The sequence below is a fragment of the Ascaphus truei genome, chromosome 1 (assembly GCF_040206685.1).
Source record: "Ascaphus truei isolate aAscTru1 chromosome 1, aAscTru1.hap1, whole genome shotgun sequence".
In the NCBI taxonomy this organism is placed as follows: Eukaryota; Metazoa; Chordata; class Amphibia; order Anura; family Ascaphidae; genus Ascaphus; species Ascaphus truei.
The window spans coordinates 3,519,822-3,808,179 of NC_134483.1; the positions used below are offsets into that span (position 1 = coordinate 3,519,822).

General features: G+C 47.7%; 3 protein-coding genes and 1 pseudogene across 7 annotated transcripts; 2 read left to right on the forward strand and 2 right to left on the reverse strand.

The window, feature by feature from the left end:
* Positions 1-795: 795 nt before the first annotated feature.
* On the reverse strand, positions 796-79,378 carry LOC142467997 (uncharacterized). 5 transcript variants are annotated; one of them, XM_075574415.1, is made up of 6 exons: positions 78,842-79,378; positions 78,102-78,563; positions 28,114-28,571; positions 26,388-26,501; positions 22,876-22,989; positions 796-14,777 (listed from the first exon to the last, which is right to left on the reverse strand). In XM_075574415.1, the coding sequence occupies exons 3-6, from the start codon at positions 28,490-28,492 to the stop codon at positions 12,844-12,846; spliced, it is 2,541 nt and encodes an 846-aa protein (XP_075430530.1). In that variant the 5' UTR covers positions 28,493-28,571; positions 78,102-78,563; positions 78,842-79,378; the 3' UTR covers positions 796-12,843. The 5 variants fall into 5 exon arrangements, with proteins under 5 accessions (XP_075430530.1, XP_075430360.1, XP_075430445.1 ...); XM_075574245.1 differs by having other exon boundaries at positions 78,102-78,736; XM_075574330.1 differs by having other exon boundaries at positions 78,102-78,208; positions 78,564-79,378.
* Positions 79,379-81,349: 1,971 nt separating this feature from the next.
* On the forward strand, positions 81,350-180,183 carry LOC142467639 (uncharacterized). The gene is made up of 5 exons (XM_075573602.1): positions 81,350-81,485; positions 131,299-132,536; positions 134,085-134,198; positions 137,385-137,498; positions 176,096-180,183. The coding sequence occupies exons 2-5, from the start codon at positions 131,378-131,380 to the stop codon at positions 178,261-178,263; spliced, it is 3,555 nt and encodes a 1,184-aa protein (XP_075429717.1). The 5' UTR covers positions 81,350-81,485; positions 131,299-131,377; the 3' UTR covers positions 178,264-180,183.
* Positions 180,184-180,281: 98 nt separating this feature from the next.
* On the forward strand, positions 180,282-181,161 carry LOC142472373 (uncharacterized; annotated as a pseudogene).
* Positions 181,162-258,940: 77,779 nt separating this feature from the next.
* On the reverse strand, positions 258,941-280,461 carry LOC142467750 (uncharacterized). The gene is made up of 5 exons (XM_075573655.1): positions 279,863-280,461; positions 275,124-275,205; positions 269,576-270,095; positions 268,113-268,226; positions 258,941-264,006 (listed from the first exon to the last, which is right to left on the reverse strand). The coding sequence occupies exons 3-5, from the start codon at positions 270,012-270,014 to the stop codon at positions 261,926-261,928; spliced, it is 2,634 nt and encodes an 877-aa protein (XP_075429770.1). The 5' UTR covers positions 270,015-270,095; positions 275,124-275,205; positions 279,863-280,461; the 3' UTR covers positions 258,941-261,925.
* Positions 280,462-288,358: the final 7,897 nt, after the last annotated feature.

The window sequence follows — 288,358 nt, forward strand, 5'->3', positions numbered from 1 at the left end:
GCAGGTCTCTGCATTTTTCTCTGCAGCCACAAGGACAGTAGATCTGGATACATTTATACCATTATTTACCTCATTATTTTATTGCCAAAACAAGCAATTTTGGCATCGTATATTAGTTCTATTTGATACTCAGGGTCCCCTCTCCACACATGTCTCAATGGCCCCTCATACCCCCTGGGACCTCCCTTCTCCAACTCCGGGGCTCACTGTAACTGTCCCGTGCTCTATATTGCATCAATAATGTACAGAGTGCTTTACCAAACCGACATCAGAATAGAGGGAATTCTGATAAAATAACTGCATCAAACACACAATAGGAATATTGAATCCCTGACATGCAGAGTTTACAATGTGAAGGGCATGTTTGGAGACAGGAGTGGAAGGAGTAAGTGCTGTGGGTGTCAGTGCCCCTGCAGACCCCGTCCCCACGGTGTTGAATCGCCAGTTCCTTCTGCGTGCGAGAAGGTTGTGTGATCGGGAAGATCCCAGAATCCTCTTATGTATTATTTAATCAGTCCACTCCTCCATCATAATAATCTTGGGTTTGATTTGAATCCAATATAAAGCGAGCAGGAAGGTGGGGGGGAGTAACAATGTGCAGGAAATCTATTTAAAATGAATAAATATTTCCTAAACTATGATAATTCGCAGGCCAGAAGGACGAGTTGTGAGGGGGAATGGAGAGAGACACACACACACCCACACAGGTAGAGAGGGAATTGGAAGGGGCGCAGAGAGGAGGGGATGGGAGAGCAGAATAAAGAGATGAGAGAAACCACGGTTTTCCAGGTCTGGTTTTATTAAAATAGTGAAAGATAAAAATGTTTATATCCACTCACAAACATATCTTGTATTAAAATCATTAAATACAAAGCTTTTCAGCACATCGTTGTATTCCTCCTTTTATTCCTGGTGTTATATTTGGAGTCCGTAATTTTAATCTTAGTGACTCTCTGCGACCTCTGAGATTTGAATTTGCACCCACCCACTGGGACATGGAATCAGGCGTTATCTGCCTCTCCTGGCTCTTAGTGTCTGGTTGCTTTGGGACCGGTCGGCTCGAGAATCTCCCCTTTCTGTGGGAATAATAGATCTATTGTGCAGTACATTTGGTTGTACTTTCAGAGTGAGCACTTTTGAAATTGGTGCTCAACTAAACACCTGCGGTGGCCTGTACTGGTCAACCCAACGCGTTTCACTCTTGCTTCCTCGGGGATGATTTCTCATCTTTACTCATTGTTTCATTCTCATTCTTTCACCTTTAAATACCAATTTTGGATGTAGTACAGGTGAGTGAAGTCGTATTATGAGCGAACCTGTATTTGTTACACATACAAAGTCGAATTCACAGTTCAATACAGTGAATAGAGTTGTTAGTACTTTGCAGTACAGGCATACCCCGCTTTAAGGACACTCACTTTAAGTACACTCGCGAGTAAGTACATGTCGCCCAATAGGCAAACGGCAGTTCACGCATGCGCCTGTCAGCACATCCTGAACAGCAATACCGGCTCCCTACCTGTACCGAAGCTGTACGCAAGCGGGGAGACTATAGAGCCTGTTACAAATGCGTTATTTACATCAGTTATGCATGTATAGGATGATTGCAGTACAGTACATGCATCGATAAGTGGGGAAAAGTAGTGCTTCACTTTAAGTAAATTTTCGCTTTACATACATGCTCCGGTCCCATTGCGTACGTTAATGCGGGGTATGCCTGTATACCACTTATATATTTAATTCTTTAAAATGTCTTTATGTAAACTTTGTTTTTTAAGTTGGAGAATATCTATTACAAACAATAATATGGAACAAAGTAATGTAATTGAACAGGGAAATCCCCAAAAAACATTTTCATGTCTTCATATTTAATGTTTCCATGCTTTAAATGTGTGTTCTAGGAGGGGCAAGAAGGCATGCTTACAAGTAGTATTATCATTGCGCATATTGTTTTGAAGTAGCACATTATTATGAAACATATCTAAAGCTCAATAACCTCCTTTTTGATTCCCTGCGCAGTTTATTTTAGTCACATTTTGCATACCAAATTTTCGTGTTCATATTGTGCATTAGCTCAGTGTTTGGAGAGAAATTCTATTTATGGTCACATACTAACGATATTGCTGGAACAAAGATTTATTTCTTTTAATAGCATAGAACAGTATCTCACTTAATTAAAAATGCATTGTGACCTCAATTAGAGATGTAAGTGGCTGGGATCAACATATATCTACTTTATCTCTAAGAAACAGGTCCATTGTAATTTTACCTTGCAAAATGGGCGTACCACTAACGAATTCGATCTCAAGAAAAAAAACAAAAATAAACACATGAGCATATGATGTTCTAACACACGAACACAGATTACAGAAAGGAAAAATCAACGTGTGATTGTTTAGATTCAAGGTTCGTGCGAATCATGAATAACAAGAACATTTTTGAAGTAAGGACCGCACTTGGATGGTTTGCGGTTGGAAAGCAGGAATGGTAAGGAATCAATTCAATTGCTTCTTAATTGTATATCGGAAAATTCACTTAAGGAAATTGCAATTGTTATCATCTAAATAGATAAGGCCGACTACTATTCTGATCACAGGGTTTAGTAAATGGACTTTTACAAAACAACTTTTCTCTCTTACATAGACATGATAGTTTTTAATTTAAAATAGATTTAACAGTCATTCATTGATGCTAAAAGCATTTGTAACCACAGTATCACTACTTAATCTTTGAGGAATTAATTCAGTTTGATTTATACAGAATTAGTATCGTATAAATTAATTAAAAGGGAGGTGGTGCGGATGAATTTAATTACCACTTAATTGTGTTCGGCAGTTCATTTGAGGGAATTTCAATTGTTGCAATTCTGTATGGGAGATTGAAGCTGTTACAGTGATCAGAAGGCATTACTGGAAATACTTTGATGAAACGGATATTTTGCCCTCAATTATCAAATGTAGCTTTTCATTTGAAATAAGAAAATGGCCGTATGTCTCTTTTTGTGTTGAAATGAAATAAATTAATTCTTCCAAGATTAAGTAATGTTATCAATTCTGATCTTACAGAATTAATAGTTTAGGAAAATGTAGATCCACATAAAATCCATAGAAATACATAAACACACTGTTTAAAAAACTTTAATATACTCTCTAACCAAAAGTAAGCCAACTTAGTAAAATGCAGTTGATACTAAGGCCAGGGCGGGTTAGTATTGGGGGATAAAAACCACAGAAATTGATGGATCTCCCTCTATATTGTGTACGCAGGAGAGATTCATTTCTAAAAAGGGAAAGCCAGTATTTAAAAGGTGCCACGCCTCTATCTATCAGAATATGTGTAAAATCGGAACTACGAAAGAAAGCACCAATGTATGAGAAACATGTAAAGGGGTATCGATCAGAACTTCATCTTACAACATATGTATTAAGAAAGAAACACAGAGCGCACCAGAGGTAAGATTGATTGTATAATAAGCTCGAATAAAAACTAAGCAACTTACAATGAAGTCAGTGGATCGCAGTTCACGGTGCCTTCAATCAGAAGAGACGCTACGGTAGTGTGATGTTCGCCAACTTCAACGTCCGCGCGCTGGGACTGGTTTGATGTTTGTTGGTGAGTATGCACTCCCAGGTTGCGTTTCAGCGCAGAGGCTCAGCGTGTAGGAGACTGGCATGTCTCCAGAAAGGCTCCGTTAGGCACTACGGCAGATACTGATCAAAGATCAGCTGTGCTATGACCGCTACGTGTTTCAAACATTTCCGTTCTTCATCAGCCCTGAGGAAGAATGGAGATGTTCTTCTGATTGAAGGCACAGTGAACTGAGATCAACTGACTTCCTTCTACTTAATTGTAAGTTGCTACTTACTTTTTATTCTTGCTTATCTTGGTCCTCTGAGACTTCTTCGGTGGAATTTTGAGGAGCTGGGAGAGCTCCCACACACAGCAGCTGCAAGGACCATAAGCTACTTTATCCTGTGAACTAACACTACTGAAAGCCCCAGCGGGGATTCATCTTCCTAACGTATGTATTAAATTAGAACAGATAAGGTCCCCTTAAAAACAACATACTAAATAGAAATACAGATTTAGATATCAAGATGCTGGTAAATAAAATATTCTACATAAGACTATAATATGCCTGCTTACTTTTTCGGAGATAGGGTCATAAGTGACTGTGACATGGTAAACAAAAGCCACCAGTTATATGCCTGGAAAACCTATGTCTAGTCTGCAGTGCAGCACTGACTAGGTTAACTTCAGCTGGGAACCTCAGGACAATTAGTTGGATCCCAGCTGCCTAATCAAGGTGTTTTAAAACCCAGGCTGTACACATATGGAGGCTGTCGGTTGAGGAGAGAGGAGTAAGCGGCTGAGAGATTTCCTGATACGAGGTCTGATTAGAAAAGTAGATGAATTGTGAACTGTCTGTCCCCTGCATAGAAAGGGCAACTGCCATATACACTGTCTGCTAAAGAGAAACTGTTTTTGTCTGTCTGCTGAAGAAAAGCCATTTTCCTTTTGTTGCTGATGAAAAGCTATTTTTGTTTTGTGTGCTGTATATTTTGCAAGGCTAAATAAATAAGCCTTGTCAAGAAACCCGCGTGTGTAGTTGCATGTACCCTGCAACATATGGTGTCAAGAAGTGAGATTTGATTTTTTTCAAAAGGCTCCTGCAGTTAAAGGGCCACACACACGCACACACACAAGAATGGAAGAAATGTTGAAAGCGTTTCTGTGCGAGCAGGCCCAGCTGCAAGCGGAGAGAGATGAAAGACTACAAACAGCACAGGATGAGCGGATTGCCAAGCTGTTGACCCAATTCCAGGGGTCTGCCAGTCCAGAACTTGCAAGCAAACCCCCGGTACTCCTGAGGAAAATGGCTCCGGACGAGGATCCAGAGGCTTTTTTACTGACTTTTGAAAGAGTTGCCGAAGCTCAGGGATGGGCTACAGATCGCTGGGCAACTGCTTTGGCCCCGCTACTCATAGGAGAAGCCCAGGCCTCATATCAGGGTCTCCCAGCAGATCAGGCCATGGATTACCGACAAGTAAAAGCCACCATAATGGATCACTTAGGTCTGACCCCAGAGACCTACCGGCAGCAGGTCCGGAACATGAAGTACACCGCTAAGATGAGACCCCGGGTCCTCGCTCAGCAATTATTGGACTTATGAACGTGCTGGATACAACCCGAGGAGTGCACTAAGGAGGCAATTCTTGAGCAGGTGGTTTTGGAACAATTTCTACAAATAATACCCCCTTCCTCATGCTCGTGGGTAAAACGCCACACTGCTGAAACCCTAGCTTTGGCGGTCCGACTCGTGGAGAACTTCCTTGGGGCTGAGCAGCAGGCGAGTGTCCTGGACCCGACTCCACCGGTACTTGCGGACGCCCAAAGAGGGAGGTCGGATCAATGGGGAACCTACGGCCTGTCACGGAATCGCCAAGTCCAACGGAAGGAGCAGTCGTTCCAGCAAGGACGGAGTCCAAATGCTGGTCCCCGTAGAGACCCTCATCTCATTCCGGATGTTGGCTCGTCGCAAAGTGAGAGAAACTTCAGAGGACGTCGCCCACAGGACCCACCAGATGCCTGGTCTCCAGTAACCGGTCCAGCGGAGCGCTAATCACAGCCACCTCCTGAAAGGGAACCCTCTCCATGTTCCGCCTGCAGAGAACAAGGCCACAGGTATGTGGACTGTCCACTGATGGATTGTTCATTCAGCAGAACCGTCGCCTCGGCTTTAACTAAGGAAAATTACAAGCCCTGGCTACTTCCAGCCCTGATTGGGGGAAAAACCGTCCAGGCCCTTGTAGATTCGGGCTCTGGGAAAACTCTGGTCCTCCAGGAACTGTTACTGCCCAACGTGTGTTCTTTTGACTCCCCATGGAGCATAGAATGTATACACGGCGATGTAAAACGCTATCCGACGGCCAAAATCCGGCTACAGGTAAAAGGTCAGGATGCTTACCTCGAAGTAGGAGTCGCTCCTTGGCTCCCTGCCCCCGTTGTGCTCGGTCGGGACTGGCCTTTCTTTTCGGACCTAATGGCCCCAGTCTTTCACGAGGAGCCTCCTTCTAGGGCTCAAGAGAACCCTGGCAAACTGTTCCCCTTCTCGGCAGATTTTTTCCCCAGTAGACACCGGGTTCAAAAGACTCGGAAGCAAAGAAGCTTGGACAAACAGGACTGGTTGCAGAAATCTGGGTCTCAAGGTGACCATTCTAGTAGTCAGAGGTCACAAGTGATGGCTGGGGATGGCCAAAGGGAGGTGGATATGGGCCCTGGAGATTTACCAGACCTGTACCTCCCTGACTTTCGCCAGAAACAAAGGGAAGACCCAGTCCTTGCTAGACAGTATGACAAGGTGGTGAAAATTGATGAACAGATTTTAGATGCACAAGTGGTGATAGTATTCCCCCATTTTGAGCTATCAAAGGATATCCTATATAGGGTGAATAGGCAGACACAAACAGGGGAGGTCACCAGACAGATATTAGTTCCCAAGGCGTTTGTTAAATCAATCTAGCCCATACTGTTCCTTGGGGTGGTCACCTGGGCAGAGATAAAACATTGGACCGTATTTCATCCCGATTCTATTGGCCAGGGATGCATAGTGATATTGCTAAGCTATGTGCAGCATGTCCGGAGTGCCAGTTAACTAGTCCAAAAGGACAAAAACCAGCCCCTTTGGTTCCTCTACCCTTGGTGTCAGTTCCCTTTGAGAGGATTGGGGTAGACTTGGTAGGACCTCTAGAACTTTCTGCGAAAGGACACAGGTTTATCCTTGTCATAGTTGATTATGCGACAAGATATCCTGAGGCGTTCCCCCTGAGAAAAGCAACGGCGAAGCAAGTAGCCAACAAGTTGTTGGAACTGTACTCACAGGTTGGACTTCCCCAGGTTAGGTTGACAGACCAAGGTACAAATTTCATGGCTAAACTGATGCAGGATGTCTTAAAGTTACTAGAGGTCAAGTCTGTTCGGACATCGGTCTACCATCCACAGACTGAAGAATTGGTGGAAAGATTTAACCGAACTCTAAAAGGGATGCTGAGGAAATTTGTAGATTCAGAGAAGAGAGCCTGGGATGAACTTCTCCCTTTTCTGCTGTTTGCAGTGCGGGAAGTCCCCCAGGCCTCCACGGGATTCTCTCCATTTGAATTGCTCTATGGCCGCCAACCCCGGGGTATCCTAGACCTCCCAAAGGAGTCCTGGGAGGAACAGCAGTCCCCTTCTAAGAATACCCTGCAATATGTACTAGACCTTAGGAAGCGCCTAGATGTGGTCGGCCATTTTGCCAGGGAGAATCTTAGATCAGCCCAGGGCAGTCAGGAGAGACATAACAATCAGAATGCTCGCATTAGAGTGTTTTACCCAGGAGACCAGGTGATGTTATTGTTACCCAGTTGCGAGAGTAAACTCCTGGCCAAATGGCAGGGCCCATTCGAAGTACTCCGCAGTACGGGTGATGTGGATTACGATGTCGCTCAACCAGGGTCCAGGAAGGGTTAATAAATTTACCATGTGAACTTGCTGAAACCCTGGAAGATGCAGCGGTCTCTATTCATCCACCCGGTGCAGGAGGAAACGGACTTGGGTCCTCAGCCTCCACGGGAGAACATCGTGAGTGACGATAAAATCCCAATGGGTAAACAGTTGTCCTCTGAACAAAAAGGGGACTTGTTAGCAATAATTACTCAATTCCAGGATGTTTTTTCTGACTTACCAGGACAAACTAACTTAATTTCCCATGCAATCGAGACAGCACCTGGGGTAAAAGTACGTTCCCGTCCTTATAGGTTGCCTGAAAGTCATAGGGCTCTGGTAGAGAAGGAGGTACAAGAAATGTTACACTTAGGAGTGATTGAGGAATCATGCAGTGAGTGGTGTAGTCCACTAATTGTGGTCCCTAAACTCGATGGGAAGGTAAGATTTTGTGTGGACCTCCGAAAGATCAATGCGGTATCCAAGTTTGACACATATCCGATGCCAAGGGTGGACGAATTAATTGACGCTCTTGGTAACGCGGAATATATATCCACGTTGGACTTGACAAAAGGATACTGGCAAATACCCTTAGAGGAAAAGTCCAAATGCAAAACAGCCTTTGCCACTCCCATGGGTTTATACCAGTTTGTGACAATGCCATTTGGACTGCATGGAGCCCCAGCCACATTTCAGAGACTCATGGATAAGGTACTGAGGTCCCATAGGACTTATGCCGCAGCCTACCAAGATGACATTGTCATTTATAGTAAACACTGGCGGGCCCATCTAAACAGGCTGAAAGCGGTCCTCAAATCTCTGAGAGGCAGGGCTCACAGCCAACCCTAAGAAATGTGCCTTGGGTAAAGCAGAAAACAAATACTTAGGGTATGCAGTGGGATGTGGAAAAGTAAGGCCACTAGCCGACAAGGTAGCTGCCCTGAAAGAAGTTCCGACCCCCCAAACAAAAACGCAGGTACGCTCTCTGCTGGGTTTAGCAGGGTACTACCGGCGGTTCATCCCCAGCTATTCGGAAGTGGCAGCCCCTTTAACGGACCTCACAAAAAAGTGTGCCCCTTACACAAGTGGTGGGGTCAAGGGATTGTCAGAGAGACTTTGAGGACATAAAAAGGTGTCTATCAGAGGGTCCCATCCTTAGAAGCCCAGACTTCAACAGCCCTTTTATAGTGCAAACAGATGCATCAGAGATAGGGCTAGGGGCAGTGTTGTCACAACAGTTTGAGGGAGTTGAGCACCCTATCCTTTTCCTGAGTAGGAAATTGTTCCCAAGGGAAAAAAACTACTCAGTGATTGAGAAAGAGTGCTTCGCAGTAAATTGGGCAATCGAGGCTTTGAGGCATTACCTGGCAGGAGTCCATTTTACTTTGGTAACGGATCATGCTGCACTGAAGTGGTTAAATAGCATGAAGGATTCCAATGCTAGATTGACTAGGTGGTATATGGCCCTCTAACCCCTCTCATTTGAGATTCAGCATAGGCCGGGAAAAGAGAACGCAAATGCTGACTTCTTTTCTAGAGAAGGGGTTGATGGTCGGGCTTCAGCCGTGCGTAGCCCCAGCCACACACTAACAGGGGAGGAATGTGACAGGGTAAACAAAAGCCACCAGTTATATGCCTGGAAAACCTATGTCTAGTCTGCAGTGCAGCACTGACTAGGTTAACTTCAGCTGGGAACCTCAGGACAATTAGTTGGATCCCAGCTGCCTAATCAAGGTGTGTTAAAACCCAGGCTGTACACATATGGAGGCTGTCGGTTGAGGAGAGAGGAGTAAGCTGCTGAGAGATTTCCTGATACGAGGTCTGATTAGAAAAGTAGATGAATTGTGAACTGTCTGTCCCCTGCATAGAAAGGGCAACTGCCATATACACTGTCTGCTAAAGAGAAACTGTTTTTGTCTTTCTGCTGAAGAAAAGCCATTTTCCTTTTGTTGCTGATGAAAAGCTATTTTTGTTTTGTGTGCTGTATATTTTGCAAGGCTAAATAAATAAGCCTTGTCAAGAAACCCGCGTGTGTAGTTGCATGTACCCTGCAACAGTGACAAAGACTAAAGAGACATAAGGATGTCTCGGTGTCGTAACTTGGGGAGGGAGATAGGAGTTTATATATGGATGAATATAGACTATATTCCACAACATGTCTTATTATGAAGTGGGTTTTAGATATTCACAGAGTAAGAAAATGTATTGGAGTATGATGTTATCTATAGTCAATGAATGCGAAATGTATGTACCATTATGATACATGCAGTTTAGAATTATTTTTCCAAAAATAAGAGGATTTGTTTCCCAGTCACAGAGTTGCCGAACCATATTGGATGCAGTGTTAGATGCAATATACCAAACATCTCCTAACGTGTATTAATAGTAATCCACACTCAACGAGTTTAGCATAAAGGGCAGTATTGGGATATCAATAGATCTATCAATATGAGGGCCTGCTCTGCCTTCATAGGAAGGAGACAAAATCAATATCTAAATTTAATCACAGAGGAGCCAACGTCTTCAGGGTGTAAACCCAGAAAGATTCTCTCTGGGAAATCATTTTAGTGAAGTCTCCCCCTCTCCAGTTATTAGAGACCAATTCTAAACCCCAACATTTAAAACCACAAGGATTACAATGGTGCTCCAGTTTAAAATGGTTGGAGACACTGTGGTTCTCTAAAGACTTTTCAATGTTTCGGATGTGCTCCCCTAGTCTTACCTTTAGCTTTCTAGTGGTCCTCCCTCCGTACAGTATTGTAGTTTGCAACTATGTACACTCCCCCTTGCTCTGACATGATGTTACTCTTAATGGTGTATTTTTGTTTAGTGATGTTTGAGGTGAACTCTCTAGTCTTTAACTCCTGTTGGGTATTGGATAAGCAAGCCCTGCACTCTGAACATCTAAAGAAGCCTTTGGATTCTTTCCTAAGCCAACATTAATCGTTATTGGCCTTTGAAAACTAGGTACCAATTTTTTCCTCAAGGAAAGGAATTTTACTGACGCCACAACGGTGGCACCAAAATAGAGACGTCCGCTATCTGAGGCAATCAAGTTGTATGGCGAAAAAGTGTTTCTATCTGGCTGATACGTGACAGAAAAAAGTGTAGCAGTGATACTCTGCTATTGTCCTTTTAATAGGAGCAGGGTTTCTATAGCGTCACTGTCACGGTAGCTAGTACAGGACCTTTGCAATAGTGGCCAAATATCAGCCTTCCATGACCCCCAGAACCGGAGATACAAAAACCAAGTTAAAATCCCCTATTAACTGTAATGCAGGATTCTCCGCTATGCTAAAAGAAATCACTGCATTTCACTCTTCCATTGAAATCAATGGGCTCCGCCGCTATAGGCTTTCAATGGAGCAACTCCGCCATTGAAGTCAATGGGAAAACCTCATTTTTCACATTTACCTATACTCCGTCTAGTTGATCGGAGAGGGCTGTAAATTGTCATGCAGTCATGCCGGAGTAGTGACTACATACCCAAATCCCAGACCTCCGGTCCTCACAGAACCGGAGATATGGATTTTCACTTTAAACACATTTGGACTTAGCCGTTTCAAAGCCACGCGGCTTTCTTCCATTGGAATCAATAGGGCCGGCGCGGCCATAGGATTCAATGGGACCTCCACTACCATTGAAGTCAATAGGAAACACACACTTTTTCACAGTTAACCCTACTCCGTTCGGTTGAGGGGAGAGGGCTGGAAATTGCCATGCAGTCATGCTGGAGCAGTGACTACATCCTGGCCAAATCCCAGCCCTCTGGTCCCCACGGAACCGGAGTTATGGATTTTCAGTTTGCACTGTTATCCACTTAGTGCTTGAAAGCAACGCGGCTTTCTCTGCCATTACGGTCAATGGTAGGACCCTCGTGGCCGGCGCGACCCTTTCTCGTCGCCATTAATTGTCGAACCTGGTTGGGGTCGAGTGAGGGAGTTCCTAGGGGCAAATTGTTATTGAATACAATTTTATTGTTTTTTTGAGAAATTGTCAGTGGTACATAGGAGATGTATATATTCTCTTTATAGCAATATTTATATTCCTGGATTATTCAATCTACCTTACACTACGTTATACCCATGTACTTTGAGTGCAGATTTTAGGGATCTTTATGTGGGGACTCTACATCACTCACACATCTATCTGTGAATCCAGTTATTATTATCCCCATGCACCATTGTAGTCTTTGACGGCATTAGGGATTGAGCGGTTTGTCAAAAATCGTGTTGGGTATTGGATAAGCAAGCCCTGCACTCTGAACAGCTAAAGAAGACTTTGGATTCTTTCCTAAGCCAACATTAATCGTTATTGGCCTTTGAAAACTAGCTACCAATTTTTTCCTCAAGGAAAGATACCTCCCATACCCCTATGAAATGAAATCTTAACATACACTATATGACTAGGTGAAACATTTGGGGAGGAGTAATAAGTTGATAGGCTGATGAAGTTCCTTTACGAATTGTAGACTTATTACCCCATTTACACTTTTATAATTTAACAATGAATGATAATTGTTGCTTCTACATCTTGCGAAACTTTAAATTTCTTTTAAAAAAAAGATGGAAGGAAACTTTATGTGTGAGAAAGCTGGGTCTTTAGACTTTTAATGTACCTTAATTCAGATTGTTCATCTTTGATAATCGGACTAATCTTGTGGAAGGTCCTGCTGCCGATTCTTTAGATTCAAGGAATGATTGGCCTCCGCCATAGAGAGTTCAGGATTTACAGAACCATCATTTTAACAAGGTACCATATGAAGACTTTCAAACGTATTTTCTGAAAATCATCTCTCCATTTCACTAGTGTGTCTTTTTCTCATGATCACTGTGCTGTAGTCATTGAAAATGGCAATCTTATCTTTCCTGTAGTGTAGAGGTTCTGCCTTACTTGCTGACTGCAATATAAATTCCGTATATTTGTATCTCAGGAGTTGAAATAATATAGGCTTTTGTCTATCAGCTTTGTGACTTTGCTTTAAGATTCAGAGTGCCGTGCATTCTTTACAATTCCATCTCTGGATTGAGTCATAGAGGAGAGGAAGGGGTTGAGAGGCTCGGATGTGGTGAGATAACCAGCAGAAGGATTCCTATTAGCTACAGCATGTGAAAGTCATGGAGCTTACAAAACCACAACCCTCCTTTCTCTGATAAACCCACCTGAATCCTCTCTGCAAGACCCACTCCCTCCTCACGCTCTGCCAGTTACACCCCTACTCCTCTCTCTCCCAGAACTCCCCCACATAACTTTCTGAAGCCAGAAGATCAAAATATCACGGTAAAAAATAATGGTAATTATTAAATTACCGGCCATTTTTATTTCCACAGTATTGCTGTGCTATTGGTATATTGCCCAACCCTACTCTGAAGAAACGTAATTCTCACCTGTATGAATCCTGTAGTGGGTGAGAAGGCTGCTCTTTTTTGAAAAGCTTTTTCCACACTCTGTACATATGAAAGGTTTCTCCCCTGTGTGAATCCTCTGGTGATTGAGGAGGTCACATTTGTATGTAAAGCTTTTACCGCATTCTGTACATATGAAAGGTTTCTCCCCTTTGTGAAACCTCTTGTGTTTACAGAGCTGGCTCTTAGTTCTGAATTTTTTCCCACACTCTGTACATGTGAAAGGTTTCTCCCCTGTATGAATCCTCTGGTGATTGAAGAGGTTGCTCTTGTATAAAAAGTTTTTACCACACTCTGTGCATGTGAAAGGTTTCACCCCTGTGTGAATCTTCTCATGTTTGCATAGCTGGCTCCGAGTAATGAATTGTTTCCCACACACTGTACATGTGAAAGACTTCACACCTGTGTGAATCTTCTCATGATCGCGTAGGTGACTCCGGGTAAGGAATTGTTTCCCACACTCTGCACATGTGAAAGGTCTCACTCCTGTGTGAATCTTCTCGTGGTTGCAGAGGTAGCTCTGAGTACTGAATTCTTTCCCACACTCTGTACATGTGAAAGGTTTCTCCCCTGTATGAATTATCTTGTGTTTGAGGAGGTTGCTCTTCCAAGAAAAGCTTTTACCACACTCTGTACATGTGAAAGGTTTCTCCTCTGTATGATGAATCCTCTCATGTTCGAGGTGGTTCACAGTACTGAATTGTTTCCCAAATTCTGTACATGTTAAAGGTTTCTCTCCTGTATGTATCCTCTGGTGTTGGCTGAGGTTGCCCTTGTATGAAAAACTTTTACCACACCCTTTACATATGAAAGGTTTCTCCCCTGTATGAATCCTCTGGTGGTTGATGAGGTTGCCTTTCAGTGAAAAGCGTTTTGCACACACTGTACAGGTGAAATGTTTCTCCCCTGTATGAATCCTCTCATGATTGTGGAGTTGGCTCTGAGTGCTGAATTGTTTTCCACACTCTGTACATGTGAAAAGTTTCTTCCCTGCATGAATCCTCAGGTGTGTGAGAAAGTTGCTCTTCCATGAAAAGCTTTTCCCACAATCGGTACATGTGAAAGGTTTCTCCCTTGTGTGAATTCTCTCGTGTTCACCGAGTTGGCTCTGAGTATTGAATTGTTTTCCACACTCTGTACATGTGAAAGGTTTCTCCCCTGTGTGAATCCTCTGGTGACTGAGGAGGTTATACTTCTGTGAAAAGCTTTTCCCACACTCTACACACGTGAAAGGTTTCTCCCCTGTGTGAATCCTCTTGTGCTGGCATAGGTGGCTCTGAGTACTGAATTGTTTCCCACACTCTGTACATGTGAAAGGTTTCTCCCCTGTGTGAATCCTCTGGTGACCAAGGAGGCTACATTTGTGTGAAAAGCTTCTCCCACACTGTGTACATGTGAAAGGTTTCTCACCTGTGTGAATCCTCTTATGTTCGCAGAGATGGCTGTGACAACTGAATTGTTTCCCACACTCTGTACATGTGAAAGGTTTCTCCCCTGTATGAATCCTCTGATGTGAAAGGAGTTTTCGCTTCAATGAAAAACTTTTCCCACAGTCTGTGCAGGTAAAGGGTTGCTCACTAGTGTGGACACAGATGTGTGTGAGCAGATCCCTATCCAGTGAGAAACTTTTCCCACACTTACAACAGACAAAAAGCTGAGCACCGAAGCTTATTCTTGAATCTTTCTCATATCTTTTATTTGATCCACTCTTCGAGTCAGTCTGCGCTGTGTGCTGTACCAGGCCTGTAAATTCACCATCATGTGGCTCTGGTTCCTGGCACGTGTCTAACATGTGGCAGGAATCATTAATTTTTGGCACTTCTGGGCTGCGAGGAGTCAACCTGCATCTGGACATAGAGCTCCAGTTCTGCTCCTCATTCAGGCAGTTCTCTAAGAGAAGTAAACAAAAAGACAAAACTTAAATGTTTTCAACCTGTAAATCACATTACTGAAAGCAAATTAATACTAAAATATACTTTGCAGAATTTACTTTATCACTAAACAAAAATGTTCCCTTTACTCTATTGTAGAAATCCAAGGGGGGGAGGAAGGGAGCAGGATCGTCAGGAACACCCAGAAAAAAACAAAAAGTAAGATCAAAACCAGCGTATGTATGGTTAAAGGTGGAGATGTAATCTCTTATTCTTTGATTCCTTGGCTGCAGCAATTATTGCTGAAGTGCACAAGATGGTGTGTCTGCCGGGGCTTTATCCCTCACAGTTCATCAGCCGCATTCATACAGAGAGAAGATGAGATCATAGTGTTTTACCAGGTAATAACACAGACTTTATCGTTGTATCAAAAAGATATGTACTCACAATAAAACATGTGAACGCAGTCACATAACGGTTTCTTTAGGGCAACAGCAAAACGGCTCGGCAGGTTGAAAAAGTCCTCCACTTCACGATAGATTCCCCTTCTCGAGGGTGCCCCCTCGTCCGGTGCCGGTGGATGGCGTCTGACGTCACTTCCTGGCCTGGAGGTGACGAGTACCGGTGGAGAAGGGAAAATCGGAGGAATTGGAGGAGTCGCCGGACCGCAGCAGTGCCTCTAGGATAGGAGCAGGTTCCCCGGCAGTCAGAGTGTCTGACTGCACTGTAGTGGTGATCCGCTTCCAACCTGCTCCTATCCTAGAGGCACTGCTGCGGTCCGGCGACTCCTCCAATTGCTCCCTTGCTGTGCAATTCCTCCTCCTCATCCTTCACCAATCCACATCTCCACCCATCTTCAAGTCACGCCTGAAATATCATCTGTTCAATTAAACATTTTCTTAGTCTGCGCCTGTGGCTAATCCTTGTATTTCTGATGCACTTTCTTGCTCCTTAAAAATTTTTGATATTGCACTTGCACGTATTGTATTCTGTACATCTACCATTATGCAATTTATATTGTAAACTCTGTATGGCAGGGACTCGCTAGTCCCCATAGTTTAAACTTCCTGTTTAATGCAGTTGTGAAACTTTGTATACTAGCTCCTAGTTCTGTTTGAGTAATTCTGAAAAGCATTGGTGGGGATATAAAGATGTAATTGTCGGTTCTGGCCCAGTGTCTGAGGAAAATCCACAAGCATCTTGTAAACACTCTACAGCATCTATTGTCTATGCTGCAATGGCTCGTTGGAGTAACACAGCTGGGTTCCCTGCATTATATACATAGTATACGGCTCGGCACCCCAAACCCACCTTAGTAAACTTGACACCCTCTACAATTCAATATGCCGCTTTGTTCTACAATGCAACTACAACACACATCACTGCAAAATGCTCAAAGAACTAGATTGGTCATCACTTGAGTCTAAACGCAAAGTTAATCTTTCCTGTCTTGCCTTCAAATACTTTCTGGGCAAACTACCCGACTATCTGAACAAGCTCCTCACCCCTACCACATGCAGCACTTATCTGAGATCTGACTCCAAAAGACTGCAGCCCATGTCCAAGCGGCCCATTATAAGTGGCAGGACTACTGAACAACTGAAGTTTAAAAGGACGGACACCTTACCCTAACAAAATCATCTTCTCTCCTCAGGTAATATCCCATATCTAAATCCTGTCTGCTTCAACTCTTTGCTGTGTGTATGTTAGTATATACAACTGAAACAATCTTAGGTAATATCCCATATCTGAATCCTGTCTGCTTCAACTCGTAATTGACTTAAGTGTTGCCACCCAGGCAGGGAACACCCTGTGTAGAAAACCATCTGTTTGAATGTGCCTCAGATGTGCTAATTAAGCAGACAGAACCAAACTGTCAGGTGACTTTTTTAGGCCCATATAAACCCAGATAGAACAGCCTTATGCTGCCTGCAGACCATGTCCAAGTGGCCCATTATAAATGGCAAGACTACTGAACAACTGAAGTTTAAAAGGAAGTGGCCCATTATAAGTGGCAGGATAACTGAACAACTGAAGTTTAAAAGGAAGTGGCCCATTATAAGTGGCAGGATTACTGTCAACTGAAGTTTAAAAGGAAGTGGCCCATTATAAGTGGCAGGACTACTGTACAACTGAAGTTTAAAAGGAAGTGGCCCATTATAAGTGGCAGGACTACTGAACAACTGAAGTTTAAAAGGAAGTGGCCCATTATAAGTGGCAGGACTACTGGACAACGGAAGTTTAAAAGGAAGTTCAAAATAAGTGAGGAAGTGGAAACCCCCATCTGGCCCTGATTTCTGCATTTGAACTACATTGGAAAGGAGGATATCATCAATAATAGACTGCATCATTACTGCTGTGATGCTGCCTTTACCATTTATATCTGCTGTGACTTCACTTCTTCTCAAATTATGCACTTCTTCTTACCAGCCTCAGTATGTCTCTAACTCTATTCATATATCTCCATCTCTCCTTCCATCACCACTTCTCTGTTCACATGAACTCCTTTCTTACCTGCGCCTTCTGACACCACACAGCTATATCCCCTGCACTAAAACACCCCTACAAATCATCCTCACATATTCTCTTTCTATCCATGCTTCTTCTCCTTGCTTCTGGGGATATCTCTCCCAATCCTGGTCCCTGCCTTATTCCTACATGCGTTCGTCTTCGCCTGCCAATTGCAACCTCTACTCCTTCTGGTGTCAACCCCTCCAACTTTATACCCATCCCCTGCCACCCTCCCTCCTCTCTCCCTTTCTCTTGTTCCCTTTGGAATGCTCGCTACCTTTCTAACAAGTTCCTCTCTGTACATGACTTTTTTCTCTCTCACTCTCTGCTCCTATTTGCTATAACTGAGACCTGGCTCACTCAGTCTGACTCTGCTCTGGAAGCTGCCCTCTCCTATGGTGGCATTTCCTTCTCCCACACTCCGCGCCCTGATGGCAGGGGTGGAGGCGTGGGGCTCCTGCTCTCCTCTCTCTGCCGTTACCGAACCCTTCCTATTCCTCCATCTCTTGCGGCTCACACTGTCCAGATCTTCTCTCCTCTCCCTGTCTATGTGGCGGTCATCTATCGCCCATCTACCTCTACTCATCCCCCTTCTGCCTTTCTCTCTCACTTTGAATCCTGGCTCTCTTTCTTTCTCTCCTCAGACTCCCCTGTTCTTCTCCTTGGGGACTTCAATTGCCACATTGATGACCCCTCTCTCCCTTGGGCTTCCCGCGTTCTTTCTCTAACATCTTCTTTTGGCCTTCAACAGTGGACTGCAGCCAGCACCCACAAGGATGGCCACTACTTAGACCTGGTTTTCACTAAAAACTTCTCTCTCTCCGATTTCTCCATTTCCCCTTTTCCTCTCTCTGACCATCACCTCATCTCATTCTCTCTATCTCGCTTCTCCCCTTCTCCACCTCCATCTACCCCCCGGTTCTTCAGAAACCTGCGCTCTATTCACTTACCTGACTTTGAGTCCACTTTACGCTCCTCCCTTTCCTCTCTCAGCTCTGCTACAGACCCTGACAACCTGTTCAGGAACTACAATTCTGCCTTGTCCTCCTCTCTTGATCTACATGCCCCGCTTTCTCTCTGCCGCACTCGCCCTTCTAACCCTAGACCCTGGTTAAATTCCCTAGTCCTTCCGCTGAACGCCTCTGGAGGAAATCTCATACTCTCGCAGACTTTCTTCACTACAAATTTATGCTATCCTGTTTCAACTCTGCTCTCTTGCAAGCTAAACAAGCCTACTTTTCTTCACTAATCAACATGCACAAGTCTAACCCACGCCGACTGTTCTCTGTCTTTGAAGCACTACTCAAACTACCCTCAGCTGCCTCTCCTTCCTCCATCTCCGCTCAGGACTTTGCTGACTATTTTAAGGGAAAGGTGCAATCCATACGTCAGAACATCCCTTCTGTTTCTTCCTCCCATCCTACACCTGTTCCCAACTCTCCTCCTGCCTTCCTTGACTCTTTTTCCGCTGTCTCAGAGGAGGATGTGTCGCTGTTGCTCACCTCTTCTCCCTCTACCAATTGCCCTCTTGACCCCATTCCCTCCCATCTCCTAAAACCTCTTGCTCCTACTATAATCCCTACGCTCACACACATTTTTAACTCCTCCCTCTGCTCTGGAACCTTTCCATCCTCTTTCAAACATGCAACAGTCATACCATTACTCAAAAACAGCAAGCTTGACCCTACCTGTCTTTCTAATTATCGACCTGTCTCCCTCCTGCCTTTTGCCTCTAAACTCCTTGAAAGTCTTGTATTCTCTCGCTTGCTCCATTTTCTCAACACCTATTCTCTCCTAGACCCTCTACAATCTGGCTTCCGCACTGCTCACTCCACGGAAACAGCCCTCACTAAAATAACTGACGACCTCCATGCTGCCAAAGACAGAGGTCATTACACTCTGCTCATATTACTCGACCTCTCTGCAGCATTTGACACCGTGGACCACCCTCTTCTCCTTCACATTCTCCATACTCTTGGTATTCGGAACAAAGCTCTATCCTGGATCTCATCCTACCTCTCCCATCGTACTTTCAGTGTCTCTTCTGCCAACACCTCCTCGTCCTCTATTGATCTCTCTGTGGGGGTACCCCAGGGCTCTGTCCTGGGACCTCTTCTCTTTTCTCTGTACACACTCTCTCTAGGTGACCTAATAACATCTTTTGGGTTTAAATATCACCTCTATGCTGACGACACACAAATATACTTTTCAACACCCGACCTTACACCTGCTGTACAAACCAAAGTTTCTGAATGTCTCTCTGCTATATCATCCTAGATGGCCCTCCGCCGCCTTAAACTGAACATGGCTAAAACAGAGCTCCTCAAACTTCCTCCCAAACCTGGCCCTACTACCTCCTTCCACATTACTGTTGGAACTACAATCATTCATTCAGTACTGTAGCCCAAGCACGCTGCCTAGGGGTCACACTCGACTCCTCTCTCACATTCGCCACTCACATTCAAAACATTTCTAAAACCTGTCGCTTTTTCCTCCGCAATATAACAAAGATACGCCCTTTCCTCTGTTGCTCGACTGCTAAAACTCTGACTCAGGCCCTAATTCTCTCCCATCTTGATTACTGTAACCTCCTGCTGTCCGGCCTTCCTGCCTCTCACCTGTCTCCCCTACAATCTATCCTAAACGCTGCTGCCAGAATCACTCTACTCTTTCCTAGATCTGTCTCAGCATATCACCTCATAAAATCCCTCTCCTGGCTTCCGATCAAATCCCGCATCTCACACTCCATTCTTCTCCTCACTTTTAAAGCTTTAAACTCTTCTGCCACTCCTTACATCTCTGCCCTAATTTCTCGTTATGCACCATCCAGACTCTTGCATGTCTTCTTTCTATCCCCTTTGAATCTAAAGCCCTCTCCCGCCTTAAACCCCTTTCACTGACTGCCCTACACTTCTGGAATGCCCTTCCTCTCAGGACCCAACAAGCGCCCTCTCTATCCACCTTTAAGACCCACCTTAAGACCCACTTGCTTAAAGAAGCATATGAATAGCACTGTGGATATTCTGAACATATGATACATAAAGCTTGGACCCCTGCAGACGCACTTACCAGAACTCCCTCCTACTGTCTCTGTACGTTCTCCCTACCTACCAATTAGACTGTAAGCTCCTCGGGGCAGGGACTCCTCTCCCTTAATGTCTAAAGCACTTATTCCCATGATCTGTTATTTATATTATCTGTTATTTATTTGATTACCACATGTATTACTACTGTGAAGTGCTATGTACATTAATGGCGCTATATAAAGACATACAATACAATACAACGTTATCCAGGCAGGGGTCAAGGCAGGCGGCACAGGAGCGGTGGTCGAGGAAACAAGCCGAGGTCATCAACAAAAAATCTTGGGTGAAGGTACTTCAGGGATTGGAACAGGAACTGGAAATCCAGTGCTTCAGGACAGAACGGCGCCCCCTAGCCGGGTACAGCCAAGAGTGGCGGAGACCACTGGGAAACAGGAACTTGTTGTTGTTTTATGGTCATGAGTTTGTGACACCAACCACTTTAGTCCTTTTTAACCCAGCCAGCTGTCCCTTTAAGAATTAATTATCCTATCAGGGCCCTAGGACTAGTCTTCCATATGCTTAAATAGCACATCCAACTACTATAGCTCCATTACCCCTGAGGAAGAGACGTCAGTAGTCACGAAACGCGCGTAGGGTGGAGTTTAGATTGCACGCATTGCTGCGTGCACGAACCGGCTGGGGAGGGTACAGTGGATGGTGACATCATATAAGGTGGACCTGGCGCTCTGAGTTGCGGCCGCAAGGAAGAGATACACGCGGGATCCAGCCTCCATACACACCACGCAACAACTCCTCAAGCCTGCGGACGGCACGTTGTAATCCGTGTAGTAAGGTCATCTAGCATGTGAGTGCACTGGCTGTTTAGATCTTTTATTGTTTTATTAAATTGTACTGTACTACACCATTGGCATTTTTATTATTCTATATGTAATCTGGCACTGCGGTTGATCCGTGTGGAGAGGGCGTATAACACCAGAAGACCCATATTCCAACCCTTTGAGTGTTCCAGACCTCCAGCTAAAGATACCTTTCAAGGCCTGTCTTTATCTACTTAAATGTAAGTAGTTAGCAGCCGTGTGGATGAGATCTCCACTATCAGAGGGTACTGCGCAATGGGTTTTCTGTCTTCTCTGATTCCAGATATGCATTTACCATTATAAGAAAATAAAGAGGATCACCTGTGAAGATCTACGAACTGTTCCTTTCAAACATAGAACTGGGAACATTATATCAGGTTTATGCACTTGCTAGTGCGCCAAGGACTTTGTTCTCTGTATTATCAATGAACATACACAGCTTTATTTACAAAATACTACGAAAATACACTTACTGGGACGGGGCAAAACGAAATCTTCTGTTCCCAAAACGAACTTTTTAGAAACAAAGTCTCTAGGCACAATTTCCCAGGAGCGGCGGTTGTGCACAAAACAGAGCCGCAAAACAGTTTGGCTAGTGGCGCCGCTCGCTAGCACTTTTTCTCCGCCGGGACTGCTTGCTTCGTTCTACTGCCGTAGAATTGGTTTGGTAGTCATTAGTTCTTATGAATGAAGCTGGATACAAATCTTGGTTACCATGTTACAATTTTGTACCGCAAGATGAATCTAATCTCCTGATCAGCTGCAGGGATTTTTAAACAGTAAAAACCCCTATCTATAAGCTCTGCAGCCAATCGCTGCGTGGGAACTAAACATCCCACCTATCCCCAGGTCTGCCAGTACTGCCCAGCACTTTGCAGAGGGCTTCTTAGTATGCCAAGGGCATGCGCGAACTTCGCACCTTTGCCGTTTAGCATACCAAACCAAGCCCCCTTTCCTGGCGACACCTTGTCTACATCACCCGGACATCTGCTAGAATGGCAATACTTATTTTTTACCCTTCCCCGCTTGCTTAACACCTTCAGATGTCGGGACCTTTTTAACTCCGGATTTTTCCAGACATCCTGGGACCATGCCAGCGTGATGTCTTACAAGTTCTGGGCTAAATTATGCATGACTCACTCAAAGGAATTCCCTGCTATGCATCCTTAAAGTATGATACTTTTAATTAAGTGTTTCCGCTGTCCTGTCTGCCTGAATGAAAACCCCCTCACGCCTATAATGTTGGCACAATTAAAAGAGGGGGACTTTCATTCATCAAAATTTTATATAACTTTATAAAAATTGCAGCATAACCTTTTTAATGATTTTACCCCAGCAGCACTCACAGCAAAACTCAGGGCTCTAGGACCTTAGTAGCAAAGTTAGCTAAACGCTATGCGCTGTGCTGCAAGCTGCTGCTTTTTAAAACCATTTTTCCTTTGCGCGGTTTACAGGGAAAAATGGACACAATAACACATACAGTTAACTCATGACATGGTTGCCGCCACCTTATACCTGGTTGGACACACACAGACATTTTTAATACATTTGCAGTGTTACTGCCATTACTGGGGAGCAGAGCTGGCGCTCTATAATTCCCCAATATGGCTCAGGGCCACCCAGCCGGGCATAATACCTTTATTTGTTGGCCTGGGTACCCCCTCACCATCACATCTACACAAAAGGATGTTATGGTACTTACCATCGACAGCAAATGTAACTATTTCTTTCATTATTGGGGTCAGATGCTCCTCAGTGTTCGGCTCTTCTTTCTCTGACTTAATCTCTAACCCCTCCGGTACAATCACTGGAAAATCTGCCAACGAGAAAAGGGAAATCCCTCATGTAAAGCTGGGAGTGAGTGAGGGCTCTTCTTGTGATATCAATATACAGAAATACTATACTATATACTGATTCCTACGGGGAAAAAAGATATTAGCTCTGTTGTTTATTGTTTTGATTATGGTGGGGGTGCATCCCCCTCCCCCTATCCTTCTTTTTTCTGTACCCACACCCTTTCCCTGTGTTATCCAAAAAAGAAATAAAAATAGTTTGAAACAAAAAAAAAACTATAAACATCAAATAAAGCAGAGAATTTCCCGTAGGACAAACTAATTATGAAGAACTAATAAAGATTGTAGTTGGAAGCGCAGAAATAACTGGAGGAATTGCCAACAAACACAGGGTAAGAAAAGATCAGATGGGACAAAGCAATTACTACGGAGACAAGAGGAAATGAAGCAACAACAAGAAAATGTAACTGTGATATGGAGAAGACGACTACTGAAGATAACAAAAAAAGTCTAAAGAAGAAAAAGCAGCAACTTATGATTATCAAGAAGCAAATCAGTGCATTCAAACAAGACGACAGATCAATAATAAAATAATGCGTAATTTTCATAAAGAGAGTTGAGGACACAACACAGGACATAATCCCGCAGAGGAAGAGCGAGAAGAAGCAACCACAGATGTATCATGGGTCCTTCGAATGGAATGTCAGTGGTGGTGATAAATGCAGTAAAACCCATGAATGAGAAGGCTACCGGGGAAGATGGAATTACAACTGAAAACTTGAAAAAGAAGCTGGGGAAGAAGAAGTAGAGAAAATCCTTTCAAAACCCATCACATGCGGCTTGAAGTACAGGAAAATTCCAGAACATTGGAACAATACCACAGTTATCGTCATCACAAGAAAGGAGACAAGGAAACCGCAAGATCTACAGACCAATCAGTCTACTTCTAATCACCTACAAGATTTTTACGAAGATACTCGCTAATCCCGTACAACACACACTGGACTTCGCACAGCCTAGGTAACAAGCGGGATGTCATAGTGGATACAACACAAACGGCCACATCCAAGGCGTACACGTAAAAAATACAATCTAACAGTCACTTTAGGATTAGTAGACTATTAAAAGCATGTGATTCTGTCTACACCACAGCGGTTAAAAATACATTAAGACAAAGTGTTGACGTAGCATACACTGATATTATAAATAACATTTACAAACATTTATACCACATCAACTAATCGATTACTGTATGTGAAGATACAAGCAAGATAAGGATCAGCAATGGAGTGCGACAGGGAGACACCGTGTCGCCCAAAATTAACACAAAGAATTGCTCAGGACATTATAAAGGGGGGAAAGGAATCAGGGGTGAATACGGGAGCCCCCTATGATTTTCACATTACATTGTTATTTTTGGCAACTGCAACACTTCCTCTTCTGGCAGAGGAAAAAGAGTCAAGGAAGTATTTTTTGAGCGTTGGAAGGGAGAGGTTAGAATACGAGGATACGGGGGGAGGGGCCTTCACAAATGGAATCCACCTTATCTTGAAATGCTAGTCTGAGTAGAGACTAAAATTCAGTGAAGAGACAGCATGGGTGTAAGAAATCGGGGGCCTCGACCCTTGCGGCGTGACCCCTCCTTACCCTCTACCAGTACTGCAGTGGCTGCTGCCCCTGCCCCCCGACACTACCCATGCCGTCGCCCAGCGCATACCTTGAACTCCGCCGCGGCCACCATCTTGGATTCTGGCGCTGGTGTTACAGAGCACGCGCTTTCTTCTAGGATTTATAGCGCGCGCATTATGCCTCCGCTCGGCGTGGGAATCTTCCCCACGTCTCCAGCACCCTCAGCTGTGCTCTAGTACTTCCTGGTCTCTAAGCCACTCACGAGCAGCTCCTCGACACGCCCCCGCCATGCCCCTCGACCGGATTGGTCACTGCCGCTTTAAATATCCTGCTTTGCCTTCACTTCCTTGCTCTGCATAGCTCCCTGCTACCTGTGTTGCCTGGAACCTGTGTTGTGCTCTCTTTGTGTTTATTTCCTACAGCTATCGATCTGACTCGTCTGAATACCCCCTCTGGCTCCTAGACTCGACTTTCCTACAGACTATTCTAACCTCTAAGACCCTCGGACTCGGGTACGGATTCTGACTACGGAAAATTCTATATCCTCGGACTCAGCAATTACTTGACCATTCTTTATCTACATCCAGGCCTGGCCACGCTACTACGCCACATCCCGGACACGCCCCCTCTGCTGTCGGTGCGTATACTCTACATCCCACCTCAGTACAGGGGACTGGTCTGCGGGCTGCACAGCGTGACAATGGGTTAGACCCAACAGATGGGGTCTGAGTAGAGAGTCACATACAGAGAGGAGGCAGCGTGGGTTAGACTTGGGAGCGTTCATTAGTGAAGAAAAGTATCTTTGTTTAGCCTGGAAGTGGGCAGACTTGGAACCAGAGAGATTACATTTGTAGTAGAGGATGTGAGAGAATGAGATTTCCTCTAGGGGGTGTTCAAAAGAACGAGTGCAGGAGCGAAGCCTGCGTGTATGGTAGTGTAGCCACGGTCTGGGGTTAGAAGGGTGAGAGTGGCGGGGAATAAATGGGGTATGAGAGGAAGATAAAGCAGAATTGCAGTTGATTACCAGGTTGTCGGGGTCAGTAGACAAGCAGAGAGAAGAGAATGAGGAGCGTAAAGTGGAGTTAAGTCGTTAGCTTAATGAAACGCAGGTCTCTGCAGGGCTGAGGGGTAAATGGAGGTGAAGAAAAGGAGAATCGCGACAGAGTAAATGAGATGAGATGAGATGATGCGCAGAGAAAGGAAAGGGGAAAAAAAGAGAAATTAGAGAGAAGCTTCTGTATTATCTTCTCATTTTGGGACTGAGAGCTCAGGGAGAATACACTGGTCAAAGGTGCCCTTGAAAAATTGTATTGTTTTTTCCATATGCGATCCAGCCCAACCATTGATGGTCAGAGACCCATAACTCTGCATTACCAACCTTTATACTGGTGTGGGAGAGACATATTGCTTCTCTAACTCTGCTGTATGTGGCATGTTCCAGAATTCTCAGTAGACCTAGTGACTTCCTATGAGAGGCAATTAACCCTGAATATTCCCTAGAGGTGACCATACTACTTGTAACTAGATAACCAAGAAAATATTATTATTTAAGTATTTAACTTTGTACTTATTACCATATATGTTTTGTCAATTGGATGTAGCATTGGGCTCCCCTGTCTTTTGTTGTATACATTTGCCACACTCTGTAGCACTCTTTTTGACATAAATATATATTCATGATGTGGTGGGTGTTGGAGTTTGAGCTTCCTGGGAATGTGTGTGTGTGTGTTAATAAATTTCTACTTGTAACTAGATAACCTTGGTCTACACAAAATGATATTATGGTACTCACCATCGACACCAAATGTATCCATTTCTCTCTTTATTGGGGTCAGATGATCCTCAGTGTTCGGTTCTTCTTTCTCTGACTTAATCTCCAACCTTTCCAATACAACCACTGGAAAACCTGCCAACGATAAAAGGAAGTCTATCATGTAAAGCTGGGAATGGGGGCTCTTCTTGTGATTTCACCGCCTCTGATACTGGTATACACCTGAACCTGTTATAACGCGGTGTTCGGCATTCACCCGATACGACCGCGTTATAACCGGGATCGCGAAGGAAAAAAATGGCCGTCGTCATTAGCAGACCCGCACTTAACCTGAGCAGGGTGCTGGGGATCCGACACCACAGTTCTGCGATCGCGCGGGGAGGGGGGGGGGGGTGTCCCTGTAGCAATAAAGCACTGAATTCAGGGAACACGGCGGCACCCCCACGCAGGGGGGCAGGGGACCAAATGAAACCACAGGTCGGTAGGTGGATGTATATGTGTGTGTATATATCAGTGTGTGTGTGTATCAGCGTGTGTGTGTGTGTATCAGCGTGTGTGTGTGTGTGTGTATCAGCGTGTGTGTATATAGTAGTGTGTGTGTGTGTATACAAGTGTGTGTGACAATGACATTGGTAAACCTTTCCCCTGCTACGTGGGGTTGCAACTTTTTAAAGGCCAATAGTGGCAGACGAAGGCTGTCACCAACTCTACTCAGTAACTAATCATTTTCTTGGGTCTAATTTCTAAGATGAAAACGCTTTATTAAGTCATCAAGTGAGCTTTGCAAACGTGAACTCGTACAGAAAACGAAGTCTAAAAAAACCCTCCTACAATTACAATGTCTGGTCCAGTGGAGCAACATCTATCACAGGTGGGAAAACAATGAAGGTGGTCAGACATGTAACGTGTCCTCCATCATGTTAATGATTATTTCATATATTAGAATACCGTTTGCAGCTAATTCCAGAAAAGAAAAACAACAATTATCATAGAATATGCCATAAATAGAGGGGGAAGATCTCAATCTCTCTGCTGGAACATAAGAAAAAAGGAAAGCATTGAAATAAACCAATCAGGTGCCAATGTCCTGCACCAGTGAGATGTTTTAGAAGTAGTCTAACTTAAACACAGACTACTACAATTCCAAAATTACAGTGATGTGTGGTTATATAAAAGGGCTGCTGGTCTCCAGAATGCTTCCCTGCTGCTTTGCAAATATTTGTAATAAGCAGTGTTTGAAGTGTGATGATGGTACTAGCGGGAAAGAGTAGCACTAATTAATTTAGAACATCTGAGCATGCACTTTTTTTTAACCCACTTTGACACAACTGGTTATAGCGCAGTATAAATGAAATGTAGGTGAAAACGCTTATTATCACATAGGTTATTTTTTCACAAAAACGGATGTGAATTTGTCATATTTGCATGAGTGCTTGTTGAATAGCATATTTATTTTGGGGTGTGTGTGTGTGTGAGTGTGTATGTGTCTGTGTCTGTGTGTGTGTGTCCATCCGGACATGGCAAATCCTTGAAGTTTGCCAAAAAATGTTTTAAAACGGGAGCCACGTTATCACTGCGTTATAAGCGGATCCGCGTTGTAGCAGATCGCGGGGTTGAGCTTATAATAACTGTCAAAAACAAATGTTTTACTAACCCTTCTGGCAGAAACTGACAGAGTTGTAGACAAAATAATCATATATTCTCTTCATGCAGAATTCAGAGTCACCACAATATCGACTATACTCACTTAACAGGCGTGGATCCGTGCTGGCAGTGGGCAGTGCTCCTCTGTCCATGCTGGTAGCGGGCAATGCTCCTCTGCCCGTGCTGGTAGCGGGCAATGCTCCTCTGCACATGCTGGTTGCGGGCAATGCTCCTCTGCCTGTGCTGGCAGTAGGCAGTGCTCCTCTGCCCATGCTGCCAGTGGGCAGTGCTCCTCTGCCCGTGCTGGTAGTGGGCAGTAGTCCTCTGCCCGTGCTGGCAGAGGGCAGTGCTCCTCTGCCCGTGCTGACAGTGAGCAGCGCGCCTCTGTCCATGCTGGTAGCGGGCAGTGCCCCTCTGTCAATGCTGGCTGTGGGCAGTGCTCCTCTGTCCATGCTGGTACTGGGCAGCGCGCCTCTGTCCATGCTGGTACTGGGCAGTGCTTCTCTGGAGATGCTGAGATAGGAGGTTCCTTGATTTATTATTGTTGGGTGACAGCTGTGCCTGTATAAAAGAGAATAAGAAATTGTATTTGTATGATCTGTTTTCTTGGATAAATATACAGCATTTAGTACAAGCTTTCAGTTTATTAACAAAAACAGCCCCAAAGGCGTCAGAGAAGACAGGGGCGCCAAAACAAACATATGGCTCTTCCTCAAACAGGAACTTCATTTAAAACACTGCAAAATACATTAATGGTTCAGAATTAAGTTATAACATAACCATCTCGTATACAAACCGCAGAATAAAGAGTCGGAGATCAGCAGCCATAAGGATAGTGATGTCCTCTTCTTAGTGTAACAATAACAACAACACATTATTTTTATATAGCGCTTTTCACCCAGGGATTGAAAGCACTTCACAGTTACAAAAGAGGAAAAAGTAGAAAACATTAACGTTATACAAGAGACAAAACACAAGGCCAAAATGTCAAACTAAAAGACCATTTTACTTATTAGATATTTATACATATAAATTTAGGCACTGTACCGTGTATGAGTCTCACTGGATGTGCTAAAAACTGAGCTTTGTCTGTGTTTTATGTTCTGTCTCTGGTTTTAAAATATATATTGCCATGCTCAGTAGCACTCCTCTGTGACACTCATATGCTTATATATATGTTGTGGTTATTTTGGGGGTTCAATAGGAGCTTGTTAGGTGTCCAGTATGTTTTACAATTCTTGTCCAGCTAATCATGGCTGATTGGAGGGTGGCAACCTCCTTCCTAATTTAAGCTCACCCCCTCCCACATTTAAATGGTTATGGGCTCACTCCATAGCATCTTCCACTCAGGGGAACTTGCCTGCTTGCAGTTTGGCTGTGACATCTCTAATACAGAGTGCTTTTCCTGATAATGTACAGGTTAATAAAAGCTTCAGTCAGACTCAGAACTTTGCAACTAATATTGACAGATCTTATACTATATTAGTGAAAGCACTGTATGTTTGCCTGCCTGCATGCATGCCTGCCTGCTGGATGTCCGGTGTCCCTAGCGGCAATCTCATTGGTCCCTTGGCCCGCCCGCCCCCGCACACCTCTCATTGGCCTCACACACTCACACCACCCCCTTGGCCCGCCCCCCACACCTCTCATTGGCCTGAGGCGGAGTGACGGGCCAAAGGTCCAAAAAAATAAATAACACACACACACACACACACACACACACACCTCTCTCCCCTCTCCAAATCACCTTTTCCCCCTCCCCAGCGGCATCACCTCTTCCCCCTCCCCAGCGGCATCACCTCTTCCCCCTCCCCAGCGGCATCACCTCTTCCCCCTCCCCAGCGGCATCACCTCTTCCCCCTCCCCAGCGGCATCACCTCTTCCCCCTCCCCAGCGGCATCACCTCTTCCCCCTCCCCAGCGGCATCACCTCTTCCCCCTCCCCAGCGGCATCACCTCTCCCCCCTCACCGCTCCAAATCACCTCTCCCCGCTCCAAATCACCTCTCCCCGCTCCAAATCACCTCTCCCCCCTCCCCGCTCCAAATCACCTCGCTTCCCGCAGCTGCCACGCGGCGCGTAAGATGGCGGACCCCCTTCCTCCCTCGCGGCGCCGAGTCAGACGGTGGCGGCGCCCGGAAGTACAGGTAGGTGTCGCTCCCCACCTCCGGCGCCAAACGGAACTGAGAAAGGGCGCATCAACTGAGGTGTGTGTGTGTGTGTGTGTGTGTGTCACTGTCCACTGCCCCCCCCTCCTATCCACTGCCCCCCCCTCCTGTCCACTGCCCCCCCCTCCTGTCCACTGCGTCCCCCCTCCTGTCCACTGCGTCCCCCCTCCTGTCCACTGCGTCCCCCCTCCTGTCCCCCCTCCTGTCCACTGCCCCCCCCCTCCTGTCCACTGCCCCCCCCTCCTGTCCACTGCCCCCCCCTCCTGTCCACTGCCCCCCCCCTCCTGTCCACTGCCCCCCCCCTCCTGTCCACTGCCCCCCCCTCCTGTCCACTGCCCCCCCCTCCTGTCCACTGCCCCCCCCTCCTGTCCACTGCCCCCCCCTCCTGTCCACTGCCCCCTCCCTCCTGTCCACTGCCCCCCCCCTCCTGTCCACTGCCCCCCCCCTCCTGTCCACTGCCCCCCCCCCCTCCTGTCCACTGCCCCCCCCCTCCTGTCCACTGCCCCCCCCCCCTCCTGTCCACTGCCCCCCCCCTCCTGTCCACTGCCCCCCCCCTCCTGTCCACTGCCCCCCCCCCTCCTGTCCACTGCCCCCCCCCTCCTGTCCACTGCCCCCCCCTCCTGTCCACTGCCCCCCCCCTCCTGTCCACTGCCCCCCCCCCTCCTGTCCACTGCCCCCCCCCCTCCTGTCCACTGCCCCCCCCCCTCCTGTCCACTGCCCCCCCCCCTCCTGTCCACTGCGCCCCCCCCCTCCTGTCCACTGCCCCCCCCCCCCTCCTGTCCACTGCCCCCCCCCCCTCCTGTCCACTGCCCCCCCCCCTCCTGTCCACTGCCCCCCCCCCTCCTGTCCACTGCCCCCCCCTCCTGTCCACTGCCCCCCCCTCCTGTCCACTGCCCCCTCCCTCCTGTCCACTGCCCCCCCCTCCTGTCCACTGCCCCCCCCCTCCTGTCCACTGCCCCCCCCCTCCTGTCCACTGCCCCCCCTCCTGTCCACTGCCCCCCCCCTCCTGTCCACTGCCCCCCCCTCCTGTCCACTGCCCCCCCCCTCCTGTCCACTGCCCCCCCCTCCTGTCCACTGCCCCCCCTCCTGTCCACTGCCCCCCCCTCCTGTCCACTGCCCCCTCCCTCCTGTCCACTGCCCCCCCCCTCCTGTCCACTGCCCCCCCCCCCCTCCTGTCCACTGCCCCCCCCCCCTCCCCTCCTGTCCACTGCCCCCCCCCCCTCCTGTCCACTGCCCCCCCCCCTCCTGTCCACTGCCCCCCCTCCTGTCCACTGCCCCCCCCTCCTGTCCACTGCCCCCCCCTCCTGTCCACTGCCCCCCCCCCCTCCTGTCCACTGCCCCCTCCCTCCTGTCCACTGCCCCCCCCCTCCTGTCCACTGCCCCCCCCCTCCTGTCCACTGCCCCCCCCCCTCCTGTCCACTGCCCCCCCCCTCCTGTCCACTGCCCCCCCTCCTGTCCACTGCCCCCCCTCCTGTCCACTGCCCCCCCCTCCTGTCCACTGCCCCCCCCTCCTGTCCACTGCCCCCCCCTCCTGTCCACTGCCCCCCCCCTCCTGTCCACTGCCCCCCCCCTCCTGTCCACTGCCCCCCCCTCCTGTCCACTGCCCCCCCCCCTCCTGTCCACTGCCCCCCCCCCTCCTGTCCACTGCCCCCCCCCCTCCTGTCCACTGCCCCCCCCCCTCCTGTCCACTGCCCCCCCCCCTCCTGTCCACTGCCCCCCCCCCTCCTGTCCACTGCCCCCCCCCCTCCTGTCCACTGCCCCCCCCTCCTGTCCACTGCCCCCCCCCCTCCTGTCCACTGCCCCCCCCTCCTGTCCACTGCCCCCCCCCCTCCTGTCCACTGCCCCCCCCTCCTGTCCACTGCCCCCCCCCTCCTGTCCACTGCCCCCCCCTCCTGTCCACTGCCCCCCCCTCCTGTCCACTGCCCCCCCCTCCTGTCCACTGCCCCCCCCTCCTGTCCACTGCCCCCCCCCCTCCTGTCCACTGCCCCCCCCCCTCCTGTCCACTGCCCCCCCCCCTTCTGTCCACTGCAGGAAATGCAGGGGGAGGAATCCATGCCTTTGAGGCGCCCCCCCCCCTCCCTTTGACGCCCCCCCCCTCCCTTTGACGCCCCCCCCCTCCCTTTGACGCCCCCCCCCCTCCCTTTGACGCCCCCCCCCCTCCCTTTGACGCCCCCCCCCCTCCCTTTGACGCCCCCCCCCCTCCCTTTGACGCCCCCCCCCCTCCCTTTGACGCCCCCCCCCCTCCCTTTGACGCCCCCCCCCCTCCCTTTGACGCCCCCCCCCTCCCTTTGACGCCCCCCCCCTCCCTTTGACGCCCCCCCCTCCCTTTGACGCCCCCCCCCTCCCTTTGACGCCCCCCCCCCTCCCTTTGACGCCCCCCCCCCCTCCCTTTGACGCCCCCCCCCCTCCCTTTGACGCCCCCCCCCCTCCCTTTGACGCCCCCCCCCTCCCTTTGACGCCCCCCCCCTCCCTTTGACGCCCCCCCCCTCCCTTTGACGCCCCCCCTGCCTTTGACGCCCCCCCCTGCCTTTGACGCCCCGCGCGCACACACTGATTGACTGCCGCACGCACGCACACACTGACTGACGCGCACACAAAGCCTGACTGACGCACGCACACACTGACTGAGGCACACACTGACTGTGTGTGCGTCAGTCAGTCTGTGTGTGTTTGTGTTTCTGCCTCAGACTCACTGACGCGCGAGCAAACACACAGTGACTGACGCACACACGCTACATGAAGCTGTAAAGGAGGGAGGGAGGGGGGGGACTGGATTGATGTGAATGGGGGACAAACAGAGAGAGGGGGGAGGAGAGAGAGGAACGGGAACATTACATCCCGGGCAACGCCGGGTCTCTCAGCTAGTTTACTATAAATCATTCTTCCTGTTATTACACAGGTTATTAAGAATTTATATTAGCGTTAGGGACCCCTGATATGTGGTCTGCCTTGGCGTTGGCTCAGGGGCTTACAACAATTTTGGCCAAAAATGTCAAACTAAAAGACCATTTTACATATTAGATATTTATACATATATATTTAGGCACTGTACCGTGTATGAGTCTCACTGGATGTGCTAAAAACTGAGCTTTGTCTGTGTTTTATGTTCTGTCTCTGGTTTTAAAATATATATTGCCATGCTCAGTAGCACTCCTCTGTGACACTCATATGCTTATATATATGTTGTGGTTATTTTGGGGGTTCAATAGGAGCTTGTTAGGTGTCCAGTATGTAATAGATTTTATTATAATTAAGTAAAAAATTAGAGGGGATAAGGGAGAGGGCGGCTCTGGCTGTACAAGGACATGATTAACATCACACACGGGAGCAGCCAGAGGAAATCAGACCCTCCCAAGTCTCAGATCATGTGGTGTACAAACTAAATTATTTGATTTAATAAAATTACAGGAGCATAATTACCCCGATGTAACCCCATTAACACGTCTCTGGCATTAGTTCTCTTTGGTCCTAAAACTTATTATTATTATTATTATTATTATGGTTTATTTACAGAGCACAAACATATACCACAGCGCAGTACAATGGGCTCAGAGTTATGTATATTACAGAAACAGTTACATATGAGTGATGATAAACATGCAAACACAAATACAGAAGATAATGAGGGCCCTGTTCCTGGGAGCTTACACTCTAGAGGGAATGAGGGACAATGTTGAAACAAGAAGGTAAGGTGGATGCTCCATGTAGGGTAGGGGATGGCTCAGGTTGGATTACGGCCAAATCTGACAGCTGAGCCCAGGTTTACATGACACATACAGTACATACAGTACATACCAGGGACTACAAAAGACACGTATACACATACATACCAGGGACTACGTGTCACACAGACACATTCAGATGCAGCCTTATGCTGCATACGCTACGTTCTATTCTCAGAACTTGGGCTTCGCGGCTGACTTAGTCCCTGCTGGGCAGCTTTCCTGGCTCCAAAAATGAAGCTGGCTGCTCTGCTATTCATAACAGAGCAACTTTGAAACGCCCGCCCACACGTCACGACTCAAGCAACAAGATTCTTTGGTTCTCTGACTCGGCCGTCTCCTTACATACCCTCCGCTGTTCTGGTTGAAGTCCCGAATTCCATGCTGAAGATAGAGCGTGGGATTCCATCCCACTAGCCAATAGAAACAGGGGCCCATCTCTTGGCTGACGTCAGAGGAGGAGGCGTGCCAAGCCGGCTCGAAAAGTCGAGTGAGTGGGAAATATGAATTAGCCAATGGGAGAAGCGCCTACGAGATGCATCTTCCCCCAACTAACTCATTGCCACCCGCTGGGCAGGCTCCACCAGGTCTGGCAGTCCAAAAGGTGTCCCCACAGGGTGCCCCTTTGTTCCCGGACCTGGACAATCGCCCTTCCCCTCTCGCCAAACAGTTTTGTCTCCTCTGGACATCCTCTCTCATTTGAACTCTGAAATCTATGCAGACATCCCGGCACCTATGTGGATGCCCGGGCTGACTGTATAGACATTTACACGGTATGCACAAAACATTATAAAACATGTTTTAATACAGAATATATGTCTTGGGGAACTTTATACCTGTGAGGGAAGTGGGTCTGGGATACTTGGGCTCGAAAACCCAGATTCTGGGGTACACTGTATTGCCCTGGTGTAATTCACCTCGCGTACCTGCAAACCATGCCTGCACGCCTGGGAGAATTACGGGACTACCTGTAACTTTGTCCCCGGACTCATGCAAATAAGATACATGCATTTCAGCCCAAATATCCCCCCTAAAACTTACACTCCCGAAGTTTCATGTTTCTGGGAAAAGAGGGACAGGTAAAGCCCAAAACAGGTCACGTTTTTACTATACATTGTATGGTACATTACATTGTCCCTGGCTTATGGTGCTACTTAGCTGCCATGGACCCACGGTTCTCAGGGGTAACCAGTGGAGCTTCACCTTTATTATGAAGACTGGCTACCCCCTACCGTCACAATCACTACCTACATAAGCAAAGAAAAGAGAAAGAAAGCGCAGGACCTCTCATTGCGTAGTATTTTGATCAAATATATATTGGTTAAAAACCTGAGATATGCACGTACAGAAATAAATAATTATGAGCATTTAGGTAAATTAACCCGATATCCACGTGAATGTACCATATCGGGTTAATATACCTAAATGCTCATATTCATTTTATTTCTGTACATAATGCAAATGAGGTCCTGTGCTCTCTCTCTCTCTCTTTTCTTTGCTTATATATACGCCCTGTCACGTCTCATTTGACCCCAAGAAGCCGTCGGATCTCCTGGACCTGTTGGATTAGAAAGAAGAAAAGAAGAAGAAGAAGAAGGAAGAAAGAACCCACCCGGCCTCTTCTGCAATCAACTAAGGATCATGGACGTCTTCCCATCATGGTGCTGAGGATTATTTGCGTCATGGGGCAAGAGTTGGTGACGCAGTTGGATGAGGCGGGTGAATTCTCATCCCGGCAAAGGTAAGAAACAAATTAATTTTATTTTAATTGTGTATATTTTTTTAGGATGCCCATTGACTGGCAATGTGTTTATCTATGCCCCTGTAAGGGTATAGATAAAGCACAGTGACAGTCAATGCATCTTCTGGCAAATACCGGGTGGGTAGCGGGAGGGGGGTTAACCCCTTATCATAGCGGTTAATAACTGCTAAGGTGATTAAGGGGTCACAGGCCTGTAGTTAGTTGTTTTATCTTACTGTTGGTGCCCAGTGAAGACGAGGACGGTCTTCATCCTGGCAGGGTAAACAAAGTGACAAAATCCCTCCACAGGAAAGCACATAGCAAGTGGAAATATTACTGTATGCTCCTTTGCATGTCTTATGGTCACAGCTTTGAGCACAGCCTGGGTTAAAACCCCACACTGATGAAACCCATTAAGGTCGAAAAGGCTGTCTGTGGGTGGGTTTAATGGCTATGCATCTTAACCCTGGCTGTGTTCAAAGCTGTGACCATGCAGCAAGCTTAAGCCTATAGGGAACCATGTTAAAAATGGTTTTAAAAAAGTGGCACTGTGTGCTCATTTGCATGTCATTTCCCAGAATCCCTTGCTGCAGTGAAAGTGCTGTGTGCTGGGTGATAATGGTGAAAGGCGAGGTTGCAGACCTGCCTAAGACATGCAGATGAGCATACAGTAATATTTCCATTTGCTATATGCTTTACTGTGGAGGGATTTTGTCACTTTTCTACCCACCATAACTTAACTAAGTATACACACACACACCTTGAAAAAAATGGTCACTTAGTTTAACCCTTTGGTTAAAATAAGAATTTTAATCAGTTAGTGTTAGGACCTGCGATATTATGGTCATGCCTTGAAGTGGCTCGCAGGCTTATAATGCTTTGGCCAAAGCGTTTCACCAAATTACCCTTTTTTCAAGAGAGAGATATATTTCACTATGTATTTTGTCATATTGGAAGTAGCTCTGGGTTCCCTTTGTGTTTTATAGTGCACAGACACATATAAACATACATACCAGTAACTATGTGATGCACAGGCACGTATAAACATACATACCAGTAACTATGTGATGCACAGACACATATAAACATACATACCAGTAACTATGTGATGCACAGGCACATATAAACATACATACCAGTAACTATGTGATGCACAGACACATATAAACATACATATCAGTAACTATGTGATGCACAGGCACGTATAAACATACATACCTGTAACTACGTGATGCACAAGCACGAAAAAACATACATACCAGTAACTATGTGATGCACAGACACATATAAACATACATACCAGTAACTATGTGATGCACAGACACATATAAATATACATACCAGTAACTATGTGATGCACAGACACATATAAACATACATACCTGTAACTACGTGATGCACAAGCACGTATAAACATACATACCAGTAACTATGTGATGCACAGACACATATAAACATACATACCAGTAACTATGTGATGCACAGACACATATAAACATACATACCAGTAACTATGTGAGGCACGGGCACGTATAAACATACATACCAGTAACTATGTGATGCACAGGCACATATAAACATACATACCAGTAACTATGTGATGCACAGGCACGTAAAAACATACATACCAGGTACTACGTGATGCACAGGCACATATAAACATACATAACAGTAACTATGTGATGCACAGGCACGTATAAACATACATACCAGTAACTATGTGATGCACAGGCACATATAAACATACATATCAGGTACTAAGTGATGCACAGACACATATAAACATACATACATACATACCAGTAACTATGTGATGCACAGGCACGTATAAACATACATACCAGTAATTATGTGATGCACAGGCACATATAAACATACATACCAGGTACTACGTGATGCACAGACACATATAAAAATACATACATACATACCAGTAACTATGTGATGCACAGGCACGTATAAACATACATACCAGGTACTACGTGATGCACAGACACATATAAACATACATACCAGTAACTATGTGATGCACAGGCACATATAAACATACATACCAGTAACTATGTGATGCACAGGCACATATAAACATACATACATACCAGTAACTATGTGATGCACAGGCACGTATAAACATACATACCAGTACCTATGTGATGCACAGGCACATATAAACATACATACCAGTAACTATGTGATGCACAGGCACATATAAACATACATACCAGTAACTATGTGATGCACAGGCACAAATAAACATACATACCAGTAAGTATGTGATGCACAGGCACATATAAACATACATACCAGTAACTATGTGATGCACAGGCACATATAAACATACATACCAGGTACTACGTGATGCACAGACACATATAAACATACATACATACCAGTAACTATGTGATGCACAGGCACGTATAAACATACATACCAGGTACTACGTGATGCACAGACACATATAAACATACATACATACATCCCAGTAACTATGTGATGCACTGGCACATATAAACATACATACCAGTAACTATGTGATGCACAAGCACATATAAACATACATACCAGTAACTATGTGATGCACAGGCACATATAAACATACATACCAGTAACTATGTGATGCACAGGTACATATAAACATACATACCAGGTACTACGTGATGCACAGGCACATATAAACATACATACCAGTAACTATGTGATGCACAGGCACATATAAACATACATACCAGGTACTACGTGATGCACAAGCACGTATAAACATACATACCAGTAACTATGTGATGCACAGACACATATAAACATACATACCAGTAACTATGTGATGCACAGACACATATAAACATACATACCAGTAACTATGTGAGGCACGGGCACGTATAAACATACATACCAGTAACTATGTGATGCACAGGCACATATAAACATACATACCAGTAACTATGTGATGCACAGGCACGTAAAAACATACATACCAGGTACTACGTGATGCACAGACACATATAAACATACATACCAGTAACTATGTGATGCACAGGCACATATAAACATACATAACAGTAACTATGTGATGCACAGGCACGTATAAACATACATACCAGTAACTATGTGATGCACAGGCACATATAAACATACATATCAGGTACTAAGTGATGCACAGACACATATAAACATACATACATACATACCAGTAACTATGTGATGCACAGGCACGTATAAACATACATACCAGTAATTATGTGATGCACAGGCACATATAAACATACATACCAGGTACTACGTGATGCACAGACACATATAAAAATACATACATACATACCAGTAACTATGTGATGCACAGGCACGTATAAACATACATACCAGGTACTACGTGATGCACAGACACATATAAACATACATACCAGTAACTATGTGATGCACAGGCACATATAAACATACATACCAGTAACTATGTGATGCACAGGCACATATAAACATACATACATACCAGTAACTATGTGATGCACAGGCACGTATAAACATACATACCAGTACCTATGTGATGCACAGGCACATATAAACATACATACCAGTAACTATGTGATGCACAGGCACATATAAACATACATACCAGTAACTATGTGATGCACAGGCACAAATAAACATACATACCAGTAAGTATGTGATGCACAGGCACATATAAACATACATACCAGTAACTATGTGATGCACAGGCACATATAAACATACATACCAGGTACTACGTGATGCACAGACACATATAAACATACATACATACCAGTAACTATGTGATGCACAGGCACGTATAAACATACATACCAGGTACTACATGATGCACAGACACATATAAACATACATACATACATACCAGTAACTATGTGATGCACTGGCACATATAAACATACATACCAGTAACTATGTGATGCACAAGCACATATAAACATACATACCAGTAACTATGTGATGCACAGGCACATATAAACATACATACCAGTAACTATGTGATGCACAGGTACATATAAACATACATACCAGGTACTACGTGATGCACAGGCACATATAAACATACATACCAGTAACTATGTGATGCACCGGCACATATAAACATACATACCAGGTACTACGTGATGCACAGGCACATATAAACATACATACCAGTAACTATGTGATGCACAGGCACATATAAACATACATACCCGTAACTATGTGATGCACAGGCACATATAAACATACATACATACATACCAGTAACTATGTGATGCACAGGCACGTATAAACATACATACCAGTAACTATGTGATGCACAGGCACATATAAACATACATACCAGTAACTATGTGATGCACAGGCACATATAAACATACATACCAGTAACTATGTGATGCACAGGCACATATAAACATTCATACCAGTAACTATGTGATGCACAGGCACGTATAAACATACATACCAGTAACTATGTGATGCACAGACACGTATAAACATATGTAACGGTGTTTGTGGCCCGGTCTGACCCACCCAATCTCACATTGGCCCCTGTGGTCTAACCGGTCCCCATTACAGTGTGGTAGTGTCTGGTGGTGCACCTGTTGGCAACAGGACTCCTGAGTCTCCCGCATGATGGTGTGTGGGGAGAACCCGTCCAGACAGGCAGCTGAGGTAGTGTCTTGAGTCTCACCTAGTTCCAGTGCAGCGCCTCCACCTCATCAGGGTCCCTTCAGTCACTTGGGGATGGTCCTGACGAGGAACTCCTCTGTGGTGCTCCCCTCTGTACATTCACTCCACACATGTACACGAGAGGGTGTTCGAATAAGAGCATCTTTATTGATTGAGGTGGGCTAGCTGCCCCTCGCAGTAGAATCTCTAGCCACTCATATTCATTCAGTGCTTCCCTTTGAAAGGTGTAATTCTCCTTTAATAGGGATTCCCTATCCCAGCCGGGATATCTTTACCCAGTGCCAGGTCCCTGGACACAGTCTCCTTACAGCTACTAAAACATAACCAGACGACTAGACTGGCACTTGAACCAGAACTAGCAGCACTCAGACTAGAACTAGCAGAACTTTCCAGCAACTAACTTTTTGACACAGTGCTGTGCCTTATGTAACCTCTGGGGGCTGACACAACTCTGACATCACCAACCAGGGAGTCAGGGTCTGTGACCACTCCCATCCTTACACAGGGCACCTCACCAGGGTGTGAGGGCAAACCTCCATAATTACTGCTGGCATGCCCACAACTTACCAGGCCTTACTGCCAACAGGAGAGATGACTGTAGGCATTTTACATGACCGCTACATTCTCCCCCTGGTGAATCCCATCGTCCTCGCAGGGACCTAAATTTGTACGCCTTCTTCCAGGAAGTACTGTAACACATGACATAATTATGTTAACTTCACATACAAATTTCCCACATCATAACAAAAATGTCTACAGTACATTCCGCCAAGCCCGTCCCGACCAGCAGCCACGAACCCGCGTAATGTATAGTACCGCCTAAAAATAGTGATCTGGGTCAGGTTTCCTAACCTCCCTATTACCCATATCCAGGACCGTGACATGGTAATGCCTAGGCAGTCCCCTCTCGGGCCTATAGGTCACCTTATGTTTGTGTATGTTCCTCCCTATGCTCCACACTCGCATCAGGTGATCTATCCTATCCTCTGCCTTTTTTCCTACAATGGCGCTCCCCCTATTGACCAGGTACATCTCAATGGTCTCCCTGAGCCACCTGTCCCTATTATCCTCTATTTCATCCATGAGGGGTTCAGGGACATAAGGATACTCCAACCCGTGGGATGACTTGTATTTGGCTATTATAGCCCTCTCTGCTCTACTGACCCTGGTCAGATCAGCATTACCTGCCCTCCCAGGTAGCACCCACGATAGGGGTTCATCAGGATCCACAGGATCTGACAGTGTGTCGGGACCCATGGGCTCTATTTCCATACGCTCTATCTGGAACCACCTCTCCTGTAGAGCCCTATCTCTCTGTTCTGGGGTAAACTCTCCTACGGCCCACCAGTAGTCTACCACGTCCTCCCTCCGGATGAGAAACCTAGTACGGTCCATCCATGCAGAATACCCTTCAAAGAGTGGGGCCCACCAACGGTGCTCTCTGAACTTGTGTGACTCCCCTGAATCGCTTTCATCCCCCTGGGAAAATACCCCAGATGTCCGTGCCGATCGCGGTACAGACCACCTTGATGATCCCGGGGCCTTTTCCACTGGGTCGGGAGCCACCGGGGGCAGCCACCGGCCTACCGCGGCCTTCCTCAACTCTCCCCTTCCCCGAGAAATGTCTTCCGTAGCGCAACTGCGCTGTCTTTCCCCAGTCCGTTTCACCTCCTCCCCCAATGGTATGTCCACAGATTCCAAACTAGGCGGGGAACCCGGGGACTGTGTGATTGGGACCACTCTCTGTATAGGTCTCTCCAGGTCAGTGATTCCTCGCAACTGACTGATAGAAGTTGCTGGACCAGCCACTCCCTGCTTCGGCTCCTCCCTCCGCTGACATAGCTGGAACCCGCCCCAGGGGTCACAATAATGGGCGGATCCCACAGGGGAATATCATGCCCCTTAATTAAGACCGCTCCTTTCTCAGTCCTGGTGGGCGCGGTCTGTGTTTTCGCGCCAGTTTCCCCATCAGGGTTGGATTCTTTTCCCGCGGCTAGTTCCCGCCTTCTCCTGGCAGCCGCCTTGCGTGCAAAATATCCCTCTTTTTTGCAAATCACATCCGCGGCCGGAACTACTTCTTGTAGTGGCGCCGTCTGGATATCAGTCCCTGGGCCCAGTGGGTGCATTCCCACAGGCCATAGTTGAAAGTCACTCCCCCTGGTTGAAATCAGGGGAGGGTCCCATAGACTAAGCGGTTGACTCAGCACAGGGGCCGAGTGAGTCACTGTCCAGGTAGGCGCAGCCATAGCTTTAGCGCCATGCCCCCCTTCAGGGCGGGGCTCTGCTGTTCGCGCCATTCCCGCCCAGCTTTTTGCAAGTCCTGCACCAGCCGCATTCTCTGTGACTGGCCCACGCGGTCTCCCTTGCAAGCGGGAGCCGCCATTTTGGATAGCTTTTCCAGATGAGGTAGCATTCATTTGGTTGCACGTCCACTGACATCCATCCTCACTGTGCTTCACCCCAGTTATTACAATGTCCTCACACTCATCAAGGGGGGTACCTCGGTGTCCCAGACAGGACAAAAACGGGGCAGCCACCGCCGTCGCTCCACTCCAGAGCAGATCAGTTAGCGACAACTCAGCGACAGTTTGCTCTTCAGTGGGGCGCACGCCACGGGTGCCTTCCCCATCAGCCTCTGATCGCCATCTTGGACTTTCCGCACCACGCGGATCCTCCATTTCTTGGGTTGCCACGTTCTCGTACCAATTATCGTACATGGGGCTCCGCTCTGCGGGGCAGCCACCACACCAGTACAATAAAGAGTTGCTCAGATGCACCACCACATGTGTACTTGACCTAGGCTAGACTCATGTTGCACTACCTCAGGCTAGGCTCACTCTCTCAGTGTCTGCTGTATCTCCTTCCTCCCAGTCTGTGCTCCCTATGGTAAGTGTCTGGAATGGGCTAGGTACTCTGGCTCTGCCATGCAGTACTTGGGGCATCTACCTGTCTTGGTTAGCCTAGCGCAGACCCTCTCCAGGATTCCTGACCTCGTTAACAGGCTATCCTTTCTGGAATCCTACCAACTAGCACTACCTCAAGGTGACTCGGTCAGCTATAGCCCGGCTCCAAACCCCTCACTCCTTTCAGGCCCCTAGGTCGTCCCTGCGAACTGACAATATCCCGTCAGCCCCTTACCACCCCTAGGTCCGTCCCAACGCAGCACAGAGTGGCAGCAGACACTCTCCCTGTTTCCCAGTGTGCCTAGCTAGAGCCTGTCCTGTTGACAGATCTGATCTCAGCAGCTCGCCTCCAAATGTAACGGTGTTTGTGGCCCGGTCTGACCCACCCAATCTCACATTGGCCCCTGTGGTCTAACCGGTCCCCATTACAGTGTGGTAGTGTCTGGTGGTGCACCTGTTGGCAACACGACTCCTGAGTCTCCCGCATGATGGTGTGTGGGGAGAACCCATCCAGACAGGCAGCTGAGGTATTGTCTTGAGTCTCACCTAGTTCCAGTGCAGCGCCTCCACCTCATCAGGGTCCCTTCGGTCACTTGGGGATGGTCCTGACGAGGAACTCCTCTGTGGTGCTCCCCTCTGTACATTCACTCCACACATGTACACGAGAGGGTGTTCGAATAAGAGCATCTTTATTGATTGAGGTGGGCTAGCTGCCCCTCGCAGTAGAATCTCTAGCCACTCATATTCATTCAGTGCTTCCCTTTGAAAGGTGTAATTCTCCTTTAATAGGGATTCCCTATCCCAGCCGGGATATCTTTACCCAGTGCCAGGTTCCTGGACACAGTCTCCTTAAAGCTACTAAAACATAACCAGACGACTAGACTGGCACTTGAACCAGAACTAGCAGCACTCAGACTAGAACTAGCAGAACTTTCCAGCAACTAACTTTTTGACACAGTGCTGTGCCTTATGTAACCTCTGGGGGCTGACACAACTCTGACATCACCAACCAGGGAGTCAGGGTCTGTGACCACTCCCATCCTTACACAGGGCACCTCACCAGGGTGTGAGGGCAAACCTCCATAATTACTGCTGGCATGCCTACAACTTACCAGGCCTTACTGCCAACAGGAGAGATGACTGTATGCATTTTACATGACCGCTACACATACATACCAGTAACTATGTGATGCACAGGCACGTATAAACATATATACCAGTAACTATGTGATGCACAGGCACGTATAAACCTACATACCAGTAACTATGTGATGCACAGGCATGTACAAACATACATACCAGTAACTATGTGATGCACAGGCACGTATAAACATACATACCAGTAACTATGTGATGCACAGACACGTATAAACATACATACCAGTAACTATGTGATGCACAGGCACATATAAACATACATACCAGTAACTATGTGATGCACAGGCACGAATAAACATACATAACAGTAACTATGTGATGCACAGACACGTATAAACATACATACCAGTAACTATGTGATGCACAGGCACATATAAACATACATACCAGTAACTACATGATGCACAGACACATATAAACATACATACCAGTAACTACGTGATGCACAGACACATATAAACATACATACATACCAGTAACTATGTGATGCACAGGCACATATAAACATACACACCAGTAACTATGTGATGCACAAGCACATATAAACATACATACCAGGTACTACGTGATGCACAGGCACGAATAAACATACATACCAGGTACTACGTGATGCACAGGCACGTATAAACATACATACCAGGTACTACGTGATGCACAGGCACTTATAAACATACATACCAGTAACTATATGATGCACAGACACGTATAAACATACATACCAGTAACTATGTGATGCAGACACGTATAAACATACATACCAGTAACTATGTGATGCACATGCACATATAAACATACATACCAGTAACTATGTGATGCACAGGCACGTATAAACATAGATACCAGTAACTATGTGATGCACAGGCACATATAAACATACATACCAGTAACTACGTGATGCACAGACACATATAAACATACATACCAGTAACTACGTGATGCAGACACATATAAACATACATACCAGTAACTTTGTGATGCACAGGCACATATAAACATACATACCAGTAACTACGTGATGCACAGACACATATAAACATACATACCAGTAACTACGTGATGCACAGACACATATAAACATACATACATACCAGTAACTATGTGATGCACAGGCACATATAAACATACACACCAGTAACTATGTGATGCACAGGCACATATAAACATACATATCAGGTACTACGTGATGCACAGGCACGTATAAACATACATACCAGGTACTACGTGATGCAGACACATATAAACATACATACATATGTAGCCAGGTCTCCCCAGCCTGTCATCACCCCCCTCACCTTGCTGACGATCGCGGGTGCAGCCGAGTCAAATGGTGGCACCGCGCGGCGATCTCAGGTGTGAAGGCGGTCAGGCCCCGGCTCGGGGGTTGCCAGGGACGCGTGCGGCCGGTTGCCAAGGCTGCACGCGTGTTACAGGGCTCCCGGCGCTCTCGTAGCCGGGATGTAAGGGCGCCGCCATTGCGCTTCAGTTCGCGCATGCGCAGTAGGCCCCCGGCGGCCCGACAGAGTCGCGCATGCGCAGGGAGGCCGCGAGAGTTAGGGAGAAGTCGCGCGAGCGTGAGGCTAGTCAGGGGAAGGGTGAGGCAGCCCCAGATAGCTTGCCCAGGCGCAGGGAAGGCGCGCACGCAGCCCCAATGTGCTTCTAGGCTCCATGTGACTACAACTCCCATGGAGCATAGCGAGGGAGGCACCAGGAGCCTCATAGTGGCCAATAGGGCTGAAAGATTGTCCTGGAGGAAGGAGATACATTGTTTGGACAGCAGCTACGCAGTCAGTTGGAGTTTGGGAGCTGTGAGGGAAGCACGGGTGCGGGGAGTGAGTGCAGCTCCTGCATCCAGATAGGTACCCACACCCCAGGTAGGCCCCAACTCCCCACCAGGTTAGTGGGTAATTGATAAGGGACGGCCCCAGTTAGGGACTCTGCCCTTAGTGTGAGTGCTGTCTTGTCAGAGTCACCGCTATCAGTGCTGTGAGGTCTGACAGGCAGGCACTGTGTTTGTGCAGCACGGTTGCTGCACGGACCAAGTAAGTGGCCGTGCGTATTGCAGGTAGTTAGTTAGTTAGAGCCAGGACCGGGAAGAGCTAGGGGGGGGGGGGGGGGGGGGGCGAGATAGGCCAGTTAACCCCTTAGGTCCCAGAGAGGTCCTCACTCCCCAGTTTGTGATGCTACAGGGACAGGCCCTAGGTTAGGGACCGTGTCATGTAGTGCCAAGGTTAGATAGGAATCAGCAGATGCTGCAGTTCCAGTAAAAGAGGTCTGGGGGCAAGTCGCTACCCAGAGATCAGAGACTATCTCCCGGGTGGGATCACCCCTGGCGGACCCCAAGCAAAGATTCAGAGGACCGGATCAGACGGGATCCCAGAACGGCAGAGCCTTTGTGAAGTTCCTTGCAGGCCCGAGTGCAGGAGCACTCGGCAGGTACTCCATAAGTGCACCAACTAAGCTTAACATTCTCTCTCACATAGTGGCAGCACTGACCACGGGACAAAGGGTTGGGGATGTTATATGGTGGTGATGTTATGAGTACCAGAGATGATGTATTGTTAGTGTTGTTCATTCAGTAAACCTGTTATCCATAATACTGGTGTATGTGGTTTCCTAGTGTGTTCCTATGTTAAGGTCATTCTACATTTCCCTAGAATCCTACATAGGTGGAGGCGCTTATACAAGAAACGTTCCAGAGGATTCACCCCAGGCTCTCACTAGCGGAGGCTCAGACCTCCTGTGAGCCTGCAGGTATAAGCACCACACCGGTAACACCGTATGTTCTACGCACCCACACTATATATGCGATTGGGTGGGGAGGAATACCCGTTACACATACATACCAGTAACTATGTGATGCACAGGCACATATAAACATACATACCAGTAACTATGTGATGCACAGGCACATATAAACATACATACCAGTAACTATGTGATGCACAGGCACATATAAACATACATACCAGTAACTATGTGATGCACGGGCACGTATAAACATACATACCAGTAACTATGTGGTGCACAGACACATATAAACATACATACCAGTAACTATATGATGCACAGACACGTATAAACATATATACCAGTAACTATGTGATGCAGACACGTAAAACATACATACCAGTAACTATATGATGCACAGGCACATATAAACATACATACATACATACCAGTAACTATGTGATGCACAGAGACATATAAACATACATACCAGGTACTACGTGATGCACAGACACATATAAACATACATACCAGGTACTACGTGATGCACAGGCACGTATAAACATACATAACAGGTACTACGTGATGCACAGGCACGTATAAACATACATAACAGGTACTACGTGATGCACAGGCACGTATAAACATACATAACATGTACTACGTGATGCACAGGCACGTATAAACATACATACATACATACCAGGTACTACGTGATGCACAGGCACGTATAAACATACAAACACACATACCAGGTACTACGTGATGCACAGGCACGTATAAACATACATACATACATACCAGGTACTACGTGATGCACAGGCACATATAAACATACATACCAGTAACTATGTGATGCACAGGCACATATAAACATACATACCAGTAACTATGTGATGCACAGACACGTATAAACATACATACCAGTAACTATGTGATGCACAGGCACAAATAAACATCCATACCAGTAACTATGTGATGCACAGGCACAAATAAACATCCATACCAGTAACTATGTGATGCACAGGCACATATAAACATACATACCAGTAACTATGTGATGCACAGGCACATATAAACATACATACCAGTAACTATGTGATGCACAAGAACGTATAAACATACATACCAGGTACTACGTGATGCACAGGCACATATAAACATACATACCAGTAACTATGTGATGCACAGGCACATATAAACATACATACCAGTAACTATGTGATGCACAGGCACATATAAACATACATACCAGGTACTACGTGATGCACAGACACATATAAACATACATACCAGTAACTATGTGATGCACAGGCACATATAAACATACATACCAGTAACTATGTGATGCACAGGCACATATAAACATACATACATACCAGTAACTATGTGATGCACAGGCACGTATAAACATACATACCAGTAACTATGTGATGCACAGACACATATAAACATACATACCAGTAACTATGTGATGCACAGGCACATATAAACATACATACCAGTAACTATGTGATGCACAGGCACGTATAAACATACATACCAGTAACTATGTGATGCACAGGCACATATAAACATACATACCAGTAACTATGTGATGCACAGGCACATATAAACATACATACATACCAGTAACTATGTGATGCACAGGCACGTATAAACATACATACCAGTAACTATGTGATGCACAGGCACATATAAACATACATACCAGTAACTATGTGATGCACAGGCACATATAAACATACATACCAGTAACTATGTGATGCACAGGCACGTATAAACATACATACCAGTAACTATGTGATGCACAGGCACATATAAACATACATACCAGTAACTATGTGATGCACAGACACGTATAAACATACATACCAGTAACTATGTGATGCACAGGCACGTATAAACATACATACCAGTAACTATGTGATGCACAGGCACGTATAAACATACATGCCAGTAACTATGTGATGCACAAGCACGTATAAACATACATACCAGTAACTATGTGATGCACAGGCACATATAAACATACATACCAGTGACTATGTGATGCACAGGCACATATAAACATACATACCAGTAACTATGTGATGCACAGGCACGTATAAACATACATACCAGTAACTATGTGATGCACAGGCACGTATAAACATACATACCAGTAACTATGTGATGCACAGGCACGTATAAACATACATACCAGTAACTATGTGATGCACAGGCACATATAAACATACATACCAGTAACTATGTGATGCACAGGCACATATAAACATACATACCAGTAACTATGTGATGCACAGGCACAAATAAACATCCATACCAGTAACTATGTGATGCACAGGCACATATAAACATACATACCAGTAACTATGTGATGCACAAGCACGTATAAACATACATACCAGGTACTACGTGATGCACAGGCACATATAAACATACATACCAGTAACTATATGATGCACAGGCACATATAAACATACATACATACCAGTAACTATGTGATGCACAGGCACATATAAACATACATACCAGGTACTATGTGATGCAAAGACACATATAAACATACCAGTAACTATGTGATGCACAGGCACATATAAACATACATAAAAGTAACTATGTGATGCCCGGGCACGTATAAACATACATACCAGTAACTATGTGGCGCACAGACACATATAAACATACATACCAGGTACTACGTGATGCACAGACACATATAAACATACATACCAGTAACTATGTGATGCACAGACACATATAAACATACATACCAGGTACTACGTGATGCACAGACACATATAAACATACATACCAGTAACTATATGATGCACAGACACGTATAAACATACATACCAGTAACTATGTGATGCACAGACACGTATAAACATACATACCAGTAACTATGTGATGCAGACACGTATAAACATACATACCAGTAACTATGTGATGCACAGGCACATATAAACATACATACCAGTAACTATGTGATGCACAGACACATATAAACATACATACCAGTAACTACGTGATGCACAGACACATATAAACATACATACATACCAGTAACTATGTGATGCACAGGCACATATAAACATAAATACCAGTAACTATGTGATGCACAGGCACATATAAACATACATACCAGGTACTACGTGATGCACAGGCACGTATAAACATACATACCAGGTACTACGTGATGCACAGGCACATATAACCATACATACATACCAGGTACTACGTGATGCACAGGCACGTATAAACATACATACACACATACCAGGTACTACGTGATGCACAGGCACATATAAACATACATACCAGTAACTATGTGATGCACAGGCACGTATAAACATACATACCAGTAACTATGTGATGCACAGGCACATATAAACATACATACCAGTAACTATGTGATACACGGGCACGTATAAACATACATACCAGTAACTATGTGATGCACAGACACATATAAACATACATACCAGTAACTATGTGATGCACAGGCACATATAAACATACATACCAGTAACTATGTGATGCACAGACACATATAAACATACATACCAGTAACTATGTGATGCACCGACACGTATAAACAAACATACCAGTAACTATGTGATGCACAGGCACATATAAACATACATACATACATACCAGTAACTATGTGATGCACAGGAACGTATAAACATACATACCAGTAACTATGTGATGCACAGTCACATATAAACATACATACCAGTAACTATGTGATGCACAGGCACATATAAACATACATACCAGTAACTATGTGATGCACAGGCACGTATAAACATACATACCAGTAACTATGTGATGCACAGACACGTATAAACATACATACCAGTAACTATGTGATGCACAGACACGTATAAACATACATACCGGTAACTATGTGATGCACAGGCACATATAAACATACATACCAGTAACTGTGAGATGCACAGGCACATATAAAAATACATACCAGTAACTATGTGATGCACAGGCACATATAAACATACATACCAGTAACTATGTGATGCACAGGCACATATAAACATACATACCAGTAACTATGTGATGCATAAGCACGTATAAACATACATACCAGGTACTACGTGATGCACAGACACGTATAAACATACATACCAGTAACTATGTGATGCAGACACGTATAAACATACATACCAGTAACTATATGATGCACAGGCACATATAAACATACATCCATACCAGTAACTATGTGATGCACAGGCACATATAAACATACATACCAGGTACTATGTGATGCACAGGCACATATAAACATACATACCAGGTACTACGTGATGCACAGACACATATAAACATACATACATACATACATACCAGTAACTATGTGATGCACGGGCACGTATAAACATACATACCAGTAACTATGTGATGCACAGACACATATAAACATACATACCAGGTACTACGTGATGCACAGACACATATAAACATACATACCAGGTACTACGTGATGCACAGGCACGTATAAACATACATAACAGGTACTACGTGATGCACAGGCACGTATAAACATACATAACAGGTACTACGTGATGCACAGGCACGTATAAACATACATACATACATACCAGGTACTACGTGATGCACAGGCACGTATAAACATACAAACACACATACCAGGTACTACGTGATGCACAGGCACGTATAAACATACATACATACCAGGTACTACGTGATGCACAGGCACATATAAACATACATACCAGTAACTATGTGATGCACAGGCACATATAAACATACATACCAGTAACTATGTGATGCACAGGCACATATAAACATACATACCAGGTACTACGTGATGCACAGGCACGTATAAACATACATACCAGGTACTACGTGATGCACAGGCACGTATAAACATACATACCAGGTACTACGTGATGCACAGGCACGTATAAACATACATACATACCAGGTACTACGTGATGCACAGGCACGTATAAACATACATACATACATACCAGGTACTACGTGATGCACAGGCACATATAAACATACATACCAGTAACTATGTGATGCACAGGCACGTATAAACATACATACCAGTAACTATGTGATGCACGGGCACGTATAAACATACATACCAGTAACTATGTGATGCACAGACACATATAAACATACATACCAGGTACTACGTGATGCACAGACACATATAAACATACATACCAGGTACTACGTGATGCACAGGCACGTATAAACATACATAACAGGTACTACGTGATGCACAGGCACGTATAAACATACATAACAGGTACTACGTGATGCACAGGCACGTATAAACATACATACATACCAGGTACTACGTGATGCACAGGCACGTATAAACATACAAACACAAATACCAGGTACTACGTGATGCACAGGCACGTATAAACATACATACATACCAGGTACTACGTGATGCACAGGCACATATAAACATACATACCAGTAACTATGTGATGCACAGGCACGTATAAACATACATACCAGTAACTATGTGATGCACAGGCACATATAAACATACATACCAGTAACTATGTGATGCACAGGCACGTATAAACATACATACCAGTAACTATGTGATGCACGGGCACGTATAAACATACATACCAGTAACTATGTGATGCACAGACACATATAAACATACATACCAGGTACTACGTGATGCACAGACACATATAAACATACATACCAGGTACTACGTGATGCACAGGCACGTATAAACATACATAACAGGTACTACGTGATGCACAGGCACGTATAAACATACATAACAGGTACTACGTGATGCACAGGCACGTATAAACATACATACCAGGTACTATGTGATGCACAGGCACGTATAAACATACATACATACCAGGTACTATGTGATGCACAGACACATATAAACATACATACCAGTAACTATGTGATGCACAGGTACGTATAAACATACATACCAGGTACTACGTGATGCACAGGCACGTATAAACATACATACATACATACTAGGTACTACGTGATGCACAGGCACGTATAAACATACATACCAGGTACTACGTGATGCACAGACACATAAACATACATACATACCAGGTACTACGTGATGCACAGGCACGTATAAACATACATATCAGGTACTACGTGATGCACAGGCACGTATAAACATACATACCAGGTACTATGTGATGCACAGGCACGTATAAACATACATACATACCAGGTACTACGTGATGCACAGGCACGTATAAACATACATACATACATACCAGGTACTACGTGATGCACAGGCACGTATAAACATACATACATACATACCAGGTACTACGTGATGCACAGGCACGTATAAACATACATACCAGGTACTACGTGATGCACAGGCACGTATAAACATACATACATACATACCAGGTACTACGTGATGCACAGGCACGTATAAACATATATACCAGGTACTATGTGATGCACAGGCACGTATAAACATACATACCAGGTACTACGTGATGCACAGGCACGTATAAACATACATACATACATACCAGGTACTACGTGATGCAAAGTCACGTATAAACATACATACATACCAGGTACTACGTGATGCACAGGCACGTATAAACATACATACCAGGTACTACGTGATGCACAGACACATAAACATACATACATACCAGGTACTACGTGATGTACATGCACGTATAAACATACATACCAGTAACTATGTGATGCACAGGCACGTATAAACATACATACCAGGTATTACGTGATGCACAGACACATATAAACATACATATCAGGTACTACGTGATGCACAGGCACGTATAAACATACATACCAGGTACTACGTGATGCACAGGCACGTATAAACATACATACATACCAGGTACTACGTGATGCACAGGCACGTATACACATACATACATACATACCAGGTACTACGTGATGCACAGGCACGTATAAACATACATACCAGGTACTACGTGATGCACAGGCACGTATAAACATACATACCAGGTACTACGTGATGCACAGTCACGTATAAACATACATACATACATACATACATACCAGGTACTACGTGATGCACAGGCACGTATAAACATACATGCAGCCTTTGCTTTTAAGCAGAAATGCTTTTAAGTAGAAATCTTTAAAGTAGTATGGAAGTTTAAAAAAGGAAGTTCAAAAAGAAATGGAAAAAGTGGACACAATCTACTGCTTCTGATTCCTGCATTTGAACTACGCTGGAAAGGAGGTTATCATCCCACACTGCACATCTCAACACATTACTATTGCTGTGATGCCGCCTTTACTTTTTATATTTGCTGTAACCTCACTTATTATCAAATTATGCACTTCCTTCCACCAGCCTCATCATGTCTCTAACTCTATTCATATTTCACCATCTCTCCTTACTTCACCACTTCTCAGTTCACATGAACTACTCTCTTACCTGCGCCCTCTGTCACCATACAGCTATACCTCCTGCACTAAAACACACACCTACAAATCATCCTCACACATTCTCTTTCTGTCCATGCTTCTCCTCGCTTCTGGGGATATCTCTCCCAATCCTGGTCCCTGCCTTATTTCTAGTTGCTCTCGTCCTCGCCTTCCACATGCAACTTCTACTCCTTCTGGTGTAAACCCCTCCAACCTCATACACATCCCCTGCCACCCTCCCTCCTCTCTCCCTTTCTCCTGTGCCCTTTGGAATGCTCGCTCCCTCTCTAACAAGTTCCTCTCTGTGCATGACTTCTTTCTCTCTCACTCCCTGCTTCGCTTTGCTATAACTGAGACTTGGCTCACTCAGTCTGACTCTGCTCTGGAAGCTGCCCTCTCCTATGGTGGCCTTTCCTTCTCCCACACTCCACGCCATGGTGGCAGGGGTGGAGGCGTGGGGCTCCTGCTCTCCTCTCTCTGCCGTTACAGAACAGTTTCTATTCCCCCCTCTCTTGCTTTTCCCTCCTTCGAGGCTCACACAGTCCAGATCTTCTCTCCTCTCCCGGTCCATGTGGCGGTCATCTATCGCCCACCTACCTCTACTCATCCCCCTTCTGCCTTTCTCTCTCACTTTGAATCCTGGCTCTCTTTCTTTCTCTCCTCAGACTCCCCTGTTCTTCTCCTTGGGGACTTCAATTCCCACATTGATGACCCCTCTCTCTCTTGGGCGTCCCGCTTTCTTTCTCTAACCTCTTCTTTTGGCCTTCAACAGTGGACTGCAGCCAGCACCCACAAGGATGGCCACTACTTAGACCTGGTTTTCACTAAAAACTTCTCTCTCTCCGACTTCTCCATTTCCCCTTTTCCTCTCTCCGACCATCACCTCATCTCATTTTCTCTCTCTCGCTTCTCTCCATCTCCATCTCGCCCTCGTTTTTGCAGAAACCTGCGCTCTATTAACCTACCAGCTCTTGATTCCACTTTACGCTCCCCTCTCTCCTCTCTCAGTTCTGCTTCAGACCCTGACAACCTGGTCAGGAACTACAACTCTGCCTTATCTTCCTCTCTTGATCTTCATGCCCCACTTTCTCTCTGCCGTCCTCGCCCTTCTAACCCCAGACCCTGGCTAAACTCCCACACACGCATGCTGCGTTCCTCCACTCGTTCCTCTGAACGCCTCTGGAGGAAATCTCATGCGCTCGCAGACTTCATTCACTACAAATGTATGCTATCCTGTTTCAACTCTGCCCTCTTTCAGGCTAAACAAACCTACTTTTCATCACTAATCAACACACACAAGTCTAACCCACGCCGTCTCTTTTCTGTCTTTGACTCTCTACTCAGACCACCCTCAGCTGCCTCCTCTTCTTCCTCCATCTCACCTCAGGACTTTGCTGACTTTTTTAAGAAAAAGGTGGAGTCCATACGGCAGAACATCCCATCTGTTGCCTCCTCCCATCCCACAATGCTTCCCAACTCTCCTCCTGTCTTTCTTGACTCTTTTTCTGCTATCTCGGAGGAGGATGTATCACTGCTGATCTCCTCTTCTCCCTCTACCACTTGCCCTCTTGATCCCATTCCCTCCCATCTCCTAAAACCTCTTGCTCCTTCTATAATCCCTATGCTCACACAGATCTTTAACTCTTCCCTCTACTCTGGTACCTTTCCTTCATCCTTCAAGCATGCAACCGTTATACCATTACTCAAAAACAGCAAGCTTGACCCTACATGTCCTTCTAACTATCGACCTGTCTCCCTCCTGCCTTTTGCCTCCAAACTCCTTGAACGTCTTGTATTCTCTCGATTGCTACACTTTCTCAACACCTATTCTGTACTAGACCCTCTACAATCTGGCTTCCGCACTGCTCACTCTACTGAAACAGCCCTCACTAAAATAACTGACGACCTCCACGCTGCCAAAGACAGAGGTCATTACACTCTGCTCATATTACTCGACCTATCTGCAGCATTCGACACCGTGGACCACCCTCTTCTCCTTCACATTCTCCATACTCTTGGTATTCGGAACAAAGCTTTATCCTGGATCTCCTCTTACCTCTCCCATCGTACCTTCAGTGTCTCTTTTGCTAACACCTCCTCCTCCTCCTCTATTGATCTCTCTGTGGGGGTACCCCAGGGCTCTGTCCTGGGACCCCTTCTCTTTTCTCTCTACACACTCTCTCTAGGTGACCTAATCACATCTTTTGGGTTTAAATATCACCTCTATGCTGACGACACACAAATTTACCTTTCAACCCCTGACCTTACACCTGCTATACAGACCAAAGTTTCTGAATGCCTCTCTGGAATATCATCCTGGATGGCCATCCGCCGACTGAAACTTAACATGGCAAAAACAGAGCTCCTTATACTACCTCCCAAACCTGGCCCTACTACATCCTTCCACATTGCTATTGGAAATACGATCATTCACCCAGTAGCCCAAGCACGCTGCCTAGGGGTCACACTTGATTCCTCTCTCTCATTCTCCTCTCATATTCAAAACGTTTCTAAAACTTGTCGCTTTTTCCTCCGCAATATCACAAAGATACGCCCTTTCCTCTGTTACTCAACTGCTAAAACTCTGACTCAGGCCCTCATTCTCTCACGTCTCGATTACTGCAACCTCCTGCTGTCATGCCTTCCTACCTCTCACCTGTCTCCCCTACAATCTATCCTAAACACTGCTGCCAGAATCACTCTACTCTTTCCTAAATCTGTCTCCGCATCTCCCCTCCTGAAATACCTCTCCTGGCTTCCGATTAAATCGCGTATCTCACACTCCATTCTACTGCTCACTTTTAAAGCTTTACATTCTTCTGCCCCTCATTACATCTCAGCCCTAATTTCTCGCTATGCACCATCACGACTCTTGCGTTCTTCTCAAGGATGTCTTCTTTCTACCCCCTTTGTATCTAAAGCTCTCTCCCGCCTTAAACCTTTCTCACTTTCTGCCCCACACCTCTGGAATGCCCTTCCCCTCAATACCCGACTAGCCCCCTCGCTATCCACCTTTAAGACCCACCTTAAGACACATCTGCTTAAAGAAGCATATGAGTAGCACTGGATAATCATGGACACATGACACAAAGCTTGGCCCCCTGCAGACGCACTTACTAGTATTCCCTCCTACTGTCTCTGTACGTTCTCCCTACCTACCAATTAGATTGTAAGCTCCTCGGAGCAGGGACTCCTTCCTTAATGTTACTTTTACAGTATGTCTGAAGCACTTATTCCCATGATCTGTTATTTATATTTGTTATTTAAATGACATGCATTACTACTGTGAAGCGCTATGTACATTTATGGCGCTATACAAATAAAGACATACATACATACATACATACATACATACATACATACATACCAGGTACTACGTGATGCACAGGCACGTATAAACATACATACATACATACCAGGTACTACGTGATGCAGAGGCACGTATAAACATACATACATACCAGGTACTACGTGATGCACAGGCACGTATAAACATACATACATACATACCAGGTACTACGTGATGCACAGGCACGTATAAACATACATACATACATACATACCAGGTACTACGTGATACACAGGCACGTATAAACATACATACATACCAGGTACTATGTGATGCACAGGCACGTATAAACATACATACATACCAGGTACTACGTGATGCACAGGCACGTATAAACATACATACATACATACATACCAGGTACTACGTGATGCACAGGCAAGTATAAACATACATACATACATACCAGGTACTATGTGATGCACAGGCACGTATAAACATACATACATACCAGGTACTATGTGATGCACAGGCACGTATAAACATACATACATACATACATACCAGGTACTACGTGATGCACAGGCACGTATAAACACACATACATACATATCAGGTACTACGTGATGCACAGGCACGTATAAACATACATACATACCAGGTACTACGTGATGCACAGGCACGTATAAACATACATACATACATACCAGGTACTATGTGATGCACAGGCACGTATAAACATACATACATACATACCAGGTACTATGTGATGCACAGGCACGTATAAACATACATACCAGGTACTATGTGATGCACAGGCACGTATAAACATACATACATACATACCAGGTACTATGTGATGCACAGGCACGTATAAACATACATACATACATACCAGGTACTATGTGATGCACAGGCACGTATAAACATACATACATACCAGGTACTATGTGATGCACAGGCACGTATAAACATACATGCATACATACCAGGTACTATGTGATGCACAGGCACGTATAAACATACATACCAGTAACTATGTGATGCACAGGCACGTATAAACATACATACATACATACCAGGTACTACGTGATGCACAGGCACGTATAAACATACATACATACATACCAGGTACTACGTGATGCACAGGCACATATAAACATACATACATACATACATACCAGGTACTATGTGATGCACAGGCACGTATAAACATACATACCAGGTACTATGTGATGCACAGGCACGTATAAACATACATACATACATACCAGGTACTATGTGATGCACAGGCACGTATAAACATACATACATACATACATACATACCAGGTACTATGTGATGCACAGGCACGTATAAACATACATACATACATACCAGGTACTATGTGATGCACAGGCACGTATAAACATACATACATACCAGTAACTATGTGATGCACAGGCACGTATAAACATACATACCAGGTACTACGTGATGCACAGGCACGTATAAACATACATACATACATACATACCAGGTACTACGTGATGCACAGGCACGTATAAACATACATACATACATACCAGGTACTACGTGATGCACAGACACATATAAACATACATACCAGGTACTACGTGATGCACAGGCACGTATAAACATACATACCAGGTACTACGTGATGCACAGGCACATATAAACATACATACCAGGTACTACGTGATGCACAGGCACATATAAACATACATACATACATACCAGGTACTACGTGATGCACAGGCACGTATAAACATACATACATACATACCAGGTACTACGTGATGCACAGGCACGTATAAACATACATACATACATACCAGGTACTATGTGATGCACAGGCACGTATAAACATACATACCAGGTACTATGTGATGCACAGGCACGTATAAACATACATACATACATACCAGGTACTATGTGATGCACAGGCACGTATAAACATACATACATACATACCAGGTACTATGTGATGCACAGGCACGTATAAACATACATACATACCAGTAACTATGTGATGCACAGGCACGTATAAACATACATACCAGGTACTACGTGATGCACAGGCACGTATAAACATACATACATACATACATACCAGGTACTACGTGATGCACAGGCACGTATAAACATACATACATACATACCAGGTACTACGTGATGCACAGACACATATAAACATACATACCAGGTACTACGTGATGCACAGGCACGTATAAACATACATACCAGGTACTACGTGATGCACAGGCACATATAAACATACATACCAGGTACTACGTGATGCACAGGCACATATAAACATACATACCAGGTACTACGTGATGCACAGGCACATATAAACATACATACCAGGTACTACGTGATGCACAGGCACATATAAACATACATACCAGTGACTACGTGATGCACAGGCACGTATAAACATACATACCAGGTACTACGTGATGCACAGGCACATATAAACATACATACCAGTAACTATGTGATGCACAGGCACATATAAACATACATACCAGGTACTACGTGATGCACAGGCACGTATAAACATACATACCAGTGACTACGTGATGCACAGGCACGTATAAACATACATACCAGGTACTACGTGATGCACAGGCACATATAAACATACATACCAGTAACTATGTGATGCACAGGCACGTATAAACATACATACCAGTAACTATGTGATGCACAGGCACATACAGGCCTCAAAAACATGCAGTGTATCAGTTTGAGAGCAAGACATGGTGTACACATTAAAAAGAAAGTCTTCTGTGCAGCGTTGTGTAATTAGGGGACGTTGATAGGTATTGCTTGCAAGTACCTCCATCCCACACAAGTACATTACAAGGACCACAGTGGGACCGATCATTATGTGCAAAATGCTGAAGGGTCTGTATAAGTATATTTTAGTGTCCAGCTATTAGGGCCGTAATGGGTTAATTCCGCAGCACAAGATGATAATGTCTCCGCAGTAAGATCTGGCCAAGCTTAGCTCAGGTGTGTGGCCTCAGCATAAGCCAATATTAACCGTGTTTGTGTTACATTAATTATTAGCAAATAAGGTGCTGCACCGGGTGAGAAGAGGTGCCCGAGGTCAGTGCCAGGGGGCGGCAGAACGTGTATCACCCCCTGGGTGTCACCCTCACCACCAAGTCCTGTGCCCCTGGGAGTCACCCTAACCACCAAGTCCTGTGCCCCTGGGAGTCACCCTAACCACCAAGTCCTGTGCCCCTGGGAGTCACCCTAACAACCACGTCCTGTCCCCCTGGGAGTCACCCTAACCACCGAGTCCTGTGCCCCTGGGAGTCACCCTCACCACCAAGTCCTGTGCCCCTGGGAGTCACCCTAACCACCATATCCTGTGCCCCTGGGAGTCATCCTAACCACCAAGTCCTGTGTCCCTGGGAGTCACCCTAACCACCAAGTCCTGTGCCCCTGGGAATCACAGTCACCACCAAGTCCTGTGCCCCTGGGAGTCACCCTAACCACCAAGTCCTGTGCCCCTGGGAGTCACCCTAACCACCGAGTCCTGTGCCCCTAGGAGTCACCCTAACCACCAAGTCCTGTGCCCCTGGGAATCACCCTAACCACCGAGTCCTGTGCCCCTGGGAGTCACCCTAACCACCAAGTCCTGTGCCCCTGGGAGTCACCCTAACCACCAAGTCCTGTGCCCCTGGGAATCACCCTAACCACCGAGTCCTGTGCCCCTGGGTGTCACCCTAACCACCATCTCCTGTGCCCCTAGGAGTCACCCTAACCACCATATCCTGTGCCCCTGGCAATCACCCTCACCACCAAGTCCTGTGCCCCTGGGACTCACCCTAACCACCACGTCCTGTGCCCCTGGGTGTCATCCTAACCACCAAGTCCTGTGCCCCTGGGAGTCACCCTTACCACCACGTCCTGTGCCCCTAGGAGTCACCCTCACCACCACGTCCTGTGCCCCTGGGTGTCACCCTCACCACCATGTCCTGCGCCCCTGGGAGTCACCCTAACCACTATATCCTGCGCCCCTGGGAGTCACCGTAACCACCAAGTCCTGTGCCCCTGGGTGTCACCCTAACCACCAAGTCCTGTGCCCCTGGGGTCACCCTAACCACCAAGTCCTGTGCCCCTGGAAGTCACCCTAACCACCACGTCCTGTGCCCCTGGGAGTCACCCTAACCACCAAGTCCTGTGCCCCCGGGAGTCACCCTAACCACCATGTCCTGTGCCCCCGGGAGTCACCCTAACCACCAAGTCCTGTGCCCCTGGGAGTCACCCTATCCACCAAGTCCTGTGCCCCTGGGGGTCACCCTAACCACCAAGTCCTGTGCCCCTGGGAGTCACCCTAACCACCAAGTCCTGTGCCCCTGGGAGTCACCCTAACCACCATATCCTGTGCTCCTGGGAATCACCCTCACCACCAAGTCCTGTGCCCCTGGGAGTCACCCTAACCACCATATCCTGTGCTCCTGGGAATCACCCTCACCACCAAGTCCTGTGCCCCTGTGACTCACCCTAACCACCACGTCCTGTGCCCCTGGGTGTCATCCTAACCACCAAGTCCTGTGCCCCTGGGAGTCACCCTTACCACCACGTCCTGTGCCCCTAGGAGTCACCCTCACCACCACGTCCTGTGCCCCTGGGTGTCACCCTCACCACCATGTCCTGCGCCCCTGGGAGTCACCCTAACCACCATATCCTGCGCCCCTGGGAGTCACCGTAACCACCAAGTCCTGTGCCCCTGGGTGTCACCCTAACCACCAAGTCCTGTGCCCCTGGGGTCACCCTAACCACCAAGTCCTGTGCCCCTGGGAGTCACCCTAATCACCAACTCCTGTGCCCCTGGGAGTCACCCTAACCACCAACTCCTGTGCCCATGGGAGTCACCCTAACCACCAAGACCTGTGCCCCCGGGAGTCACCCTAACCACCATGTCCTGTGCCCCCGGGAGTCACCCTAACCACCAAGTCCTGTTCCCCTGGGAGTCACCCTAACCACCAAGTCCTGTGCCCCTGGGAGTCACCCTAACCACCAAGTCCTGTGCCCCTGGGAGTCACCCTAACCACCAAGTCCTGTGCCCCTGGGAGTCACCCTAACCACCATATCCTGTGCTCCTGTGAGTCACCCTAACCACCAAGTCCTGTGCCCCTGGGAGTCACCCTAACCACCATGTCCTGTGCCCCTGGGAGTCACCCTAACCACCATGTCCTGTGCCCCTGGGACTCTCCCTAACCACCAAGTCCTGTGCCCCTGTGAGTCACCCTAACCACCAACTCCTGTGCCCCTGGGAGTCACCCTAACCACCAACTCCTGTGCCCATGGGAGTCACCCTAACCCCCAAGTCCTGCGCCCCTGGGAGTCACCCTAACCACCATGTCCTGTGCCCCCGGGAGTCACCCTAACCACCAAGTCCTGTGCCCCTGGGAGTCACCCTAACCACCATGTCCTGTGCCACTGGGAGTCACCCGAACCACCACGTCCTGTGCCCCTGGGAGTCTCCCTAACCACCAAGTCCTGTGCCCCTGGGAGTCACCCTAACCACCACGTCCTGTGCCCCTGGGAGTCACCCTAACCACCACGTCCTGTGCCCCTGGGAGTCACCCTCACCACCACGTCCTGTGCCCCTGGGTGTCACCCTAACAACCACGTCCTGTGCCCCTGGGAGTCATCCTAACCACCAAGTCCTGTGCCCCTGGGAGTCACCCTAACCACCAAGTCCTGTGCCCCTGGGAGTCACCCTAACCACCAAGTCCTGTGCCCCTGGGAGTCACCCTAACCACCATATCCTGTGCCCCTGGGAGTCACCCTAACCACCATATCCTGTGCCCCTGGGAGTCAACCTAACCCCTATATCCTGTGCCCCTGGGAGTCACCCTAACCACCGAGTCCTGTGCCCCTGGGAGTCACCCTAACCACCATATCCTGTGCCCCTGGGAGTCACCCTAACCACCATGTCCTGTGCCCCTGGGAGTCACCCTAACCACCAAGTCCTGTTCCCTGGGAGTCACCCTAACCACCAACTCCTGTGCCCCTGGGAGTCACCGTAACCACCAACTCCTGTGCCCCTGGAAGTCACCCTAAGCACCAAGTCCTGTGCCCCTGGGAGTCACCCTAACCACCAAGTCCTGTGCCCCTGGAAGTCACCCTAACCACCGAGTCCTGTGCCCCTGGGAGTCACCCTAACCACCAACTCCTGTGCCCCTGGGAGTCACCCTAACCACCAAGTCCTGTGCCCCCGGGAGTCACCCTAACCACCATGTCCTGTGCCCCCGGGAGTCACCCTAACCACCAAGTCCTGTGCCCCTGGGAGTCTCCCTAACCACCAATTCCTGTGCCCCTGGGAGTCACCCTAACCACCAAGTCCTGTGCCCCTGGGAGTCACCCTAACCACCAAGTCCTGTGCCCCTGGGAGTCACCCAACCCACCAAGTCCTGTGCCCCTGTGTGTCACCCTCACCACCACGTCCTGTGCCCCTGGGAGTCACCCTAACCACCATATCCTGTGCCCCTGGGAGTCACCCTAACCACCAAGTCCTGTGCCCCTGGGAGTCACCCTAACCACCAAGTCCTGTGCCCCTGGAAGTCACCCAACCCACCAAGTCCTGTGCCCCTGTGTGTCACCCTCATCACCATATCCTGTGCCCCTGGGAGTCACCCTAACCACCAAGTCCTTTGCCCCTGGGACTCACCCTAACCACCAAGTCCTGTGCCCCTGGGAGTCACCCTAACCACCAACTCCTGTGCCCCTGGGAGTCACCCTAACCACCAACTCCTGTGCCCATGGGAGTCACCCTAACCACCAAGTCCTGTGCCCCTGGGAGTCACCCTAACCACCATGTCCTGTGCCCCCGGGAGTCACCCTAACCACCAAGTCCTGTGCCCCTGGGAGTCACACTAACCACCATGTCCTGTGCCATTGGGAGTCACCCTAACCACCACGTCCTGTGCCCCTGGGAGTCACCCTAACCACCAAGTCCTGTGCCCATGGGAGTCACCCTAACCACCAAGTCCTGTGCCCCTGGGAGTCACCCTAACCACCATGTCCTGTGCCCCCGGGAGTCACCCTAACCACCAAGTCCTGTGCCCCTGGGAGTCACACTAACCACCATGTCCTGTGCCATTGGGAGTCACCCGAACCACCAAGTCCTGTGCCCCTGGGAGTCACCCTAACCACCAAGTCCTGTGCCCCTGGGAGTCACACTAACCACCATGTCCTGTGCCATTGGGAGTCACCCGAACCACCATATCCTGTGCCCCTGGGAGTCACCCTAACCACCAAGTCCTGTGCCCCTGGGAGTCACACTAACCACCATGTCCTGTGCCATTGGGAGTCACCCGAACCACCAAGTCCTGTGCCCCTGGGAGTCACCCTAACCACCATAATCATTGCCCCTGGGAGTCACCCTAACCACCATATCCTGTGCCCCAGAGAGTCAACCTAACCTCCATATCCTGTGCCCCCGGAAGTCACCCTAACCACCAAGTCCTGTGCCCCTGGGACTCACCCTAACCACCAAGTCCTGTGCCCCTGGGACTCACCCTAACCACCAAGTCCTGTGCCCCTGGGAGTCACCCTAACCACCAACTCCTGTGCCCCTGGGAGTCACCCTAACCACCAACTCCTGTGCCCATGGGAGTCACACTAACCACCAAGTCCTGTGCCCCTGGGAGTCACCCTAACCACCACGTCCTGTGCCCCCGGGAGTCACCATAACCACCAAGTCCTGTGCCCCTGGGAGTCACACTAACCACCATGTCCTGTGCCATTGGGAGTCACCCGAACCACCACGTCCTGTGCCCCTGGGAGTCACCCTAACCACCAAGTCCTGTGCCCCTGGGAGTCACCCTAACCACCATGTCCTGTGCCCCTGGGAGTCACCCTAACCACCATGTCCTGTGCCCCTGGGAGTCACCCTAACCACCAAGTCCTGTGCCCCTGGGAGTCACCCTCACCACCACGTCCTGTGCCCCTGGGAGTCACCCTAACCACCAAGTCCTGTGCCCCCGGGAGTCACCGTAACCACCATATCCTGTGCCCCTGGGAATCACCCTAACCACCAACTCCTGTGCCCATGGGAGTCACCCTAACCACCAAGTCCTGTGCCCCTGGGAGTCAGCCTAACCACCATGTCCTGTGCCCCCGGGAGTCACCCTAACCACCAAGTCCTGTGCCCCTGGGAGTCACACTAACCACCATGTCCTGTGCCATTGGGAGTCACCCGAACCACCAAGTCCTGTGCCCCTGGGAGTCACCCTAACCACCACGTCCTGTGCCCCTGGGAGTCACCCTAACCACCAAGTCCTGTGCCCCTGGGAGTCACCCTAACCACCAAGTCCTGTGCCCCTGGGACTCACCCTAACCACCAAGTCCTGTGCCCCTGGGAGTCACCCTAACCACCAACTCCTGTGCCCCTGGGAGTCACCCTAACCACCAACTCCTGTGCCCATGGGAGTCACACTAACCACCAAGTCCTGTGCCCCTGGGAGTCACCCTAACCACCACGTCCTGTGCCCCCGGGAGTCACCATAACCACCAAGTCCTGTGCCCCTGGGAGTCACACTAACCACCATGTCCTGTGCCATTGGGAGTCACCCGAACCACCACGTCCTGTGCCCCTGGGAGTCACCCTAACCACCAAGTCCTGTGCCCCTGGGAGTCACCCAAACCACCATGTCCTGTGCCCCTGGGAGTCACCCTAACCACCATGTCCTGTGCCCCTGGGAGTCACCCTAACCACCAAGTCCTGTGCCCCTGGGAGTCACCCTCACCACCACGTCCTGTGCCCCTGGGAGTCACCCTAACCACCAAGTCCTGTGCCCCCGGGAGTCACCGTAACCACCATATCCTGTGCCCCTGGGAATAACCCTTACCACCAACTCCTGTGCCCATGGGAGTCACCCTAACCACCAAGTCCTGTGCCCCTGGGAGTCAGCCTAACCACCATGTCCTGTGCCCCCGGGAGTCACCCTAACCACCAAGTCCTGTGCCCCTGGGAGTCACACTAACCACCATGTCCTGTGCCATTGGGAGTCACCCGAACCACCAAGTCCTGTGCCCCTGGGAGTCACCCTAACCACCACGTCCTGTGCCCCTGGGAGTCACCCTAACCACCAAGTCCTGTGCCCCTGGGAGTCACCCTAACCACCAAGTCCTGTGCCCCTGGGAGTCACCCTAACCACCACGTCCTGTGCCCCTGGGAGTCACCCTCACCAACACGTCCTGTGCCCCTGGGAGTCACACTAACCACCATGTCCTGTGCCATTGGGAGTCACCCGAACCACCAAGTCCTGTGCCCCTGGGAGTCACCCTAACCACCAAGTCCTGTGCCCCTGGGAGTCACCCTAACCACCATATCCATTGCCCCTGGGAGTCACCCTAACCACCATATCCTGTGCCCCTGGGAGTCAACCTAACCCCCATATCCTGTGCCCCCGAGAGTCACCCTAACCACCAAGTCCTGTGCCCCTGGGACTCACCCTAACCACCAAGTCCTGTGCCCCTGGGAGTCACCCTAACCACCAAGTCCTGTGCCCCTGGGAGTCACCCTAACCACCAACTCCTGTGCCCCTGGGAGTCACCCTAACCAACAAGTCCTGTGCCCATGGGAGTCACCCTAACCACCAAGTCCTGTGCCCCTGGGAGTCACCCTAACCACCATGTCCTGTGCCCCCGGGAGTCACCCTAACCACCAAGTCCTGTGCCCCTGGGAGTCACACTAACCACCATGTCCTGTGCCATTGGGAGTCACCCGAACCACCACGTCCTGTGCCCCTGGGAGTCACCCTAACCACCAAGTCCTGTGCCCCTGGGAGTCACCCTAACCACCATGTCCTGTGCCCCTGGGAGTCACCCTAACCACCACGTCCTGTGCCCCTGGGAGTCACCCTAACCACCAAGTCCTGTGCCCCTGGGAGTCACCCTCACCACCACGTCCTGTGCCCCTGGGAGTCACCCTAACCACCAAGTCCTGTGCCCCCGGGAGTCACCGTAACCACCATATCCTGTGCCCCTGGGAATCACCCTAACCACCAACTCCTGTGCCCATGGGAGTCACCCTAACCACCAAGTCCTGTGCCCCTGGGAGTCACCCTAACCACCATGTCCTGTGCCCCTGGGAGTCACACTAACCACCATGTCCTGTGCCATTGAGAGTCACCCGAACCACCAAGTCCTGTGCCCCTGGGAGTCACCCTCACCACCACGTCCTGTGCCCCTGGGAGTCACCCTAACCACCACGTCATGTGCCCCTAGGAGTCACCCTCACCACCAAGTCCTGTGCCCCTGGGATTCACCCTAACCACCAAGTCCTCTGCCCCCGGGAGTCACCGTAACCACCATGTCCTGTGCCCCTGGGAATCACCCTAACCACCAACTCCTGTGCCCATGGGAGTCACCCTAACCACCAAGTCCTATGCCCCTGGGAGTCACCCTGACAACCAAATCCTGTGCCCCTGGGAGTCACCCTAACCACCAAGTCCTGTGCCCCTGGGAGTCACCCTAACCACCACGTCCTGTGCCCTGGGAGTCAACCTAACCCCCAAGTCCTGTGCCCCTGGGAGTCACACTAACCACCACGTCCTGTGCCATTGGGAGTCACCCGAACCACCAAGTCCTGTGCCCCTGGGAGTCACCCTCACCACCACGTCCTGTGCCCCTGGGTGTCACCCTAACCACCACGTCCTGTGCCCCTGGGAGTCACCCTAACCACCAAGTCCTGTGCCCCTGGGAGTCACCCTAACCACCAAGTCCTGTGCCCCTGGGAGTCACCCTAACCACCAAGTCCTGTGCCCCTGGGAGTCACCCTAACCACCAAGTCCTGTGCCCCTGGGAGTCACCCTAACCACCACGTCCTGTGCCCCTGGGAGTCACCCTAACCACCAAGTCCTGTGCCCCTGGGAGTCACCCTAACCACCAAGTCCTGTGCCCCTGGGAGTCACCCTAACCACCATGTCCTGTGCCCCCGGGAGTCACCCTAACCACCAAGTCCTGTGCCCCTGGGAGTCACCCTAACCACCACGTCCTGTGCCCCTGGGAGTCACCCTAACCACCAAGTCCTGTGCCCCTGGGAGTCACCCTCACCACCACGTCCTGTGCCCCTGGGAGTCACCCTAACCACCAAGTCCTGTGCCCCCGGGAGTCACCGTAACCACCATATCCTGTGCCCCTGGGAATCACCCTAACCACCAACTCCTGTGCCCATGGGAGTCACCCTAACCACCAAGTCCTGTGCCCCTGGGAGTCACCCTAACCACCAAGTCCTGTGCCCCTGGGAGTCACACTAACCACCATGTCCTGTGCCATTGGGAGTCACCCGAACCACCAAGTCCTGTGCCCCTGGGAGTCACCCTAACCACCAAGTCCTGTGTCCCTGGGAGTCACCCTAACCACCAAGTCCTGTGCCCCTGGGAGTCACCCTAACCACCAAGTCCTGTGCCCCTGGGAGTCACCCTCACCACCACGTCCTGTGCCCCTGGGAGTCACCCTAACCACCACGTCCTGTGCCCCTGGGAGTCACCCTCACCAGCAAGTCCTGTGCCCCTGGGACTCACCCAAACCACCAAGTCCTCTGCCCCCGGGAGTCACCGTAACCACCATGTCCTGTGCCCCTGGGAATCACCCTAACCACCAACTCCTGTGCCCATGGGAGTCACCCTAACCACCAAGTCCTGTGCCCCTGGGAGTCACCCTGACCACCAAATCCTGTGCCCCTGGGAGTCACCCTAACCACCAAGTCCTGTGCCCCTGGGAGTCACCCTAACCACCACGTCCTGTGCCCTGGGAGTCACCCTAACCACCAAGTCCTGTGCCCCTGGGAGTCACACTAACCACCACGTCCTGTGCCATTGGGAGTCACCCGAACCACAAAGTCCTGTGCCCCTGGGAGTCACCCTCACCACCACGTCCTGTGCCCCTGGGTGTCACCCTAACCACCAAGTCCTGTGCCCCCGGGAGTCACCGTAACCACCATATCCTGTGCCCCTGGGAATCACCCTAACCACCAACTCCTGTGCCCATGGGAGTCACCCTAACCACCAAGTCCTGTGCCCCTGGGAGTCACCCTAACCACCAAGTCCTGTGCCCCTGGGAGTCACACTAACCACCATGTCCTGTGCCATTGGGAGTCACCCGAACCACCAAGTCCTGTGCCCCTGGGAGTCACCCTAACCACCAAGTCCTGTGTCCCTGGGAGTCACCCTAACCACCAAGTCCTGTGCCCCTGGGAGTCACCCTAACCACCAAGTCCTGTGCCCCTGGGAGTCACCCTCACCACCACGTCCTGTGCCCCTGGGAGTCACCCTCACCACCACGTCCTGTGCCCCTGGGAGTCACCCTCACCACCAAGTCCTGTGCCCCTGGGACTCACCCAAACCACCAAGTCCTCTGCCCCCGGGAGTCACCGTAACCACCATGTCCTGTGCCCCTGGGAATCACCCTAACCACCAACTCCTGTGCCCATGGGAGTCACCCTAACCACCAAGTCCTGTGCCCCTGGGAGTCACCCTGACCACCAAATCCTGTGCCCCTGGGAGTCACCCTAACCACCAAGTCCTGTGCCCCTGGGAGTCACCCTAACCACCACGTCCTGTGCCCTGGGAGTCACCCTAACCACCAAGTCCTGTGCCCCTGGGAGTCACACTAACCACCACGTCCTGTGCCATTGGGAGTCACCCTCACCACCAAGTCCTGTGCCCCTGGGAGTCACCCTCACCACCACGTCCTGTGCCCCTGGGTGTCACCCTCACCACCACGTCCTGTGCCCCTGGGTGTCACCCTAACCACCACGTCCTGTGCCCCTGGGAGTCACCCTAACCACCAAGTCCTGTGCCCCTGGGAGTCACCCTAACCACCATGTCCTGTGCCCCCGGGAGTCACCCTAACCACCAAGTCCTGTGCCCCTGGGAGTCACACTAACCACCATGTCCTGTGCCATTGGGAGTCACCCGAACCACCACGTCCTGTGCCCCTGGGAGTCACCCTAACCACCAAGTCCTGTGCCCCTGGGAGTCACCCTAACCACCAAGTCCTGTGGCCCCTGGGAGTCACCCTAACCACCATGTCCTGTGCCCCTGGGAGTCACCCTAACCACCATGTCCTGTGCCCCTCGGAGTCACCCTAACCACCAAGTCCTGTGCCCCTGGGAGTCACCCTCACCACCACGTCCTGTGCCCCTGGGAGTCACCCTAACCACCACGTCCTGTGCCCCCGGGAGTCACCGTAACCACCATATCCTGTGCCCCTGGGAATCACCCTAACCACCAAGTCCTGTGCCTCTGGGAGTCACACTAACCACCATGTCCTGTGCCATTGGGAGTCACCCGAACCACCAAGTCCTGTGCCCCTGGGAGTCACCCTAACCACCAAGTCCTGTGCCCCTGGGAGTCACCCTAACCACCAAGTCCTGTGCCCCTGGGAGTCACCCTAACCACCACGTCCTGTGCCCCTGGGAGTCACCCTCACCACCACGTCCTGTGCCCCTGGGAGTCACCCTAACCACCATGTCCATTGCCCCTGGGAGTCACCCTAACCACCATATCCTGTGCCCCTGGAAGTCAACCTAACCCCCATATCCTGTGCCCCCGAAAGTCACCCTAACCACCAAGTCCTGTGCCCCTGGGACTCACCCTAACCACCAAGTCCTGTGCCCCTGGGAGTCACCCTAACCACCAACTCCTGTGCCCATGGGAGTCACCCTAACCACCAACTCCTGTGCCCATGGGAGTCACCCTAACCACCAAGTCCTGTGCCCCTGGGAGTCACCCTAACCACCATGTCCTGTGCCCCCGGTAGTCACCCTAACCACCAAGTCCTGTGCCCCTGGGAGTCACACTAACCACCATGTCCTGTGCCATTGGGAGTCACCCGAACCACCACGTCCTGTGCCCCTGGGAGTCACCCTAACCACCAAGTCCTGTGCCCCTGGGAGTCACCCTAACCACCATGTCCTGTGCCCCTGGGAGTCACCCTAACCACCACGTCCTGTGCCCCTCGGAGTCACCCTAACCACCAAGTCCTGTGCCCCTGGGAGTCACCCTCACCACCACGTCCTGTGCCCCTGGGAGTCACCCTAACCACCAAGTCCTCTGCCCCCGGGAGTCACCGTAACCACCATATCCTGTGCCCCTGGGAATCACCCTAACCACCAACTCCTGTGCCCATGGGAGTCACCCTAACCACCAAGTCCTGTGCCCCTGGGAGTCACCCTAACCACCATGTCCTGTGCCCCCGGGAGTCACCCTAACCACCAAGTCCTGTGCCTCTGGGAGTCACACTAACCACCATGTCCTGTGCCATTCGGAGTCACCCGAACCACCAAGTCCTGTGCCCCTGGGAGTCACCCTAACCACCAAGTCCTGTGTCCCTGGGAGTCACCCTAACCACCATATCCTGTGCCCCTGGGAGTCACCCTAACCACCAAGTCCTGTGCCCCTGGGAGTCACCCTAACCACCAAGTCCTGTGCCCCTGGGAGTCACCCTAACCACCACGTCCTGTGCCCCTGGGAGTCACCCTCACCACCACGTCCTGTGCCCCTGGGAGTCACCCTAACCACCATGTCCATTGCCCCTGGGAGTCACCCTAACCACCATATCCTGTGCCCCTGGAAGTCAACCTAACCCCCATATCCTGTGCCCCCGAGAGTCACCCTAACCACCAAGTCCTGTGCCCCTGGGACTCACCCTAACCACCAAGTCCTGTGCCCCTGGGAGTCACCCTAACCACCAACTCCTGTGCCCATGGGAGTCACCCTAACCACCAAGTCCTGTGTCCCTGGGAGTCACCCTAACCACCATATCCTGTGCCCCTGGGAGTCACCCTAACCACCAAGTCCTGTGCCCCTGGGAGTCACCCTAACCACCAAGTCCTGTGCCCCTGGGAGTCACCCTAACCACCATATCCATTGCCCCTGGGAGTCACCCTAACCACCATATCCTGTGCCCCTGGGAGTCAACCTAACCCCCATATCCTGTGCCCCCGGGAGTCACCCAAACCACCAAGTCCTGTGCCCCTGGGACTCACCCTAACCACCAAGTCCTGTGCCCCTGGGAGTCACCCTAACCACCAACTCCTGTGCAGCCTGGGAGTCACCCTAACCACCAACTCCTGTGTCCATGGGAGTCACCCTATCCACCAAGTCCTGTGCCCCTGGGAGTCACCCTAACCACCATGTCCTGTGCCCCCGGGAGTCACCCTAACCACCAAGTCCTGTGCCCCTGGGAGTCACCCTAACCACCATGTCCTGTGCCCCCGGGAGTCACCCTAACCACCAAGTCCTGTGCCCCTGGGAGTCACACTAACCACCATGTCCTGTGCCATTGGGAGTCACCCGAACCACCAAGTCCTGTGCCCCTGGGAGTCACCCTAACCACCAAGTCCTGTGCCCCTGGGAGTCACACGAACCACAATGTCCTGTGCCATTGGGAGTCACCCGAACCACCAAGTCCTGTGCCCCTGGGAGTCACCCTAACCACCAAGTCCTGTGTCCCTGGGAGTCACCCTAACCACCATATCCTGTGCCCCTGGGAGTCACCCTAACCACCAAGTCCTGTGTCCCTGGGAGTCACCCTAACCACCATATCCTGTGCCCCTGGGAGTCACCCTAACCACCAAGTCCTGTGCCCCTGGGAGTCACCCTAACCACCAAGTCCTGTGCCCCTGGGAGTCACCCTAACCACCATATCCATTGCCCCTGGGAGTCACCCTAACCACCATATCCTGTGCCCCTGGGAGTCAACCTAACCCCCATATCCTGTGCCCCCGGGAGTCAACCTAACCCCCATATCCTGTGCCCCCGGGAGTCACCCTAACCACCAAGTCCTGTGCCCCTGGGACTCACCCTAACCACCAAGTCCTGTGCCCCTGGGAGTCACCCTAACCACCAACTCCTGTGCCCCTGGGAGTCACCCTAACCACCAACTCCTGTGCCCATGGGAGTCACCCTAACCACCAAGTCCTGTGCCCCTGGGAGTCACCCTAACCACCATGTCCTGTGCCCCCGGGAGTCACCCTAACCACCAAGTCCTGTGCCCCTGGGAGTCACCCTAACCACCATGTCCTGTGCCCCTGGGAGTCACACTAACCACCATGTCCTGTGCCATTGGGAGTCACCCGAACCACCAAGTCCTGTGCCCCTGGGAGTCACCCTAACCACCAAGTCCTGTGCCCCTGGGAGTCACACTAACCACCATGTCCTGTGCCATTGGGAGTCACCCGAACCACCAAGTCCTGTGCCCCTGGGAGTCACCCTAACCACCAAGTCCTGTGTCCCTGGGAGTCACCCTAACCACCAAGTCCTGTGTCCCTGGGAGTCACCCTAACCACCACATCCTGTGCCCCTGGGAGTCACCCTAACCACCAACTCCTGTGCCCCTGGGAGTCACCCTAACCACCAAGTCCTGTGCCCCTGGGAGTCACCCTAACCACCATATCCATTGCCCCTGGGAGTCACCCTAACCACCATATCCTGTGCCCCTGGGAGTCAACCTAACCCCCATATCCTGTGCCCCCGGGAGTCACCCTAACCACCAAGTCCTGTGCCCCTGGGAGTCACCCTAACCACCAAGTCCTGTGCCCCTGGGAGTCACCCTAACCACCAAGTCCTGTGCCCCTGGGAGTCACCCTAACCACCATATCCATTGCCCCTGGGAGTCACCCTAACCACCATATCCTGTGCCCCTGGGAGTCAACCTAACCCCCATATCCTGTGCCCCCGGGAGTCACCCAAACCACCAAGTCCTGTGCCCCTGGGACTCACCCTAACCACCAAGTCCTGTGCCCCTGGGAGTCACCCTAACCACCAACTCCTGTGCAGCCTGGGAGTCACCCTAACCACCAACTCCTGTGTCCATGGGAGTCACCCTATCCACCAAGTCCTGTGCCCCTGGGAGTCACCCTAACCACCATGTCCTGTGCCCCCGGGAGTCACCCTAACCACCAAGTCCTGTGCCCCTGGGAGTCACCCTAACCACCATGTCCTGTGCCCCCGGGAGTCACCCTAACCACCAAGTCCTGTGCCCCTGGGAGTCACACTAACCACCATGTCCTGTGCCATTGGGAGTCACCCGAACCACCAAGTCCTGTGCCCCTGGGAGTCACCCTAACCACCAAGTCCTGTGCCCCTGGGAGTCACACGAACCACAATGTCCTGTGCCATTGGGAGTCACCCGAACCACCAAGTCCTGTGCCCCTGGGAGTCACCCTAACCACCAAGTCCTGTGTCCCTGGGAGTCACCCTAACCACCATATCCTGTGCCCCTGGGAGTCACCCTAACCACCAAGTCCTGTGTCCCTGGGAGTCACCCTAACCACCATATCCTGTGCCCCTGGGAGTCACCCTAACCACCAAGTCCTGTGCCCCTGGGAGTCACCCTAACCACCAAGTCCTGTGCCCCTGGGAGTCACCCTAACCACCATATCCATTGCCCCTGGGAGTCACCCTAACCACCATATCCTGTGCCCCTGGGAGTCAACCTAACCCCCATATCCTGTGCCCCCGGGAGTCAACCTAACCCCCATATCCTGTGCCCCCGGGAGTCACCCTAACCACCAAGTCCTGTGCCCCTGGGACTCACCCTAACCACCAAGTCCTGTGCCCCTGGGAGTCACCCTAACCACCAACTCCTGTGCCCCTGGGAGTCACCCTAACCACCAACTCCTGTGCCCATGGGAGTCACCCTAACCACCAAGTCCTGTGCCCCTGGGAGTCACCCTAACCACCATGTCCTGTGCCCCCGGGAGTCACCCTAACCACCAAGTCCTGTGCCCCTGGGAGTCACCCTAACCACCATGTCCTGTGCCCCTGGGAGTCACACTAACCACCATGTCCTGTGCCATTGGGAGTCACCCGAACCACCAAGTCCTGTGCCCCTGGGAGTCACCCTAACCACCAAGTCCTGTGCCCCTGGGAGTCACACTAACCACCATGTCCTGTGCCATTGGGAGTCACCCGAACCACCAAGTCCTGTGCCCCTGGGAGTCACCCTAACCACCAAGTCCTGTGTCCCTGGGAGTCACCCTAACCACCAAGTCCTGTGTCCCTGGGAGTCACCCTAACCACCATATCCTGTGCCCCTGGGAGTCACCCTAACCACCAACTCCTGTGCCCCTGGGAGTCACCCTAACCACCAAGTCCTGTGCCCCTGGGAGTCACCCTAACCACCATATCCATTGCCCCTGGGAGTCACCCTAACCACCATATCCTGTGCCCCTGGGAGTCAACCTAACCCCCATATCCTGTGCCCCCGGGAGTCACCCTAACCACCAAGTCCTGTGCCCCTGGGACTCACCCTAACCACCAAGTCCTGTGCCCCTGGGAGTCACCCTAACCACCAACTCCTGTGCCCCTGGGAGTCACCCTAACCACCAAGTCCTGTGCCCATGGGAGTCACCCTAACCACCAAGTCCTGTGCCCCTGGGAGTCACCCTAACCACCATGTCCTGTGCCCCCGGGAGTCACCCTAACCACCAAGTCCTGTGCCCCTGGGAGTCACCCTAACCACCAACTCCTGTGCCCATGGGAGTCACCCTATCCACCAAGTCCTGTGCCCCTGGGAGTCAACCTAACCACCATGTCCTGTGCCCCCGGGAGTCACCCTAACCACCATGTCCTGTGCCCCTGGGAATCACCCTAACCACCAACTCCTGTGCCCATGGGAGTCACCCTAACCACCAAGTCCTGTGCCCCTGGGAGTCAGCCTAACCACCATGTCCTGTGCCGCCGGGAGTCACCCTAACCACCAAGTCCTGTGCCCCTGGGAGTCACCCTAACCACCATGTCCTGTGCCATTGGGAGTCACCCGAACCACCAAGTCCTGTGCCCCTGGGAGTCACCCTAACCACCACGTCCTGTGCCCCTGGGAGTCACCCTAACCACCAAGTCCTGTGCCCCTGGGAGTCACCCTAACCACAAAGTCCTGTGCCCCTGGGAGTCACCCTAACCACCACGTCCTGTGCCCCTGGGAGTCACCCTAACCACCAAGTCCTGTGCCCCTGGGAGTCACACTAACCACCATGTCCTGTGCCATTGGGAGTCACCCGAACCACCACGTCCTGTGCCCCTGGGAGTCACCCTAACCACCAAGTCCTGTGCCCCTGGGAGTCACCCTAACCACCACGTCCTGTGCCCCTCGGAGTCACCCTAACCACCAAGTCCTGTGCCCCTGGGAGTCACCCTCACCACCACGTCCTGTGCCCCTGGGAGTCACCCTAACCACCAAGTCCTCTGCCCCCGGGAGTCACCGTAACCACCATATCCTGTGCCCCTGGGAATCACCCTAACCACCAACTCCTGTGCCCATGGGAGTCACCCTAACCACCAAGTCCTGTGCCCCTGGGAGTCACCCTAACCACCATGTCCTGTGCCCCCGGGAGTCACCCTAACCACCAAGTCCTGTGCCTCTGGGAGTCACACTAACCACCATGTCCTGTGCCATTGGGAGTCACCCGAACCACCAAGTCCTGTGCCCCTGGGAGTCACCCTAACCACCAAGTCCTGTGTCCCTGGGAGTCACCCTAACCACCATATCCTGTGCCCCTGGGAGTCACCCTAACCACCAAGTCCTGTGCCCCTGGGAGTCACCCTAACCACCAAGTCCTGTGCCCCTGGGAGTCACCCTAACCACCACGTCCTGTGCCCCTGGGAGTCACCCTCACCACCACGTCCTGTGCCCCTGGGAGTCACCCTAACCACCATGTCCATTGCCCCTGGGAGTCACCCTAACCACCATATCCTGTGCCCCTGGAAGTCAACCTAACCCCCATATCCTGTGCCCCCGAAAGTCACCCTAACCACCAAGTCCTGTGCCCCTGGGACTCACCCTAACCACCAAGTCCTGTGCCCCTGGGAGTCACCCTAACCACCATATCCTGTACCCCTGGGAGTCACCCTAACCACCATATCCTGTGCCCCTGGGAGTCACCCTAACCACCAAGTCCTGTGCCCCTGGGAGTCACCCTAACCACCATATCCTGTACCCCTGGGAGTCACCCTAACCACCATATCCTGTGCCCCTGGGAGTCACCCTAACCACCAAGTTCTGTGCCCCTGGGACTGCCAGTCTCAGTGAAACCCAGTTGCTGTTAACCAGTTCTTAAATAAAATTGTAGTGCAGTCACTCCGCCTCCCACCGGGGTCTGAATCCTGAACAAGTAGCAGTACTGACACCACAGTGTCCCGTTACCTCACACATCTATGAAAAGAAAACCATAAAAGGGTAAAATGGATATGACTAATACCTCAGTATTACCTGCTCGCTGTCTGTGATTACTCCTGTATTCCTCCCTCACTGCTCCCACTCCCGCTGCCTAGACTGCAGATCTCAAGAGGGTCCGTAGTACATAGGAGAAGCTGGACCTGTGGTTCCCCTCTGTGGCTGCAGGATGGGCAGCAGCTGGACCTGTGGTTCCCTTCTGTGGGTGCAGGATGGGTGCTGGACCTGTGGTTCCCCTCTGTGGGTGCAGGATGGGTGCTGGACCTGTGGTTCCCCTCTGTGGGTGCAGGATGGGTGATGGACCTGTGGTTCCCCTCTGTGGGTGCAGGATGGGTGCAGGACCTGTGGTTCCCCTCTGTGGGTGCAGGATGGGTGCTGGATCTGTGGTTCCCCTCTGTGGGTGCAGGATGCGTGCTGGACCTGTGGTTCCCCTCTGTGGGTGAAGGATGGGTGCTGGACCTGTGGTTCCCCTCTGTGGGTGCAGGATGGGTGCTGGACCTGTGGTTCCCCTCTGTGGGTGCAGGATGGGTGCTGGACCTGTGGTTCCCCTCTGTGGGTGCAGGACCTGTGGTTCCCCTCTGTGGGTGCAGGATGGGTGCTGGACCTGTGGTTCCCCTCTGTGGGTGCTGGACCTGTGGTTCCCCTCTGTGGGTGCAGGATGGGTGCTGGACCTGTGGTTCCCCTCTGTGGGTGCAGGATGGGTGCTGGACCTGTGGTTCCCCTGTGGGTGCAGGGCTGGGTGCTGGACCTGTGGTTCCCCTCTGTGGGTGCAGGACCTGTGGTTCCCCTCTGTGGGTGCAGGGCTGGGTGCTGGGGAGATGATCAGATGCTTGCTGAGCTGTAACCTCCTACTGGATAGGGCAGAGAGGCTTAACTCACACAGATAAGTGACTGTAATTTATAGGGGCCCCTAATTGGGACTGGTCCCCACACTATGCTAAGCGCACTGAGACATGGAAGTATCTGTATTACCAGTAATCTCCTCCTACCGGGTGAGGGCAATGTGCAGCTCACACACCCTCCCTGTCTCACTGCCTGCTACATCCGGGTCACAGCACTAAAACACCCTGCTCTGTTACTGCCCCAGCCCCCTGTGAGAGAGAAAGGGAATGGGGGGGCGGGGGGACATTATGGATATAAGTTTAATCCTTTAGCTGTATTACAACCTCAGGGGTTATGTTATCCCCAGGTTACCTCCTTCATATCATTGGCCAAAAGTGAGCAGTGAGGGAGCAGGCGGTGTATACACCGCTACATGCAGAAGTAACTCTCTCTCCCTAGCACAGTGTCTGGGAAATGTTACTGTGCTGCTTCTATGTGTCACTGCTACTGAAGGCTAGAAAACTACAACTCCCATGATGCCCTGCGTGTGAGCATGCGCAGTAGGACATAGTGCTGTGACCCGGATGTAGCAGGCAGTGATACAGGGAGGGTGTGAGAGCTGCACATTGCCCTCACCCGGTAGGAGGAGATTACTGGTAATACAGATACTTCCATGTCTCAGTGCGCTTAGCATAGTGTGGGGACCAGTCCCAATTAGGGGCCCCTATAAATTACAGTCACTTATCTGTGTGAGTTAAGCCTCTCTGCCCTATCCAGTAGGAGGTTACAGCTCAGCAAGCATCTGATCATCTCCCCAGCACCCACCCTGCACCCACAGAGGGGAACCACAGGTCCAGCACCCATCCTGCACCCACAGAGGGGAACCACAGGTCCAGCACCCATCCTGCACCCACAGAGGGGAACCACAGGTCCAGCACCCATCCCTGCACCCACAGAGGGGAACCACAGGTCCAGCACCCACCCTGCCCCCACAGAGGGGAACCACAGGCCCTGCACCCACAGAGGGGAACCACAGGTCCAGCATCCATCCTGCACCCACAGAGGGGAACCACAGGTCCAGCATCCATCCTGCACCCACAGAGGGGAACCACAGGTCCAGCACCCATCCCTGCACCCACAGAGGGGAACCACAGGCCCAGCACCTATCCTGCACCCACAGAGGGGAACCACAGGTCCAGCACCCATCCTGCACCCACAGAGGGGAACCACAGGTCCAGCACCCATCCTGCACCCACAGAGGGGAACCACAGATCCTGCACCCATCCTGCACCCACAGAGGGGAACCACAGGTCCAGCACCCATCCTGCACCCACAGAGGGGAACCACAGGTCCAGCACCCATCCTGCACCCACAGAGGGGAACCACAGGTCCAGCACCCATCCTGCACCCACAGACGGGAACCACAGGTCCAGCACCCATCCTGCACCCACAGAGGGGGACCACAGATGTAGCACCCACAGAGGGGAACCACAGGTCCAGCACCCATCCTGCACCCACAGAGGGGAACCACAGGTCCAGCTGCTGCCCATCCTGCACCCACAGAGGGGAACCACAGGTCCAGCACCCACAGAGGAGAACCACAGGTCAAGCACCCATCCTGCACTCACAGAGGGGAACCACAGGTCCAGCACCCATCCTGCACCCACAGAGGGGAACCACAGGTCCAGCACCCATCCTGCACCCACAGAGGGGAACCACAGGTCCTGCACCCATCCTGCACCCATCCTGCACCCACAGAGGGGAACCACAGGTCCAGCACCCATCCTGCACCCACAGAGGGGAACCACAGGTCCAGCACCCATCCTGCACCCACAGAGGGGAACCACAGGTCCAGCATCCATCCTGCACCCACAGAGGGGAACCACAGGTCCAGCACCCACAGAGGGGGACCACAGATCTAGCAGCCACAGAGGGGAACCACAGGTCCAGCACCCATCCTGCACCCACAGAGGGGAACCACAGGTCCAGCTGCTGCCCATCCTGCACCCACAGAGGGGAACCACAGGTCCAGCACCCATCCTGCACCCACAGAGGAGAACCACAGGTCAAGCACCCATCCTGCACTCACAGAGGGGAACCACAGGTCCAGCACCCATCCTGCACCCACAGACGAGAACCACAGGTCCAGCACCCATCCTGCACCCACAGAGGGGGACCACAGATCTAGCACCCACAGAGGGGAACCACAGGTCCAGCACCCATCCTGCACCCACAGAGGAGAACCACAGGTCAAGCACCCATCCTGCACTCACAGAGGGGAACCACAGGTCCAGCACCCATCCTGCACCCACAAAGGAGAACCACAGGTCCAGCACCCATCCTGCACCTACAGAGAGAACCCACAGGCCCAGCACCCATCCTGCACACACAGAGGGGAGCCACAGGTCCAGCTGCTGCCCATCCTGCACCCACAGAGGGGAACCACAGGTCCAGCTGCTGCCCATCCTGCACCCACAGAGGGGAACCACAGGTCCAGCTTCTCCTATGTACTACGGACCCTCTTGAGATCTGCAGTCTAGGCAGCGGGAGTGGGAGCAGTGAGGGAGGAATACAGGAGTAATCACAGACAGCGAGCAGGTAATACTGAGGTATTAGTCATATCCATTTTACCCTTTTATGGTTTTCTTTTCATAGATGTGTGAGGTAACGGGACACTGTGGTGTCAGTACTGCTACTTGTTCAGGATTCAGACCCCGGTGGGAGGCGGAGTGACTGCACTACAATTTTATTTAAGAACTGGTTAACAGCAACTGGGTTTCACTGATACTGGCAGTCCCAGGGGCACAGGACGTGGTGGTGAGGGTGAGTCCCAGGGGCACAGGACTTGGTGGTTAGGGTGACTCCCAGGGGCACAGGACTCGGTGGTTAGGGTGACTCCCAGGAACACAGGATTTGGTGGTTAGGGTGACTCCCAGGGGCACAGGAGTTGGTGGTTAGGGTGACTCCCAGGGGCACAGGACTTGGTGGTTAGGGTGACTCCCAGGGGCACAGGACTTGGTGGTTAGGGTGACTCCCAGGGTCACAGGATATGGTGGTTAGGGTGACTCACAGGAACACAGGATATGGTGGTTAGGGTGACTCCCAGGGGCACAGGATATGGTGGTTAGGGTGACTCCCAGGGGCACAGGACTTGGTGGTTAGAGTGACTCCCAGGGGCACAGGACTTGGTGGTTAGGGTGACTCCCAGGGGCACAGGACTTGGTGGTTAGGGTGACTCCCAGGGGCACAGGATATGGTGGTTAGGGTGACTCACAGGAACACAGGATATGGTGGTTAGGGTGACTCCCAGGGGCACAAGAGTCAGTGGTTAGGGTGACTCCCAGGGGCACAGGATATGGTAGTTAGGGTGACTCCCAGGGGCACAGGACTTGGTGGTTAGGGTGACTCCCAGGGGCACAGGACTTGGTGGTTAGGGTGACTCCCAGGGGCACAGGACTCGGTGGTTAGGGTGACTCCCAGGGGCACAGTTCTTGGTGGTTAGGGTGACTCCCAGGGGCACAGGACTTGGGGGTTAGGGTGACTCCCAGGGGCACAGGACTCTGTGGTTAGGGTGACTCCCAGGGGCACAGGACTTCGTACTTAGGGTGACTCCCAGGGGCACAGGATATGGTGGTTAGGGTGACTCCCAGGGGCACTGGACTTGGTGGTTAGGGTGACTCCCAGGGGCACAGGATATAGTGGTTAGGGTGAGTCCCAGGGGCACAGGACATGGTGGTTAGGGTGACACCCAGGGACACAGGACTCGGTGGTTAGGGTGACTCCCAGGGGCACAGGACTCGGTGGTTAGGGTGACTCCCAGGGGCACAGGACTTGGTGGTTAGGGTGACTCCTAGGGGCACAGGACTTGGGGGTTAGGGTGACTCCGAGGGGCACAGGACTCTGTGGTTAGGGTGACACCCAGGGGTACAGGATATGGTGGTTAGGGTGACTCCCAGGGGCACAGGATATGGTGGTTAGGGTGACTCCCAGGGGCACAATTCTTGGTGGTTAGGGTGATTCCCAGTGGCACAGGATTTGGTGGTTAGGGTGACTCCCAGGGGCACAGGAGTTGGTGGTTAGGGTGACTCCCAGGGGCACAGGAGTTGGTGGTTAGGGTGACTCCCAGGGGCACAGGACTCAGTGGTTAGGGTGACTCCCAGGGGCACAGGAGTTGGTGGTTAGGGTGACTCCCAGGGGCACAGGACTTGGTAGTAAGGGTGACTCCCAGAGGCACAGTAGTTGGTGGTTAGGGAGACTCCCAGGGGCACAGGACTTGGTGGTTAGGGTGACTCCCAGGGGCACAGGACTTGGTGGTTAGGGAGACTCCCAGGGGCACAGGACTTGGTGGTTAGGGTGACTCACAGGGGCACAGGACTTGGTGGTTAGGGTGACTCCCAGGGGCACAGGACTTGGTGGTTAGGGTGACTCCCGGGGGCACAGGACTTGGTGGTGAGGGTGATTCCCAGGGGCACAGGACTTGGTGGTTAGGGTGACTCCCAGGGGCACAGGACTTGGTGGTTAGGGTGACTCCCAGGGGCACAGAACTTGGTGGTGACTGTGATTCCCAGGGGCACAGGACTTGGTGGTGACTGTGATTCCCAGGGGCACAGGATATGGTGGTTAGGGTGACTCCCAGGGGCACAGGACTTGGTGGTTAGGGTGACTCCCAGGGGGACAGGACGTGGTGGTTAGGGTGACTCCCAGGGGCACAGGACTTGGTGGTTAGGGTGACTCCCAGGGGCACAGGACTCGGTGGTTAGGGTGACTCCCAGGGGGACAGGACGTGGTGGTTAGGATGACTCCCAGGGGCACAGGATATGGTGGTTAGGGTGACTCCCAGGGGCACAGGACTTGGTGGTGAGGGTGACTCCCAGGGGCACAGGACTCGGTGGTTAGGGTGACTCCCAGGGGGACAGGACGTGGTTGTTAGGGTGACTCCCAGGGGCACAGGACTTGGGGGTTAGGGTGACTCCCAGGGGCACAGGACTTGGTGGTTAGGGTGACTCCCAGGGGCACAGGACTTGGTGGTGAGGGTGACACCCAGGGGGTGATACACGTTCTGCCGCCCCCTGGCACTGACCTCGGGCACCTCTTCTCACCCGGTGCAGCACCTTATTTGCTAATAATTAATGTAACACAAACACGGTTAATATTGGCTTATGCTGAGGCCACACACCTGAGCTAAGCTTGGCCAGATCTTACTGCGGAGACATTATCATCTTGTGCTGCGGAATTAACCCATTACGGCCCTAATAGCTGGACACTAAAATATACTTATACAGACCCTTCAGCATTTTGCACATAATGATCGGTCCCACTGTGGTCCTTGTAATGTACTTGTGTGGGATGGAGGTACTTGCAAGCAATACCTATCAACGTCCCCTAATTACACAACGCTGCACAGAAGACTTTCTTTTTAATGTGTACACCATGTCTTGCTCTCAAACTGATACACTGCATGTTTTTGAGGCCTGTATGTGCCTGTGCATCACATAGTTACTGGTATGTATGTTTATACGTGCCTGTGCATCACATAGTTACTGGTATGTATGTTTATATGTGCCTGTGCATCACGTAGTACCTGGTATGTATGTTTATACGTGCCTGTGCATCACGTAGTACCTGGCATGTATGTTTATATGTGCCTGTGCATCACGTAGTACCTGGTATGTATGTTTATATGTGCCTGTGCATCACGTAGTACCTGGTATGTATGTTTATATGTGCCTGTGCATCACATAGTTACTGGTATGTATGTTTATACGTGCCTGTGCATCACATAGTTACTGGTATGTATGTTTATATGTGTCTGTGCATCACATAGTTACTGGTATGTATGTTTATACATTCCTGTGCATCATGTAGTCACTGGTATGTATGTTTATACATTCCTGTGCATCACATAGTCACTGCTATGTATGTTTATACGTGCCTGTGCATCACGTAGTCACTGGTGTGTATGTTTATACGTGCCTGTGCATCACGTAGTCACTGGTATGTATGTTTATACGTGCCTGTGCATCACGTCGTCACTGGTATGTGTGTTTATACGTGCCTGTGCATCACGTCGTCACTGGTATGTATGTTTATACGTGCCTGTGCATCACGTAGTCACTGGTATGTATGTTTATACGTGCCTGTGCATCACGTAGTCACTGGTATGTATGTTTATACGTGCCTGTGCATCACGTAGTCACTGGTATGTATGTTTATACGTGCCTGTGCATCACGTAGTCACTGGTATGTGTGTTTATACGTGCCTGTGCATCACGTAGTCACTGGTATGTGTGTTTATACGTGCCTGTGCATCACGTAGTCACTGGTTTGTGTGTTTATACGTGCCTGTGCATCACGTAGTCACTGGTATGTGTGTTTATACGTGCCTGTGCATCACGTTGTCACTGGTATGTGTGTTTATACGTGCCTGTGCATCACGTAGTACCTGGTATGTATGTTTATACGTGCCTGTGCATCACGTAGTACCTGGTATGTATGTTTATACGTGCCTGTGCATCACATAGTCACTGGTATGTATGTTTATACGTGCCTGTGCATCACGTAGTCACTGGTATGTATGTTTATACGTGCCTGTGCATCACGTAGTACCTGGTATGTATGTTTATACGTGCCTGTGCATCACGTAGTACCTGGTATGTATGTTTATACGTGCCTGTGCATCACGTAGTACCTGGTATGTATATTTATACGTGCCTGTGCATCACGTAATACCTGGTATGTATGTTTATACGTGCCTGTGCATCACGTAGTACCTGGTATGTATGTTTATACGTGTCTGTGCATCACATAGTCACTGGTATGTATGTTTATACGTGTCTGTGCATCACATAGTACTTGGTATGTAAGTTTATACGTGCCTGTGCATCACGTAGTACCTGGTATGTATGTTTATACGTGCCTGTGCATCACGTAGTCACTGGTATGTATGTTTATACGTGCCTGTGCATCACGTAGTCACTGGTATGTGTGTTTATACGTGCCTGTGCATCACGTAGTCACTGGTATGTGTGTTTATACGTGCCTGTGCATCACGTAGTCACTGGTATGTATGTTTATACGTGCCTGTGCATCACGTAGTACCTGGTATGTATGTTTATACGTGCCTGTGCATCACATAGTCACTGGTATGTATGTTTATACGTGCCTGTGCATCACGTAGTACCTGGTATGTATGTTTATACGTGCCTGTGCATCACGTAGTACCTGGTATGTATGTTTATACGTGCCTGTGCATCACATAGTCACTGGTATGTATGTTTATACGTGCCTGTGCATCACGTAGTACCTGGTATGTATGTTTATACGTGCCTGTGCATCATGTAGTACCTGGTATGTATGTTTATACGTGCCTGTGCATCACGTAGTACCTGGTATGTATGTTTATACGTGCCTGTGCATCACGTAGTACCTGGTATGTATGTTTATACGTGCCTGTGCATCACGTAGTTACTGGTATGTATGTTTATACGTGCCTGTGCATCACGTAGTACCTGGTATGTATGTTTATACGTGCCTGTGCATCACGTAGTCACTGGTATGTATGTTTATATGTGCCTGTGCATCACGTAGTCACTGGTATGTATGTTTATATGTGCCTGTGCATCACGTAGTATCTGGTATGTATGTTTATACGTGCCTGTGCATCACGTAGTCACTGGTTTGTATGTTTATACGTGCCTGTGCATCACGTAGTACCTGGTATGTATGTTTATACGTGCCTGTGCATCACGTAGTCACTGGTATGTATGTTTATACGTGCCTGTGCATCACGTAGTACCTGGTATGTATGTTTATACGTGCCTGTGCATCACATAGTCACTGGTATGTATGTTTATACGTGCCTGTGCATCATGTAGTACCTGGTATGTATGTTTATACGTGCCTGTGCATCATGTAGTACCTGGTATGTATGTTTATACGTGCCTGTGCATCACGTAGTACCTGGTATGTATGTTTATACGTGCCTGTGCATCACGTAGTACCTGGTATGTATGTTTATACGTGCCTGTGCATCACGTAGTTACTGGTATGTATGTTTATACGTGCCTGTGCATCACGTAGTACCTGGTATGTATGTTTATACGTGCCTGTGCATCACGTAGTCACTGGTATGTATGTTTATATGTGCCTGTGCATCACGTAGTATCTGGTATGTATGTTTATACGTGCCTGTGCATCACGTAGTCACTGGTATGTATGTTTATACGTGCCTGTGCATCACATTGTCACTGGTGTGTATGTTTATACGTGCCTGTGCATCACATAGTCACTGGTATGTATGTTTATATGTGTCTGTGCATCACATAGTCACTGGTATGTATGTTTATATGTGTCTGTGCATCACATAGTCACTGGTATGTATGTTTATATGTGCCTGTGCATGACATTGTCACTGGTATGTATGTTTATACGTGTCTGTGCATCACATAGTTACTGGTATGTATGTTTATACGTGCCTGTGCATCACATAGTTACTGGTATGTATGTTTATACGTGCCTGTGCATGACATAGTCACTGGTATGTATGTTTATACGTGTCTGTGCATCACATAGTCACTGGTATGTATGTTTATACGTGCCTGTGCATCACGTAGTACCTGGTATGTATGTTTATACGTGCCTGTGCATCACGTAGTACCTGGTATGTATGTTTATGCGTGTCTGTGCACTACAAGAAACAAAACACAAAGGGAGCCCAGAGCTACTTCCAATATGACAAAAATACACAGTGAGATATATATATATATATATATATATAATTTTTTTTTTTTTTTTACTGTGTATTTTTGTCATATATATATATCTTGAAAAAAGGGTTATTTAGTTTAACCCTTTGGCCAAAGCATTATAAGCCACTTCAAGGCATGACCATAATATTGCAGGTCCTAACACTAAGGCCCGGGCCATAGAGCACTCAGGCGTGCTGAGCCGCGCTGAACAGATGCAGAACGCCCCTGCATCTGCTATCAGCGCGGCTATAGTTTCTCCCTGCTCATGCGCGCTGATGCGCGCTGATGCGCGCTGATGCGCGCTGATGCGCGCTGAGGAGGAGAAACTCTTCCCCGAGCGCCAAACTGAAATTTGGTGCTCGGAGGAGCGGTCACGTGACCGCTCCCATCCAATGGGGCTGCAGCCGGTTCCCTACAGAGCCGCCATTACCAGACAGAAGGTGTTGTGTGTGTTGTGTGTGTGTGTGTGTGTGTGTAGGAGGGGGGGGGAGAGGGTGATGCCCCGATCGCTGTCTCCCTTCTGCTCCGGTCCCTGCCCCCCTTCTGCTCCGGTCCCGGCCCCCCTTCTGCTCCGGTCCCTGTCTCCTGTGGGTGTGTTGTGTGTGTGTCTGTGTGTGCATATGTGTGTATGCGTGTGTGTGTGTGTGTGTGTGCGCATTGTGTGCCGTGTGTGTGTGTGTTTGCATTGTGTGCATTGTGTGTGTGTGTGTGTGCATATGTGTGTGTGTGCATTGTGTGTGTGTGTGTGTGCATATGTGTGTGTGTGCATTGTGTGTGCATTGTGTGTGTGTGTATGCATGTGTGTGTGTGTATATATGTGTGTGTATATATAATGTATATTTGTGTGTGTGTGTGTGTGCATTGTGTGTGTGTGTGTGTGTGTGTGTGTGTGTGTGTGTGTGTGTGTGTGTGTGTGTGTGTGTGTGTGTTTGCGTGCGTGCGTGCGTGAATATATTTATCAAAGTTGCACAATGTTAATAAATAATTTCTTCTCACCACATGTTTTTTTTTTAATTTTTAAAATATTATATAATATACACACACACACACACACACACACACACACACACACGTTCCCCAGTGACACACAAATACACAGAACACTTCAAAGTGACACACACACAAACACACTGACAGCTACCAAGTGACACACACACACACACACACAGTGATACCCGCCTCCCAAGCGCGCTTGCTGTCTCCTCTGTCAGGACAGCAAAAAGCTCCTGGTAGCGTGAGCGTCAGCAAGCGAGAGCACTGCTTAGCGACGCTCAGTGCACTATGTCCGAGGCCTAACTGATTAAAATTCTTATTTACCTGTATAATTACAGGATCTGCATTGGAACTGTCCCAAACAGCTGTATGAAAAGACCTGTATATATGGAAACTGGGGAGGGGCGAGCTTAAAACCGGGGGAGGAGGGGCCACTAACCTCCAAAACAGCTGAGACCAGCTGGACAAAGGTAATTAAACACACAGATACCCAGTAAGCTCATATAACCACCCAAAAATTATCACAAAAAATATATATGTATATTATAAGTGTCAAAAGGAGTGTTACTGAGCGTGGCACTGTATACTACAAAAACAAAACACAAAGGGAGCCCAGAGCTACTTCCAATATGACAAAATACATAGTGAAATATATCCCTCTCTTTAGAAAAGGGTAATTTAGTTTAACGCTTTGGCCAAAGCATTATAAGCCTGCGAGCCACTTCAAGGCATGACCAGATATCGCAGGTCCTAACACTAACTGATTAAAATTCTTATTTTAACCAAAGGGTTAAACTAAGTGACCCTTTTTTTCAAGGTGTGTGTGTGTATACTTAGTTAAGTTATGGTGGGTAAAAAAGTGACAAAACCCTCCACAGTAAAGCATATAGCAGATGGAAATATTACTGTGTGCTCATTTGCATGTCTAAGGCTGCGTCCAGGGTTGCAGCAGCCGTGCGGAGGCGCGCTGAGGGAAAGCGGGTGCTTTCCCTGGCCTAGGTTAGCGCTATCCGGGGGCGTGTCGGGGGGCGGACCAGTGACGTCACGGAGCTGGTTCGTCCTCATTGGGCGAACCGCTCACGTGACCGGCCCTGCGCTCCCGTGAGCGCTTGAAACGAAAACATTTCTAAGACCTACTGTCACGGTAGCTTATGACAAGATATAATGAACACCAAATATCTGGGTGAACTGAACGAGGCTTAGATATAATAAAATATCATTTATTCCTTAAATAAGGTGAACACAGCAATATAGTACAATTAACAGACAAGAAGATAACACTTACTTAGGGTTGGGGGATGGAGAAGTATCCAATAGCAATTCTCCAACATTCCAGTGACATTCAAGATGGTATCAGAAGCACAACTCCAGCAATCCAGTGACATTCAAGATGGTGTCAGAAGCATAACTCCAGCAATCCAGTGACATTCAAGATGGTATCAGAAGCATAACTAAAAACTGTAGCGTTGACACAGTTTATATACCTGTGCAACCCTATTCTTAACATTGAACACAGCCTATTGGTGAACAATTATCTAACGTGAGGACACAGACTAACAGACTAACCCATGCCCTCAGGTAACAGAGTTTGTTGATACCTTTAATACCGGGCCACCCCCTTTCTCCCTCTACACCTACGCTTCCGCACACTTGCGGAAGCGTGCGCGAGCCCCTGCTAAAGCCGCTCTCATTGCGGCTGCAGGGGCTCACTGCCGAGCGCCCGAGGCCTTAGACAGGTCTGCAACCCCGCCTTTCACCATTATCACCCAGCACACAGCACTTTCACTGCAGCAAGGGATTCTGGGAAATGACATGCAAATGAGCACACAGTGCCACTTTTTGCTTCAAAACCATTTTTAACATGGTTCCCTATAGGCTTAAGCTTGCTGCATGGTCACAGCTTTGAGCACAGCCAGGGTTAAGATGCATAGCCAGTAAACCCACCCACAGACAGACGTTTCGACTTTAATGGGTCTCTATCAGTGTGGGGTTTTAACCCAGGCTGTGCTCAAAGCTGTGACCATAAGACATGCAAATGAGCATACAGTAATATTTCCACTTGCTATGTGCTTTGCTGTGGAGGGATTTTGTCACTTTTTTTTACCCTGCCAGGATGAAGACCGTCCTCGTCTTCACTGGGCACCAACAGTAAGATAAAACAACTAACTACAGGCCTGTGACCCCTTAATCACCTTAGCAGTTATTAACCGCTATGATAAGGGGTTAGCCCCCCTCCCGCTACCCACCCGGTATTTGCCAAAAGATGCATTGACTGTCACTGTGCTTTATCTATACCCTTACAGGGGCATAGATGAACACATTGCCAGTCAATGGGCATCCTAAAAAAATATACACAATTAAAATAAAATTAATTTGTTTCTTACCTTTGCCGGGATGAGAATTCACCCGCCTCATCCAACTGCGTCACCAACTCTTGCCCCATGACGCAAATGATCCTCAACACCATGATGGGAAGAAGTCCATGATCCTCAGTTGATTGCAGAAGAGGCCCGGTCTTATGTAGGTAGTGATTGTGACGGTAGGGGGTAGCCAGTCTTCATAATAAAGGTGAAGCTCGACTGGTTACCCCTGAAAACCGTGGGTCAATGGCAGCTAAGTAGCACCATAAGCCAGGGACAATGTAATGTACCATGCAATGTGTAGTAAAAACTTGACCTGTTTTGGGCTTTACCTGTCCCCCTTTTCCCAGAAACATAAAACTTCGGGAGTGTAAGTATTAGGGGGGATATTTGGGCTGAAATGCATGTATCTTATTTGCATGAGTCCGGGGGACAAAGTTACCAGTAGTCCCGTAATTCTCCCAGGCGTGCAGGCATGGTTTGCAGGTACGCGAGGTGAATTACACCAGGGCAACACAGTGTACCCCAGAATCTGGGTTTTCGAGCCCAAGTATCCCAGGCCCACTTCCCTCACAGGTATAAAGTTCCCCAAGACATATATTCTGTATTAAAACATGTTTTATAATGTTTTGTGCATACCGTGTAAATGTCTATACAGTCAGCCCGGGCATCCACATAGGTGCCGGGATGTCTGCATAGACATCAGAGTTCAAATGAGAGAGGATGTCCAGAGGAGACAAAACTGTTTGGCGAGAGGGGAAGGGCGATTGTCCAGGTCCGGGAACAAAGGGGCACCCTGTGGGGACACCTTTTGGACTGCCAGACCTGGTGGAGCCTGCCCAGCGGGTGGCAATGAGTTAGTTGGGGGAAGATGCATCTCGTAGGCGCTTCTCCCATTGGCTAATTCATATTTCCCACTCACTCGACTTTTCGAGCCGGCTTGGCACGCCTCCTCCTCTGACGTCAGCCAAGAGATGGGCCCCTGTTTCTATTGGCTAGTGGGATGGAATCCCACGCTCTATCTTCAGCATGGAATTCGGGACTTCAACCAGAACAGCGGAGGGTATGTAAGGAGACGGCCGAGTCAGAGAACCAAAGAATCTTGTTGCTTGAGTCGTGACGTGTGGGCGGGCGTTTCAAAGTTGCTCTGTTATGAATAGCAGAGCAGCCAGCTTCATTTTTGGAGCCAGGAAAGCTGCCCAGCAGGGACTAAGTCAGTCGCGAAGCCCAAGTTCTGAAGTTCTGAGAATAGAACGTAGCGTATGCAGCATAAAGCTGCATCTGTATGTGTCTGTGTGACACGTAGTCCCTGGTATGTATGTGTATACGTGCCTTTGCATCACGTAGTCCCTGGTACTGTATGTACTGTATGTGTATATGTGTCATGTAGACCTGGGCTCAGCTGTCAGATTTGGCCGTAATCCAACCTGAGCCACCCCCTACCCTACATCGAGCATCCACCTTACACTCTAGAGGGAACGAGGGACAATGTTGAAACAAGAAGGTAAGCTCCCAGGAACAGGGCCCTCATTATCGTCTGTATTTGTGTTTGCATGTTTATCCTCACTCGCATGTAACTGTTTCTGTAATATACATAACTCTGAGCCCATTGTACTGCGCTGTGGTATATGTTTGTGCTCCTGTAAATAAACCATAATAATAATAATAAGTTTTAGGACCAAAGATAACTAATGCCAGGGACATGTTAATGGGGTTACATCGGGGTAATTGATGCTCCAGTAATTTTATTAAATCAAATAATTTAGTGTAAACCACATGATCTGAGACTTGGGAGGGTCTGATTCCCTCTGGCTGCTCCCGTGTGTGATGTTAATCATGTCCTTGTACAGCCAGAGCCGCCCTCTCCCTTATCCCCTCTAATTTTTTACTTAATTATAAGAAAATGTGTTACCCGGAAGTAATACATTGAGAGTTACCTCTCGTTTTCCCGTATGTCCTGCGCACAGAGTTACAACAATACATATAACAATACATTAAATGAACAGGGTTATATAGACAATTCACAGACATTTCATTGAGTTGGAAAATTGGGTACAGTTTTTGGGACAATTGGGTACAATTGGGATAAAGGGCTTCTGAGTTTCAGATTGAAACAGAGCAGCTTTAACATCACCAAACGGCTCCCACCCTTTGCTGCGCCAAAGGCTGTCCGCCTTTGGGGCGACGCGAATGTACACTGAAGAGGTTCAGATTAAATGCAGCTGCGAATACAAAGTTCTTTCTACTCTTGGCTTATTAATATTAGAATGGATGGGGTTGACTTTCTACAAAGTACAAGCAAATGTTAACCCTTTGCACGCTGGTCTTGCAGAGGGGAGCAGCTTTTGGGGAGCCCCATTAGGCATCCGCCTTTATTGGTTCTCCGGTAGGAACATTGGGGGTTAAAGATAAAGAAAGAAAGAAACCACAAACCGCGGTTTCCTATTCTCGCGGTTAGAGGTGTTTAGGGAAGACAGTCAGACTGTTACATTCTTTCCTATTCTCGCGGTTAGGGGTGTTTAGGGAAGACAGTCAGACTGTTACATTCTTTCCTATTCTCGCGGTTAGAGGTGTTTAGGGAAGACGGTCAGACTGTTACATTCTTCCCTATTCTCGCGGTTAGGGGTGTTTAGGGAAGACAGTCAGACTGTTACATTCTTTAGAAAATATTGTTGTTTTCTTTGATAAATGGACATTAACAAAAAAGTTTTTTCTTAAGTTGCTTCAATTGGCCATCAGGCTGAAAACCAAGACACAGTTAAAAACTGTTTTTAAAATGTCGGGGTATTGTCTGTTTTATTAAAACACTGTGTTTATATAGAGGTCCAGGTGCGGATAACAGACTGGTGATAGAGGCCATTAGGGGCAATCATACAATCTTATGGCAGGTTCATACAAAACACACAGAGATATACGTGCTGTGTGTTATTATGGGTGTGATGGGTTCTGTATAAATATGCAGAGAAACAGGTTCCCCGGGCACTTCTTGTATAAGTTATATCAAGTTGTGATTGTCGGTGCTCACTTCTCCAAAGGGGCTTCCCTGTATGTCCCGTATAATCCTACAATGTGAAGGTTGAAGAGGAGAGTACAACAGACGTCTATTCCAGGCAATGTGTCACGGGAGACTCCTGTGGCGGGTAGGATCTCGGTGGCCGGAACAGCACGAGCGTTGTAGGGGTCACAAGCAGGGGTCCGAGGCAGGCGGCAGGTAACGAAGTCAGGAAACAAGCAGAGGTCCGAGGCAGGCGGCAGGTAGCGAAGTCAGGAAACAAGCAGAGGTCCGAGGCAGGCGGCAGGCAGCGAAGTCAGGTAACAAGCAGAGGTCGGCAACGAGGAGACTGGAACAGGACAGGGGAGCAAGGACAGGTCTGGGGGCAGGGACTGAGAACAGGAACAAACAGGGACAAGCCAGATTACCAGCAAGGGCTTTTACTGTGAACAGACTTCTATAATACAGGTACAGAAACAGATCAGGATCAGAGGCATGTGCATTAGGAGTCTGACTTCAAGCAAAGGCAAAAGCAACAGACAGGAAGCAAGCTATAAAGGACAGAGACAGGAGCAACAAGAAGACAGACAGACAGAGGAACCCAGAGCCAACAGAAGGCAGCAGCACACCCAGTGGACAAGGAAGCTATGGCTAGGTAGGAGGTCTAGGCGACCCTGACATTACTCCCCCCTCTCGAGAGCGTTCTCCGGACGATCCTCCAGGCTCTTCCCGGAGGCCTTGATGAAAAGTGGACTCAAGGTGACCCACCTCTGGTTGTTTGTCAGCGGTCAGAGGGTACTCCACAGGTACATTGGTGGCTGCAAGGAACCTCCGAATGGGTGCGTTCAACCCAAATGCAGGGGCAGAGACATCAGAAATGTGGGCATCAAAGACGGGTGCAGCCTTTCTACATGAGTCAGTGGGGACACAGAGTTCACTCTTCGTGGTCTCTTTTTGTGACCAATATATCTCTTTTAGTTTTGGAATCTGGAACTTCCCAATGGATAAGTTCAACTCCATTGCAGAGGCATGGACATCAGGAATGTGGGCATCAAGGACGGGTGCAGACTTTTCACATGGGTAAGTGGGAACATAGAATTCACGCTCCATGGTCTCCTTTTGTGACTGCCGTTTCGTGGTATCACCTAAAATCTCATTAAGACCAGCTATTTGATTTTTCAGCTCTTGAAGCTGTCCTTCTGCACTTCTTTTCACACTCAATGCAGTTGTCAGTTCGGCTTCTTTGGAGTTGAGTCGCGATTCCATATCTCCCAGCTGACTCAGAGTTAAGCTTAAATCTTCTTCATTTCTGATCTGCAGCTGCCGGTACTCCTCCCGGGCATTGTCCAGCTCCAGCTGCAGCCGGACCTTATCACGGGCTGTGTGGTCCAATAATTTGCAGGCATCGGCCATTTTGACCTCATAGCGCTGTGTCAGGCCAGCCACTTGACAGACGGACACCTTCTCTTTCTCCTCCTTTTTGGCAAGCTGTGTCTTGAGCTCAGCGATCTGCGCCTGCAGCGCTGTGAGTTGCTGAGATGTGTGTTCAGCTGCTAGCTTTAGCTCTTCCTCCAGTGAGGCTCTGGTTATGCTCAGTGTGGCCTTCAGCTCCTCATGCTGTTCTTTGGGGACACACTGGGTACTCAAATAATCTTGCAGCATCTTTATTTTGTAGGCAGTCTGGAAACTTTCTTCCTGCAGAACTCGCTGCTTTTCTTCAGCATTTACCCATTTCTCCTTGGTGTCCTGCAGATGTGTACGCAGTTCTCGCAGCTGACTCTGCAGCATATTTTCTGCTTGTGTGCGCCGCTCCAGGGAGACACGTTCTTCTTGCAGCACTCTCTCTGCATTCTGCAGTGCTGTCTGCACATCTAACTTTTCCTGGGCCAACTGTTTCTTCTCCTCTCCTAATTTATGGAGTTTCTTATCTCCTTCACTGACTTGGACATAGAGATTCTTGCACTCTTGGGTTACAGTTTCAAAACTGATATTTAACCCTTCGAAGATTTCTCTCAATGAACATAGTTCTGTGTTGAAGTGGCAACTCTTCTCCTTAGAGGCTTCCAGCTCTGTAGCAAGCCTGTGAACCTCTTTCTGAGATGCTTCCAGTGCCGCGTCAACTTGAGCCATGAAAGTCTGGTACTGGGCAGAATCAGCGTAGGCCTTCTCCAGCTTACTTGACAAGATCAACCTGTCATTCTCCAACTGATATTTTTCTTTTTCCCAGTCACCCTCTGCTTTTTCCAGCGCTAATTGCATCCTTGACTTTTCTTCTATCAATAGTCTGTTCTCCTCTTCTGATTCATGGAGTCTTTTATCTCCTTCACTGACTTGGACAGAGAAATTCTTACTCATTAGGTTTATAGTTTCAAACCTACTATTTAACTCTTCGGAGGCGTCTCTCATCGAACGTATCTCTGTTTTCAAGTAGCATCTCTCCTCCCGATCGACTTCCATCTCTTTTTTGAAGTAACAAATGTCCTCCTGGGAGACTTTAAGCTCTGTATTTAGCCTGTCAATTTCCTTCATAGAACTTTCCAGGAATTCGTTACTTTTAGAAGCGATGCACCGATTTTCAGCAGCATCAGCATATGCCTTCTCCAGCTCACCTGACATGACATCCAGGTCACTCTCCAACTGGTGCTTTGCTTTTTCCTGGAGAACACACTTAGCAATTGCTGAGGATAGACAGCTCTGTAGTGCAGAATTAGTTTCTTGCTCCTTATCTAAATGTCCATAAAGACAATCAATCGCTTTCTGCTGTGCAGCTTGAAGCGCCTGAATAGGGGCATCTTTCTTCTCTTCCACTATTCTTGGGATACGTCTGTGAGTTGCCTTAAGCTGCAGCATAACTCTTTCATGAAATGCAGACTCTGAGGTTAAATTTTCATTCTTAATTCCTTCTGCAACTTCCACAGTAATGCCTCCCTTCTTTTTCTTCTTCTTCCTTGCTTTGAGAAGTTCTGAAGAATCAGTGGTACTGTGTTCACATTTACTGCTCAAGACTGTTTGAGTAGGAGCCATAATTTCAGACATGGGGAAACCACACTTCCCAAGAAACCAGTAAAGAGGAAATGTGTCTTTAAAACAGAAGCATTAGAATGAACAACAGGAATATTAGACACAGAGAGACACAAGATAGGAGAGCTGACCTTTTGAGACTTTAGCATCAGTCACAGAGATTTATAAATGCAAGGAAAAAACATAGACAGAGAAACCTGTAGTTATATCTGAATCTTTAGAAATCAGGCGTAGGGATATCATACAGACAGAGAGAACCTGCAGTTACATCTGAATCTTTAGGCATCAGGCGTAGGGATATCAATCATATAGACAAGGAAAACCTGCAGTTGAATCTGAAACTTTAGATATCAGGCATAGAAATATCATAGACAGCAGGAAACTAATACAGAGAAAACTTGTAGTTAGATCTGAAACTTTTGACATCGGACATAGGAATATCAGACAGAGAACCCTGCAGTCAAATCTGAAACCTTTGATATCAGGCGTAGGGATATCATATGTTGCAAAGAAACAAACTTTAGGGGAACTTGCAGGTAAACCTGAACCTTGGAACCAATCATATGAAAAACTACAGATTGCTGTGATTTTTCCTGCATGCAGTAACAAAATAATGGAAGCACTCTTGTCTTTTGAAATGGGAACCCCGTGAACAGCAGTGGTCCAACCAGGGATGCAGAGACAAGCCTTGTCCAGGAAATGAAAAGTCAGAGTCTAAAAAGGTGACAACAGGTACTGCAAGGGTTAACCCAGACACTGCACAAAAAGAAAAATCTCAAAGAAAACTGCAATAGTCTCTGCAGAAACAGTTCTAGTCTCAGCAAAAATGTTTTTTCGTTATGAACGCAATACTTCTTGCAGAACACTTAGCAGCAAAAAAAACCTTTCAAGATCCCAACTTGGATTTCCAAAAAAGAAACGAAAGTACTTATCTTCAACCATGCGGATGTGGTCTGCTGCAGCAGGCAGGAAAGGGTGCAGGCAGAAGAAGAATCTGTTCCAGCAAGATCCAGAAGTGGCCTTTGCTTTCTGTCACGGGAGACTCCTGTGGCGGGTAGGATCTCGGTGGCCGGAACAGCACGAGCGTAGTAGGGGTCACAAGCAGGGGTCCGAGGCAGGCGGCAGGTAACGAAGTCAGGTACAAGCAGAGGTCCGAGGCAGGCGGCAGGTAGCGAAGTCAGGAAACAAGCAGAGGTCCGAGGCAGGCGGCAGGCAGCGAAGTCAGGTAACAAGCAGAGGTCGGCAACGAGGAGACTGGAACAGGACAGGGGAGCAAGGACAGGTCTGGGGGCAGGGACTGAGAACAGGAACAAACAGGGACAAGCCAGATTACCAGCAAGGGCTTTTACTGTGAACAGACTTCTATAATACAGGCACAGAAACAGATCAGGAATCAGAGGCATGTGCATTAGGAGTCTGACTTCAAGCAAAGGCAAAAGCAACAGACAGGAAGCAAGCTATAAAGGACAGAGACAGGAGCAACAAGGAGACAGACAGACAGAGGAACCCAGAGCCAACAGAAGGCAGCAGCACACCCAGTGGACAAGGAAGCTATGGCTAGGCAGGAGGTCTAGGTGACCCTGACACAATGTTATTAAGCTAAAGGAAACCCGCGTGTTGGCCGGACACAGCTGCTAAACGCTGTCCATGTGAGAAATATTGGTGGTGTTCTTTACTGTGACTTGACCCTGAAACATCAGGTATCAGCCGTGATCATATCTTCATTCTTCCACCTAAAGAACATAGGGCCTCATGCAGTAAGCGTTGATAAGGATTTTTTCGGCATTTTATAGCCAAAATTGGGTTTGAGATTCAGTAAGCGCCGATAAGTGCTTGATTTCGCCAGTTTTCGTAGCCGATAATTTTGTTATGGCCAGTCGGCTGCCGATAAGCCTGTTTTCGCCACTGATCGCCACTTTTTTAAATCGGCTGGATTCAAGTACCAAAATCAGCTTATCGGGGCTGATCGGCACTACGAAATTGAGATGTTATGGCCAATTTCTCCCGCCAACTAAAGTTGGCAGTTTGGAGGGGAGAACGATCGCTAAGGCTGCAGGAACGGCACTTAGAAAAAAAAAATCTTCTGTACATCAATGGAAGTCAATGGAGCGGGGACGTATAACAATATAGTACTGTTTACGTTTCATTGCTCACAATACAAACGTGATTTGCATTACAGTGTGGGGGGCATTCCCTGCATTGTGTCACAGCTGACGTGTATTATTTGCATAACATTGTACTTTTACATGTTTTCAGCATTTGCGTGTCACATTACTCATCATGTGATGATGTGTCAAGGGAAAATACTATACTCAACTCTTAAAGGAGAACCTCACATCATATCACACATTTTACTGAACTGAGCGACAATTATTTATATGATGTTACACATGTCACACATACACCGTATATTCATGTTCCTTTACATTACACAATGCTTGTAATGTGTGACGCATCTTTAAACGTTCATGTACATCTTTATTCTCATGTTTACATCTAGGTTTGGTCCTCCCTATTTTCATGACGTCACTTATTGGACGCGCAATCACATTGCATGTTTACATTATAACCGTTGCATTACAAGCACTTCAACCTAACTTATACACACATGTACAGTAATTAATCATTGTGACACCTTGTAAACTCATTCTATAGCAACTATCCTCATTACAGAAGTGCATGCATATGCACACGACTATTCATTGTTGGCAACATGTGACAATAACATGGCTAATTACACGTTACAGCAAACTTTTCACACGTCAATCTCAGCCTTTTTGTCTAATTACATGACTGACTCTTGCGTTCAGAAGTTTTACATGCATTGCACATGCAACTATTTATTTTCAAGCAATGTTTGTACAAAGTTTCACGTGACATCATTGGCAAATACCATCATTCCCTGCAGAATACACACAACAAATACTTCTAAGAACAACTGCACACAGCTTGGCACAGAAGTACTTTATTATGTTAATGTAACACCTTGCATTTTACTATGTCACCTGACATCATCACATACCTATTTAAAGGACGCCCATTACCTGCTCATTCACAGCTACTCATTTCAAAATGTTGCGATTGTTTAGGAGACGGAGGAACATTCTTTTCTATGACATGCTTGCTGATCAAGAGAATGATATAGGGCAAGGGAGGGACAGACCGAGGGACAGTGACAGGGACAGGCACGCGGATACGACAGGGACAGGGAGAGGGACAGGTAGAGGGACAGGAGATCAGAGGAGAAGACAGGGAGAGAACCCTGTTAGATGGGATGAGTGAGGAGGAGATAGTAAGTCGGTATCGTTTGAGTTCAGCAGCAATCTTATCTCTTTATGAGGAGATAAGGGGAGATTTAGATTTTTTCACAGCCAGAGGTCGTGCAGTCCCTGGGCTTGTTAAAATGCTGTGCTCATTACATTATCTTGCTTCCGCGTCATACCAGACAACTGTGGGCATAGTGGGCGGGGTCTCGCAATCTACATTCTCGCGGGCCTTTACCCAGTTTCTCTATGCACTCAATAGACGCGCTAGGAATTATATTCATTTTCCTACAGAGGCAACAGAGTGGCTGGAAGTCAGGACTGGCTTTTATAATATAGCAGGGATACCATCTGTGCTGGGTGCAATCGATTGCACACATGTTGCTTTGATTGCACCTAGTCAGAGTGAGCATGTGTACCGCAATCGTAAGCACTACCATTCACTCAATGTACAGGTGGTATGTGATGCCACGATGAGGATAATGCATGTGGTACCCAAATTCCCTGGTTCCAGTCACGATTCCTCTATCCTGAGGAACTCTTCAGTCTTCCATGCGTTCGAAGAGGGACATTTTGAATATGGTTGGCTGCTGGGTGAGTACAGATTTAGATGTTCTAACACAAAACACATTTTTCTTTAGGAATGTTGGCATTGTAGAATTTCATCACTAATGTCAGCTTATGTGTGCTCCATTCATTATAGGTGATTCAGGATACGGAATTAGGCCGTGGCTCTTGACTCCGGTGCTAAACCCTCAAACTGAAGCAGAGGAGAGGTACAATGCAGCCCATATCTCTACAAGATCTGTTATAGAGAGGACATTTGGCCTACTCAAGGCCAGATTTAGGTGTCTGGACAGAACTGGTGGGGCTCTTCTATACAAGCCTCAAAAAGTCTCTGATATTATCCTTGCCTGTTGCATTTTGCACAATGTTGCACTCAGGCACAATGTACAATCAGACCTAGCTGAGCCTTTGGTAGACGAGCATCCCACCCATGTAGCTGCTGAAAATGAACAAACAGCCAGTGGTGGCCAGACACGCCTGAATCTCATCAATTCATTTTTTTCTTGTAAGTAAAAACAGATATGTTCCTAGTACTACTTTTATAGTTTAATTATGTTATATTAACAATGTTTTTTTATATAACCTTCTGTTAGGACACAGATGAATAGGGGTTGCACACCTGTCTTTTCTCTGCTGTGTGCTCAAAGGGATGTGGCACCGGTATGTTATTGTTGCACAGGTTATATAATCCCTCTTCCATTGTACATTAGTTGTGTGTATGTGAATACAACTGGGGTAACAAAGCAGTAATATTTTAGCATTGTGTTGTTCGTTATGCAAACACAATACAAATAGTATGCCCATAGTCATTCATTCTTCTAGTATGCTTACATACAATGTTATTGGTGCAGTGTAACATGTACATCCATATGATGTGTACACCAGGCTGCTTAACATTTTGAATGTCATGAAATATACATGGTGTTGCACATTGAACAGCAAATACACACTTTGCTGTGTTGCTTATGGTACTGAAGATGGCATGTCAATGTTTGCAATTTATATATTGTTCCATTGCATTATAGGTATATCTCCAGTATGACTGATCATGGTATGTATATTTGCTGACATCTGGCATAAGATGTGCCTACCTCAATATTCGTATAATTATTTGAAGTGAAAACCCAACATATTGGTTTAAACAAAAATGTTACATACATGTACTTTCTGTATCATGTACATGCATTTAGCTACTATTGAGGATTCATGTGCATTGTATTAGAAAATGATTACTCCCATTTCATGACATTTTATGTATGTTCCCTTATAAATTCCATTAATGTAATATAGAGGTGTTTGGAGAAAAGGGGATAACTGTACTTATTTGTTTACTTACGCGAGCTCATTCATGACGGATGCAATTGACTGATCATAACACTCCATGCATGAATGCCTGTAATCACAACAATGCGTAGTACATCTTATATTTACCAATGTAGGTGATTATTAATGCTAGAAATTAATAGTCAAAATGTATTAAAATTTGACACATGTTTATGTATAAGTCACACGTGTGTGGATGTGACCTACATGTAACAAGTGGCAAAGTGTTAACAAAACCACAAATGTGTCCCAAATGTTACTGTAATGTAGCATTTCTAATTTCCCACAATTACAATGTTGGTAATATATTTGGAATGTAATTCACGTCACTTCATCATTATCATGATGATAATTATCAACTATTCTCTTAATATAAACGTCAATCACGTGCACATTAGCATAGGCACACTTTTTAAGACAAGTGTTTGTGTCTGTATCAATTTGTGTAGGATCCATGTATAACATCGACAAATGAGAACAGCAGGTTTATTATGGTAGCTTATATCATCATATTAACTGTACTATTTATTTAGATAACGTTTAATAAACACAGTAAACTATAGTTAGTTAGGTAAATGAAATATACACAGAAACGTACTTCATTACATGATGTTGATGTAATATTCAGAACATCATGCATTGTAGGGGACCACAACATCTAGCCAATAACATTATTTGCTACAGTCCCAAAACATTTTATCAACATACCCATGTAACAAGAGATTTTTAACAAGAAATGGCTAGTTGGTTGTAAGAGTGCTTTACATTGGGAGAAGGAGTGGCTCAGTGAGTAAAGACACACACTGGCACTGAGAATTTGAAGCAGGGGAGTCTGGTTCAATTCCCGGTGTCGGCTCCTTGTGACCTTGGTCAAGTCACTTTATCTCCCTGTGCCTCAGGCGGCAAAAAATAAATTGTAAGCTCCATGGGCCAGGGACCTCAGCCTGAAAAATGTGTCTGTAAAGCGCTGCGTACAACTAGCAGCGCTATACATCAACATGCTCATATTATTATTATTGTTACATAGTTTCGACAGACATACGTTCCATTACACAATAGAATACATAAATGTGTTAGCAGAGTGGGAATGGTTGTTATATATAAAACACACCATGCCATAAAATGTTAGTAGTAATTAAAGAACACTGAAGAAAAATTCATGAGGCACTCTTTTGCAACATCATAATGTTAATTAAGTGCTTATGCAATATAGGCATAAGGGTATCACATTTTTAATTGTTTGTTAATAAGCGCTGCAAGCAATATAAAATTAGTTCCAAATGTAGTATAGTAGTCGGTGGCTCCTCCTCACAATCATCTCATATAAAGGTAGACTCTTCTGAAATCATACATTGATCCGATTGTATCTTCCCCGACATCCCTGAAATACAGCAAACACATGATGGTCAAAGATGGCACCTTACTATATATGTATCCGTGACAACGCGTTACACAGCTCTATATGATTGTGTACATACACACGTCACTCACTTATATGTTAGAAGTACAAGTGTACATCATTATGTAATCTTTCATTAAATTAGTAGCAGGCATAACTATGTATATGAAGTGAACGTTGCCTGTATACTGAAAAATGTGCGCGCACATCTTAGTGTGCGCACGCAGTTCACGCTTGGGTCGACTAACTGTTAGCGCATGCGCAAAACAATGCGTACGTTGTGCGTTCAATACATGTTGAAAATACCATTAACCATAAAATATTTATTTCAAATACAATGAAGGCGAAACTACATTCGTTCTAAACGAGTACATCTGTATTCTTTTTAAACAGACGTGTTTGGACAGAAAGCACGCCCGATAACACAATGCGCAAATGCAATACGTGTGACGTCATGTTAAGCCAGCGTGAAACGCACGCTAACACTCCTCCCACTCAATTAACATTCGGCTAACGCCCAGTTGTACACCCCCAGTGTATGACACAGTGCAGTTACCGTAACTATAACAAAACAACACAGCCAATAGGCTTTGACGCGCGCACGTCGCTTGGAGGCGGGACTTACATCCGTAATCCTTTTTAAGGACGCCTTGGCCCATGACAAGGGTCCCACGTCATACGTGGTGGACCCGGTTTTTTATTTTGTAGATGTTGCATGATAACAAAACAGGTATGTTTTAGAGTTATGGTAAAATGTCGCTAATATGTTTAAAGGGATAGGAAAGTACGTATATTTATTCCGTCAGCAATGTGTACTACTCTTTCAGGTTCTACTATATTGTAATAGGAAACAATTTGTTTGTGATCGCTACATGTTATGCAGTCTGCAATGTTACGCTGTATCCACGCATTGAAAGTGAAAATGGTGGTTACAAAAAAAAAAAAAAAAATTAAACGCAGAGTCAACGCATAACGATTGTTATATTTACCATTCTTCTAGAATTAACTCTTCGTCTGCCTGCAACTGGTCGCTCCAGAAAAGCAAGGCATTTGCATCCACGCTTGACCCAAACGCTGAATCCAGTATGACACACATCTCCTCCATGAAGCGCTCATAGGAATCGCCACTGCTTTCTTCAAACAATTGGTCCGGAGGTAGGTTCATTTCTTCGGGTACCCATTCCAATGCATTTTCAGCTGAAAGGCTTGGTACATAATCATAGTAGTTATGTTCTTGTACAATGTGGGTTTCAGTAATGGAGGGTGCATATATTGCAGCAGGTATCGATTCACACGGAACAGTAGTAGCGGATCCATTGCTATTGGCATTAGGAATAAATATGCCTTTAAGCACAATATGTGTGCTCTCTTCCACGGTGAAATGTTTTTCCTTGGCAATCTTCCAGAAACCATACGTGTCTTCTAGCTTATCCTCAACACGTTCAAAACAGTCATTAGTTGATAAAGTGAATCTTACAGAGGATTTAAAATTGCGCGCATGCCCAGGTTCTTGGTAATAAGGATACTTGGCTCTAATCAAATCATAGATTTGACGTGTGTTGGCTTGGTGTCCTGAAGTGGACAAAATCGCTTCTGCTATCATGAATTTATACCCTCTGTGCGGATTCATATTCTTTAAGAATTCATCAGCCATTGCAGATTAACAGAAAAGATGTCTGCAGGTCTCTGTTCTTTGCTCATAAGAATGAAACTGGTCAATGGCTAACAATTTGCTGTGTTTCCTTTTCAAGGTCATAAAAAGTATCAACTTTTACTCCTTGTTTGAAGCACCAATTGGATATGTAGAAATAATTGGTTTAACGTTTGTGGTTTGTGATAGCCGTTTGTCTGACAAACATGTATCATTTCTTATCTCCTTTCTCACAACATTGGTAGACTTTTAATTAAGCTACATTGTGGGGTGCGGAAAAATAAAATAGAGCACTGTCTGGAAAATGTGCTTACACAGCCATATAATGAAATACACACACACCTGCAAAAGTAAATGTTTTTTTCCTCATAAATTTCTGTGTGTATTTGAAAGTCTGCTTAACTCCCTGTCTGCATCAGTTTAAGTACGTGTGTATATATATAAATATATCTCTCTCATAAAAATATATATATATATATAAAGTGTATATTGTACTATATGTATATAGTATATATATATAGCTATATATATATATATATATATATAGCTATATATATATATATATATATATATATATATATATATATATATATATATATATATATATATATATATATATATATAATGCAGGAGTACACACAACATATTGATGGCAGTAAGTAGGCCTTGTATGAAACCTATTTAAATGGTGATAAACATGAGTGAATTAAGTAATAAACATTTGTTTGAGCCCAATAGTGTTAGAGCCTCACAGTTAGTATAGTTCTCAAACATTAGGCCTGTATTATTAAAATAGTGTGTTTTCACAAGGAAGCATGAAGTGTATGTTTTTTGTTAAAAAATCTATACCAGTTTAGATAGTACTATATATACATACATACACACACTATGTGTGTGTGTGTGTGTGTGTGTGTGTGTGTGTGTGTGTGTGTGTGTGTGTGTACATCTATCCATACATACTACATATTTATTAGTATACATTCAGAGATGTTTTTGAAACAAGAACACATAAATGATTAAAGGACAACATTACAATTGCCAAGCAAGGCGAAGGTAAGTCATATTTTACACATAATCCTGCTGTACACGGACAATAAAGATGTTTGCAGTTAAATAGATGTGTGTTTTTAATTGCATGTGAATAATATGCACATGCAATGATTACATCAAGTAACACACCCAAATACAATGTTTTGCAGGTAAGTCAATGGCAGCTTCTCTAAACATAGCAACTGGCTCCTGCTGGACCATTACTGAACAGACGATTAATACATTAATATTTATAACACTATTCATTAATTAGGACTGTTAACATTTCCAAAACTTCACGTGTACAAGAACATACTTGAAAGTTTGGAAACAACACAGTCTTCAGCATACATACAATATTAATTAGATAATCTGAAGTCAACAAAACAAGGCCAAAGACATATTTAGTGAATTATAACATTTATTTTTTTGGTTCCTTTTGAGAGCGAGTAACAGGCCTGCTTGTTGTCTCTTGGATTTTCCATTTTCTTTTTGCAACAACTTTAGCCACAACAGAGCCACTTTGAGTGGCCTCTGGCACTTCACGGGCAGGGCTTCTGGCCAGTGACTCACCTACAGGGCTTTTGGGCAGTGACTCACCTACAGGGCTTTTGGGCAGTGACTGTTCACCGACAGGGCTTTTGGGCAGTGACTGTTCACCGACAGGGCTTTTGGGCAGTGACTGTTCACCGACAGGGCTTTTGGGCAGTGACTCACCTACAGAGCTTTTGGCCAGTGACTCACCTACAGGGCTTTTGGGCAGTGACTGTTCACGGACAGGGCTTGTGCCCACTGACACATGTGAGCAAGTTGGTAGACACTGCACAAGTGATGGTTGGTCTGTTTCATGTGTGTCTTTTTTTGTTTGTGTCCAAAAGCTGGTCAGTAGTAACTGCTTGTGGTGTTTTTTTGTTGTCGCCTCCTTTGTAGGTGTCAGCTGCTGATTTTGTACAGATGGCAGCGGTAGGATGTCGTCAGGAACGTGCACAGCAATGTCTGCTACTTGACCGGTAACATTCGGACCTGGGGAATGAAGATCAGATGCATGTGGTGAAAACTGACCAGCATGTAAAGATCCTGCCTGTGAGGTGTTGAAGTTGAATTGTGGTACATTAGTCATTCTCAAGTAATTTGCTTGGGTTTGCTGAACAACTAATGCTTCGAATGAGGTGTTGATTTTTTGCAACTGTTTAGGCACTTCAATGAAGACTCTGTGGAGATGTGCCAATTGTGATATTGTTTCTTCCTGCAGTGCAATCATCCTTTCCAGCACTGTCATCAGGTCAGAATGGCGACGATTTTCTGCTTCCACAATTTTTCCCTCAGAAGCTACAATTGCATCGTATGTGGTAGTTGATGGACGATTTGGCGGTAAAACAGTTTCAATTGGAACCTCTTCATGCTCACTTGATTGTATTTCTGTGTCTATGGCGGCATCATCATCATCATCCTCATCATCATGTTCTAAAAATAAATGTACACATTATGAAATGGCATGTTAATCTCTGCTGTGTTACTATGTAATTCTACTGTGTCATAAGTAACACCTAACATGTTTCCATACGTTTTATAACCTCACATTAAAAACTACCTTGACTTACGAATAATGTTTGGACTCAGTATGAAATATGAATGAATGAAAACTTGATCTAAACTCAGAACTCCTACATGATAGTTAACATCACTAACACAATACATGTTGCCTTACACTTAATTTTCACTGACACTAAGTAATCTACTATATATTTCTGAAAGCACTGTATGTCTGCGTCCCTAGCGGCAATCTCATTGGTCCCTTGGCCTGCCCGCCCCCGCACCTCTCATTGGCCTGAGGCAGAGTGACGGGCAAAAACACACACACACACACACACACACACCCTCACACACACACCCCCCTCACACACACACACACACACACCCCTCACACACACACACACACCCCTCACACACACACACACACACACCCACACACACACACACACACACACACACACACACCCTCACTCTCCCCCGTCAGTTGGACCGCAGCTCACCTTCCACACCCCCCCCCCCTCTCCCGGTGCCCCTCACTCTCTCCCCCCACCTCACCCAAATCCCCACGCTCCGCAACATCCCCAGCCGCACCATCACCCTCACCGTGCGCCGCGGCCCTCCTGCTCAGCAGCAAACTCCAGGCTCCTCCCCCCTCGCGGCGCGGCCCGGGCCTTTTGCTCTCCCCCTCACATGCGCCGCTACCGGAGAGGGGAAGCGCGGCGCGGGACTCCCCCTCACGTGCGCCGTTACCGGAGAGGGGAAGCGCGGCGCGGGACTCCCCCTCACGTGCGCCGCTACCGGACGGAGGGGAAGCGCGGCGCGGGACTCCCCCTCACGTGCGCCGTTACCGGAGAGGGGAAGCGCGGCGCGGGACTCCCCCTCACGTGCGCCGCTACCGGAGAGGGGAAGCACGGCGCGGGACTCCCCCTCACGTGCGCCGCTACCGGAGAGGGGAAGCGCGGCGCGGGACTCCCCCTCACGTGCGCCGCTACCGGACGGAAGGGAAGCGCGGCGCGGGACTCCCCATCATGTGCGCCGGCTCCCGGACGGAAGGGAAGCGCGGCGCGGGACTCCCCATCACGTGCGCCGGCTCCCGGACGGAGGGGAAGTGCAGCGCGGGTCTCCTGCCACTCTTGCCCCCCCCCCCCCCAGCTTCCCGAACTCACCTCCTGCCCCAGCCAGATGCCACGGGGTCAAGGTAAGTCACCCACCGTCTCCCACCCACGCACTGTCACCCAGTCACCCACCCAGTCACCCAAACACCCACCCAGTCACTTTGACCCAGTCACCCCCCCAGTCACCCACCCACTCACTCAGTCACCCACCCACTCAGTAACCCACCCACCCACTCACTTAGTCACCCAAAAACACACTCAGTCAACCACCCACCCAGTCAAGTCACCCACCCAGTCAAGTCACCCACCCACCCAGTCAAGTCACCCACCCACCCAGTCAAGTCACCCACCCAGTCAAGTCACCCACCCACCCAGTCAAGTCACGCACACACCCACCCAGTCACTTTCACCCACACACCCACCCAGTCACTTTCACCCAGTCACCCACCCACCCACTCAACTCAGTCACCCACCCAGTCAGTCACCCAGTCACCCACCCATTCAGTCAGTCACCCAGTCACCCACCCACCCAGTCAGTCACCCACTCACCCACCCAGTCAGTCACCCACCCAGTCAGTCACCCACTCACCCACCCAGTCAGTCACCCACCCAGTCACCCACTCACCCACCCAGTCAGTCACCCACTCACCCACCCAGTCAGTCACCCACTCACCCACCCAGTCAGTCACCCAGTCAGTCACCCACTCACCCACCCAGTCAGTCACCCACTCACCCACCCAGTCAGTCACCCACTCACCCACCCAGTCAGTCACCCACTCACCCACCCAGTCAGTCACCCACTCACCCACCCAGTCAGTCACCCACTCACCCACCCAGTCAGTCACCCACTCACCCACCCAGTCAGTCACCCACTCACCCACCCAGTCAGTCACCCACTCACCCACCCAGTCAGTCTCCCACTCACCCACCCAGTCAGTCTCCCACTCACCCACCCACCCAGTCAGTCTCCCACCCAGTCAGTCTCCCACCCAGTCAGTCTCCCACCCAGTCAGTCTCCCACCCAGTCAGTCTCCCACCCAGTCAGTCTCCCACCCAGTCAGTCTCCCACTCACCCACCCATTCAGTTTCCCACTCACCCACCCATTCAGTCTCCCACTCACCCACCCATTCAGTCTCCCACTCACCCACCCATTCAGTCTCCCACTCACCCACCCATTCAGTCTCCCACTCACCCACCCATTCAGTCTCCCACTCACCCACCCAGTCTCACACTCACCCACCCAGTCTCACACTCACCCACCCAGTCTCACACTCACCCACCCAGTCTCACCCAAAACCACCCACCCAGTCACTGACCCCACCCACCCACTCACCGACCCCACCCACCCACTCACCGACCCACTCACTGACCCCACCCACCCACTCACCAACCCCACCTACCCACTCACTGACCCACCCAGTCACCGACCCCAGTCACTGACCCACCCAGTCACCGACCCTGAAAAAGTCACCCAGTCACAGAAAGTCACCCACCCACCAACCCAGAGTCACCCACCCACCCACCGACCCAAAGTCACCCACCCACCGACCCAAAGTCATCCACCCCCCGACCCAACTCACCCACCCACCGACCCAACTCACCCACCCAACTACCGACCCAAAGTCACCCACCGACCCAAAGTCACCCACCCACCGACCCAAAGTCAAACCGACCCAAAGTCACCCACCCACCCACCGACCCAAAGTCACCCACCCACCAACCCAAAGTCACCCACCCACCCACCGACCCAAAGTCACCCACCCACCGACCCAAAGTCACCCACCCACCGACCCAAAGTCAAACCGACCCAAAGTCACCCACCCAGTCACCGACCCAAAGTCACCCACTCAGTCACCAACCCACCCACCCACTCAGTCAAGTGTCACCCACCCACCCACACAGTCACCCACACACTCAGTCAACTCAGTCACCCACCTAGCTGTCAAGGGGGGGGGGAAGCCTAACTCTGTCGTACCCAGTCACCGACCCTGAAAAAGTCACCCAGTCACCGAAAGTCACCCACCCACCAACCCAGAGTCACCCACCCACCCACCGACCCAAAGTCACCCACCCACCGACCCAAAGTCATCCACCCCCCGACCCAACTCACCCACCCACCGACCCAACTCACCCACCCAACTACCGACCCAAAGTCACCCACCGACCCAAAGTCACCCACCCACCGACCCAAAGTCAAACCGACCCAAAGTCACCCACCCACCCACCGACCCAAAGTCACCCACCCACCAACCCAAAGTCACCCACCCACCCACCGACCCAAAGTCACCCACCCACCGACCCAAAGTCACCCACCCACCGACCCAAAGTCAAACCGACCCAAAGTCACCCACCCAGTCACCGACCCAAAGTCACCCACTCAGTCACCAACCCACCCACCCACTCAGTCAAGTGTCACCCACCCACCCACACAGTCACCCACACACTCAGTCAACTCAGTCACCCACCTAGCTGTCAAGGGGGGGGGAAGCCTAACTCTGTCGTACGCCCCCCCCCCCCCAAAATTACATCCCGGGCAACGCCGGGTCTCTCAGCTAGTCCTATTTAAAGAAGATGTGCAAAACAAATAATGAACATGACAACATAACATATAGAAGTGCACATATTATATGGCCACCAACTGATACACTCACCTTCTAGGTGTGTTGAGCTGCATGACCCAGGTGAAGACACTTGTTCCATCTCAGGTGACACATGTCCTCCAGGGGCAACTATATATAACAATAACATGAGTTTTACATTTACATGTGTAAATATTGAACAAACACTTATTGTATGTTCTGTATTTATGAGTACCTAACAGCATCAGTTCCTTAACAGAAAATGTGTGTGTGAAAGTGAACATAAATAGTTGTAATAACAATGTACATGCCTGTGTACTTAGAACTTTTGAGTTCCCTAACATACAACATACTATGTTTCTGCAGTAATGCGTGAGGATAAATAGATTAAATTTGTACATAAAAATCATGTGTTGTGTAGTCATATCAGTATCATAATGTACATAACTATCATGAGATGAACATTCACAATGGTTATCATGAAGGTGGTCATATTGCAAAAAGTTTAGTTTTTGGTACAGGATATGTGTGGTACATTAATAGAAGATGTGGCACACCTGAATGTGGCTGTCACTCAACAAGACAACACATGCAGTGTGTGATAATGTGTCGTTGATAGTAGTTCAACTATAGATATGAGTGAACTAATGTGTGACGTACGGTTTGATAACTAATGACTTGTTGGGGCATTTAGTAGCTCGAGTTACGCTTTCAAATGAGTGTGATTAACTTCAGTTGTGCTAGTCAGGTTGTAAGAACAGTATTCCCTTCCCCAAAAAGCCTAATCAGCCAGACCTTTCAATTACTTCAAACAGGTGAAAATGGTGTGAACTAAGTTGACCCTAAGATGAGCCTGTAATTTGTGTGTGTGCAGAACCACACCCCCTCTGTTGACGTGTATGCTGTGATGAGATATTCATTGCAGCTGCTTTAACACAATGTTAGAGGAGCTAAATAGTCGTCTGCAGTGTTTAAGTTATGAACACAATGACATAACATATGCTACGTGTGCCTCATTATGCTGTCTGTATATGACATAAAGCAAAAATGGACCTTTTCATAAACAACTATAGATGTGTTAGTGCAAGTGATGTTTGTAGGCCGTTGCATGCAATATATTTGATGCATGTTTAAAATAGGCAGTAATGTCGTGTTTGTAGGAGTAAAATAAATAAAATACACAATAATATTATACATATTTATGTTGTGTACCTGTAGCTAGTAATAATTTCTCATTAGCATGTGTTACACATGTGTACTACCCTGTTGTTCCCCATCTTCGCCCACCATCAATTGCTTCCACTGCAGCAATGCATTTTGGGAATTCACATGTAAATGACCACGCAATGGCACGTGCTATAGTAGTTACTGCTTTTAGTAGGACTACAACATATATGTCTATTTTGATATATATATATATATATATACAGAATCAGACATATACATATATAGATGCAGGTATGCTTATATTGTGAATACAGTATAAAAAGCAGCGAAAATATGCAAAATAACTGTAAGGAACGACACGCCTAGTACAGTAATATTTCTCACCTGGTGGAAATTGTGAGGGATAAATTCCAATATCACGGTCACCGGCCAAGCCCTCAACGACGACGGGAAGTAATTTTGCCCGAAGCAGCTCCTCCAATGGAGTTAATATCAGACGTTGTGGTGTCGGCCCACCTCCAGTGCCAGTAGCATGCACGCGTTGGTCTTGTATTTTCCTTTTTAATTTTGACCTAATATCGTCAAATCTCTTGTGACAATTCCGCTTGTCCCTGACATGATTCCCACACGCATTGACACCAATGACTATTGTGTCCCACATTTCTTTTCTGCTTGATGAACTTGTCCGCCCTTGAAAAACATAGAAAATATATGAGGTAAATTAATAATAATACAAGCACCAGTTTCCTACACTGCTAGCTGTTCCAAGAGATAGCAAACATGCTGTTTTAGGTGTAATATGTGAAGCACATGAGCATTCACTACTAAACCTATACATGTAAGCAAGCTTGCATTCATATTGTATGCAGTTATGGCAAATTGAACGCCTGTGTTTAGTTGTCCTTGTAACACATGATAAAAAGCTGTGTTTCCACACTGTGGCGGTAGGGAGGGTTTGGCCCGGGGTTAACGGGGTTACCCCCCAAGGGCCCCCCTCTAACGTCGCCAGGGAGACAAGGGGTTAACTGGGCTGAGGCCCAGAAATGTGATTTTACCCTTGTTATAACCTGTAAATGTATTCTTCCCTGTTCCATTGTAATGTCTGGGTTAATCAGTACCTGCATAACACACACACTGGGTCATCGGGTTAATTGTGTAAGCCCAGTGGGCTAGTTAATGCGTTATCTGTGTATTCCCTTTGCCTCATGGGCCTGCAACTGCCTGTGTCAGCGTGTAAGTGGATTGCCTTGTATGGGTGGCCTCTTATGAGGAATAGCTGCAGGGCAGGGATGTCTGGAACACGAGGGGAATATTTTAACCTGTCTTGCCTGCCAGCAAGGTATTCTGAGCCTTGGGGTACAGCCTCCGGGTCACCCCCCAAGTACACACATATTAAAAATATAACTTTGTCATAAGAGGGACATATATTTTGGATAAAGTGACTTTTTGCAGTTTTTTAAATACACAGGCAGAATGCTAATGGTGTGCTAATGTACAGGCAGAATGCCTGTCTTTGTAATGCGTAAGGAACCAAATGGTGCCTCATATGAGTATTCACGTGAGTCTATTCACTGGAAGTGTATATCAACAGAGAGGTGTGATACATCGCCCTGATCAATAGGTAACTGACCTAATTGGTTATGCGAAAAGCAAAAGCCCACTTCAAAAGGTTTTATTGATGGGGCCAGGGGGGTGGGCTACCCCCAACAGGATATCAAAAGTGAGTAACTTTATTAAATATAAGAATACTATGAGATGTCCTTGGCTGAACCGGCTAAGAATTACATAAGTGTATTGGTGGGGAGTCAGCCGATCTTGGGGAGTCTAAACCCTGTACAGGTACCTGCTGCTAAATGCCAGATATTAATATCTCTATTAATGTTCATATTACAATGTAATTTTTGGTCTTCCTGCGAGCGTCAGGTGTCACCGGCCGCATTACTATATCTCACCTGACTGTGTGTATTACGGAACGGAAGTTATGCAATGATTTGCAGTAAATATGAAATTTTGGTTGAAGTTCTGAGAAACTGCAGCCCCCCTGCTATGATAATGAGCAGGGAAGAGGATGTCTTTGTAAACGTGGTAACTCACATTTACACACCAAGGTTTCCTGCAGGAGTGAACATGACAAATGTCCACCCTGCTTCAAAGGGTTTATTGATGGGGGGGCTACCCCAAGCTGGAAGTCCCAAAATGAGCTTCAAAAGCTTCCAAGGGACATTTGCTAGCCGTCTCGGCACCTAAGGTTACAGATAGAGGGACAAACGGTATATAAACCTAGCTGCTAATTTGTTATGTATGTACAGCTAAGCCGTGCCTATCAAGTTGTTCATGCTGTTCATTGTTCTTCATGCAAATGATCTTCATGCATGCATGTGTCCTACCTGTTTTGCTGTGATGTCAACGGGGAAATGGGAGAAGTGGCAGTCTGTAATCCGGCTGGCTTTCTTGCCATAATCTTTAAGTAAGTGTCTATATTTTGCGTGTTATTTGTACATATTTGCTGTGTTCACCTTTATCAAGGAATAAAATCACTTTATTATATCTTAAGTCTCGTCCCAGTTCAAACCCAGGTATATATATATATTTATATATATAGTTTCTGGTGTACAATTACAGCCTGTCGCAAGCTCTCGTGACACACACTAATGAACATAGAAAGATATTCTGTACCCATATTTGCATATGAACAAAACTCAGATGACCTAGGATCACATGTATTTGAAGAATAAATAGAAAGGTACACTTACCTACTAAATGTCCATAGATACTGTCATAGTGCTCCAGAATCCCAGTGACAAGAGCTCTATTTTCCTGGTCATTGAAGCGAGGATTACGTGGCTTCTCCACACGTTTCTTCCGAGCAGGTTTAGGCTCAGAGCTTGCCTGCTGCTGACTGGACTCTCCTTCTTCCAATGGAAGAGCCTCCAAAAGCTGGCCACCAGCAAGCACGCCACCACCAGACACCCCATCAGCAACTGCGCCACCAGCAGCACTCCCAGCACTCCCACTCCTAGCACCAGCACTCCCAGCAACAGCACTCGCACTCCTAGCACCAGCACTCCCACTCCCAGCAACAGCACTCCCACTCCCAGCAACAGCACTCGCACTCCTAGCAACAGCACTCACACTCCCAGCAACACCACTCGCAGCAACAGCACTCCCAGCAACAGCACTCGCACTCCCAGCAACATCACTCCCCTGAACAGAACGTTCACTCTGACGCGTACTCGCACGAGTAGCACTCCCACTCCCACCAGCATCACTCTTCCCACGCTTTGCGGGCATACTTACAGCACTCACAAAAAACAGACAACTAATGTACAGCCAATCACACAAAACACTTCCACATATAAAACAAGACAAAGATGTAAACAAAACAACAAAGGACAAAGCTCTCACAATACACAACAAGTCTCTCAGTCAATATGCAAATATTAAATCAACCAGCTCTGTGCGTCTCTCTCTCTCTCACTCCCAACAACACAGAGAATGATTAACAGTACACGTTGCCTTTAAATATGGCGCACTATCCAATACATGCTTGGTTCGCCTGATTCAGCAAGATTTTTGATTGGCCAACCTAACAGCACCCCGCCACGCACGCCGATACACCTGTGTGTGATCGGCAAATCATCGTGAGAGTGGGCGGATTTGTTTTCGGCTTGATTTTGAATGTACTCGGCACTTACTGCATACGGAGAGGAAAAATCGCCAATAACATGACTAATCGGTAAGCTTGCCGATTTCACATATTCGTCGCTTACTGCATGAGGCCCATAGACAGAATTAATCACTTGTTCTCACCTAGAGGAACTTACTAAGTTTGTCCATGCCGTTGTGTCCTCACACCTGGATTACTGCAATGCACTCTACTTGGGTCTTCCGGAAAAAGAACTATGCCACCTGCAGCTAGTACAGAATGCTGTGACCAGGTTAATCAGAACATTTTTTGCCACATGACACCTGTTCTCCGTTCTTTGCACTGACCTGTCTGTAAAATGGCAAATTTATTTCAAGATTGGCTTGTTGACATTCGAAGCTCTACATGACCAGGGTCCCGGCCATCTGAAAGAGCTTCTAGTTCTCTACACTCCCATTCACTCCAATTTTCAGATGAAGGACTCCTAACAGTTCGGAGAAACTCGTTGACTTCCATTTGGGGCCCGAGCTTTTAACCACGCTGGTCCCCCTCTTTGGAACATTTTTTATGATACAGTTTGAGGCCCCCTCTCTGGGAATCTATAAAAACAGCCTCAAGACCTACCTGTTGATCCAGGCATTTGTATTGTATTGTATGTCTTTATTTATATAGCGCCATTAATGTACATAGCGCTTCACAGTAGTAATACACGTGGTAATCAAATAAATAACAGATAATATAAATAACAGATCATGGGAATAAGTGCTTTAGACATTAAGGAACAGGAGTCCCTGCTCCGAGGAGCTTACAGTCTAATTGGTAGGTAGGGAGAACGTACAGAGACAGTAGGAGGGAGTTCTGGTAAGTGCGTCTGCAGGGGGCCAAGCTTTATGTATCATGTGTTCAGAATAGCCACAGTGCTATTCATATGCTTCTTTAAGCAAGTGTGTCTTAAGTTGGGTCTTAAAGGTGGATAGAGAGGGTGCTAGTCGGGTACTGAGGGGAAGGGCATTCCAGAGGTGTGGGGCAGTCAGTGAAAAAGGTTTAAGGCGGGAGAGGGCTTTAGATACAAAGGGGGTAGAAAGAAGACATCCTTGAGAAGAACGCAAGAGTCTGGATGGTGCATAACGAGAAATTAGGGCTGAGATGTAAGGAGGGGCAGAAGAGTGTAAAGCTTTAAAAGTGAGGAGAAGAATGGAGTGTGAGATGCGGGATTTGATCGGAAGCCAGGAGAGGGATTTCAGGAGGGGAGACGCTGAGACAGATCTCGGAAAGAGTAGAGTGATTCTGGCAGCAGCGTTTAGAATAGATTGTAGGGGAGACAGGTGAGAGGCAGGAAGGCCGGACAGCAGGAGGTTACAGTAATCAAGACGGGAGAGAATGAGGGCCTGAGTCAGAGTTTTAGCAGTCGAGCAACAGAGGAAAGGGCGTATCTTAGTTATATTGCGGAGGAAAAAGCGACAGGTTTTAGAAATGTTTTGAATGTGAGGGGCGAATGTGAGAGAGGAATCGAGTGTGACCCCCTAGGCAGCGTGCTTGGGCTACTGGGTGAATGATTGTAGTTCCAACAGTGATGTGGAAGGAGGTAGTAGGGCCAGGTTTGGGAGGAAGTATGAGGAGCTCTGTTTTAGCCATGTTGAGTTTAAGGCGGTGGAGGGCTATCCAGGATGATATAGCAGAGAGACATTCAGAAACTTTGGTTTGTACAGCAGGTGTAAGGTCAGGTGTTGAAAAGTATATTTGTGTGTCGTCAGCATAGAGGTGATAATTAAACCCAAAAGATGTTATTAGGTCACCTAGAGAGAGTGTATACAGAGAAAAGAGAAGAGGTCCTAGGAAAGAGCCCTGGGGTACCCCCACAGAGAGATCAATAGAGGAGGAGGAGGTGTTAGCAGAAGAGACACTGAAAGTACGATGAGAGAGGTAGGATGAGATCCAGGATAGAGCTTTGTTCCGAATGCCAAGAGTATGGAGAATGTGAAGGAGAAGAGGGTGGTCCACGGTGTCAAATGGTGCAGAGGGGTCGAGTAATATGAGCAGAGTGTAATGACCTCTGTCTTTGGCAGCATGGAGGTCGTCAGTTATTTTAGTGAGGGCTGTTTCCGTGGAGTGAGCAGTACGGAAGCCAGATTGTAGAGGGTCTAGGAGAGAAGAGGTGTTGAGAAAATGGAGCAAGCGAGAAAATACAAGACGTTCAAGGAGTTTAGAGGCAAAAGGCAAGAGGGAGACAGGACGATAGTTAGAAAGACAGGTAGGGTCAAGCTTTCTGTTTTTGAGTAATGGTTTGACTGTTGCATGTTTGAAGGAGGTTGGAAAGGTTCCAGAGCAGAGGGAGGAGTTAAAAATGTGTGAGCGTAGGGATTATAGTAGGAGCAAGAGTTTTTAGGAGATGGGAGGGAATGGGGTCAAGAGGGCAAGTGGTAGAGGGAGAAGAGGCGATCAACAGCGACACATCCTCCTCTGAGACAGTTGAAAAAGAGTCAAGGAAGGCAGGAGGAGAGTTAGGAAGAGGTGTAGGATGGGAGGAAGAAACAGAGGGGATGTTCTGACGTATGGATTCCACCTTTTCCTTAAAATAGTCAGCAAAGTCCTGAGCGGAGATGGAGGAAGGAGAGGTAGCTGAGGGTGGTTTGAGTAGAGTATCAAAGACAGAAAACAGTCGGCGTGGGTTAGAGTTGTGCATGTTGATTAGTGCAGAAAAGTAGGCTTGTTTAGCTTGCGAGAGGGCAGAGTTGAAACAGGATAGCATAAATTTGTAGTGAAGGAAGTCTGCGAGAGTGTGAGATTTCCTCCAGAGGCATTCAGAGGAACGAGTGGAGGAATGCAGCATGCGCGTGTGGGAATTTAACCAGGGTCTAGGGTTAGAAGGGCGAGTGCGGCAGAGAGAAAGCGGGGCATGTAGATCAAGAGAGGAGGATAAGGCAGAGTTGTAGTTCCTGACCAGGTTGTCAGGGTCTGTAGCAGAGCTGAGAGAGAAGAGGGAGGAGTGTAAAGTGGACTCCAAGTCAGGTAAGTGAATAGAGCGCAGGTTTCTGCTAAACCGGGGGTAGACGGAGGTGGAGAAGGGGAGAAGCGAGAGAGAGAATGAGATGAGGGGATGGTCAGAGAGGGGAAATGGAGAAATCGGAGAGAGAGAAGTTTTTAGTGAAAACCAGGTCTAAGTAGTGGCCATCCTTGTGGGTGCTGGCTGCAGTCCACTGTTGAAGGCCAAAAGAAGAGGTTAGAGAAAGAAAGCGGGAAGGCCAAAGGAGAGAGGGGTCATCAATGTGGCAATTGAAGTCCCCAAGGAGAAGAACAGGGGAGTCTGAGGAGAGAAAGAAAGAGAGCCAGGATTCAAAGTGAGAGAGAAAGGCAGAAGGGGGATGAGTAGAGGTAGGTGGGCTATAGATGACCGCCACGTGGACAGGGAGAGGAGAGAAGATCTGGACAGTGAACCTCAAAGGAGGTAAAAGCAAGAGATGGAGGAATAGGAAGGGTTCGGTAACGGCACAGATAGGAGAGCAGGAGCCCCACGCCTCCACCCCTGCCATCAGGGCGCGAAATGTAGGAGAAGGAAAGGCCACCGTAGGAGAGGGCAGCTTCCAGAGCAGTGTCAGACTGAGTGAGCCAGGTCTCAGTTATAGCAAAGAGAAGCAGGGAGTGAGAGAGAAAGAAGTCATGCACAGAGAGGAACTTGTTAGAGAGGGAGCAAGCATTCCAAAGGGCACAGGAGAAAGGGAGAGAGGATGGAGGGTGGCAGGGGATGGGTATGATGTTGGAGGGGTTAACACCAGAAGGAGTAGAAGTTGCATGTGGGAGGCGAGGACGAGAGCAAGTAGAAATAAGGCAGGGACCAGGATTGGGAGAGATATCCCCAGAAGCAAGGAGGAGAAGCATGGAAAGAAAGAGAAAGTGTGAGGATGATTTGTAGGGGTGTGTTTTAGTCAGGGTGTATAGCTGTGTGGTGACAGAGGACGCAGGTAAGAAAGGAGTTCATGTGAACTGAGAAGTGGGGCAGAAAGGAGAGATGGAGATATATGAATAGAGTTAGAAACATGAGACTGGTGGAAGGAAGTGCATAATTTGAAAATAAGTGAGGTTACAGCAAATATAAAAAAACTAGCTGAGAGCCCCGGCGTTGCCCGGGATGTTTGTGGTGTGGGTGTGGCATTTGGGTGGGGAGTGGTCCACGCGGCCCATGGCGGTGTGCGGTGGTACTGCTGCTGTGGCTGTACTGATGGTGATTGTATCGGTGTGCTGATTTGGGAGGGTTTGGTGCTGATGTGGGGGTGCGGATGTGGGTGTGCCGATGGGGGAGGTGCAAAGGTGCCGATGTGTGGGTGCTGATGGTGTTGATGGGGGCTGGGAATAGCGGGGAGCCAAGAATGCCAGTGTGCTGGGGGGGCATGGGATACCGGTGTGCTAATGTGGTGGTGCTGGGGATAGTGTGTGTGTGTGTGAATACGTGTGTGTGTGTGTGTATACATACACGTGTGTGTGTGTATACACGTGTGTGTGTGTGTATACACGTGTGTGTGTATACACGTGTGTGTGTGTGTATACACGTGTGTGTGTATACACGTGTGTGTGTGTGTATACATGTGTGTGTGTACACGTTTGTGTGTGTGTATACACGTGTGTGTGTATACACGTGTGTGTGTATACACGTGTGTGTGTATACACGTGTGTGTGTGTATACACATGTGTGTGTGTATACACATGTGTGTGTGTATACACGTGTGTGTGTGTGTATACACGTGTGTGTGTGTGTGTATACACGTGTGTGTGTGTGTATACACGTGTGTGTGTGTATACATGTGTGTGTGTATACACGTGTGTGTATACACATGTGTGCGTGTATACACGTGTGTGTGTGTGTATACACATGTGTGTATACACGTGTGTGTATACATTGTGTGTGTGTCTATACATGTGTGTGTGTATACATGTGTGTGTATACACGTGTGTGTATACATGTGTGTGTACATTTGTGTGTGTGTACATTTGTGTGTGCGTACATGTGTGTGTGTGTGTGTGTGTGTGTACATGTGTGTGTGTGTGTACATGTGTGTGTGTATACATGTTTGTGTGTGTATACACGTGTGTGTGTATACGTGTGTGTGTGTATACGTATGTGTGTGTGTATACATGTGTGTGTATACATGTGTGTGTATGCATGTGCGTGTATGCACATGTGCGTGTATACACGTGTGTGTGTATACACGTGTGTGTGTGTATACACGTGTGTGTGTATACGTGTGTGTGCGTATACGTGTGTGTGTGTGTATACGTGTGTGTGTATACGTGTGTGTGTGTACGTGTGTGTGTATTCATTATGTGTATGTATACGTGTGTGTGTATACACGTGTGTGTGTATGTCTACATGTGTGTGTATGTCTCCATGTGTGTGTGTACGTGTACATGTGTGTGAGTATACGTGTACATGTGTGTGTACCTGTCTACGTGTACATGGGTGTGTGTGTCTACGTGTACATGTGTGTGTGTCTACGTGTACATGTATGTGTGTCTACGTGGGTGTGTGTCTACGTGTGTGTCTACGTGTGTGTGTGTGTCTGCGTTTGTGTGTGTGTATACGTGTGTATACGTGCGTGTGTGTGTATACGTGTGTATGTGTGTGTGTGTGTATACGTGTGTGTATACGTGTTTGTGTGTGTCTACGTGTGTGTGTGTGTCTACGTGTGTGTGTGTGTGTGTGTGTGTCTACGTGTGTGTGTGTGTGTCTACGTGTGTGTGTCTACATGTGTGTGTGTGTGTGTGTGTGTCTACGTGTGTGTGTGTGTGTCTACGTGTGTGTGTGTGTGTGTCTACATGTGTGTGTGTGTGTCTACGTGTGTGTGTCCGTGTGTGTGTGTGTCTACGTGTGTGTGTGTGTGTCCGTGTGTGTGTGTGTGTCTATGTGTGTGTGTCTACGTGTGTGTGTGTGTGTCTACGTGTGTGTGTGTGTGTCTGCGTGTGTGTGTCTGCGTGTGTGTGTCTGCGTGTGTGTGTCTACGTGTGTGTGTGTCTGCGTGTCTGCGTGTGTGCGTGTCTACGTGTGTGCGTGTCTACGTGTGTGCGTGTCTACGCGTGTGTGCGTGTCTGCGTGTGTGCGTGTCTACGTGTCTACGTGTGTCTGCGTGTCTATGTGTGCCTGCGTGTCTACGTGTGTCTGCGTGTCTACGTGTGTCTGCGTGTCTGCGTGTTTACGTGTGTCTGCGTGTCTACATGTGTCTGCGTGTCTACGTGTGTCTGCGTGTCTACGTGTGCCTGTGTGTATACGTGTGTGTATACGTGTGTGTGTCTACGTGTGTGTGTACGTGTGTCTACGTGTGTGTGTGTCTACATGTGTGTGTGTGTGTATACGTGTGTGTGTGTGTGTATATACGTGTGCCTACGTGTGTGTATACGTGTGCCTACGTGTGTGTGTGTGCCTACGTGTGTGTGTATACGTGTGTGTGTATACGTGTGTGTGTGTATACGTGTGTGTATACGTGTGTGTGTGTACGTGTGTGTGTGTATACATGTGTCTGTGTGTATAGGTGTGTGTGTCTACGTGTGTGTGTGTGTGTCTACGTGTGTGTGTGTCTGTGTACATGTGTGTGTGTGTCTGTCTACCTGTGTGTCTGTCTACATGTGTGTGTGTCTACATGTGTGTGTCGACGTGTGTGTGTGTGTCTGTCGACGTGTGTGTGTGCCTACATGTGTGTGTGTGTGTGTGTGCCTACATGTGTGTGTGTGTGTGTGTGTGTCTACATCTGTGTGTGTGTCTACGTGTGTGTGTGTGTGTGTGTGTGTGTGTGTGTGTGTGTGTGTGTGTGTGTGTGTGTGTGTGTGTGTGTGTGTGTGTGTGTGTGTGTGTGTGTACATGTGTGTGTACATGTGTGTGTGTGTGTGTGTGTGGTCTCTGTGTGTCTCTGTGTATGTATATATATATATATATATATATATATATATATATATTTATGTATAGAGATATATGGTGTGTGTGTGTGTGTGTGTATGGAGGGATCAGGCTGGAGCTGAAGGAATGTGTGGGATATATTTATGTATAGAGATATATATATAGTGTGTGTGTCTCTGTGTATGTGTATGTATGTATATATATTATATATATATATATTTATGTATATATATATATTTATGTATAGAGATATATATAGTGTGTGTGTGTGTGTCTCTGTGTATGTGTGTATATATATATATATATATATATATATATATATATATATATATATATATATATATATATATTTATGTATAGAGATATATATATAGTGTGTGTGTGTGTGTATGGAGGGATCAGGCTGGAGCTGAAGGAATGTGTGTGTGGGGGGGGGGGGGGGGGAGCTGCTTACCTTGCAGTCGGCAGCATGTTCCTCGTGCAGGCGGGGAGATGGACCCTGCAGTCATCTGGTACGGAGGGGCGGGGATCAGATGGGAGCAGGACAGAGGGCATGTGGAGGGGGGGGGGAAGCTGCAGGGAAGCAGCACGTAGCATGTAGAGGGGGGGAGAGCAGCATGGGGCATGTGGAGGGGGAGTAAGCAGGGGAGTGGGGCATGTGTGGGGTCCCTCCTGCAGGGCGGGAGCCCCCCCCCCCCCCCGCTGCCCTCCGCCTCGAGGTGAGGCGGCGGTGCTGAGGAGCGTTGCAGGTGGCGCCGGGTAGGTTGGGCTTTGCTGTGAGAGGGGGTGGGAGAGGTGAGCCGGTGCCGAGGAGCGTGCGGCGAGGCCCGTGGGTATGCTGCCTCACCCATCCGGCCGCTGCCTCACCCGTCCGGCCGCTCCCACATGGATGTGAGGCGGGAGGCAGTGTGTTGTGGCCGCTCCCCCGCTGTGTCCCGGGCGCGCGCTCCGTTCCCCCGCTGACTGTAGCGGCGCCGGGGTGTGAGCTTGGGGGGGGGGGGTGAGCTTGGGGGTGGGGAGTGTGTGTGTGTGGCCAATAAGAGGTGTGCAGGGGCGGGCGGGCCAAGGGAGCAATCTCATTGGCCTGGCCCAAGGTCCAATCTGATTGCCGCTAGGGACACAGGGAGGGGCACAGGGAGACACATACAGACACGGACACATAGAACACTTTCAGAAATATATAGTAGATAAAGGCGGCATCACAGCAATAGGTAAGTGTTGAGATGTGCAGTCTGGGATAGATGATATCCTCTTTTCCAACGTAGATCAAAAGCAGGAATCAGAAGCAGTAGGTGTTGTCCACTTTTCCACTTCTTTTTGAACTTCCTTTTTTTTTTTTCCAACTTTTTATTTTCACCCTTTTCCAAGCATACAGCAGTGTGAAGACATTTTTTGGCCCATATTAGCTGAAGTTGCCACATGACTTACTTATTTTTATACACATGAAACAGAGACTCAGGGGGGGGAGGGGAGTGACACATTAGGGGAGACACATGTGGGAAGGGGGGATAACACGGAAGAGGGGCAGAGGTAGGGTAGGGGGGATGGGTAGGGGGGGTTGACCCTTATTCCACATCGTCTGGCATCTCTTTGGGCCGTTCGGCTCGTACTGTGCAACCCTGTGTTGGGCGATTCCTTCCACGTCACCTCAATGTTTTGTATCTGGGGCTCGTACCTACTACACGGTCTTCCGGGACGTGTTGAAGGAGAACTCACCTTCCATTATTACAGCCAAATGGTGGCATTGCTCACCCCTATAATGTCAGTCTGTGCCAGCCAGGGGAACCAGACTTTTTGAAAATTTGCGCCAGTGTCGTTGACCAAACTTGTCAATTTCTCCATCTGTCAAACGAACCAAATTCTGTTCCGAATCTTTTCTAACGATGGGGTTGTATTTTGCTTCCACAATGCTGCCGTCTCACACCTCACCGCCATTGCAAAATGAGGAATTTCGAGGCCCAAGATCCTCTCCAGCCAACTCTGAACCTGTTCCCATATTGGGCGCAGTCGAGGGCAAGACCACAGCATGTGCAGCAGGTCTCCGGGCTCTCCACATTGTCCAGGGCACAAGAGGGAGTAACCCGTGACAAATTTAGATAACTTAACTGGAGTGAGATACCACCTCATTAATACCTTATATGAGTTCTCCTTCAATGTCGTACAGATCGAGGTTTTTGCTGTCGCCTCAAGTATGTCTGTCCAGTCTTCGTCCTCTAATGTCTCTCCCAAGTCCCTCTCCCATTGGGTCATGTAGTCGAGTCATGGCTTGGGTCCAACCCCAGGATCGATTACTTCCCTGTACAGTCTAGACGTAAGTCCCGAAGTGTTGTGCCCACGTGCACAGAGCGATTCGAAATTCGTCACTTTAGGACGGTTCTTGTATTTGGTGTAAAATGCCCGGATCTGGAGGTATCTAAAAAATTCTGTGTTGGGGATGCCTTTGTCGGCCTGAATTTGCGTGAATGTTTGAATAGTGCTTATGCCTTCCAGATCCCTCAGCCTCCGGTACCCACTCTGCTTCCAGAGTATAAAGTGTCCCTCTTCCAGCCCCGGAGCAAAATCAGGGTTGACAAATAGTGGTGTCATCAGCGAGTGCCGCTTGGTTAAGGCGTATTTAAATTTAGTGGCTTCCCAAACAGAGAGTGAGTTAGTCATTGAGGACAGCGGTCTCGAGATTTTCTTTAGTCTATGTTTTGGATACCAAATCAGGTTCTGAATGTCCAATGGGGCACACAGCTCACTCTCCAGCTCCACCCATCTACGCCGTTTTGGATCTGTGTGCCATTGGATAATTTGGCTCAATTGTGCCGCTCTATAATACGAGAACAAGCACGGTACTGCCAGTCCGCCTGCTGTTGTGGGTTTTATCAGTGTTGTTGCTGGTATCCTAGCTTTCTTATTGTTCCAGATAAATTTAAAGATCTGGGCCTGTAAGTCTCTTATGTCCGCTCTGTCTATGGGGATTGGGAGTGTCTGAAAAAGGTATAAGAGTCTGGGCAAAAGGTTCATTTTAACGCTATAAATTCTTCCAATCCAGGAGATACCGTATGTCGCCCATTCCTCCAGCTCCCTTCTCAAGGATTGTAAGAGTTTGGGGTAATTTGCTTTATATAATAATTTAACCTCCTTTGTGAGATCAACTCCCAGGTATTTAATCGTCTTGGGTTGCCAATTTAAATTGAAGTTAATCTCTATTAGTTTTTCGGTATTTTTAGGGAGGTTCAAGTTCAGCGCCTCCGATTTTGTTTGATTGATCTTGAAACCTGAAACCGAATTAATTTTACCCAGGAGGTTAAAGAGGTTGGGTAGGGAGACCAGTGGCTTTGACAATGTCAGGATAACATCGTCCGCGTATAGCGCAGTTTTGTACTCCTGAGATTGGATTTGGATTCCTGTGATGTCTTTATTGCTGCGAATATGGTTTGCTAGTGGTTCCATGCATAAAGCGAACAACAGAGGCGAAAGCGGGCAGCCCTGTCTTGTACCACTTTTAATTTGCAGCGAGTCTGATGGGTACCCCTGATGGATCACCCACGCTGTTGGATTAGTGTACAGCGCTTTGATTGCCCATGCTACCTTGTCCCCCATTCCAAATGCTGCAAGTGTGGCATCCAGGTAGGGCCAATCAATTCTGTCAAAGGCTTTTTCTGCGTCTAAGTTTACTATTATTCCCGGGATCCTGTTGGCAATTATATAGTCTATGGTATCAATTACCCTTCTAGTGTTATCGGCCGCTTGCCGCCCTGCGATGAAGCCAACTTGATCTGGGTGAATCAGCCTTGGCAGAATTGAACTCAATCTATTGGCCAACAATTTGGAGTAAATTTTAATATCTGAGTTAATCAAAGATATCGGCCGATAGCTTGGACAGTTGGTGGGGTCTTTGCCCTGCTTATGAATCACTGAGATGGACGCCTGCAACATCATGTCTGAGAAGGAGCCCCCCTTTAGAATATGGTTGAACATTCTCAGTAAGTGCGGGGACAGGATTCCTATATTTTTTTTTATAGTATAAGTTAGAAAATCCACCGGGTCCTGGAGCTTTTGCAGGTTTAAGGTTAGCAACTACTTCTTGTAGTTCTTCCGCTGTAAACTCCGTTCCAAGGAACTCCCGCTCCACCCTTGTTACTTTTGGCAGTTCTGCTTTGGCTAAAAATTCGCCTAAAGCTTTAGTTGTTTTAGCGTTATGTCTGACCTTCTGGACATCATATAACCCCTCGTAGTAAGCTCTAAACTCCTCTACTATGTGTTTGGGATTGGCTGTTAACTCTCCCGTTCTAGTATTAATCGCATGTATTGTGTAGTTGTGTTGTTTATTGCGAATTTTCCTCGCTAGCATGGTATCTGGCTTGTTCGATTTTTCGAAAAATTTCCTCTTTGTCCAACTCAGTGCCTTCTCGGCCTGGGAAGTGAGGAGGAGGTTAAGTTCTATTCTTACGTCCTTCAACTGCTTCAATGTGTCAGCTCTGCCAGATTGGGCATGCTGGGTAGAGAGCTCATGGAGCCTCTCCCTTAGTAGCTTCGTTTTAGCTTCCCTTGCTTTTTTCTTACCTGCAGCTATGTTTATCAGGACCCCTCGCATAGTGGCCTTGTGAGCCTCCCACAGGGTGATGTGGGACTCCACACTGCCGGTGTTAGTTTTAAAGAATTGTGAGATCTCATCTTTAATTTGTTGCGCGGTCTCTGGGATCTTGAGTAGAGACTCATTTAGTTTCCAATTTCCTCCCGGGCTGACCAGTTTGATCTGGGAGCACCTCAGCTCAATTGGTGCGTGATCTGACCATGAAATATCATGGATTCCTGAGTAGGTGATCTGGGGGACCAATCTAGCTGACACCAGAAAATAATCGGTCCTGCTGTATCTGTCGTGTGGGTTTGAGTAGAATGTGTAACTCCGCTCCCCTGGGTGCTGCTCCCTCCAGATGTCCACCAGCTGATTCTCCCTGATCCCCTGTTGGAGTGCTGTGACCCCCTCTGCTCTGTCCCTATGTTTCGTCTGTGTCCTGTCCATGTGTGGGTCTAGTCGTTTATTAAGGTCCCCTGCGAGTACTATGCTGCCCTCTGCGACCCTATTTAGGAGTGCAAAGAAAGAGCGAAAGAACTGTGGGTCGTTCTCGCACGGGGCATACTGTAGACCGAGGCCAAAGTCAGGCTACTGTTTTGTATTGTCCCTATCAGAATGAGATATCTGCCCTCTACATCTCTTTTAATTTGATCTATTTTGAATGGGAAACTATTATGTAGAAGTATAACTACTCCTTTTTTTTCTCTCTTGCTGAGGCTAGATAAAAGTGCTGATACTGGGCGTCTAAATATCTGGGGTTGTGTCTGGCTCTAAAGTGTGTTTCCTGCAGAAACATAACATCTATCTTCTTTTTCTTGTATTCAGAAAAGGCAACTCTCCGCTTCTGCGGGCTGTTAAAGCCTTTCACATTTTGAGATAACCAGGTTACAGACATTGTGGTGTGTGTTTAGATCTGCTTACCCCATTCTGTGCACTGATACGGGTGACCTTGCCGGGCGATGGCGGAATTGCCGTTGGGCCGCGTAGCTCCAGTCGCTCCAATAATCGATCCATGTGGGGGGTCGGGACAGGAGGGGGGGGGAGATACTCACAAAAACATACCAGGGAGACAACACAACATGTAGTGTAGACATCATCATAATCAGCAAAAACAATTGTTCTGAGCTCTTGCCAGACCTTGCTGGTCTGAGCTCATGCGCCCGGGGACTCCGTGCCCTTGCATCCACCACACCGTTCTTCCATGCAAGGCTCCAGTTCTGTAGGAGGTCCACATTCCCCGGGTCTTTCCCCACTGACCTCGATGTTCCCTGATCAGTGTGGTCTAGGCCCATGCCTACTGCCAGGAGAGCGGAGCTACCTCCTAACCCCCCGCGCTATGGAACATTATCGTATTTAAAACTAAATTCTCCTATAGTGTATGCCATTGTGTAGTCCTTACACCCAGCTATCCTGGGGAACCCTACTTTATAACATTATGCCCTATCCCCCAACCTATACCCTTGTATGGGTTAACTAACCTGCTGCGTTAGCCACTTGGGAACTTGTTTGACTGTCTATCCTCTTTTTTTTTTTTTTTCCTTTTTTTAATTTTTTTTTTATATTTTTGTTCCTCCTTTGTGTTTTCTTTCCCTCCCCTCCTCATTTTCGTCAACCTGCCTGTGTTCCCCCTGTTCCCTTACTCTTCTTCCCCCTTCAACTTGCACCTCCTCCTACCCCCTCTCCCCTCGTCCTCCCCCCCTCTCTTCCTTTCCCTCTCTACCCTCTGCTCTTTCCTCTTGCCCTTCCCCTCCCTCCTCCTCCTCATCTTCCCACTTTCCTTTCTCCCCCCGCACCTTTGCCTGTCCTCCGCCTACTAGTTATGGTGCCTGATGCTCTGTGCCATATCGTTGCCTGAGCTTTATACCTCTCACCGCCGAACCACTCTCCTGGGCCCCCCCCCCTCCAATCGTCTCCTTGCTGCCCCCTCCTCCTCGTTCCGATAGGTCGGGTCCCTCGGCCAAGGAATTCGCGTACCTCTGCCTCGGGACGCCGCCATTGCCCCTCTTCACTTCCTGTTGTTCTGCCGGTAACGTCATTTCCGGGCGCCCGGTCCCTGTCTCTGACGTCAGATCCTGTTGTCCTCGGATCGGGTAAGTGGTGCCTCCCTCTCTCTCCTCTCCTCCCTTGACTCCGCCTATACATCCTCCCCTACCGCCCACTTGCCTCTGCAGCCGTCCATTCGCGCCTTTTGCAGGGGCGCCATGTTAGCCCGCGAAGAGCTCCCGCTTCTTCCTCGGCACCACGATGTCTCCTCAGGCACCACGATGTCTCCTCAGGCAGGTTCAGCAGGCGCCATTTTCTTTGACCATTGTCTCTATAGTGGAACAAGGTAATTCTTACATTTCTTTCAGAGGTCCAATAGTGTTAACATCACTGGAGGCAGTGTGGTAAAAACAGCTTCAAACTGTGGTAGCAGGATTTAAACATGAACATGAACTTTGTCCCTGTACCCAGTACCCGTGGCATCCCAGGGGGCAACGTGCCGCCTGACCAGCCAGGGGCGCCGGGGGTACAACTAGGGGGCATTAGCCAAGCAGATTCACCATCCAGGACTCAGGGCTTGTTTTTATTGTTGGCTTTCTTGTTCTCGGCCGCCCTGTTCTCTCTTGTCCAGGTTGTTTCTGCTGTAGGGCGCTGCTCTGCTTGCGGTGGGAGCGTGTCCTTTACTCCCAGGGTTTTTAGGAGCGCTACCCCTTCGTCTAGATGCCGCAGGCTGTGAGCTTTACCATCTTTGATAATGAGGAGTCCAAAGGGGAAGACCCACCTGTAGCGTATGCCCCTATCCCTCAGCACCTTTGTTAGGGGTTGTAGGGAACGTCTTTTATTGAGTGTAGCGGGGGATATGTCTTGATAGACAGACAGTTTCACTCTCTCAAAAAAGAAGAGGACATCACTATCCTTATGGCTGCTGATCTCTGACTCTTTATTCTGTGGCTTGTATACTAGATGGTTATGTTATAACTTAATTCTGAGCCATTAATGTATTTTGCAGTGTTTTAAATGAAGTTCCTGTTTGAGGAAGAGCCATATGTTTGTTTTGGTGTCCCTGTCTTCTCTGAAGCCTTTGGGGCTGTTTTTGTTAATAAACTGAAAGCTTGTACTACAGTAGAGGCAACTCTTATTCGAACAAAAACCAGTGGCAATTCCCCAACAAACCCAGGAAACACCCAGGTACATGCTGGGTACATGCCTTAAACTTTCCTGAAACTAGCCCCAGCATTTCTGCATTGATTAATGGCCTATCAGATTAACAGCGGGGGTCCCTGGCAGTCCCATTCAAACTGAATGGGACTGCCAGGGATCCCTGCTGTGTTAATCCTATGGGTCGTTGGTCAATGCAGAAATGCCTTAAACGTGCCTCAAACTAGCTCAGAACATACCCAGCACATACCCAGCACACACCCAGCACGTACCCAGCACACACCCAGCACATACCCTGCACATACCCAGCACATACCAAGAATGTAACCCGGCTAGTTTACGGCAAATGGTAGAATAAACGTTGCCTCTACTGTAAATGCTGTATATTTATCCAAGAAAACAGATCATACAAATACAATTTCTTATTCTCTTTTATACAGGCACAGCTGTCACCCAACAAATATAAATCAAGGAACCTCCTATCTCAGCACCTTCAGAGGAGCACTGCCAACTACCAGCATGGACAGGAGGGCACTGCCCACTACTAGCATGGACAGAGGAGCACTGCCCACTACCAGCATGGACAGAGGGGCACTGCCAACTACTAGCATGGACAGAGGCGCACTGCCCCCTACCAGCATGGACAGAGGGGCACTGCCCGCTACCAGCATGGACAGAGAGGCACTGCCCGCTACCAGCATGGACAGAGGCGCACTGCCCGCTACCAGCATGAACAGAGGAGCACTGCCAACTACCAGCATGGACAGAGGGGCACTGCCCACTACCAGCATGGACAGAGGAGCACTGCCCATTACCAGCACGGACAGAGGAGCACTGCCCACTAGCAGCATGGACAGAGGAGCACTGCCCACTGCCAGCACGGACAGAGGAGCACTGCCCACTGCCAGCACGGACAGAGGAGCACTGCCCACTGCCAGCACGGACAGAGGAGCACTGCCCACTACCAGCATGGACAGAGGAGCACTGCCCACTACCAGCATGGACAGAGGAGCACTGCCCACTACCAGCATGGACAGAGGGGCACTGCCCACTACCAGCATGGACAGAGGAGCACTGCCCACTACCAGCATGGACAGAGGAGCACTGTCCACTACCAGCATGGACAGATGGGCACTGCCCACTACCAGCATGAACAGAGGAGAAATGCCCACTACCAGCATGGACAGAGGGGCACTGCCCACTACTAACATGGACAGAGGTGCACTGCCCGCTACCAGCATGGACAGAGGCGCACTGCCCACTACCAGCATGGACAGAGGGGCACTGCCAACTACCAGCATGGACAGAGGCGCACTGCTCACTGCCAGCATGGGCAGAGGAGCACTGCCCACTGGCGGCACGGGCAGAGGAGCACTGCCCACTGGCGGCACGGGCAGAGGAGCACTGCCCACTGGCAGCACGGGCAGAGGAGCACTGCCCACTACCAGCATGGACAGAGGGGCACTGCCCACTACCAGCACGGACAGAGGGGCACTGCCCACTACCAGCATGGACAGAGGGGCACTGCCCACTACCAGCACGGACAGAGGCACACTGCCCACTACCAGCACGGACAGAGGCGCACTGCCCACTACCAGCACGGACAGAGGCGCACTGCCCACTACCAGCATGGACAGAGGGGCACTGCCCACTGCCAGCATGGATCCACGCCTGTTAAGTGAGTATAGTAGATATTGTGGTGACTCTGAATTCTGCAAGAAGAGAATATATGATTATTTTGTCTACAACTCTGTCAGTTTCTGCCAGAAGGGTTAGTAAAACATTTGTTTTTGACAGTTATTATAATACAGCTCAACCCCGCGATCTGCTACAACGCGGATCCGCTTATAACGCAGTGATAACGTGGCTACCGTTTAAAACATTTTTTGGCAAACTTCAAGGATTTGCCATGTCCGGATGGACACACACCCCAAAATAAATATGCTATTCAACAAGCACTCATGCAAATTTGACAAATTCACATCCGTTTTTGTGAAAAATAACCTATGTGATAATAAGCGTTTTCACCTACATTTTATTTATACTGCGCTATAACCAGTTGTGTCAAAGTGGGTTAAAAAAAAAAGTGCATGCTCAGATGTTCTAAATTAGTTAGTGCTACTCTTTCCCGCTAGTACCATCATCACACTTCAAACACTGCTTATTACAAATATTTGCAACGCAGCAGAGAAGCATTCTGGAGACCAGCAGCCCTTTTATATAACCACACATCACTGTAATTTTGGAATTGTAGTAGTCTGTGTTTTAGTTAGACTACTTCTAAAACATCTCACTGGTGCAAGACATTGGCACCTGATTGGTTTATTTCAATGCTTTCCTTTTTTCTTATGTTCCAGCAGAGAGATTGAGATCTTCCCCCTCTATTTATGGCATATTCTATGATAATTGTTGTTTTTCTTTTCTGGAATTAGCTGCAAACGGTATTCTAATATATGAAATAATCATTAACATGATGGAGGACACGTTACATGTCTGAGCACCTTCATTGTTTTCCCACCTGTGATAGATGTTGCTCCACTGGACCAGACATTGTTATTGTAGGAGTTTTTTTTTAGACTTCGTTTTCTGTACGAGTTCACGTTTGCAAAGCTCACTTGTATGACTTAATAAAGCGTTTTCATCTTAGAAATTAGACCCAAGAAAATGATTAGTTACTGAGTAGAGTTGGTGACAGCCTTTGTCTGCCACTATTAGCCTTTCAAAAGTTGCAACCCCACGTAGCAGGGGAAAGGTTTATCAATGTCATTGTCACACACACTTGTATACACACACACACACACACACACACTGATATACACACACACACACACTGATATACACACACACTGATATACACACACACACATATACATACAGCTACCTACCTGTGGTTTCATTTGGTCCCCTACCCCCCTGCGTGGGGGTGCCGCCGGGTTCCCTGAATTCAGTGCTTTATTGCTACAGGGACACCCCCTCCCCCCCCACGCGATCGCAGAACTGTGGTGTCGGATCCCCAGCACCCTGCTCAGGGTAAGTGCGGGTCCGCTGATCACGGAGGCCATTTTTTTTTTCTTCGCGATCCCGGTTATAACGCGGTCGTATCGGGTGAATGCCGAACACCGCGTTATAACAGGTTCAGCTGTATACCAGTATCAGAGGTGGTGAAATCACAAGAAGAGCCCCCATTCCCAGCTTTACATGATAGACTTCCTTTTATCGTTGGCAGGTTTTCCAGTGGTTGTATTGGAAAGGTTGGAGATTAAGTCAGAGAAAGAAGAACCGAACACTGAGGATCATCTGACCCCGATAAAGAGAGAAATAGATACATTTGGTGTCGATGGTGAGTACCTTAATATCATTTTGTGTAGACCAAGGTTATCTAGTTACAAGTAGAAATGTATTAACACACACACACACATTCCCAGGAAGCTCAAACTCCAACAACCACCACATCATGAATATATATTTATGTCAAAAAGAGTGCTACAGAGTGTGGCAAATGTATACAACAAAAGACAGGGGAGCCCAATGCTACATCCAACTGACAAAACATATATGGTAATAAGTACAAAGTTAAATACTTCAATAATAATATTTTCTTGGTTATCTAGTTACAAGTAGTATGGTCACCTCTAGGGAATATTCAGGTTTGGTTGCCTCTCATAGGAAGTCACTAGGTCTACTGAGAATTCTGGAACAAGCCACATACAGCAGAGTTAGAGAAGCAATATGTCTCTCTCCCAAACGAGTTTAAAGGTTGGTAATGCAGAGTTATGGGTCTCTGACCATCAATGGTTGGGATGGATCACATTTGGAAAAAAAGCAAAACAATTTTTCAAGGGCACTGTAAGAGGACGTGTGCAGAGGTATGCAATGGAGACTTTTTTTAAGGTGAAATTAAATAAGGCTTTTATTGCGCCTGTTTCTTTAACACAAGAAAATCATTCAAACGTATGCAAAACAAGGGGTCAAACTAAGCTTCTGTTCCACTTGTGAGTATTTCTAGTGAAACCTATGCAGTCCACAACTCCCTTTAGATTAGCATGTCTCCCAGCCCCAAACATATATCTTGATATGAGCAGATATACAAAAAGTCTTAGAAAGGAAAGTCTTATCTGTGTCTTGTAGGGAAAGGCTTATTTGTTCTCCAGTTTTAGAAGTACTTTCCCCTGTGTCTTGCAGGCAGCGTGCAGTTTCTTCTGGCAGGCTCAAGACGTCTGTTCCTATGGTCAGTCCAACAATTTGTTAGACTCAGGAAAAATCTCACTTCCCATCTCAAAGGCAGGCTTTTCTAACAAACCTAATCAGCCAGGTGGTGTTGGTTAATTGACTACCAGCAGTTAACCACCACACTGCTGGATTAGAGGCACATTTCCTGAACAGAGATAAATCCCCTGTTACAGGCACCTTCCACTGTTTGACCAGTGTATTCTCCCTGTGCTCTTAACCCCAAAATGAGAAGATAATGCAGATGCTTCTCTCTCTAATTTCTTTTTTCCCCCTTTCCTCTCTCTGCCCATTATCTCATCTCATTTACTCTGTTGCAATTCTCCTTTTCTTCACCTCCATTTACCCCTCAGCCCTGCAGAGACCTGCGTTTCATTAAGCTAACGACTTAACTACACTTTACGCTCCTTGTTCTCTTCTCTCTGCTCCTCTACAACCCCAATAACCTGGTAATGAACAGCAATTCTGCCCTATCTTCCTCTCGTGCTCCCACATACCCCACTTATTCCCCGCCACTCTCACCCTTCTAACCCCAGACCTTGGCTACACTACCATACACACAGGCTTCGCTCCTGCACTCGCTCTTTTGAACGCCCCCTAGAGGAAATCTCATTCTCTCACATCCTCCACTACACATGTAATCTCTCTGGTTCCAAGTCTGCCCACTTCCAGGCTAAACAAAGCTACTTTTCTTCACTAATGAACACTCCCAAGTCTAACCCATGCTGTCTCCTCTCTGTATATGACTCTCTACTCAGACTAGCATTTCAAGATAAGGTGGATTCCATTTGTGAAGGGCCCCCACTCCCCCCGTATCCTCGTATTCTAACCTCTCCTTTCCAACGCTCCAAAAAGACTTCCTTGACTCTTTTTCCTCCTGCCAGAAGAGGAAATGTTGCAGTTGCCAAAAATAACAATGTAATCTGCAAATCATAGGGGGCCCAAGTATTCACCATTGATTCCTTTTTCCCCCTTTATAATGTCCTGAACAATTCTGTGTGTTAATTTTTGGTGACACGGTGTCTCCCTGTCGCACTCCGTTGCTGATCCTTATCTTGCTTGTATCTTCACATACAGTAATCGATTAGTTGATGTGGTGTAAATGTTTGTAAATATTCTTTATAATATCAGTGTATGCTACTTCAACACTTTGTCTTAATGTATTTTTAACCGCTGTGGTGTTGACAGAATCACATGCTTTTAATAGTCTACTAATCCTAAAGTGAGTGGTAGATTGTATTTTTTACATGTACACCTTGGATGTGGCCGTTTGTGTTGTATCCACGATGAAATCCCGCTAGTTACCCAGGCTGTGCGAAGTCCAGTGTGTGTTGTACGGGATTAGTGAGTATCTTCGTAAAAATCTTGTAGGTGATTAGAAGTAGACTGATTGGTCTGTAGTTCTTGAGGTTTCCTTGTCTCCTTTCTTGTGATGACGATAACTGTGGTATTGTTCCAATGTTCTGGAATTTTCCTGTACTTCAAGCCGCATGCGATGGGTTTTGAAAGGATTTTCTCTACTTCTTCTTCCCCAGCTTCTTTTTCAAGTTTTCCGTTGTAATTCCATCGTCCCCGGGAGCCTTCCCATTCATGGTTTTTATTGCCTTTACCACCACCACTGACGTTCCATTCGAAGGACCCATGATACATCTTTGGTTGCTTCTTCTCGCTCTTCCTCTGCGGGATTATGTCCTGTGTTATGTGTCCTCAACTCTCTTTATGAAAATTACGCATTATTTTATTATTGATCTGTCGTCTTGTTTGAATGCACTGATTTGCTTCTTGACAATCACAAGTCGCTGCTTTTTCTTCTTTAAACTTTTTTGTTATCTTCAGTAGTCGTCTTCTCCATATCACAGTTACATTTTCTTATTGTTGCTTCATTTCTTCTTGTCTCCGTAGTAATTGCTTTGTCCCATCTGATATTTTCTTACCCTCTTTTTGTTGGCAATTCCTCCAGTTATTTCTGCGCTTTCAACCACAATCTTTATTAGTTCTTCATAATTAGTTTGTCCTACGGGAAATTCTCTGCTTTATTTGATGTTTATAGTTTTTTTTTGTTTCAAACTATTTTTATTTCTTTTTTGGATAACATGGGAAAAAGGTGTGGGTACAGAAAAAAGAAGGATCGGGGGAGGGGGATGCACCCCCACCATAATCAAAACAATAAACAGTGATAATATATTTTTTCCCCTTAGGAATCAGTATACAGTATAGTATTTCTGTATATTGATATCACAAGAAGAGCTCTCACTCACTCCCAGCTTTACATGAGGGATTTCCCTTTTCTCGTTGGCAGATTTTCCAGTGATTGTACCGGAGAGGTTAGAGATTAAGTCAGAGGAAGAAGAGCCGAACACTGAGGAGCATCTGACCCCAATAATGAGAGAAATAGGTGCATTTGCTGTCGATAGTGAGTACCATAACATCCTTTTGTGAAGATGGGACGGTGAGGGGGTACCCATGCCAACAAATAAAGGTATTATGCCCGGCTGGGTGGCCCTGAGCCATATTGGGGAATTATAGAGCGCCAGCTCTGCGCCCCAGTAATGGCACTAACACTGCAAATGTATTAAAAATGTCTGTGTGTGTCCAACCAGGTATAAGGTGGCGGCAACAATGTCATGAGTTAACTGTATGTGTTATTGTGTCCATTTTCCCCTGTAAACCGCACAAAGGAAAAATGGTTTTAAAAAGCAGCAGCTTGCTGCACAGCGCATAGCGTTTAGCTAACTTTGCTACTAAGGTCCTAGAGCCCTGAGTTTTGCTGTGAGTGCTGCTGGGGTAAAATCATTAAAAAGGTTATGCTGCAATTTTTATAAAGTTATATAAAATTTTGATGAATGAAAGTCCCCCTCTTTTAATTGTGCCAACATTATAGGCGTGAGGGGGTTTTCATTCAGGCAGACAGGACAGCGGAAACACTTAATTAAAAGTATCATACTTTAAGGATGCATAGCAGGGAATTCCTTTGAGTGAGTCATGCATAATTTAGCCCAGAACTTGTAAGACATCCCGCTGACATGGTCCCAGGATGTCTGGAAAAGTCCGGAGTTAAAAAGGTCCCGACATCTGAAGGTGTTAAGCAAGCGGGGAAGGGTAAAAAATAAGTATTGCCATCCTAGCAGATGTCCGGGTGATGTAGACAAGGTGTCGCCAGGAAAGGGGGCTTGGTTTGGTATGCTAAACGGCAAAGGTGCGAAGTTCGCGCATGCTCTTGGCATACTAAGAAGCCCTCTGCCCGGTGCTGGGCAGTACTGGCAGACTGTCACGCCTGTATGCCCGCAGACCAAGCTAGACCCCAGTACTGAGGTGGGAACGGTATGACACCACACACCCACAGCAGTGGGAGCAAGCCCGGAGTGTGGTATAGCATTGCTGGGCCTGTTGATAGAGTGTAGTTAGTATACTTGCAACGCTTGGGGTGTCCGTTAGAGTAGTCGTGTCCGGTTGCCAATGTCCAGGAGTAGAGTGTAGAATCGTCAGGGTACAAGCCAGGTCCTAGGAAGCCAGAGGTAGACGTAGTGGAGTGCGTAGCAAGGTTCAGAGGGGTACCAGAGAGTAGAGTCGTCAGGATAAGCAGGAGTCAGGAGCCAGGGAAATCCAAGAGCATACAGGAACAGCAAGGACGTAGAGGGAGCACAGCATAGGTCAGGTACACACAGGGAAACAGGAACTATGCAGAGCGGGGAAGAAGTGGACAGACAGGGTTTATAAAGGAAGGTGCACCAATGACAGAGAGGGGAGTAGTAGAGAGAGAAGTGGGAGAAGGTAGTGATAGGTCAGGGAGCGAAGAAGTGAAGACAGAAGGGGCAGTCAGAGGAATGGCCTGTAAAAGCTTGGGAGGTGGAGACAGGGGAAGCCTGATAAGAGGAGTCTGTGTGCGCGCCCTCTGTAAACTGGGGATGCGCGCGCACCGGCTGCCACACAGGAGCGGCTTCCGAGTTAACCCTCTCCAAAATTTTAAAAGGTCCCAAAAATCTAGGGGACAACTTGGGTAAAGGGGTCTTGAGCCTGATGTTTTTGGAAGACAGCCAGAACAGGTCACCAGGATTGAAAGCGGGGCCCCTTTGACGGTGGCGATCGGCCTTGGTCTTTTGTTTGGCCACTGCGGACCGTAGGGAGTTGAGGATCTTTCTCCAGGATTCCTGTAGGTTGGTGACATGAGTCAGCTGCAGGAACACCAGAAGGAGACGGTGAGAGAGGGAGACAACTGGGGTGGAAACCACAATTGATTAAAAAAAGAGACTCCTGAGTGGACTCGTTCCTCAAAGAATTTATAGCAAATTCGGCCCATGGTAGAAGATCCACCCAGTTATCTTGTGAGTCAGAAATGAAGCACCTAAGGTACTGTTCAAGGGTTTGGTTCATCCTCTCCGTTTGACCGTTGGTCTGTGGATGATATCCGGAAGAAAACAATAGAGAGATACCCAATCTTTGGGAAAAGGCCCGCCAAAATTTTGATATGAACTGGGATCCACGATCCGAGACTATAGAGATGGGGACGCCATGCAATCTGATGACCAGGGAGGCGCGAGCTCCCCCCCTCACCTAGCATTATTTCTATGTAACGTACCAAATAAAGAGAGGACACAGTCTGGAGGTAAAATGGCCGCGGCTTTGTTTATTAATAATAAACATAATCATAACTGAGGTAGCGTGCTGCCCGTCCGCGCCAGAAAGTGCTCGGTGCTGGGTAATGCAAGAGGGGGCACCTGGATATACGTCCCGGTGACCTGCCCCCCTCGCTTCAACCTGCTTTACCAGCCCCGAGCCCCCTCTGGCAGGACAAGCACCTACCCCCCCCCCCCCCCCCCAACTGCCGCCGCGACAAAAGCAAATTGGCCCCGCAATAACCACTCCCTCCGGATCTTTCCGTCTTTCCTTGTTTATGCCGATTTATTTTCGCTTCCTGCAACATAAAGAATTGTTAACCTGCCAAGCAAACTTCAGATCCTGCGTTAACTAAGGATGGGTGGGTGGCTGGGAATCCTTAGCCAGCCAGGAGCTGGCCGGACCTCCCTCCTGGCTGCTGGCTATATCCCTGCAGCCCCTCCCCCGGCCGCTCTTGCGGCCAATCCGGTTCGGGGAGGCCGAGCCCCCCGGTCACCTGCTGTGCCGCCCATTCAGGCTAGGCCCGCTTCATGACCAGGGAGCTGCCCGTCCGCGCCAGAAAGTGCTCGGTGCTGGGCAATGCAAGAGGGGGCACCCGGAAGTACGTCCCGGTGACCTGCCCCCTCGCTTCAACCTGCTTTACCAGCCCCGAGCCCCCTCTGGCAGGACAAGCACCTAACCCCCCCCCCCCGCCCCCCAACTGCCGCCACCAATGGGCCTGTTTAACCCTCCCTTAAATCAGGCCCGTAGCGCCATACCCTCGCTCGCTGCCTCCCGACCCCTTCTGCCAAAACTCGGCTGCCGCTTTATTGGGGTGTCTTTCCCACTGAGGCGCCATATTCTTTACCGAAATTGGCGTTCGCGCCCTCCCCCTTTAGCCCTTTACTGTCCTTTTTATAACATTTGGACTTGGGGTGGTGGCCCTCGCACCCGGCGCAGCTATGCTGGAAATGACAATTGGGGAATCTGCATTTTGACTTGTTAAAACCCCAGCATATGCTCGACTGTTTACCTCCTGCGCGTCCCCTTCCTGCCGGCCGCGCGAACCAATCCGAACCCTCCTGTGAATTGTTACTGCCACTGTCCCCTTGCCCACCTGCCCCGCGAGAGGTTGAACCTCCCCCCCCGAAATGTGATCTAAGTATAAGTCGACATCCTTACGGTCCCACGAAACTACCCCTTTATTTTCCTGCATACTTTGCCTGAATTCCACGTCGTATGTCCACCATCCCACCCCCCCCATGTTTTTGAAAAGCCTTCCTGATAATGTCCTGATATTTAAACAGCGCGGTGCATAAATGTGGCTGCTTCTCCCCCACTACGCCTGCCAATATCCCAAACGCTTGCACCCAGTTACCGAAAGTGCGTGGGTACAACCGTCTCTCTACATCGTCCTCCTTAGCTTCCCCTTTCTTTTCAGATCTCGCTACCGCATCGTTGTACCCAGGAAGCAACGTCAGTAACTCAACAAAGTCCCCTGCCCAAATTCTTTCCTTAACCTCGTCTGACAGGTGCGCGCCCAGGGACTGGGTGACCGCTGTATATGAATCACCGTATGCCGCATCCCCTACCCTCTTTGATTTTGCCGTTGCTACTGGCACCCCGGTCCTGCCCCTTCCGCTGGTCCTCCTTCTGCGCTAGCTGCTGCTGTTACTCCCGCTCCCTGCCCTGACCCCCCCTCTGTTACCTGGCTAGCTGCTGATCCCGCGCCCCCGCTAGCGCCTGCCTCCCCTGCTGAAGCCTGTTCCTGTGTAACCGCTGACACGCTTGCTGCTCCGGGTTTCACCCCTGCTGCTGTTCCTCCTTGTGCCTCGCTAGACTTGCAACGCCGCCTGAACGGCCTTTCCCACTATGCTGATCAGTCTCGCCTCGGCATTGTCCGCTGCCCCCGCCACCGAACTCTCCGGTATTGGGGAACCGCGGATGCCTGGCGAGGTAGCCGCTCCTACATGTGTAGCTCTCTTACGTTTACCCTTTGGTGTCCCCGGCGGCGATGTGAACCGCCTGTTGGGACCAACCTCGAGGCCCTTGCCCCTCAGAGTTCTGTTCGCAGGCCCTCCCGGGCGCCCCGTCCGCTTACGAGTCGTGGACGACGTACCAGCGCCGCGAAGCGAGGTCGAACGTGTCCCGACCGGTCCAGCCTTTCCTGTAAGAGAAACAAGATTGAACCACCCCTGCCGGATTCATTCATCCTAACGGAAGCCACCATCCAGGGCTCCAGCCCATCCCCGCACGCGCCCCACGTGCTCCTCTCCTCCACCTTGGGCGCCGTTCACCCCTACCATGGCCCGTCTGTCGCTCAGCTCGCGGCTTGACCCACACCGCTCTCCCCGCGCCCGGCGGTGGGGGTCTTCCCTCCATGTTGGCCTCATCCCCGTGCTCATACCTACGTATATGTATTCATATACATAATTATGCGCATTTTTTATTTTATTTTTTGGAGACCAACCGCCACCTTCCGTTAGCTCGCCCACCAGGCTGCGTCCCCTTCCCCCCGGCCTGTCCCGTGACCAGGCTGTGGCTTTCCCCCCCATCACCATTGACTTACCCTTTTGCTTCCCTGTAAGCAACCTGATGGCTGTCGTGCTCCGCCGCTAGGACCGCCTTCGTCGCTTGATGACGGCCATGCCTCGGCGCACGTGGCCTCCCAACCCGCTTGAGCGCCCTCCTGGCTGCTTGACCCTCCCTGGTTGCTTCCGGGTCCCTGCGTCAATGCCCGCAATTGCTGGTGCAGCCACCCCTCGTCGTGGTCCTGTGCTTCCGCCAAGATCCGCATCATACTGGCCTGTAAAGACATTCCCAACCGCACTGCGTGCCGGCGCTTTGCCTTCCTGCGCAACTGCTGTAATACAAAATTACACGTTACCCCTTGCCTATCCATTTTTTTTTTTGTGTACCCATATGTATATACCTGTATACACGTATATATACTTATATGCACGTATATCCATGTGCCCGTATCCTTCCTTATATATACCTATCTATGCCCATATGCCCGTATATGTACCTATCTCCACTTATATGCTTGTCTATTCTACCATATATGCGTGCCCGCCTACACCCGTAGCCCGGATTCTAATACCTATGAGCGCCCAACGATACCTGACATCCCTACGTGACTTCGGCGTTAAAGAACCATGAAATACCGTATGCACTGTTTAATATTGACAACGTATGCACTGTTTTAATATGACCGAACCACCCCCGAGCCACATATCTGGCCCATGTTTCTAATGACATGCTATCTAGCCCCCGCGTCTGGCGACTACGTATGTCCTAAGCAAAGAACTTGCCCAGTATAAGTAATTCCCCCCCGCTGAGGGACTCGTGCCCCCAGCGGGCCCTCTTACCCCCCAATGTTCCCCCCCACCCTGTTGGCCTTCTTGCCTCCAATGTCCCGCTTAAAGGAGGCGGGGGGGGGGGCTGTACGTGCCCCCCCCCCCCCCACAACCAAAGCCATGCATACTTCTTTCCCCAAACACAAACAATCTTTATTGGCAACCCAGCACTGCGCAAGTCATTGACGGAGAGGGAGAGGGGGGGGGGGGGGCCCGGCCCGAACCGAAATAAAGCATCTGACCCCAAACACAAACAATCTTTATTGCTGGTCATTAAAGGAGAGGGGGGGAGCTGCCACGTGCTCGCCCCCCCCCTCCTCCCCCCAAGGTACGTTTCTTGTGCCCCTTGCTGGGCCCGTTGGACCCCCATGTCCCCCACCCCTGTTGCGGGGGGGAGGGGGGGAACCGCGCGACTAAAGGGTGATTGCTGCCCAGGCCGCCCCGGGACAGCTGCCCGAACTCTCGCGGGAGCCCCACGTGAGCCCCAAGGAAGAGGCTGCCTCCCCTCGCCGCCATTTTACGCAGCGCGGCCCTCGTGGAGCCAGCGCATGCTACTGGGGTGACTGCAGGGACTTAGCAGGCAAGGACAGGCGGAGCTCCCCGGCGGACGCCACGTGGGGACAGGGGTCCCCGCGCCTCTCCTCCTTCACCGGCCCCCCTTGTCCTGCTTGCTCTTGCCGGGACGCTTGGCCTGCTCCCCCCCCCGCGTCACCACTACCACCCGTGTGCTCTTAGCGGGACGCGGTGCCACGTGGGAGCGGAACACGGCGCTTCTTCCCCTTCACCCGCCCGCTCCCCCCCCCCCCCGCGTCACCGCTACCCCTAGCAGGACGCAGCGCCACCTGGGGCCGTGGAGCGCGCCCTGCGGGAGTGAGCCCTGGAGAGAACTCTGTTCCCTCACCCACCCCCCCTCCGGCACTCCGTTCCTGCTGGAGGACGGGGGCAGCCATGCAACGGTAAGCATATTCTCCCGTGCTCCTCCAGCAACAACCCCGCAGGCTCGGCCGGACCTCCCCAGCCCCATGCTACCCCCCGGCCACTCTACAGAACCCACAACGCGCACCGACGATAAGGATGGGGACGGGTTCCCTCTCCTCCCTGCATCCCGCCTCTCCCCTCGCCGCCGATTCAAAATCGCGTCTATGCAGGAGGGGAGAGTGCCCAGGATTGACCCCCAGTTCGGGGTCTTACCTCAATTTAGAGTGCAGTGGAGGAGAGGGACGTCCGAATCCTTAGCCAGCCAGGAGCAAGAGGCCGGACCTCCCTCCTGGCTGCTGGCTATATCCCTGCAGCCCCTCCCCCGGCCGCTCTTGCGGCCAATCCGGTTCGGGGAGGCCGAGCCCCCCGGTCACCTGCTGTGCCGCCCATTCAGGCTAGGCCCGCTTCAAGATCTCTCTGGAAAATACGTCCACCAAGGTGGCAGAATTGGGAAGTCCCTTGAGGGGAATAAAATGTGCCTGCTTTGAAAACCTGTCCACCACGACCAAATTAGTGTTCATCCCCTTGGAAATAGGCAGTTCAACAATAAAATCCATCGAAATGTGTTTCCAGGGTTGTTCAGGGATGGGAAGTGGTAACAGAAGTCCAGAAGGTTTATGATGGAGATTTTTACTCTGGGCACATACAGGACAGGCGGAGGTAAATTCAAGAATGTCCTGATTCATTTTAGGACACCAAAAAGTCTGCTTGATGAGATCTGCCGTCCTTCTGAAGCCTGGATGAACACTTGCTTTAGAGGAATGTCCCCAAAGTAACACCTTATGGCGAAAACGTGGAGCTGCGTAGAGACGTCCTTCTGGTACCCTGAACCTGCTGGGAATATGTGCTTGCGCCTTGTTGATCTCGTCCAACACATCAAAGTTATTAGCAGAAATTATACATTTGGCCGGAAGAATAGCTTCCGGAATTTCTTTAGCCTCCGTCTCCGAGGCGAACTGACGAGAAAGGGCGTCCGCTTTAACATTTTTAGTCCCAGGAATATAAGAGATGGTGTCGTTGAAGCAGGAGAAAACGAGTGACCAGCGAGCTTGGCGGGAGCCCAGGCGACGAGCCCCCTCAATATATAACAGATTTTTGTGGTCAGTGAGAATAGCGATTGGTTCTTTGGAACCCTCCAACAGATGCCTCCATTCCTGGAGAGCCACCTTGATGGCCAAAAGTTCGCGATTACCGACATCATAATTCCTTTCTGCTGTAGAGAATTTCCGTGAAAAAAAACCACAAGGATGAAGTTTCTCCTGGGGGGAAGTTCTCTGGGAAAGGACTGCGCCTGCTCCTACGTCTGAGGCGTCGACCTCCAAGGTAAAGGAAAGGGAGGTATCTGGGTGACGAAGGATTGGGGCAGAAACGAACGCCTTCTTGAGAGTCTCAAAGGCTGAGATGGCCTCAGGTGACCATGATGAGACGTCGGTGCCCTTTTTGGTCAAGGCGGTGATGGGAAGAGCAATAGAAGAATTTTTTTTATAAACTTCCTATAGTAATTGGCAAAGCCAAGAAAACGTTGCACAGCCTTGAGCGAATTAGGGAGTGGCCAATCGAGGACCGCCTTCAGCTTCTCCGGGTCAATGGAAAAACCTTGACTGGAGATGATGTAACCTAGGAAAGCTGTGGACGCTTGGTGAAACAGACACTTCTCAATCTTGGCATACAACCGATTTAGAACGAAGCCTGGAGAGCACAAGTCTGGTATGTTGAATGTGTTCCTCCAGATTTTTAGAAAAAATAAGAATGTCGTCTAGATTGACAATGACAAAAGTTCCTAATACATCACGGAAGATGTCGTTCATAAATTCCTGAAAACCAGCCGGGGCGTTACACAGCCCAAAAGGCATAACAAGATATTCATAATGTCCAGAACGTGTGTTAAACGCTGTTTTACACTCGTCTCCTTCCCTTACGCGAATGAGATTATAAGCACCCCTTAAGTCAAGTTTTGAAAAAATTGAGGCCCCTTGGAGGCGGTCGAACAGTTCAGAGATGAGCGGAAGGGGGTACCGGTTTTTCACCGTGATCTTGTTGAGTCCGCGGAAGTCGATGCATGGCCTCAGTGATCCATCCTTCTTCTTCACAAAAAAGAAGCCAGCTCCGGCAGGAGAGGTAGAGTTGCGGATGAATCCCTTTTCCACGTTTTCTTGAATATAAGTAGTCATGGCCTCGGTCTCCGGGAGGGAGAGTGGATAAGACTTCGACTTCGGCAGGACAGTTCCCGGAATGAGGTCAACAGGGAAATCGTACGGACGGTGAGGGGGAAGGACCTCTGTTTGTACCTTGTTGAAAACGTCCAAGTACTCGTGGTACACAGCAGGCAGGTGCGAGCGGTCGGCAGGTATAGAGTCCAAACCAGCAAGCACAACCACGGGGGTCTCCGTACGAACAACCTCTGTAGACGTGGGCCACAGAATGGGTAAAGTACCAGTCCAGTCAATGCGCGGATTGTGGAGTTGAAGCCAAGGTAATCCTAAAATAATTTGTAGGGAAGGGGATTGGAAAACGTCAAAAACGATTACCTCCTTGTGACCATCAGCCAGGGTCAAGGTAAGAGGAACCGACTCCCAAATGATGAAGGCCGGTTGGAGTGGTCGTCTGTCGATGGCCTCAAGACCCACAGGGCTTTTCCTTCTGACCATGGGAATCAGATTATCCACTGCGAACTGCTGGTCCAGGAAATTACTGCCCGATCCGGAATTGATGAACGCTTCACCCTTTACGAGAAGGTTGGGGCCCTCCAACGTGACTGGTAGCATAAACCTCTTTGAAGGAGCCTCAGGAGGAGAGGGGTTAGAAGAGACAGTACCCAGTAGAAGACCCTCTACCTTTACTGGGTGTGCCCATTTCCCGGCTTCAGGGACAATTCTGGAGACGATGTTCCTAGGAAGCACAGTAGAAACACAACCGGTTCTGGCGTCGCCGCGCTCTCTCGGTTGCCTGGAGTTGTTGACTGCCAAACTGCATAGGTTCCGGGGCCTTCAAGGCCAGGAGAGTAGTCGTGGGCGACCTGTGAGAAGAAACAGAGGGAGATGGACGGGTACAGTGTCTCATGTTGTCGCTCCTGCGTACGCTGATCCATGCGTACGCGCAAGGCGATCAGTTCCTCCAGAGATGTAGGCCGGGCATGAGTAGCCAGATCGTCCTTCAGTGTATCGGAGAGTCCGTGCCAGTACGCAGCGGCGAGGGCCTCATCATTCCATTGAACTTCGGCCGCCAGCATGCGGAACATGATGGCGTATTGGGCAGCAGATCTTTGGCCCTGAGAAATGTGAAAGAGAGAGAAGGCGGCTGTCTCGCGCCGTGCAGGGGTATCAAAGACCAGCTGAAATTCACGTCTGAATAAACGATAATCTTGCGTTATTTCGCATTTACGCTCCCATAGGGCAGAGGCCCAGGCAAGGGCATCCCCGGTCAGCAGAGCATAAATATAGGCAACCTTAGCACGACCAGTAGGAAACAGGGAGGGAGACATTTCAAACTGCACCTCACACTGATTTAAAAAGCCACGGCAGTTGAGGGGGTTACCATCATAACGAATCGGAGAGGGAATCCGTGGAACAGGGCTGGCGTGGCTAGTCGCCATTGTGGACGCAGAAGCCGTTGGCTCTTCCTGACGGGACAAGGTGATCAATTGTTGGGAGACAGTGGACAGCTGCTCGCTAACAAAGCGTATGGCGTCTAGGGTAATACTTGTACCCACCTCAGGGTGGTCTGCGTTTGTTGCGCTCTGCATAATGTCACGCCTGTATGCCCGCAGACCAAGCTAGACCCCAGTACTGAGGTGGGAACGGTATGACACCACACACCCACAACAGTGGGAGCAAGCCCGGAGTGTGGTATAGCGTTGCTGGGTCTGTTGATAGAGTGTAGTTAGTATACTTGCAACGCTTGGGGTGTCCGTTAGAGTAGTCGTGTCCGGTTGCCAATGTCCAGGAATAGAGAGTCTAGAATCGTCAGGGTACAAGCCAGGTCCTAAGAAGCCAGATGTAGACGTAGTGGAGTGCGTAGCAAGGTTCAGAGGGGTACCAGAGAGTAGAGTCGTCAGGATAAGCAGGAGTCAGGAGCCAGGGAAATCCAAGAGCATACAGGAACAGCAAGGACGTAGAGGGAGCACAGCATAGGTCAGGTACACACAGGGAAACAGGAACTATGCAGAGCGGGGAAGAAGTGGACAGACAGGGTTTATAAAGGAAGGTGCACCAATGACAGATAGGGGAGTAGTAGAGAGAGAAGTGGGTCTATTTTGATCTGGTTTAACTTTGCCGGCCAATTCAGTTGAACAGCAATTCTACTTGTTGCCAAGTAGAACAAAGAAAAACCAGTCAAACAAATATTCAAAAGAAGACCAACAAGTGCACTGTTGAAGTGCACTTAAAGCAGAAGGGTTAACTCTAAAGAACCCTTGATGGGGGATACCGAGCAGAGCACCCCGCCTAACGCCCACTGGGAGGCAAACTCTGAAACCGTCCCAGTAGACTCGGCGTACGAGTACTCTGCCCGAATACGGGAGTGCACCAGCGCCCGGAACATGGCCACGATGTTTGTTGGGACCCCCCCTCCAAAACCTGCTTCCTGGTTTTACAAATGGCTACCTTAGCCAATGCCAGGAGCAGGTTGATCAGGAGATCCCTAGGCTTATCGTTCCGGGACACTGGGCACCCAAAAATAAAAAGATGAGGGGAGAAGTGTAGCCAGAACTGCAGGAGAAGGCTCTTCAAGAAGGAAAAGAGGGGCTGCAGTCTGGCGCAACTCAAATAAATGTGATATATACGGACTCCCGCTCGCCACAAAAGGGACAAGCGGCGGGGGAGTCCGTGAAGTGTGCCAAGTACTCTCCTGTGCTCAGTGCACCGTGGAGGACCCTCCAACTCAAATCCCCGGCGGGACGGGGAACCAAACCTGAATAGAGTTCCTTCCACCGGGGTCTCTCGCCCTCGTTCGCAGGAAATACCTGCCTCCAGATAGTATCAGGGCGGGTGACAAGCGTGAGGTAGTGCACTATATGGAGCACTAGAGAATACAGGACTTTCCTCGGCATTCCGCGGAAACATGCCGGGGACATATCCCCCAACCTGCTGAGGTTGGGGGAGAGAGGAGCCCGAGGGGGTTGCCGTGGCTTTGGTTCCACGCAAAGATCCGGAGAGCTGAAGTTGATAGTAATCTGGGTCTTTGCCTACCTTCCTCTCCCAACTCTGTTGCAACATCCCGTTAACTCAAGTAATGTAACTGGTGTAAATAAATGTGTGCGATTCTCCCCATATTTTGCACCAGAATTAATAGGACCATGTCTGTCCACGCCTGTAGCAATCACAGGCTGTTGCCCCAAAATGACAGTCGCTGCATTATGTGTCAAATTAATGATCATGTGTGTCAACGGGTTATATGCCTGTTGTATGCATTGATATGTGCCTGGTTCAGCTGTGGTGTCTATTGTTAGATAGCAGTATCTTGCCCCAGGTCAACACGGGCCAAATTGAATTTCAAATGCAAGAGTTTCACCATTAATCAGATCTCTATGATACTGACTTCTCATTAAAACATTCAGATCTGCAACTCGTGCAAAATCTATAACAGCCATGATATACTATATATATATATATATATATAATGAAAATTGTACCTTCTCTATTATAAAGAGGAAATAGCATACACGTGTACTTTCAAGATTAAATGGGTAACATAAGATTTATGACTTATTTATACAACTCATGAGTAATTAACCACGTTTGGGCGCCATAATCTGGGTCTTTGCCTACCTTCCTCTCCTAAGTAATGCCTTGTGATAAGTTATATCCTGCCCTAAGCAGAGAGCACTAACCACAATGTCGTACTTGTAGAGTCTCGGCCACACTCTCAGATATGAAAGAGTATCGTGAGATTATTATAAAGAAAGGTCACTCAGAGTTTGTATAAGATAAGGTTTGTCATTTATTGTATCACAACAATAATCAGAAATATCAGAAATATCACAACAAGCTACTTGTAAGCTGACGGCTAGCAGTTACAGTATGCTAACAATCCATTCCTAACTATGCAGAGATTATATAGCTAATATGCATTGTCATACTCACAAACCAAAAGATATTATGATAGGTCAGCCAGTCTCAGCTAAGTCTCATCTGTGTGGCTTCCCACCTCAGTTCGGTTCTGTTTCAATATGGAGTCACGCAAACCTATATAGCATCTCATTGTTTGCTGCGTACGTGTTGTGATATCATACTCTGTGGTCACTGACGTATCTTGTTTATCAGTAGGAATTACAGTTACTGACGTATGATATATTTCAGCATTTACCGTTAGACCACGGCCTGTTTACGTGAGTTAGTTCCTCTTTTTATGCATATGTAACCTGTCCCAATATCCTGCCACTTCTCAGCAAAACAACCTATTATTTCTAATACAAGAAAAGCTAGGATTTTGACAATATGCTCTAAGCTGTACTATGCCTTATAATGATACTATACATATATACCTGTGACCTGTATTAATTATGCGTTATATGCCATAAGATACCTGTAATCCATAACAATAGGTTGACAAGGCTCTCCGGTTCGCAATATCCCCTCAATGAAGGTGCGTGAGGCGGGGTGGATGGCATCTTTAATCTCCCGGATCAAACGATGAGGGACGCGGGCAGTACGCAGACCCATACGGGGCGCGAGCACCTCTGCCCTAACCCAGTTTCGCTGCTCAAAGTCCAGGAAATCCCCGACTCTGGTCACCTGCGCCAGGATTAGCCGGCGGCAAATAGAAGGTGAATCCAACATCCGAGCCCCCACTGCCGGATTATACAGCAGGGGCTCGGCGAGGAAATCAACCCCCACCGCCTGTTCCTTCCTGGTCGCGGAGACCAGTTTCCAGGCCTTAAGTAAGTCCCAGTAGTATGCCGGCAGCTCCGAGAGGTCTCTACCTAAACCCTCGGGCCTGATGATAAACAGTTGCCGGTCATACCTCATATTGCGCAGCTGGCAAAAGAAACTGGGTTCTTCCCCTGAGGGAAAGCATTCTCGACAGATACACCCAAGACCCCAGACGAGCAATGACTCGTTCCTCAAGATCACTGAAGTTTTCTGGGGCCGGGTTCTCCGCAGCCGACAGGTAGACTCCCAGATATTTGAGAGTATCGCTCCCCCACGAGACATTACGAAACGTGGGGGGCAAAGAGTCCACCTGTAAGGGACCCACCAAAATGCCGGAGCACTTAGACCAGTTGATCCGAGCAGAAGAGGCCGCGGTGTAGACCTCTTGGCACGCTTGCGCCCGCTCTAGATCATTTAGGTCCTGGGCCACGAGGAGCACGTCATCGGCATAAGCCGACAGGACTACCCGCATGTCGGGCTCCCGCAGCACCAGTGAGATTCCTCCTCAGTAGGCAGAGGAAGGGCTCAATGGCCAGCGCGTACAGTTGCCCAGACAGGGGGCACCCTTGACGTACTCCCCGACCAAACACAAAAGGTGCCGTCAGGGACCAATTGATCTTCACCAGACACTCTGCAGAGGCGTACAGCATGTGGAGAAAGCCCACAAAGTGTGGGCCGAAGCCAAACTCCCGCAAGGTCTGCATGAGGTAACGGTGATCCACCCTGTCAAACGCCTTCTCCTGATCTAGGGACAGGAGGGCGAGTGACAGACCAGTCCTCTGCGCGTGATGTAGCAGGTCCCGGACCAGAAAAATGTTGTCATGAATACTCCGGCCCGGGACAGTATAGGACTGGTCGGGGTGAATCACCTCTGCCAGGACTGACTTGAGCCTCAGCGAGAGCGCTTTGGCTACGATCTTATAGTCCGTGCTTAGCAGTGAGACCGGTCGCCAGTTAGAGATCTGGCGGAGATCCCCCTTCTTCGGCAGCAAAGACAGTATTGCCCGCCGACACGAAAGGGGCATCTCACCGGTCTCCAGGGCTTCGGCCAGGACCTCGGTGAAATCAGGTCCCAGCATCTCCCAGAAAAACCAGAAGAACTCCACAGTCAGCCCGTCTAGCCCCGGCATTTTTCCGCGGGACATGAGACTGAGGGCTTCAGAGAGCTCGGCCAGAGTCAAAGGTAACTCAAGCTGCTCCCTTCCACCCTCGCCAACCGTGGGAAGCCCCTCCCATAAGACCCTGCATGCGTCTGGCTGGATGGACTCCGGAGAGAAAAGGTCTACGTAGAATCTCCGGGTTCTGTCCCGGATTCTCTCCGGGTCAGTCAGAGGGGTACCGTCTTCTGCTAGCAAGCAGGTGATATGTTTACGGTTTCCCCTCTTTTTCTCCAGCGCATAGAAGAGGCGCGACCCGCGACCCATCTCCCGAAGGAAGTGGATGCGGGATCGCACATACGCCCCCCGAGCTCTCCAATCTTCCAAGTCCCGGAGAGCGCACTTCCTCTCCACGTACGCACACTGCAGGTATTGGTCTCCTGCCACAGACAGTCGCTTCTCGAGATCGAGCACCTCTTCCCTAAGGGCATTGATCTCAGCATCGCGCCGCCTGCTGGCACCTTTGGTGTACTCCTGACAAACGAGGCGCAGATGAATCTTGCCCACGTCCCACCACTGCTTTAACGTGGCAAAGTCTGAACTGCAACCTCTCCAGGCCATCCAAAAGTCTCGGACTGACGTTGCAAACCCCTTGTTTTCCAACAACGTATTGTTGAAGTGCCAATAGGCGGCCGAGGGCGCTGCTGGTAGTAGCGCCACCGTCATGGACGCACAATTGTGGTCCGAAAACGGCGCCAGCCTAATGGTACTGGACTGGGCTCGTGACAGGCTGTGGCTGGATATATACAGCCTGTCGATCCGGGACCAGGACATCCGTTCACCCCTAAACACCCTAACATGGGTGAACTCAGTGGATGCCTCGGGATGTTCTCGCCAGACGTCTACCAAGGAGTAGCAGGTGATGACCTCCCGCAAGGCCGACACAGAACACGGGTGTGGCTCCGGGCCATTCCGGTCTTTCAGAGCCTCGAGGGTGCAGTTGAAATCACCTCCGAGCACCACGTGTTCGTCCTTGTCCACTGTCTCCAGGTATTCAGACATTCTGACTAAGAACTGCCTTCTCGGGTCCGGTGGCAGGAGCATACACGTTCAAGAAATTAAACGTGTAGTCCTCGTGCCGGACCCTGAGATGCAACAGGTGACCTGGAACAACAGTTTTGGCAAGCAGTAGCTCTGGTTGAAAGGACTCAGAGAACAGTGTCACCACCCCACTAGATGACGAAGTGAGGTGGCTGAAGAAGACCTTGCCTCGCCACTCCAGATGCCAGCTGGCTTCAGCCTCTGGAGTGGTATGGGTTTCCTGCAGGAAACTCACAGAATACTTTCCCTTCTGTAAAAAGGAGAGTACCTGGAACCTGCGAAACCCGTCCTAACAGCCATTCACGTTAAGTGTACCGATGCTCAAAGCCATTGGTAATCAGGAGTTTTGCTTTCCATTGGCGCTTAGGGAGCTACACCCCGAGAAGCCTTTATGTGGTCTCGCATCAATTTATGAAATTTCAGGACACGAAGATGGATAGGCCCAGAGATTTTGGCCTTGTGGTTAGCCCTGATGTATACTAAGAGAGAGTGGAGAATGACCAAGGCATCCTTCCACCTTCCAAGGGCCAACTGCACCTTCGTGGGTCCGTGTTTGCAGAGGGTATCCTCCAGGAAACCATTTAGCTCCTGGGCAGGGATAATGGGGGTCAAAGAGTCCACCGCCTCCGCGGTGCCAGAGGACTCCTCACTGAGCCCCAACTCCCCGAGCTCCTCTTGACTGAAAAACTGAAGACCCCCGCCCTTCTCTGCGGGGGCCTTTCTCAGCCTTAAAGTGGGTCCCCTCCTCGGTGTTTCCATGAGGGGGTCCACTATATCCTCCACATCCAACCCCGGGGTGGGATGTTCAGGGGTAGCTGGTGGCGGTATGGCGGAGGTAGCGTTCTCCCTATTGTCCTCGGGGGCCAACGAGGCACACAGTGCCCTCCTGGTCTCCTCTACCACCATGCGAACAAACGGGATGCCACGGGTGTTCGCATTAATCACAGGAGGGCACTTTTCAGCAAGTACCTCATAGGGAGGGTCCAGCCCAGCAGTCGCCTCCAACAAAGTGCCCGACCAAAACTCTTCACCAGGAGAGCTCACATCTGGCATCTCCCAGATGCAAAATGAAGTGCTCGCTAAAACACCCTCACCCACACCCGCCTCCCCCGCTCCATCCTCCAAACCCCCAACCACAGGGGTCAGCCCTAGCCCATCCCCTTCTTCCGGTGACACAAACCGGGGCTCAGCCTCAGGTGTGCCACCCGAAGGCGGCACAGCCGGAGGGGGATCCTGGCCGACCTCCGAGTCCCCGAAGACAACTGTGTCCGGCGCGGCAGATTCACCGAAACACAAGTCCCCGGGGGATGTTCTCCAACTGGGAGGGGTGTTGGAAGGCTCCCCAACGTCCATTTCTAGGAGCAAAGCCTCATGTTGTTGAGCACTTTGATCTTCCACCCCAGGGACGCCGGGTACCTCCTCCTGCATTCCCTCCAGATCTTCGAGGGGTGGGGACTGCATATTTATGGGGTCCGGCTTACACTGGCTAATCCTAACCTGTGGGCCGGACAGGGCCACCCTGTGCAGAATTGATGTTGCATTCCGCTTCAGAGACTTCTGAGGGTGAACGTAATACGGTTCACCCTCCTCGCCCTCCTCAATCACCCTCTTGTTCTTAGTTTTTGCTTTCCTCTTCCTGGGGATTGATTCCCCAAAAAAGGGTACAGCCACCTCCTCAGCGGGAGCCTCCCACCGCTTCCCTGCACCCTGTACGGTGCTTACATTGGGGGTAGGGTGCTCCTGGGGGGAGACAGCGACAACACAGGGTGACTTCTTCAGGGTAACTCTTTTCTTCCCCCTCTTTTTCCTTGGGAGAAGTGCAGACGTCACCGCCTGAGATGGGGCAGCGACATATCCTGTGGTCCCAGGGGGGATCAGGGCCCCTGAGGGCTCCGCCGCGGTGGGCGCAGCGGTACAGGGTGTCTCCTCCCGGGGGGGGACAGTGACAACAGAGGGTGGCCGCTCCAGGGCGACCCCCTCACCCTCTCTCCGCTCCCCAGGGAGAGGTGCAGATGTCACTGCTCGAGACGGGGCAGCAACATCTCCTGCGGTCCCAGGGGGGGCCTGGGCCCCTGAGGGCCCCGCCCCGGTGGGTGCAGCTGCACAGGGTGTCTCCTCCCAGGGGGGGACAGCGACAACAGAGGGTGGCCGCTCCAGGGCGACCCCCTCCCTCCGCTCCCCGGGGAGAGGTGCAGATGTCACTGCTCGGGATGGGGCAGCGACATCTCCTGCGGTCCCAGGGGGGACCTGGGCCACCGAGGACCCCTCTGTGGTGGGCGCAGATGTCACTGTTCGAGATGGGACAGCGACATCTCCTGCGGTCCCAGAGGGGACCTGGGCCCTCGAGGGTTTTTCCTTCTCCCTCTGTTCTTTGGGGAGAGGTACAGACGTCACTGTTCGGGATGGGACAGCGACATCTCTTGCGGTCCCTGGAGGGACCTGGGCCCTCGAGGGCCCCGCTGTGGTGGGCACAGCAGCACCGGGTGTCTTGGCAGAGGGAGGGGCGGGTGCAGGAGCTGAAGTGGGATTTCTATTCCCTTTGGGGCAACTCCTACGAATGTGCCCCAGCTCCTTGCACAAATAGCACCTTACCCCCTCCGTGCCATAGTACACGGTGTATGTTATGCCCTCGTAGGGCACCCCAAAAGAACCCTCCACAGATTCTGTGCTCCCTGGCAGCAGCACTTGTACCTGCCGCCTAAATGAGAGCACGTGCCTCAGCGCTCTATCCCTGCAGCCCAGCGGAATTTTTGGTATGGGAGATTTAACATCTCCCAGAGCTTGCAGGCGTGGGCGCATGAGGCTGTCTGGGATGAAGGGGGGCATATTGGACAGGATGATTTTTGTGCCTAACCCCTCCATGGGTTCTATGGGGATGTAGGTCCCCCCTACACTGATGCCTTTCTGCACCAGGGTGTGGGTGGCAGCCAGCGTACGGAGGAAGAAAATGCCCCTCCCGTACATCTTGCTGGCCACCACCACAGCAGAGGGACCCACAATGTCTGCCACAGCCCTCACATAGATCTCCATGTTAAGGCCAGGTGACATTGGGTACCTTACCCCAAGCTTCCTGCTCACACCGGGCGTGGCCCCAGCGTTGTTGTTGCTGGGGTCAACGCCTGCAGCTGCCACCTGCGCCCAAGTTGGAACTGGGACTGCAGGGGTTAAACTGACAACAGGAGCCGGGGGAGGTGTGGCCAGGGCACTGGATGTACCAGGCCTAGGGCTGTGGTTATTGATCCTAGGGGCCCCAGTTTTTGGAGTCCAATGTCCAGGTGTGGCCCCCGTTGCTGCACTAGTCCTATTCCCCCCAGGCATGATGAAATAAGCCTCTAAGTAAGGGGAGGAAATAGTGCTTAGGGAGAGAGATGCAGAGAGGAAACTGTCCCTTTAAGAACCAATTAACTATCTCTGCACAGGGAGGGGAAGAAAAACAGCTTTTTAAAAACCTGCTGTAATCTTCTCTTTTCTCCCCTTATTATTAAACTCTCTCTCTTACAAGAAACCACACCACAATATTGAAGGTCTTAAAGTAAGACACAGAGCTCCCAAAAATGCAAATGATAATAGGAAATCAGGCTTAAATTAAGGTGAAATTAGAAGTATAACACAACAACCAGGGGTAGGGGAGGAGAGAGGGTTTGAGACTGCAGTTTCCAGCCAGCCACAGTGTATCTTTGCTGGGTTGAATCACTGCAGCATCTGGGTGAAAACCAAAAACAGTTTTTAAACCTAAAAAAGCACCCAAAACCCTCTAAAAACTCACAGTATACTCCCCCACAGATCCACAGCAAAATATAACAAATAAAGAAAGAATAAAGCTGATTACTTACCAAATGCCTGGGAGCTCTTCACACACGCTTCTGAGTGAGAAGCTGGAGATAGGTCAGGGAGAGAAGAAGCGGAGACAGAAGGAGCAGTTAGAGGAATGGCCTGTAAGGCTTGGGAGGCGGAGACAGGGGAAGCCTGATAAGAGGAGTCTGTGTGCGCGCCCTCTGTAAACTGGGGATGCGCGCGCACCGGCTGCCACACAGGAGCGGACCGCACGGAGCAGGGGAAGACCGACGGAGGGGAAGGAAGCCAGGAGGAGGGGAATGCGCGCTCGGCCTGTGCCCGTGCGATGGCGAACAAAGGCAGAGCGGAGGGATCGGGTGAGTCAGCGGCGGGATACGTGGGCGCGCCTCCCGTGGTTTGCGGAAGCGCATGAGTGGAGCGCGTCACTAGGCGTGCAGAATGCCGCGCCGCGGGTACCACGCGGGGAGGAGGCAACGGGACGGATGCCACCACAGGGGAAGGTGAAGCGGGCACTGCGGGAGAGGGAGAACGGGAAGGGTTAACGCAGGAACTCAGGGACCGCGTGGGCATGCGAGGCCTGCGGGGCACGCGCTGCCGCAAAGGGAGAGAGGTGGAGGGTAACGGAGAGGCTTGGGAAGGAGTGAGAAGGGCAACAGGTGACGGGAGAAAGGGACCAGGAACAGAGGGTGGCCGCTCCAGGGCGACCCCCTCCCTCCGCTCCCCGGGGAGAGGTGCAGATGTCACTGCTCGGGATGGGGCAGCGACATCTCCTGCGGTCCCAGGGGGGACCTGGGCCACCGAGGACCCCTCTGTGGTGGGCGCAGATGTCACTGTTCGAGATGGGACAGCGACATCTCCTGCGGTCCCAGAGGGGACCTGGGCCCTCGAGGGTTTTTCCTTCTCCCTCTGTTCTTTGGGGAGAGGTACAGACGTCACTGTTCGGGATGGGACAGCGACATCTCTTGCGGTCCCTGGAGGGACCTGGGCCCTCGAGGGCCCCGCTGTGGTGGGCACAGCAGCACCGGGTGTCTTGGCAGAGGGAGGGGCGGGTGCAGGAGCTGAAGTGGGATTTCTATTCCCTTTGGGGCAACTCCTACGAATGTGCCCCAGCTCCTTGCACAAATAGCACCTTACCCCCTCCGTGCCATAGTACACGGTGTATGTTATGCCCTCGTAGGGCACCCCAAAAGAACCCTCCACAGATTCTGTGCTCCCTGGCAGCAGCACTTGTACCTGCCGCCTAAATGAGAGCACGTGCCTCAGCGCTCTATCCCTGCAGCCCAGCGGAATTTTTGGTATGGGAGATTTAACATCTCCCAGAGCTTGCAGGCGTGGGCGCATGAGGCTGTCTGGGATGAAGGGGGGCATATTGGACAGGATGATTTTTGTGCCTAACCCCTCCATGGGTTCTATGGGGATGTAGGTCCCCCCTACACTGATGCCTTTCTGCACCAGGGTGTGGGTGGCAGCAAGCGTACGGAGGAAGAAAATGCCCCTCCCGTACATCTTGCTGGCCACCACCACAGCAGAGGGACCCACAATGTCTGCCACAGCCCTCACATAGATCTCCATGTTAAGGCCAGGTGACATTGGGTACCTTACCCCAAGCTTCCTGCTCACACCGGGCGTGGCCCCAGCGTTGTTGTTGCTGGGGTCAACGCCTGCAGCTGCCACCTGCGCCCAAGTTGGAACTGGGACTGCAGGGGTTAAACTGACAACAGGAGCCGGGGGAGGTGTGGCCAGGGCACTGGATGTACCAGGCCTAGGGCTGTGGTTATTGATCCTAGGGGCCCCAGTTTTTGGAGTCCAATGTCCAGGTGTGGCCCCCGTTGCTGCACTAGTCCTATTCCCCCCAGGCATGATGAAATAAGCCTCTAAGTAAGGGGAGGAAATAGTGCTTAGGGAGAGAGATGCAGAGAGGAAACTGTCCCTTTAAGAACCAATTAACTATCTCTGCACAGGGAGGGGAAGAAAAACAGCTTTTTAAAAACCTGCTGTAATCTTCTCTTTTCTCCCCTTATTATTAAACTCTCTCTCTTACAAGAAACCACACCACAATATTGAAGGTCTTAAAGTAAGACACAGAGCTCCCAAAAATGCAAATGATAATAGGAAATCAGGCTTAAATTAAGGTGAAATTAGAAGTATAACACAACAACCAGGGGTAGGGGAGGAGAGAGGGTTTGAGACTGCAGTTTCCAGCCAGCCACAGTGTATCTTTGCTGGGTTGAATCACTGCAGCATCTGGGTGAAAACCAAAAACAGTTTTTAAACCTAAAAAAGCACCCAAAACCCTCTAAAAACTCACAGTTTACTCACAGTATACTCCCCCACAGATCCACAGCAAAATATAACAAATAAAGAAAGAATAAAGCTGATTACTTACCAAATGCCTGGGAGCTCTTCACACACGCTTCTGAGTGAGAAGCTGGAGATAGGTCAGGGAGAGAAGAAGCGGAGACAGAAGGAGCAGTTAGAGGAATGGCCTGTAAGGCTTGGGAGGCGGAGACAGGGGAAGCCTGATAAGAGGAGTCTGTGCGCGCCCTCTGTAAACTGGGGATGCGCGCGCACCGGCTGCCACACAGGAGCGGACCGCACGGAGCAGGGGAAGACCGACGGAGGGGAAGGAAGCCAGGAGGAGGGGAATGCGCGCTCGGCCTGTGCCCGTGCGATGGCGAACAAAGGCAGAGCGGAGGGATCGGGTGAGTCAGCGGCGGGATACGTGGGCGCGCCTCCCGTGGTTTGCGGAAGCGCATGAGTGGAGCGCGTCACTAGGCGTGCAGAATGCCGCGCCGCGGGTACCACGCGGGGAGGAGGCAACGGGACGGATGCCACCACAGGGGAAGGTGAAGCGGGCACTGCGGGAGAGGGAGAACGGGAAGGGTTAACGCAGGAACTCAGGGACCGCGTGGGCATGCGAGGCCTGCGGGGCACGCGCTGCCGCAAAGGGAGAGAGGTGGAGGGTAACGGAGAGGCTTGGGAAGGAGTGAGAAGGGCAACAGGTGACGGGAGAAAGGGACCAGGAAGGGAAGAAATCTCCTGAGTCGTCACACAGACCTGGGATAGATGGGATGTTTAGTTCCCACGCAGCGATTGGCTACAGAGCTTATAGATAAGGGTTTTAACTGTTTAAAAATCCCTGCAGCTGATTGGGAGATTAGATTCATTGTGCGGTACAAATTGTAACATGGTAACCAAGATTTATATCCAGCTTCATTCATAAGAACTAATGACTACCAAACCAATTCTACGGCAGTAGAACGAAGCAAGCAGTCCCGTCGGAGATAAAGTGCTAGCGAGCGGAGCCACTAGCCAAAGACTGTTTTGTGGATCTATTTTGTGCACAACTCCCGCAGCTGATTTGTGCACAATCCCCTCAGCTGGTTGCAGAGTGTGTCGGCGGAGAATGTCTTGAACTCCAGGAGTTTGACTTTACCATACTGCGCAAGAAGGGTAGTGAGCTTGGTAATGCCGATGGACTCTCCCGACAGGACATCCCCAGCGACACAAAATCTTTCCGGGCATGCAGACAAGCTGGGATGGCTGAGGTATGAGTTTCAAGGGGGGTTTTGCAGAGGAACCGTTGACAGAATGTGCCTAGGAGGTTGGGGTCGGGAGTTGCCGGTTCCCCAATAAATGTACCCGGGAATCATGCCTGATTCTCGGATACATATAGGCAAATTGTTCCAGCAAAACCTCCCCTTGAAAACCCAAGCGCGACTCAACACTAGGGCACCCTGCTTCAGCACAGCCCAGAAAGGGGAATGAGGCACAGGGATAAACATGTATTCTGTAGCTGAGAGAATCGCTTGGCTTAGGGGGGTACCCCAGCTAGTGCCAAGGTGATCCACAACCAGTATAGGGTTTGTGGGTGCCCAACCATATATAAGGTTGTGGGGGGGGGGGCGGGGTGACTCAGAGTCCAAACTGAGTCACAGGAAAAGTGTGGGGAAATGTGGCAGGCAGAAATAGAGACAATATTTCTCCTTTTCTGTTCCCTGTACCCCAAGACTGAGCGTGTTTACTTTAATGTATTGTAATGTGTTTAAACATTCGGAGCCGATGTCCAAACAGGCTGCCCGTGCAAACCCACAGGCGCCGGTATGTCTGCTGAACATCAGAGTTCAAAGCAGCCAGAGGATGCCCAGAGGTGTGAACAGTATTGGGTCAGCGGGGAAAGGTGGAGTACTAGGTCCGGAGATCAATGGCAGTCCTCTGGGATGCCACTTATTCTGCCAGACCTAGTGGAGCCTGCCCGGCGGGTGGCGTTAGGATGGCTGAGGGGGTATGTGGCATGTCCCTTAGCTGTTTCAATTTCCCGCTGACCCGGCTGCTTGGGAAAATTCCCACGCACTGATAGCTGTCCGCTCTGCTTCAGTTTTATGAATTAAGCAGGGAATACTATAAGAAGCCCTGAGCCAATCAGATGGTGTGTTCCCCTTGAGTCTGAGCCGAAAGAGCGCGGGCTTTTCACAGATGCTCTGTTTGTAATAGCAAAGCAACTGTTTCTGATTTCAAGCCTGAAGAGCCTGCCCGCCAAAGACTAAGTCTAACATTTTGGTTGGAGTTTCAAGGGTTTTTTGCGGAGAAAGTGTTGTCAGAATGTGTCTAGGTAGTTGGGGTCCAGAGTTCCTGAATACCCCAAAAATGTACCCGGGAATCAGGCACTATCCTTTGCTTGATTCTCGGATACATATAGTCACATTGTCCCGGCAATATCTCCCCTTGAAAACGCTTGCGCGACTTACCGCTAGGGTTCCCTGTTTCAGCATAGCCCAGAAAGGTAAATGGGGCATATGGATGCAATGTGTCCCCGTAACTTTGAGGGGTTCCTAGGTTAAAGGTGATACCCAGGAAATGCCCAAGGTGACACAGAATCTGTATAGGAGTTCTGGGGTGCTCTAACCATATATAAGGTTGTGAGGGGATGTTAATGTCCAGTCCAAGTCTATTTCATAGTGTGTGGGGAATATGGCTAGTAAGAAATAAAGTGCAGCTTTTTATTTTATTTCCCATACCCAGAGACTTGGGATATTTGAAAGTGTATATTTTATTAACAGAGTGTTTAAATACATATATTTGCTTTGTGCACGGTAAATGAGCTGGGACTTTCAGAACTACCAACTACCAACTTGGTGCCAGTAAGTCTATAAGGGTAAAGTAAGTAAAGGGATGGACACACAACACAATTAAAAAAGTATTAAACTAGATACCACCCAGTCGTGTATGCCGAACTGGTAACGGTAATAATAGAAGGAACCTTATAATGACTGGCACCTACAAAATAGATACATAGCTAGTGTCTCAGTGTGGTATGTGTGTTTAAAACGATGTCGTGTCTGTCAATGATGTACCGGACAGACACACATCTTTATAACCACAACTGATTACATTTTTACTCTAGGAGAGTACATGATTGAGTTAATAATGAGTAGTTAATGCATAGTATCTCAAACTTACATGCTACAGTAAGTGTATCCATAGTATAGTGTACATTGAGATAAGTAGTACTCAAATCTTTAGAGTAAACAAAAAAAATTTGATAAAAAAGTTCCTTCAAAGCGACGCCGGGTACTAAAAATGGACAATAGAGCTACTGTGTAGCTAGGGAAATAAAGCTTCAAAGTGGGAGCCTCGGACACACTGTTAGACTAATTATACACAAGGTCTCCCTCTAGGCACACTGACAGTGTTTAGTTAGCACCATGGAGTGCCTAAGCCTATGTGAGAGCAGAGAGACAAATGTATAATACAAAATAAACTATAAACTGCTACTCAGGATTCTCCGCGAGGACAACATTAGTGGTACAGTAAAGGCTGTCTGATGTCTGAATATATTACTGATATATCAGCAGGTGTTTAAAATTCAGTAGATTGTGGACAGATGCCTAAAAAACAGTTATTTGATAGCAGCGACCTGTATATAAGGTGTGTGTATGTTGATAATAACACCCAGGTTGCTCAGTGAAGTGAACTCAATTGCAAGGATACCACACTGTCAGCCTTATCCATTGACCTGGATACATACACTGCTCCACGTTTGGTATATTTGAGCTCTATACAAGTCGCTAGGTATATACTGTCTGTATGTGCAGTGTGGGTGTAGTGATGATGGTCTCCTATCCACTCGGTCATATAACGGTATAAAGACAAGTAATACCTGAATGGTTGAGACCTAGAGAAATTGCAATCACTACTCCGATCGGATTATATCTGCAGAGTTCCACCCGGCGTGGTGTATTCATGAACACCACAGAACATTAGCTAGCCGGGAGGAGTGACGGTATATCTCATGCAACAGCGAGCCTCAGTATTAATCAGCCCAGTAAAGGCTGCCTTGGAGCTACGCTAGACGCCACCGCACTAACAGATGTGTTGACGTCACAGAGGAGCGCCCACCACCGACGGCCGTTTCGCGTCACGCTGACGCTTTCTCAAGGTGGCCCCACCTCTACGGTAGCCGAAAGTTTAAATAGCCAAGCGTTGCCTTGACAACAGTGACGCTAGGGTAAGTATGTGAAATATCAATAAAACATGTATTTGTGTTGCTAGTTATTCCTGTTATAAAGATTATGGCTGGCTTCATGATAAGTCACAAGTCGATTTGAGACGATTCAACAGTAGGTAAGTAGAGAATTGCCAAAACGGATGAGTGAGTGACTACATTCAGAGAGAACTGAGTGGTAAAATGAAGACGTGTACCATCAGGGGTTAGTATATTTTGTCCAGACACATAAACGTATGCCATCAGAAGAATAGAGCTAATAATGGTTGGGAACAGAGAAATGATACCTAGCTGTTATAGATGTGCCAATTCATACTGCTGGGATATAGAATATGTATAGCGTTGCCAATGATATACAAAGAATATTTCAGCCAAGAGATGGAACCAAAGTGAGTCCCACACTTACACCCTGTAGATATAAAATCTCCATAGTGTAGATACATGTGGTCTTAACAATATGTGAAGAATGGCATATTTGAGGGATACCACGGATATTCTGACAAGAATTGATGATATTGTGGTTGACAATGAAACACTCCTCATTAGTATGGAAGTTGAGGCCTTATACACGAGTATCATACATGAACATGGCATTAATGCTACACTGTACTTTCTGCAAACCAGGGGCCTATTGTACACTAACCACAATAAATTCATTGAACAACTGCTTCTGTTTGTATTGACGAAGAACTATTTTCTGTTTAACAACAAACTCTACCACCAGCAACACAAATACATGTTTTTCAGGTTAACAATATACCTTTTAAAAATATGACCATTTAATAAAATATATTGTATCCTGTCTTCTGTGTGTTAAAAGATGTGAGTTCCTGATCTAGTGTCAGGGATGGAGTGACTATAATTCACCTACCCTCACTAGCCTCATGCTTGGCACACTTTAGAAAGAAATAACTTTTAACTTTTACACACTGGATGAGAAGAACAGAAAGCGCACACTTCCTGGTGCAAATAACGTTTTTTACTTAATAAATGAGACAAACAAATAACAACAATACACTCACAAACATCTGGTAAAATTGAGCAGTATGTGGTAATCCACAGATCCGTGCTGGAGATGTGTAGAGCTGTCTTCACGTGGGGATACTATGCCAGTTGCTACAGCGCATCCGCTGCCTGCTTTCGCTCTTCCAGTATCAGGAGTCTACTTCCGTATCACGTGACACCTCCCGGGTGCTTCACCACGTCACCTCCTCCTCCTTAAGGCGTCGCAGTACCTCGGCAATTCAGGGATGATCTCACCACAGCCCGGACCAACAAGTCAGTCCGCTCCCTGCCTTCTCCCTCACGGCGTTCAGCTCTGCAATACTCTTCAGTCACGAACTCCCTTGCACCATACAAGTCACCCTATGCGTTTCGAGGCGTGGCCTCTTCATCAGGGATGTGACTTGCTATGGTGACGTGCTTCCTTATATACTCAGTATGTACAAGGTTCATCTTAAGGCTTGCTGCCTCCCCCTACTGGTAAACATCCCAAAACACTGCTTGATGTCCATAGTAACTCTAAAAAACATTGCCATAACATATCAATGATATTGGGGTTAATACATATGAATTCCCTGTAGGTCAGAACACTAACAGGCAGAACACTATGCACAGTTACATGGCCCTATCAATAGTAATAAACCATAACCATAAAAATATAAAAAATATTGAAACATATTGGAATTAAGAGATCTCAATACACTATAGCTTAGATTCCGATATATGAAACATTATTCATATTACTCACACAGCAAAAATAATACATAGAATAGAAAAACAACTTATAATATATACTTACAGATTAAATTTACCATTACAAAAACAATATAAAAAAACACCTAAAATGCACAATCTTTAATGTAAATCCTCTCACCCTACTAAAATAGAATGAGTATTAACTCCCCCTAACATAAAAATGAGACTAAGTCTACCTCTTCATTGAGACCTTCCGGTGAAAGTGTACCTAGTTCATGAATCCAGAAGGTTTCCCTTTGACGTAACCTAAGGAATTTATCACCCCCCTTAGGGCCCAACTCAACAATCTCTATCCCTATAACACGTAAACTACTGGATCCATATTATGCCTATTTTTAAAGTGTCTGCAAAATCCATGCGTAAGAACACCTTTTAAAATGTTCCCTCTATGCTCGAAAAAGCGCTGTTTAAGAGGACGTTTGGTTCTCCCAACATACTTGAGTCCACAGCTACAGGACAAAATGTACACTACAAACCTACTGTTACAGTTGATAAAATTCTTAATTGTATATGTTTTGTTACTCCTATCTGATGTAAAGGTCTTTTGTCTATCCACAGTGTATTTGCATGTCAAACACCGGCCCCCACATCTATCAAAACCCTTTGATACATCCATTACTTATACTCTTCTGGTGGTTAGTATCAGATTGATTCCTGAGCAGTGTTGGTGCTAATATATTCTTAAAAGAATCAGCTTTTCTGTAGACTACTCTTGGCTTTTCAGTAATTTCTTTTTTCAAAATAGGGTCACATTGCAGAATCCCCCAATGTTGTGCCACTATTTGATTGATCCGACTTGAGGCCCCATTAAATTTTGTAATGAATAACACCTTTATTCATATTATTGACTATATCCCTATTCTGTTTTTGACTTATTAGAGTTTGAGACCTCTCCTGTTCTAAGGCCCTCTTGTATGCTTTTTCTATAATTGGCTCTTGATGCCCTTTCTGTAACAGTTTATTTTTCAGGGAGGTAGCTTGACTCTCAAAATCTTTGATTCTTGAACAATTCCTCCTCAATCTTTGGAATTGTCCAAAAGGTATATTCCTAATCCAGTGTCGGTGATGATTACTAGTGGCTTTTAAGTATGTGTTGCAGTCTACTTCTTTGTAAAAATGTCCTTGTTTGGATACTCATATCTTCAGTAATAAAAAGAATTAAATCTAAAAATAAGATACTGATTGCGTCAGAGTTATAAGTAAATTTTAAATTAAAAGGATTCTTATTCATATACAGTATCCCATAAAACATATTAAATCTTCTGTATTGCCCTGCCAAATTATTAAAATATCATCTATAAAACGATAAAAAGAATATCTAATGTTTTAAAAAGGGATTGTTAGCCCAAATAAACAGATGTTCCCAGTAGCCCATCATAATATTTGCAAAGCTTGGGGCAAAGGTCGTTCCCATGGCTGTTCTTGTCTTCTGCAGATAGAACTCATCTTGAAATTGGAAGTAATTATGACTTAAAATAAATTCCACACAAATTAATAAAAACTCCCTTTGTTCGTCTGAAATTGTGCTATCTTGTTTCAAATAAAATTCTACCGCTTCAATCCCATGTTGGTGTCCAATACTATTGTAAAGCGATTATACATCGCAGGACACCCACAGGTAGTCCTTTTGCCAAACCACCTCTTTAATCAAATTTAAAACGTTGGTCATGTCCTTAATATGTGAAGGTAAAACTACTACATATTTTTGCAGAAAACTATCTATGTACTTAGACAAATTGGCTGTAAGGGAACCAATCCCTGAAACTATAGGTCTACCAGGGGGATCTACACTGCTTTTGTGGATTTTGGGGATATGATAAAAATGGGGGATGCGAGGGTAACTCATTGATAAAAAAACGATGCTCTTTGGGAGTTAAAATACCCAAACTTGCTGCTTCAACTAAAATCCTATCCAAATCAGTTTTAAAATCCATCGTTGGATCCCTACGTAGTAAATGATATGAGGTTGTATCAGACAATAGCCTTGTTGCCTCTTTAACATAGTTTATTCTATTCTGTACTATAATCCCCCCTCCCTTATCTGCATGTCTTATGACAATTTCAGTATTCGTTTTTAAATCTTTTTTTTTTTTTATTACTTAAGTTTTTATTATTCATTTTTCAAAAGTGGGAGGGGTACAAAAAAAAAGAGGGAGGGGAACATTACAACGGTATAATAATTCACCGAGTCTGATTACACATTAGGGGGGGGGGGGGGGTATGGGAAGGGGGAAGGGGGACAGCATTTGAAATCACGTAACATATTAAATAAAAGGTTAAGTACAACATAAATTATACATCATGGATCACTCTGTTTGGAATAATCTAGTCTAGATATGGGGATATACCTGCATGTCTAAACCAAGGAGCCCATGTCTCTGAGAATTGTGAAGTGGAACCAGTTAGGTCGGCAGTGAGTTTTTCCATGTAGACTATATGCCAGATTTTATTATTGATTTGGTTTAAGGATGGGGGAGTCGGTTGTTTCCAGTTTTTGGCGATGGTGCATCTAGTAGCATTTAGGATTTGGGAGATAACTTTAATTTCTTTTTTTCTTATAATTGGCCATTGGCTTTCCCAATACTATATATATTGGGTCCTGTGGGACAGTGATGCCCAAAACCCTGTGTATTAAAGCAAACACTTCCCTCCATGTTTGCTGAATTTTTGGACACGACCAAAATATGTGCAGTATATTCCCCATTTCGCCACAACCACGCCAACATAAGGGAGAGACACCTGGGAGAAAAGAGTTCAACCTGGTGGGAGTCATGTACCATCTATATATTAGCTTGTAAATATTCTCCTTAATCACCACACAAGAAGAATTTTTGGAGGCGGCTTCCCAGACATCCTTCCAAACATCAAGGTCCAAATTGGTATTCAACTCCTCCTCCCAGGACACCATATATTTATCAGGGGTTTGGCTATTTTTGACGGGAGTCAAACTATGGTATAGCCTGGAAGTAATGCCCTTCATAAGAGGCTGACGTACACACCAGTCTTCATATAGCGTTAACACATGTGGTTGGTTTGGCTTGTAAATGGATTGGATATAGTGCCTAACTTGGAGAAATCTGAAAAATTCAGAGGAGGGAATGTCATGGCTCGTTTGTAACGAGGTGAACGGAGAGGGGGGATGAGGGGGGAGAAGAATCATAGAGCATATTTTGGCACAATACTTTGGGTAATTTGTACAGTAGGTATTGAGGTATTCACCTTGGGTAATCATATATACAATTACATAACAAAATTCTCAACACTAGTCGTACAGAAAGGAGTGGGGTCACTCTTGGATATGTCCAGTTGTTGGGGAGGTAAGTGCGAAGGAGTTCATATTCATTGAAGTTTCCATGCTTATGCCTTGTTGTTTCTACGTATTGCTGGGTCTGTGGAGGCGCGGTTTCCGGGAAGAGAGGGAGGAGGTATGGGGGAGGGAAGGGAAGGTGGGAAGGGGGGGGGTGAGGGGAGGAAGGGTGGGGTGGGGTAGGGAGGGGGGGCGCATGGGGAAAGAGGGGGGGAGGAGGGGGTGGGGGGGAGGTAGGGGTAGATCCATGGGAAGGTTGCTATGAGTCCGAAGGTGGTCACAGCTGGATATACACATTAAGTTGTTTACATCTTTCAATACAATAACCTTTCCAAACAATGCGGTCATATAAATTCACTGTTCCGCTCATTTTCTGTTTTGAGACACTCAGGGGAACACTGTGCATTGCATTATTGAAATAACAGATGGGGCGGCCTTTGCATTGAGTGGTCAAACAGCTTGTTGTATGGTATCGACCTCGACGATTGTAGTAAAGATGGGTGTAGGGTCACCCCTACTTATGCCTGGGTTTTGAGGGAGTAAGTGCTGGGGGTTTAATATTTGCTGGTGTGTTCTTGTGGTACCTATTCATTGTTGAGCCCGTTGAGGTGTGATTTCAGGTGGCGAGGGGGCGTTGGGCTGGGGGAGTGGAAGTGAGGGGGAGGGGGGGAAAGGTGGGGGAGTAGGTTAGGGGTGTGGGATGGGGGGAAAGCGGGAGGGGGGTGGGGATGGGGTGTTGTTGGGGGGGAGGTGGGAGTAGGGAGAGGAGGAGGTGGGTGAGGGGAAGAAGGGGGGGAAGTGGTGGGGGGTGGGGTTGGGGGGGAGAGAGAGAGAGACTGGGGGGAAGTCAGCGGGGAGGGGGTGCAGGGGGTGGGGGGGGAGGGGGAAGTAGGGAGAAAGGGGTTGGTGGGGGAGGGGGGAGGAGGGGGAGGGGGTGCTGGTGGGGTGGGGTGGGGGGGTGTAGAGGGGGATTCAGGAGGTCAATTGATGGGAACAGAATGAGATACGTGTTAGACTGTTTGCATCTAGTAATACAATAATAACTTCTGAGTTGTGGGATCATGCAAGTTTGCTTTGTTTCGCGCCCATTTTAAAGCACTTAGGGGGGGAGAGAAAGAGGGGGGGGTAAAAGGGAGGATATTGGGCCGCTTTTTAGCTTGCCGGAGCAGCCAATAGTAACAAACATTTTAACGAAACTATGGTTTATATCTTAACAGGGAATTAACCAACATATGGAGGTGGTGGGGGGAGTGTAACTTGCGGGGGTAGTTCAACAGCCTCAACGGAGGTAAAGGGCCTTCCTGTATCAGTCATGGCAGGGGATCGGCTATGTCTTACTGGACCCAGATATAACGTTTATCTGGGTGGGAGTTTTCAAACCTGGTCTGGGTGATGGGGCCCTCCATCTGCGGGTAGGTCGAGGAGTTCCCAGCGGGGCTTAGCAGATGATGCTGCCATAGGGATCGGGTTTCCCCTCTCCTGCCTCCGCGCTTCTCAACTCGCCTGCTCTGTCACCGGGGGGGTATGCGTTAGTTCCCGCCGTCCAGCCCGTGAGACGCAGGGGCCTCCCGATCCAGCTGGCCAACAGGATAAAAGGTAAACAGGGACCCCCCACCCTCCTGTGGTGCCTTTAGGTGGAAATCAAAGGCCCTGGGTCGCAGGGCTTCTCTGTCGGGTGATCAGGTTTTCTGCCCATGCTGACCGGCCAGCCTCTCCGAAGCTCTGACGGGTCTCCGCTCGTGACTTGCTCCTCGCGTCTCCCTCTGCTCATTGTCCCGCGTAGGTGGCAGTGTCAGGCCCAGCTCTCGAGCGAATCCTGGCATCTCCTCTGGCAGTCTGAGTGATCGTTGCTTCCCTCCTCTGTTTTCCACGAGCCGGAACGGGAACCCCCACCTGTAGGGTATGTTGTTTTCTCGCAGCAGTTGGGTGAGGGGCTTGAGCTCTCGCCGTCGCTCGACTGTAATCCTTGCGAGATCGCTGAATATTTGCACAGGCTCGTTCTGGAATGTTAGATTATTAGTTTCTCTGTTCGCCGCCATTACTTTCTCCTTTGTGGAATAGCTATGGAGACGTACTATAATGTCTCTTCTTCTTTTTGGTTCGTTTGATCGAGGACCCAGTGCGCGGTGTGCGCGGTCTATTTCCAGATCCCTTCCGTCAAGGCCCGTGCAGATCGTGCTGAAAAGGTCTACCAGGTAAGGCTTTATTAGTTCAGGGAGAACCGTTTCCGGGACATTCCGAATCTGTAGATTCTGTCTCCGGTCCCGGTACTCCTGGTCCTCCATTCCATCTTTCAGGAACCTGATTTCTTCTCCCAGGCGCATAATTTCGTCGTCTGCCGCGGCTTGGGCCTGTAGGGATTCTTCCAGCCTATCTTCTAGGTCCTCCGTTCTTTGTGTAAGGCTTCCCAGCTCCTCCTTTAAGCCCGACACCATCTCCTTTAGATCCTGCTGGAGGGTTTTGTGGATCCTGTCGTGCATGCTCGATAGCAGCTCTTCTAGGTAGGTGCGCGTTATTTCCCTTTCCAGGGTCGGTTCTTCAGCGGGCTGGTCTCTGTCCCTTTGCGGGGATGCGGCCGCGTGGTGTCCGACGCCATCTTGGGCTCCCTGCATGCTTTCTGATCCGCGCTTCTGCTGCGGTTGAAAGAACTTCGGTACGCCCTTAGGAGCTTGCGCTTTTGCTTTTTGCGACATGCTGCGTGGTTTAGGCTTCTTTGTAAGTTAATCTCTGGTGGTATTGTAGGGGGGAAAAGAGCTTTTTATCCGTTTTATTCTCGAGGGTTCTTGGAGCTCCCTGACTAACCCACCATCTTGGATGACGTCACCGGAAGTCCCTCAATCGTTGCATCTTTTAATGACCTTCCTGGTCTCTCCCCTATACTTCTTTGATTACGAGTTTTATCATTTGTTGACTGATGTAGCTTATTATTACCGCTTTTAGATACTTGCGTTTTCCCTACTTCCTTACCAGGGATTTTAGGGGGAACAGTCTCCATCACTTTCTGATTGGGTCCCTTTGTCACCCAATTATGTTGTTTCCCGCTTAGGTAGTCCTGTTTATCCCTTAGAAATTTCTTTTGCTTATTATTAATTAAATTATCCTCAAAATTGTCAATCCTACCATTCAAAATTTCACCAAAATTACAAAAATTGTCATCTGATTCAAAATAGATTAAATTAGCATAATGTCCATCAATCTCAATTTTTAATTTTGCCAATTCTTTACCTCGGTAGCCAATGAGCAATTTCATTAGGGCCATTAAACAACTATCTAAGATAGCATTCCAAGTATCTTTTATCATTTTATAGATGATATTTTAATAATTTGGCAGGGCAATACAGAAGATTTAATATGTTTTATGGGATATATGAATAAGAATCCTTTTAATTTAAAATGTACTTATAACTCTGACGCAATCAGTATCTCATTTTTAGATTTAATTCTTTTTATTACTGAAGATATGAGTATCTAAACAAGGACATTTTACAAAGAAGTAGACTGCAACAAATACTTAGAAGCCACTAGTAATCATCACCGACAGTGGATTAGGAATATACCTTTTGGACAATTCCAAAGATTCCAAAGATTGAGGAGGAATTGTTCAAGAATCAAAGATTTTGAAAAATAAACTGTTACAGAAAGGGCATCAAGAGCCAATTATAGAAAAAGCATACAAGAGGGCCTTAGAACAGGAGAGGTCTCAAACTCTAATAAGTCAAAAACAGAATAGGGATATAGTCAATAATATGAATAAAGAGGTGTTATTCATTACAAAATTTAATGGGGCCTCAAGTCGGATCAATCAAATAGTGGCATAACATTGGGGGATTCTGCAATGTGACCCTATTTTGAAAAAGGCAATTACTGAAAAGCCAAGAGTAGTCTACAGAAAAGCTGATTCTTTTAACAATATATTAGCACCATCACTGCTCAGGAATCAATCTGATACTAACCAACAGAAGAGTATAAGTAATGGATGTATCAAAGGGTTTTATAGATGTGGGGGCCGGTGTTTGACATGCAAATACACTGTGGATAGACAAAAGACCTTTACATCAGATAGGAGTAACAAAACATATACGATTAAGAATTTTATCAACTGTAACAGTAGGTTTGTAGTGTACATTTTGTCCTGTGGCTGTGGACTCAAGTATGTTGGGAGAACCAAACGTCCTCTTAAACAGCGCTTTTTAGAGCATAGAGGGAACATTTTAAAAGGTGTTCTTACGCATGGATTTTCCAGACACTTTAAAAATAGGTATAATATGGATCCAAGTAGTTTACGTGTTATAGGGATAGAGATTGTTGAGTTGGGCCCTAAGGGGGGTGATAAATTCCTTAGGTTACGTCAAAGGGAAACCTTCTGGATTCATGAACTAGGTACACTTTCACCGGAAGGTCTCAATGAAGAGGTAGACTTAGTCTCATTTTTATGTTAGGGGGAGTTAATACTCATTCTATTTTAGTAGGGTGAGAGGATTTACATTAAAGATTGTGCATTTTAGGTGGTTTTTTATATTGTTTTTGTAATGGTAAATTTAATCTGTAAGTATATATTATAAGTTGTTTTTCTATTTTATGTATTATTTTTGCTGTGTGAGTAATATGAATAATATTTCATATATCGGAATCTAAGCTATAGTGTATTGAGATCTCTTAATTACAATATGTTTTAATATTTTTTATATTTTTATGGTTATGGTATATTACTATTGATAGGGCCATGTAACTGTGCATAGTGTTCTGCCTGTTAGTGTTCTGACCTACAGGGAATTCATATGTATTAACCCCAATATCATTGATATGTTATGGCAATGTTTTTTAGAGTTACTATGGACATCAAGCAGTGTTTTGGGATGTTTACCAGTAGGGGGAGGCAGCAAGCCTTAAGATGAACCTTGTACATACTGAGTATATAAGGAAGCACGTCACCATAGCAAGTCACATCCCTGATGAAGAGGCCACGCCTCGAAACGCGTAGGGTGACTTGTATGGTGCAAGGGAGTTCGTGACTGAAGAGTATTGCAGAGCTGAACGCCGTGAGGGAGAAGGCAGGGAGCGGACTGACTTGTTGGTCCGGGCTGTGGTGAGATCATCCCTGAATTGCCGAGGTACTGCGACGCCTTAAGGAGGAGGAGGTGATGTGGTGAAGCACCAGGGAGGTGTCACGTGATACGGAAGTAGACTCCTGATACTGGAAGAGCAAAAGCAGGCAGCGGATGCGCTGTAGCAACTGGCATAGTATCCCCACGTGAAGACAGCTCTACACATCTCCAGCACGGATCTGTGGATTACCACATACTGCTCAATTTTACCGGATGTTTGTGAGTGTATTGTTGTTATTTGTTTGTCTCATTTATTAAGTAAAAAACGTTATTTGCACCAGGAAGTTTGCGCTTTCTGTTCTTCTCATCCTTTGTAGTTTCAATTGAAGTGCTGGGTTAGCACTTCCAACTGAGAAAGCAGCACCCTCCTGGAACTCTCTTGCTCTGGACTGGTTCTGGACTGCAATTGTTCACGTTTGGACTTTAAGGTTGTATTTAAACCACTTTAAGGTCAACCCAGGGACATACTTACATTTATTTTGCTTGTTGATGAGCGCCTGTAGCTGAGTTATATGTATTAAGACTATTTAACACATTTATTTGCTTATTTTGAAACTAATCAGCTAGTACACCTCCCTTTTCTCCTATAACTTTTACACACTGCAAACATGCTCAGCTTTATCACCTAGCTGGAGCATCCCCTGAACCCCTCTACCAGGTTCAGGATACCTAGGCATGTATCTGGGTACCTGTCCTATAATGGAGAACCCCTGCTACACTAGGGACTCCGTGTATAGCTGCAGATATAGTTTAACCCCTTCTTACCCATTTACCTTGTCTGGATGATGCTGCAGCAGGGATCCTGGCAGGGAGTCGTAATAGCACTTTGAGAGTCAGCGTTTGGTGGAGTAATGTGCTTGGCTGTATCCGAGAATCTCAATCAATTCCCAGATACAACTTTTGGGGTATCACATTACTCTGGAACCCCGATACATAGACACATTCTGTAAAGACTTTCTCCGACAAACCCACCCTGAAACTTACAGCCTAGAGATCCCCCGGTCCCAGCACCCCCAGAAAGGCAAAAGACAAATAAATCTTTAATGTCACAAAAGTGGCACACAGTCTCAGCAATGCATTTTCGACATCTGGGTCCCAGAGCTGACACTCTAAGACCCTAACACAAGGTTCAGGGGTAACCAAGCGGGCTTTATCTTTATTCATGAGCCTGGTTAACCCCTTCCGCGTCCCAGTTGCCAGGTGTGAAAGCCATTTGGGTGGCAGGGCAGGGATCAAGTACCCGCGTCCTGAGATGAATGGAAGTTGTCCGGACTACCATTTTCCCCATCAAACTTGGAGGAACCCTACCCAGCAGGTGACATATGATTAGCAAGTGACTAATGTGGCAAATTTGTGCATGCCCTTGGCAGATTCAGAATCCCCGCTTGCCCTGCTTCCCAGGACAGGCTTTGCTCTGATTGGCTTGTAAGAAAGTTCCCATTCTGTAATTGGCTGTAGTATTTCATGAATGAAATACTATAAGATTCCCTCAGCCAATCCGCGCATCAGATTCTAAGTGCCAAACTTGCAGCGGGATATTTGAATGTACCAAAAGATGCTCTTGCACGAATAATAGCAATGCACCGGCTTCAGAAAAACCAAGACTAAATATTTTCTAAGTCCGACTTTTCGCCTCTCTGTTCTCAAAATTGAACGTAGCAGTCACGGCTTGGATATCAAGCCGATTTTAGTTCCAGGATGTTTTGAGCTAAGTCCCGGTCAAGAGATTTCAAGTCCTCCGGAGAGAAGGGAGTGGTGGCGTCTGGAACTTCATGCCGATTTGAGTTTCAGGACACCACACACTCATATCACAACACACACCACACACACTCAATCACAACCAACACAGACACACACAACACACACTCATTCACAATACACAGACAATCACAAGCAACATACACACACACAATCACAACACACACCACACATTCAATCACAACCAACACACACACTCATATCACAACCAACACAGACACAACACACACTCATATCACAACACACTCCCCCCTCCCCCAGGTGAAAGTACTAATACTGTACTGCATGCTCCAGTCCCCCACACTGCTGAACACTGGACCGAGTAAACAGACAGGAAGAGAAGGAGGGCTTGTGTCTGTGTGCATTGAGAAGCCACACCCCTGCTCCAAGCACAAGGAGCAACAGCACAGAGCTTCAGCTGCTCTGCCCGCCCCCAGGTTTCGCCACATAGCCTGCTCCCCAGTTTGCCCACCGCTGTGATAGACCACAAGTTCCTTCACTTTACTTTTCATAAACAATGTCAATGTTAATAATGAAGTGGAGGATATACATGTACATTTAGATAATCAATACAATAATAAATACAAATTATTATATATGTATCAAAAATAATTCATTGTATGAGCTGCCAAAAACAAATTTCAGGTCTTTACGAATCACCACAAAATTTTTGTTTAGTGATAAAGTAAATTCTGCAAAGTATATTTTATTATTAATTTGCTTTCAGTAATGTGATTTACAGGTTGAAAACATTTGAGTTTTGTCTTTTTGTTTACTTCTCTTAGAGAACTGCCTGAATGAGGAGCAGAACTGGAGCTCTATGTCCAGAAGCTGGTTGACTCCTCGCAGCCCAGAAGTGCCAAAAATGAAGGATTCCTGCCACATGTTGGACACGTGCCAGGAACCAGAGCCACATGATGGTGAATTTACAGGCCTTGTACAGCACACAGCACAGACTGACTCGAAGAGTGGATCAAATAAAAGATATGAGAGACATTCAAGAATAAGCTTCGGTACTCAGCTTTTTGTCTGTTGTAAGTGTGGGAAAAGTTTCTCACTGGATAGGGATCTGCTCACACACATCTGTGTCCACACTAGTGAGCAACCCTTTACCTGCACAGACTGTGGGAAAAGTTTTTCATTGAAGCGAAAACTCCTTTCACATCAGAGGATTCATACAGTGGAGAAACCTTTCACATGTACAGAGTGTGGGAAACAATTCCTTACCCAGAGTCACCTACGCGATCATGAGAAGATTCACACAGGTGTGAAGTCTTTCACATGTACAGTATGTGGGAAACAATTCATTACTCGGAGCAAGCTATGCAGACATGAGAAGATTCACACAGGAGTGAAACCTTTCACATGCACAGAGTGTGGGAAACAATTCAATACTCAGAGCCACCTCTGCCAGCACAAGAAGATTCACACAGGGGAGAAACCTTTCACATGCACAGAGTGTGGGAAAAGCTTTTTATATAAGAGCAACCTCTTCAATCACCGTAACATTCATACAGGGGAGAAACCCTTCACATGTACAGAGTGTGGGAAACAATTCCTTACCCAGAGTCACCTACGCGATCATGAGAAGATTCACACAGGTGTGAAGTCTTTCACATGTACAGTATGTGGGAAACAATTCATTACTCGGAGCAAGCTATGCAGACATGAGAAGATTCACACAGGAGTGAAACCTTTCACATGCACAGAGTGTGGGAAACAATTCCTTACCCAGAGTCACCTACGCGATCATGAGAAGATTCACACAGGTGTGAAGTCTTTCACATGTACAGTATGTGGGAAACAATTCATTACTCGGAGCAAGCTATGCAGACATGAGAAGATTCACACAGGAGTGAAACCTTTCACATGCACAGAGTGTGGGAAACAATTCAATACTCAGAGCCAGCTCTGCCAGCACAAGAAGATTCACACAGGGGAGAAACCTTTCACATGCACAGAGTGTGGGAAAAGCTTTTTATATAAGAGCAACCTCTTCATTCACTGGAGCATTCATACAGGGGAGAAACCCTTCACATGTACAGAGTGTGGGAAACAATTCCTTACCCAGAGTCACCTACGCGATCATGAGAAGATTCACACAGGTGTGAAGTCTTTCACATGTACAGTATGTGGGAAACAATTCATTACTCGGAGCAAGCTATGCAGACATGAGAAGATTCACACAGGAGTGAAACCTTTCACATGCACAGAGTGTGGGAAACAATTCAATACTCAGAGCCACCTCTGCCAGCACAAGAAGATTCACACAGGGGAGAAACCTTTCACGTGCACAGAGTGTGGGAAAAGCTTTTTATATAAGAGCAACCTCTTCAATCACCGGAGCATTCATACAGGGGAGAAACCCTTCACATGTACAGAGTGTGGGAAACAATTCATTTGTCACAGCCAACTCTGCGAACATAAGAGGATTCACACAGGTGAGAAACCTTTCACATGCACAGAGTGTGGGAAAAGCTTTTCACACAAATGTAGGCTCCTCGGGCACCAGAGGATTCACACAGGGGAGAAACCTTTCACATGTACAGAGTGTGGGAAACAATTCAGTTCTCAGAGCCAGCTCTGCAATCACAAGAAGATTCACACAGGGGAGAAACCTTTCACATGTACAGAGTGTGGGAAAAGCTTTTCACAGAAGTGTAACCTCCTCAGTCACCAGAGGATTCACACAGGGGATAAACCTTTCACATGTACAGAGTGTGGAAAACAATTCAGTACTCAGAGCCAACTCGGTGATCACGAGATGATTCACACAAGGGAGAAACCTTTCACATGTACAGAGTGTGAGAAAAGCTTTTCATGGAAGAGAAACTTTCTCACACACCTGAGGATTCATACAGGGAAGAAACTTTTTACATGTACAGAGTGTGGAAAACAATTCAGTACTCAGAGCCAACTCCGCAATCACGAGAGGATTCATACAGGGAAGTAACATTTCACCTGTGCAGTGTGTGCGAAACGCTTTTCACTGAAAGGCAACCTCATCAACCACCAGAGGATACATTGTAGAGGGAGAAAGGGGTGGCCCAGGATTAAAGGGGTTACACCCCATTTGGCCATCCCCTGACCTCACCTGGGAGTCAAAGGGTTAAGTGGGCTAAGACCCAGAACAGTGATTTAACCCCTGTAATGACATGTACATGTGTATTCCCCTGTTCCCCTGTTCCATTGTAATGTCTGGTTTACTCAGTGTCTGCATCACACACACACTAGAATCCATCCGGGAGCACTAGGGTTAATAGTCCTTTAATGATTATAGCTCTTTGTGAATTTTTCCCGCAGGCACCATTTTGCAGGTCCCCATTGGTCGCCATTAGAGCTCCATGCATTCTTATGGAGAATCTTGTTGTTTTAGTCCTGTTTCCTGTAAAGACCAGCAGGTGACGAGAGGGAGAGCGGCGGTTTCCCATTGAAAGTCAATGGGCCCATCGACTTCAATGGCGGTTCCTCGAGGTAACTTTCGAAGAACAAGTTGGCTGCCGTCCAGACCGCAAACCGCAAAGCGGATAAATTTTCAATAGGAGAGCTTTGATCACTTTCAAGTCAAGGTCAACGTCAAGTGGCGTGGGAATAAACAGTTCTAGGGCCCCTAGGAATAAAATTATTTTTGTCCCTAGTTCCTAGGCGTCCCCCCCACTCGACCACAACCGGGTCCCCAAATCCTGGACCCCCGATAAGGGTCGAACCGAGGAGAACGGGTCGCGCCATAGGCTTTGCCGGCGGCGGCAGAAACGGCTCAGAAAAATGACTGAGTGTGAAATGCTGTATTTTGGTACTCCATATCTCCGGTTCCGGAGGGTCCAGCTGATCAAGGTTTCGGGTGTCTGCAGTCACTGCTCCGGCATCACTGCAGAACCATCCTTGACTCTCCTGGACCAACCCGACGGAGTATGGACCCCCTTGAAGATTCGGGACTTTTCCTATAGACTTCAATGGCGGAGAATCCCCATTGATCTCAATGGCGGCAATTTACCATTGAAAGTCTATGGCGGAGAAGCCCGTTGTTTTCAATGGGGATTTAGTGAAAAGCTGAGATTTCTTTTTTAGCGGAGATTTTGGTATTAAAATGAAAAATGATTTAATGTGCATTTGTGTAACTCCGGTTCCATAGGTCGTAGCAAGTCGCTTTTTGGACCATATGGTGTCCCAGTTCTGGCCATGAGAACTGGGAAGTTTGGTTCTGCTAGACCCAATAGAACCGGATATTTTAATACGTTTATGTTTTATGTTTAATACTGTGTCCCAAGGTATGGACAAAGACTCAGAGGAAATTCCTTTGTCTACCAGGATAGCAGATGGCCCAAGAGGCGCCCCAATGTCTAGGATTTAAGTGTTGTTCAAAGGGTCTTGTCACCCTCCCTGATGATTTAAGGGCGGAGGAGGCTCAAACCAGAGCAGTCTCTAAGTGTCCCAGTTATCACCTTCCAACAAAGGTTATCTTGCTAGAGAGCCAGATGGGTAGACTGGCTGGCATTCCATTTGCCTGTGGGGGGCTACAGAAATGAGACCCCAGAGTTCTACTGCGCATGTGCCAGCTAGCAGGGGGGCCTGTCCTAAAATGTGTTCCCCCATCAAAGATTGGCTGGAGATAATTGACCACCAATCACAGGTACTTCAGGTTAAGGATAGAGGGACAAATGGTATATAAACTGCTGTTCCCCATATATCCTTGGTTAGTCTTCATTCGGTCTTCATTTTGTCTTCAATTTATCATCTGATGGCTACCTGATTGCGAGAGAATTGCTATGCTATATACTTCTCATTCCCCAACCCCAAAGTAAGTGTACTTCTTGTCTGTTACTGTATTATCCGTGTGTTCACCTATCCTAAGGAATAAAATCACTTTATTATATCTAAGACTCGTTTCAGTTCAGACCCAGTGATAAATATATATCATCTGTTATATATATTTATGTGACATTATACAGCCTGCCATAATCTCACCGTGACATACATACAGGGGAGAAACCTTTCATATGTAAAGGGTGTGGTAAAAGTTTTTCATACAAGGGCAACCTCAGCCAACACCAGAGGATACATACAGGAGAGAAACCTTTAACATATACAGAATTTGGGAAACAATTCAGTACTGCGAACAACCTCCTCGAACATGAGAGGATTCATCATACAGAGGAGAAACCTTTCACATGTACAGAGTGTGGGAAAAGCTTTTCCTGGAAGAGCAACCTCCTCAAACACAAGATAATTCATACAGGGGAGAAACCTTTCACATGTACAGAGTTTGGGAAAGAATTCAGTACTCAGAGCTACCTCTGCAACCACGAGAAGTTTCACACAGGGGTGAGACCTTTCACATGTGCAGAGTGTGGGAAACAATTCCATACCCGGAGTCACCTACGTGATCATTAGAAGATTCACACAGGTGTGAAGTCTTTCACATGTACAGTGTGTGGGAAACAATTCATTACTTGGAGCCAGCTATGCAAACATGAGAAGATTCACACAGGGGTGAAACCTTTCACATGCACAGAGTGTGGTAAAAACTTTTTATATAAGAGCAACCTCTTCAATCACCAGAGGATTCATACAGGGGAGAAACCCTTCACATGTACAGAGTGTGGGGAAAAATTCAGAACTAAGAGCCAGCTCTGCAAACACAAGAGGTTTCACAAAGGGGAGAAACCTTTCATATGTACAGAATGTGGTAAAAGCTTTACATACAAATGTGACCTCCTCAATCACCAGAGGATTCACACAAGGGAGAAACCTTTCATATGTACAGTGTGGAAAAAGCTTTTCAAAAAAGAGCAGCCTTCTCACCCACTACAGGATTTATACAGGTGAGAAATACGTTTCTTGTTCAGAGTAGGGTTGGGCAATATACCAATAGCACAGCAATACTGTGGAAATAAAAATGGCCAGTAATTTAATAATTACCATTATTTTTTACCATGGTATTTTGATCTTCTGGCTTCAGAAAGTTATGTGGGGGAGTTCTGGCAGAGAGAGGAGTAGTGGTGTATCTGGCAGAGCGGGAGGAGGGAGTGGGTTTTGCAGAGAGGATTTGGATGTGTTTATCAGAGAAAGGAGGGTTGTGGCTTTGTAAGTACCATGACTTTCACATGCTGTAGCTAAAAAGAATCCTTCTGGTTATCTCACCACATCCGAGCCTCCCACGAGCCTCTCAACCCCTTCCTCTCCTCTATGACTCAATCCAGAGATGGAATTGTAAAGAATGCACGGCACTCTGGATCCTAAATCAAAGTCACAAACCAGATAGACAAAAGCCTATATTATTTCATCTCCTGAGATACAAATATACGGAATTTATATTGCAGTCAGCAAGTAAGGCAAAACCTCTACACTACAGGAAAGATAAGATTGCTATTTTCAATGACTACAGCACAGTGATCATGAGAAAAAGACGCACTAGTGAAATGGAGAGATGATTTTCAGAAAATACGTTTGAAAGTCTTCATATGGTACTGTTGCAGGGTACATGCAACTACACACGCGGGGTCTCTTGACAAGGCTTATTTATTTAGCCTTAAAACATACAGCACACAAAACAAAATAGCTTCTTTTCAGCAGACAAAAGAAAATAGCTTATCTTCAGCATGGCAAACAAAGCAGTTTCTCTTCAGCATGCAGGACACCACAGGTCATAAAAAAACATGTACTTTGCAAACAGACCTTATATCAGTAACTCACTCCTGTCTTCTGACCAGCTAGGCTGCATGTGTGCACATACTGGGGTTTTTAACACACCTTGATTAGGCAGCTGGGATCCAACTAATTGCCATGAGCTTCCCAGCTGAAGTTAACCTCATCACTGCTGCACTGCAGACTAAACATATGTCTGCCAGGCATAGAGCTGGTGGCTTTTATTTATCCTGTCACATTCCTCCCCTGTTAGTGTGTGGCTGGGGCTATGCACGGCTGAAGCCCGACCATCCACCCCTTCTCTACAAAAGAAATCAGCATTTGCGTTCCCTATTCCCGGCCTGTGCTGAATCTGAAATGAGAAGGGTTGGAGGGCCATATACCACCTAGTTAATCTAGCATTGGAATCTTTCATATTATTTAACCACTTTAGTGAAGCATGGTACGTCACCAGAGTAAAATGGACTCCTGCCAGGTAATGCCTTAAAGCCTCGATTGCCCACTTTACTGCGAGGCACTCCTTCTCAATCACTGAGTAGTTTTTTTCCCTCGGGAACAATTTCCTACTCAGGAAAAGATAGGGTGTTCAACTCCCTCAAACTGTTGTGACAACACTGCCCCTAGCCCTATCTCTGATGCATCCGTTTGCACTACAAAAGGCCTGTTGAAGTCTGGGTTTCTAAGGACGGGACCCTCTGATAGACACCTTTTTATGTCCTCAAAGGCTCTCTGACACTTATTTGACCATACCACTTGTGTAGGGGCACACTTTTTTTGTGAGGTCCGTTAAAGGGGCTGCCACTTCCGAGTAGTTGGGGATGAACCGCCGGTAGTATCCTGCTAAACCCAGCAGAGAGCGTACCTGCGTTTTTGTTTGGGGAGTCGGAACTTCTTTCAGGGCAACTACCTTGTCGCCTAGTGGCCTTACTTTTCCACCTCCCACTGCATACCCTAAGTATTTGGTTTCCGCCTTACCCAATGCACATTTCTTAGGGTTGGCTGTGTGCCCTGCCTCTCTTAGAGATTTGAGGACCGCTTTCAGCCTATTTAGATGGGCCCGCCAGTGTTTATTATAAATGACAATGTAATCTAGGTAGCCTGCGGCATAAGTCCTATGGGGTCTCAGCACCTTATCCATTAGTCTCTGAAACGTGGCTGGGGCTCCATGCAGTCCAAATGGCATTGTCACAAACTGGTATAAACCCATGGGAGTGGCAAAGGCTGTTTTGCACTTGGACTTTTCCTCTAAGGGTATTTGCCAGTATCCTTTTGTTAAGTCCAGCATGGATATATATTCCGCGTTACCAAGGGCATCAATTAACTCGTCCACCTTTGGCATCGGATATGCGTCAAACTTGGATACCGCATTGACCTTTCGGAGGTCCACACAAATTCTTACCTTCCCATCGGGTTTAGGGACCATAACTAGTGGACTACACCACTCACTGCATGATTCCTCAATCACTCCTAAGTGTAACATTTCTTGTACCTCCTTCTCTACCAGAGCCCTACGACTTTCAGGCAACCTATAAGGACGGGAACGTATTTTTACCCCCGGTACTGTCTCGATCGTATGTGAAATTAAGTTAGTTTGCCCTGGTAAATCAGAAAAAACATCATGTAATTGTGTCACTATTGCTAACAAGTCCCCTTTTTGTTCAGAGGACAACTGTTTACCCATTGGGATTTTATCATCACCCACGATGTTCTCCCGTGGGGTTTGAGGACCCAAGTCTGTTTCCTCCTTCACTGGGTGGATGAATAGTGACCGCTGCATCTTCCAGGGTTTCAGCAAGTTCACATGGTAAATTTGTTTACCCTTCCTGGACCCTGGTTGAGCGATATCGTAATCCACATCACCCGTGCAGCGGAGTACTTCGAATGGGCCCTGCCATTTGGCCAGGAGTTTACTCTCGCAACTGGGTAATAATAACATCACCTGGTCTCCCGGGTGAAACACTCATGCGAGCATTCTGATTGTAATGTCTCTCCTGACTGTCCTGGGCTGATCTAAGATTCTCCCTAGCAAAATGGCCGACCACATCTAGGCGCTTCCTAAGGTCTAGTACATATTGCAGGGTATTCTTAGAAGGGGACCGCTGTTCCTCCCAGGACTCCTTTAGGAGGTCTAGGATACCCCGGGGTTGGCGGCCATACAGCAGTTCAAATGGAGAGAATCCTGTGGCGGCCTGGGGAACTTCCCGCACTGCAAACAGCAGAAAAGGGAGAAGTTCATCCCAGGCTCTCTTCTCTGAATCTACAAATTTCCTCAGCATCCCTTTTAGAGTTCGGTTAAATCTTTCCACCAATTCTTCAGTCTGTGGATGGTAGACCGATGTCCGAACAGACTTGACCTCTAGTAATTTTAAGACATCCTGCATCAGTTTAGCCATAAAATGTGTACCTTGGTCTGTCAATATAACCTGGGGAAGTCCAACCTGGGAGAATAGCTCCAACAACTTGTTGGCTACTTGCTTCGCCGTTGCTGTTCTCAGGGGGAATGCCTCAGGATATCTTGTTGCATAGTCAACTATTACAAGAATAAACTTGTGTACTTTCGCAGAAGGTTCTAGAGGTCCTACCAAGTCTACCCCAATCCTCTCAAAGGGAACTGACACCAAGGGTAGAGGAACCAAAGGGGCTGGTTTTTGTCCCTTCGGACTAGTTAGCTGGCACTTCGGACATGCCGCACATAACTTTGCAATATCACTATGCATCCCTGGCCAATAGAATCGGGACGAAATACAGTCCAATGTTTTATCCCTGCCCAGGACAGTATGGGCTAGAGTGAACACAGATTTAACAAACGTCTTGGGAACCAATATCTGTCTGGTGACCTTCCCTGTTTTTGTCTGCCTATTCACCCTATACAGGATATAATTTGATAATTCAAAATGGGGGAATACTATCACCCCCTGTGCATTCAAAATCTGCTCATCAATTTTTACCACCTTATCATACTGTTTAGCAAGGACTGGGTCTTCCCTTTGCCTCTGGTGAAAATCAGGGAGGTATAGATCTGGTAAATCTCCAGGGCCCATATCCCCCTCCCTCTGGGCATCCCCAGCCATCACTTGTGACCTCTGACTACTAGAATAGTCACCTTGAGACCCAGATTTCTGCAACCAGTCCTGTTTGTCAGAGCGTCTTTGCTTCCGAGTCTTTTGAACCCAGTGTCTACTGGGAAAAAAGTCTGCCGAGAAGGGGAACAGTTTGCAAGGGTTCTCCTGAGCCATAGAATAAGGCTCCTCGTGAGGGGCTGGAACCATTAGGTACGAAAAGAAACAGGGGAAGGGAGCCAATGAGCGACTCCTACTTCGAGGTAGGCCTCCTGACCTTTTACCTGTAGCCGGATTTTGGCCATCGGATAGCATTTTACATCGCCGTGTATACATTCTATACTCCATGGGGAGTCAAAAGAACACACGTTAGGTGGTAACAGTTCCTGGAAGACCAGAGTTTCCCCAGATCCCGAATCTACAAGGGCCTGAACAGTTTTTCCCCCAACCTGGGCTGGAAGTAGCCAGGGCTTGTAATTTTCTCCAGTGAAGGCCGAGGTGACGGTCCTGCTGAATGAACAATCAATCAGTGAACAGTCCACCTGCCGGTGGCCTTGTTCTCCGCAGGCAGAACATGGAGAGGGTTCCCTCGCAGGAGGGAGCTGTGTATAGTGCTCCGCTGGACTGGATACTGGAGACCAGGCATCTGGTGGGCCTTGTGGGGGACGTCCTCGGAAGTTCCTCTCATTTTGCGACGAGCCGACATCAGGAAGGAGATGAGGGTCTCGGCGGGGACCAGCATTTGGATTCCGCCCTTCCTGGAATGACTGTTCCTTCCATTGGACTTGGCGGTTGCGCATGGACGAGCCGTAGGTTCCCCGTTGATCCAACCTCCCTCTTTGGGCATCCGCAGGTGCCAGTGGAGTCTGATCCGTCGGGTCCAGGACACTCGCCTGCTCCTCAGCCCCAGCTCCTCAGCCCCAAGGAAGTTCTCCACGAGTCGGACCGCCAAAGCTAGGGTTTCAGGAGCGTGGCGTTTTACCCACTCCTTGGGTTGTATCCAGCGCGTACACAAGTCCAATAACCGCTGAGCGAGGACCCGGGGTCTCATCTTAGCAGTGTACTTCATGTTCCAGAACTGCTGCCGGTAGGTCTCTGGGGTCAGACCTTAGCGATCCAGTATGGCAACTTTCACTCGTCGGTAGTCCATTGCCTGATCTGCAGGGAGGCCCTGATATGAGGCCTGGGCTTCTCCTATGAGGAGCGGGGCCTAAGCGGTTGCCCAGTGATCTTCAGGCCAGCCCTGGGCTTCGGCAACGCTTTCAAACGTCAGTAGAAAAGCCTCTGGATCCTCATCGGAGCCATTTTCCTCAGGAGGACGGGGGTTTGTTTGCAAGTTCTGGACTGGCAGACACCTGGAATTGGGTCAGCAGCTTGGCCATCCGCTCATCCTGTGCTGTCTGCTGCTGGGTTAGGAGCTGGGTTTGCTGCTGCAATATTCTTTCATCTCTCTCTGCTTGTAGTTGGGCCTGCTGGCACAGAAACTCTTTTAAAAATTCTTCCATTTTTCTCATTCTTGTCTGTGTGTGTTGCCCTTTTACTGCAGGAGCCTTTCAAAAATCCTGGCACTTCTGACACCATATGTTGCAGGGTACATGCAAATACAAACGCGGGGTCTCTTGAAAAGGCTTATTTATTTAGCCTTTAAACATACAGCACACAAAACAAAATAGCTTTTTTTCAGCAGACAAAAGAAAATAGCTTATCTTCAGCATGGCAAATAAAGCAGTAATCTCTTCAGTAACTCACTCCTGTCTCCTGACCAGCTAGGCTGCATGTGTGCACATCCTGGGGTTTTTAACACACCTTGATTAGGCAGCTGGGATCCAACTAATTGTCATGAGCTTCCCAGCTGAAGTTAACCTCATCACTGCTGCACTGCAGACTAAACATATTTCTGCCAGGCATATAGCTGGTGGCTTTTATTTACCCTGTCACAGGTACCTTGTTAAAATTATGGTTCTGTAAATCTTGAACTCTCTATGGCGGAGGCCAATCATTCCTTGAATCTAAAGACTCGGCAGCAGGACCTTCCACAAGATTAGTCCGATTATCAAAGATGAACAATCTGAATTAAGGTACATTAAAAGTCTAAAGACCCAGCTTTCTCACACATAAAGACTTTCCTTCCATCTTTTTTTTTCAAGGAATTTAAAGTTTCGCAATATGTAGAAGCAACAATTATCATCCATTGTTAAATTATAAAAGTGTAAATGGGGTAATAAGTCTACAATTCGTAAAGGAACTGCATCAGCCTATCAACTTATTACTCCTCCCCAAATGTTTCACATGCTCATAGTGCATGTTAAGAGTTTGTTTCATAGGGGTATGGGAGGTATCTTTCCTTGAGGAAAAAATTGGTAGCTAGTTTTCAAAGGCCAATAACGATTAATGTTGGCTTAGGAAAGAATCCAAAAGCTTCTTTAGCTGTTCAGAGTGCAGGGCTTGCTTATCCAATACCCAACACGATTTTTGACAAACCGCTCAATCCCTAATGCCGTCAAAGAATACAATGGTGCACGGGGATAATAATAACTGGATTCACAGATAGATGTGTGAGTGAGGTAGAGTCCCCACATAAAGATCCCTAAAATCTGCACTCAAAGTACATGAGTATAAAGTTGTGTAAAGTAGATTTAATAATCCAGGAATATAAATATTCCTATAAAGAGAATATATACATCTCCTATGTACCACTGACAATTTCTCAAAAAAACAATAACATTGTATTGAATAACATTTACGCATGTGATAATATTTACAGTGTGATTAAAAATTCCCCATTATGGAGGCGGCACATAGCTAACCAATAATAAGTATATTATCTAAATTAGTGGATTGCTATAGCAATGTGAACAAACTATCTTTATCTGAGTTATTATTGGATGGTATATCAATATGATTGGGCTACCACTATTATGATGTGGTGCCTCTAGTTGTTTGCAAAGGCTTTTGACACAGTTGGTCATGCTATCCTGCTTAACAAACTCCAGAGCTCTGGAATAGGGAAGCATGCTTTAAACTGGTTTCAGTCCTACCTATCAGGAAGATCCCAACATGTGTCCATCTCAGGCTCTAACTCCAACCCCCTGGATATCACCTGTGGTGTCCCGCAAGGCTCTGTTCTGGGGCCCCTACTCTTCTCAGTGTTCATTAATGATCTTCCCACAGCTTGTAAGGCAGCCTCAATACACATGTATGCAGATGACACAATCCTATATGCACACAGCCATAGCCTCTCTGACCTTCAACACATACTTCAGTCTGACTTTTTGAGACTCGAAAACTGGATTTCCCAAAACAAACTGTTTTAAAACACTGACAAGACTGTAACAATGGTATTTGGGACCAAGACTAAATTTGTAAAGCTTCCAGTGACTGAGCTCCTGATTAGAACCAACGCTAACACCTGTAAGGATTATGGAGACACGCCGTTCACGGCGTGCCTCCCACTTACCTGCTGCCTCGCCTGACATCATCCTGACTCGCAGGGATGCCGGAGAGAGGCGCGCGAGCCCTTGCACTGTGCGCGCGTACCAGTTGTCCTTACCATTCTCTGCCTCCCTAGTTCTATTTTTACAGATCTCCTCGTGTATCAAACCGGCTTCCGCTACGTCTTCCTGTACCTCTGGCATCCCGAACTCGGCACACGGCAATTCGACTCTCCGCATCTCTGGCATCCCGACCCTGGCTTACGGTAAACGACAACGTCCCTCTCTCTAACCCTGGATTTGGCAAACGGCACTCTCTACCAACCGTACCTCTCCTGCCCCGATCCGGAATCCCCGACCAATCTACTTTCAAGACGTGTCCTCGTGGCTGTGGGTGGTGTTCCTACCTTCCCACCTCAGCACCGTGGTCCCGTCTCGTTTGTGGTGAGCACATCCTAACAACACCACCCTAACACCTGTCACTAGTTTTAAATACCTGGGCTTATGGTTCGACTCCCACTTAACATTCAGGATGCACATTGACACCCTGACAACCAAGACCTATGCCAAACTAGGGGTACTTTACAGGAACAAATCCTCCCTAAGTCTCCTGGTCAGAAAGCGTATCGCACAGCAGATGCTAATGCCAATTATTGACTATGGAGACATAGTATATGGCTCGGCACCTCAAACCCACCTTAGCAAACTTGACACCCTCTACAATTCAATTTGTCATTTTATTCTCCAATGCAACTACAACACACATCACTGCGAAATGCTCAAAGAACTAGATTGGTCAACACTAGAGTCTAGGCTCAAAGTTCACCTTTCCTGTCTTGCCTTTAAATTCTTCATGGGCAAGCTACCCAGCTACCTGAACAAGCTCCTCACCCCTACCACTTGCAGCACCTATCACCTGAGATCAGACTCCAAAAGACTGTTCATGGTCCCAAGGCTCAACAAAGTATCCGGACGTTCCTCCTTCTCCTACCGTGCACCCCAAAACTGGAACAACCTACCAGAGACTCACATCCACCACCAGTTTAAGTTCTTTCAAATCTAAGGCTATCTCACATTTTAATCTGGTCTGTAACTGTTTCATACGCTCATAATATATATTTTCTTTAACTGTGCATGCAATGTCTTGTATATAATGTATACCCTGTTCATTTATGTAACTGTATTTGTAACATGTATTATTTGTTTTACTCTGTGCCCAGGACATACTTGAAAACGAGAGGTAACTCTCAATGTATTACTTCCTGGTAAAATATTTTATAAATAAATAAATAGTTGTAGTAGATCTCTAAACACGTTAGAATATCAGAGAAAAATCTTCATCCAACTTGGTATAAGTAGAAGCAATATACCAAATGTATGGTTATCTGGCATTGATGAAGACATGCAACCCTGGCTTACATATATACTGTAGCAATAGTATGGAAGTATAATAACTGCACCACTTTAAATACAGTGCTAAATATTATTGGAACAAGCAGATAGCAGGGAAATCAGTCCAATCCTACCACTTGCTATTTACAAGCTGGGTAAACAATGTAGCGAATAGCAGCGAATAGACAGCCAATATAAGCTGTGTTAAACCGGACTCGTAACAGCTATGACTTAACCTCAACAGCTGATATAGTGTGACATATACTTGGATACAATGCAATTGGTAACAGTGGAAATGTGGCATATAGCCAACAACCAATATAAGCTGTGTTAAACCTGACTTATAGCAGCGTTACCTTAGCATCAACAAGTAATGTACTGTGTCATATACTTGGATACAATGCAGATGGTGACGCTATAGAAACCCTGCTCCTATTAAAAGGACAGGAGCAGAGTATCACTGCTACACTTTTTTCTGCCAAGTATCAGCCAGATAGAAACACATTTTCGCCATACAACCTGATTGCCTCAGTAAAATCCCTTTCCTTGAGGAAAAAATTGGTACCTAGTTTTCAAAGGCCAATAACGATTAATGTTGGCTTAGGAAAGAATCCAAAGGCTTCTTTAGATGTTCAGAGTGCAGGGCTTGCTTATCCAATACCCAACAGGAGTTAAAGACTAGAGAGTTCACCTCAAACATCACTAAACAAAAATACACCATTAAGAGTAACATCATGTCAGAGCAAGGGGGAGTGTACGTAGTTGCAAACTACAATACTGTACGGAGGGAGGACCACTAGAAAGCTAAAGGTAAGACTAGGGGAGCACATCCGAAACATTGAAAAGTCTTTAGAGACCCACAGTGTCTCCAACCATTTTAAACTGGAGCACCATTGTAATCCTTGTGGTTTGAAATGTTGGGGTTTAGAATTGGTCTCTAATAACTGGAGAAGGGGAGACTTCACTAAAATGATCTCCCAGAGAGAATCCTTCTTGTTTACATCCTGAAGACGTTGGCTCCACTGTGATTAAATTTAGATATTGATTTTGTCTCCTTCCTATGAAGGCAGAGCAGGCCCTCATATTGATAGATCTTTTGATATCCCAATACTGCCCTTTATGCTAAACTCGTTGAGTGTGGATTACTATTAATACACGTTAGGAGATGTTTGGTATATTGCATCTAACACTGCATCCAATATGGCTCTGCAACTCTGTGACTGGGAAACAAATCCTCTATTTTTGGAAAAATAATTCTAAACTGCATGTATCATAATGGCCCATACATTTCACATTCATTGACTATAGATAACATCATACTCCAATACATTTTCTTACTCTGTGAATATCTAAAACCCACTTCATAATAAGACATGCTGTGGAATATAGTCTATATTCATCCATATATAAACTCCTATCTCCCTCCCCAAGTTACGACACCGAGACATCCTTATGTCTCTTTAGTCTTTGTCACTTATGACCCTATCTCCAAAAAAGTAAGCAGGCATATTGTAGTCTTATGTAGAATATTTTATTTACCAGCATCTTGATATCTAAATCTGTATTTCTATTTAGTATGTTGTTTTTAAGGGGACCTTATCTGTTCTAATTTAATACATACATTAGGAAGATGAATCCCCACTGGGGCTTTCAGTTGTGTTAGTTCACAGGATAAAGTAGCTTATGCTCCTTGCAGCTGCTGTGTGTGGGAGCTCTCCCAGCTCCCCAAAATTCCACCAAAAAAGTCTCCGAGGACCAAGATAAGCAAGAATAAAAAGTAAGTAGCAACTTACAATTAAGTAGAAGGAAGTCAGTTGATCTCAGTTCACTGTGCCTTCAATCAGAAGAACATCTCCATTCTTTCTCAGGGCTGATGAAGAACGGAAATGTTTGCAACGAGTAGCGGTCATAGCACAGCTGATCTTTGATCAGTATCTGCCGTAGTGCCTAACGGAGCCTTTCTGGAGACACGCCAGTCTCCTACACGCTGAGCCTCTGCGCTGAAACGCAACCTGGGAGTGCATACTCACCAACAAACATCAAACCAGTCCCAGCGCGCGGACGTTGAAGTTGGCGAACATCACACTACCCTATCGTCTCTTCTGATTGAAGGCACCGTGAACTGCGATCCACTGACTTCATTGTAAGTTGCTTAGTTTTTATTCTTGCTTATTATGCAATGAAACTTACCTCTGGTGCGCTCTGTGTTTCTTTCTTAATACATATGTTGTAAGATGAAGTTCTGATCGATACCCCTTTACATGTTTCTCATACATTGGTGCTTTCTTTCGTAGTTCCGATTTTACACATATACTGATAGATAGAGGTGTGGCACCTTTTAAATACTGGCTTTCTCTTTTTAGAAATGAATCTCTCCTGCGTACACAATATAGAGGGAGATCCATCAATTTCTGTGGTTTTTATCCCTCAATACTAACCCGCCCTGGCCTTAGTATCAACTACATTTTACTAAGTTGGCTTACTTTTGGTTAGAGAGTATATTAAGTTATATTAAGAGAGTATATTAAGGTTTTTTTAAAACCGTATGTTAATGTATTTCAATGGATTTTATGTGGATGTACATTTCCTAAACTATTCTGTAAGATCAGCATTGATAACATTACTTAATCTTGGAAGAATTAATTTATTTCATTTCAACACAAAAAGAGACATACGGCCATTTTTCTTATTTCAAATGAAAAGCTACATTTGATAATTGAGGGCAAAATATCCATTTCATCAAAGTATTTCCAGTAATGCCTTCTGATCACTGTAACAGCTTCAATCTCCCATACAGAATTGCAACAATTGAAATTCCCTCAAATGAACTGCCGAACACAATTAAGAGGTAATTAAATTCATCCGCACCACCTCCCTTTTAATTAATTTATACGATACTAATTCTTTATAAATCAAACTTAATTAATTCCTCAAAGATTAAGTAGTGATACTGTGCTTACAAATGCTTTTAGCATCAAGGAATGACTGTTAAAACTATTTTAAATTAAAAACTGTATCATGTCTATGTAAGAGAGAAAAGTTGTTTTGTAAAAGTCCATTTAATAAAACCTGTGATCAGAATAGTAGTCGGCCTTATCTATTTAGATGATAACAATTGCAATTTCCTTAAGTGAATTTTCCGATATACAATTAAGAAGCAATTGAATTGATTCCTTACCATTCCTGCTTTCCAACCGCAAACCATCCAAGTGCCGTCCTTACTTCAAAAATGTTCTTGTTATTCATGATTCACACGAACCTTGAATCTAAACAATCACACGTTGATTTTTCCTTTCTGTAATCTGTTGTTCGTGTGTTAGAACATCATATGCTCATGTGTTTATTTTTGGTTTTTTTCTTGAGATCGAATTCGTTAGTGGTACGCCTATTTTGCAAGGTAAAATTACAATGGACCTGTTTCTTAGAGATAAAGTAGATATATGTTGATCCCAGCCACTTACATCTCTAATTGAGGTCACAATGCATGTTTAATTAAGTGAGATACTGTTCTATGCTATTAAAAGAAATAAATCTTTGTTCCAGCAATATCGTTAGTATGTGACCATAAATAGAATTTCTCTCCAAACACTGAGCTAATGCACAATATGAACACGAAACACAAAAATTTGGTATGCAAAATGTGACTAAAATAAACTGCACAGGGAATCAAGAAAGAGGTTATTGAGCTTTGGATATGTTTCATAATAATGTGCTACTTCAAAACAATATTCGCAATGATAATACTATTTGTAAGCATGCCTTCATGCCCCTCCTAGAACACACCTTTAAAGCATGGAAACATTAAATATGAAGACATGAAAATGTTTTTTGGGGATTTCTCTGTTCAATTACATTACTTCGTTCCATATTATTGTTTGTAATAGATATTCTCCAACTTAAAAAACAAAGTTTACATAAATACATTTTAAAGAATTAAATATGTAGCCAGGTCTCCCCTTGTTGTAGTTGACCCCCTCCTTCCTTGGTGCACAGCCGCCGAGCGCGCGAGGGAGTGAGGGGGCAGGTGCGCGAGCAGCGCATTGCCTGGGAGTTGCAGCCGGTTGCCGGGGATGCGGGCGGGCTGGTTGCTAGGGACGCGAGCGGGCCGGTCGCCGGAGACGCGATCGGGCCGTTGCTAAGGCCGCGGTCGCGAGGGTCCTGGCGGCTCGGGAAGCAGGGCGCCGCCATGGATAGTGCTGTTGCGCATGCGCAGGAGCCAGCTAGCGCAAGAGGTCCCAAATAGCTCGCGCATGCGTGAGACAGGACTGTCAGCCCCCAGGGTGCAAAGGGGCAGAGCCACATGACTCCAGGGAGACAATAGGGCTGAAGTATTGCCCTGCAGGCAAGAAAGAGATACTTTGTTGGGTTTGCAGCTACGCAGTTAGTCAGGATCAGGACAAGCTAGGGGAAGGAGGTGAGTGCAGGGGTGAGTGACCCAGTGCATTAGGCCAGCAACCCCCAAGGTCCCAGTTAGGTCCTGAGCCACTGTGTAGCTTGTGGTGCTATAGGGACAGGCCCTAGATAGGGACACTGCCTCTTTAGCCAGTTGGATAGTCAGGGATACAGCGCTGAAGCCGTGCAGCCCTGCGAACCCTGTGGGTTCTGGGCACAGAACGCCACCAAAAACCCTCAGACTAAGGTGATATTATCCGCGCTGGAATTCACCCCACACGGTGTGGAGGACGACGTCGGATCGGGCGGAATCCCTGTCGTATTCTGCGGAACCCGGGGTGGTAGCCCCGGGCAGGTATCAATTCTTCAAGTGCACCAACAATCCTACATTATACTTACCCGTACTAGTGGCTGCGCAGTCACACATATCATCTCACCAAAAGAGTGCGGGACATATTGTGTGGGGTTACTGGACACGGGGTGGGATCACCCGGTGTAGGTGGGAGCGTCCTGCGAGACGCAGTAGTCCGTGTCTTCTCTAGAGAGGGACACCTGTTGATTATAAATACGTATATGCTATGCAGTAAAGCCAGTTCTGTTTTACATCTGTTCGCTTAATGTGATTGTTTCCTGTGAGGGCCTCCTCCCACTCCGTTGGGATCCCTCCCAGGTGGAGGCGTTGCACCACGAGATCGTATAATATGTATGTACCCCAGGCTCCCCAAGTGGAGGCTTAGGCTCCTGAGGGCCACACAGGTTGCACAGCAGGTAGTAGCGTCTGTATTCACAGGGAATACCCGTTACAAATATATAAGTGGTATACTGCAAAGTACTAACAACTCTATTCACTGTATTGAACTGTGAATTCGACTTTGTATGTGTAACGGATACAGGTTCGCTCATAATACGACTTCACTCACCTGTACTACATCCAAAATTGGTATTTAAAGGTGAAAGTAGAACACATGAGTAATCATCCCTGAGGAAGCAAGAGTGAAACGCGTTGGGTTGACCAGTACAGGCCACCGCAGGTGTTTAGTTGAGCACCAATTTCAAAAGTGCTCAGTCTGAAAGTACAACCAAATGTACTGCACAATAGATCTATTATTCCCACAGAAAAGGGAGATTCTCGAGCAGACCGGTCCCAAAGCAACCAGACACTAAGAGCCAGGAGAGGCAGATAACGCCTGATTCCATGGCCCAGTGGGTGGGTGCAAATTCAAATCTCAGAGGTCGCAGAGAGTCACTAAGATTAAAATTACAGACTCCAAATATAACACCAGGGATAAAAGGAGGAATACCACGATGTGCTGAAAAGCTTTGTATTTAATGCTTTTAATACAAGATATGTTTGTGAGTGGATATAAACATTTTTATCTTTCACTATTTTAATAAAACCAGACCTGGAAAACCGTGGTTTCTCTCATCTCTTTATTTTGCTCTCCCATCCCCTCCTCTCTGCGCCCCTTCCAATTCCCTCTCTACCTGTGTGGGTGTGTGTGTGTCTCTCTCCATTCCCCCTCACAACTCGTCCTTCTGGCCTGCGAATTATCATAGTTTAGGAAATATGTATTCATTTTAAATAGATTTCCTGCACATTGTTACTCCACCCACCTTCCTGCTCGCTTTATATTGGATTCAAATCAAACCCAAGATTATTATGATGGAGGAGTGGACTGATTAAATAATACATAAGAGGATTCTGGGATCTTCCCGATCACACAACCTTCTCGCACGCAGAAGAAAATGGTAATTCAACACCCTGGGGACGGGGGCTGCAGGGGCACTGACACCCACAGCACTTACTCCTTCCACTCCTGTCTCCAAACATGCCATTCACATTGTAAACTCTGCATGTCAGGGATTCAATATTCCTACTGTGTGTTTGATGCAGTTATTTTATCAGAATTCCCTCTATTCTGATGTCGGTTTGGTAAAGCGCTCTGTACATTATTGATGCAATATAGAGCACGGGGCAGTTACAGTGAGCCCCGGAGTTGGAGAAGGGAGGTCCCAGGGGGTATGAGGGGCCATTGAGGACTGGAGTTGTGCAGGCCTGCCTGACTGCTGCTAATGTTTTGAAGTGCTGTGCACTTAATGTTTTTACATTGTTCACTATTTGTAAATAAATGTTTTTGTGCTTACTCCACCAATAAAAGAAAATGTTAATTTGTTTTAAATTGTTCCATTGCCTCGTTTGAAACTGTAACAAAATACAGCGTTTCTAGAATGTACTGTCCAGGCAGTATAAAACAATACTGTACATGCTGTACGGGTATACTGTAGAAGACACATACTGTATGTACTGGAATACATGTGGAAAAAATGCATACTTTTTATTTTTCCGTGTTTATTATACAGTATATATATAAAAAAAAAAGTATTGTATACGGTCTGACAACATCAGCATACTGTTTCAGGTATTCTATCCTAATCAATAACAACGGCCACTAAACTGTAGACTCCGGGACGTGGTTTTTTAAATCCGATTCAGCAATGTGCAGGCATTGTTACACAAAGCGATATTATCCCTCCATTTGCTGTTTTCCATAAAGTTGTCCTTTCTGTGGAAAAAAAAAAGTAAAGGTTTTACTGTAATGGTCCGTCCCACAGTCAGTCCCACCAATAGTTTTCTTGGAGGGCGTCTCCTGTTCACATGCGCATGCGCCTACTGTCGATGTGATGACACGCATATGCGTTTCAAGAAGGTTCCAATGCGCATGCGCCTAGCGTTCCACCAATGGTAGAATCCGCTCAGCCAATGATATTGTGTTACAGGAGAATCGCTTGACTTTTGAATCGCACTTATATTGATATTTCCAAAATAAAAAAGAACAAAATAAGGCAACATTACTCACCATAGAATTTCCCATTCAGCTGGCACCGGCGCTGTGCCACTGCCAGTCCAGTATTGCTGATCATACGTGTCGTTTACTGGTGACAGCGGGACTACTACACCTGTAGTCAGCTGATGAGGCTGGAAATCGCTTAGGTACATGCAAGCTTGCTCGAAATTGTACGCGAAATCCGGCTCAGGCTGCAGGTATCCGTGCGTGGACACCGTGGTCGGACCATTATTGGAAGCCGGTGCTGGCGCATTGCTTGCCAGCGACTGTCGTTTCTTAGTTGGTTTTAACACGGCCTTTTGCCATCTGCATCATAGATACGGGAAAAAGCTGGTGATACACACCAATACCCTCCAATAAATTGGGGATCAATACGACAAAAACATTGATCGCTACATAACTTTTTCCTCATTGCACCCTTCCACACAAGAGGAGTTGGCGAAAATTTGAAAAAGTCAAAGTTTTCGATAAAATACTGATAAATTTGAACAACTGTTTCCATCTTATCATCTGTTGCTTTTATCGCGGCCCATATCAAATAAGCGTATGTTCTGTCGGGTTTTTGGAACACGGGCTGCATTTGTACACTCATGGCGGTGACTCTGACTCTGGAGAATACAGTAACTTAAACTGGCGTTTGTCTTTTTTTAATATGAAAAGCCTAAATTGATACATTATTGTAACCTCTCCCTTCAGTCCCAAGGCCATTTTACAATAGCCCACTGTGGTATCTTTTTTAAATGAAACACCTGCAAGTCGACACATTACTGAAGCGCATGCGCATTACAATTCATGAATATCTGCCATCTGGCGGACACGCGAAGAATTGCAACCTATTAAATCCGAACCATCTACTATATATTTCTGAAAGCACTGTATGTCTGCGTCCCTAGCGGCAATCTCATTGGTCCCTTGGCCCGCCCGCCCCCGCACACCTCTCATTGGGCTCACACACTCACACCACCCCCTTGGCCGGCCCCCCACACCTCTCATTGGCCTGAGGCGGAGTGACGGGCCAAAGGTCCAAAAAAAAAAAAAAAACACACACACACACATATCTCTGTCCTCTCCCCCCCCATCACACTCACCTCCCCCCCTCCCCGGTGCTCACCTCCCTCCCGCTCCACTCCCTCCCCGGCGGGGGGACACGCACCCACCTAAGACGCGCCCGGAAGCCACTCCACTCACGCACTCACCTCCCTCCCGCTCCACTCCCGCACTCACCTCCCGCTCCACTCCCGCACTCACCTCCTGCACTCACCTCCAGCTCCACTCCCGCACTCACCTCCCGCTCCACTCCCGCACTCACCTCCCTCCCGCTCCACTCCCTCTACACACCACTCCCTCCCGCTTCACTCCCGCACTCACCTCCCGCTCCACTCCCGCACTCACCTCCCTCCCGCTCCACTCCCTCCCGCTCCACTCACCTCCCTCCCGCTAAACACCACTCCCTCCCGCTCAATTCCCTCCCCGGCGGGGGAACAGGCAGGCTGCCATGCGGCGCCTAAGATGGCGGACCCCCTTCCTCCCTCGCGCTCCATTGCCTCCCGCTCCATTCCCTCGCGCTCCATTCCCTCCCGCTCCACTCACCTCCCTCCCGCTCCATTCCCTCGCGCTCCATTCCCTCCCGCTCCATTCACCTCCCTCCCGCTCCACTCCCTCCCGCTCCACTCCCTCCCGCTACACTCACCTCCCTCCCGCTACACACCACTCCCTCCCGCTCCACTCCCTCCCCGGCGGGGGAACAGGCTGCCACGCGGCGCGTAAGATGGCGGACCCCCTTCCTCCCTCGCGGCGCCGAGTGAGAAGATGGCGGCGGCCGGAAGTACAGGTAGGTGTCGCGTGTGTCGCTCCTCCACCTCCCCCCCACCTGCGGCGCCGCCGCCGCCGCACGGAACTGAGAAAGGGCGCATCACGGGACTGAGGCGTGCGTGTGCGTTTGTAATGCAGGCTATGCCAGGGCTCTGTGTGTGTGTGTGTGTGTGTGTGTGTGTGTGTGTGTGTGTGTGTGTGTGTGTGTGTGTGTGTGTGTGTGTGTGTGTGTGTGTGTGTGTGTGTGTGTGTGTGTGTGTGTGTGTGTGTGTGACTGAGTGCGACACTGCCCCCCCTCCTGTCCACTGCCCCCCCTCCTGTCCACTGCCCCCCCCCTCCTGTCCACTGCCCCCCCCCTCCTGTCCACTGCCCCCCCCTCCTGTCCACTGCCCCCCCCTCCTGTCCACTGCCCCCCTCTCCTGTCCACTGCCCCCCCTCTCCTGTCCACTGCCCCCCCTCTCCTGTCCACTGCCCCCCCTCCTGTCCACTGCCCCCCCCCTCCTGTCCACTGCCCCCCCCTCCTGTCCACTGCCCCCCCCTCCTGTCCACTGCCCCCTCTCCTGTCCACTGCCCCCCTCTCCTGTCCACTGCCCCCCCTCCTGTCCACTGCCCCCCCCTCCTGTCCACTGCCCCCCCCTCCTGTCCACTGCCCCCCCCTCCTGTCCACTGCCCCCCCTCCTGTCCACTGCCCCCCCTCCTGTCCACTGCCCCCCCCTGTCCACTGTCCACTGCCCCCCCCTCCTGTCCACTGCCCCCTTCCCACTGCCTCCCCTTCCCACCACCTCCCCCCCCTTCCCACCGCCTACCCCCCCTTCCCACCGCCTCCCCCCCTTCCCACCGCCTCCCCCCTCCTGTCCACTGCCCCCCCCTCCTGTCCACTGCCCCCCCTCCTGTCCACTGCCCCCCCCCTCCTGTCCACTGCCCCCCCTTCCCACCGCCTCTCCTTCCCACCGCCTCCCCCCCTTCCCACCGCCTCCCCCTTTCCACCGCCTCCCCCTTCCCACCGCCTCCCCCCCTTCCCACCGCCTCCCCCCCCTTCCCACCGCCTCCCCCTTCCCACCGCCTCCCCCCCCTTCCCACCGCCTCCCCCTTCCCACCGCCTCCCCCCCCTCCTGTCCACTGCCCCCCCCCTCCTGTCCACTGCCCCCCCCTTCCCACCACCTCCCCCCTCCTGTCCACTGCCCCCCCCTCCTGTCCACTGCCCCCCTCCTGTCCACTGCCCCCCCCTCCTGTCCACTGCCCCCCCTCCTGTCCACTGCCCCCCCCCCTCCTGTCCACTGCCCCCCCCTCCTGTCCACTGCCCCCCCCCCTCCTGTCCACTGCCCCCCCTCCTGTCCACTGCCTCCCCTTCCCACCGCCTCCCCCCCCCCATTCCCACCGCCTCCCCCCCTTCCCACTGCCTCCCCCCCTTCCCACCGCCTCCCCCCCCTTCCCACCGCCTCCCCCCCTTCCCACCGCCTCCCCCCCCTTCCCACCGCCTCCCCCCCCTTCCCACCGCCTCCCCCCCCCTTCCCACCGCCTCCCCCCCCTTCCCACCGCCTCCCCTCCCCCCCCCTCCGCTCCCCCCCTCTGCTCCCCTCCCCCCCCTCTGCTCCCCTCCCCTCCCCCCTCCTCCGCTCCCCTCCCCCCCCTCCGCCCCCCTCCCCCCCCTCCGCTCCCCACGCGCCACCCGCCGCCTCACACCCTAGCAGGACACACGCCTCACATTTTTACATCACTTATGGCACCAAAATATACATTGTACTGTGGTGTGTTTACAATAAACCATTTTTATACAACATCATATTACATTTTCTTCCATCTTTCTTTTCAATATTATTATCCAACCTTTACAACAAACAGTCACCTATTGTTCCACAATTTATAAATAATACTACCTATTACGCATTTACATCCCGGGCAACGCCGGGTCTCTCAGCTAGTTCTCAATAAATACATCAACCGCGCATGTACCGCGGCTGAGAATTCAACATGAATGCGGCTGAGAATGCAACATGAACGCGGCAAAGTGCGTAGCATTCGAGAAAAAATCTCGGAAAAATGCGGTGATGTTTTCAAATAAAAGGGATCGTAACAGTATATTGCCCTATTTAGTCATTCACATCATAAAGGGGGCTGGATAGTGTATTTGTGTCTTGTCCAGCCCTGTTGATAATGTAGATCAGTGGTGCGCAAACTCCCTGCACCTGCGCCTCCCCGTCACGGTAGACCAGGTCTTACCAACACATTAATACCAGGATTCTGGATTGAGCACAACAAGGCGGGCAAAATAAATTGTAATTTATTTCCTTTTAAGACAAACACGCAAATCTTCACAATTACACTAAATAAACACTTACTGGGATGGGGAAACAAAATCAAATGTCCACGAAACGAATGACTTGAAAAAAAAGTCGCTGGGCACCCCTGCACGCATACAAGTGGGTGCGCGATTTGAGCCATGCGACATCCTCAGCTAGGGACACAAGTTGCCACCCCTGTATCTCCGCCGGAGGAAAGATGTTCGTTCAGTCCTTACAGGATTCATTCGGGAATCCTTAGCTCAAACGAATTCTGGAAGAGGGGTGCAAATCTTCGTTACGATGTAGTTAACCCCTCACACTCCGGAACCGTTGACGCTGTAGCTTGGACGTATATTGGTAAAGCTGAGATGAATCTTAGGTGAAACTGATCAATCTAACTTTCTGACTCACTGCATGACTTTTTAAAAACTTTCCTTGTCCCACCTGTTAACATGTGTAGCCAATCTGTGGCGTGGGAATTTCCTCCCTGGCCACTCACATACTTTTGAAAGATGGATAACTCCTGGCCGCTCTGGCTTCAGAACAGTGACAGACCATGTGCAACAAAATGTCATCTTCCCCCACTTGACACTCGCATAACTAGACATCTGTCAGGCCAAAATGTTCACCTCTCCTCCTCCCCAAGTAACACTTTGCATACATACATCTGTATGTTGGTTCATGAGTCATCATCTGACAGAGGGTAAGACCATGCAGCATTTTGTTTCTCAGGACGACACATTGGTTTTGACTTCCCAGTAATATCAGGGATCTTGGGGGCACTTGAAGCTGGATATCTTGGTGGCAGGGAATTTCCCTCCTATCCCAGTATAGAAAGAAAAGGAGATAATCAGTCCTTCCTTAGGTTTAATCAAATGTCCTGATGTTTGTGCAGTGCTACTTTCACTGAGCCTCTTAATGCTGTGTTCTGTGCATATAATAATGGCCAGGTAAGAAGCTAGCATTACTAACTAGCAGAACAAACCCGTACAAATAGTATCTATAATGTAGTGAGTGAGGTGGTAAAAGGTCTTTAGAATTGGGAAGGGATACAACAGGAGATTGGTCCGAACTCCAGAGATTGGGGTATAATTCTTGTTAGAATTGATTGGCAATGTGGCAGCCAGACGACACCGATTCTGCCAACAAGTCTCAAAAATAGAGGGAAACTTTAAAAGGCCTATACAATTAGAAAGGGGTAGCAGAAGGGACTGATACGGACTCGGTAGTGGAGGAGAAAAATAGGATAACCCAGCTAAGACTGAGGTAGAACGTACACAATGTTGGGGCTCATTGTGATGGGGTCTGCTAATCTTAAAGGGAGCTAAACTACTCAATCTGCCTGAACATGTATACACACACTGTAAGGCATATATGTAAATGGACACATACAGTGGCGAGAAAAAGTTTGAACCCCAATGATAATTACAAGAATTCCATAGTTTTTCCATGATAACATTTTTTAATCAAAACCAGTCTTTTCTTAAATTAATCAGTTTCATGTCTTTTTAAACAAAATGATGTATGAATTAGATAAACAATGGGTAATAGATAAACGTCAGGGTATGTGCAAAAGTAAGTGAAACCCTGGTTTTATCAGCTAAATTGAACGGTATAATTAGAATCGGGTGTTTAAATAATTATATAGATCTTCAGAAGGGATTTTGGGAGACCCATCCTATATTAAGATCAGAAACTTTCTGATACATACATATGACCATACAGGTGTGTGGAAACAGGTCATGTGTAAATAAATTGGGAGAGGAAAAGATAGGTCCTGCTCCGCTGAAGAAATACACTTTCTGGAGTGGTGCTATCTGGGATAGAGAATAGATATGTATATGTGATGAATTTAGTTTAGTTATATATTTTCTGTATTAAAAGTAGAATAGCAATACAAGTATATACACATGTATTATATATATTCAGCACCCAACAGGTTAACATGTTATAAGTTCAACATGCTGCTTTCATGCTGCTTTCATGAAAGGCTCATGGTCAGCTTGGAAATCAGAGTTCACATATGGTTATAATTGTATAAACAGTATGTAGGTATCAGTGTCTCGGGGTTCCTGTCTGCCAGCAGAAGGTCCCTAGGGGTTTTTACCTCCAGAGGAAATCAGTCTGTTTAATCAGGAGAGAAAGAGACATTGATTGATGAGTTCTTTGTTCAGAAAAGTATAAGAATCATGGGTAATGTAGTTTAAACTACTACCCTTCTGTATTTTGAACTGACAAGTAAGAGTATGTATGTATCTTTGCTATGTAAAAGCTTATTGAAGATTGAAAGCTGATTGAAGAATAAACTGCTGATATATATTTGAACTGAAACTGAGTCCTGATTTTCTGAAGAAGAAACTTTTGTAACATAATGGTGGAGAATGCAGCGGGCATGGACTAACAGCTAAAAGGAATAAAAAGGTGAGAGTTATCGTGTCTCCCAAAAGGAGAGAGGGTTTCCATAGACCTTATTCCTAGTCTGTAAACTTCGCCCATGAAGATCCGGAATTGAAAGACTTCATTCAAGGAAATTGGTTCCAGTTCAGGAGGAAGATTCGGTATACCGTGAGGATAAAGGAAAGACGTCTTGTTATTTTGTGAAGTACAAAGACCAAGGAAAGAGACAAATCAGCAACCCAAGGTCGCCTGGTTACTTCATTTGGGCCCGGAATAAGGCGGGGTGTCTCTTGAGCAAAGATACAGAAGAAAAAGGGGTGCTATATAGTGGAGGAGTGCACGCTTCCACTTCAGAACCCCTGTAACGGTACGTTATTCGTTACTTACATACTGAAGGAGGGTAGTCACGATAATCAAATTTAAAGTTTTTTTAGTCCATATATTGATTATCGTTTGAAGATGGACTGGCTTAAGAGAAAAGCCTCCAAATATTCTTTGGATACCAACATCTCTGGGGGTAATCCTTTGGATATTTGGGATGATTTTATGTTGTTTGTCTTAGATGGAATTAAAGAAGTAGAAGGGAGAAAATTTGAAATGTTTAAAGATGAAAAGAAAATAGGATTGTTAGCAAAAGGTTTTATAGATACTTCAAATGCAATGCAAGAGTGTTATAAAAAGGAAAGTGATGGTTGTATTGTATGTACTCAGTCTAAAGACAAGAGGGATATATTGATGGGGGCAATAATGGGTGTTACCACGCACAGTACTTTAAATATGTCTACACCACGTGGTCCACAATCTATGCCTCGCTTGTCTAGACTCAGTACTCCAAGGGTACCTGCTTATAATCAAATGTCTGATTTAATGAGTAAAATAGTAAATGCCATTGACAACCTAGATCAGGTTTTGGATAATGTGACTGTTATTGAAACAGTTGAGACAGGTACTTCAGAATCTGCTGAGGAGTCACCTCAGGTACAAAAAATGAAAGTGCGTATAGGACCATTAAAAGAAGCTCTTGGTCAGAATCGCCTCACTGTTGATCTGCTGCGGGCAGCAGTGCGAGCTTTGAGTGACGATGCTGAAAAATTGCAAGAGGTTCAAAAAGACACTATTCGCAGTGTGGGTGATTTAATAGACCGCACTGAGGTATTGTGGAAAGTTACTGATCCTCTATCACAGGGAATACAAGTATTAGAAGGTACTAAGTATGCAGAAGAAAAAGTTAATTGGGATTTGCTAAAATCTGATTTGTCCAATCATTTGCATACTGTGACAGGCTCTTCTAATTTGGACAATCTAAAAATGTCCAAGTTGGTAAAAGACTTTCCTAAGTATGATGAGAAAAAAGGTCCATTTTACAATTGTGGTATTTTTGAAGGAGAAATAACAAAAAGAGGGTTTGACAATGTTGATGCATACAAAATGTTGTTAATTTGGTTACCAGCTGCCCTTAGTTCATGGGTAAAATCTAAATTTGAAACCATGATACAAAATCAAATTTTGCAAGATGATGAGGCACAGTGGGGAAAAGGAGATGATGATGAAGTGTTAAAAAACATTTTCCCTTCTGAGACTCAAAGATTGCTATTGGTAGTACAGAGTGCTACGGGAGTTGAGAGACTGCTCCCTAATGTTCTGGACTCTTTTAAAATAAATAAAGAGGATGACATGAGAGTTTGTGCTAGTATGTGGACTAAGGCATGGTGTTTAATAAATAGCAAAGATCCTGCTAAAATGACAAAAGATGATGATAAGCAATGTGTTATTGAATTTGTCAGTAAAATTCAGGGGTTATCAGATGTAGTAAAGTTTAGAGCATTTGACTCACCTAATGTGGATCATGCTGCATCACAGATTTTGGAGGCTCGCATGCTTTTTCAAAATAAGGGCATGGAAGCAGCCAAAGTCTTTGCTTATCAATGTTTTGAGGATGAAGGATTTGGTCATGTAAACATTTTACATTATCTTTGTGAAGCATTGATACAAGCAGGCTTAAAATTGAACACACAAAAAGTACAGCTGCTGCAGTCAAAAGTTGTTTTTTTGGGAGTGGATATTACAGATCAAGGTAAATCTCCACGACAAAAACGTGTAGAAGCAGTACAATTGTTACCTAGGCCACTTACAATAGGTGATCTTCGGAAGTTTCTAGGATTAGTTAACTTCAGTAGAGAGTTTATCATGAATATGGCAGGAATTGCCAAACCATTGTATGATCTTTTAAAAGGTTCACAATTGCAGGACACGTTACTCTGGACAGATGTAACTGAGCAAGCATGGGTTCAGCTTAAACGGGAACTCAGCCGAGCCCCAACATTAGCTGCACCTGTGATAGATTCACCTTATATCATACAGTGTCATGCAGGGAAAGAATCTATTTCTGCAGTGCTTTTGCAAAAACAATACAAAGAAGAGAGGATATTGGGATACTTCTCTCGCTTAATGACACCAGTTGAGAAGGGGATGTATGAATGTGTTAAACAATTAATGGCTATTAATTGGGCTTTAGAAGCAATGGAACACATAATAGGATTTGGGACTATTATAATCCAAACACCACATACACCTTTAAAACTTCTCCAGTCCCGCACAGACATGGCAGTACATTCTGCTAGATTAGCTCAGTGGGTATTAAAATTACAGGATCGACTCTTAACGGTAGAGAGTAGCACAAAATTTGTTTTACCTGAGCTAATGAATTTTTCTGGGACTCCTCATGATTGTCAGGAAGCAGTAGAGGAAGAGGCATGGTCTCCATTCTCCAAACAAATGAAGCCGGACGGAGTATCATTGTTTGTAGATGGGGCACGCTTTTTCTATGAAGGGCAGTACAAAACAGGTTTTGCTATTTTGAATCCTGACACGCAAGAAGTCTGGAAATATAGACTTCCTGGAGGGATGTCAGCTCAAAGGGCAGAATTAGAGGCAGTTAAGAAAGCCATCAGTATGGGTTATGAACACTGTAACATCTTTAGTGATAGTGGGTATGTAGTTAAATCACTTACACTACATTTACCTGTATGGTCCAAGCGTGGTATGGTGGACTCTCAAAATAAACCATTGGTTCATGGTGTAATATTGCAAGAACTCTTTGATCAAGCTGCTAAAACACCTGACAGGTGTAGTATCATAAAGGTTAAAGCGCACCAGGTCACAAAAGATTATGAGTCTATCAATAACAATCTCGTAGACAAAGCTGCTCGAGAAGCTGCTTTGGTAGGAGAATTGTTATATCCTGAACATATAATTCTTGCAGTTACCCTTAAAAGAGAAACACTAGGAGAACCAGTTGCAGATTTAAAGCTATTGCAACAACAGCAGGAATCTATGTTAAAAAGGGACTATACACTACATAAAGAAACAGGCTTATGGGGATCCTTAAGAGATGATGGTACTTTCTGTCCATATGTTCCAAAAGGGATTTTAAAGGAACTAATTCAATTCAATCACTGTCAATTGGGTCATATAGGAATTCAATCTTTAAAAGAAATTATCATGGCTAAATTTGAGGGTGAAAATATTGAAAAAAGGTGTCAGGAAGTATGTGAGGAATGCTTAATTTGTGCTCAATTCAATCCAAGGCCCAAAGGACAGAGACCTGTATTACAGCGAGTGCCCTTGGCAGGTGGTCCCTGGGAATCGATTCAAATTGATTTCATAGGTCCTTTACCAGCAGCTCCAGGAGGGCTACAGTATTGTCTTGTAATAGTGGATATATTCTCCAAATGGGTAGAAGCTATTCCACTAACCAACAATACTGCTCTAAGCACAGCCAAAGCTTTGTGGAAAGAAGTGTTTTCAGTTTGGGGATTTCCAAGAGTAATTGAATCAGATAATGGGCCACATTTCATAGGTGAAATTATGAAACATTTATGTTCCCTGCTGGGGATCCAGCAGCGGTTTCATGTCCCATATCATCCGCAGTCAGCTGGGATAGTTGAAAGAATGAATAGAACATTGAAATCAAGACTTAAAAAGATGTTAGCAGAATATGGCAAACATTGGGTTAATCATTTACCAGGAGTTCTTATGTCTATTCGAGCAACACCCAATGCAAGAACACAGTTAACTCCTCATGAGTTAATGACTGGAAGGCGGATGCCTTTAGTTTTTCCATCAGAACCTCAAGTTTCGGGACCATTAAAGATGGCCACCGAGCATACTCAATGGTTATCTGTATTGCAAGGTCAGTTAGCTAAACTTTTACATTTTGCGGCAGAAAACATGGCTCCCAGAGAAAATGGGGATGTAAAAGTAAATCCAGCTTATAAGTTTCTTCCAGGAATGAAAGTTATGGTAAAAACTTTCAGGAAACCTGGCCCATGGCATGCAGGTTGGGAAGGACCTTATATTATTCTTAAGAAAATGGGTCAAACTGTTCTACAAATACAACGTGTTAATACCAAACCAAAAGCAAGTGCTTCAATGTTGGTACATATTGATCAATGTAAGCTAGTTCTGAAGGTCAAGGGTTAAAGAACAATGATACTGTTTTAGTTTTTTTATGTTACAGGTGACTTTTAACATGGACAATGGACTGTACGACCATTTGGATATGAAGCATTTATGATGCAGGAAGGGTATAAGCGAATACCTGATTCAGAACAATGTTCAGATGAATTCATTCCAAAGAAACTTTTACCAAAGAAAGAAGCAAAACAACAGAAGATCTGGAACTGGGGGATCTCAGTATACAGAACAATGACATTATTATTATTGTGCAGTACATTGGTTTCTTTGGGGACAGCAATGGAATGTGAAGAACAAACTAATCTTGTTGAGTGAATGAAATATCCTTATGAGTGTGTTTTAACAGGAGTTCTAAGTGATAATAGCAATGATACACGGTTTTGTAGAAGGATAGGAGGGGTTAATCAAATAATCCAGGGAGTAGTAAGAGTGAATAATATGGAATGTTGAAGTTTTAATAGGACAAAACTAGTGATAATTAGGTTAAACATGACAAAAACAAATACTAACATTTGGGCAAACTATAATTCTCAAGCAAATTGTTTAATTACAAGATCAGCTTATAAGAAATGATACTTACAGTATCAAAGAGGGGCTTGATGAATTTAGTTTAGTTATATATTTTCTGTATTAAAAGTAGAATAGCAATACAAGTATATACACATGTATTATATATATTCAGCACCCAACAGGTTAACATGTTATAAGTTCAACATGCTGCTTTCATGCTGCTTTCATGAAAGGCTCATGGTCAGCTTGGAAATCAGAGTTCACATATGGTTATAATTGTATAAACAGTATGTAGGTATCAGTGTCTCGGGGTTCCTGTCTGCCAGCAGAAGGTCCCTAGGGGTTTTTACCTCCAGAGGAAATCAGTCTGTTTAATCAGGAGAGAAAGAGACATTGATTGATGAGTTCTTTGTTCAGAAAAGTATAAGAATCATGGGTAATGTAGTTTAAACTACTACCCTTCTGTATTTTGAACTGACAAGTAAGAGTATGTATGTATCTTTGCTATGTAAAAGCTTATTGAAGATTGAAAGCTGATTGAAGAATAAACTGCTGATATATATTTGAACTGAAACTGAGTCCTGATTTTCTGAAGAAGAAACTTTTGTAACAATATGTAGAGAGAAAGATCCCATCTGATGCACTCTGCTCCACTAGTAGTTAAAAAATAAATTTTATTACATTCTTAGAAAACAAAAATTCAATTAAAACCTAAGTTGTAGCGCTTGCCGTACTCTCACTAAGTGAAGTATAGTATTTATACAAAGTCCAATACTTTCTGATCTTCTCACCAGAGTGTTTGAAATCTAAACACATCAGACTGTGTGTAAAAAATGACCCCCTCCTCTGTAGGAGTTACTATGACATTCCTATGCACTGTGTATCCCATGAGGTGCATCTACTTCTATATACAGTTAGGTCCGGAAATAATTGGACACTGATACAAGTTTTGTTATTTCGGCTGTGTACCAAAATAAATTCAAGTTACAGTTAAATAATGAATATGGGCCTAAAGTGCAGTCTATCAGCTTTAATTTGAGGGTATTCACATCCAAATTGGAGGAAGGGTTTAGGAATTACATCTCTTTAATATGTAGCCCCCTCTTTTTCAAGGGACCAAACGTAATTGGACAGTTGACTCAAAAGCTGTTTCATGGACAGGTGTGGGCTAGTCCTTCGTTATTTCATCATCAATTAAACAGGTAAAAGGTCTGGAGTTGATTCCAGGTGTGGCATTCACATTTGGAAGCTGTTGCTGTGAACCCACAACATGCGGTCACAGAAGCTCTCAATGCAAGTGAAACAGGGCATCCTTAGGCTGCAAAAAAAAAGGAAATCCATCAGAGAGATAGCAGGAACATTAGGAGTGGCCAAATCAACAGTTTGGGACATTCTGAGAAAAAAAGAACGCACTGGTGAGCTCTGCAACACAAAAAGGCCTGGACGTCCACGGAAGACAACAGTGGTGGATGATCGTAGGATCCTTTCCATGGTAAAGAAAAACCCCTTCACAACATCCAGCCAAGTGAAGAACACTGTCCAGGAGGTAGGCATATCATTATCCAAGTCTACCATAAAGAGAAGGCTTCACGAGAGCAAATACAGAGGGTCACCACAAGGTGCAAACCATTCATAAGCCTCAAGAATAGAAAGGTCAGATTAGACTTTGCCAAACAATATCTAAAAAAGCCAGCCCAGTTCTGGAAAAGCATTCTTTGGACAGATGAAACCTCCCATCATTCTGTACCAGAATGATGGGAAGAAAAAAGTATGGAGAAGGCTTGGAACGGCTCATGATCCGAAGCATACCACATCATCTGTACGACGCTTTGGCCAAAGGGTTTAACTAAATAACCAAGTAATTACTATTATTATTAAAGTATTTAAACTTTATACTTATTACCATATATGTTTTGTCAATTTGATGTAGCATTGGGCACCCCTGTCTTTTGTTGTATACATTTGCCACGCTCAATAGCACTCCTTTTGGCATAAATATATATTCATGATGTGGTGGGTGTAGGAGTTTGCGCTAGTTGAGAATGTGTGTGTGTGTGTTTTAATCAACTATCAGTTCACCCTGAAGTATAAGCCCAGGCCTTTAAACATAGGAGCTGACGCTCTATCAAGGAGACCAGGACTGAGTGAGACATCAGATGATGGTCCCTGGGAAGAAATACCTGGACCCGGAATAAAAGCCATGTGTTCCATTGCGGCCAGTGTGAACGATAGAGTGGCGTTCTCCGAATTGCGAGTAGTTGATTCCCAGGGATGCCGGCCGCAGGCTCTCCCCGCCGCTTATTGTGACCTGGAGAGATTGGAAATTTTCCTCAACACCCTCCTGACCTGGAAGGAAATAGTGGTGGCGCAGATAAATGACCCCGTGGCTAACGCTGCTCGTGAAGCACTACATCGTGATGATCCCTCCCTGATTAAACGAGGCCCGCGGACACGGTTGCAGTCCACATGAGAGAATGGGATAAATTTGAGATAGATTGCTGCCTCTTGTATAGGGTCGTTCCCTACCATAACCATCTCAATAGACGCCAGTTGTTTCTGCCTCGAAGCAGGCAATACCACGTACTAAGATCACTACATGATGACCATGGCCATCTAGGAATAGACAAAATGTTTGGATTAATACGGGATTGAATCTTCTGGCCCAAAATGAGAGAGACCATAGAAAGATAGTCAGAAGTGCCTACGATGTATCCACAGAAAGACACTGCCTACCCGTGCTGCCCCAATGTGTCATCTCAAGAGTTCTGGTCCCATGGATTTAGTCTGCATGGACTTTCTGTGTATAGAACCTGATTCCAGAGGCATTGGCAATATGCTGGTAGTAACTTATCACTACACTCGCTACTCCCAAGCATTTCCCACCAAAGACCAAAAGGCTGTTACTGTAGCAAAACGTATCCAAAAAAGAGCAAGAAACACAGTTTAGCACTCAATTCCCTAGGCTGAGTGATTTGTGAGTAGTATTAAAATAATTGTTTAATGTTCATCATAATTGAAAAGAATGGGGATTAAAATCCAATTAAAGGACACACACATAACAATCCTATGTTGAGTGCTGTGTGCACTCTGGATTGACAATCCCTACCGTTTTATTTTAGGGACACAAAGGACGTCCTCAGGAGACTAGATGGCATTGTGATTTCAAAAGATACACTTGTTGTCACCATGGATGTTGAGGGACTCTATACTAGCATCAAACATGACGCTGGTATAAATGCAGTACGATACTTCCTCAACACAAGAGGGGTCATCTGCAGGGCACATAACGTATTTGTGGCTGAACTCCTTGAATTTGTACTTACTAGGAATTATTTCCTATTCGCAAGCAAGTATTACCATCAGATTCAAGGTACGGCCATGGGTACGAAATGTGCCCCCTCCTATGAGAATTTGTACCTTGGGTGGTGGGAATCTGAAGTAGTCTTCAAATAGGATATGGAACCATATACATCACACATAGACCTCTGGGTACGTTTCATCGATGATGTGATGGTGTTATGGAATGGCCCAGCCAATAAACTAAGAGAGTTCATAGGCATTCTCAACACAAACCAGCTGAATTTACATCTCACACTAGAACACAATCCGGACACCATTGTGTTCCTCGATGTACGTATCTCCAGAGGTCCTGACAATAACATTTGGACTACAATCTACAGGAAAACCACCGCTACAAATAGCTTACTTACAGCTACCAGCCACCATCCAAGGTCACTCGTAAAAGGGATACAAATTGGCCAATTTCTGAGGCTTAAAAGAAATTGCAGCAGCGACGCTGAATTTGAAACTCAGGCAGTACAAATGGCCGACAGATTCTATGAAAGAGGTTATAGTAAATGTGTGGTCAAATATGCTTATAAAAGGGCCAAATATACACCACGCCGAACCCTCCTAATCGATCACGTACCAGCGGCCAATGACAAAGTGGTACGGTTTGTAGGGACATAAAACAACCAAGATCTGTAAGAGCTATATTACAAAAACATTGGCATATACTGAAAGCTGACACCCACATCACAGAATTCCTTTATAACCATCCTTCAATGGTTAGTAGAAGAGCACAGAATATCAGGGACGTTCTTGTCCACAGTCATTTCTGTGAAGCCGCACCAAGGACCTGGCTCCCCCCTAAACCTCAGGGGTCATTTAGCTGTGGCAGATGCAAGGTCTGCAAGTACATGCAATCTACAAAATTATTCACGAATTGGAATGGATCCAAAACCTACCAAATTCGTGAATTCATAAACTGCCTTAGCTCTGGTATCATCTACCAAGGTATCTGCAATTGCGGCAAAATATATGTTGGACATGTTATGTACATTGAGTGGCTCTAAAAAGGGAGACTGGAGCAGGCATGTCGAAACCCTGGTGCATGCCTACAATTGCACTCGACACGAGTCTACGGGGTACACACCTTACTTTATGATGTTCGACCGAGAGGCACGTCTGCCTGTTGACATTCGTCTAAGGGTATCTACCGATGGGGTACCCAATGTGGCTCACTATCGACATGTAAAGCGACTCCAAGATAGTTTGCATCGTGCATACCAACTAGCGGAAAAGGCTACGGCCCAGCTGAATGCTAACAATAAGAGAAGGTATGACCATAAAGTCCGCTATAGGGAGCTTCGGCCTGGAGACGCCGTTCTACTGCGTAACTTAGGGATCCCCGGCAAGCACAAGATGGCTGATCGATGGAGAGAAGGACACTTTGAAGTAGAGTCCCAGATGCTGGGCCTCCCTGTGTATCACATACGGGATTGAGAAGGCAGGGTAAAGGTTTGGCATCAGAACCATCTGTTGCCCATACCCCAATTGGACAAAGATGTCTCAGAATCAAAGACTATAACTAATAATTCTAAATCTCAAGAATCTACCGGCACTCCTGTTCCTACAATTGATCAAGATCCTTTGGAGGGAACATCTGCTGAGTCCACTAATGATTGGTGGGCACCTCCCGAGGGAGCACCGGGTAATGGGCCTGAACCCCAACACCTGTCTCCAGCGACTTCAGCAAGTCACCCTCTCAACCCCAGTAGTCCTTGCTTTGTGCCTAGTAGAGACTGTGTTCTATCCGATTCATCTCCTGCCAGAGAGATGGGGACTCAAGTTCCAGAACTGCTTGCATATGAAGACGTATGCACATCAAGTGGAAAAACCGCTCACCTTAATTACAGTACAAATAAATTGTGTAAAGCTGGTGCATGTAGGAATAACATATATCAAATATGTGAAAAAGGAGGGGTCAAAATCTGATAACTCCCCAAGTACCCTACTTACTGCACTCAGTATATATCCACCTTTGTGGTGCGGTGTAAATAACCAAATACACAAATTGTAGGTGACCATATGGCATCAATCACAATTAGCAACTGCTCCCATCACTGTGGAAGGACAGATGCTACTAAAATCCATATTTGGCAAGAAAGTAATAAATCTTTATTAAATGAAATTATAATTTGGACGACGCAAGACTCACATAAAAATAAAAGGAATAAAAACTCCAATTGTGCAATTAAAGTGATGTCCTGTCAGTAGATATTATACAATTAATTGTGCGATATAACAGCTACAGTATTATAACTACTGACAAAAGTGCTTCCCCCTCTGTGTGGTGGGTTTCTAGGTAGACGGTGTATGTCTCTTTATTGAAGCCTACTGTATGTATTGCTAGTATAACTGCCAGCCGTGCTATGTAGTAACACATATAAGGTGTATATTGTGTTCAAACGCTTAGCCATTGAAGTATATTGATATAGTGTGAAATGGGCTAGTGAATAAAGTGAAGTCTTTGCAAACAGCAGCAGCAAAGTATGTTCTAAACACTTGCCACATACACACACTTCCTAGACATACCTAATAGAAATGTATGGCTCCCCACTACTATCTACAGCATAACAGCATAATACTCTATTCCCCTATGTCATCAGGCAATGCAGTGTTAAAATATAATCAATAGCAGTGGGCAAATGGAAGCGCTATACTGTGGTATACAACCTGTTCCACGAGGAGGGGGGTCAGTGCATCACATGCCTCCAGGCGTCAACGCGATTACGTCATTGCCAATGATCGTTTTGCGCTTGGATTAGGCTCTTTCACAACGTAGGAGGTCCACGGATGAGTATGTGACCAGCAGGACTTTAATGAATAAGAAAGCAGCTTCCAAAAATGTGGCCAGCCCAGTCATTGGAGCCAAACTCACCCCTCAGTGGACCCTCAAGCCTGCAGCAGAAGGCAACGCACCCAAAGCTGCAGAGTTTAGACACGAAAGGCGGTGTTTTTCTTGTAATAAAGTCGGTCAACTCAAGCCAGACTGTCCGAACCGGGACCGGTCTGGAGGAACCCATCAGGGGCAGCAATCACAAGCTGTGAGGCCGATCGCCCCGTGTGCGACTGGCACACACAGAGGAGCCAAGCACAATCATGGAATCAACCCACAGAGGGACGTCCACGGGAGAACCTGCACTTGCCACCTCGGAACCAGCAGCGGAGATCGGAGGACATCAGGTTGCACCAGTCGGAATGCAGCACAACGATGTCCGGCAGAAGTATCTGCGGAGGGTGACAATCGGGGACAGCAAGCGGATGGCTTGCTGGACTCCGGTGCCACCGTTACCCTGGTACGCCCTGATATGGTGCGGCCAGAGGATTTGATCCGGGCACAGGGATGCAAGTGACCATGCCAGCTGGAGGACTGCGGTCACTCCAGGTTGCCTGGGTCTTTTTGGATTGGGGTGCCGGACGTGGCATGAGGGAGGTGGGGGTATTGCCCGGGTTAGATGCTGAGGTTCTACTTGTCAATGCCCTGGGGCATGTTATGTGTGTGTTTACAGCTGAGCTGGCCCCTGTTGCAGCGATCACCAGGAGGCAGTCAGCCAAGATCGCAGCGGAATCATCCCCTGTCCCCCTGCATTTGGGACCTACAGTTCCCAGGGTCTCTGAGGAAACCAGACAGGCAAGCCAGAGAAAGTCGCTACTGACACTGACTTACGGTTCCCATTACCTTTTCTCGGTCCCCGTGACTTAGCCTTGACAAGCGGGTGGCCAGATTTAGGTACCCAGTTTAAGGAAGCGGTGCGATCAGACCCCAGCTTGGAGGGTATGAGACTTCGGGCGTCCAAGTCTAAGCCAGGTGTTGGGTCTGATTGTGGCTGTTAGGGGGTTAACCAGGCCAATAATAATGGTATTATGCCTGGCTGGTTAACCCTAAACCATGTTAGGACTGAAGGGGTTGAAATGTATTGTCACCATGATACCATGTTTTCCCCTACACTACCTTTATTGTCCCTGGTTTGCAGCTTAGAAGCTAGCTGCAGTTATATGTATGTTTATGCACTGTGCAAATTGTATTTGAGACACAAGGGGGAGCTTCTAGCGCTGTGCCAAGTGCTGATTGAAGAAGCGGGCCTGCGAGTAAGTGGCTGCTTTGAAGTTAGGTATCACTTTCCAAGCCGCAGACGTCTACACCACAAAATCAATTGGATAAGTGGTTTGCGGTCAGGCTGAAGTGCCTCCCTGTCAAAATTTATCCAGCGGTCTCGTTATCCACATAAGCTGAATTGGTGGCGAGTGTCTGCGGTTACCGATCAAAGCCAGCACGGATACATTGTATGCAGGCTTGTAACCCAGAACAATTATAGGTCAAACCTCAACCCACCCTCAGAGAGCCCCTTCAATAAAGTGGGAAAAATCCATCTTTGAATCCTGCTTCATTCACCCCTTACTTAAATTAAGTTTTGACACCTAGGCAGGGAACACCCATCTAGGTAGAAAAACCATCTGTTTGAATGTGCCTCACATGTGCTAATTAAGCAGACAGAACCTAACTGTCAGCTGACTTGCTAGGCCCATATAACCCCAGATAGAACAGCTTTATGCTGCCAGCAGCCCATCTCCAAGTAGCCCATTGTAAGTAGCTGAAGTTTAAAGGGAAGTTGTGAAGAAGTGGACAACCCCTAATGGCCCATTCCTGCATTTGATCTATGCTGGAAAGGAGGATATCATCTATACCAGACTGCACATCTCAGCACTTTACTACGGCTGTGATGCTGCCTTTACAATTTATATTTGCTGTGATCTCACTTCTCAAATTATGCACTTCTTTCTACCAGCCTCCTTATGTCTCCAACTCTATTCATATATCTCCATCTCTCCTTCCTTCCCCACTTCTCAGTTCACATGAACTCCTTTCTTACCTGCGCTCTCTGACACTACACAGCTATACCCCCTGCTCTAAAACAGACCCCTACAAATCATCCTCACACATCCTCTTTCTATCCCTGCTTATCCTCCTTGCTTCTGGGGATATCTCTTCCAATCCTGGTCCCTGCCTTATTTCTGTATGCTCTCGTCCTCGCCTGCCAAATGCAACCTCTACTCCTTCTGGTGTCAACCCCTCCAACCTCATACCCATCCCCTGCCACCTTCCCTCCTCTCTGACCCTTCTCCTGTGCCCTTTGGAATGCTCGCTCCCTCTCTAACAAGTTCCTCTCTGTGCATGACTTCTTTCTCTCTCACTCTCTGCTCCTATTTGCTTTAACTGAGACCTGGATCACTCAGTCCGACTATGCTCTGGAAGCTTCCCTCTATTATGGTGGCCTTTCTTTCTCCCACACTCCACGCCCTGATGGCAGGGGTGGAGGTGTGGGGCTCCTGCTCTCCTCTCTCTGCTGTTACCGAACCCTTCCTATTCCTCCCTCTCTTGTTTTTCCCTCCTTTGAGGCTCACACTGTCCAGATCTTCTCTCCTCTCCCTATCCACGTGGCGGTCATCTATCGCCCACCTTCCTCTACTCATCCCCCTTCTGCCTTTCTCTCTCACTTTGAATCCTGGCTCTCTTACTTTCTCTCCTCAGACTCCCCTGTTCTTCTCCTTGGGGACTTCAATTGCCACATTGATGACACTTCTCTCCCTTGTGCTTCCCGCTTTCTTTCTCTAACCTCTTCTTTTGGCCTTCAACAGTGGACTGCAGCCAGCACCCACAAGGATGGCCACTACCTAGACCTGGTTTTCACTAAAAACTTCTCTCTCTCCGATTTCTCCATTTCCCCTTTTCCTCTCTCTGACCATCACCTCATCTCATTATCTCCATCTCGCTTCTCCCCTTCTCCACCTCCATCTACCCCCGGCTCTGCAGAAACCTGCGCTCTATTCACCTACCACTTTATTGATTCCACTTTACGCTCCTCCCTCGCCTCTCTCAGCTCTGCTACAGACCCTGACAACCTGGTCAGGAACTACAACTCTGCCTTATCCTCCTCTCTTGATCCTTGATCTACATGCCCCGTTTTCTCTCTGCCATCCTCGCCCTTCTAACCCCAGACCCTGGCTAAATTCCCACATGCGCATGCTGCGTTCCTCCACTCGTTCCTCTGAACGCCTCTGGAGGAAATCTCATACTCTCGCAGACTTTCTTCACTACAAATTTATGCTATCCTGTTTCAACTCTGCCCTCTCGCAAGCTAAACAAGCCTACTTTTCTTCACTAATCAACACACACAAGTCTAACCAACGCCGACTCTTCTCTGTCTGTGAAGCTCTACTCAAACCACCCTAAGCTGCCTCTTCTTCCTCCATCTCCGCCCAGGACTTTGCTGACTATTTTAAAGAAAAGGTGGAATCCATACGTCAGAACATCCCCTCTGTTTCTACCTTCCCATCCTCCTTCAAACATACAACAGTTATACCATTACTCAAAAACAGCAAGCTTGACACTACCTGTTTTTCTAACAATTGACCTGTCTCCCTCCTGCCTTTTGCCTCCAAACTCCTTGAACGTCTTGTATTCTCTTGCTTGCTCCATTTTCTCAACATCTATTCTCTCCAAGACCCTCTACAATCTGACTTCCGCACTGCTCACTCCACGGAAACAACCCTCACTAAAATAACGGATGACCTCCATGCTGCCAAAGCCAGAGGTCTTTACACTCTGCTCATATTACTCGACCTCTCTGCCGCATTTGACACCGTGGACCACCCTCTTCTCCTTCACTTTCTCCATACTCTTGGTATTCGTAACAAAGTTCTATCCTGGATCTCCTCTTACCTCTCCCATCATACTTTCAGTGTCTCTCCTGCTAACACCTCCTCCTCCTCTATTGATCTCTCTGTGGGGGTACCCCAGGGCTCTGTCCTAGGACCTCTTCTCTTTTCTCTGTACACACTCTCTCTAGGGGACCTAATAACATCTCTTGGGTTTAAATATCACCTCTATGCTGATGACACACAAATTTATTTTTCAACACCCGACCTTACACCTGCTGTACAAACCAAAGTTTCTGAATGTCTCTCTGCTATATCATCCTGGATGGCCCTCCGCTGCCCTAGACTCAACATGGCAAAAACAGAGCTCCTCATACTTCCTCCCAAACCTGGCCCTACTTCCTCCTTCCACATTATTGTTGGAAGTGCCATCATTTACCCAGTATCCCAAGCACGCTGCTTAGTGGTCACACTCGACTCCTCTCTCACATTCTCCTCTCACATTCAGAACGTTTCTAAAACCTGTCGCTTTTTCCTGCACAATATCACAAAGATACGCCCGTTTCTCTGTTGCTCGACTGCTAAAACTCTGACTCAGGCCCTCATTCTCTCCCTTCTTGATTACTGTAACCTCCTGCTTTCAGGTCTTCCTGCCTCTCACTTGTCTCCCCTACAATCTATCCTAAACGCTGCTGCCAGAATCACTCTACTCTTTCCTAATCTGTCTCCACGTCTCAACTCCTGAAATCCCTCTTCTGGCTTCCGATCAAATCCCGCATCACACACTCCATTCTCCTCCTCACTTTTAAAGCTTTACACTCTTCTGCCCCTCCTTACATCTCAGCCCTAACTTCTCGCTATGCACCACCCAGACTCTTGCGTTCTTCTCAAGTTTGTCTTCTTTCAACCCCCTTTGAATCTAAAGCCCTCTCCCGCCTTAAACCTTTCTCACTTACTGCCCCGCACCTCTGGAATGCCCTTCCCCTCAATACCCGACTAGCACCCTCTATATCCACCTTTAAGACCCACCTTAAGACACATTTGCTTAAAGAAGCATATGAATAGCACTGTGGATTATACTGGACACATGATACATAAAGCTTGGCCCCCTGCAGACGCACTTACCAGAATTCCCTCCTACTGTCTCTGTACGTTCACCCTATCTACCAATTAGACTGTAAGCTCCTTAGAGCAGGGACTCCTTTTCCTTAATGTTATTTTTATGTCTGAAGCACTTATTCCCATTACCTGTTATTTCTATTATCTGTTATTTATTTGATTACCACGTGTATTACTTACTGTGAAGCGCTATGTACATTAATGGCGCTATATAAATAAAGACATACAATACAATACAATAACTTGCGCTAGGAAAGAGCTAGCACTTTAATTTTTGGAGTGCAGCTAGGTAAAAAGAAACCATCAACATACATATAAACTAAAGAAATAAAGAAAAAATAGGAAGCGCAAAAATACGGGTACACAGCAAACAAGCCACTTTATAATAGATATAAACACAAAAAATACACGTGATAATCAACAAGTAAAATAATAAAAGTCAATACAAAAAATATATATGTCCATATGGTCTTAAAGATACTGCTAAATAGCAATCGAAGCACGTTGCTGCTGTTGGAGAATCAAGTAATTGAGGACAAAAATAGTGCAAGAGCAAAGTTCCAGAACCAGAGTGGGAGCCACAGCTGATGCAACTTCCAGAGGTAGATAAAGCAGTAATGAGGTGGGAGTAAATTATAGTGATGGCCGCCAATGAGCCTCTATATGATAAGCTCACCCAAACCCCAGATGATAGTGTGGGGACGGCACTTGAATTCCTCCTTGTAAATACCTCTAACCGCAAAATCCTCCAGCACTCAGACAACGGGGACTGGCAATCTTTAGCTCACCGGGTTTCCGGGTATGGCGTCACGGCCGGACGTGACTCACCAACCCTTCCCGGCTGCAGCAGAGACCGCTCGATCCTCCTCCGCGATGCAAATGACGAGCAGGCACACCAACACTGGAGGTGACGTCACTTCCTCCGGACACTCCACAGCCAGCAACAGCGTTGCGATCGATCCACAGGACAGTAAGACAACAGGACAACAGGAAGCACAGACCCCTGGATCCTCCTCCTACGCGTTTCACCACTCACGTGGCTTCATCAGGGATACCATAAAGATGAATGCATGCCATATATAAACCCCTGGAAAGTGGTTAAACTGATTAAGATGGTTTACAATTAAATATAATACCACAATCAATCACAGGGGTAAAAGGACACGTAATCACTGTATGGAGAATGGTTCATGTCACAAAAGAACAAGAAAACAAGAAGAATACAATAGTTAAAACAAACAATGTAAAAATAGCGATACATTCTTAATAAATACACTGGCGACACACTTTATTCGAGCTCGGCTAGTCCCACGAATTCGGGTATACCCGGGTGTATTGAGGTTTGTGACTGTTTTCTGCCCGAGTGCATTGGGTTATTTTCCAGGCAGGGATTGAAGCATTTTATTCCCGCTGGCTGCAATACTGCACAGTATATATATATATACTGCATTACAATTCATGAATTTATGCCATCTGGTAGACACGCGAAGCATTGCAGCCTATTAAATCCTAATCATTATCATTTAACAGATCAGCCGCCCATCAGCCAGGCATGAACCCAGGCTGGGAAGGCAAATGCAACGGGGCTGGTCAGAGGTGAGGAGCGGCGCATTCCAGGTGTCTGCCAGGTACATACTGGGTATTTGCTCGAATAAAGTGTGTCGGTGCAGTACTTAAAATGTGTCTGAGTTTATACTAAAAAACAGTCCACTATGGGTACCAATTAAATGTTAAAATATAACACTCAATATTGAACAACAATGAATTCCAAAACAGTTGCAAATACATAAAACATGTCTGATTAAATGCTAAAAAAATCCTCCATGAATACCAACTTCATTGGATATGTTGTATAAAAGATCACACCATCATGTTATTGAAATGCTAAAAGATCAAGGTCCTCGTTGAGACCTCTTGGACTCAGTGTCTGTAATTTGAAAATTCAATACGTCTCTTGTTTTCTGAGTCTAAGGAGTCTATCTCCTCTCATATTTGTTTTTTCAATCTGTTCTATACCCATGATAGATAGGCCTTCAGTACACATATTATGTTTTGCGAGAAAATGTCGTGAAACTCCATGGCCAACAAAACCTTTTAAAATATTTCTTCTATGCTCTGTAAATCGTTCTTTCAGGCTTCTTTTCGTTCTTCCTATATAATAAAGGCCACAAGGGCAGGTAAGTAAATAAATAATATATGTAGTGTTACAGTTAATAAATTGTTTGATTTTAAATACTTCTCCTGTAGACATAGATTTAAATTCAGTGCTTTTATTAATAATATGTTTACAGGTCAAACAATTATTGCGTCCACACTTGTAACAGCCTTTCGGACATGATGGTAGCCACATATTATTTTTTGAGTTCATATCTTTTGTTATATTATTTCCACATTTTCTCAATACTGTCGGTGCTAGGACATTTTTTAGATTTCTGGCACGTTTAAAAACTATCTCTGGTTTCTTTCTGAGGACCTTTCCTAAAATCGGATCATTCTGGAGGATTCCCCAATGATTCATTAAAAAATTTTTTTATCTCATCAGAGGCCCCGTTGAACTTGGTAATGAACAAACAGTTATTTCCAATACTGGGATCATTATTCATCCCTCTTAGTTTCTTCCCTTTTACTGTAATTAGTGATTATTGGTTTTGCTCTCTTACCTTTGATAACACTACATCTAATTTCTCTTTTTTATATCCTTTCGCTAAAAACTTCTTATATAAAGTCCCAGCTTGTTCCTCAAAGTCCGAATCTTTGGTACAGTTTCTACGGATTCTCAGGAGCTGACCATAGGGAATATTATTGATCCAAGCCCTTGAGTGATTGCTTTTTTGGTCAAGATAACTGTTTCAGTCAACTTTTTAAAAAAAGGTTTTAGTTAAAATCTTCTCCCCCTCATTAAATAAAACTAAATCTAAAAAGTTTATTGATGTTGGATTGTGTTCATGGGTGAAATGCAGATTGATATCATTCCCATTCAAATAATCATAAAATTTTAAAAGATCTTCTGTTGTGCCTTTCCAAATTATTAAAAGGTCATCTATAAACCGTTTATAAAAACATATATTTTTAAGAAAGGGATTGTTATGCCAAATATTATCAATCTACCATTTCCCCATGAACAAATTTGCAAAGCTAGGGGCGAATTTCGTCCCCATAGCCGTTCCAATGTTTTGTATATAAAATTTCCCTTCAAATAAGAAATAATTATTCTTTAAAATAAATTCTATACTTTTTATAAAAAAAAAGCTCTCTGTTCGGTATTCATAAAAGGGTCCTGTTCTAAAAAATAGTCAACAGCTTCCACTCCTTTCTCGTGTATAATACTCGTATATAAAGCTGTTACATCGCACGTCACCCATAAAAGATCATCCGCCCATGGGATGTTACACAGGAGCCCTAAAATATGTTGCGTATCCCTTGTATAAGATTCCAGCTGTTTTACATAATTTTGGAGAAATGAATCAACAAACTCTGATACAGTAAGTTAGATGTTAGAGAACTTATCCCAGAAATAATTGGGCGTCCGGGGGGGTTATATAAACTTTTATGTATTTTAGGTAGATGATACATTACCGGGGTCCTGGGGTGTTCAACATTCAAAAACTTGAATTCTTCTTTATTTAAAACACCTTTTTCCAACCCTTCTTTCAGGTGTTTTAAAAGTTTTACTTGAAATTTACTTAGAGGGTCCTCAGTCAGCATAGGGTAAGACTCTCTATCTCCTAGGATCCTAAAGGCCTCCGCAACATACTCTGCTCTATCCTGGATCACTATTCCACCCCCTTTATCTGCCTGGCGGATAATGATATCTTTAATATTTTTCAGATCATCCAAAGCCTTTAATTCATTAGAAGTTAAATTGGACTTTTTTCTAGGTGGATTTTCACATAGTGTCTCAAGGTCTTTCAATACAAGGTCACAGAAGACCCCGATATTGTGTCCCTTAGAGTGTGATGGGTAAAAATTAGATCTGGGCTTAAAATGTGAATGCGTGATTTCATTTAAATTAACAAAGGAATCCAAAAGGCAACCTGCTTCTGTAGGCCCTTCGTTCTCCTCTAAAAGTTCAACCATGGATTTGATATATTCCTGTTCTTTTATCTGTGCTGTGCTATCATAAATCGGAACACTCTGTGTTCCATTTTTTAAGAAATGACGTTGTAAGGTCAGTTTTCTAGCAAACCTATGGAGGTCAACAAACAAATCAAACAAAACTGGTCCACTTGTGGGTGCAAAAGATAGACCCCTCTCTAGGACCCTACTTTGATCTTCAATAACATGATGGTGTGATCTTTTATACAACATATCCAATTAAGTCGGTATTCATGGAGGATTTTTTTAGCATTTACTCAGACATGTTTTATGTATTTGCAACTGTTTAGGAATTCATTGTTGTTCAATATTGAGTGTTATATTTTAACATTTAATTGGTACCCATAGTGGACTGTTTTTTAGTATAAACTCAGACACATTTTAAGTATTTATTAAGAATGTATCGCTATTTTTACATTGTTTGTTTTAACTATTGTATTCTTCTTGTTTTCTTGTTCTTTTGTGACATGAACCATTCTCCATACAGTGATTATGTGTCCTTTTACCTTTGATTGATTGTGGTATTATATTTAATTTTAAATCATCTTAATCAGTTTAACCACTTTCCAGGGGTTTATATATGGCATATCTATGGAACAGAAATACCCGGGCGCTACCTATGAATTGTTCAATACTGGATAAGGGTATAATAAAGTAAAAAACCTTGATGGTGGACAAGGTTTTCCCTCTGATTCTTTTCCTCCTGTGACTCTAAAGACCCCAAAGGAGGATCTACCCAGGATCCTTCAAAAGGAAGCAAAAAGAGAAGGGGATGGGGGAGCACTGGTGGAATAATAAAGTAGAATGCAATCTGATTCAGGTGTGTAAGACTCTGAAAAGTGGATGGTGTGGATCTAAAATAATTTAAACACTCACACGGCCTTGTGCAAATGCTTGCGCATCAAGGTATCTTTTACGTCCTCGCTTCTTTTCCTTGTAGATTCAATCTCCGCTTCTCGTCAGGGCTCTTCTTTTCTTGATGTGATGTCTCTCGTCTATATTGTTCCTCTCCTTTTTCTTGCGTGTGGTGTCACCCTCAGAAGAAATACATATGGATGTGAACAGTAGTACGTATAAAACAACAAATTAATACAACCAGGGGTTAGCACATATGAGTTGAAATCAAAATTCAAAATTTAAAAACACTCACACGGGCATGTGTGGGTGCACTCTGGGGGGAAAAGTATCTTGACCTCCAAGGGGATCCCACTATTCCAAAATGCCAGCTTTCGCTCTGTGGCAAGTGGTGGGGGGGAAGGGAAAAGGAAAAAAAAATATATATATATATATATAGGAAAATTATTACTCACACGGCCAAGTGTGAGTGCACCCTTGAAAAGGTATCTTGTTTGTTCCGTCTGGCGTCCCTGGATAGAGCCTTGTGCCAGCCTCTGATGGTGATTTCTCTTTCACAGTGAGATGTATAAATTTATCAGCCCAGAGTGTTAAGGCCAAACTCTTTATTCAGAAAAACAAATAAACAACAAGCTCACCGCTCACTCTACTCGTGAGCTGCGGTGTCAGAATGGGATAAAAAAGCCAGTCTTTGGGGGATGTTTAGCAGGGCTCGTGGGGCTGCAGTGAAACTCTCTCCGCGTCCGGATGGAGCTCTGCACTTCCCGTGTCCTGCTCCCTATGGTGGCCGCAACAAGTCAAAAAGGTTGGGGGATTTTGAGCAACGCGTTTCGCCCTATGGGCTTCCTCAGGCTCCGTAGTTAGAACCCATTCTACTACCCATTCTAAAGCATTCTACTTTATTATTCCACCAGTGCTCCCCCATCCCCTTCTCTTTTTGTTTATATATGGCATGCATTCATCTTTATGGTATCCCTGATGAAGCCTAGTGAGTGGTGAAATGCGTAGGAGGAGGATCCAGGGGTCTGTGCTTCCTGTTGTCCTGTTGTCTTACTGTCCTGTGGATCGATCGCAACGCTGTTGCTGGCTGTGGAGTGTCCGGAGGAAGTGACGTCACCTCCAGTGTTGGTGTGCCTGCTCGTCATTTGCATCGCGGAGGAGGATCGAGCGGTCTCTGCTGCAGCCGGGAAGGGTTGGTGAGTCACGTCCGGCCGTGACGCCATACCCGGAAACCCGGTGAGCTAAAGATTGCCAGTCCCCGTTGTCTGAGTGCTGGAGGATTTTGCGGTTAGAGGTATTTACAAGGAGGAATTCAAGTGCCGTCCCCATACTATCATCTGGAGTTTGGGTGAGCTTATCATATAGAGGCTCATTGGCGGCCGTCACTATACTTTACTCCCACCTCATTAACTGCTTTATCTACCTCTGGAAGTTGCATCAGCTGTGGCTCCCACTCTGGTTCTGGAACTTTGCTCTTGCACTATTTTTGTCCTCAATTACTTGATTCTCCAACAGCAGCAACGTGCTTCGATTGCTATTTAGCAGTATCTTTAAGACCATATGGACATATATATTTTTTTGTATTGACTTTTATTATTTTACTTGTTGATTATCACGTGTATTTTTTGTGTTTATATCTATTATAAAGTGGCTTGTTTGCTGTGTACCCGTATTTTTGCGCTTCCTATTTTTTCTTTATTTCTTTAGTTTGTTACATATATCAAGGACTGGGTTCCCTTGCATTGGAAGCTGCATATTTATTCGGGACCTCGGCATTTCATACCGTTTTGTATAATATATTTATATAATCTCACAGCCAGACCCTTGATGTTCTCGAATGGTTCATGTCACATTAATATATAATTTTTTTTTTTTGTGTTATTTATTGTGGTTCACATATATTAAGGTGTTCCCCTATCTATTTTTTAGCTCTCTATCATTAGTCAGTTTTAGTGGTTCAGGGTTCATTTATCAGGCGCACGCATCCCCCCTTTTTTTCTGTAACATACATATAAGTTTTATAATTGTTGCACACACAGAACATACATATAAAATAAACTGTATGCCTACGGTGTTTTCAATGTAAAGGCGGGAACTCTTTCCTGCCTGTCTGGCAATGATCCATTAACATGCCCATATGTTAATGGATGAATGAGCTGAGGGATTTTTTCATCTCCGTACTTCAAAGGGCACTCTGTTAGGTTGGTGCCCCAGTGTCTAGAGCAGTCCGGAGTTGAAAAGCCTCAAAGACCCGAGGTGTTAGGGTGTCTGGGATATTTCTAAATATCAGATACCGGTGCGAAGTATGGGCACTTCGCACTTGGTAGCCAAACCCCAGACTTACTGTCGCCAGGTAAGGGGTTGAGCCCAGTATGCTAAGCAGTTCAGATGTGAGGTTAACGCATGCTCTTAGCAGACCGGGAAGCAAATTCTGCCCGTTCTAGGAACTCCTGCCAAGTCAGGGATAGGTGGGAAAAATTATTCCCCCTGGGGGATTGGCTGTATATGTTAGGTATAGGACCCTTAACCCTGTAAAGATGCCTGCAGCGCAATCCCAGAGAGATTCACCCGATACCATCTAAGATTCAACAAGACACTCACTGGTTCCGGCTCTGCTTCCCTGGGATGGTTGGTTGGGGGTTCCTCACTATTGGCACCGGACAGACACTTCTTTGGGGTACATGACTTCTGCCTTGGGCCCTCTGGATATTCGGTTAACCGCGGGACGAATTCTCCATTTTCTCTAGGCTGCAGGGCACCTTGGTCCCCCTTTTTCTCTGCGGACGTGTCTGTTCTTTCCACGGTAAGTGAAGCGCCAGTGGTTCCGGAGTGTGAGGGGTTAACTACATCGTAACCAAGGATCGTACCCCTCTTCCAGAATTCGTTTGAGCTAAGGATTCCCGAACGAATCCTTTAAGGACTTTACGAAATAATTCCTTTTGGAGGAGATAGCGGTCTGGCAAGTTGCGCCCCTATCCAACGACTGTCACACGGCTCACATCGCGCACCCACTTGAAGGGGTGCCCAGAGACTTTGTTTCGTTCCGTGGACATTTTATTTAGTTTCCCCATCCCAGTAAGTGTATATTAACTGTAATTGTAAAGTATTGTGTGTTTGTCTTAAAAGGAAATAAATGACAATTTATTTTACCCTCCTTGTCCTGATCAGTCAAAAATCCCGGTATTAATGTGTGATGAGACCTGGTCTCCCGTGACACTGTTTCAATGGAATAAATGACAATTTGTTTTACTTCTTGGTTTTGCTCAATGAATGATCCCGGATGAAAGGTGTAATTGCCTGGTTTTACAATGCTTTGGTCAAAGGGTTAAACTAAATGACTCTTTTTCAAGAGAATATATAAGTATTTTACTGTGTATTTTTGTCATATTGGATATAGGATTGGGCTTCTCTGTCGCTTGTTGTATACATTTGCCACGCTTAAAAGCTCTCCTTTTTGACAATTATATACATATATATTTTGTGGAGGATCATGGGTTCCTAAATAGAGCTTGCTGGGGTTCTGTGTGTTATTTGTTAACTTATTTTCAGCTGTCTCAGCTTCCCAGATTTTAAGCCCGCCCCTCCCCACTTCAAAAGTCAGCAGGTCCTTTTCATTCTACTGGATGTAGATCCAATGTTGGTCTTTCTCCCTCCAAATAGAGGTAAATGATAATTTTAATCCTAATAGAGGTATATTAGTATTTTATCTGGTTGTTTTAGGGCCCGTGAACAGGGTCTGCCGTGTCGTGGCTCACAAGCTTACAATGCTTTGGCCAAAGGTTTAAACTAAATGACCCTTTTTCAAGAGAATATAAGTATTTTACTGTGTATTTTTGTCATATTGGATGTAGCATTGGGCTTCTCTGTCGCTTGTTGTATACATTTGCCAAGCTCAATAGCTCTCCTTTTTGACATTTATATACATATATAGTTTGTGGGAGCTCAAGGATTAACTATAAACCCCATACATGTTCCATATTCTTTTAGTGTCTCATATATTTTTTTAACTGCTGGTTCCGGATTAGAGACAAATATCAGAAGGTCATCTGCAAAAAGAGCCAACTTCACTTCCTTATTTCCTATTTCAATGCTTTTATAGTCTGCCATGTCCCTAAGGAACATAGCTAATGGTTCCATTGCTATGTTGAATAGCAATGGCGATAATGGATACCCTTGCCTTGTTCCTCTATATAAATTGAATTCCTGGGAGAGTAATCCCGCCGACATTATCCGTGCCTTTGGACCCTAATCATGGAGTTCTAATCATGTTGGAAAACATGCCCGATATTCCCATTCTTTGAAGTATATCAAATTAAAATTCCCATCTAACATTATCAAAGGCTTTTTCTGCATCTACCGAAATAATTACATTGTGGATTTGATTTGGTCCAGTAAAGGGCTCCTAATACTTTTCTTATGTTCTTCACTGAAGATCTACCCTTTACAAACCCTGCCTGATCTTTATGGATCAGACCTGGTAATACTACGGCCACTCATTTTTGAGAGAATTTTTACATCCTGATTTAATAGGGATATGGGTCGATATGAACCTGGCACAAGAGGGTCTTTCTATGTAAAATTCCGATGAATGCTGTTTTCCTGGTCTCCAAATATTTCCCTCCGTCTACTAATCTCTGTGAAGGTGTTTTGCAGGGGTAGTCCTACTTCTGGCACCAATTCTTATAGAATTCGTCCAGAAAGCCATCAGGCCCTGGTGCCTTCCCATTTTTAAGTTTCTTTACGACAGCCTCTATTTCTTTCCTGGTAATTGGAGCGTTAAGTTCTTGTTGCTCTTCATTCGTTATTTTTGGGAACTTTAATCCCTGTAAAAACTTGTCTTGAGCTACATCATCTTGCTCACTGGCAGTATACAGATTTTGATTAAAGTCCTGTAGGCGGACGCTCACAGAGGTATGCAAGGGAGACTGATTATAGTGAAATGAAATAAGCCTTTTTTTGCGTCTGTTTCCTTAATATCAGGAAACCATCCAAACAAGGGGTAAACACAGCTTCTATTCACTTGTGAGTATTTCTAGTGAAATACTATGCAATCCAACACTCCCTTTAGATAAGCATGTCTCACAGCCCCAAACATATAGCATGAAATAAGCAGATATAAAAAGTCTCATAAATGAAAGTCTTATCTGTTCCTTGTGGTTTGGAGGGAAAATCTTCTCTGTTCCTGCGTTGCTACCTTTCCTCAGGTTTTGTCAGCATTCAGGTTTAGAAGTTTCCCCTGTGTCTTGAAAGCAGCTCTGCTGTTTCTTCTGGCAGGGCTCAAGACTATTTGTCTCCAAGTTCAGCTCAGGTGTGAGCTAAGGAGTCTCTCTTCCTGTCTCAAGACAGGCTTTTCTAAGCCATCTAATCAGGCAGGTGGTGTTTGTTAATTGACTACCAGCAGTTAACCACCACACTGCTGGATTAGAGGCACATTACCTGAACAGGGATAACTCCCCTGTTACATACCTCCCCTGTTTGTGGGAAGCTCGGGCTTGCCACGGCCAAAGCCCATCCTTCCACTCTCATTCTAGATATCTCTGTGACTTGAATGAGAGTGGATGGAGGAAGAGAACCCCCATTCCTGCTGGGATTGGAGCCCTTTCTCCAGTTTATTCGTGTCTTCTCCCGAAGGTGCATGAAATCAGCACTCCTCAGTCGCTCGAGGAGGATATTTTCTAAGTGTAGCCTTTTTGCTACGTGCGCGGTCATGAGATTTCCCTCACGTCGGGTGCTCGTCTTATTGTAGGCATACTGTATGGCAGCAGTTTCAGAGTGTTTAAAAACAGCCCTTTGAGTTTTCCGCTCTTGAAGCTGTCTCTCTGCCCTTTTCCCACTCAATGGGGTTGCTAGTTCAGCCTCTTTGGGGTTAAGTTGCAATTCCACACCCACTTCCAGAGAATGTCCCATCTTTTCAGCTTCATCAGCTAAGGATTCTTCTGGTTTTCATTCAGCACGTGTACCTTCTTTTGTTGCCTGTTGGGTGGCTGAAGGTTTTGCTAGTGCTTGTTTAGGTGGTTCAAATTTTGCAACCTTGTCTTTCAGATGAGCGGTATTCCCAGCTCTCACTGTACCCTTGTCTTCATGGGTTTATGTGGCCGTGGGATACTGACGCTTAGTCAGGGTCAATACTTGTCCTTGTAGGACTGTAATCTCATCCGCGAGAGATCCCTGTTTTTTGAGTGCGTCTTGCAAGTCTCTTCTCAGGGAATTTATCTGCACGCTTTGCTTTCTCTGAGCTTGCTTCCACCTTTTTATTGCATTGTGAAGCACTATGAATTTCTTTGCGCGGGCCACAGTTACTTGTTTTAGTTTCTGGACCTTCTTGTGCTCCCTTTTTTGCCGGGTCACCTGGGTTCTAAGCTTGGCCTCTAGCGATGCTTTGGTGACGCTCAGGGTAGCCTTCAGTTTCTCATGCTGCTTTGCGGGGACATACTGGGTAATCAGACGTTCCTGCAGCACTTGAATTTCTTTAACAGCGTGCAGATTGTCTTCCTGCAGAGTTTGCTGCTTCTCCTCGGCCTTCTCGAGGTGCGTACGCAGTTCTTGCAGTTGGTTCTGCAGTCGGTGCTCTGCTTCAAACTTCTCACCTTCCAAAAGTCTATTTATTTCTTTAAGCTCATGCAGCTTTTCATTCTTTTCCTTGACGTCGTCTGTCAAATGAAAATTTTCTTCTTTGAGTTTTAAGTTTTTTCTTTTTAATCTTAAATGTTCTCCTTTTTCAGTCTCTGTACTATTCAGGGCCTCCTTGCAGTCCTCCTTCCATTTACGCACATCTGCTTTGAGAATGACAGTCTCCTGGCGTGAGACTTCCTTCTCTAGGTTGAGGGTCTGAAGCTCCTTCTGAGAGACTTGGAGATCTGTATTAAGATTGACAATCGTTTCTTTAGAAATGTCCAGCTACTCAGTGAGACTGTGTAGTTCCTTTCTGGAAACTTCCAGGTCTGTGTAAGACAGCTGTTGGTCTCATGATGTGAGGCATCCAGTGCTCTGTGGAGTGTATGAACCTCTTTCTGGGATACGTCTACATCTGTCCGGACATTGTTGACCTCCTGTTGTGAGGCATTCAGCTCTATGCGAAGAGTGTGAACCTCTTGCTGGAAGACTGTCATCTGCTTCAGTGCCTCCTCATATTTTCGCTCCAGCTTAGCCATCATTATATCAGATTGGCTCTGCTTTTCATCCATGGCGAAAATAGTAGCGTTTGCAGTATCTAGCTCAGTCTTGAGATCGTCCAATTCTGTCCTGGCCAAAAAGTACATTGTGAGCACATCTTTCTGTAGCTTCACGTTATTTTCCAGGAGCCGATCACAGTCACGCCTGGCATTTTTCAGGGCATCCTCAGGGCTGGTCAAGGGATCGACACTCACTGGTTCCGGCTCCGCTTCCCTGGGATGGTTGGTTGGGGGTTCCTCACTATTGGCACCGGACAGACACTTCTTTGGGGTACATGACTTCTGCCTTGGGCCTTCTGGATATTCGGTTAACCGCGGGACGAATTCTCCATTTTCTCTAGGCTGCAGGGCATCTCGGTCCCCCTTTTTCTCCACAGGATCTGCGGACGTGTCTGTTCTTTCCACGGTAAGTGAAGAACCGCTTTTCTTTTTCTTTTTTTGCCTTTTTGTTTTGGATGACACCGTGCCCTCAGGGATACTGGGGTCTCCATCTTCATTCGAAATTTTAGCAGCGTCACTGGATCCACCTGGCTTTTCTTGCAACTGTAACAGCTGACGGAAATATTCGGTGATCCACCGCTCCCGCTCTTTCTCCTGCCGATCATATTTGTCATCATAGGGAGCGGTCTTTTTGGTTCGTACCGAGTTCAGGCACCCCCACCATTCTTGGGGTGTTTTGTGGGTGTGACTCGGTTTGGGTTCCCCATAAGAGATGTCTTCCTCCTCATCGGACTGGATGGGGCCACTCTTCCATGGGGTAGGGTTCATTACAGGAACGCTGCATCTTGTCCTCCATTTTGGGGCTATCAGGTGTAATTTTCTTCCTGACCTCAAGAGGCGCTATTGCAGCTGTTGCCACTGTATTTGCTGGAACCCCCAATTGTGGTAGTCCTACAGGTGGGCATATTATGCTTGTAGAGGTCGTAGCTCTCACAGGCATCTCTGTAGACTTTTTTTTCTCTCTTGGGTAAATTTACAATATCAGCAGTACTGTGCACGCATTTTCTCTCATCAGGTATACAGGATGTGCAGTTGCTAGGTAAAAACGTCTATTTGCTTTACACCATTTACTTGCTAGGTTTAATCTCTCATTAGGTATGCTGAATGTGTAGTTGCTAGGTAAAAACTTCTGTTTGCTTTACACCATTTACTTGCTAGGTATAATCTCTCTGCTTCAGCCAAATAATGTGATTTTCTGCTTGAGTTCAGTCTCAACTTTGGGTATTATGACATTCACTCTTCACACTTTGGGATACCTTTTACACAGTTCAGCAATTCCTTTTTTTCTAGTAGGCAATTTTACCCTCAGCACTTGTTTACTGAAAATTCCCCTGCTTCAGCACAGTCTTGCATCAATTTTCACATTTTTCTGCATATACTCCATTCACAACTGGTAGTCCTATGCGGTGTGGCTGCCTTTACTTGCAGAATCAGTACCGTTCATGGGTCACCATCTGTATTCACTGCTTCAACTAAACATTTGAAAATAACAAACGGCTATCCCTTTCAAGGGCTAACTCACTTCTTGAACCCTGACTATGGCTGGAAGGCAAACCCCCTATTTCAATGACCATATTACACTTTATTGTGATAGGCAAATAAGGTTTACCTGCTTCAGCAGTCTCTCTCTCTTTCCTCTTGGGATTGGGGAAAAGAGTCCATCTGTGGTTTTATAAGTTTAAGTGTAGTGGTGTTTATCACTTTAACTCTGGTCTCTGCTGCATGAGATTTAAAAAAAAAAATTTTTAAGTTGCTCAGACTGTTTGTAGGAAAAAAGCATTAAAAAAATTTCACAGAAAAAATCTCCGGTCTTTCTCACTTCAAAGACCACCTCTCGTCCCACTTCGGACACCATATGTAGGCGGACGCTCACAGAGGTATGCAAGGGAGACTGATTATAGTGAAATTAAATATGCCTTTTATTGCGCCTGTTTCCTTAATATCAGGAAACCATCCAAACAAGGGGTAAACAAAGCTTCTATTCACTTGGGAGTATTGTTAGTGATCCACCACTCCCTTTAGATAAGCATGTCTCCCAGCCCCAAACATATAGCATGAAATAAGCAGATATAAAAAGTCTCATAAATGAAAGTCTTATCTGTTCCTTGTGGTTTGGAGGGAAAATCTTCTCTGTTCCTGCGTTGCTACCTTTCCTCAGGTTTTGTCATGCATTCAGGTTTAGACGTTTCCCCTGTGTCTTGAAAGCAGCTCTGCTGTTTCTTCTGGCAGGGCTCAAGACTGTTTGTCTCCAAGCTCAGCTCAGGTGTGAGCTAAGGAGTCTCTCTTCCTGTCTCAAGACAGGCTTTTCTAAGCCATCTAATCAGGCAGGTGGTGTTTGTTAATTGACTACCAGCAGTTAACCAACACACCACACTGCTGGATTAGAGGCACATTACCTGAACAGGGATAACTCCCCTGTTACAAGTCCCTAAACACTTTACATATTTCTTCAGGAGCTGATGTGAGTTCACCTGAAGATTAACGCATTCTAAGTATGTGTTTTGGCTGTGTAGCTAATCTAACTAGATTTCCTAATCATTTACCTGCCTTGTTACCATACTTCTAAAGGTTAAGATCTCAAAATTGGAGCTTTTTTTGTTCCTTTCTGTGTAGCCATATTTTGCATACATTCTTTGCTTCCATGTATTTGTCCCTGTTTTCTGGGGTGGGATTTTGTTTGAAGTGACAGAACGCCCTGTTCAGTTCCTTGCTAGATTTAATGTATTCTGATTCTGTTTCTTTCCTACATTTTTTCATGTACTGTATGCTAGAATCTTGCCTCTCATTATCGCTTTAGCGGTTTCCCAATACAATTTACCCTCATTTTGGTGTATAGCGTTTGTTTCCTGGAAATAGTACCAGCTATTGAGGAGGAAAGCTTTAAACTCCGCATTATTATGAAGATAAAATGGAAATATCCAGATTCTATTTTTGTGTTCCCTAAATCTTAAATGTATCTCCAACCATACTGGTGCATGGTCTGATATGATTATATCTTCAATCGCCACTGCGGACACCTTGTCCATCATATGGTCGCTTGTTAGAATATAGGGGCCTATGCAGAGAGCTCCGGATTCAACATTTTTGCCATGTATTCTCCAAAATGTGGTAGCTGTATTCAGTAAGCTGCACAAACGTGGCGAGTTTTGTGAAATCCGCCATGTTATTTTCTCGGAGACACAAATCCGCCGATGTGTTGGCGAGAAGTGTATTTTTGCATCAGATCGCCATCTTTTCAATCTCGTCGTATTCTGGGAGGCACGAGCAGAGTTTTTCGCCAGATCGGCACTCTGTTATAGCGATTCATACGCCAAATGTGCAAGCCGCAAATATACGGCAGTAAGCGTGCCTTAAGATGGCGAGAAGTGCTGACAGGGAGCATAAGAAACATCTTCTGTGCTTAAAGCACATGTGTGATGTTTGAAGAAAGGAAAGGTTGCGCATTGATGTATGTTCCAGGAATAGTTTGCAATAAACTTATTAATGTTTGTCATACAATGCACCTGTATAAAGCATTTTGTATAGTACAATCGTGTAATGTTGACTATCAGTACATGTATTTGGTTCGGTCATGTGTGGATGCAAAGGGGTCCATTACCTTGACGGATATTCTTGATGAATCTGTAGCCATGTGTAAAATTGGTGTACAGATCTCTCTCATACTGAGCAGTAACTCCTGTTAAAAGGGCAGGGTTGCCAGTAGTCATCATGGAGGTTTGCCCTCAACCCCTGTGATGTGTAAGATAGTAGCAAAGGAAGTGACAGCATGCTCTGTGTCCACTGTTAGTGACACAGAGGTGGGTCTTTTCTGGAGCTTATATATTGCACAGCACTGCCCAAAAGTTAGTGTGTCTTAAGGAGATCTTGAGAGTGTCTGCAGCAGTTCAAGTCTGTCTGTCAGAGGGAGTCAAGTGCAAGTGACAAGCTGATCACACACTGTGTCCAGGGACCTGGCACAGCTTGTAGTCTCCCTTAGGGGAGATGTGGAAAGACAACTTGATTAAAGAGTCAGGAGGAACTTTCCAGATGGAGTGCAGTTACAAGATGTGCGGCTGAGTGTCGGCCGCTGTGATGGGCAGTCTGCCACACGACATGCTAATAAATATGCCCATGAAAAGAACCTTCTTGCCTGTGAGTGGAGTTACTCAGGGAGAAGTTGCACCAGGGAGTTATCTTCCAGAAACTCCGCCCTGCTGTTGTAGGGATCTGAAAGGGATGGATGCGCTGTACCAAATGTGAGTAGGACTCTGCACACTACCTCAGACGCCTGTCATGGTGAAATCCCCATTACCATCCAGCGGGAGACTCAGGAGTCCTGTGAGCCAGCAGGTGCACCACACAACACAGCCATGTAACTGGGGGATTTTCTCACATATGGGTCAGGATCAGAATGGCCCAGGGAAAACACTGTTACAGTTGGAGGCTCTGCTGAGCTACCTATCATCAGGACAGGCTTTTGCTAGGCACACTGGGAAACAGGAGAATGTATGCTGCCAGGAAGTGCTGTGGAAGGGACGGGAGCCTTTGGGTAGTCAGGAGTGTGACGGTCCGCTCGCAAAGTACACCCTAGGACCTTGAATGGAGTAAAGTGGGTAAGGAGACAGGGCTATAGCTGTTCTCGTCACCTTGAGGCAGCTAGTCGTAGGATGCCTGAGGGGATAGCCTGGTTAACATGGGTCAGGAATTCCTGAGAGGGTGTGCGCTAGAGGTAGCCAACAGTAGGTAGACGCCCCAAGTACTGCATGGAGACGCCAGAGTACTCTAGCCAGTAACCAGATCACTTACCACAGAGCACATACTGGAGGGAAGTTAAAGCATACAGAGAAAGAGTGAGCCTAGCCTGAGGTAGTGCAAACAGGAGTAAGACACACATGAGATACATGTAGAGGTGCACTGGCATACTTTATTGCATCGAAATGGCGACTGCCCAGCAGAGAGGAGCACCATGTGCGATAGCAATAACCAAGTAAAGATGGCGACCGCAAGAGGGGAAGTTCCGCGCGGTGTGGAGAGTCCAAGATGGCGGCTCGCGTCTGATGGAGAGAGTGCACGTGGAGTGTTTACCACGGAGGTATCACATACAGAAGGGACTTTGCTAGTCTACTATGGAGTGGCGCTAAAGCAGTGGCTGCGCCGTTTTTTGTCCTGCCTAGGTTCCCGGGTGCTACACTGGAGGACAGTGTTGAGGACATTGCTATTATGTGTGGATATAGTGGAGTAACTGATTGCCAGCCGGCGATCCCTACACAAACTACCTCAGCTGCTAATGTGAATGGCAGTGCAATCCAAAATGGCGGCTCCCGCTTCCCTGGGAGACCGCGTGGGCCGCGTGAAGAAAATTTTGCAAACAGTGCTATTGCAAGGTGTTGGCCAGGAGAGGCGCGAAAGAAAGAACCCCACCCTGCTGGGGGATGTGGCGCAAAAGCTGTGGCCGCGCCCTCCTGGACTGTGACCGGCTCAGAGCCAATTCTGTGTCACCGAGTGAACTTGTGGAACCCTCCTCTAATATCTTCCAGGGGGAGGGGTCCCTGCATCTGCCAATTGAGAACGGAGTTGGCTGAGGGAGGAGCTGGATGTGCACTTCCTGCCCCTCAGTTGCGAGGAGCTGGTGAACAAGAGAGACTGCTGTGCCGTGTGTCTTCCTTGTCAAACACCACTACAAAGAGTGTAAAGGACATTGCTGTACACCCCTACCTATTGCCAGGAGGCTTCCTGGTAGTGAAGGCGGGTGGCAAAGAGACTTTGCGGTGCCTGTGCATGCAATGCAGGTTACCCGGCAGAGAAGCCAGCACCACTGCAAGATGCCCCCAGTGTGGCATACACTATCCATGGGCCGTGCAGCCCTTTGTGCCTGGGCACGCCGCGGAGGCGGGAGGAGAGACAGCCAAGCTGACGGCTGGAGCCTCGCCTAAAGTAAAAAAGGAGAAGGTCGATCCCGGCAAGTGGGGATCCCTGTTGATGATAGCGCCTGGAAAGAGGGAAACTGGGGCCTGCAACCGCAACGAGAACCCGGTACCTCACTGTCGGACCCCTGCGGAGGTACCCTTACCGGCATCGGAATCTGTCTTGTCGGACGACGAGCAGGCCAGCTCGACATCGGTAGTGATGCGCCTACCGGTGGGCCACTACAGCGGTGCAGAAAAAGAGCCAGCACTTACCTGTGATGTAGCGGAGCTGAGTCTGGAGAGTCCGCGATCACCTGCGCTGGTGCGACCGGAGCGGATGAGTCCCACGGCCGTGGCGACTCACAGCGCGGAAGGAGGAGAGGACCCCATCACAAGCCGATGGAGCGGTGAGACACCTTCTTACCCCCAACAGGTTCTGATGGAGGCGACGGAGAAGACAGGCCTAGTCCAGGCCCAAGCGGAGCTGCGGAACGCACCATCGCGTCCGGCGCCGGATATCGTACTGGAGGAGGAAGTTCCGGTGGGAGACCCCACCCAAGATGGCGCCGAGTCCCGCGAGATCGATGACGTCACTTCCAGTGGACACAGCGGAACACCCTGGAAGCAACAGACGCCGCCGCAAACCCCATGCAGCACCGGCCTGTCCGGAAAAGAGCGGAGCAAGTGTCGGCAGGAGATGAGGAATCCTGGCATCCAGAAGACGGGTGAGCCTGACCTACCCAGCGGTGGTACCGGTCGGGGCATTGTCAAGTTGCGGATCATACTGCCGCATCGCCAGCACACGTCCCCCTTTGCCCTGCCCCCGGCCAGGGTTAAATGAAGATGTGGATGTTTGGGCTCTTTACTAAATATTCCCCTTCTTTTCCCAATTCTCTTTCTGGTTGTATTTTAATTTGTGTTTCTTTTATCCCAGATCTTCTATTTTAGATTTTTTATTATTCTTATGTCTAATATTATTAAATTGTTTGTTCAATTTCATCTCTATGATTATTTCTCCAGATGGAATGACTGCCGCCCTGCCAACCTGATTGGAAGCTAGAGGCTAATTAGCCAACCAATGGGGGAAGCTTGTGTGGTATTTAGTGCCTCTGGAAAATAATATGTGTATTCCCTGATGAAGTAGTGTAGTGCTACGAAACGCGTAGGATAAATCATATGCCAATGCTTATTAGGGTGTGTCAATATCCTTGCTACTTTCAGCTTTATATGAACTGGTTTTAGTCCTGTACACCGGGCCGCCCAAATTGCCCCTGTGACGTCACAGCGCGATGCCCTGTTGAGAAGCAACCGCACTGCCAGCTGAGACACCGCTGTAGAAGTGACTGCTCCTGGCTGCTGCTGTGCCGGTTTCACAGCACACTTGAAGGGTCGGGCTGTCTCCTTCATTACCAACACCCAGGACTAGTGCTGTGCATGCCTGAGATCAGGAACTCTCGATCCTCTGGAGACCATCTGACCGAAGGAGGTTCTCTGCCGAGACGGGCTCATCACATCTGGCTGCACTTGCCCTAACCAACAGAGGAGGAACTTTTAAGACGTCATACGAGTTACTTACCAGAGGGACCTGTTCCTGGATCCAGCACTGTACTTGCTGACTGGTAACCTGTGTGCTTTGCACAATCAATGCTCATGTTTTAATCTCTTGATGTACGCAGAATATTTATCCCTAATTTTATGTAGTAACACTTTGATATACTTCACTGTAGAGGGAGAAAGGGGGTGGCCCGGTATTAAAGGGGTTGCACCCCATAGGCCATCCCCTGACCTCACCAGAGAGACAAGGGGTTAACTGGACTGCGGTCCAGGGATGAGGTTTGCACCTTGTTGTACCTTGAAAATGTATGTTCCCCTGTTCCCATGTTTCATTATAAGCATGTATTTTAATGTTTTAAAGTGCATTTCTGTATCTCCAGTTCTGGAGGTCGCAGAGAGTTCATATTTGGCCAATATGTGGAGTCACTGTAGGCATTAAAAACTGGTAAAGGTCGACCCACTGAGCCCACCAGAATGGAATTAATTGATGTGTGTAGATATTAAAGTGTATATGTATTATATTTTGGATCTGTTCTGAAATTGCAGACGCCATTTGCTAGGCTAATAGGTCATGAAGGGCAGACGGCTGATTAGCCTAAGCACGGCAATCAAAAGTTAACTGCCTTGATTGTTACCCAATGTCTAGGGATTAGGTATTAATCAATCAACAAACTGTTACCTGAGGGCATGGGTCTCCACGTTAGATAATTGTTCACCAATAGGCTGTGTTCAATGTTAAGAATAGGGTTGCACAGGTATATAAACTGTGTCAACCCTACAGTTTTTAGTGGTGCTGGAGTTGTGTGCTTCTGATTCCACCTGGAATGTCACTGGATTGATAGAGAATTGCTAGCAGATACTTCTCCATTCCCCAACCCTGAGTAAGTGTTATCTTCTTATCTGTTAATTGTACTATATTGATGTGTTCACCTTATTTAAGGAATAAATTATATTTTATTATATCTTAAGCCTCGTTCAGTTCAACCCAGATATTTGGTGTTCATTATAACTTGTCATAAGCTCTATAATTAACTGGTGGCAAGCGGCGGGATTGAACTGGACGTGTGTTACAGTATACTGCGGAATACTGTAACATAGTAGGAACTTGATGGTAATTGCAAGTTCATGGGACTAAAGATATTGAACACACAGTAGTGCAACAGTTAACACAAGTTGTAACACCATATCACTGCTGCGACTGAACCATGAGCGAGGCTGAAGGCTCATCCAACATGAGGACTCGAGCTCAGCTGAAGGACAAGTGCCGTGAATATGGACTGCCCTTTGAGAACCAGGAGGTCGCAGACATGGTTGACGCAATCGGTGACTATGAAGCCAGGCTTGCAGAGCCTCAGGATACGGCTCAGCTTGCCCTTTTACAGCCACCCGGAGATCAGGGAAGGAACCCAGTGCCGGTGCGGTGGAATCTCGGGGAGGGAACGAGTGCACCTCCCGGGAGCAGTGCAACAGGAGGGGTACTGGTTGCTGCAGCTACCAGTCCGTTCACCCCTGAAATGTTGGCACTGATTACTGCATGGGGAGACAGAGGGACACCGGAGGAGCTGCTGCAGTTTATCACTATGGCAGTGAACAGACCCGCTTATTGCCCCCCTGTCCAACCCAACAACGATGAACTTAAGCTGGACCAGCACAGTCTCATCAAGTTCATGGAAGGCACTGACCAGATTGACAGTTTCTTAAAGAACTTTGAAACGCAGTGCCGGCGGTACAAAGTGCTTCCCCAGCATAGGGTTGCACGTTTGGACCCCTTACTTTCCGGCTTGGCTAAGCAGACAATGATGGCGCTTCCAGATGAGTATGCTGATGACTATGACTACCTGAAAGAACTGTTACTGTTTCAGTACGGTTTTACCCCTGAAGCCTACCGGGGTAAATTCCAGCAGGAGGAGAGGCAGCCCCAGGAGTCCTATGTTACCTATGTGACCCTCATGGCTTTATACGGGATACACTAGATGGAGGGCTATGAGGCACGGACTTACCAATGCTTGCTGGACCTCATCTTTCAGGAGCAGCTCATGGAGCAGTGCCCGCCGGCGGTGAGGGCTTGAGTGTACGACAAGAAGCCCAAGACTTACCAGGAGGCGGCGAGGCTTGCAAATGACTATGTGGCCAGCCGAGCCCTGATGACCGCCAAACCAGTAGCCAAGGCGGCGGTGGCGGCGGCACTGGCCAGAAAGTCTGCCAATACCCCACAGTGGACTCAGAGGCCGCCTGCGGGCAGCAGTCCACCGAAGGCGGGGGAGCTCCGGCACGAGCGCCGGTGCTACAACTGCAACCGCCCTGGTCACATCAGACCAGATTGCCCGGAACCCCGGCGTTCCGGCGGACCCCATCAGGGGCAACGCACCCCAGCTGCGAAGCCGGTAGCCCGCGTGCGGGTGGCTTCCATGGAAGCAGCCGGACCGGTCCCGGAGACAACTCCCAGCGATAAGTCCCATGCAACGCCTGTCCCGGTTTCATCAGAGCCTACAGCCAGGAGCGGAGGACATCTCAGCGCGGAGCTGCAGCAGACGGATGGCTGGAGCAGACATCTCACCCCAGTCACAGTCGGTGACCGGCAAGCAGTCGGCTTGCTGGATTCAGGAGCTGCAGTGACCCTGGTACGACCTGATATGGTCCGGTCAGAGGAATTGATCCCAGGATCTGGGATACAGATCACTGTGGCCGACGGAGAGCCACGTTTCTTGCAAGTGGCCAGAATCTTTTTGGATTGGGGGGAGGGCCAGGGTGTGCGGGAGGTGGGGGTTTTACCCGGTTTGGATGCCGATGTTCTTCTTGGCAACGATCTGGGACCGATGACCTGCACCTATGACCGAGTGCCCAAACCCGCTGCAGTGGCGGTGTTTACCCGGAGCCAGACAGCGGCAATGGCGGCGGCGCCAGTCCCCCAGCCTTTGGGACCAACGTTAGCGGAGGGCGCAGAGGACCCCGGGGAAGTAAGCCAGGATCAGTTGCAACCACAGACTGACTTACTGTTTCCCCTCACCCTTCCCCATTCTCCGGACAATGACATGACTGGGGGGTGGCCAGAATTAGGAGCCCAGTTTAGGGAGGCAGTGAAGGCAGACCCTACCCTGGCCGGTGTGAGACTTCGGGCGTCCGAATCTCAGGCAGGGGAGGGCACTGAGCGCTGCCTATGGTATAAGGGACTCCTGTATAGAGAAGAAGGGAACCTAGGGATAGAGGAGGGATTGACCGGTAAGCGACAGCTAGTAGTGCCCCAGGGGTACCGACAGCAATTGTTACGGGTAGCTCACTCTATTCCGTTAGCGGGACATCAGGGGGTCAACAGAACACGAGCCCGGTTATTACAGCATTACTACTGGCCGGGGGCATCTCAAGATGTGGGCAAGTTCTGCAGCTCTTGTGATGCCTGCCAGCGAGTGGGTAAGGCGAGCGACCGTGTGAAGGCACCCCTGAAACCCCTACCGATAATAGGGGAACCCTTCCAGAAAGTAGGGATGGATCTTATAGGACCCCTTATGATTCCTAGCAGGTCAGGGAAGCGCTACATCCTCACGGTGGTGGATTTTGCCACCCGGTACCCTGAGGCGGTAGCGCTTGGCAACATAGATGCCAAGACAGTGGCAGCAGCTTTGCTGAACATTTTTTCCGGGTAGGTTTCCCTAGTGAGGTCCTAACTGATCAGGGGTCGCAGTTCATGAGTGAACTGTTACATTGTCTCTGGGAGGCATGCGGTGTACAGCACCGGCGCACTACCCCTTACCACCCCCAGACAAACGGATTATGTGAGAGGTTTAATGGTACCCTGAAGCAGATGCTTCGGACCTTTATAGAGGCGGAGGGGAAGGACTGGGAGATTCACCTGCAGAACCGCAAGAATCTACAGGCTTCTCCCCCTTTGAGCTACTATATGGCCACAGGGTACGTGGACCTCTGGACCTGTTCCGTGAGGGATGGGAAGGGGAGGCTACTGCTACTGATGCTTCAGTGATCCAGTATGTAGTAGATCTCCGAGACTGGTTAGAGATGCTCATGGGGGTGGCCCAGGACCACCTCAGGGCCGCTCAGACCAAGCAAAAGCAATGGTATGCCCGGCATGCCCGTAGCAGAGAATTCACCCCAGGACAGCAGGTGCTTGTTCTCAAACCCACTCGGGAGAACCAGTTAATGGCTGCCTGGTCGGGACCGTACCCTGTCATCTGAAAGGTGAATAAGTGCAACTATGTTGTACAGTTAGAGCCTGAGAGGCACAAGACATATCACATTAACATGTTGAAAGAGTACAGAGCACCGAGTATGGGAGCAGTGATGGCCATTTGTAGCCCACTGCTGGAGGATCCGGCGAGCAATGCTCTGCTTGATCTCCTAGGGGAGGATAGGCAGGGACACACTGTGAGCAGGTGGAGATAGGGGCACAGTTGAGTGCTAGGCAGAAGGGAGAAGCCAGGGACATGCTAGCTAAGTATAGGGCCCTCTTCACTGACATGCCAGGGACCACACATCTCACCAAACACCCAGTGCACACAGGGGACCTGCAGCCTCTGCATAAGCACGCTTATAGAGTGTCAGCAGAGGTCAAGACCAGTATGGAGAGGGAGATAGAGGAGATGCTGACCCTAGGGGTAATTACTCCGTCCCAGAGTCCTTGGGCCAGCCCGGTAGTTCTAGTCCCTAAGAAGGACAAGACCACCCGGTTTTGTGTGGACTACCGCTTGCTCAATGCTGGGACGGTGTCAGATGCCTACCCCATGCCCCACATGGATGAGTTACTGGATGAACTCGCGGGGGCAAAGTATCTGACCACTATGGATTTGAGCAAAGGCTATTGGCAAATCCCCCTGACCCTGGAGGCTAGGGAGAAGTCAGCATTCATCACTCCAAGTGGCCTCTATGAGTTTTTAGTGATGCCATTTGGGATGAAGAATGCCCCGGCTACCTTCCAACGCCTGGTCAATAGGTTACTGGAAGGGATGCAGAGCTATGCCAGGGCATACTTAGATGACATTGCTGTCTTTAGTAATTCCTGGGAATCCCATTTAGGACATGTAGCTGCGGTGCTAGATAGGATCAGGGAGGCTGGGCTTACCTTGAAACCCACTAAGTGTATGGTAGGGATGGCAGAGGTCCTGTACTTAGGGCAAAGGGTGGGTGGAGGGCACCTCAAACCAGAGCCAGCCAAGGTAGAAGCCATAGTTCAGTGGCCTGTTCCAAAGACCAAGAAACAGGTCATGGCATTTTTGGGCACCGCAGGGTACTATAGGAAGTTTGTCCCACAGTACAGTGCCGTGGCCAAACCCCTGACTGATTTGACTAAGAAGCAACTGCCTGTGCTTATCACCTGGACTCCTGCCTGTGAAACTGCTTTCCAGGCACTGAAAACTGCGCTTGCTGGGGCCCCCATACTGGCTGCCCCAGACTGACTATACCAAACATTTCCTCATACAGACTGATGCCTCGGACTATGGCATTGGGGCTGTGTTGAGCCAAGTGGGGGACGACGGTAGAGAGCACCCTGTGGTGTACTTCAGCCAAAAACTACTCCCCAGAGAGGTGGCCTATGCCACCATTGGGAAAAAGTGCTTGGCCATTGTGTGGGCACTCAAAAAACTCCAGCCCTATGTGTATGGAAGGGCTTTCACGGTCCTCACAGACCACAACCCCCTGAGTTGGCTGCAGAGGGCATCAGGGGAGAATGCCAAGTTGCTAAGGTGGAGCTTGGCCTTGCAAGAGTTTGAGTTTACTATGCAGCACAAAAAGGGTAGTGAAAACAGCAATGCTGATAGACTTTCACGTCAGGACTATCCCTCTGAGACTGAGTTCGTTAAGGGTGCCAGCAGTGCCCCACTCCCCGTTAGGGCCAGTGGGCCACAGGTCACCCATTAAGAAGGGGAGGTGGAGAGGGAGAAAGGGGGTGGCCCATTATTAAAGGGGTTGCACCCCATAGGCCATCCCCTGACCTCACCAGAGACAAGGGGTTAACTGGACTGCGGTCCAGGGATGAGGTTTGCACCTTGTTGTACCTTGAAAATGTATGTTCCCCTGTTCGCATGTTTCATTATAAGCATGTATTTTAATGTTTTAAAGTGCATTTCTGTATCTCCAGTTCTGGAGGTCGCAGAGAGTTCATATTTGGCCAATATGTGGAGTCACTGTAGGCATTAAAAACTGGCAAAGGTCGACCCACTGAGCCCACCAGAATGGAATTAATTGATGTGTGTAGATATTAAAGTGTATATGTATTATATTTTGGATCTGTTCTGAAAATGCAGACGCCATTTGCTAGGCTAATAGGTCATGAAGGGCAGACGGCTGATTAGCCTAAGCACGGCAATCAAAAGTTAACTGCCTTGATTGTTACCCAATGTTTAGGGATTAAGTATTAATCAATCAACAAACTCTGTTACCTGAGGGCATGGGTTAGTCTGTTAGTCTGTGTCTCCACGTTAGATAATTGTTCACCAATAGGCTGTGCTCAATGTTAAGAATAGGGTTGCACAGGTATATAAACTGTGTCAACCCTATAGTTTTTAGTTGTGCTGGAGTTGTGTGCTTCTGATTCCACCTGGAATGTCACTGATTGATGGAGAATTGCTAGCGGATACTTCGCCATTCCCCAACCCTGAGTAAGTGTTATCTTCTTATCTGTTAATTGTACTATATTGATGTGTTCACCTTATTTAAGGAATAAATTATATTTTATTATATCTTAAGTCTCGTTCAGTTCAACCCAGATATTTGGTGTTCATTATATCTTATCATAAGCTACCGTGACATTCACCATTTGCGTCTTGCGCTGTTTCTTTTGTTTCCATTAACAGTACATAACTTTGGAATTGTAACGAATAACTGTAGCGGTCGTGTAAAATGCCTACAGTCATCTCTCCTGTTGGCAGTAAGGCCTGGTAAGTGTGGGCATGCCAGCAGTAATTATGGAGGTTTCCCCTCACACCCTGGTGGGGTGCCCTGTGTATGGCTGGGACTGGTCACATGCTCTGACTCCATGGTTAGTGATGTCAGAGGTGTGTCAGCCTCAGGAGCTTACATAAGGCACAGCACTGTGTCTAATAGTTTAGTGTTGCTAGAAGGTTCTGCTGAGAGGAGGAAGAGTTCAGCTCTTGTCAGAGCTGAGGCAGGAGTTCAGTTTCTATCAGAGTGTCAGTTATGTTATAGTAACTCCATGGGAGGCTGTGTCCAGGGACCTGGCACAGGACAGTGATTCCTGCGGGAATAAGTGAATCCCTGATCTAGGTGATATACCTATCTAAAGGGAGCACGGACGAGATGATCGGCTGAATATACCCATTGTGGAGGGCAGCTATGCCCACCGTGACAATAAAGATGGAGCTGATCAGAGAAACCCCTGTGTGTGAGAGTCCCATGATTATACAGGAGGTTGCACCACCGAGGAGTTCCTCGTCAGGATCATCCCCATGCGGACGCAGGGGCCCTGGTGAGGTGGAGGCGCTGCACTGGAACTAGGTGAGACTCAGCACACTACCTCAGCTGCCTGTCTGACGGGTCCTCCCCACACACCATCATGCGGGAGACTCAGGAGTCCTGTAGCCAACAGGTGCACCATCAGGCATATCTACACTGTAATGGGGTCCGGTTAGACCACAGGGGCCAATGTGAGATTGGGTGGGTCAGGCCGGGCCAGAAATACCGTTACATTTGGAGGCGCGCTGCTGAGATCAGATCTGTCAACAGGATAGGCTTTAGCTAGGCACACTGGGAAACAGGGAGAGTGTCTGCTGCCACTTTTTGCTGCGTAGGGACGGACCTAGGGGTGGTCAGGGGGCTGATGGAGTATGTCAGTTCGCAGGGACGACCTAGGGGCCTGAAGGGAGTGAGGGGTCTGGAGCCGGGTTATAGCTGACCGAGTCACCTTGAGGCAGTGCTAGTTGGTAGGATGCCAGAAGGGATAGCCTGTTAACTTGGTCAGGAGTCCTGGAGAGGGTCTGCGCTAGGCTGACCAAGACAGGTAGACGCCCCAAGTATTGCATGGCAGAGCCAGAGTACCTAGCCCATTCCAGACACTCACCGTAGGGAGCACAGACTGGGAGGAAGGAGCCACAGCAGACACTGAGAGAGTGAGCCTAGCCTGAGGTAGTGCAACACTGGGTCACACCTAGATAAGGTACACATGTGGTGGTGCATCTGAAGCTGATCTTTATTGTACCGGTGTGGTGGCTGCCCCGCAGAGTGGAGCCCCATGTACGACAACTGTTACGAGAGAGTGGAGGATCCGCGTGGTGCGGAGAACATAAAATGGCGGACAGAGGCTGATGGGGAGGGCACCCGTGGCGTGCAACCCACTGAAGAGCAGACTGTCGCCGAGTTGTCATTGACCAGGCTGCTCTGGAGCGGAGCGAAGGCTATGGCTGCCCCGTTTTTATCCTGTATGGGACAGCGAGGGGCCACCCTTGAAGAGTGTGAAGAAATTGTTATAATTGGGGGAGAACCCCGTGAGGAGAGCAAACAGATGGACTTTTTGGGCTCAACAGTCAACCAAAATGGCGGTTCCCGCTTGCATGGGACAGTTACAGAAAATGTGGCTGGTGCAGGACTTGCACAGAGCTGGCCGGGAATGGCGCGAACAGCAGAGCCCCGCCCTGAAGGGGGGCATGGCGCGAAAGCTATGGCTGCGCCGGGATGGACAGTGACTAATTCAGCCCCTGTGCTGAGTCAACCGTTGAGTTTATGGGACCCTCCCCTGATTTCTACCAGGGGGAGTGATTTTCAACTATGGCCTGTGGGGATGCACCCACTGGGCCCAGGGACTGATATTCAGACGGCGCCACTACAAAAAGTAGTTCCGGCCGTGGAGGTGAATTGCAAGAAAGGATACTTTGCGCAAAAAGCTGCAGCAAGGAGAAGGCGGGAACTAGCCGCGGGAAAAGACTCCAGCTCTGAGGAGGAATCTGGCGCGAAAACGCAGACCGCGCCCACCAGGACTGAGAGAGGTGCGGCCTTAATTAAGGGGCATGATATTCCCCTGTGGGACCCGCCCATTATTGCAACCCCTGGGGGCGGGTTCCAGCTCTGTCAAAGAAGGGAGGAGCTGAAGCAGGGAGTGGCGGATCCGGCAACTTCCATCAGTCAGTTGCGAGGAACCACTGAGAAGGAGAAACCTGTACAGGAAGTGGCTCCTGTAAAGAGAATGGCCTGCTCCTCCACTGTGGGCACAATGGTCTCTACACAGCCCTACTCAGTGCCCGGCGGGGTGCTAGAAGTGAGGGTGGCCAATACCGAGACGGTGGTTGGGCTATGCCTACAATGCGGGCTGCCCGGAGGCACGGTCAACACGGCGGCACGTTGCCCTCATTGCGGGACTTTGTACCTGTGGCCTATGCCCACATTCATTCCTATACAGCCTGCTGACCCACCGGTGGACGTGACAAGGCGCTCCGCCGAGTCCCCGGGCGCGCTATGGCTCAACCGCGCGAGTCCCGGAAACAAGGGACTGGAGCCGGTCAAGTCGACTGGGTCACTGGCGATTGAGGCGGCTGAATCAACCCCCGCGTTCGGGGAAAAGAGACTGTCACCCCGCCCGGAGACCCCTAAGTCCGGGCGAGGGGATTACTCAGATGAGGACCTCCGTGAGCTGGCGGTAGTAAAAACGGAGCTGAAAAGGCATACCGGGAGAACGACACCCCGTGGGGTGAGTGGCAGGACGTCCCCCGCAGATCGGCGATCCGACCGACGGTGTCCCGCCATTCCAGGACCTGGCGGAGACGGGAGAGAGACGCCTACACCCCTGCGGACGGGTAAGCCAAGCAGCCCTATTACTTACTTGGTTGCAGCCGACGGCGAAGCGCTGGAAAGGCCGCGCCAGGCCCAACGCGCACGTGGAGAGACGGCATCACTTCCGGTGGCGACGGCGGAGCAACCGGATGTCGTCATAGAGGAAGAGATCCCGCATGGGGGTCCCACGCGAGATGGCGACGCTTCCGGTTCTGGGGAGGACGTCACTTCCGGTGGCGACGGCGGAACCCAGGAAGACAAAGCAGCGACGCTTCGGCGATCGGGGGAAGGTCCCCGATCACTTACAAGGCCCAGAAATTGGAGAGACGATCTCAGGACTGAGGAGGGTGAGACATCATCCTTGGACCAGTCTACGGACAGCCAGGAGCGGGTCGTAACCCCGTGGGGTCCCGTTCCGTGCCCCTATGCCCAAACCCCCGCCATAGTTAATACCCCTATCCCCATCACACGGTCACCGGGTTCCCCGCCTAGCCTGGAGTACGTGGACAATTCACCGGGGGGCGAGGGAAGACGGACTGGGGAAAGGCAGCGCAGTGGCGCTACGGAGGGCGATTCACGGGGAGGGGGAGAATTGAGGGTAGCAGATACAGCACCCCAACCGGCAGTAAAGGCTCCGGGGTCCTCGAGGTGGTTCAACTCGCGATCCACAAGGTCGTCAGGGGTATTTTCATTTGATGACGACAGGGAAACAGGACCTAACCCATTTAAGGAGACCCGGTGGTGGGCCCCGTTATTTGAAGGGTACTCCGCGTGGATGGACTGTACTCGGTTCCTCATCCGGCGGGAGGACGTGGTAGATTTCTGGTGGAAAGAGGGAGAGTTTACACCCGAGCAGAGGGACAGGGAATTACAGAAGAGGTGGTTCCAGCTGGAGCGTAGAGACATAGCGCCCATGGGTCCTGACACACTGTCAGATCCAGTCGATCCTGATGAGCCCCTATCATGGGTGTTACCTGGGAGGGCAGGTAATGCTGATCTGACCAGGGTCAGTAGGGCGGAGAGGGCTATAATAGTCAAATATAAAAAATCCCATGGGTTGGAGTATCCCTATGTTCCGGAGCCCCTGATGGATGAAATTGAGGACAATAGGGAAACGTGGCTCCAAGAGACTATAGAGCTGTATTTAGTCAATAGAGGGAGCGCCATTGTAGGTAAGAAGGCGGAAGAAAGGATAGACACCCTGATGCGAGTGTGGAGCATAGGGAGAAATGTTCACAAACATAGGGTGACCTATGTGCCAGAGAGAGGATCGCCTAGGCATTATTATGTCACGGTCCTGGATATGGGTAACAGGGAGGTGAGGAAACCCGACCCAGATCACTATTTTTAGGGGGTACTAACGCATCCTGCGGGTCTGTGGCTGCTGGTCGGGGCGGGCTTGGCGGATGACTGTATTCATGTGTGATGTTAATTATGTTTTCCGTTACAGTGCTTCCTGGAAAGAGGTATACAAATTTAGGTCCCAGCGAGGACGATGGGATTCACCAGGGGGAGAATGTAGTGGTCGTGTAAAATGCCTACAGTCATCTCTCCTGTTGGCAGTAAGGCCTGGTAAGTGTGGGCATGCCAGCAGTAATTATGGAGGTTTCCCCTCACACCCTGGTGGGGTGCCCTGTGTATGGCTGGGACTGGTCACATGCTCTGACTCCATGGTTAGTGATGTCAGAGGTGTGTCAGCCTCAGGAGCTTACATAAGGCACAGCACTGTGTCTAATAGTTTAGTGTTGCTAGAAGGTTCTGCTGAGAGGAGGAAGAGTTCAGCTCTTGTCAGAGCTGAGGCAGGAGTTCAGTTTCTATCAGAGTGTCAGTTATGTTATAGTAACTCCATGGGAGGCTGTGTCCAGGGACCTGGCACAGGACAGTGATTCCTGCGGGAATAAGTGAATCCCTGATCTAGGTGATATACCTATCTAAAGGGAGCACGGACGAGATGATCGGCTGAATATACCCATTGTGGAGGGCAGCTATGCCCACCGTGACAATAAAGATGGAGCTGATCAGAGAAACCCCTGTGTGTGAGAGTCCCATGATTATACAGGAGGTTGCACCACCGAGGAGTTCCTCGTCAGGATCATCCCCATGCGGACGCAGGGGCCCTGGTGAGGTGGAGGCGCTGCACTGGAACTAGGTGAGACTCAGCACACTACCTCAGCTGCCTGTCTGACGGGTCCTCCCCACACACCATCATGCGGGAGACTCAGGAGTCCTGTAGCCAACAGGTGCACCATCAGGCATATCTACACTGTAATGGGGTCCGGTTAGACCACAGGGGCCAATGTGAGATTGGGTGGGTCAGGCCGGGCCAGAAATACCGTTACATAACAAAGAACTTTTTTTTAAATAAAGAGTTAAGTAACAGAACTGCTTTTGTTTTTTTGATTACAATAGTGAGAATATTCCTAAGTTTGGTGATCATGTACACATTGTGAAACCTATGAACATATTGTTAAGCAATGTAACTTACGTCATATTACCTTTAAATCTTATGCGACGGTGATGTTAACGGTGAATAGAGTAATTGAATAATTATAGTTTATATACACATTTACTATTGTGCTTTGGAAATACAACATGACAATTACCTTAACGAATGAACTCAGTAGTTTCCATGACTGTACTGATTATCCCACGAAACCATATCGTTGCAATCCTTTGTGGAGGACATAACAGCGTTTCCATGCAGATCCATTCCGATCATACCGTAGTTTCTTAGGTCAGCAGAGGTTGTTGCACTGTAGACTGGCTGAGATATGTACGGATTACGTGTTATATATCCCCCTGCACAATGCTCTTGTTGCATAAAGTATCCAGCGGTAACGCAACAATTTGTACCTTCTTCATAGTAACTTTGTTGATTTATACAATCAATCAGCTGCAACCGCATTGAATTGTATGCTCAGGTCCGGAGAATTCACATGTTCATACATATTGCATAGTTTGTGCCATTACATATGTTCTTCTTTGAAAACCAAGGTGAGAACAGTCACTTAAATTCCAACAACCGTAAGTCTCACCTTCACGCGGCCTTGTTCTAACGAAGCAAGAATGTATAGTCAAATTTCTCCTGATAGAATTTTTCCATATGTTCGGCTTCGGTGAAAATGTAAAGAAATTGTATTGATTTTCTGTGTATGCATATATTTGTCGTACGGTTGCCTGCTTGTCAACCTGTAAACTAATAGCTGCTGTAATTATGTTTTTTATAGGTGTCATCTGGCCGCGTTAACATTGTCCCAACACGCTCCATCACAGCAAATGCAGTTGTGCTGCTAAGAAATACGAACGTTAATGCATGTTACCTTATTTCAAAATGTGTTACATTTTATCTATGCATACTGGTGTTCAAGGTCATAAAAAAATGCCACATTTGTATGTTACAAACCCTCCCCAATGCAGATGTATTCTGTGTTTTTTGTTTTTACAAAAAAAACTCACAGCACACAGTTAGTAGAAAAACGTAGTTACTAAATACTTACATGTACAGTTCAATGAAACTTAAATTGTGCAAACATGTTGCTTTATAAAGCATCTACTGCTGGATTACAGGTTTATGGGTTGTTACAGATACATTACAAGCATGTGCTACATGTGAGCAACATGCAGATGTTATGGTCCATAACATGTATGAGAAATGGACAACATTTTTCTATTTGGGTGCTCACATTATGGACACAGAAATATTACCACAACTGATTTGTTTCATATATTATATTTTTTCTACACAGCATTACTGATGATGTGAAATATAATTCTCCATATGCACTCATATTCCTTAAGTATGTACTTGTTGTTGCAATACTTTACTTCTGAACAAGAAAATGGAAAACATGCATTGCATTTGCTTAAATGTGTGTGGGTAGCATTAGTGATTAACTTTTATTACATATGAATGCGAATGTGCCTGTATTGCAATTGTTAAAACTTAATGAAACCATACATACATGTAGTACGGTATGATGGCTTTCTAACTGTTCTTTGGTTTACTATGTACAATGTTACAATTGAGTAACCCATGACACTAAACAAACAGGAAATAGTCTTATGGGTTCTGAAACATTGCTGTGTATTAATTATTTTACAGCACGTGTTGTGACCGCGTCATTGGACGTTGCTTATCATTGGATTGGACATAAACGTATCTCTTCCTACGCTTTATACCTGGAATTGTTGACAATTGTAGCTCGGTTTCATTTATAATAACATTGTGACTTTGTGTTTCACAAACTACACTTGTATTTTCTATTATGCGTGCATGTATGTCTGTCACTGCTGTGGATGTTGTATTGCAGCATAACAGTGGTGCTGTCGGTGTACTTTCTGTTGTTACGTTGGTTGTCAGTTCTTGTGACATGTCTGTTATAGCGATAATGCTCTGTGAGTATGTATGTGGCACTGATGTTTGCGTAGCAAGTGTACTGTCAACTTGCAAGCCTAATGGATTTGCACTTGTTAAAGTATCTGTTTTGCCATGTGTAAACCAGGTTGAAGACTTTTGGCACCAATATTTTCTGGGTCTCTTTTTTTTTTGTGTTTTTCTTTTCAGACCTGTATTTGCAAAGACAACATCACTAGCCACCTGTATGCCAGTTTCACAAACAAAGGCTGTTTGTTTGTGTGCCAAACAGTCAACATCGAAACCTAATGACATAGATTGCTGTGGCAACGGTTCCATTTCAGGTGATGGACTCAATAGGTCTGGTTGCATCGGAGCACCATATCTTTCTACCAGTATACATGGTGTTTGATCGCCCACTGCACAGGATACCAGTGTACATGGTGGAAAAGATGGATTTTCCGGTTCTGTTGTAATTTCTGCATCTATATGTGGTTTAATGTGACATTTATCAGTCGAAAAATCTGCTCCCTCCAAAGTACCAACATATGTTGCAGGCAAAAAAGAGGACACTAGTGCTGAACTGCGGAGATCGTTTTGCTTAAGTAAGCTGTTAGCGATGGACTCCATATATTTATTATGCTGTGTAAATTCTGCTGCATTACTCTTCAAAATCTCTTTCACCTCTCTAATTTCGTGGAGTAAGTTTTCATGGACCCCCATCAATTGGTTATGCCGTTCCGCGTGACTTTTCAACAACCGCTCCTCTGCTCTTTGTATCGATAACAATTGCTCCTGGTGGCCATGATCATGCTCCACAATTTCATCTTCTCCTTGGCGTCTGAATGGACTATGCATGGCAGATAAATCCGGAGAAGGAATGTGTAAGTTGATGCTTCCTTCACTCTGTGGGCCTCATTCAGAAAGCCTCGATAAGGCCCTTATCGAGCACTTATCGACCAAAATGGCTACTAGTATTCAGTAAGCCTCGATAAGTGCTCGATAACGGCCTGTATCGACACAAAATTTTATCACCAAAAGAAAATCGCCAGTTGCGTGGCGATCAGCCGCTTATCGACCATTTTCGGAAGGATCATAAACTCGCGTGATTCAGATACCCGCAAGTCGGCTGTCGCGGCCTAGCGCAGCCCTGAAAGGCATTCTTCTCCCCAAATCCAATACACCATAACATTTTTGTAGATTGGTGTGGCGATGCCTCGATGAGCTGCGATGGATCGGGACTTAGAAAAAATCAGGCCCTTTTCCTGCCTTGGATTGATGCCGAGGTCTCCGGAGCTGATACCATTAATAGCAGCTCCGGAGCCCCCCGGCATGCATTTCTTTTTTCACATTAGTATGCTGTTTGTCAGACACAGCAACCGACATTTGCTGTTCACTGTTCTCTCCCTCCTCCACATCCATAGAGTGCATGAACATTGCACTGTCACCACGAACTGATGCCACACTTCCACCACCACACACACTTGCAACATCACTCACAATAGCACCAACACTCATCATTACGGCAGGACTCACAGTAGCGCCACGATTAACCCTTGCACCACGAGTCACCCTAACAACACGACTCAGACAACCACCATGACTCGCCCTAACACCACCACGCACAATAGCACTACCACACACACTAGCACCAACACTCACCCCAATGACACCATCAGCATGACTCACACCAGAATAACCACTCAACACACCTGTCACACTAGCAGTAGAACTTACCACACCTGTCACACCACCATTCTGTACAGCACCTCCAATCACCCTAGCACATCCACTCGCCCTAACAGCACCACTCACCCCACTTACACCTGCAACAGCACTCACCACTGAAGCACCAGTCGATACACCAGTCACAGCAACATTCCCCACAGCTGCAGCATTAGGCAAACCAGGCACTACAGCATCACAACAACGTCTCCTACCACTACTCACTTTCATACCGGACATACCTCTATCAATCAGAAAAGACAACAAAGGTAAAAAAAAAATGGAAAACTGTACGGTTTACAACAAGTGAAATGGAAACACTTACAGTACCACACAACTCAAAAATATATACAATATTCTAAATTCACGTCCTCAACAACCACTTTGTACACACAGCACAAGTATTTGTTCACTGACAATGTTCATGAGTACTCTGAGATACACTGTGACAGACTACAGATACGTCGCAATTGTAATTGCCCGCCAATTTAATTTTAAGTCTCGTGAGTCGCGCGCGCAGCACAGCTGTTATGTTATTTAACGGCAACTCAATGCCGTTCCGTTCATGATGGCGAGATTTACGCCGATTAATACTCGCCATGTCTAAACATGGATATTTTATTGCCAATACGCCGTTTCTGCATATCCACTAACAAATACGCCACAAAATGGAGACTTAAAAAAAATTGAGATATTTATTGGCGGTCCTCTGTGCATAGGCCCCATAGTCTATTCTTGAGAAAGAGTTATGCGTGTGAGAGAAAAGGGTATATTCTCTCTCATTGGGGTTAAATGGCCTCCAGCAGTCTAACAACCCCAATGTTTCTTGGAACAGCCCTATGCTTCTTTGTGCAGATCTTGATTTTCCTTTTTTCTGATTAAGATAAGATTTATCTAAAAATGGATCACTGACAGCGTTAAAATCACCGCCCACAATTAGGTTACCTCCTCTTTCTTTCAACAATTTATCAGTTACATTCTGGAAGAAAGGTTGGCTCTGCTCATTTGGGCCATAAATATTATAAATACATATATCCATATTGTTGATCTTGAGAACACACTTTACCACCCTTCCCTCTCTGTCACTCCTAGTTGATATAAGCTCATATGGTAGTGTTTTGCTTATCAGAATCTCTAACCCCCCTTTCTTTCCCACTGCTGGGGAGAATACACAGTCACCTACCCAGTTATTCTGGAGTTTCTTACTCTCCTCCCTGGTTAGATGTGTTTCCTGAATAAGTGCTCTATCTGATTTTAAGCGCTTAAAATGCTTTCATATTTTGTTCGTTTTAATTGGGGAGTTAATACCCTTAACATTCCATGAAACCAGTCTCGTCATTGGCTAGTTGTTAAACTGATATTGATTAGCACACCTTTACATAATGTATATAATGACTTAAAGAACCTTACTTTGCCATGATTGCCTGTTTCCTTTTTCTCTATCACAATATATCCGACCAGTGAAAAACATTTCAAATAATACAAATATAACTCAGAGTATACAAAATAAACCATAAAACACATATAGATTAATGACATTCCTTTTTCCAGAAGTGACATTTTAGCTTCATCCCAGCTCACCACTGCTTCCTCCTCCTTTTACCCAACCACTCTCATTTATATTTTTGAAAACTTTTTTTTTGTAACATGTAACCATGGAAGTAAAAAAAAAAAAAGACATATACTGTTCTCTTAGCAATAACCCCTCAGTTGCTTTTGAACTTTATCAACTTAATATCGCCAAATGCAACAATCCTTGTATAAACACCTTTTTCTCCCACCATTCACATGATTTTATGCATGTACCATCTCTCTGCAACCAGATCACATTAGTCCCTTCATGAGTGAAATATTTATTTCATTGCAACCTGGCCCATCTCAGCGGTGCGGGGATTTTGCAGGGGAACCTTTTTTCTTGGCTGCGCTATTTTCCTCCATGCTGTATCTCCGTGTCCTTTCTGAGGTTCTGTCCCCCAGTTCTGCAACATGCTGGTGGTTAAAGCACTCTGCTGCTTCTGCAAATATTTTGGCCCCTCCATTTATGAAGACTCTTAAGGTGGCAGGTTATCCCAGGGAAAATGTTTTATTTTGCTTATATAGCATACTGCAAGCTTTACTGAACTCCTGTCTTTTATTTGATACTGCAGCAGAATAGTCCTGAAAGATTAGGATCTTCATTCCCTCATAATTAAAGCCACCCAAATTCTTGAAAGCTCTTAATATTGATTTTTCATTAAAGTCCATAAACTTTGCGATTACTGCTTGTTGCCTACCTTCCTGGTTCTGCCTTACTGGACCAAGTCTATGAGCCCTTTCCATTTGATGTTAGTGTGATCATGTGGTTGTCCCAGAGATTCAGGCAGCCATTTTGTGCAGACGTCCTGCAATTGAGAGGGTTTCACCTCTTCAGGGACTCCTATTAATCTTATATTATTTCTGCGTGACCTGTTTTCCAGGTCCTTCACATTGTCTTCTAAAGTTTTATTTCATTTTTTTAAGAGTTTGAATGTCCTGCTGCATTTCTGAGGATACATCCTCCAGGACCCCCACTCTAGATTCAACCATCCTGGTGTTTTGCAGGGTTAGTTCCCCTTTGAGATCATCTAGGGATTTTCGCAATTTCTCATGTTCATTTAAAGCAGGCATCAATACTTTTGTTACAGCCCTGGCTAACTCACCATAATCCTTGGGAGTCTCTGCCTCCTGAGACACCCGATTCCTCTGGGTCTGCATGCAGCTCCTCCATGTGCTTGGAGCCATCTTGGTGTGCTCTGACTTTCTCCCAGCTCTCACCTGCTTTTGCTGATATTTGGGGGACATCTGTGTCTGCCTGGAGAGAAATGTCTCCATATGAATGCTTCTCCTTACTTTTCAAGTTGCTGTCTTGCTGTGGATCTTTTCCTGCCTTTCCACCTCTGTTCAGATGAATTGAAACTGCGAGGGGATATATTCAGCCTGATGTCTCTGCAGAGACTGTCTGCACATGTATCTCCCCCTCACAGGAGCATGCAAAGTCTGTCTGCTTTTTGCTGTACACAGGATCATTCAGTGAGGTTTTTATCTACTGCCTTAAATCATTTGTTCTGATTGTTTAAGCTGCTGATCTGTATAGGAGCAGTGGGACTGCAGGAGCTCAGGGGGATGTGACTTCACCCTCTGGCGCCATACTGGAAGTCTCGCAAGAAATTTTCCAAGTCCCACTTTTCGGGACTAAGTTCTGAGAAGAGAACGTAGTGGTCGCGGCTGGAACTACAAGCCAAAAAGAGTACCAGGACGTTTGGTACTCAATCCCGGTCAAGGGATTTCAGTACCTCCAGAGTGGAAAGAGCGGTGGTGGTAGGAACAGCGTGCCAAGATCAGTTCCAGGACTTTTTGGGCTTTGTCCCGGTCATCTAAAGACTTTGTTTTCTGTGCTATATCAACTAGAAAAGGTTAGTTTTGTAACCCAGATCCCCCACTAAGTGTGTTTCCTCTTGTTTATTGTAACTCACTGTGTGTACGTCTGATTCAATGGAATAAATGACAATTTGTTTTATTTCTTGATTTTGCTCAGTGATATGATCCCGGTATAAAGGTGTAATTGCCTGGTCTCTGTGACAAGCACCCAATGATAGAATGGTATAAATTAAATATGAAGCAGATAGATGGTGCAATCATGTAGTGTACCAATAAGGGTATAGCTTATATATGAAATAGTATGCAATCAGCAGTCCATAAAACCAATAAAAGGTAAAGGACAGTTCATATAGGAGCTGTGTCTACATAAGTGTGTGTGTGTGTGTATATATATATATATATATATATATATATATATACACATACATATATATATATACACACACACACACACACACACACACACACAGTGTTCCAAAATAGCACTCAGATGTACTCAAAATAATATAAACATACAAATTTTATTGAAAGCCTCACAAGTAAACATGTAAGTTTAAACAGTCCCTGATGCCACCCTCTCAAAATGTCAGTGGGAAAACCCATACAATCAGTAACATGCATGAGCAAGGTATACAGATGGAGCAACGGGTAGATATAACAGCTCATCCCCAATTTCAACCATCTCTCCCACCGAGGATTTTATATCCCGTGTGTATATGTCTAGTATATATGTTGTTTTGTCACAAATAGTTTTAATAAAATTTAGTTTTTTTGTGTTGCAACCGGTATCGTATGGTATATATATATATATATCTTTAAAGAGGAACTGAGTTCAGTAAACCTGAGTGAAACAATAACTCAGGGACCCCAACAGCTCAACACTGAAGGCTAGTAGAAAAACGGCCCATTAATAAAAAGGTAAGCAATATCAGTTTTAAATCCAAGAATAAACTGAAACAGCCCCAGGGAACCACTGTGTGGATAAAGCGCTCCTAACATGTTGGTATCTAAATAGTAAGACAGCACACACTTCTCCGGTAAGTAAAATTATTGCCAAACTAAATGTCTATAACATCTCCATAGCGGAGATGGATGATGTCATTACGTGTCCAACGCACGTTTCCCTCCAGCTACGGAGCTTAGTCAGGGACAAATTTGTATCCCCCCCAGTCTTGTCTGTCTGACCTGCCACAAATAATCTTTCTTCCAGAAACCACCCCCACGTAGCTCACCACAGCCAGCAGAATGGAAGACCATGGTAAAAAATAATGGTAAGTATTAAATTAACAGCAATTTTTATTACCACAGTATAGCTATGCTACCAATATATTGCCCAATCCTACTCTGAACAAGCAAATAATTAATCACCTGTATGAATCCTCTGGTGTGCGAGACGGTTTCTCTTGTGAAAAGCTTTCCCCCTCTGTACATTCAGGATAAAGATTTTAGATCTTACCGCTCTCCGTTTAGATAACTATAGTCAGTGTAGTTTCTCTTTGTGAGGTGCAGGCAGTAAAAAGTGGCCGGGATTTCATTTCTAAAACGTAGTTTAAACTTGGAGCAGGATATCTGTAGCGATGGAGGGGGGTGGGCCCAGTAATAAAGGGGTTACACACAAAAGGGCCACCCCCACCATCGTATGGGAGGCGAGTGGTTAACTGTTATGTTTATTGGTGTTTTTATTCCCCTGCCTCAATGCAAAATGAGTTACCCTGGTTACATGTATTGCTCCCCTTAGAGTGTGCACCCAACACCTACACTGGGATCAGATCGGGAGGGAAAGGGTGAATTGCATTAACATGTTTATGGTCCTTTGTTCCCATTCCCGCCTTTTCTATCCCCATTTGCAGCCCATCCCATAGGTCGCCATTGGAGCTCCATGCAAGTCTATGGAGATTTCCATGGTTTTGGCCTGAGATCAGAAAAGACCAGCAGGTGGCGCTCGAGAGGACGAGTGGAACTCCTCCATTGAAATGAATGGAGTAATGTCTTTCAATGGGGATTCCTCGAGTCCGACCTCCAAGAACGAGTTGACTGCCGGACAAACCGCAAACCCCGAAAGCGGATACAATTTCAATAAAGAGATTTTGATCACTCAATTGGCGTGGGAACTTGGTCACGGCCAAGTTCATCCAAATTAAAATTGTAACTCCGGTCCTAGGGCAGATAGCGGGTTAATTCTTTTTGCCCCTAGCTCAAGGGCACCCCCTTACTCGACCCCAACAGGGTCCGACGGGCAATGGCCACGGGAAAGGGTCACGGCCGCTATGAGGGTCGCCCCATTAACCGCAATGGCAGAGAAAAGCCGCGTGGCTTTAAAACACTAAGTCCAAAAGTGTAAAAAGAGAAAACTCATATCTCCGGTTCTGTAAGGACTAGAGGGCTGGGTTTGGTCACCATGTAGTCATTGCTCCGGCATGATTACATGGCAATTTCCAACCCTCTCCGATCAACCGAACGGAGTATGGGTAACTGTTTAAAGTGTGGTTCTGCCATTGACTTCAATGGTGGAGAAATGCAATTTCTAAAACATGTCGTTTTAAAATGTATTACTGTAACTCCAGTTCGGGGTGTCACAGCGAGCTGAAACTTGGCCACCATGTAGAGTCCCCTCCTGCATGAGGGTCTGGCAAGTTTTAGCCCGCACGGCCCAACCGAATGGAATATTTTGATTTATATCAAATATTGTAACTGTACTGTATTTTATGCCTGGTAGAAAGCCTGTGAAAATCCCCGACCCATACGGTATGTTAATGGTCAGGGGGCGACAGTGTGTCTACAGAAAAGCCACTGATCAAAGGCTCATCCCCCCGGTTTGTATATACAGGGTGAAGAGAACGCAGGACATGGCCTTTCATATGACGTGCCATAATTTACACCTTTAGTCAGGTTTCCCCGGCCCAGATCCCCACCTGGTAGACTTGGCGACGCCAACTCTTGAGTGGGGCTAGGAAAATGGGAGCCTGACTAAGGGATTGTGCGCACGTGCCAGCTACCTGGGGGCAGGTACCAAAGTGCTTCCCACATTAGCTGGCAAAAGGTAATTGGGTACAGATAATTGTGAACCAATATCTGAGACCCAATGTTAGGGATAGAGCCCAAATCCTTTATAACTGATTGTCAGCTCTATGCCCAATGTTGTTCATGACTACATCTGAGTGAGACATGATGCCTTGATGAATTGCTAGTCCGAATCCTGATTACTTCATTGCCCCATTCCCTAAGTAAGTGTATATATTCTGTGTGTTATTTGTTCAATATTGTGTGTTCACCTTCCCTGAAGGAATAAACTTTCTTTATCATATCACAGTCGCATTCAATTCCACCCAGTTATTATGGTGTATATTATAACCCTGTAAGCTATCGTGACAATATCTTCTGTTGCCGCACTATTCTCATAAAGTCTTACACAAATCATTTCAGCTTAATAAACTGGTTATTTGCAGGATGCAATCTAGTGCATTTAGACTCTGTACATGTGAAAGGATTATCCTGTGAACACCCTCTCGTGTTGGCAGAGGTGGCCCTGAGTACCAAATTGTTTCCCACATTCTGTACATGTGAAAGGTTTCTCACCTGTGTGACTCCTCTGGTGTTTGAGGAGGAAGCTCTTCCTTGAAAAGCTTTTCCTACACTCTGTACATGTGAAAGGTTTCTCCCCTGTGTGAATCTTGTTGTGTTGGTCGAGAGTGTGCTGAGTACTGAATTGTTTCCCACATTCTGTACATGTGAAAGGTTTCTCCCCTGTGTGAATCCTCTGGTGTTTGAGGAGGATGCTCTTCCTTGAAAAGCTTTTCCTACACTCTGTACATGTGAAAGGTTTCTCCCCTGTGTGAATCTTGTTGTGTTGGTCGAGAGTGTGCTGAGTACTGAATTGTTTCCCACATTCTGTACATGTGAAAGGTTTCTCCCCTGTGTGAATCCTCTGGTGTTTGAGGAGAATGATCTTCTGTGAAAAGCTTTTCCCACACTCTTTACATGTGAAAGGTTTCTCCCCTGTGTGAATCCTCTGGTGTTGGCAGAGGAGGCTCTGAGAACCAAATTGTTTCCCACATTCTGTACATGTGAAAGGTTTCTCCCCTGTGTGAATTCTGTTGTGTTGGTGAAGGTGGCTCTGATTACGGAATTGTCTCCCACATTCTGTACATGTGAAAGATTTCTCCCCTGTGTGAATCCTGTTGTGTTGGCAGAGGTAGCTCTGAAAACGGAATTGTTTCCCACAATCTGTACATGTGAAAGGTTTCTCTCCTGTGTGAATACTCTCATGTTCGCGGAGGTCTTTCCGAGTACTGCATTGTTTCCCACATTCTGTACATGTGAAAGGTTTCTCTCCTGTGTGAATCCTGTTGTGTTGGCGGAGGTAGCTCTGAAAACGGAATTGTTTCCCACACTCTGTACATGCGAAAGGTTTCTCCCCTGTGTGAATCCTCTTGTGCTCGAGAAGGTAGCTCTGAGAATTGAATTGTTTCCCACACGCTGTACATGTGAAAGGTTTCTCACCTGTGTGAATCCTGTTGTGTTGGCAGAGGTGGCTCTGAGTATTGAATTGTTTCCCACACTCTGTACATGTGAAAGGTTTCTCACCTGTGTGAATCCTCTCGTGTTTGAGGAGGAAGCTCTTCCTTGAAAAGCTTTTCCCACACTCTGTACATGTGAAAGGTTTCTCCCCTGTGTGAATCTTGTTGTGTTGGTTGAGATTGCACCGAGTACTGAATTGTTTCCCACACTCTGTACATGTGAAAGGGTTCTCACCTGTGTGAATCCTCTCGTGGTCGGTGAGGTCTTTCCGAGTACTGAATTGTTTCCCACATTCTTTACATGTGAACTCTTTTTCCCCTGTATGAATCTTCTGGTGTTTGAGGAGGTTGCACTTCTGTGAAAAGTTTTTTTCACACTCTGTACATGTGAAAGGTTTCTCTCCTGTGTGAATCCTCTCGTGTTGGTGGAGGGAGCTCTGAGAACTCAATTGTTTCCCACACACTGTACATGTGAAAGGTTTCTCACCTGTGTGAATCCTCTCAAGTTGGTTGAGGTGGCACTGAGTACTGGATTGTTTCACACACTCTGTACAAGTGAAACGTTTCTCCCCTGTGTAAATGCTCTCATGGTTGCAGAAGTGACTCTTCCAAGAAAACCTTTCCCCCCACACTGTGCAATTAAAATATTTCTCCACTGTGTGAATCTTTTGGTGTGAAAGGAATTTCCCCTTCAATGAAAAACTTTTCCCATAGTCTGTGCAGGTAAAGGTTTGGTCCCTAGTGTCGTCACAGGGGTGTGTGAGCAGGTCCCTATCCAGTGAGAAACTTTTTCCACATTTACAACAGACAAAAAGCTGAGCACCGCAGCTTCTTTTTGAATCTCTATCATATCTTTTACTTGATCCATACTTCGAGTCAGTGTGTGCTGTGTGCTGTACAAGGCCTGTGAATTCATCATGTGGCACTGGTTTCTTGCACGTGTCCAACATGTGGCAGGAATCATTCGTTTTTGGAACTTCAGGGCTGCGATGAATCAACCAGCTTCTTGATAAAGCAGAGCTCCAGTTCTGCTCATCATTCACGAAGTTCTCTAAGAGAAGTAAACAACAAAAGAAAACTCAAATGTTTTCAATCTGTAAATCAAATAACTGAAAGCAAATTACTACCAACATACAGTATGCGTTGCAGAATTTATTTTATCACTATCTACTTAACAAAATATTCTCTTTACTCTATACCCATGACTTTAAAATTGTGGCGCCATGATATCTAGTGCCCCCCAATCACTTGTGTGGTGGGTTCCCAAAAACCTGAATTTGTTTCTGGCAGCTTGCAGTGAATTAATTTTGATACATATATAACAATTTGTATTTATTACTGTATTGATTATCTAAGGTACATCCTCCAAATCATTATTAACATTGACATTGTTCATAAAGTTAAGGAATTCCTCGCCTATTTAATTATATCAATTGGATAATATTTCACTGGGGCTTTCAGTTTGCCTTCCTCCGGATCAAAATACTGTGAATACGAATATAGGATAAGTATCTGTCGTCTAAATTTAGTATTGGCTGAACATGGACATATACCTTTTTTCAACCTCATCTACTATGTAACTATACCAGACAGAAATCTATAGTGTAAAGATAGGTGGGAGAAGACTACATGGACATATAAGCCAGGCCCAATTGCTTTATTTTGGGTCACATTTTTTGTCAGTCAATAACAATACCATTCATCCAATTTCCCACGCACGCTGCCTTGGTTAAAGTAAGGAATCAGCTCCTGGGTTTAGATGGAATTCATCCTTACAGAGCTATAGTTTCCAGACAACCCCTCCCTGAACCTGCAATCTAGTATCACCTGCTTCTTGCTGCCTCCTGTGCAGCTCTAGCCTGATTGGCTTCCTGTGCTACTTAGCTGCTGCCCTTCCCCCAGGAAGTTGCTGAACATAATTCCTGCTGCAAGTAACTGTGCTTGCCACAGACGCCTCTGTTTGGCCTGGCTTGGCCTCCGTGTGCCTTCGCCCTCTTCTCCCTCAGCCTTTTCCTGTTTACCTGTGCTGAAGCGCTGGATCCCCAGCGCTGTGGCTTCTGGTTCTTAGCCTCCTCCAAGCGAAGATTGTTCCTGTACTGATGCCCCTGTGCTGAAGCATTGTGTTCCTGTGTCTCCTATCATTTCCCCGTCGCGCTGAAGCTCATTCGCTGAAGTTTTCCCGTTACCGAATTTTGCATGTGACCTCGACCTTGCTCCTGTGCCACCTACCTTGATCCCGGCTTGCCTACGGACTACACTGCTTTCTCCAATCCTGACCTTGGCTACGCACGACGACGAACTTCGCAACCCCGACCCGGCTTCATGGTCTAAGGTCGGTGTATATCCATACCCACCTCAGCCACGCGGCCCGGCCCTGGTTTGTGATGAGCATAATCGTTACAGTTAAATATTTGACTCGTCCCTTTCCATCACTCACATTAAGGCTGTCGCTAAATAATGCCGGTTTTCCCTCAGCAACATTTCCAAAATCTGCCCTTTGCTAACACTTTCATGCACCCCCTCATCTCCCATCTTATGCAACTTTCTCCTCTCTAGCCTTCTTGTGTCCAAATGCTAAAATGTATTAAAAATGGCGCCATTGGAGTTCTTACTCTCTTATTGGTCCATCTCTGCCCCTGTTCTCCTGATATCCTATCAGTAGCTCCCCATTAAACTCTGCAATACTTAGAAGAACGTAGAGACTTAAAGAAGAATCTTCTATCCCCTTACTTCTCAGCTCTAAACTCCTGCTATACCCCTTCTAACTCTGCTGAACGCAGTCTCCTCTCTGCTCAATTTGTCTCTCTAATACTCGCACATCTAAAACCGTGCTTACTTTTGTCTCCTTTGCTGTGCAACTCCCTCCTCCTCAGCCTTCACCAATCCACATCTCCACCCATCTTCAAGTCACACGTGAAATATCTCTTCAATTACAAATTTGCTTAGTCTGGGCCCGTGGCTAGTCCTTGCACTTCTGATGCACGTTCTTGCACCTTCAAAATGTTTGATATTGTACTTGCACTTATTGTATTCTGTAAATGTCCCATTATTCCATTTAGATTGTAAGCTCTGTATGGCAGGGACCCTCAAGTCCACAGTTTAAACTTCCTGTGTAACGCAGTTGTGAAACTGTGTATATTATCTCCCTGTACCGTATTGGTAATTCTGTAAAGCATTGGTGGGGCTATATAAATAAAAATATACATGCATACACCTTGTGGTGCTGGAAGACACCATACAGCACATTGACATGAATGAGCAGGAAGGGGACTTCTAGCACTGAAAGGTGTCTTGTGGTAGAAGACTGTTGGTAAATATGACCCATATGCAATATGTCCAAAACTATGCTGACAGAATAAATTAACTTTCTGCTGCACTCTACCCATAACGGTTTACTCTCCACCACTTTCATCTCTACAGTTTGCTTGCTGGAAACCCTTTTTTCTCACTGCATCTTGTATGTGGAACTCCCTCACACTCTCTCCCCCCTCCCTCCCCCTCTACCTTTAAGACAAACATAATTTTGAGTGGGACCTGTGATGTTACATCTCTACATACAAGTGTAGGACACAAGTTGGGATATGAAGCTATTCAGGATTTTTCTTTTTTTATATATTGATCCTGAATGAATAAAGAACAAGGTATTTTTTTTTTATTGACAGTATGGTTTTTATTTGACCCACAATTATTTTTATGAAGATAGTTTTTATTTAAAATTGTTGGGCAACTCCATCACCACCAGATGCGCTCATTTACATATTGGTAATGAGAAGATTGTAATATTTGGACTAAATATCTGTATGACTCAATTGTTATGCTCTGGCAGTGCTTTGCGGATACCATTTTTATTTGGAGGAAATAAGGATACTTCAAATTATTATTCTTTTAATTGTAATTCTAGAAATTAAACTTTTACTTTTAATATGAAATATACTTACTGAAATTTCAAATTTCTTATGTAATCATTTCTCCTTTTCATTAGAAGGGAGAGGGTAAAAAAGGAAGGAACCACAATACGCCGATTCATCGCAAACTCGGATACCACTTTAGCATGGAAGTGAGGGACTTTCCTCATCACAATTTTATCTTGATGAACTTGGAAATATGGTTATTTGCGTGACAAGGCTTGCAATTCATAAACTCTGTGTGCTGTTTTGATTGCTTTAAGAAAAGGGTCTTGAGGGTGAGTGTTTTAATAGACAGGTCATTCAAAGGTTCATAGACCTTAGAGGCTGAGTGTCTCCAAGACCAGATGCTTTATCTGTAGGAAAACATTCATAACTTCATTTCCCTAATACCTAGGCAGGCGCCTCATTCACGGTTGTGTCTGTGCTCTCCACATACACGCCTGTATCTAAAATCTGACAGCCCAACGTCTATTTTCGCAGGAGAAACAGATATCTGTCTTTTCCATCTCTAAATCATGAAGTGTGTGGTATGATTTAATTTGTGTACTCACAACAGTTACAGATGAGACAGATGTGTTACTCTTATGAATTGCTTTCAGGCCCGTCATTTCTTATTTTTCATATAGCCCTTCCCTAAGTGGGGACCTGTTTATCACCTCTCTCTGTGATGCACGGTGGATATTTCAAGAATGTTAAGGTTTTCTTTGAGGCTGAAAGCCCAGGATCTGGCTATCAGCCACAGCCTTCTAACCTGTATATATTTCACTTTTAGTGGCCCATCAGTGATAGCCCCCAGGTTAAGCCTCCTTTCTAGAACAACGGAGACACAGGAAGGGTCTAGTCCAGTCATAAAATAAATTCTTGTATTTTTAACACACTTTGTAACCAACATTAACCCCCTGAAGTACCAGATTGATTAAAATGTTTAATATCCCCTGCCATTTGTATTACAATCCCTATACAGAAATACATTATACAGATTCCTAAGGGGAGGAAAGAAGAAATTGATTTTACTTTGCAATTAACCCTCTGGATGCTGAAAACATGGTGGAGTTTGTGTTCAAACCTCAATAACAATAATATTCTCAATATAACAGACAAATCATGGCTGTTTTTATTTCACTAGAACATGTAGCTTATAAATGTATCCAGGCTTTAATATTACTTTTCCCTAATATTGTAGACATTTCAGTCCATTTTCTTTTTACACAAATGGAATAAAGATAAGTGAGGATATAAGGGTACTTACCACCAACAGGAAATGTATCTACTTCTCCCATTATTGGGGTGAGATGTTCCTCAGTGTTCGGATCTTCTTCCTCTGACTTAATCTCTAACCTCTCCGGTACAATCACTGGGAAACCTGCCAACGAGAGAAGGGAAATCCCTCATGTAAAGCTGGGAACAGGAAATCTTATTGTGATTTCACCGCCTCTGATATTGGTATATTATAATACCTCTCGTAAAGAAATGTTTAACTGGCCCTTCTGGCAGAAAATGACAGAGTTGAAGACATTGTGACGGGAGGGGGTAACCAGGCTATCTAATAAAGGTTAAGCCTGCTGGTTACCCCTGAACCCGTGGGGTCCCTGGTACCTCCATACGCCAGGGACCAGGGATAATACATGCCGGAAAATAAAATGACCCTGTCTTTTCTTATTTCATGTTCCTTTAGCCCTAGAACTCTGACATTTCTTGTGTGTCAGTTTGAGGGGGGATATTTGGGTGAAAATACAATTATTTCGGTTGCAGGAGTTGGGGGCCAAAGTTGCTGGTAGTCGTTTAACTCTCCCCAGCGAGCAGGCATGATTTGCCGGTACGCAGGGTAAATTACACCGGGGCTTCCTGTGTCCCCCAGACTCCTGGATTTCGAGCCAAATATCCCCAAGTTATTTCCCTTATAAGTATTAGGTCCCCCAAAGTATATTCTGTAACAAAGTGTACTTTATAATCGAGTTTTGTGTTTACTATAAGGCTCTATACATTAAGATGCCAGCCAGTTTGCATAGAGTCCATAGTTCAAAGAGGAACCAGAGGGGGGAGAATCATTTGGTGAACAGGATATCTGGAGTAGAAAGCCCTTTGTTTCACGTAGACTCAGGGGAGCCAGGACCCCAGGGGGTATGGGGCTAGCCAGGAAAACAGTTCCTGGAGTTCAAATTCATAAGCACGATTTCCATTGCCAAGTTCTGAATTCTTCCCTCCTATTATTGCAGAGTATTAAATATGGAGCAGGCCCTATATAAGGGAGAGCAGTGTAGCAGATAACTCTTTTCCTGTTGGAGATTGGAAGACAAGCAGCTGCTGGCGGGCCTCTCAAAGGTGCTTCTGAAGTGAAACAGCTATTCACACAGGGAAGCATGGAGAGGCCCACCAGCAGGCTGGATTTCAGTCCAGGACAAGGGTCCTATCAAGGTAAGCCATTGCTGAAGCAGGAACATTGCAACTAGGACAGTCTAGTCCTCAAACCCCAGACCCCAGTAAGTGGGTATATTCTCTATATTTTATATTTCTGTGTGTTTCCGATGTCTTATCCAAATAAATATAAATGGTGTTAAAAGTTCTGGGCTACCGTGACAGACATATCTGACCTGCTAGTGATTCTATGAGAACACAAGATTAGTTAGTTTGGGGCTTGACTCACAACAGCTAAATAATCAGCCATTCCCTTCTTGCAAGTTTCAAAGCCACCAAAATATCTACTAAACTCACTTAACAGGCGTGGATCCATGCTGATAGTGGGCAGTGCCCCTCTGTCCATGCTGGTAGTGGACAGTGCCCCTCTGTCCATGCTGGTAGTGGGCAGAGCCCCGCTGTCCATGCTGGTAGTGGGCAGTGCCCCTCTGTCCATGCTGGTAGTGGGCAGTGCCCCTCTGTCCATGCTGGTAGTGGGCAGTGCCCCTCTGTCCATGCTGGTAGTGGGCAGTGCCCCTCTGTCCATGCTGGTAGTGGGCAGTGCCCCTCTGTCCATGCTGGTAGTGGGCAGTGCCCCTCTGTCCATGCTGGTAGTGGGCAGTGCGCCTCTGTCCATGCTGGTAGTGGGCAGTGCGCCTCTGTCCATGCTGGTAGTGGGCAGTGCGCCTCTGTCCATGCTTGTAGTGGGCAGTGCCCCTCTGTCCATGCTGGTAGCGGGCAGTGCCCCTCTGTCCATGCTGGTAGTGGACAGTGCCCCTCTGAAGGTGCTGAGATAGGAGGCTCTTTGATTTATATTTGTTGGGTGACAGCTGTGCCTCTATAAAAGAGAAGAAATGTCATTAGTATGATCTGTTTTCTTGGACAAATATACAGCATTTAGTATTACTTTAGCTTTCAAACCTAATATTATTAACACAAAACAGCCCCAAAAAGGAGTCAGAGGAGACAGGGGCGCCAAAACAAACATATGGTCCTTCCTCAAACAGGAACTTCATTTAAATCACTGCAAATTACATGAATGGATCAGAATTAAGTTATAACATAACCATCTAGTATACAAACCGCAGAATAAAGAGTCAGAGATCAGCAGCCATAGGAATAGTGATGTCCTCTTAGTGCAACATAGTAACACGCTGTACTGTTCTATAGTGTAATAATAACAACACATTATTTTTATATAGCGCTTCTCTTCCAATGGGACTCAAAGCGCTTCAGTTTCAAAAGGGGAAAAAGAAGAAAACATAACAAGAGACCAAAAACAAGGAAAGATACATTACAGGAAGTGACGGTGCTGTAGCTATTAAATGCCGGACGAGTTGTGGGTCATTAATTAAATGCCTGGGTAAACAGGCATGTCATGAGCCTGTTTTTATAGATTCCCAGAGAGAGACCTCTCGAACTGTATGAGGCAGACTGTTCCAGAGAGTGGGAGCAGCGTGGCTAACAGCTCGGGCCCCAACAGGAAGTCAACGAGATTCTGGGAATTGTTGGAGTCCTTCATCTGCAGATAGAAGTGAGTGAATGGGAGTGCAGGGAACTAGAAGCTCTCTCAGAGAGCTGGGACTCTGGGCATGTAGGGCTTTGAATTTCAACAAATAAATTTGCCATGTTACAGGCAGCCAGTGCGGAGAAAGAAAAAAAAACACACACACACACGGCACTCCTGTAGTGATATAATGACCTGGTGCTTATGTCATAAAAAATAATAAAGCATACATTACCAGCAAAGGTAAGGAGACAACAGCATTCAGAAGGTATAAGCAGCTATAAACTGTATTAAAGAAACTTGCACATATATCCAACGTTTCGGTCCGCTGAACGGGACCTTCCTCCCCCCGAGGATCTCTGTATCACTTCCTGACTATACAGGCTAGGCTAATTAGCTCATTAACAAACAGCTGAACAGACCTTTCCAGAATGATTAACTCTATGAGACCTGTAAAGTCCCAGAACTGCCCCATTCTAGCCCTTACAGGGCAGTGACGGCATCACAATATATACATACATACATACATACCTCTATACAACGCTAAACAACTCTATATAAATATATATAACTCTAACTCTATACAACTCTAACTCTATATTATAAAACTGAAAGTGTTTGTGCGTCCCTGTAGACAATTTGATTGGTCCGTCGGTCTGCCTGCCCTCCCACAGCTCTTATTGGCCGGTGCACTCTTACCCACTGTTACACTCACACACCACCCTCACACCGCGTGCGCCTCTCCAAGACTGCCTACCACACGCTGTGCACCAGCCGCTGCCTCCCGCCCACATAAGTCAGTAAACCGCCGCCTCACCTCCCGCCTCACAGCTCACACCCCTGCCGCCTCCCACCGGCCCACACTACTGTGCCTCCCGCCTCAAACCCCTGCTGTGCCTCCCACCGGCCTGCCGCCTCACACCCCTGCGCCTCCTGCCGGCCCGCCGCCTCACACCCCTGTGCCTCCCACCTCACACCCATGCCGCCGGCCCGCCGCCTCAGACCCCTGTGCCTTCCGCCTCACACCCCTGCCGCCGGCCCGCCGCCTCACACCCCTGCGCCTCCAGCCTCACACCCCTGCCGCCGGCCCACCGCCTCACACCACTGCGCCTCCCGCCTCACATCCCTGCCGCCGGCCCACCGCCTCACACCCCTGCGCCCGGCGCCTCCCACCTCAACCGGCCGGGACCAAGTGGGGGAGCGGGCGGCCGGGGGAGTGGGCGGCCGGGGGAGCAAGCTGGCGTCCGAGCATGAATCAATAAAATAATGTCCCCCGTCTCCCACCAATTTCAGGCCTGCTGCCTCCTGCCGCCTCAGAACATCCCCCACACACGGAATGATCAGCGGGGGAGCGGGCGGACGGGGGATACCTGGCAAATAAAATAATACTCCCCACCACCCGTCACACGTACACTGCCAATTTCAGCCCCGCCGCCTCCCGCCCGGAGCACACATGGTGCTTCCTGCCACCGCGTGCACGCGCCTCCGCCTGCTGAACAGGGGAGTGGGCGGACAGTGGACCAAGCGGAGGAACGGGCGGACGGGGGGGAGGGGGGAACGGGCGAACGGGGGACCAAGCGGGGGGCGAATGGGGGACCAAGCGGCCGGCGGATACAGAAATGTCACAATACATATGCCCTGTCCCCCTGCCCCCTGCAATTATTTTCCAATGTCCATTTAGACATAAATTTAGAAAAACAAAATGTTGTCTTCCCTAAACACCTCTAACCCCGAGAATAGGAAAGAATGTAACAGTCTGACTGTCTTCCCTAAACACCTCTAACCCCGGGAATAGGAAAGAATGTAACAGTCTGACTGTCTTCCCTAAACACCGCTAACCGTGAGAATAGGAAAGAATGTAACAGTCTGACTGTCTTCCCTAAGCACCTATAACCCCGAGAATAGGAAAGAATGTAACAGTCCGACTGTCTTCCCTAAACACCTCTAACCGTGAGAATAGGAAAGAATGTAACAGTCTGACTGTCTTCCCTAAACACCTCTAACCCCGAGAATAGGAAAGAATGTAACAGTCCGACTGTCTTCCCTAAGCACCTATAACCCCGAGAATAGGAAAGAATGTAACAGTCCGACTGTCTTCCCTAAGCACCGCTAACCCCGAGAATAGGAAAGAATGTAATAGTCTGACTGTCTTCCCTAAACACCTCTAACTGTGAGAATAGGGAAGAATGTAACAGTCTTTGCATTTTTAATTTTTTAAAATATTTTATTAATTTAAAAGCGAATTTCTTAAAAGCCTCTGAATAGGAAACTGATTGTTATTTGTGGTTTCTTTCATTCTTTACCTTTAACCCCCAATGTTCTTACCGGAGAACCAATAAAGATTAGAGGAGAGGGAGTGGCAGGGGGGAGCGGCGGGAGGGAGCGGCGGGAGGGAGCGGCGGGAGGGAGCGGCGGGAAGGAGCGGCGGGAGGGAGCGGCGGGAAGGAGCGGCGGGAAGGAGCGGCGGGAAGAAGCGGCGGGAAGGAGCGGCGGGAAGGAGCGGCGGGAGGGAGCGGCGGGAGGGAGCGGCGGGAAGGAGCGGCGGGAGGGAGCGGCGGGAAGGAGCGTTGGGAAGGAGCGGCGGGAGGGAGCGGCGGGAGGGAGCGGCGGGAGGGAGCGGCGGGAGGGAGCGGCGGGAGGGAGCGACGGGAGGGAGCGGCGGGAGGGAGCGGCACTCTGGCTGTACAAGGACATGATTAACATCACACACACGGGAGCAGCCAGAGGAAATCCGACCCTCCCAGGTCTCAGATCATGTGGTTTACACTAAATTACTTGATTTAATTAAAATACAGGTGCAATTACCCAGATGTAAGCCCTTAAACATGTCTCTGGCATTAATTCACTTTGACCCGGTGACGGTAGGGGGTAACCAGGCTCTCAAATAAAGGTTAAGCCCATTTTTGGTTACCCCTGATTTGTGTATAAGGGTTCAAGAGTTAGCTCTTGGACCCAGTAACATGGTATGCTTCTACTGTACTTTGCGTAAATAAAGTATTGTTTGTGTTTTTACCTTTCCAGACATGCCAGCGAGCAGGGATTACTCGGGGATGAGTTTCATGGGGGGGTTGTTGTCAGAATGTGCCTAGGTCCGGAGTTTACGGTTCCCGTAAAAATGTACCCGGGAATCATGGCTGGTTCTCAGATACATGTAGGCACATTCTCCCAGCAATACCCCCCCTGGAAAATGCAAGCGCGACTCACCACTAGGGTACCCTGCTTCAGCACAGCCCAGAAAGGTGAATGAGGCACAGGGATGAACAAGTGTCCCTGTAGCTGATGGGATCCCTGGGTTAAGGGGGGTACCCCAGCTAGTGCCCAGGTACTAAGGTATTAAGTTTGTGGGTACCCCAACCATAGATGAGGTTATGGGGGACTCTGAGAGTCCAGACTAAGTCTCAAAAGATATAGTGTACATTGAATAAGGCTGATAGGAACAAAGTACATCTTTCTTATTCTACTCCCCATTCCAAAGAGACTTAGGAGTGTATTAACCATGCTTTTTTAATATACTGTAATGTGCTTGGGACTTTCGGAACCGATGCCCAAACAGGCTGTCAGGGCTAACCCATAGGCGCCAGTAAGTCTACTGGACATCGGAGTTCAAAGTAGCCAGAGATGCCAAAGGTGCGAAAGCCATTTGGGTAGCAGGGAAGGGCTCCAGTACCCAGCTCCGGGGAACAATGGCAGTCGTCCGGGCTGCCATTTGCTCTGCCAGACCTAGTGGAGCCTGACCTAGCGGGTGGCATTGAGATAGCCAGGGACGGAGGTGGCAAACTCACGCATGTCGCTTGACAATTTCATATTTACCACTGACCCGGCTTCTCATACCGGCTGGGTTCTGATTGGCTGCTGAGTTTGATGAATGAAACTCAGAATACAATAAGAAATGTCTAAGCCAATGAGATTGGAGATCCCCAGTAGTAGGAGCGCGGGCTTTTCAAAGTTGCTCTTGCGCGAATAGCAGAGGAACCGGCTTCGATTTCAAGCTAGAAAAGCGCCCGCCAGAGTCCCGATTTCTGCGGCCAAGTTCTCAAAATCGAACGTAGCGGTCGCGGCTGGAATTTGATGCTGATTTCAGTTCCAGAGAATCGGTGGTAGCCCGCGGTCAAGAAAAATCCAAGTTCTCAGAAGAGATGGGAGAGGTGGCGTGTGGAACTCCACGCCGATTTGGAAACCAGGAGATTCCGGGTCAGGGTAAAGTCCCGGTCAGGATAAAACTTTTATTTAGTGTTCCCTGCACCTAGGAAAGTCTAGCTTTTTTGCCCCAGAACCCCAGTAAGTGTCTTTTTGTCTGTATTTTGTGTTCCACTGTGTGTAAACGAATTTATGCGAATAAATTACAATTTGTTTCATCACCTTGTTTTGCTCAGTGAATGATCCTGGTAAAAAAGATGTACATTGCCTGGTCTCCTGTGACAGACCCCAAGAGGGATTGTCCCTTTAAAGGAAGAAAATAGTGTTACCTATAAAATTCTCGGTTTCTCGGTGGCCGGAACAGCACGAGCGTAGTAGGGGTCACAAGCAGAGATCAGAGGCAGGCGGCAGATAGCGAAGTCAGGAAACAAGCAGAGGTCGGCAACGAGTAGACTGGAACAGGGGAGCAGGGAAAGGTCTGGGGGCAGGGACTGAGAACAGGAAGCAAGGACTGAGACCAGGGAGCAGGGACTGAGACCGGGGAACAGGGACTGAGACCGGGGAGCAAGGAGCAAACAGGGACAAGCCAGATTACCAGCAAGGGCTTTTACTGTGAACAGACTTCTATATACAGACAGGTACAGAAACAGATCAGGATCAGAGGCATGTGCAATAGGAGTCTGACTTCAAGCAAAGGCAATTGAACAACCAGGAAGCAGAAGCTATAAAGGACAGAGACAGGAGCAACAAGAAGACAGACAGGCAGACAGAGGAACCCAGAGGAAACAGAAGACAGCAGCACACCCAGTGGACAAAGAAGCTATGGCTAGGCAGGAGGTCTAGGAGACCCTGACAATCTGCTCCCCCCTACAGATCACATTTGAGCTCTCGTTATGCCCGATAGTCTCCTGTGCTCTACCCAGAACTGTCTCGTTTTCACCCCTTTCAAAGATAATGCTCTCGCCTTAACCCTTTCACCCTCACTGCTCCTTAGCTCTGGGACTCGCTCACACGTTACATACACCAAGCACCCGCTCTCCCCTCCTTTATATCAAACCTTAAAACTCAACTCCCTATTGTGTAGGAGAAGCGGACACTCCCCCTCCCCTTATGGGGGTTACTGCCCCTTTTATCCCCTGCTGCCCTCCTTTATCTGCCCTTCAGGCAGCTGCTTATTTCTCCTACATGACAATGCCGCCGTCTGTACCTGGGGAGGGGGCGTCTCATTTATTGGGAACTCACCTGGAAACCCAGATATTCCCTGCTAGCTGTGTCTCCCCCCACCCCTATTTGCTGTGTGCCCTGCTAGCTGTGCCCCCCCCCTGTAAGCTGTGTGCTCCCCCCTGCTAGCTGTATCCCTCCCCTCCTAGCTGTGCCCACCCTGCTAGCTGTCATGGGGGACAAGGACTAATAGCAGAGATCAACTCGCCAGATAGAAACACAAGACTTTATCAAATTAATTCATTGGAAAATAAATATCCACAACCATACATATAAAACAGACAACACATACCCAACCCGGGTAAAATGGGGGATACCCTGCCAGCCTAGTCACAGGGACATCCTTAATGGGATTTCCCTGTTATCCTCCACTGCAGTGCTTACTCCTGTAACTGGTCTTGGACCTGTCCAGGAACTGGTCTTGGACCTGACCAGACTGGACCTCCTGCCTGGAACCGGTACAGGAACTGGCACTGCAGCTGGAATCCTCTCAGCCAAGAAAGAGAACAGCTGAAGCTGACTATGGGTCTCCCTCCCCACCATTTTATACACGTAACCCACCATATTGCAACATTCAGGGCCAGGTGCTGTGTACGTGACCAGCTCCTGATAGGTGGATAGAAAGTAACATTAAAATGAGGTAGGCCAAGCTCCTATACGCCGCTTGCTTGCGATCTTGCTCATAGTGTTGGAGGCGATGGGGGGAGCGTGGCCATGACATCACGGAGCTGGTTCGCTGGGATTGGCCGAACCGCTCACGTGACGCGGCCGCCGCTTGAAAATACACATTTATCGCACTAGGAGCGGCCTCCAGGGATCCTGCACGGTGTTCAGTAGAAGCTCAGCCTTTGGCTGGGGCCATGGTGCATTCGCCCGCGCGGAGGCGTGTCAGTGAGCGGACGCTTACCTGGCAATGGTGGACGGGCCGTGGGGGGCGTCACGGAGCTGGTTCCCCCTCATTGGGCGAACCACTCATATGACCACTTGTCGCGCCAAGAAATCAGTTTTCTTGCGCAACGCACAGCCCCCTCCCGCTTCCGTGCGCATGGACGCGAACACTGCCTTAAGGCAGTCTGTTCGCTCAGCTGCACCATGGCCCCAGCCTTAGGCTGCGCTTATAGTGCCGGCGATGGCGACGTTGCGTCAAAACACATGCAATGAATCTGTCGCGTGCGCTTATAGTAGGAGCGGCGAGCGGCGCTACGGCTTGGTCGTGATCACTGGAAGTCAATTCGATTTTTTCAGTGACCGCAGAGTGACGTCAGCGTCGCAGGGACTATAAGCGCGGCCTCGCACGGAAAGGGAGCAGACAGGTGTGCAACTGATCATAAAGTTATCCCCTGGTCCCTGAAGTGCCGGAACCAGGAAACACACACACACACACACACACACACACACACGCGCACACACACACACACACAGTGTCACAGTGTCACACACACACACACACACACACACACACACACACACACACACACACAGTGACACACACACACACACACACACACACACACACACACACACACACACACACACACACACACACACAGTGTCACAGTGTCACACACACACACACACACACACACACACACACACACACACACACACACACACACACACACACACACACACAGTGACACACACACACACACACACACACACACACAGTGACACACACACACACACACACAGTGACACACACACACACACACACACACACACACACACACACACACACACACACACACACACACGCGCACACGCGCACACACACACACACACACACACACACTATTGACAGGTAGGGGTAATGCAGGGTTTGACCTTTATTAACAGCAGCCATATTTACCCCTACACATTACCCCATTACGTGTATTTACCCCTACACATTACCCCATTACTTGTACTTACCCCTACACATTACCCCATTACGTGTATTTACCCCTACACATTACCCCATTACGTGTATTTACCCCTACACATTACCCCATTACGTGTATTTACCCCTACACATTACACCATTACGTGTATTTACCCCTACACATTACCCCATTACGTGTATTTACCCCTACACATTACACCATTACGTGTATTTACCCCTACACATTACCCCATTACGTGTATTTACCCCTACACATTACCCCATTACGTGTATTTACCCCTACACATTACACCATTACGTGTACTTACCCCTACACATTACCCCATTACGTGTATTTACCCCTACACATTACACCATTACGTGTATTTACCCCTACACATTACCCCATTACAAGTACTTACCCCTACACATTACCCCATTACGTGTACTTACCCCTACACATTACACCATTACGTGTATTTACCCCTACACATTACACCATTACGTGTATTTACCCCTACACATTACCCCATTACGTGTATTTACCCCTACACATTACCCCATTACGTGTATTTAACCCTACACATTACCCCATTACGTGTATTTACCCCTACACATTACCCCATTACGTGTATTTAACCCTACACATTACCCCATTACGTGTATTTAACCCTACACATTACACCATTACGTGTACTTACTCCTACACGTCACACCTGCACTCCCCGCCTTTAAGTCAAACCTTAAAACTCAACTCCCTATTGTGACACACACACACACACCGTGTCCTGTAATTACTGTGTATACCAGCAGCAGGGAGCAGTGTGACACACACACACACACACACCGTGTCCTGTAATTAATGTGTATACCAACAGCAGGGAGCGCACAGTGTGACACACACACCGTGTCCTGTAATTACTGTGTATACCAGCTGTGTATGGTATATACTGTGTATGTCCCTCCCCTCCCCCTGCACGTTGTGTCCCGCTCCCCTCCCCCTGCTTGCTATGTCACCCCTCAACCTTCTCGATGTCCCCCACCCCCTACCCCTGCTTGCTGTGTCCACCCTGTTAGCTGTATACCCCCTCCACTGCTAGCCGGGTCCCCCCCCCCCCTCCAATGCTAGCTGTGTCCCCCCCCCTCCACTGCTAGCTGTGTCCCCACCCTCCACTGCTAGCCGTGTCCCCCCCCTCCACTGCTAGCCGTGTCCCCACCCTCCACTGCTAGCCGTGTCCCCCCCCCTCCACTGCTAGCCGTGTCCCCACCCTCCACTGCTAGCCGGGTCCCCCCCCCCCCTCCAATGCTAGCTGTGTCCCCCCCCCTCCACTGCTAGCTGTGTCCCCACCCTCCACTGCTAGCCGTGTCCCCCCCCTCCACTGCTAGCCGTGTCCCCACCCTCCACTGCTAGCCGTGTCCCCCCCCCTCCACTGCTAGCCGTGTCCCCACCCTCCACTGCTATCCGTGTCCCCCCCTCCACTGCTAGCCGTGTCCCCCCCTTCCACTGCTAGCCGTGTCCCCCCCTTCCACTGCTAGCCGTGTCCCCCCCTTCCACTGCTAGCCGTGTCCCCACCCTCCACTGCTAGCCGTGTCCCCACCCTCCACTGCTAGCCGTGTCCCCCCCGTCCACTGCTAGCTGTGTCCACACCCTCCACTGCTAGCTGTGTGTCCCCCCTCCACTGCTAGCTGTGTGTCCCCCCTCCACTGCTAGCTGTGTGTCCCCGCTCCACTGCTAGCTGTGTCCCCCCCTCCACTGTTAGCTGTGTCGTCCCCCCCCCTCCACTGCTAGCTGTGTGTGTGTCACCCCCTCGCTAGCTGTGCCTCCCCCTACCAGCTGGCCTGGTGGTTCTCCTCTGTGGGTGCAAGATGGGTGCTGGACCTGTGGGTGCAGGATGGGTAGCAGCTGGACCTGTGGTTCCCCTCTGTGGGTGCAGGACCTGTGGTTCTCCTCTGTGGGTGCTGGATGGGTGCTGGACCTGTGGTTCCCCTCTGTGGGTGCAGGATGGGTGCTGGACCTGTGGTTCCCCTCTGTGGGTGCAGGATGGGTGCTGGACCTGTGGTTCCCCTCTGTGGGTGCAGGATGGGTGCTGGACCTGTGGTTCCCCTCTGTGGGTGCAGGATGGGCAGTAGCTGGACCTGTGGTTCCCCTCTGTGGGTGCAGGATGGGTGCTGGACCTGTGGTTCTCCTCTGTGGGTGCAGGATGGGTGCTGGACCTGTGGTTCCCCTCTGTGGGTGCAGGATGGGCAGCAGCTGGACCTGTGGTTCCCCTCTGTGGGTGCAGGATGGGTGCTGGACCTGTGGATCCCCTCTGTGGGTGCAGGATGGGTGCTGGACCTGTGGTTCCCCTCTGTGGGTGCAGGATGGGTGCTGGACCTGTGGTTCCCCTCTGTGGGTGCAGGGCTGGGTGCTGGGGAGATGTTTAATCTCCTACCGGGTGAGGGCAATGTGCAGCTCACACACCCTCCCTGTATCACTGCCTGCTACATCCGGGTCACAGCACTATGTCCTACTGCGCATGCTTACACGCAGAGCATCATGGGAGTTGTAGTTTTCTAGCCTTCAGTAGCAGTGACACATAGAAGCAGCACAGTAACATTTCCCAGACACAGTGCTAGGGAGAGAGAGTTACTTCTGCATGTAGCGGTGTATACACCGCCTGCTCCCTCACTGCTCCCTTTTGGCCAATGATATGAAGGGGGTAACCTGGGGGTCACTAGGTGCATACGGGAGTGTAGAATATATGTAGAATATATATATAATATATACAGTGGGAAAGGGAGGGGCTGAGGATACAATAAAAGAACCTATGTGCGCGCGCTAATGATCTGTGAGCGAGGGCGGGAGGGACCCCCTGGCACAGTGTGACGCCCCCCCCCCCTGCGTCATTGCCACGCCCACCCGACCCGTTTTGGCCACTCGCCCCTTCTCCCCCTCACCCCCCTCCCTCTCCCCCTCACCCCCCTCCCTCTCCCCCTCACCCCCCCTCCATCCCCTCTCACCCCCCACTCCCTACGAAACGGAGGTGGGGGGGGGCACACGAAACGGATGGGGGGGGGCACACGAAACGGATGGGGGGGGGCACACGAAACGGATGGGGGGGGGCACACGAAACGGATGGGGGGGGGGCACACGAAACGGATGGGGGGGGGGCACACGAAACGGATGGGGGGGGGCACACGAAACGGATGGGGGGGGCACACGAAACGGATGGGGGGGCACACGAAACGGAGGAGGGGGAACACGAAACGGATGGGGGGGGCACACGAAACGGATGGGGGGGCACACGAAACGGATGGGGGGGGCACACGAAACGGATGGGGGGGCACACGAAACGGAGGAGGGGGAACACGAAACGGATGGGGGGGGGCACACAAAATGGATGGGGGGCGGGGCACCTAGGCAGGGAGGTACCATAGAGCAGGTGGAGATAGGGGCTCAGCTGCGTGTCAGGCAGAGAGCAGAAGCCAGGGCTATGCTAGAGAAGTATAGGGCTCTGATCGGTTAGGATCTCACTAGGGAAACCTACCCTAGAAAAAATGGCTGACAGAGCTTTAGCTACTGCCCTTGCATCAATAGTGGCAAGCGCTACCGCCTCAGGGTACCGGGCGGCAAAATCCACCACCGTGAGAATGTAGCGCTTTCCTGACCAGCTGGGAACCATGAGGGGTCCCACGAGGTCCATAGCTACCCGCTGAAAGGGTTCCCCTATTACCGGTAACGGGTTCAGGGTTGCCTTCACCCGCCTTACCTACTCGCTGGCAGGCGTCACAGGATCGGCAGAACTCTGCCGCCTCACTGGTTACCCCCGGCCAGTAGTAACGCTGCAACAGCCGGGCTCGCGTCCTAGCAACCCCCTGATGCCCCGCTAGTGGAATGGAGTGGGCTACCCACAACAACTGCTGCCTATATTCCAGGGGTACCACTAGCTGTCTCTTCCCCGTCCATACCTCATCTAACCCGGTGGTCCCTTGCTCTCTGTATAGGAGCCCGCGGTGCCAAAAGAAGTAATCAGACCCCTTGCTTGGCTTAGACTCGGATGCCCGCAGTTTCATGCCCTCCAAGCTGGGATCAGATCGCACCGCATCCCTAAACTGGGCACCTAACTCTGGCCACCCCCCGGTCACATCTGAGTCAGGGGGACAGGGAACAGGTACAGGGAACAGTAAGTCAGTGTCAGAAAGCGACTGAGTCTGGCTTACCTGTCCGGTCTCTGCAGAGACTACTGGAACTGTAGGTCCCAAATGCAGGGGGACAGGGGTTGGTGCTGCTGTGATCCTTGCTGACTGGCTCCTGGGGATCGCTGCAACAGGCGCCAGCTCAGTGGTAAAAACACAGGTAACGTGTCCTACTGCTGCGGCCCCTTTTATCCTCCTACTTACCCGAAAAAATACGGGGATGTTTGCAATTTGTCTCGGGCTTTTCCGCACGGCGGCCGAATCATCAGACAAGCGCTAATGGCGCTTTACATTGAAATCGCCCGCGGTGCCGAAAACAGCCTCGCAGCTGGTGAGCATTGCCTCTGATGGGGTCCCTTGGACCGGTCCCGGTCCGGACAATCTGGCCTGAGATGTCCAACTTTATTGCAAGAATAACACCGCCTCCCATGCTTGAACTCTGCAGCCTTGGGTGCGCTGTTTGCTGCCGCAAGCTGGTGTGTCCACGGAGGGGTAGTCTTAGCGCCCTGGGCCGCACGGCCCGCTCCTTTGGGTGCTACAGGGTCCTTCATTGCAACTCGGCTGGCCACATACTCATCTGCCATTTTCGCTGCATCCTCATAGGTCTGAGGTTTATGGTCATAGACCCATCCCCTCACATCTGTGGGAAGCTGCTGCAGCAGCTGCTCTTGAAAGAATAAGTCCAGCAGGGTATGGAATGTTGTAACCCCATTCCTCTCCACCCACTGAGTCCCGTGCAAAGCCATCCTACCGGGATAGGTGCTGTATGACTCTCCGGGGAGTACTACCCCCGTCCGGAACTTGCCCCTGTAAGATTCTGGGGTCAGGGCATACTGGGTTAGCAGCTTGCTTTTCACATGACCGTAGTCATCGGCATCCACGCGTGGAATACCCATCACAGTCCGTTTGGCTTTGCCAGATAACAGTGGTCGCAGTCTGACCACCCAGTCCCTCCTTGGAATTCGGAACCGGGAACACTGCGTCTCGAAGTCATTCAGGAACGCATCAAGGTCATCTGTGCCATCCACGAACTTGCTGAAGCTGTGATGATCCGCCCGGGAAAGACCTTGTTCCCCGTTTTCAAGGTAGGAGTTGTGGGTTCTTCCGAGCACTGCTGTCAGGAGCTGTACCCGCTCCGCGGTGCTAACACCCGTTCCCCATGTAGCCAGAAGTGCAGTGAGCCCAGGGACGGCACGCTCGGCAGCCGCAGCTGCTACCTTGTCCGCAACCCCTGGCACCAAGCCACCCATGACCGGGGGGTCACTAGCACTCTCCTCAGGTCCTTGCAGCCCTGGAGCTGGAGGGACCTCCTGCACTCCGGGCTGAATAGCGTCTGCCAACACAGCAGCTACGGGGACTTGCCCCTCTGGTAGGACCCTGCGGTCCTCATGATGCTCCAAATCCTCCCCCAGTTGTGCCTTCGACCGCCCATCTGTCGGTAAGCCATACCCCGCACATCTCTCCACGACTTTCTCTCTGGTCCACGACCTGAACCTTCCGGAGCGATCGCTTATGGTTCCTTCGGGGTATGGGTGAAGGGAACAGTGAAGTCTCTCGTGCTCTTTAGAAGTTTGTGTCAGCTGCTACTTGTCTGAGGAGCTCGCAAGCTACAAGGTCCCCACTATATTACAGAGCCCGCAGGAAACTGCAATATAGGTTCAATCAGTATCCCACCAGCTGCCACCAGTTTTTTAAAAGCCTGTGACGATGACACCAACTTTTATCAACACATTTATATTTCTAGGTACTTGATTGAACAGAACAAGTTGCAAAATAAATTGTGATTTATTTCCTTAATAGACAAACACACGACATCTGCAGAATACACTGAAAACAACACTCACTGGGATAAGGGAATGAAATAAATTGTCCTTGGAACAAAATAAATTGTCCTTTGCTTGCACGTGCAAGAAATGCAGCCTTGGTTTTAAAAGTCCTGTGGTTATGTTGTTGTTAACCCCTTCACTCCTGGACTGGTTGCTGCTGTGCTGGAACAAAGTCTTGCATCTTTACATCATGGATTAAAATTCAGGAATCACACTGGGGATACCTGGGGAGCCACGGTTATAGACTGCCGAAAGCTATCTTTAACATGTGGATCCAATCCCCTCGGAACAAAAAAAACCACGAATAGCCAAGTTACCCACAGTTCATAAGACCGGTCAAAAGGGCTGTCCGGTGGGCAGGGCACATGGGTCAGGTTGACGCCCATGCCACTTAGCATACCTGGGCTACACCCATAACTTGATGCTGCTCCGTCTGATTTTTGACCAATAAATGTCAATAGACTGGCATCTGTGATACCTCAGAATGCCGGCCGTGTACAACTTATGGTTTTCTGGGTCTTTTCATAACTGACACCCTTTTGGACAGGGAGACTCTAAATCTGTGAGACCCCTTTTGAGGCTCGGTCATAAAAATACCTACAGCCCATTGAGACTCCTTTGATGCTCGGTCATAAAAATACCTACAGCTCATTGAAATGCCAGTTTCTATACTGCCATCATGTGTCGGTTAGAGGGTATGACGAGCAATGCATTTTGTCTTTTCACATGGCTTGTAAATGGGGAACAAAAACGTCTGGGACAGGGCAACCACAGTAATGCATAGCAAATCAGGTATTAACCCTTTCCTCCCCGTCACATATACACACACACACACTCTCTCCCACACACACACACACACACTCTCTCCCACACACACAATACAGGGATTGAAACCACAAATAAAGGTCAGCCACATGCTGCCAGCCACGACTGCCTACACATGTTTTTATGTCAGTCAGTCACCCTTGCCTCCCATGGGTAAACCTTCTGGGTTGCGGGAGAAGGGCGCAAGAGGGGAGAGGGGCATAACCCGCATTGACGTATGCAATGGGACCGGAGCATGTATGTAAAGCGAAAATGTACTTAAAGTGAAGCACTACCTTTTTTCCACTAATCAATGCATGTAGTCTACTGCAATCATCCTATACGTGCGTAACTGATGTAAGTAACACATTTGTAACAGGCTATATACAGTAGTCTCCACGCTTGCGCACAGCTTCGGTACAGGTAGGAGCCAGTATTGCTGTTTAGGACATGCTGACAGGCACATGCGTGAGCTGCCGTTTGCCTATTGGGAGATATGTCCTTACTCGGGAGTGTACTTAAAGGGAGTGTCCTTAAACCGGGGTATGCCTGTATATATTTTTTAATATGTTTTTTAGTGTACTATTTAGTTTATATTTTTTAGTTCTTTTTACGAATACATCATTGGTATTGGTATTGTTATTTATACCTACTATATTATAGGTGGTATATATATTTATATATACAGGTAAACCCCGTTATAACGCGCCTCGTTATACCGCGATTCGGTTATAACGCGGTTTTCCCGTGGCTCCCGTTTTTGTTTGCACACTGCACACATTGCACACACTCTCACTGCACACACTGCACACACACTGACACACACTGCACACACACTGACACACACTGCACACACACTGCTCATTGCTCACACTGCACACACTGCACACACTCACTGCACACAGCTCTCACAATACACTCACATGTCAGCAGCCCACCCCCCCTCACATGTCAGCAGCCCACCCCCCCCCCACATGTCAGCAGCCCACCAGCCCGTTTTTCACATGTCAGCAGCCCACCAGCCCAGTGGCGGTTGGAATAATGACATCACCCGCAGGGGGCGGAGAGCGGACGGCTTGATTGACAAGAAGAGGGCTGTGGGCGGGGCGACTGAATGAGGCCAGGCAGTAAGAGTGCCCGGATGTGGGATGCTTGTTCTGCAGTCATTGGCGCCATATAGGAGGAGGTAAGTGGGCGTGGCTTGCATCCTTTACCCCCCTTTGTCTCTATGGCAACTCCTCCTGCCCGGGTGATTTGCAGTGCAGGGTGGGCGGAGGTGAGTCAGAGCCGGGCGTGGTGGACCCGGCCGGGGAGGGGGAGCCTCGCGCTCCGGGACCCTGCCCACCCCTCTCCCAGCCTCTCTTCCCTCTCATCCCCACCCCTCTCCCTCCTTCCCGCCGCTCTCCGGACTCAGTGACCGGAGCTGCAGCTAACCCAAGTCCCGCAGGCTGTGCGAGGTGCTGGTATCTGTCACACCCTCCCTGACCCCGCACAGCGGCTCCGATGCTGGGCGTAGCGGGGATGACGAACAGGTAGGGGACCCTGCATTAAAGCCTGAGAGATGCACTGTTAGCATTGCTATATGGATATGTTAGCAGAAGTCCTTCCCCAGTGCATGGCTGTTTGCAGGTAGCGCTTCCCACACACAAGTGGGTGTGCAGAAAAAAAACAAAGTTTTCTTTGTTTTAGTTTTATTTCAGTTGGTTGCAGGTCTGTGCTTTCTCATGTTTGCCACTTTGCAACTTTTAGGTGAGTGACTCCGGTAGATTAGTGTCTCCTTACCCTGCCCACCCCTTCTAACCATCACACACACACTCTGTCTCTCTCTCTCTCTCTCTCACACACACACACACACACACACACATGCACGCTGGGAGGACACAGACACACGGTGCAAAACCAGGGGGCTGAGAGGGAGGAGGGATGAATCGCCGCCATTTTTTTTTATTTCAAATTTTTTATTGTTTTTCACAAAATACACACATCATACATTTCGTTATACAGACGTTGGAGGAGTACTAACTGTCATGTACAACACAGTAAATATTCACGGATCATTGTTCCTGTTTAAGTTAAATATGTAACTAGTTGTGTTGAGTATTGCCTATTCACATACTCCCCCGTTAGGTGCATTAAAGTGGAAGCGGCCGCTTCTTTGTGCGCATCTTTTATTGTAGGGAAGAAAAAAGAAAGGATAGGGGGAGAGAGAGGGGTGAAAGGAGAGGGGGGGGAAAGTAGAGTTGGGGAGGGAGAGAAGGGGAGGGGAGGAGGGGGGGGGATGGGGGGGACCAGCCCAATTGGCCCCTTAGTTTTTTCCGATAGCTTTCGTAGTAGTCTGTTACACACCTGGCCATATTTCCCATGTCTTATGGAACTTGTCCATTTTTTGGGTTAGTTTTGCTGTAAGGAGCTCCATTGACTTTATTTCGCGGAGTCTTCGTAGTATTGTCTGTTTGGATGGTGGATTTATTTTTTTCCAGGCAGCTGCCACACAACAGCGAGCTGCCGTGAGTACGTGTATTTTCATTTTGTTTTCTGCCGTCTCTAGCTCGTCAATTGGTTTAGCCAGCACCATGGTCAGCGGGTCCATCTCAACCTCCACCCCCAGGTATTCTCGGATTAATGATTTGATCATGACCCAGAACACCTGAATCTTTGGACAATTCCACCAGATGTGAGCCATATCTCCTCTTTGTCCGCATCCCCTCCAGCACAAATCTGGGGTCCCGGGGAAGATCTGGCTCAACCTACTCGGGGTTAGGTACCATTGAAATAGGATTTTATAAATATTCTCTTTGGTGGTGGTGCATATTGATGTTTTGGAAGCTGCCTCCCAGATATCCTCCCAGTCTTCCCTATCGATCTCTATGTTCAAATCTTCCGCCCACTTGAGCATATAATTGTGTTGGGAACAACCTGCTGTTCTTGCCAGACCCAGATACACTTCCGAAATCAACCCCTTACAGTAATATCCTTTCCTGCATAGGCGCTCAAAATTTGTTAATGGTTGAAATGTTAATTCTTTGGAAAGAGTTTGCAGGTAATGCCTGATCTGCAGGAAGCCTAATATTGGCAGGTTCACTGTTTGGTGTTTTTTCTCTAGTTCCTGAATCGATAGGATCTTTCCGTTTCCTATGAACTGCTCTGCTACCATTATCTTTAACTTTTTAAATTCGCTGAGTCTCTGTGGGAACAAGCCTGGGGGGAACTCCGGGTTGTTAAATATGGGCGTTAGTTGTGAGGGTGAGTCCGTTAGGTTAAACCTATCTTTATTTTTAGTCCATATTCTCCATGTACATTTCATTGCTCCCAGCTTTAATGTTTCTGAGAAGGTCTCCCTACCCCTCTCGGTCCACAGGGTGGCCGGGAGTGAGAGAGGTCTCGCATAGGCAGACTCAATCCCAATCCAACAGCTTGTGGTTGGTTCGTTGTTCCACATTATAACTTGTTTGAGTTGGGCCGCCAAATAATATTTCATGATATCCGGGACTGCCAAGCCTCCGCTGTCCTTTGGTGCTAGCAAGATAGTTCTAGCTACCCTTGGTCTTTTATTTTGCCAAATAAATTGG

Bases quoted from the DNA above. Each gene is read 5' to 3' on its own strand.
- LOC142467997 (XM_075574415.1), bottom strand. From the start codon at position 28,492: ATGGACAGAGGCGCGCTGCCCAGTACCAGCATGGACAGAGGAGCACTG. The intron at 22,990-26,387 runs GTGAGTACCATA...TCTCGTTGGCAG, and splicing joins GGATACATTTGGTGTCGATG to ATTTTCCAGTGATTGTACCG. The intron at 14,778-22,875 runs GTAAGTACCATA...TACTTCTCTTAG, and splicing joins AGTTACATTTGCTGTCGATG to AGAACTGCCTGAATGAGGAG.
- LOC142467639 (XM_075573602.1), top strand. From the start codon at position 131,378: ATGGACAGGAGGGCACTGCCCACTACTAGCATGGACAGAGGAGCACTG. The intron at 134,199-137,384 runs GTGAGTACCTTA...TCTCGTTGGCAG, and splicing joins AGATACATTTGGTGTCGATG to ATTTTCCAGTGATTGTACCG. The intron at 137,499-176,095 runs GTGAGTACCATA...TACTTCTCTTAG, and splicing joins AGGTGCATTTGCTGTCGATA to AGAACTGCCTGAATGAGGAG.
- LOC142467750 (XM_075573655.1), bottom strand. From the start codon at position 270,014: ATGGACAGAGGGGCACTGCCCGCTACCAGCATGGACAGAGGGGCACTG. The intron at 268,227-269,575 runs GTGAGTTTAGTA...TCTCGTTGGCAG, and splicing joins CATGGATCCACGCCTGTTAA to GTTTCCCAGTGATTGTACCG. The intron at 264,007-268,112 runs GTAAGTACCCTT...TACTTCTCTTAG, and splicing joins AGATACATTTCCTGTTGGTG to AGAACTTCGTGAATGATGAG.